A 222,013-nucleotide genomic window follows, 5' to 3' on the forward strand; every position below is an offset into this window, starting at 1 on the left:
CACAGCGCACATCGTCTACTATCAAACAATGTAAACTAATTATGGTAATTTAACTACATTGTGCCATCTTATTAGTTGATAAATAAAGTGCTTATTAATTCAATAAAGCGAGATATTCATCTTATGAAGAGCATCTAGTAAAACGGTTTCTGTCTTCGTTCAGTTCAAATGATCGTTTACGTTTAAGGTATGAAAGTCAATGTTCTGTCGTCGGTATTTCATGCAACAATAAAATTTAGTAGCCTAGACGGTCAGAACCATAAATATTTTTATGTTTACGTTTTATTTATGACTCAAAACCAAGGTTCTTTCTCGCAATTTGTTTCTCTTACATATAGCTCCCACATACATCCAGACTTATCGCATCTAGACCAATAAAAGTAGACAAAATGTAAATACCAATGCAAATAACAAAATAAGCAAACAAATAAATCAACTAAAAGTCACGGTCGTACTCTACAGCATAAACTACCGCAATTCATCTCACTCCGGTTCTCGTCTGAAAAATATATTAGAAAAGTTAAAATCTCGAACTATGTTGTACCATTTACATCTAAATCACGACATCATTCAATTTCGACAGGTATTTGGATGGCAATTTTGGAGGGAAGTTTAAGGCAACAAAATTTCAGAAGCTTAAACAACAATCCGTGTTATCAACTTAATCAGACGAAGCTTACAAACTTCGTGAGTTTCTTTACCCTAAAATACTTATATACATACCGATTACGGTGTTATACAATTATTGACAACAACGCAAAATAATGTCAGAACGAACACCGATTTCTTCTATTGGTTGTGGAAACATTTAAGATAATCCCGTGCATTAGGATGTAGAGCTTCTGTAAATTCAGTAACGAAATTCACTAAACTTTATATAGCAACGCACATTTTATTTTTTTTATTTTTCGCTTATCAATTTTGTGAGTAGGGGCCACAGTTCGCCGAACAGTCATTATCAAATCATCATATATGTAACTGTGTAAAAGTGAGCATTAATTTTTAAACGAAATGTTGCATAAACACATGTCACGATTGGATTTCAGTAAAATTTGAAATGATTTCAGAGAAAAAATAATTTTGCCGAAATATTATTTTTAGTTCAATAAATTTAATTGCGAAATATCAATTTTTTTTCCAATTTATATGCATGGTACACTCAGCAAAATATAAAATTTATTGAACCGTATCCATTTTTTTTTAAATTTCGAGAAAAAATTGTTTTGCTTATTACGTATAATATTATCAAAGGGCTCTACAAATGTTGTGCATGCAAACCCATGTTAGAAGCTTCAAAACACTTCATCTTGATTTTTTTTTTACATTAAGCTTCGTAGAAACGATGTAATAGTAGGGCCCATTTTATGTGCATTAAATTACCCATAATTCCCTAATTCCTAATTCCCTAAACTTCCATCGGATTTTTCGATGGATTTGGGCTATTTTCGATATAAGTGAGGTGTTCCTAGGTTGGTTTCTGGATTTTGGAATTCAAACTGCTTTGTCTAGAATTTTTTTAATTTCCATAAGGTTTTTTGATGTTGTCGAAATGACATACTTCCAAAAGAGATGATATCAGTCAAAAAACGTGACGCAAGTGATGTTGAGAAACCGGTTGTTAGGAAAATGGTTAAAAAAATTTACTGAAATAATTTAAACAGAAGAAAACCGAATCATCTGCCACTTGTGACGCAAATTTCTTTTTGTAGAATTTTCTTTCACAAATTTTTTTGGTCAATTTTTTTTGAGGACTTGCGTCACATTTACCATTGAAGTTTTTTAACTGATTCACATCTAAGGCTCCGTATTGAAAATTTTAACTGAGGAATTTTAGATGTTTTTGATCTTCGGTAGCTCGGGTAATTATTTTAAATGATATTTATTAAGATCTTCGAAAATAAAATACAATTTTTATCTCGAAAAAATAAAATTAAAGAATTATCGGCAATTTTTAGGAAGTTTCGGAGATGTATTTCCCTTAAAATAGGCCCTGTGTAATAGTCTTACATTTGCATAACTAGAAGGGAAGATCGTTTTTAAAATATCAATTTATATGCGTATATCACACATATATAGTATGTTAAACATAAGTTCGGCATTATCCTTATTCTCAGCTTTGAGCTTTGACGAATAATTTCAGTACAAAAGTAAGAAAACTATAAAGTTTGTACAATTTGTGATATCGGTGGCAGCTACAAATTTAGAGATTGCCCTTTGGCATAAGGTTTTAGTGTGTTCTAAACTCTGAGGTGAGCATCTCGATGGATCGAACATTTGCAGGTATCGAACCATTAGAGTTTAAAAAAAAACTACGAATGTTTGAAGTAGTAGACGTGTGCTGTGATATACATACACTATAAGACTAGTTATGATTAATTAAGACTAGTTAAGACATTATCAATCAGCAAAATCTATTAGTTTCGCATCTGAAAATTCCAGACATGTTTTGTGTCGCACTCCATTAATTTCACTATAGATAGACTTTTTAAGTTAACTATTTAATCTGCGGTTCGTCTATGGTACTGATTACAATCAATGCTGCTCGTAATTTTAATACCAAAGTTGTCGACAAATTGAACTTCCATTGCATTTTTGATTAAGTGCACTGCATATTATTCTCCAATTCATTTAATATAACGACTAATTCACATTTTATTCAAAGTTTGTTGAAATTTGTTCGAAAACAATACATAAAATCGCCATGGCAACTCCAGGTTCGAATTTTCCTCTAAAGTACCATTTCAATGTTTTGACAAACCGCATATGACATGCTATTGTGTGTGGAACTTCGAACGGGGAAATAGTTTTGTCTGCATTGCTAATAAACTATTTAGTTTTCATCAATTACCATTGTTATTGTTCGATAGCATTTGCATCAATTAAATTTATTTCGTTCAATGATTTATCGATCCATCAAAGCGTTATAATAACCTTGTCCATTAAAATTGCGCAATTTGGACAACAAATAAAACCTGGAATCAGGCTATATACATACATGTGTGTAGTGTATGTACATATTTCTCTGCACAACGAAACAATATCAAATGCTTTTATTGTGGTTTAATAAAACCAACCAATAAGTCACACACACAAAAAAAAATTCTACAAAATTTTTCGGGGAAAAGCAATTTTATGGTTCTATTTGTATTCAAAAGGAAAACGTTAACATTTTTTGCATTATAAGTTCATAGCAATTTTATTTCAACCTAAAACAGTGCAATAATTTATTTAACTTTTATAATTGGATTAAATGTCGTAAAAAAATATTTTTTTTTAGTTCTCCTTGCAATACTTAACTGCTAGTGAAAAGTTGCTAGAAATAACGTTGGAAAAATATTCATTTTTCATGATAAAACTTTCGCAATTTGTATATATACGAAAGCTTTATAAGGGGATACAAAACGGAATCTACATATTTATAATAGAATGTGCTGAGCAACCTAGCCTTCGAAGCTGTTTGATTTGCCCACCGTATCGCACCTTTTCATCTCGAAATGTTGATGTTGATAGTATGTTGTGTGTAGGAGACACAAACAATACAAAAAAAGGGTTTATTAACATTGTCTGACACAGGGTGATGGTAATCTGATTTTTGAAGATTGAGATGTAATGTTGCTGCGTTTTCGTGTTAGTGGTGTGTGTGATATAATTTTTCAATGAATTTCTGTCATAATTCCTCTAGGTAGTCTACCCTCTATGGTTTCTGCTTGTTTTCGCAGACTATCTACTTGTATCCAGATCGACATTTCATTTCGATGAGAGCATACTAATAGCCAAGGTAAATATAGTGTGGAGGTAATGCCAAATATAACCGAATCAGATGTGTGGTGGCACGAAGGTTCGATACAGAAACGCCATCTCCACTCTTCGTTAAAAGCAGCAAAAAATGGAATAGAAAGTCGGGCCATCTGTTGTGGGAGATAGCGAAAATATTTTGTGAAACACACGTAAATCGTAGTCAACCATTTACATTCGCGGAATTTTGAAAACCGACACATTTTCTCTTTCGTGGTTTTCTGATTTTTTGTGAATTTTGAATTTTGTGAATGGAGAAATCAGAAACTCAAGTAAAACTCAGAAACAGAAAATGTGTCGGTTTTAAAAATTCCGTGTGTGTAAAAAAAGATGTCATTGGCGAACTTATCTGAATGGCATTACCTCCACACTATATCTATCTTGGTAAAAAGTCGTCAATGAATATAAACTCCAGGTATGGTCTAATGTCACCACGAATGAATTTTCGATTTTAAGAACGCATTGAAACACATTCATTTCCGTATTATTTTGACATGAATAATGAATGCGTTCAAGATAAATCGACCGATTTTGAATAATCGGTCATAGCCGGTATGTACATTCATTGCACCTCTCACGATATTCCAGCACGAACGTAGATATTTCCTTTGAAAATCCCAGTTTGTCGTGGTTTTCGGAAAATTGATAATTAATTTTTTCGTTTTTGTATCTCAAGAACTATACTCAGAGCCATTTTTTCAATTTATTGATGGTTTGGTTATAAAGTTAAAACTATCGCATTTATTTATTACCCCAAAACGTCAACTTCAATCAACTCACCCTGTTATACCAAATATATATTTTCAAAAGATAGTATGAGTTGATGTAAATGTAAACGAAATATACAACAGTATTACTCTCATATAACCAGATTACAGGGTAAATTGTTAACTTTTTTTTTTACCCAACAAAGAATGCACATCACTCTGTTATATATATATACTGTGTGTACTTGTACACATCCACTTTCGATAAGTTTTTCATTTATAATAAATTGAGCCATGAAATTGGTTTTAATGAATCCACAACTTCTATGTTCAACATAATGCAACAAAAAAGTTTTTCTTTATTATATTTTTCTTGTATTTATTGGATATATTGTACGGCATACGACGTATGAACCGTTAAAATGGCAGCACATCAGCCATGAGTTACCTTTGAACGGCAACAAGCATAAAATTGAGTATAACTTTTACGGATGGTTAGGCGATTCAATATAAGGTAATATCAGGTAATTATTAACTTTCAACTTTAAAGTTTAAAATTTACCGAATAATTTTTAATAGTTAATGACTTTGTTTAACGCTAACTTACAGACCAGACAATTGATTCCATTGATCCGTTATAATAGCATAGGTACAGGTTGGACGACGGGACATAAACATATACTTTCAATCTTAAGGTAGCTCTTGAAACTCTGCAATACACGTGGAAGTGACTGATCTGTTGTACATTGTTGTACAAGTTATTGAACATTAAGAAGCGTCAATTCTTTGCTCAAAAGCATATATTTGGGCGTTTTTTTTTAAATACTCCAACTCTGAGAAAAGTGAGCAGTTTCTGAAAATTTCGGTAAACTGCTGATTTTTTCAGAGTTCGTCAAACTGCTGCAACCAATTATTTATACATTTTTCAAAAAGGATTCTTGTAAAGAGATATCGAAAAAAAACAAAACACACAATGCGCTACAAGTTTAGTTAAGCATCCATGCCTCATAACTTAACTAAATTTCAAAAAAAATCACTGATATCACTGATACGTTGTGAAAAACCTTTTTCATGCGCACGTTGTGTTTTGCCTTATTTTCTCCCCTTAATAGGCCTTGAGAAAATTGTGTTTTCTTGATGACTGGTCGAATGACATTTCTTGTAAGAAAAGGTCAGGAGTTTCTATCCCGTGTGGAGAAAATAGAACTTTTTTTATTCGAACTGTCACTTTGTTTTCAAAAATCGTATGACGAATCAATCGTTTCGTTTTGTCGAGAAAAACGACAAAACACAACATGCAGGCATGAAAAACGTTATGTTCAACTCGCTTCGCTCTGGTTGCAAATATTGCTTTTGTTGGAATTTCCTATTTTCTCTACTCGGTAAACAAATAACTCTTGTAACAAAAAAGCATATCGTAAATCGTATCGTAAATTTGTAATTTATTTTATTAAATGACAGATTGATTGAAATCTTTTACATCATAAGTTTAAACATATCCTTTGCTATAATATAAGAAAATATATTAGACGTAGGTTAATGCTTCTTGTTGACGTTGTCGATAACAGATGATGAGTTGTTTCTCAAATGTTCTTTGCTGGACAATTAATATTCAGTTAACTGATCAACCCTTTTTAATGGAAATATACCAAAACCAAACATGAACAGAAAACCTTAATGTAACCAACAATTTTTTATCTTTCTTTTCAAAAGATTACTGAATTTTCCAAAAATGAAAATTTTTCTTTGAAATTCTTATAAAATCATTAAAAAAAAGTTTCTTTTGAAAAACATAAAATATTTCCTCTAAATTGCAATTCAGCAAGGAAGCTATCAATAAAACTTTAAACTTTTCTTTCATCATTTACATAATAATCTATATTGTTAGAATGATGCCTCGTAACCGTATCGTATAAATAACAAAGTCGAGTATAACACACAGCAGAAATACTATACAACTTTACAAGAATGACTTTAACATAATAATTATGTTTTCGTAACAAATCTCTACGAGTACTCTTTTCAGTTGAATCAAGTAACAAGTACATATAGTGCACGTACAATACACATGTTAAAAGATGTTCATATACCTAGAACTTTCACGAAATTGTTTCTGCGCAAAGATTGGGAATTTTAATTATTCTTCTTCTTTTGAAAAAGTTGGTGCAAAATGTGCATAACAGTCCAACTGCAACAAAATGTCGATTTATAGAACACGAAAATTCAATCATAAAAAACAAATATTGTTTCTAAAAATATTTCCCTCGCATAGCCTGTGGTTCTACAGGTTCAAATGCAACGTGTTTCCTATAATATACAAAAAAAATGTAATTTTTTTTGTTCCGTTATTATTCGCTTATTTGGCTTAAGGGCGCCTCAAAAAGTAAATTTCCTTGTTGTTATTTCAATTCCAGTTGGTTTGCTGCACAAACATCATCAACGAAAAATAATTTTTTTTTGTGGTTCTATTCTTTAACTTTTACTCGAACGGCAAAGGTTTATTGTTTGCGGTAATAAAATCATCAAAGGTTGGGTCGAAATAGAACTCGTGTAAATCTTTCAGCTACCCTTTCATGAAAAAAGAAAATTATAATCATAACTCTGTTACTCAGTCTCTAAGGGGTGCTCATTTTTTTTGCAGGGAAAGTGTTAAATGAGACGTTAATGGGAGGAATCCAATATTAGTTGGATGAATAAGAATGACAATTTACCATAGCTTCTAGAATCCAAAATACGGCTTAATCGATTATTTGAATCGATTTTAAGTATTACTTTCGCATTTTCCACATTCAAAGCAGAGATTTGTCTTCCAATAAAATTCCCTATTCCATTGTATATAAGTTCCCACAAGTTCACTTTGCAGACCGTGTGCAACAGCAACGATGCTATAAATCATTTACAAAACCTTTCAATAATAAACCAATAATGTCTCCCCTTACGAATTTAATGGCATCAGTTAAGATTTACATCTAATTCTCATTAAATTGAAATTTATGTGCTTTCAGCTCCACCTTCTGCGTCATCATGTGAAAACGAATTTCAACGGTCGACTTGCCCGTTGGAACTGCACTATAAAGGACTTTTCGAGTTTCTAAACAAATTGTACAACAATTGCCATAGTATAGCATCTACATCGTAAAAATGAGTAATAATTTTTAAAAATGCATTACCGGAACTGAACATTGAATAAAAAGCTGAAAACAGCAACGACAGAAAAGCTATATACTTTCCTTCTTATTTCCTACAGAAATTTTCCTTTTACAATTTACCATTGTATTCCGTTTCTCTTTATACAGCTCGTACTTTATATTTATTCTTTTTTTTTGTGCAATTTGGGGGTTATCTTGATCAAAATCGTAAATCTTGTTCTTAACACAATTTTAAATTGTTTAGCGGAGAAAATAAAAACTTGTTAACGTGTATATATGGTTGTAACATATGGACATTATTTGGCTAGCTATTATAGCACTATGTATGTTGTATATTTTATGAACAAACTTACCATATGGTTATGTGATGGGTGTTATATTTGTATGTGTGGTGAGTGTAAAGTTAAGTTCAGTAAAACAATATAGTTTTGTCGACGCCATCGTCGAATTTATGGACAAAATTTATTTATTTACATGAACATCCATGCTCTTCGGGGTTTTTCATGCTTGTTCCGAAATGGAGTGTTGGCAAAAATATCTTTGACTAAACAAATTATTCGTAATGCAAGTTAACAAAACTATGTACAACTGCATTATTTGCTCAGCTTTGCAATCATTTTGGATTTTTGGTTATAACGAGAATTTCCAAAGCAAAAGGAGATGGAATGTAAAACAAAGCCACAATGTACAGATGTTAAAAAATACGCTTGGTTATGATGAGAGTTTAAGGATTTTGTTGTAGGGAGAAACAGATAGAACTGTATATGCCCTGTGTATACACATTACACATATTTCAATGTGATTTTCGAAATTAAATTTATTTGATGTTTTATTTGGCTGCATATTTTAACATTAACATAGTTGTTGATTCAACAACATTCAAATAACTAAACAAAATATCGAGTATGTAACAAAATGCATTACGACCTCGTTGAAAGTGATATTAGATTTGGTATTATTGGTTAGCTCGACAAAAATTGGTCACGAATGGGGAGTCCCTGGAATTCGGACATACATTATAAAATTAGTTTACAATGACAATTACTTTCCGAATTTGAAGGAAAATTGCCTGTTGCTTTACAGTCAGTTGCATTAAACTTTGTACCAAAGTTTACATACACTAGCTGCCACACTTCCTTACGTTCTTAAAGGATAGAGAGAGAGAGAGAGTGTCATGAGCATGCGCGTGACACTTTTGAACCCTGAGGCAGGCGCGCCGACTTCTAGGTGGCAATGGGTGCCAAAGCACCCATCAGGAGAATCTGAATTTGGTCTCACTTTGTCGCAGTCAATAACAACAAATTTATTTAAAGTGTGTTAAAATGTACAACCGCCCAGCCGACATCACTAACATAGAACGGTTAATACGTTTTTTTTCAATATTCTTTCGACTATACTATGAAAGTTAATAATTTCTTCACTTTATGTTATTGTCGTTCGATTTAAAATCTAGATAGAATTTAGCGATCCCAGGAACACTTATATTTTCGGCATCATATAACCCTAGGGTGTGTCAAGAAAAATTAAAGTTGAAATTTCCATGCTGATAAAAATGATTTATGGTTCGTACACTGACCAAATCCATATCAGGGTTCAATAGGACAAACATCACGTCGACTTTCGGATTTCTTTTACCCATACGAGCCTGGAATTTTGAAGTAGAGGTACCTTTCCTACTTCTTAGCAATTTACCCAACAATACTCGGGCTTGGAGGAGTAAATAAATGTAGATGAAAGTCTACCCGCTGGCATTTTTTCAGGAAACGGTCTATAGCCCTATAGAAGGCAGCAGATAAAAGATATTGACCCTAGCTTTCAGGCGAAAAAAAAGAACGAAATCGGTTAAGTAGACCGTGAGATATGTGGCTCAGAGTGGGTCTACCCCAGGCTACTCCATAGCAAAATGGCCCTTGGGTGAGTTTTAAATGTAAAAATGTAAAACATGCAGAACAAAAAATTTAATTTAGGCTAAAGAGAAGTTTTAAAAAAAATTTAACATCAAATGCAGAGGTTTTAGGAAAGCTCAAATAAACTCATGTAATAGTCGATTTTCTATTTAATAATCGCTACTCCATTTTCCACTTGAAAGCCTTTCATTTTGATGCGTTGGGGCATATGGGGCTGTAGAGTATTTCCTGACAACGTGAAAGTTTACCGGCTCATAAAATATGGCTGTTTTCGCACACAGTTCTTCCTTCTAGCCCGAGTAATGTTGGGTAAATTGCTAGAAAGCAACTCTATTTTAATTTTCATGGGTAGTAGGGGTAAAAGAAATGATAGAAATCCAAAAGTCGATCTCTGCGCTATTGAACCCTGATATGTATCGGGCCAGTGTGCTACCCCTTAATCGTTTCTTAGCCCTCAAAGTGTTTTTTTTTCACTTCCTAGCAAAAGAAATCTAAATCTAATCTAATCTAATGTAAATCTAATCTAATATTCCTAATTGATGTTCCGGCACCCATCAAAGAAAATACAAGTCGGCGCGCCTGCCCTGAGGTGAACCCGAATAAACACGTATCTCCTCAGCAGATATAGGAAAACGTATCAGCTGGTGAGTTCAGCTGAACTAAAGTTCGATACAAAAATGACTGACGTCGCTGTCAAATTTCATGCAATAATCATTGAACAAGTTTGTCGGTATTTATGGATGTACCCTTACTCGAACATGTAATATAAGAATTTTGAATGTACTTATCGCTTACAATGTTACCGGTTTTGTAAATATTACAGTGAAATATATTCTACGTAAGGAATTCCCTTTTAATAATGAATGGAAAACTTTAGCGAACAATAGAGACGGTAACGTTTGTTTAGTAATGTCAGACAAACAATACAGAGCATTAGGGATCAACTTTACATCCAAAACTTTTTCTGTAAATGATATACGAATTGCCAGTGTTTGAATACGCAACCATTTCATTCGAAGTGTTATTTAAGATAAATTGATATTAATAAATAAAATTTTAAACAAATAGGACAAACAATAACTTTGGAGGATGTTTTTGGGAAACAAGCTTCCTAAATTTTACGCAACAAAGCGGATTCAATTGAAATTCATTGCACGCTGCGGCATATTATATTTTATGAGATGAGTGCTTTTCGTATGACTTTTTAACAGAAGCCTGTAAACCGAATTGTGGTAGGGTGATATATAGTGCGGTTTCTATTGTAATTCCGTGGGCTTAAAGTTTTTTGAGATTCTTTCTTTTCCCATGTTGTTACGCATGAAAAGTAATGGAACCAATTTTTCTTCTGGAAAATGGAAAACTGCGTTTCCGCCTAAAAAAACTTAACGTTAAATTTCTCCGAAACGAAATATTTTTTTTAGTTCTTGAAAGTATAACTCAATGTCGATATATTTCATGGAATTTCCCAGCGATCTGGTGATTCTCACGTGATTTAGTTTTTCACGTGATTTAGTTTTTCACGTGATTTTCACGAATTATTATATGTTTTCAGCGATTCACGACTGATTCATAGGGGTTTTCGAACTCTTCTACACTTTATCGACCAATCTGTCGCCGCAAAACGATATCTACATTCGAGGGAACATTTTTCATTCCACATTTGGTGCAATGGTCGTTAAATGTTTGACTAACATTATAAAACCAGTTTCAGTCAATTCGATTGATTACTGCATCCGATAAATCGATGGGTTTATTTCCCCCTCAATTTAAATTTATTCGAAACGGAAAACAATTTCTAATAAATTTGAGACTGTTCGTCTCATCTGAAAATGTATATCATGAATTTTGGCCATTTAGTTTGGCGTCATATCGATTTAATGTTATGGAAAAGTTAACCGAAATGTTCGTTCCTTTGCCATTATCATACATGCAATACTGAAAAACCAAACAAAAAAATATCAAACCGAGAGGAAAAACCTCATTTTCTTTTTACAGCACAGAATATAACATTCACTCTTAAATTGATATTGCCGGCTGAAATGAGAAATGGCATACGATTTCTTTTTCAAATATATCGATATACTATGGACATTAAGTATCTAGTAATTTGATCATCTCGTCACTCGTCCCTATTATTGCGTAAAACAAGCCTACAGAACGTTTTATTCTTGCAAAGAAAAAAATCTGTAAAAAGCGTTAGGCGTACGTTTGTAAATAGTCGAAAGCACACAAAAGCTGATTTATTACTGATGAGTGTAAATAAGCGTCTTAAAACCATATTAAACGATTAGATTTCAAACGATAGATGGTATCTCCCTTATTATTCATGTAAGTTAAAATAGGTAAAAGTAAAACACAATCAGTATCGGTATCACGGAGAAACGTTTCGTTTAGCATGTCTGTTTGTTGACAAGGGCAACCATATTATCCCTATTTTATTTTTTGACTAACAATTTTCTCTATATAATGGTGGATCAGGATATACACACCAACAGATTTTATACATATGAGATGACTTTATCTTTGAACCTATCGCAAATGCCTATAAAGTTGCGAAATATATTGGATTTAGGGTGATTTAACAACTCATAAAATTGTTATCTCTCAAGGGAATTTAAAATTCTTTATTTTCATTGTTCGATAATAAGATGAAGTGAATGGGGGGATTGGCTGAACTAACAACAAAATGTTATGTATTTGAATTGAAACGAAACGTTAATTGCCGCATTTTTGCCTTAACTAAGGATCGTTTAAAATGAATCGTTTATTAGATAAGGAGATTTGTTTGAGGCGGCTTTTATAATTTTGTGGTGCTACTTAAACGTTGTTATAAACACCATTTTCACATCTTTTTTGACTTTTCATTTTATTGTGAAAGCAATTTTTGCAAGTATAAGGAGAAGAGTGATTATGAAAGCGAATCTGTGCATTCTACTCTGATCCGTAACAAAGTTCATCTGTTATCCCAACAGTAGTTCATCTGTTATCCCAACAGTAGTTCAACTGTTATCCGAAAAGCAGCTCATCTTTTATCCTAACAGCAAATCATCTGTTTAGTTATTGACAGGGAAAAAAAATGACCTTCCGTCTAACATGCTCTCAAATAAGAAAATGTAAATATGTTCAAACGCATGAAGTAATAGATTTATGTCAAACATCAGTGTTTATTTTGAACAAATACAGATTTAGGCGTTGCATGATTAGACGATACTTATGTTGTGTTTAAAGGTTAAAATAATTGACAGACTTTAAGAAAGAATTCTTTTTGTTGTCAACCTATATCTCGTCGTCTAAACACAGACAGGGGTGAATTTTAGATCCATAATATTTTAGAAAAGTTTTTAATTAGTTCATCATTTTGACTCGTGGTGTTGAGAAACTTTGTGAACGCAACCAAGAGCCGAACGAGAATATTTTTATAAATATATTTCTTAATTTTCAATCGATTTGGACTGAAACAACTGTTCACATCGAGTTTTTCTTATTAAACATGAAATGGTGTATTCCTTACCCTCTTCCATAGAGCACATCATCTTTCCAATCGAATAAAAATCAATAATTGGCGAACAAAATCATTGTTCATAATAATATTTTGAACCTAACAGACACATTTACTGCACACACACTGTGAGTGGTCAAATGCATCTTCTGAAAACTACGTTTCGAACGGCGATTCATTTTTATTATATTTGTGTTCTTCTCTCCTGGAAGACTGTATCCACAATTTTTTCTCCACATATCGATTCGCATTACATTATTTACGATCGAAAGATAGATAATTTAAAAACAAAAAAATTTTATTTCACCACAATATGTCAGAAATTATTAAATTCTATGATTTATTGTTCAAATAAAAATTCGAATTGATAAATTCACAGTGATAATGATAATAATGTGGTCGATTTTATGGATTTTATGTATTATTATACGTAGGGCATGGCATGAGTTTGTTGAACAACGGGTTTTGTATGGATATTATACGTATTAGGTATGTATTGGGGAGGGAACATAATAATCCTCGCCATTTGCCATTCCGTGGTGAGGGAAAAAAATATGTGTTTCTCCGCGCTGTTGATGGTTATAAAAAACCATGCAGTGCTATTATATGAGCTGCTTCGTGGTTAGCTTTTTTTTATTGAGGTATAGGTGTTTTGTGAGTGAAATAATGTGGTATATTGCGGTAGAATTTTAAAAAGGCTTTCGAAGTGTTTTTACAAATCGGTTCATTGTTACATTGTTATTAGAGGGGAAAAAAATTGATGAGGGATTGTTGTAGAATCGATTGTTCACCGGCCTATTCAATTTTTTATGTTTTCAACACAAAAATGAAGTGTGTATTGTACATGTACATTGTACACGTATATATAAATTTGTCAAAAAAACACCCTAAAGCAACGAAACAAGCTATAATGTATTGCCAAATTGTAGCCGCTTTTGTATCACTCTCTACTGTAAAGTTCACTTTACAGTACAGTAAGTGACTGTCCGTAGCTCCATATATAACAGAACATTATGATACAGGTGAATATGGCAAGGATTAATAACTCGAGGCTACGCAAATATCACTGTAACGAGTGTCTGCGTAATATATGAAGAAAGTTATTTCCCAAATAAATTTTTTCTGTTCATGCATATCTCTACTCATATAAGAGAGTTTTATTTGTGCCATGTTCAATGACCCGGCAAAAACTCTTTCAGAGCAAAGTTGGACGCACGCTACAGTCTATATGTGTGATAACTTCTAAAACAAGTGATATCGCTAGAGGTGACGCTGTCAGCGTCGTTACGCAAAATAAATTTCACAGCCAATTAATTGAAATTAGCAAAGTTTTATAGAGATTGGCTGACTACTTTCCTAGATAGCCCGTCGATAGATAGATATAGATAGATAGATAGATAGATAGATAGAAACATACAGAGTAAGTTGAAAGATTTTGATTGTTTGGAAAAAGTCAATTTGGTGTATTTAGTTTGAAAAGTGACCAATTTCAAAACAATGTATCTCCGGTAATTTTAAAACTACACAGTCAAGTAATAGAATATGAAGTAGGTTTTGTGATGATATAGACCAAAGGGTAGACACTGAAATGTTCGGTTATACATAGTTGACGCGTCTCAAAAAAATTTATTCGTTGTTTTTTTCCGCTATCGCTCCGGACATGATAACATATAACGTTTGATTGTATTGGTGCAAATTGTCAACTTATCGACATAACAGTGTAGGACTTATAAACTATAGGTAAATAATGATGACGTTACGTCGTTACGCATATCACACACTATGACAGCATTTATGTTCGGTATAATACCCTGAACAACATCATTAGTGTTGATATTCACGTATAATGCAATAAAACTATTTATCTTTTAGGGAGAATCTGTTTATCTCAATATATCTGTTCTCTACTAATGAAATAGCTCAATACCCTTACTCATTACCCCCGGAAAATGAGTCATTACTTCACTGACATGAGCGTGAGTAATAGTATATTACTTCCGAGGTTCCAAGTTGTGTATTTGATAAGTGGGGTGTTACAGCCCGACCCGAATTTATTTACTCTAACCACACTCATGACTAATATCAAAGTAATTTCTATAATACCGAAATCAGCAGTTATCACCAAATTTTCTTTCACCCAAATAAAATAATTATTTCATCGAAATTCGGACGAAAAAATGTATTGTTAAAAAAGCTTGTGCTCATCGCTGAGGAATGAGTTAAATGTTTTCGCAAAAAATCAACAAATCGCCTTTATCTCAAAACACACGATAAAATGTTTGATAAAGCGAACACCAATACCATTAGTATTTATTTTCTTCATTTGTTGTAGCAAAAAATTATTTTATTTTTTTAGTACAATAGCGTAAAGTACGTCCACTCCAGTCTTTCATAAAGACGTAGGTTTTCCTTTAAGTGATTTTCCAAGTTGAAATTTTTCTTCTTCTAATTAAATCTTTTTGTTTCACTTAACTTTCAGATATATTTAATTGAGATCTGGATCTCTCGAATCTACACCTATAAAAATTTTGTCCAGCTCAGCTGTAGTCGTTGTACGAATGTACTGTACAAATTCGGGACAAGTACATTATGTTAACGTAGCAGTAATATTTACAGTACAGCTGTATCAATGTACAGTTGGGCGAACATTGGTTGTCTCATCGAAAAATAAAAGTTGTACAGAAAATATTATTCAGAGTTCATAAATTTTCATCTTTAAACTATTTAGTAAGTTTATTTACGTCAACTTATCAAAAAAAAAAAAAAAACTGCCGTCCGTGCGATTCGAACTCGGGACCTCCGACACTCCAGTCCACCACCTTACCCATGTCCCAACTCAGTACTTGTGTTTGGAAGACATTATGGGAAAGCTATCCTATAACATCGTACGTCTCCACTGTACTGTCTTGCTGAACATTAATGTTCAGTTGATCAGTATTGTGAAATTGAACTTTAAAAGTTCTCGTATTTTAATACTGTTGTGTGGTAATGTAATTTCCAAATGTTCAAGAAGGAAGTTTTTTTTCTGTAAATTATTTGTTAGGAAATTGTAAGACTTAAGTCTTCTTCTCCTATTCTATAATTCTAAGAATAAATATTTTGAAAGATAAAGCTTCCGGCAGATGGGCTTTTGTCACATATTATTTAGACACCCAACAGTCTGACAGAAGCTTATTAAAATTAAGGGTAGCAACATAGTCAATTTTACTAATACGTCATTACTGTCTCGCTCAAAAGCGGTTAAAACGCAACTAGTACTACACATGTGTACGTCAAATTTGTTATCCTTTGTTTGCAGACTTCAGTTTTTTCATTTCATGATTTTGTATGCGAATGAAAACTAAAAGTGAGAAATTTTTCTTAGGAAAAGCTGTTTATTCATTTTTTTGAGCAAACTGTTTGAAAATGTGTTAAGAATCGATTTCGTGGATTTACGTAATCAGTGCCTTTTTCTCACAAGCATCGAGGCTGAGTTCTTTCGCCGGCTACATTTATGACAAAATTCGTGGAATAACGTGTGCTCCTTAAGTGCTAACTTTCGAACAGAAGAGAAAGATTGATATTTACGAATGTAAAAAAATAGGTTTATAGTGTAACAAAATCATTTACCAAGTCATTTATTAAAAAAATTTCTTGAGACTTCATTATTCAAATACGTTATTATTCAAAACTTGAATTTCTGAATTTAGTAGGGGGGCATTTCGTCAAAAAAAGTGATTTGCCTTCCTATGGATTTTATAAAAAATGTTTTGATGGGATTATTTTGAGTATTATTAGTAGTCAAAAAAACACAAATTAGAAAAATTCAAGGTCAACAAGGTTTTTTTTAACAAACAAAATTTCACCCGCCAATATAAAATCAGCGGTACAATAGAAATGTGTATAAAATATTAAATTAATTAAACAACACGACATTTACGTGGAATCATCATCGAAAATTAAACTTTCGCGTACTTTGTTAACGTAGGTACTAGATTCGAAGAAGGAGAATCGTGCATCTTGTACTTACGTTAACAAAGCCCGCGAACGTTCATATTTCGGATTCCACGTAAGTGTCGCGTTATTTAATTAATTTTATATACAATCTCTGTTGAAAATCATGGAATGTCGCCGAAGAAACGGATTGTTTATATTGTACCGCCGATTTTATATTGGCGGTCGAAATTTTGTTTGTTAAAAAAACCTTGTTGATCCGCGACCTAAAAAATTTCTAATTAGTGTTTTTTTGACTACTAATAATAATACTCAAAATAATCCCATCAAAACATTTTCGCTAATAATTTAGGATGGCTAGACACCAAATGCCCCTCTACTAATTACAAATAGTTCCTAAATTGTCTCGAAAGTTCGTGCAGTGTTTAGTCTCATTTGACATTATGGAAGTTTTCACGACCACTACATTCAAACTGGCATTCATTCAGCTATAGTGTACATTGTCCATCTGAATGGTACTTTGAATCTGTCACAAATCATGTACTGCTCTGCTGTACAAATTCGGGACAAGTACATTTGTTAACGTAGCAGTATATTTGTTAACGTAACAGAACAGTAGTACATCTTAGATGTACATAGTACTGTCATTACGTTCAAAATTCAGCAATTACGTACAATATACAGATATGCTGAAAACTAATGTTCAGCTGTGTAGTAAAAAGAACTGCACGGGTACCATACCCAAATATTTTTTTTATAGGTGTAGGCATCTATAATCTTTGAGGTTGTATTATGAGTAGCGTTGTACGTAATGGATTTTCATTGCTTAATCGATTGATGGGGAAGAAAAGCAAAGATTGTGAGTAGAACAAGTTTTGATGTAAATATTTATCTGATTTTATTGGTTCAATTTTTGTCGAGCAGCTGAATTGTCAAGATCCACAGAAAATCTTGATGAATCAGTTACTTTTGAGCAGACATTAGAGATAACAATCTACTTACCTCGGGATCAATTGTATGTTGTCAGAGTTGGGGCCAAAACGAAACTATGGCAACTATTAGAAATGGTTTGCACAAACCAATTTTTAGACAAAAACAAATTTGAATTTCGGCATGCAAGTAAGTTTTTTTTATTGTGCATAATCAACACGTTAATCGATTTTTCGTAGGTGATTCGTCGCAAGTGTACATTGACGATTTAATAATCGGCGAAGTAAGACTGCTTGAAATTCGTTTATCACTGAATACTGACAGCCATCATGAACCCTATCCGAAATACCATACCAACAAAATTATCAAATTGGGTCCAAACAGTCAAGAATCGTTGTCGGCATCCGAATTTAATAAGAATTCCGGGTGATTGCACACTGAGACTACACCATCGTATAGCTGAACAAGTTTGATCACAATTGAAGTTATTCAATTCACATGGAGATTTAGTAACTTCATATTTAGCTTACCAGCTTCACTCAAAAACGTGAGGTAATAGTTGTTTTTCTAACGCATGCTAAAATGCTTTTTTTAGCGAATGAGAGATTTCCAGCTCGAGCCGGAGGTGAGTGCCGGAATCGAATTCCAAATGCCCCTCTACTAATTACAAATAGTTCCTAAATTGTCTCGAAAGTTCGTGCAGTGTTTAGTCTCATTTGACATTATGGAAGTTTTCACGACCACTACATTCAAACTGGCATTCATTCAGCTATAGTGTACATTGTCCATCTGAATGGTACTTTGAATCTGTCACAAATCATGTACTGCTCTGCTGTACAAATTCGGGACAAGTACATTTGTTAACGTAGCAGTATATTTGTTAACGTAACAGAACAGTAGTACATCTTAGATGTACATAGTACTGTCATTACGTTCAAAATTCAGCAATTACGTACAATATACAGATATGCTGAAAACTAATGTTCAGCTGTGTAGTAAAAAGAACTGCACGGGTACCATACCCAAATATTTTTTTTATAGGTGTAGGCATCTATAATCTTTGAGGTTGTATTATGAGTAGCGTTGTACGTAATGGATTTTCATTGCTTAATCGATTGATGGGGAAGAAAAGCAAAGATTGTGAGTAGAACAAGTTTTGATGTAAATATTTATCTGATTTTATTGGTTCAATTTTTGTCGAGCAGCTGAATTGTCAAGATCCACAGAAAATCTTGATGAATCAGTTACTTTTGAGCAGACATTAGAGATAACAATCTACTTACCTCGGGATCAATTGTATGTTGTCAGAGTTGGGGCCAAAACGAAACTATGGCAACTATTAGAAATGGTTTGCACAAACCAATTTTTAGACAAAAACAAATTTGAATTTCGGCATGCAAGTAAGTTTTTTTTATTGTGCATAATCAACACGTTAATCGATTTTTCGTAGGTGATTCGTCGCAAGTGTACATTGACGATTTAATAATCGGCGAAGTAAGACTGCTTGAAATTCGTTTATCACTGAATACTGACAGCCATCATGAACCCTATCCGAAATACCATACCAACAAAATTATCAAATTGGGTCCAAACAGTCAAGAATCGTTGTCGGCATCCGAATTTAATAAGAATTCCGGGTGATTGCACACTGAGACTACACCATCGTATAGCTGAACAAGTTTGATCACAATTGAAGTTATTCAATTCACATGGAGATTTAGTAACTTCATATTTAGCTTACCAGCTTCACTCAAAAACGTGAGGTAATAGTTGTTTTTCTAACGCATGCTAAAATGCTTTTTTTAGCGAATGAGAGATTTCCAGCTCGAGCCGGAGGTGAGTGCCGGAATCGAATTCACTAAAAAAAAGCCTTTTGGCATGCGCTAGGACCAACGTTTTTCCTAAGCGACATGAAAAATAGGCGCTAAGTATCGATATTTTAAAATATTTTAGGAAAAGTTAACTTTACCTCAAGTTGTTGAGTAAAATACCTTGCTTGGCAACAACTGGCGTAAATGGTACTTCTTGTGTGTTTACAGACCTCAGCTACGCCTCGATAGGTAAATTTCACACAAAAGACGTGCAATTTCCAGCATTTGTTATATTGGTACGTTATCGAGTAGCCTTATTTAACAATTGTGTGAAGCCGGTAAGCACGTAAGAAGTACCCATTTTTCCCATTGGTAAGTAATGTACTAATAACGCAATTGGATTGCAATCTCTGTAATACTGTTGTGTTTTCTCGTATTTTAATTTAAAATAAAAATCTTCATAATTTTGCCATGGTGAGCACAATTTTTTGTATTATATAATATTCCGAATTTAAGTTGTTGGAATAGCCTAACTGAATTGTTTGATTGCAAAAAAGGTTGTCGTACGTCCTACGTGACTTTGTTTTTTATTTTCGGTTTTTCGTTCCGAAATAAATTCAACAACTCATAAAGAATTCTTACATCAACGCACACTTAATTCAAACATCCATTAAGCTTCCATTGTTAGTGCTTTTTTTTGGCAAACGCAGCCCATGTGTTTTGTGTGGATAACTATATGAAACATTTTCTTATTAACATTTAATAGCTCCACATCAGATTTATATTTTTCTGTGCGCGATCAATTAACTTTTTTTTATATATATTATGCTCTCTCGTGTACCCATAATGTTTTCTTATGAATTTCAATTTTAGATGTAAAATCGTTCTGCTCATAAATTAAAATTCTATGCTTAATAGAGCTTATATGAAATAGCTTCACATTCACATTACTGGGTTCGTAGAGGATGTTATGCTATCCATATTATTATGTTGAATAAACTGAGGTAGCTACAGTTATTACAGGGCAAATGCACTTTAAAGCTCTGTATGGCTTTATTGACCATTAAAGTACGAAAATAAATGTTAAACTTCGGTCGTAAATTTTCCAAAAAGCTTATAAACACACATTTTTTTCGGTTCTCGTATATTATATTCAGCTGCAGTTATTTTTCGTCGTTGGCGATTTTTTTTTCTGCTTTATAAAATTGTTAAGAGAACAAATTGAGAGAATAGTTTTTTGATGTGAAACGTACGATGGAAAATGTAACATAAAACAGTTGGTGCCATAATGATGACACAGCGGAGTGGAGAATACAAATTTATGGAAGTTTTTTTAAAACCATTATTACGATTTTAATTGTTACACAGAAAGTGGAGTTGTGCGAACGAGTATTAAGGTTTTAGGTTAAACAAAAAACAAAATAATTCAACAAGTGGCAGTATGGAACACTTTTGTTGATTAAAAAGAAATATATTGAAAATCAAATATATTATCCTTACATTGGACATCTACTTCTAGGTTTTCTAGGTTTTTATCTATCGCTACACCAAAATTAGTTTGATCAAATCCAAAAGAAATAATCGGTTACAGTCGAAGAAAAATATATTTCGGTTTTCTCAACGAATACAATCCAAACGATGTTATTTAATCCACATGTGATTTACAAGTTATAATACATATACATACGTAAATATCGTATCATTGGTAATGCATGTGGGATTAGGCATGGGCGATAATTATCGACTTTTTTTTATCGAAAATTATCAAAGAAATATCGATAATTATTGATATTTTGATAATTATCAAGATTATCGATAATTCGATATTTCGGTCCGAAAATCCGATATTTATCGATATATTCCGATATATCGGTATATTATCATGAATTTTCAGATAAATATCAAAATATCGATATTTTGATAATTATCGATAATTATTAAATTATCGATAACGATATGATTAATCGATTATCGATAATTTCTTTCGATTGATATTATCGATAATTTTGAACGTCTCCCATCCCTATGTGGGATAAATAGCATTGATTGTATTGTATTTCCAATTCTGCATATTGGCTATAAGTCTATTTAAAATAGGAGTCTCCTTCTATCACTTCACAAATTCATCTGTTATCGATAGCAATGACAAAAAAGCCGACTCATCATGTTAAGGTAGTTGTGTTGAAACATAATGTTCAAAAGAATGAAGTAATAGATTAAGTGTCAAACACTAGGCTATACATTGTACAAATGAAGAAAAAAATAGTAATGTGATCGATATGATTGGCGATTTTAAAAGATAGCACATTCCTCATTGATCCGAGGCGAAACCGAGGTCGTTAAGACATTTACATGATTTGTCTATAAACCATTTGTCACGTCAAATCATGTTTTGGAGCAAATACATCAGTTAATACTTAAACTGATTTAAAATTGTGAATACTTTCAAACATTTCACTAAATTAAAAATAAAGTAATACGAAAGTTCCTGCAAAACACAACGTTTCAACTAATTTAACACTATACAACTATGCACGCACATCGTTTTCGCATAAATTGTTCAACACCCTATTTAACATATTAATCATTTATTATACAAACTCCACATCCAACATCTGAATTGACATAATAATACAGTGATACGTGATGTGTCTATTTGTATTAAATACTGTTAAACACGGCCACGTTTATTCTGCACGTAATGTTCACATATATAATATTATTTACAAATGACTTCACCGAAATATCTTATCGATGTAAGTTAATACAAATAGGCAAACAATTTTCATTTACCTTTCCGAAAATGACCCTGTTTGTCGGTATTAATTCTGTGCATTTATTTTCGAAATTATAATGGACGGAAAACCATTTCATTAATGTTCCTTCGGTAGCATCGGTAGCACATACATAATAATATATATAAAATACTTATATGCTTCATCAGCCATACACAAAACAATATTTTTCTATGGAAGATAATTGATCAAAACAAATAGATTATGAGCACGGTTTACTGACCACATATAAAGCTGACTGGTTCCCGAACGAACATCATTTTAACCACTCTTGAAGTGTACCCGGTATATACCCAATACCCATATAAAACATAAATCACCTTTGGGGGGATATTATAAACCATAAGGATAAAACTGGCAATAAATCATTGCATGCACGACGGGATTGGTTTTAATATTTTTAATCTGGTAAATTATCGATTCAGGTGTAATTAATTGAAATATTTTTCATCTATATCTATCTTTACTATCTTACTCCCAAGACAGCCTTTTCAAAATTGTGTTTGCTTGTCGAACGTATTTATTGATGGAATTAGCGATACATTAATCAGTTTCCTGTTCATGTCACGTCATTCAAAACGAAAACATAATAAACAATATTGACTTAACTTCCTGCTAATGTATGTTTATTACGCTTTCATACAACAACACACTATACTCAATAGTTAGGGTGCTTACCAATCTAAATTCCAAAAACTAAATTGTTTACTGTTCTCGTTAGGTGAAAAAAGTATTTCTGAATGTGTCTCCAATTTGATATTAATATGTGAATACCGTAGTGACTCCCTCAGAAATATAGTCACTTATATTGTCAACAATCAACGTTCTATAATCAGATATTATCTAACAAATATACACAATTGTAATAATGGCAGACGCTTCATTTCAGCAAATCGTATTTAATAAAATACCAAGGCAAACTGTTTCCATTTGACTCCATCAATTCGAGGCATCAAACCAGACAACTTCACTTTCCCGGCTCATACAATACGGTTAAACTGCTTTCGCTTCTACGGGTTTCTTTTTTGCCATTTACTTTTATCCCTATTTGACGCTATGACATGTAGTAGCGCATAGCGATTCCTTTGTATTTACATACTAAAAACACACCGGCAATAAACACTTAGCTTTTTGCCGTATCCGTTCCAGCTTTAAATGAAATTTCAACAAAATGTTCGTTCGTCTGTTGTAGGAGAATTTATTGTTTTAGATCTTTTTAAAGAAATTAAAAGACATTTATTTGGTTGTGACAATTTATATATATATTCCTATAGTTCTGAGTGAAATAAGATCAATTTTGTATGAACGTATATAAATATCCGTGCGTTTGCAATGAAGTGGGTCATATGAGTCATATTTCTTTCCTTTTTTGGTTTTTTACTACCAGAATTTATGGACTCTGTGTAAGAAAGAATTTAAATTTGACTAAGACTTTGATTGGAGAACATCGAGTGAATGTTTTATTTAGTTGCTGATAAACCTTACTATCAACAGACTGAGGTAATAGCTAGCAATGTTGATTATCATACGATTCATTACTGAAATCCATCAAAAATAAATTAGAAAACTAGCTAGTGTCGGTGTAGTAAAACTAGTTTTCGGAGGTGCATCAAACAATATTGAATTACGTCCTTGTTTAGAACTTTTTTTCCGAACAATTACGTAAGTCATTTTACTCACTCTAAGCCAATGAGTTTTAACGCACAAGGCAAAGAAATAATGACTCATTTTCCGATGGTGCAGTGAGTAAAATCTTTTATATGTCTCTGTGTGTTTAAACTAACATTATGCATCAGCTCGGAGAGGAGTTTGGGTTTATCTTTGCATCGACAAATAAATAATGATATGCACCTCTGTCCAAACGTTTATTTTGACGAGTTGGATCATGATCCGTACCTTCGGCTTAGGATCACAATCACCAACTCGTCAAAATAAACATTTGGACACAGGTGCATAATATATCTTATTTCATTTTTGTTTTGACCTACATATTATTATAAAAGAACATAAGCCAGACCTCATCACTTCTTTCCGTCAGTGTTGGTTATAACATATGACAAGCAGTACAGGGATGGTGACAAGGGATAGGATAATAGATGAAATAAATCTAACATAGTGAAACAGTTATGGACAAACGAATATTTCATATTCATGCATACACTACACGCTTCTATCATTTCCACATCTAATTCAATAAGTTTGTACAGTTGCTTGAATTCATCCAATTTACAAAAATTAATGAAAATTTTATTTGTTTGTTTTGCATTTTATTAAGCGCAGCCAAAGATTTCCAAGCTTAAAGCCACAAAGGCAAACAATAAATTTGCAAAATACAGAACGTAAAATATTCCCAAAGACAAAATATTATAATTTTCATATTTTCAACAATACTTGCTATAATTCCATTCTATTCAATTCCACAATGACACATATAGCATAAAACCAGATACTTTGGATAGTAAGGATGGCTCTATTTCTGAAGCGTTTTATTCAATGGTCGGTGTATGCGGTAATACAGAAAAGACTTTTGAATAAAACGAGAATTTATACCGTTTTAGCCATTTGGTGTAGGATTGGGTGTAGAATGTTTATATAGCACGTAAAAACGACAAACGTAAAACTACTACAGAAATTCATACAATTTTGTGGCATTATAGATCGGGACCATAAATGTTCGTTCATACAGATATCGGGTGTACGGCGGCGTATTATATTCCAAAATGTATACAAATGTGTAAAAATATACGTGAAGGAAAATAGTCACGCTGATATTATTTAGGTAGGTCTTCTTAAGCCACTTCAGGATGCTGTAAATTGTATACAATTGCGGTGTCTGACATATGAAATATATCTATGCATTTTCGTTGTATTTGCATGGTATTCATTGCTTTACGACTTGGCAAATGGTATACGATTTATATATATCGTCACACGAAAAGTGTGTGAAGTAAAATCAAAGCATTTATTTTGGATAAATTCAAAATCGAGGACATATAACAACATTACGAGATGAAATGAAACATTGAGTTGTTTGTTGCGAACAGAGAGAATATATTTGCGAAGTCAAAGTTCTTTTACTGCCGACGATTTTTATTACTTTTTTCCCGTCAGATTATATGGTGGGGTTTTTTCTTACTTTCTTTCAACGGAAGTTTTCACCAAAGTTTCACATTTGAATTGTTTATGGGCCAAAAGGATGTGAAAAATGTTTTTTTGATTTAGTTTTCGGTTTGACTGTGATTCGTGACCTTGTACTGGAAATTTTTCATCCGATTTCGGATGTCGATTGTAAAGCACGTGTCTTATGGGAATGAATAATAATGGTTTTTAGCTATGCTTCGATCGAAAATTGAGCTATCGTTCAATGGAGAAAGTGACTGAATGCTTGACTCTATTTATATGTTAATGCGAAAAGGAAATGTTTTTTTTTTAAACAAAATTTTCTGGATTGAACGACACTTTCTTTGTTCAATACGTTTGCTGTAGGAAGATAACGAGTTTTTCTACCAAATCAGGGCCTATGAAAAAGAGAATATTTAGCGAGCGTTACATTAACCTTCTACTTATCTGGTTATAGATTGCGACAACTAAAATAAGCGATTTGTTCTGCCGAATACGTTCTTATGCGACAAATATGTTTAAACAAATGAAGTAAAAGATTATGTGTCAATTTTATTTACAAACACTAATATCTACAGCGAAAGCGATAATGTCCTCATATAAATAAATCCAACGCACTTCAAGCAAAGGTGATCATAGTCGACAGCTGCCAAATAGAGTACTATTTTGTATGAAACTGTTTTTTACAGTGTTTCACAGTTGTATGACACACTGTACAGTTTCAGTACCCTATTTAGAGTACCGCTCATCCTTGAAGTGCGTTGATAAATATCGAATTTACTACGATTGCCGAAACTTCAATAGTCTATCTAGCAAACAAACTCTCAGCTCTCTGTGTCAAATTGACACCTTATTTCTTTGTATACAGTGTTAAAAGAACGTAAAAACAGGGTAAAAAACCAGTTCATTTAACTGAGCTCGATGGGTGATATGTCATAATTTGTATGTAAAAAGGGAAAAAAACCAGTTAATTCAACTGATCTCGATGGATGATATGTCAAAATTTCGACTCTCTTTTAACACTGTATTTTGACTGACTACGCTGTAATTTACCATGTAAATTCCAAAGGGTACTTGACACTTTTGCTACCTTAAAAAATAGAGAGTATTGCGAAACTTGCTAAAATTTACTAAAAGTCTAGAGTTGATTGATTCGGAGGTAGTTTCATAATTTCTATCATGTCAGTGGCATCTAAACATGAACTTTCGCTACCGAAAAAATAATACAGTGCCAGTGTGTCTATCGCATTTGAGAGTTTTTCAAACAAATCTGAAGAGACATCTCTCATGAGTTGCAGGGAACGTCAGTCAGATAAATTGGCTTCAGCTGTTTTTCAGATGGTTTACCCTTGCAAACCACTACTGTGCATCAGCATGTAAAATATGTACCTACGTTTACAAATTTTCAATTACGTAATCAACATAACCACACTAGAGCGAAAAAAACTGTTTTCGAGTCTTTCGACTTTCTCAATTGCTAGAGGGCTATGATTCAGTGGTTATTTACATGAAAAAGGAATAAAAAACTGGAAAGTAGAGTTGACTTGTGAATTTTGTTGATCCGAGGCGAAGCCGAGGTCAATAAATACACGAAAACGAGACGTTTCAACTTTTATCCAGAGTTTTGCAATAACATTTTTTGTCATGTGGGCGTCGAAAGTTCATGAAATTCGATGAAGAGAGCGATTTTCGACCCGTAAGCATGTAAAATATATTTCTGATTCAACGTGTAAGAAAGAACACACTTCAAGCATGAGTGGTAGTTTAAATAAGTTACTGCAAAAATAAACAATGTCATAAAAAATTGGACTCTATTTGTCAGTTGTAGACTATGATCACTTTTGCTTGAAGTGCGTCGGTGATATCCAATCGTCAGCAATGCATTGGATTGCCTACTAGTACTAACAAGGCAATTTTTTCAAACTTTCCACAACTCAAAACAAGTTTTGCACAATAACGTTCAAATCTATTATACCCCCATCCAAAGGCTTGACAAAAACAGCGCAGAGAACAATAATAAAATTCATATCAGTTTCGCTGTTCGATTTGTTACGTTCTCTCGTCAAAAATTGTAAAAAAAAACTTTTAAAATATTGTGCGAAATGAATTCTCAATCGAAGTGGAAGGTTAATTAATTAAATATATTTGCTAATTGAGTGTAAATTTTGATAACCAGCCAAACAATTGATTTTTTTAGGAAATGAACGGTAGCTGCAAAGAAAGCAGCACGCCTGCGAAATTGGACAACACGATGCTCGAGAATGAAGCTGTGTTTTGCGTAAATATTACGTTCCAATTTTTATGGAACTCATTTTCTACTATTCCATAACTGTTAAATGGGTTTCAAGTGTAGAAGTGCAGCAAGTTTTAGAATTGTGACCTTTAATCACATTGTCTGGAGCTAACAAGAAAATGATTTGAAATTTCAGAAGAAATCTGCTGGTTCGATCAATGCAAGACACTCATCATCTCGTCATTTTCAACCAAATATTTTGACAAATCACAATTCAATTCAACCATTGAGACAATACTACAAACCGACCTATCACCCACCATCTATGTCACAAAGCACTGTGGTAGGTGCTAATGTTTCCGCATTCATTGAGATCTTTTACTACTTTTTCATTGTACTTTATTATCGTAAGGTGTCGTCACGAATGCAAAACCGTGACGATGTTGAAAATTCATTTTACCGAAACTCGTCCATATTTACAAGCAGTGACGGTGTAATCCATATTTCGCTACGCCACGGAATACAGTAAGCTAATCCATTTAGAGTTAGGAATTGTGACTACTCTCTTTTTGACTTTTGCGTGTGTTTATACAGAATTGATGTAACTGTTGACAATTCCTTTCGCTTGACGAGCAATGCTGGTCAGATCGTTATAGCGCTTTCGAACACAGGCCAAGAATCCGCAATTAAGCATACAAATGGAATGGTTTTGCAGATTAATAACACGGTGCAAATCGTTACCACCGATCTAAGTCAAAACCCTAAAAATGCGTATGTTACCAAATCAGAATTTACTAGATATGTGCGCCGATCAATTTTCGCTGATCGCCTCGGCATGATTTCGATGCAAATTCAATCAATAGTCGACGCAAAATGATGTCATTTTTAACAAAAAAATCGGTGCCAGTCGGCGCATATATCTAGAATTTACCGATGCTCTCGGCACATTCAATAAGCAAATGTTTCGAATCTTAATTAGGAGATATGCGACGATGAGTGGCAATGACATTACCTTTACGAACGGCGTATTGGTTGAACTGGAAGCTTTTACATTGGATCCGATTGGAACTAGACAAAGTGACAACCATTTTACTAAGCTGACTCATGACAGCACTTCCGCTGTGTTTTTCGGGTAACTGACTGGTGTGCACTATGTTTGATTTTTATTTTAAATTTAATTTTAATTCAATCAGAAAATCCAAGCATGGACCTGGATGCAATGAAGAAGCATTGCATTTCATTCGAAAAGCATCTGTTAAAAAGTGCACTGACGATGGAATGGACGTGATAACAATTAACGATTTCCGAATCTGGCAAATGAAAGACGGGCTTGTCACGTAAGTCTCATTTTTCTTGATTTCTTTCCACCTTCTTAAACATTGTATACTTTCAGGGTGGCGCGAATGAGTTTGCCATTCAAAATACGTGCAAGTCCAATGAATTCTTCATTCACATTATCAACGTCGCACATACATTGTACAGCATCTTCACAGCACTCATCACATCTTTTCGTAAGGTTTGTATGCGCAAGAGTTCGATGATTAGAATATTACACAATTCACATTGTATCGATGACAGTAAGTAAGACAGATTAGGTCCAAGATCAACGAAGAATCAAGTAGTCTTCAGTTAGAGTCTTCTTCACAAAGTCAACAGAATGCATGACTTGAAATCTTTTGCAAGAACTACTCACAATACAGCCATCCCATCATTTTCAAAATTAGCGTAAGATTGAGTTTGATCGAACCCCAATCGGCAATCTTAGCGTAGGCCCATGTGTTCTACAAATGGTAGTGTGCCAGTGAGTAAGATAGAGGTTGTTAATTACTGTAGATTATATCGAACCCGTCAAAATTTGTATGGTAATTTAACTGAGTCCGATGTGTGACAGTCTTTTTGGCATTCTATTCAAACACTCTAAAGAATGAGTTCACAAAATGGTTAGGAAATCGAGCTATATTAAAATTGTTGTGGTCCTTAAATGGAACTAATACACGCACGACAGTCTAAAGAATGCAATGGTTTGAAAGGTCTTTGCCAGTAGACCTCAGAACAGGCCTCAGATAGTCTCGAGCTACATCTAGTTGCTGGTGGAAGATCTTTAAAGGTAGAAAAGGTTGTTTTTTAGACAAATTTTTTGGCCGCTAAATGTGAGCGATGCAGGTGAGAGTGGGCTCGTTGGAAAGCTGAGGTCAAGTACTTTCAGGTCATGCTAGGATTGAGAACATTCATTGATATATGTTAAAAATGTACAAAAAATTTCGAAACCAGTGTGAGCTTCAGACATTTCTGGGTTGGTACTGATGACGGTTATTGTGAACCTAACATTCTAGTTATAGCGTACATTATCTAAGCTTTCCATTGATACCTCATTTGCAGTGCTGGTGATTGCCCACATAACAGATTTTTATGTTAGTACACCCGCTACTCGTAAAATTCACCAGCAGGGGGAACTGATGGGGAAGGGTTGTATATTGGACTGAGAGCCGATCAGAACAATTTTTGTGAATTTCAGAACTGAATAATTCTGAAAAAATTCTAAATTTTTACGGAACTTTTCTAGAATTTTCCAGAATTAAAATTCTCAAAAATAGGACCTAAGGATGATTTACCTTGCTTTTGTAATATGTAAATTGAGGTTTCTTATATTCTCCAAAAGAAAAGAAAACTTTCAAAAGTCTGAAACGGAAAAATCGGCAAAAACAGCTGAAGAGACTTATGGATTTTCACTAACCGTTTCCATAAGGTTAATAGATAAAGTTTAATCAATCCACATCGTAAAATAACACAAAAAGTTAGAAGGTCAAACTTTTCAATAAATTTTCCTTTTCCAGATCCCAAGACCAGTCAATGCACTATGACGGCAAGAACTTTGTTGTTCGCTACAACGGAAATTCAGCTGGTTTCGATAAAAATGATTTTCTATTTGTCTATTGAGAAAAACAATAATGTTAACACGTTCCAAGTATATTGTAATACGTAAAGTTCATTACGAATTGTCCCAAGAAAAATGCGTTAATTATCCGTTATATAATTAATAACTTTCTGATTAACCACATTCTATTTGAAATATTTAAATTTGGACATTTTGCAACGCAAAAATGATGCTAATAAAATTTTTGTTTTGTATTTAACCCTTTGTTGCATTTTTCGTTTTTAATCAACGCACTTCAAGTAACTTCTAGTGACAGCTGCCAAACTTTGGATGACATTTTTTCCATATCTTTTTACGGAGCCAAGATTTGATTCACTGTCCAGTTTCAGTACTCTATTTAGAGTACCACTCATGCGTCAAGTGCGTTGTTTTAATACAGTTCATCTGTTATCGTTAACAGCGACAAAGACCAGTAAGCTCGTTACTGTTCATACAGAGCTTAATTGAAGTTAAACGAAATGAATGAAAAGAATTCGCATCCATTCGAGATTATGATTATGCTTTTACCGTCAGTGGAAGGTTAACAGTGAATAGACACGAAAAATGGGTCGATATACCGGGAAGTAACCACCACATCATGTGAACATTGTTTGATCGATTACATAATATAAGTCTAGGCAACACAAAAACTCTATTTTGCATCGGAATTTCAGTTGGAAATTTCTATTTACCGAAAATGCCTCTACGTCGGGCACAAATAAATTCTGTTAAGGTGGTTTTCATTTCATTGAATTACGGTGCTGCAATTTCACAAAGTATTTTGGATATGATTTCAGAATTCGTATATGGAAAGTATTCGTTCCGATGCAAATACTGTATGCCAAAATCAATTTATTGCTATCACGGACCGGCGAGTGAAGTCTGGAAAAGCACAAAGCCTGGTATATTCTATTGATTATTTATTGTTCATATTATGCCTTCTTTGTTAACCGATTAATTACTTTGCCTTTCATTACTGTGTGCGAACGGCATAATAGTGGTTGATTATGTAAAATTGCAATTTTAATCATTCTAAATCCTGAAATATGTTGAACATTTAGCTAATGTGTGTAATAATTTCATTAGACGTGTATTCGGATTAGGTGAATTCAATAAATTCGGATATTAGCTTTAGCTTTTGACATCATAAAGCGTGTGCATCGCTATTCTTGATACGTTTTATGGGCGGAAATACAGTTCAAATTAGAATGTATTATACACACATTCCCAGTATTCCATGTATTCACCCCATCCACCCTCGTTTCAGGCTAAGCAGTTGAGCCGGTCTAAAGAAGAAAGTCTCCAACAGAAGAGGGAACGGTTGGTTAAAAACAAACTTTTTATCGGAAAACCTAAAAATTCTTTTCCAATTTTAATTAGCCTCCGAGATCTTTTATCCACGGAAGCAACACTGTACGAACAAGAGCTTGTTGACAACCACAGAAACAAAACTGAGGAAAATTTTAAATCGCGAGAGAATCGACTATTAGGTCTAAAATCGGAAAGGGAAAGGCAGCGGCTGAAATTCGTAGAGGAAATGAGGGTGCAGCGACTAATGTTGGTGGTCATTTGTTGTTAATCATTTCTCCTACCACATTTTACCTTATCCCAAAACATTTAGAAACAGTTGCGATGAAATCCGACCGTACCTCAGACAGAAATTGCAAGATGAATGTAAAAATTGCCAACAGCTACAAATTTTCGATAACACCTTGAAAAAAGCTGAAGAACTTGATCGGGAACGTTTATGGGATGAAGTTCAGAAACAGGTTTTCAATCAAATGGTAAGTCAGTAGACTTTATATTTCACCTACAAGTGACCGATGATAGTTAGTAATACTGTCGAATTTAGACACAGAGAGAATTCGACGAATTCCTAGTCAGTCGGAACCGAAATTTGAACGACCAGCAATTTTTACGAAAGCAAATGTTGGAGAAAAACGAAATTCGTGATCAGGTTGAATATGAAGCTGACACGATGCATTGCGGAAAAGTGTTTGGCGATGAGCCTAGCGAACAGGATCTATTTATGGAAAACAAAAGGAAGCAAATTCAGTTAGCCCAGGATCTATTGGTTAGATATATTGATAAGAAATTCGTGTGCGGCTAAATCACCAACTCAATTTGTAGGCACAACAAGCAGAAAATGATCGGACCAAAAAGACAATTAGGGAGGGGGAAATTCTGCATGACTTAGCAGCGATTGATAAAATCACAAATGAATTGAGAATAGAAAAGCAGAACGCGCGTATGGAGAAGGTAACTCAATAATTTTTTTTTACAAATTCAAGCCCTTAAAGTACGTAAGCGTATCCTGTCTCTGCTGTTCCTTTTCAGTTGCTTGAATAACCCAAATCTATCTAACTCACTCTCCAATTTGTTGCGAAAGAGAGAGTTAGATAGATTAGTCATTCAATCCACTGTCGTATTGTCTAGTTATGCTAATCTGATCTATTACTTCACTGGTTTAAACAATCATTTCCCTACGCAATAACAGCCAGAGTTAATCGCTTATTTTACTTATAGCCGTCGATATTATCCGTTTCTGAAAAGATTTCGATTCGATTAACATTATTTCAGAGACAAAACATGAAAGAAAGTTTACAATTTCTTGGTTACATGAAAAAAATGGAGGAAAACAAGACCAAGGTTGAACGGGAAAGGGACAGTCTTACCGAAAGCATGCACAGCGGAAAGACCAACGAATATTTGAAGAATCGAAATTATTTCACTCAACAGCGAGATGAGTTTTACAAAGTAAAATGCGAGAGTAGGACTTTTTCGTCTATTGATCTGTTGGTTTTCTCGGTTCTTTACAGAGCATTTACGAAGAACGTCGGAAACAAATTGTGGTTAGAAGGCGACAAATGCTCGAAGAAAAAAGCCAAAGAAATAATGAGATTATTGAGGCTGCCGAAATGTTTGCTAACAGTGCGTACATAGAAAGGGAATTGCGTAAAGAGAAAAAGAATGACCGGTTAAAATATGGTCAGGAGTTGAGGGCTCAGAGCAATTACGAGAAATTGGACAAGGTAATGAAGGCACGGTTTTTACATATTCGTGGTGGACGGTATATTTTAGGCAATGTCGCGAGTTGTAGCCCGAAAAAAGGAAGGGCGTCAAGCGGAAGTGCCTAAAATTAACCGTCCTCAACAGATGCGTATGCAAGTTTTCATGCTGAGGGCTTCAATTACGAGAAATATTCCTAATTTTGTGTCCAAGGCATGAAAAATTGATTGACGTTCTGCATAACGTTCTGGTTCCCCACCACTCGTCCGGTACTTTGTTAATATTTTGATGCTACTCACCAGGACTCAAATTGTTTTTCACTTAAAAATGTTTGTCTGATTCTTAGCTTAAGGCTGCAACTTCTTCTAATAAATTAACGGAAATCATAGCAAAGGAGGAAGCCCACAAAACGGAGTTGATAAAAAATAATCTCGGACGCATGCACGAAATCTATCCGGTGCATCCAAACTTCCAGGCCATTTTGAACTCCAAAAATTGATGGACGAACTCAGCAATCAAAACACATGTTCTTCGTGTGCTCATACAACATTTTCAACTTAAATTTATTGAAATGATTTTTATATCGTCGTAAGGCTTGTCCGTTTTGGGATTGGTCTTTGAATTACAAATGTTTTGACACACTTCCATTCCTTTGATGACGCGACCGAACACCGTATGCTTATTGTCCAACCAAGGCTATAAATGAAGAACAAAATTCGTTGATAAAACTGTAATTAAGCGAAAGGATAAATAAATTGTGGTTCACACTAACCGTGGGCAATACAGTTATAAAGAATTGACTTCCGTTTGTGTTTGCTCCTGCGTTCGCCATACTAACGGTATATGGTCGATCATGTTTTAGCGTCGAAACGAACTCGTCCTTAAAATCTCCGCCCCAAATGGACGTGCCACCCGTGCCAGTTCCTACGATAAATTCGATTAACAACACAAATCGAGAAAGAAAAATCGACAAAAACACCGCCAACCTGTAGGATCACCAGTTTGTATCATGAAACCTTTGATCACACGATGGAAAATGTGATTGTTGTAGTAACCATTCTTGCTGTGGACGCAGAAATTTTCCACGGTTTTCGGACATTCGGATGCGAATAGTTTCATGTGAATGTCTCCATGAGTGGTGTGTATGGTTGCCGAATTGTAGATACGTTGGACACCTTTTAGGGGAAACAATTTGAACAGTTAATGATCAAGTTAGATGTTAGGTGAGTAGAACACAACGACCAAATGCTTAGTCTATTAATATCAAATCTCAAAGTGACGACACAAGTACCTTCTTCTTAGGTGGATGGAGGCAATAGCAAAAATGAATAAATTCTTAGATCATAATACGATTCCAAAGCATTAAAAGCAAAAACAAACCTTGTCCTTCAGGTACAGCAATAATGTCTTCTTTGGATGGTTTCTCGTTGAACACATCTCTGTCGATATCCTGTAAGTCTGATGGTAACCGTCTTGAGTACAAATAGAATCGCTGCTTTCTGAAAGGCACAAACGGCTGTGGAATTTCGTCACAAAAATACTAATTTTAATTCACATTACTTGTATGCTGTGCAAAATATTGTTGGATCACTGCTCTGCGACTGAAGCGTTGGATTGTGTGACGCCTCTTGCTCGAGTGTTATTGCTGCCTTCGATCGTTTCGCTCGACCCTAAAATCAAATTTTACAGTCACGTCTACTTCACTGATAATGAAAAACTGGAAAGGGATGTCTCACCTGAAACAGTGCAACATGTAAAGGTCGCAAATTGTCGCCCTTTCCAATGATCTGAACGCATCGATTGGTTGTTATGTTGACCATTTTTACCCCGACCATTGTTGAGTAAATTATAAAATGTCCGCTGCAGTCGAACACAATGTTCGAGTGAACCAAGGAATCTGATTTTTCTAGATCCCTTTCGTTAGCCATTCTGAAAACAATTATGTAAAATTAGGCTGCAACATTGTGAATAGGACGAGTGGTGGATTTCTACCTTCGTCCAAATTCCATGTTGGGAATCGCTTGATTCGTATGCTGCTTGTCGGAGTAACGGGCTAGGGTTTCATCGAATACACGAATCAGTTTGCCGCTGAGGAATGTGAAGACACGGACCTACAACGTATGGGCAATGGGCACTATCAGTAAATTATTTACGATTAAAGACTATCAGGATAAAGCCATACTTTCCGGTCTGTAGAGAGAGTTGCAAATTTTTTCCCATCGTTCGAAAAGGCCAGGCCACTAACAATCGTCTTGCTTTTAGCGAATTCATACAAGCCTAGGAGTAAATTGTGAGAAAAAAAACGAAGAGACGACAAGATCTCAACTTCTTACTCGTATCCAACTTTGATTCGAATGACACCAACTTCGATGGGAATTTATAGTCCTGTTTGGGACCAGTCCAGTACTCTAGAATTCCTGCTTGATCGACAGAGACAACCACATCAAATGTTACATTGTACCGTATCATACAAACGGGTTTCGTATGGAGTTTTTCAAGAACGTGTAGAGGAGTGCTGGTTCCTTGGCCATCGTAGATGTAAATCTTTGCCGAATCGTGGTCGGATCTGAAGAGAATTGTTTTTGTTCAATACAATAGATTTGAGCCAATTTTGTGAAATACTTACACAGCTATGCTTGCAATGGCATCGCCTGCCGAATGTATCCACTCAGCGCACATTGGAATATAATCCAGTTTGATCATGTTTATCATATCAAAGTTGATGACATCAAAAACCTTCATACTTTTGTCGGCTGAAGCTGTGGCCAGATACGTTCCATTCGGATTTGTTGTTAGCGCATTGATCGGTTCTGTAAGAAAATTTTACATTTTAAGTAAATTTACCCAAAATTTGACACCGTTTGATGCACAAAGTCAACACTTACGCAAATGACTTCGGAAATGCTTGACAAATTCAATTCCCTCCTCCATTTTCTTCCAAAATTTGACGTGACCATCAATGCTAGCTGTTATAACGAAATCCGTTTTCGTCACCACGATATGAGTGATCACATCGCGATGCATGTAGCTCTTTTCGTAGCACTCTGAACTGGGCAGATTTTCCAAATAAAGTTTTTCGTAATGGAGCACTGAAATTGAACGATTTCCACTTCAGTGTTAAGAGTATTTTTCAACACTAATTTATCGACAGACATACCCTTCTTCTTTTTGGCAGGAGCAGCAGCGGCTTCGGTAGGCATAGGACCAATCCATTCGTCATCGGATTCGGCCGGTTCTTCTGCATCATCGTTATGCTGTCTTTTTTTTGATGTACTTTCATCCGCCTTCTCATCAGGCTCTTTCGGATCATCGTCTGGTTGTATTTTTTTGGACGTACTTTCATCCACCTTCTCATCAGGTTCTTTCGGCTCATCGTCATGCTGTTTTTTTGGAGATGTACTTTCCTCCACCATCTCATCAGGACTGTCTTCGCTGCTCGTGCTGGAACTATCTTCGGATTCACTTTCACTCATTTTTCTGCTCTTCAAATTAGAATTTAGTCGGAAAAAGGTTGCTAAACGTTTTTTTTTATAAATCTCGCACAGCCCGCACAACTGTCAGTGTGTCAAACGGAATGTCATATTTCGAAAGGCTTCCATTCCAAACATGTCCATACGACCAGACATCATCAGTGGTATAGGATTTTATTGGTAACGTCTGGTATCGTATCGTCATCATCATCATCATTTGTATCATCGAAACTGAACTTGATAAATTGAACCGCTCAACGTGAATAACTTCAGTTTGTTTTGGGTTGTCGGTGTTGTTTACAAGAAGTGTTAAAGCAAAGAACTTTAAATAACTGAGGAAAAGTGAGTCATATCCATTTGTTATTGTTGTGAAATTGTGCATTTTCGTAAAATTGAATTCCTATCCATTGTAGAAGACGGACGGATGGCAATAATTTCGTAATGTTAAAAGAATTTTTGTGTAAATGAGTACGATAAGATAAACCAAGAATCATTCTGGTTGAATTTGAAAATTTTCTGCATTCCTTTCAATGCCATTTCTGAGAGTCTTATTAGGTCATGATCAAAAATAGAAAGTTTTTCTGATTATGGCGAATTTTTCTCCTGAATATTTTGAGGCCAAGAATTATTTTGAGGCCAAGAATTATTTTTAAGGAAGTAAATTTTGTGCTTTTTGTACCGGTTGCTCATGAAACATTAAGACTAATAACTGAAGAAATTTGTGTTATCATCTTAGAAATCCCCTAGACTTATCGTATTTTCGGAGAACACCGTAAATTGAGTCTTATCTTACACTATCAGTTGAAATTATATAAAAATCCATTATACGTGATGAAAATATTTGGTCATATTTATTGCAAATATTATGTTAAAACCCCTCTACCTTCTTCAATTTGCTCAAAATATTTGAATTTTACCTAAATGCTTTATAATTATAAAAGTTTCAGTTTTACTGATCATTTTCAAATTTCTTTCAGTCTACGAGTAGTGCCGGAAAGACATTTACAACAAAATGAGTGCATCATTTCGAAGTATTGTGCAACAGGTGACGCAAGAGAAGCTCGAAGAACTCAAGGTTCAAAAGAACCTTATGACCAGCCATTTCCACCCAGTTCTGGAACAAATTAGCGCAGATCCTGCACGTCCCGAAAACGCTTTGCAGATTCTGTTCGAGGCCATCAAGGAAATACCAGTCAAATATATCATCGATTCGACGTTGGTCGAAAACTTGAAGTATGTTCTCCAAAATTCAAAAGAGGATCCATCAATCACCTCCGAATTGGTGACGGCATGGATCGAAAAAATGGAACAAGAAATTCGATTTGCATTAAGGAAATGCGAATATTCTTACCTCTATGGATCATTGCTGAGTGAATGGCTCGAACTGGAAGAGAAGAAGCGGGCTAAGCTCGCACTTGCTGGCGATCAAGAAGGTTCCGACGCATCCACTGGTGTCGCAGACCGAGTTAACTCAAATAAAAAGGAGGCAACTGACAAGATAAAAGCTCTTATGTTTAAGGAAGTGTCTTTGGACGACTTTGATCCGGATAAATTTCGAAAGTTCCTGTCTGATGAATTGTTCAACTTTAAAGACAACGTCGACGGTCAAAGTGTCATGAAAGCAATTCGCAAGGAAACGCAAGATTACTTCGAAATCGAGAATCACATCATATCTTCTTACGACGTGCAATGCTGTATTAAGGGATTGCGATCCGAGGAACTGCTTTCTTTGGAGAAAAAGGCAGCATTGAAAGAATTAAACGACAATCCAGATGCTTTGGAAGAAGTCGCTTCATTATTAACGAATCGTTTGAGAAACCTGAACAGATGGGAATGGCCTTCCTCTTGCAAAATTATTAAAATACGACGAGGTCTGGCTGGAGAGTACAAACCTTTTCTAGATGAAGACATAATTACCGCACTTTTCTTGCAATACGTCGGAGTACGATGGGCATCTTATTTCAAAAGACAGTTTCTGTCGCTATACCATTCAAAGGCTTGGACGAGGACGCACTGTTTTGATTCGTCTATTGAGTCACAACGAAATAAATTTCACGAAGGGACATTTTTATCTTGTCTTCCCGACTCTCTGACATCACAAGTGAACAAATTTCAAGATGAATATGCAAAAATTGAGGCCAGCGACGTTTGTGAAAATGAAGCACCAGCAGTGACATCATACCATGCACCCACTGGTCAAGGTTTCACTTTTGGAAGTCAAGCAACTCAGGTCATGTCAACACTAGCGGTTGGAGGTCAAACAACTCAAGCCATGTCAACACAAGCGTTTGGAAACCAAGCAACTCAAGCCTACTCAACACAAGCTTTTGGAAGCCAGGCCTATCCGAATATTCCTCAAAACGCTGCAGCGTTTCGACGAGGACAACCTATTCAATTATTTCCACCAGCTCCGAAAATTGACTTTAAACAATCTTTCCTTCATATACTCAAAACGGAAATTCGTTTAAATCAAGTAATTCGTCCGGAGAAACCTTTAATCGTTGTTCAAGCAGACTTGGAGTCATTTGGACCATCAGTTATCCATGACGCAGCTTTAACTGTATTGGAGTACCTCGGAGTGCCAGCACAATGGATCGGATTTTTTAAGAAATTTCTTCAACCGAAAGTTTGCTTTCTTCAAGGTGAAACACCAAAGCCGATTGTTCGCGGAGTCCCGCCATCGCACGCTTTATCTTCACTTTTTGGAGAGTCTCTCCTGTTTCTACTCGACTTCCTTGTAAACCAGAAATGCAATGGCATGCGAATTTACAGAATTGCAGACGAATTTTGGTTCTGGAGCGATGTGCCAGAAAATGTGACAACAGCATGGGAGACAATGAATACATACGGAAAGATGGTTGGTCTGCAAATTAAAACGAATCGAAGCGGTTCGGTCTCTGTGTACTCGGATGAAATGTTGTCTAAAATGGAGACATCAACAAAGTCAACAGTGAGCGGTCCCATTCCACTTCCGCAAAAAAATATCCACTGGGGATATCTGGAACTGCATTCAAATGGAATTTTTAAGATCGATCGAAAGGCCATCACAAAATTTCTGCTTGAGATGCAAGGCTTATTGGACAAATCGGATTGTGTCTTAGAATGGATTAACATTTTCAATAAGTACTTGGCCTTCTTCATTCGTAATTTTGGTAAAAGTGCTCTGGTGTCCGGAAGGCAGCACCTGGATCAAATAGTTTCGTCGCTGCGCATGATTTATGCCGGCCTTTTTGGTTCGGAAAATGGGAGTCCAGTTGAAAAGTTGAAAGATCGATTCGATAAACTCAGAACAGCCGATATAGTTGATGCATGGGTGTATTGGCCACTGGAAAAAGGAGGTTTGGGTTTGGTTAATCCATTCATTGGAATTATGTCGTATCGAGAAACATACGTGGAAATCAATGACGAAGATCATTTCAAGAAGTTACCATTACAAGACAAAGACGTTTATGATGAGCTGAAAAAAGCCCATGAAAGAAAGTTTGGTAACAGCAGTTCTGGTGGTATTCCAATACAATTTGGACTTGTTCCCCATCATCAACCTAAATTACCTACTTGGACGGAATACTTAGCGAAAAGGGAGACAGAGCTTGTTTATTGGTGTCAACGATACCTTTATTTGCTTGAACGTCCTGCACCAAAAGTACCTACCGTATCGGAACGTTTCTATATTCTGGATTCGTCTAGTTCGGAAAGCGAAGCGGAAAGAAATTACATGATGTGGCTGTTCACCTATTACGAGACACAGTTGGTGCAACATTTCGGTAGCGTCAAGTTCATCAATTCCAAATTGCTTCCGATGAGTATGATTGCAAACATACAAAAAACAAAGGTGCAACATTAAAATAGTGTGCTACACTGTAGCAGCTACAGTTTTATTTAACTCGTTAAGATTGTTGAAATATTGAACGCTTTTAGATGTGACTTGACTATAATAAAATGCAAATTTAAATTTTTGTTGCGAGGATTTTTTTTTTTAAGAGACGGGGGAGAATATCTAAACGTTAAAGGCAACGCACCTGGATAATTGACACAATTTGAAAGTAAGTTTATTGAGGACATTGTTGATTAAAGAGCTAATTAGCGCCAGCTGATGTTTGTCGTCCATCCTAAGTTTATTTTGATTCAAATCTGTCGGCATTTCTGACTTCAAAATTTAAGAAAACAAGAAATAATACTTTGTAAGCATCACGTTGCGTAGTCATATATTCACTGTTATTTTTCGGCCTACAATTACTATCAAACATCAACTTTGTACTTTTTGAGATACATCGACGTTACCAAAATTCTTTCGTACACTTCGAAATGTGGTACTTCACCAGTTGAAAGCTCAACTGAAAGAATTTGCATACAAAATTCTATGTTAACCATCGTATCCTCTAAATCCACCATCGAGTCGAATCGTGATACCGTTCAATAATGGATTCTCCACTATTGTTTCAACTAATTGAGCGTATTCACTAGGGTGTCCGAGCCGGTGTGGAAATACCACCGTTTCAGTCAGGAAGTCTTTGAAATCCTCTGACATATTACTAACACACATTAGTGTATCCATCAGGCCTGGAGCAATCCCAACGACCCGAATACCGTGCGAACTGAATTCTCTAGCTATCGGCAATGTCATACCAACAATTGCTGCATTTGCAGCTGAGTATGCTGCCTGTCCTCTTTGTCCGTCGTAGGCTGAATATGCCGATGTTGTAATAATGACTCCTGTGGCGAAATAGAATTTGTTGTAGCACCTATTCAAACAGTTTCTCGTAGTGTCTGTACATACCGCGCTGTCCATCACTATTCGGTTTGTTTTCAGCTATTAGTCCAGCCGATAAACGTATAACATTAAATGTTCCAATGGCGTTCACCTGTAATTCAATCATCTACGAATAACTCTCTCGGACAAGAGGCACAACTTGCAAACTCACTCTTATTGTGTCAGCAAAATCTTTAACCTGATGTGGACGGTTTTTATTGAAATTGTAGGTTTCAAATGCAATTGCAGTGCCGGCGCAATTAACACACACGTCTAGCCGGCCGAACTTCGATTTTGTCGTTTCAAGTGCTGCTGTGACATCTTCTTCTGAAGTTACGTCGGTTGGTACAAAGACAACGTTGTCACCACCTAAGTTTTCGGCTATGCTATGTCCGGCCGATGTTGGTAAATCACATACAACTACTTTCGTGCCCGAACGCACTAATCTGTTAACCGTTGCTCTGCCTAGGCCGGAGGCACCTCCAGTAACTAAAGCTACGGCTTTCTGCGAAAATTTGAAATCTTATTGTCGGTGTTCTGCTTAAACACTATTGTTATGGTGAATAGAAATTTCAGCTTACCTTTAGCATAATTACACAGTTCTATGTCAACAGTATTTATTAATCGGAATAAGAATAATCGGAAGCAACAGAAGAGGTTATGTTAATTGCGGTACGATTATTGAAAGCGAAAATCAAGCTGTCAATTCTGTCAATTTTTGCTCTTATTCCACAATAAACCATATTTTGTGGGATTTTCAAATGACAAATGCTGATTGAAAAGAACGGAATCGGATCCGGTTGGAAGAATGTGTACGCACAGAAAACTCCAAGCCAGAACTATCCAACTACCAACTACTGAAATGGTCCCAAATACAAAGGAATTCATGAATGTCAAGTTTCAATGTAACACTCATTCATGTGTTATTCTAATGGTCCGTTGCCAATTCGTAACGTTAAAAACATCGAATGTCCTATTTCATTTCATACACAAAGCCCAATACAATATCTATGTTCAGATGCTTCACACATATACCACACTACACATTCAAGCTAGCATGCTAAAGAACATAAAAGCGTTCGAACTAAATATCATTTTGTCTGAACCCATGGCTTTGACGCTGAGCTCTCGACTCATAATCGTCCCGTGTTCGAATCCGCGGCTGGGCAAGATCACTTTGATGAACAGGATTTTCCTCTAATGTAATCAAATTGATCCCCTATGCAATACCCTCTCTAGCAAACAAACTGTCAGCTCTCTGTGTCAAATTCACACCTTATTGCTTTGTATTCTACAAACACTATTTTACATTTTGACTGACTACGTTGTAATGTACATGTAAATTCCAAAGGCGACTTGATTCTTTCACCACCTTAATAAAGGTAATTTGGTTGCTAGAGAGGGTAATGCTCTATGGCATTCATGAATTCCTTTGATTCCAACGATAATTTTGGCTTGGATTTTTCATATTCTTCCAATTCAAATCCATCCTTCGCTATTAAAAATTAGATTCAAAATTTCCGTTCGGTTATCTATTTCTATAGCAAACAATTTGATAATTTAGTGTTGCAACAACGCACTTCAAGCATGAGTGGTACTCTAAATAGGGTACTGAAACTGGATAGTTTGTCACACAACTGTAAAAAACCATGCTTTATTTTGGCAGTTGTTGACTTTGATCCCTTTTGCTTGAAGTGTGTTGGTTTCTCACAAATTAATACTGAAACGAAACGTTCATGTTGGTAAGTGTTGAGCTAATACCATCTCTAGCAACCAAACTGCTTTTATTAAGGGGGTGAAACAATCAAGAAACTTTTAGAATTTATTTTACAGCGTAGTCAGTCAAAATGTAGAATAGTGTTTGTAGAATACAAAGAAAGAAGGTGTGAATTTGACACAGAGAACTGAGAGTTTGTTTGCTAGAGAGTGTATTGGCTGAGCTAAGAATTAAATTATGAAATTTTCTCGTATCTAGTTCTTGTGGTTAAATATTATTAAGTGATTCGGTTAGTTGCACTTTATCGAATTACTAGATGTTTTTTGGTGTCGTCGGAAATGTGTGACCAAAGCTTGAGAATTGAATTGACTTATCCATCATAAGAATTGAGTATCATTCGAACTTACTAGAATAGAAGTTAATCCATCTCCGTGTTGCGATTTAACAAACTGGTTCGGTCACTCGACAATGCTTTACTGAGAAATGAAACAAGAACAAAAAAGAACTACTGAATCTGTGAATCGATAATGAATTGACAATTCAGTTGGGACGGCGCATTCGGGACTCGACTCTAGCCAATAGAGATAATCTTGTACATTATTCTAACGTGAGGAGTCACATTCAATAATTCGAGCTAATTGCTATATCCGTTGGAATAGAGAACAATCAGTCTACTCAAAAATTCACACACTCGACTTGTTTCAAAGACCAGTTTGTTATCCCGGTTTTAGGTGAGGAGTCACATTCGGAAACCCAACTGTATAAATGTTCTATTAACGCACTTCAAGCATGAGTGGTACTCTAAAAAGTATACTGAAACTGGACAGTGTGTCATACAACTGTGAAACAGTGTAAAACACCATTTCATACAAAATAGTACTCTATTTGGCAGCTGTCGACTATGATTTGATTACTTTTGCTTGAAAAGCGTTGTTTCTATACATTCAGTGAAGATTATATCTTAGTATCTTTCATTTTTCCTATCAGTGATGTATCAGACATTTACATGCTTTTGTTTTCCCTAGGGTCGAAAGTGGCTTATTATTCTGTAGCGTAGCTGTATTCAGCTATTCACCTAGTCGGTTGGCCTGTAGAGGCGCCACATTTTTCAATTTCACTTCAATTTCACTTCAATTTCACTGGACTATTTTTTTGTGTAACAACTTCACATTGATTGATTCCCATGAAATGTCACACCAGTGAAGTTTGTTCATGAAAAAATTATTCAGTGACAGCAGTCTTTTTATGAAGAAAAGTACTAAATTGTAATAGATTTTACCCTTAGTTTCTAAACTCTATTCTCCTATGAAAACCAGTCTCTTTTGTAGTTTTTCCTGTAAACTAGTACGTCGTTCCATGCTCTATTAGGATATTGACCACAATTGGAATTATCCAATTTTGGCCAGTTGTTTTTAAATAAATCCTCGAAAGAAGTTTTCAAACAATCGAACCGAGACGTGAACTCTTGATGTTAAAAAAGGTTCAAAGGTACTTCGAAAAATAAATGAAAGTACAAAGAACCAAAACTTGAAGCATTAAACAAATGCTGGAACGATGTAAAACCGATAAATTTTACCACGTCAGGAATGTACTACGTCTCCTCACAATACGTTTTATCAATGCAGAGGTTCAAGAAAAATTGAAAGTGGTTGGGAATGTTTTATACGGATGCGGGACCTGTGATAAAATGTCGCATATTTTTTGCAATTCTGTAAAACTTTGATTATAATATTAGGAGAATTTAGTGTTTTGGTATGACGAACATAATTATGTGGTCAGATAACATAATCATTCTGGAGTGCTAACAGTATATAAATGAGAATGTTACAGAATATTGTCACAGTGCATTAGATCGACGTATACCAGTGCTGGGCATTCCTCAGAAATTATTTTACGTGGATTGTGACGTTGCAGTTACTTGTGAGACACTTCTCGGTACGAATATAAAGATAAAATATAAAGTGTTTCCAGCTTACAATGAAGTCAATTTAATTTCTAGGTCAATATCATCAGCTACCTAATCAATTTGGGCTTTTGAAATTTCAACAATTTCAACCGAAGTTACAATGAGCGCTTCATTTCGGAACATAGTACAGCAGGTGACGCAAGAAAAATTGGAGGAGCTAAAAGTTCAGAAAGAGCTCAGTACCAATTATTTCAATCCTGTTTTAAAAGAAGTCGATGAGCCATCTATTACACCAACGGTTGCGCTGCAAGTTCTATACAAAGCGCTCAACGAATATCCATTAAAAGACATCATTGACTCTACCTTACTAGAAAATCTAAGGTACGTCCTGCAAAACACTAAAAACGATCCTTCGATCAGTTCCCAACTGGTTCTGGCATGGGTGGATAAAGTGAAACAGGAGATCAAATTTTCATTGCGGAAATGCGAGTACTCATATTTATATGGCTCGCTCTTAAGTGAATGGTTAGAAACTGAGGAATTGAAGAACTCTAAAAGTGAAACAACACCGGAAGTTGTAACATCTCAAGATCAGAAAAATGCAAACGGAGAGGAAGCTGCGTCAAATAGAAAAGTGGTAACAGATAACATAAAAGAGTTAATGGTCAATCAACCGTCCACTGGATTTTCTACAGAAAATTTTAAAAACTTTCTCTCAGCAGACGTGTTCAATTTTGAAAAAAATATTGAAGGTCAGAACGTTATGAAGGCGATCCAGAAAGAGACCAGAGGTCATTTCCAGCTCGATCGTATTGTTATCTCGTCGTACGACGTGCAATGTTGTATAAAGGGACTGCGTTCATCAGATCTTTTGTCTTTGGAGAAGAAAACGGCCCTAAACGAGCTTCGTGAAAACACTGAAGCGCTGGCAGAAGTGGCATCTCTATTGACTAACAGGCTGAAGAACCTGAACCGCTGGAACTGGCCTTCGTCTAGTGAATCAGTGGAAGTACGCCGTGGAATAGCTGGAGTATAAATCATATTTTAATGAAGATATCATCACTGCACTCTTTTTGCAATATGTAGGTGTGCAATGGGCCTCCTATTTTAAGCGTCAGTTTTTCTCCATTTATCAATCGAAAGCTTGGATTAAAACCTTCTGTTTTGGTGAATCCATCGAGTCACAAAGACGAACTTTCTATGAAAGTACATTTTTGTCAACGCTTCCGGACTCCATATCGTCGCAGGAAAGCAAATCTCAAGATGAGTATGTTCGACTTGAATCCGAAGAGTATAATGAAAGGGAGTACGCACAGCTAATACCAATAGTGACACCCGATCGTGAAGAAGCACGTAGGTATAGTGCTAGTGCTAGTCGTTTTTCTATGTCTCGAGGTGATATTCCAGTGACGACTCATCACTATCGTAAACCTACCAAAATATCGGCAACGAAAATTGACTTTAAACAAGAATTTCTTCATACTCTCAGTACGGAAATACGTTTAAGCCAAGCAATTCACTCGGACAAACCACTTGTCATTGTCCAAGCAGATTTGGAATCATTCGGACCATCCATTGTTCATGATGCAGTTCTAACGGTCTTCGAGTATTTCGGTGTGTCATCGCAATGGATTCAATTCTTTAAAAAGTTCCTTCAACCTAAAGTTAGTTTTGGTCAAGGGGAAGAACCGAAAGCAGTTGTTCGTGGGGTTCCAACGTCGCACGTCTTATCTTCTCTGTTCGAAGAAACTCTTTTATTCCTTCTTGATTTTTACGTCAATCAGAAATGTGATGGAATGAGAATCTATCGAATTGATAATGAATTTTGGTATTGGAGTGACAACACGACGAGTGTGAAAAATGCGTGGGATATGATGAAAGGGTATGGCGAAGTGATTGGACTAAAAATAAATGAAAATCGTAGTGGTTCGGTCACCGTATATTCCGATGATGCATTGTCACAATTGGCAAATTCAATTGAATCCACTGTCAGCGGTCCTTCACCACTACCTCAAAAGAACATTCATTGGGGCTACTTGCAACTAAGGCTCGGAACGGGTCGGGTTCGGTCAGACCGGAACCCGAACCTGATCTTGACCCGAACCGGAACTAAGACTTCGGGTTCAACCCGAACTTGACCCGAACCTAAATTTTCGATTTCGGGTTCCAACCGAACCCGACCCGAACCCGAAGTTATTCAACCCTTACTTGACCCGAACCCGAATTTCCATTTCGGGTTTGACCCGAACCTGACCTGAACCCGAGATCTTCAAATAAATCAGGTCCGGTTCGGGTTAGCCCGAAATTTTTGGCATTTTTTAGTGTAAAATTTTCGGGTCACCCGAACCGGACCTGATCTATTTGAAAATTTCGGGTTCAGATCAGGTTCGGGTCAAACCCGAAATGAAAATTCGGGTTCGGGCCAAGTACGGATTGAATAACTTCGGGTTCGGGTCGGGTTCGGTTTGAACCCGAAATCGAAAATTCTGGTTCGGGTCAAGTTCGGGTTGAACCCGAAGTCTTAGTTCCGGTTCGGGTCTAAGACCGGTTCGGGTCATAACCTGAACTGATCAGGTCAACCCGAACCCGTTCCGAGTCTTACTTGCAACTATACTCTAATGGAACATTCGTTATTGATAAGAAGGCCATCAAAATATTTTTGGAGGAAATGCAGGGTTTATTGGACAAATCGGAGTGCGTCTTAGAGTGGATCAACATCTTCAATAAATACTTGGAGTTCTTCATCCGCAATTTTGGTAAGTCGGCTTTAGTGTCAGGCAAACAACATTTAGATCAAATCAACGACTCACTGAGGGTCATCTACGAGGGTCTATTCGGTTCCAAAGACGGAAATCCTGTCGAAAAACTTAAAGAGCGATTCGAAAAACTGAAGTCAGCCGACATTGTTGATGTTTGGGCGTACTGGCCTTTGGAAAGAGGAGGTTTAGGCTTAGTCAACCCCTTCATTGGAATTATGTCACTTAGAGAGGCGTACGTGGACATCAATGATGAGGACAACTTTTCGAAACTACCTTTGCAAGATAAAGATTTGTGGGAAGAGATGAAAAAAGAACACGAAAGGCGATACGGAATTCCCGGTAATTCCGGTCCAGCAATTAATTCATATCCTCCTCGCGAAATTCCGCTTCTACCCACGTGGACTGAATACATTGCGAAAAGAGAAACTGAGTTGAGCCATTGGTACTACAGATATCTTCGCCTATTGGAACGTCCTGCACCAAAAACACCGACAGTGTCTGACAAATTCTGGAAATTGGATGCACCGATTCCGGAAGGAGAATACGAGAAAAGTTACATGATGTGGCTGTTTAGCTATTATGAAACCCAGTTGACTCTTCACTTCGGTAGTGTGAAGTTCATTAATTCGAAATTGCTTCCGATGAGTATGATTGCAAATATTCAAAAAACGAAGGTGCAACACTAAGTCTTATGCTGATTTATTATTGGAACCGTTTCGCTTGTTAATCTTCCATTAAATATATTACATTGAACACTTAAAGCGCTTGGTGTAGTACAAAATAATATTCTGAATAGAAGCAGTGAAAGTCGAGGAATAGGTAAGTTTCTGAAAGTCACAGTTGATATTTCAAAACGTTTAAGGTTTCGTTCTTGTCGACTTGGAAGTACCTGAGATTTTCAGTATATCACCAAATATTTTCTTACACCATTGAAGGATACTACTTCTTTCATATACTTATTATATGGCTTTTCAAAATGGATGTCAATCCAAATTTGGTTAGCTCCAAGTGTTAGCTCACAATATGAAAACCAATGGATAGTAAGATGACCAAATTTTAATATTGGAAAATTTAATGAAATAACATTTTACCAGTTACACATTACTGTTAGTTACTGTTGTCGTGAGATAATCCAGATAAAGAAAACCTAACAAGAGAAGCCCTACATAGATATTCCTAAATAGAGAGTTTTTATGATTTCTCTACACCATTAACGCACGCATGAATGTGTTACTTTTAAAGTAAAAATTGGTTTCTGAGTCATAACTTAACCCACTTGGAGAAACCTTTGCAGATTACATAGATTTACACAATCTGCAAAGGTTTCCAAGTGGGATAAGTTATCACCCACAAGCCAATCTTTCCTTTAAAAGTAACACATTTTTGCGTGCTTTAATGGTTTTACTAAAAAAAAAAGAATTTAGTTCAGAGAAATCATCAAAAAACGAATATTTTCCGCCTAAATGTATGCTACAAATTTGCTCGTAATGTGAACTGATAAATAAAATTACTTCTGAATTTCATTTACAACATTTTTTAACGATTTCGTGAGATGAACACGGTCTTCTCGTGTAGAGATGATGCCACGCTGAAAGCTGACTGACTGACTGAAGAAACGTTACGTTTATACTTAAATGGCCTGCTCTGACTCCAGGGAATCTGGGATATTGGGCTAATGAGATGCTTTTTCTGGTCCGGAAGGCATACTTTTTGGCTTCTTTTTTTCGCTCGGGATTTCGAATAAAAATTTGCAGTGTAAAAAATTGTTCGATACACTGTCGAGTTTCAGTACTCTATTTAGAGTGCCACTCATGCTTGAAGTGCGTTGATGGGAACCATTAATTGTTTTTTGTACTTTGAGTAAGTATATTGACAAATTGTGAATTGAGGCGGGGAAATTATTCAATTTTGTTCATGCTTCGAGGCCGAACATGAGAGCAATTCACGCCGTAAGTGCGGTCGAAATTCAAAATGGAAAGTGCGAAGGTCTTTCTAACGTAGTGTCATTTTCATACAATGAAAGCGTTGAAATGTATTTATCGGTTCACTTTTTCATCGAATCGTTCACTTAAAATTCAAATTTTTGGCACACTTACGGCGTGAATTTTTTTTTTTTTCGGATTGGCCCTTTACATGAGAAATTACATACGTACCTGTCTTGGTCGATTCATTTAAGGCACTTTCGCATGTCGCCCTCAATACTAGGGTGTAACGCGCGAAATTGACAAAAATCAATCAAGACTGCAAGACACATACGTAAATAACTATTGCGGTATCATGTGGAACCATGCAATGAAAGTGGAACCATTGGAACCATGTATGAAAGAGTGAAAGTTGAATATTCGTGGCACAAAAAACCTGTGTTGGTAAGACTGATTTTGAGCTAGTGTTGTATGGAAACAATCTAGCGTCATCTAGCGTAGCTTTATTTAACTATGAAATTTAACAAGGAACACTAGCTGAAAATCAGTGTGACCAACTGAGGTTTTTTTGACCTATGTTTTTCTTCTACATGTCATATATATCTCTCATTCATATATGGTTGAACTCTATCGCTAGTTTTTTTTTAGCATTCATAGCCAGAGTTCGTTTTCCTTCAGCTAGAGTCTGTTGCATTCTTAGTACGATCTGCATTTTATCGATTAATTTTCGTCAGATATAACCGCATATTATGGAAACAGCTCAATAAACACAAATCAAACAAACGTATCAATGTTGACCGGCTGAGGCACAGCCATTGCTAGAAATTCTTCACGGATTGTGTTTGGGTGTTTTCAATTAGAAATAGAATTTTATTTTTTGGCACATGTAAGGTGAGCTTAAAATTGGACACCAACCACATAAACACATAAAATAAGTGAACCATCGCTTCCAACCGGCGTCCGTTCATTTTCGACCACGAACGAATTTAAATCGCGGAGAATGACCAGCGATGACAGGAGCTTCTGTCAAAACTATTATTTTTGGATTTTGAAAAGGGAAAATTAATTCGACACTACACTCGTGTATATATAAATTACAATTCTAATGTGATATTTCGTCATACTTATTCAGAGATTATGTTCGCAATACTTAATCAGTACAATCATCATGATATTTGTTTTTAGTCGTCTTTTCACCACTCCAGTACTGTAAGTGGTGAGGTTATACAAAGAAAGAGTTGAAAAAACAATTCTAATCTGTTGATCGTAAATTATAGTTTTTCATTTTTGTTAATTAGCATACAGTGTATGTCCCAAAATTTATTTTAAAAATTTAAATTAATTTTCGCGTTACTCAAATAATGACCGAACAACAAAGCGAATTGGTAAAAATCCAACCGAAAACCGAATGTAGTGCAAATAATCGGTAATTTTATTTATAAATTTCATCTGAACACCACAGTTATGTTGTTGATTTCATTGAAATGACGTTGAAATCACTACACTTTTTTTGGCCTTGAAATTGGCCTTCAGTACTAGAGTGTGTAATAATTATTTTTTTTCTGGTCGGTTATCAGTTCAGTTGTTGTACGCTGCTGTTCACAAGTATAATTCATGTTAAAATAACGCATTTTTGGAATTTCTCTAAATAATTCACTCTTTGTTTTGTGCTAACACGACAAACTTTGCATGATAAACAGTGGCTTTATATTTTCATTTTGATTAGTAAGACGAATTACTATCACTGAACTAATCTCATCACAGTCGTGTCGTTTTTTTCTGTCTAATTTAATTTAATCACAACAATCGAAGCTGTTATGATACACATAATGCATAACAAAAGTCTTTCGATATTTAGATGGTTTTTGAGTTGGCTTAATTGGACTGGCATTACATCTTCGGGAACGATGCTACGAACGGCTGAAAAAAGGATTCTATCCTGTTAGTATTCCGCTTCACTTGCTACTTTGGTTCGTCGGACAGAAAAGACTAATTTCAATTTGTCCCTAGTTTTGAAAACGGCATACAGAGGCTTTTACGTTGACATCGGACCAGTTGTTGGTGAAGCAGATAAAATATGGACAATTTCGTTAAATTCAGAATCGCCAAAGACACCATTGGTTATGCTGCACGGCATGGGAGCTGGTGTTGCGTTTTGGGTTTTGAATTTGGATTCATTGGCTGTGAATCGACCAGTTTATGCGATCGATATATTAGGTGAGTCTATTGGATAGTGGAATGTGGTGAGGTGTCAGGATCGCGTAATTTTTTGTTTTTCTAATTTTTTTTTTTCGTAATACATGTGTTCGTTGCGTACGCAATGAAACAAAGAAGTGCTGAAGTTCTTCGTTATCTCACTGGACTTATCTGACTACTTTTTCTGATAAGTCACCACACGCAATTTTTTAGCGATAGCAAGTCTAAAGTACAATTTCTATTATTCGCTCAAGGTTTCGGTAGAAGCTCCCGTCCAACATTCACCCAAGATGCCGTCGTCGCTGAGAATCAATTAGTGAAATCAATAGAAGAATGGCGCCGTGAAATGAACATTCAACAAATGATCTTATTGGGTCATTCGATGGGTGGATTCTTAGCCACTAGTTACACAATCTCATACCCAGATCGAGTAAAGCATCTGATACTGGCCGACCCGTGGGGCTTTCAAGAGAAACCGAAAGAAATCAAAGCGCCATTATGGATTCGAGCCATTGGCACAATGATAGCACCACTGAATCCATTATGGGCTCTAAGAGCTGCCGGTCCCTACGGTCAATGGGTCGTGGAAAAGACGAGACCGGACATCATTCGAAAATTCACCGAAGTTATTGAAGGTGATGAGGAAAATGTTAATGTGGTCGCACAGTACATACATCAATGTAACGCACAGAGTCCAACGTAAGCGATTTTATTCTCTTTTATTTTACGAAAATGCAAAGTGTTTACCATTCTCTCTCTCGCTCTCTTTCTATACAGCGGTGAAAGTGCTTTTCATTCGATGATGCATGGTTTTGGTTGGGCAAAACATCCGATGTTGGGACGAATGCACGAAGTCAGACATGACAAAGCCATTACTTTACTGTACGGCTCCAGATCATGGATAGATAAATCATCTTGGGACTTGCTTAAAGCTGCTCGAGAATCAAATTATGTGAATGTGCAGGTAGGGATGTTCTTTTCACATTTCGTTTTAACGATTTCGGTGATGTTATCCTGGACTTTACCATTGAGTAGATTTTTGCCTGTTAGATCAACAGTCTTTTTGCCTGTTAGATCAACAATCTACAAAAGGTCTTCGGAAAGGCGAAACCGACTTAAAACTGGACTTTCTCAGACTTTATATTAGATACAACAGCCAACTAACGTAACGAAACACACATTTTAGGTCATTTCCGGTGCTGGTCATCACGTTTTCGCGGATAAGCCGGAATTGTTCAATCGTTTTGTGAACGAAGCTTGTGCGTTCAGCGACAGCGATGCTTTGACTTCAAATTCTCCGAGTGCTACGGAACCAACCGATGAAACTACAGTCGATGGTGAAGACATCAATAACGGTTCCGGTGAGACGAATCAACCAGCGACAAATATCGTAAACGATAAAAATTTTGTGAAGACATCGACGTAAATATTGAACGTCGCAAATGAGATTGCATCCAACGCTTTATTTTCGTTAAAATAAGTCAATCACGTGCTGTATTATAGATTTAGAGTTTATTTATGTAAATAAATTAAGAATTACATTTTTCGTAAGGTTTTTCTTTTGATCATCAACAAGCTGTGACTTATGATGCGGTCTTTTAGCGAAAAGCATGATCGAGAAATCATTTAGCGATTTTTCTCTTTCAATTTTAGTGGAGATAAGAATGGATGTAATAACTTTGGGTAGATTTTCTGTAAAACAATAACGAAATTACTGGCTCAATAGTATTCAAACTTTTAATTGACGAAAATTCAATGAAAAACTTTGTGTATCTATAACATTTCTGTTTTGCAAAGATTTAGCATCCGAATCAATATTTTGCATCCCAGCTAATAAATCACACAAAACATCAGTCGCACATTTAAACTTCGCGCCGCATTTTTTTCAATCATTTTGCATAGTGTCTATTTTTCAAACATTTTTCATGAACTGTGTACTGTGAATTTACCATCGACTGTTGAAATACAAATCTGAATATCCACACAATTGACTCTCAAAACTGAAACTCTCGAAAAATGTTTGTTCAAATATTGATCAGCAGGTAAATGTTATTTTTACCTGAAAACCAGTTCAGCACGTAACAGATCGTTGAAACGTTTCCCGTACGAAACATTTTGTATATTTCGATACATATACCATGTGCGAAACATATTTACACCTCATATGTGTATAGCGACAAAGCACTGCTCCTAACATTAACACAGAAAATATTCAGAGGGTGATGGCAATTTTTTTTTTTATTTTTAGTTCTAGGCGTGGGTAAATGCTTCGTCCTCGTCCTTACACCCTGCTAGATACTCAAAGTGTACAAACGGCACATTTCCTAGTGGTCTAAAAAGTTAGCAGAAGTGCCAATATATGAATTTCCTATTATACGTTTGCATAAAAAAAAATCACAACATTAGGCGAGAAAATAGTCATTTTCTCAACTCAGCTGAAATTTCGGGAGCCTTTGATGTGCGAAACGTTGTGTATACCTCGGGAAAAAATGTTGAAATTTCATTTTCTGGGGTAACAACACCCTCGAAATGACATTTTGCTCTCGTTTTTTCGTCGGTGAACAAACAACTGTATTGTGACGTGTCAGAGTAGTATGGATAGACTAAGTCCTTGTTTAAAACTTTAAGTGCACTTGTGCAATTGCAGCTCGAGCTGCAAACTTCACATTAGACAAAATAAAAAGATCCAAACAAGTGCATAAACTACTAATACCAATCAGTAGGTTGACTGTACAGTGCTTACCTGAATTATGTAAATTTTCCCGTGAGAATCTTGCTCTTGTAGATGGCAAAAAAAGTCTTCGAAAATAACTTCAAAACCACCTTAGATAGACAGATTAGCGTTTTTGCGAGGCTTCTTCAATTGAGAAGTGGGAACCCATATAAAAGATCCTTTGTTCCCTACTCCCTGAGCTTACTCTGTTCTTCTATCAGGGAAATTCTCTATTGTTCAGAAGAAGTCGTTAAGACACTTGCCATCTGGTGGTAGATCCTCATCTTGAAGTTCATTATACCCGAAGGTGTGAAACCTGAGATTGGTATAGAGTGGACAATCCCTAGGAATATGTACACCAGGGTGGATGGACCGATGTATTCTGTGGAGATGATCGTTAAGCGTGCAGTGGTTCGTGATTGCATCAACTTATCGCCATACATCTGATTCGTAAGTTAAGTTAGTTGTCCTTGGAGTAATGAAAAGGAGAACTATCTTAACTTACGTCATACAAAAACAGATAAAAACTCTGACATAACTCTCCATTTACGAGCGTAACCGCAAAAATAAAGTGCCTTGTGTTGATTCCTTTGATTCTCAACACATCCCAATACAATGGATGATCGAAAGTGGAAATAGCGTAGACTTGACTTGACTTGACTTTCGCAATAACAAGCTTGCCCCTGTGGGCTCACCCATGAGATTATTTGAACGTGAGGACTTTGACTTGAATGATCACGAATGATCAAGTCCTAATCCTCCCTTTTCTCTCTCCTAGACTCGGTTCATTGTACACCAGAGAACAATTGTGCGCTTCCTCTCGTCAAGCACACTCATTCACATTCGCACTCTGCCTCCGGCACTTTGTGTACGATGAACTTTGTCAGTGGTGAGGCCACTACTTGCATTACTTTGACTTATATACCAAGGATGAACCAAGGTAACTAACTCAACTCAAGTGGAAATAGCGTAGACGAAGACTAATTTTTGAGTAAGCGTGTCAAATACTAACTGATTTAAAATATTTAGGATTATCAGATACGTTCTCCGTTCGTAACGGATCGATAACTTTTCAATTAAAACAGCTTTTTTTCAGAATTGAGATTTTTTTGTTTTATTTTTGTCTCCCCACAAATCGTTACATTTTTTATACTTTTTGTTCATTAGGAATATAATAAGATAAGGATCACATTTTTGAATTTTTAATGTCATTTTTAATGTTTTGTTTTTTTACTTCATCTTGTTTTCATTATTCTTTCATCAGTTAAAAAAACTTTTAAAATCTTAAGCATTTCTTGTGTGTTGTGTGTTCGAGTGTACTCTCAATAAATTTCTTCCACTTTTAACCACGGTCTTTTCGTTTTTAAAAATTCAACAAACATGTTAAAATATGATCTGTCGATGATTGAAATTCAAAAGTTTAATTAGTTTTAAATCGATGTGTTTTTCTCTCTTCATACTTTCCATCAAAATGTTCTTTTCTTTGCGCCACCAAAAGTATATTTAAAAACAAAATTAAAAAAATATTTCCAAGAAAATCACATCGGAGTCGAAATGAAAAAAGTTTTACGAATTGCAAACAAGTTGCGGTTCGTTGGCTTAGTATAAAAATATTGAATCAAAAATTTATGTAATGAGAAAGTGTGTCTTAGACTCAGAAGTGTATTTTTTTCTAAAATGCATATGAAAATTCGATAAAAAATTGGTTTTCTTTTGTTGTAAATTTTTTTCATTAGCTTTTCAATTTCAAAAGGCAGGACTGCGTTCTTGGAATTAATTAAACTAAACGACAAATTTATTGGAATTTATTTTATATTTTTTAATGAACAAAAAATGTTTTTTTTTACTTTTCTTTTTTGTGTTGATTTGATGTTCAAACAAGACTAATGTTTAAAAAAATGATTTTGAAATCGATTCTTGATTGATTTAAAAAAGTAAAATTACAAAAAAAATTATTATTTTTTCCTCTATTAAAAAAGTTTTTAAATGAGAGTAGGTCTCGGAGTAGATACAATTCCGTGTCTACACTATTTTTTGTTTGTTTTGTATTGAGTTGAGCTACGCATCAGTCTTATTTAAAAAACCACCAAACAATTATTTATCTTTTCCCATCTATTACTTTTTTCGTTATCATTTTTTGTTTGTTTTCACCGTACTATCGTCGTTAGATATTTTTTTCATAATTACATCTCCCTCTGTCTTCTATTTAATTAATCAATGCAAAAAAAAAATAATTTTTTAAGTAACAATCATTATGTCTGCGCTGCAACTATAAAAAACAAATTTACCAACCACCGAAATGTACAAAATTGTTTTAATAAATTCAATCCAACAGGTTAGTACATTTTAGATGGCGAGTGAGTGTAATAAATCATTCTCTTCTCGTTTCCATTAAAATAAAAAGCCCTAATCGATAAACTTAAACTATCTCCAATTCTTCAATTTTTTTCCCCATTTTTTTTTTAAATGTTACGGTGTATGTTGAACACATACAATGCAAAATAAATTAAACGGAACAGCAATTTGAATGTGAACAAACTGGGAAGATGAAATAAATATTACTCAACGAAGAGAACCAATGTGATATCGGTCATGCCAATTTGTTGCTCCGTTTAATTTACGATTTGTTTTTGTTTTTTCTTTTTTTTATTATTTTTGTTTTACGAAAAATGGTTATAATGCTGGCATTATGAATGTTTACTTCTTAATTTCGGCCACCATTCTGGGTACATTCACGACTGAGATGTCCCTTGTTGCCACAGTTGTAGCAAGACCTGCGAACAAAAAAACATTTCAAATCGTTAGTCGAGCAAATTCGATCAGACAGAACAGAAATTTTAATTTACTTGGCGCCATCTGGACAGTTGCGTGAAATGTGACCGCTCTTGTTACAAGTGTAACAAGACATGTTTCGATCATTGTCGCGATCTCCACGATCACCGCGATCTCCGCGGTCACGTTCTCCACCACGACTCGGAGCGTCTGGACAGTTACGTGCCAAATGACCGGTTCGGTTGCATGTATAGCAAGACGGTTCGTCCGGCGACTGGCTGCAGTCACGAGCAATGTGACCAGTCCCTAGAAAATAAACAAATTTTTTCCGATGTTAACGATGTCAGTCGAATGGCTTTTCCTTTAGTTTACATCATGGGAAAGCAGTGAGTCTTATGGCTTTCGGGTCAGTAACTGTTACAGGACAAAGTGAAATTTTTAGCACAACACCTACCATTGCAACGATAACAGCGATCAGCATCTTCCTTGCATTCGCGAGCGAAATGGCCGATCTGGTTACATTTGTAACACTTTTCACGGTTACGGCCATAGTCACCACGACGTCCACCGCCGCCACCATCTCGTCCACCTCCTTCACGTCGGCCACCGCCACCACCATCTTGGGGACATTCCCTTGCGAAATGACCAGGTCGCTGGCACTTATAACAGGTGCTTGAAGACATTTTCTGACGGAAAATCGGGAACTTGTGTTAAAACAATTGCAGCATAAAGGGAATTTCTTTAAAGAAAATAGCAGGGCCAATCGATCGTTCTCATCAAATACGAAGGAAAATGCAAGAAAATGCTAGGACGAATAGAATTCGATGAAATCGAAATGCTTGTCACAGAGCTCATGATTTGGCCAAACGATGACCTATTTCTAGGAAAGAAAAATTTGTTTGACGCTGAATTTATAATTCAACGCTCCAAAGTAAGCCCCAAATATCTTTACCATAAACTGTCATTAACAAAATAAACGAACAATAATGCTGAAAATAATCTATGGATTAAGAGTACTTTCTCGGTGGTGTGGTTCGCAATACGGTACCATTAACTAAGAGATAACATTTACATCACTCACTTCATGTAAATTTTCTTCGCTCAAGCAGAATATATAGTACATGGGATGGTGGTTACGTATTCATTTCAATAAATTTATGGAACATCTGTTCACACATTCCGTGGTTACGGTGGTTACGCGATTCCAATCGACGCCGCAAAATGTGGACTGACATAATTTTAAACAATTAATTATCGTTGATGTCTTTACCAAAAATTAATGAGAATAAAATTTACATGGAAACCTTGCGGCTTGCATAGAAAACTTTAAAATGGCGCGGTGGCTTGTTTCTTCGCCAGGACGATATACGATATCTATACGATATACGTAAATGCTTGATGACGGAGCGAAATTAAATTTTTATTTAGCTGTCCGGATCGATAATAAATCAAAATAAATTAAAAATTGTCGCAACAAATCACATTTTCAACCGCAACGAATAATGAGAAGAAAAACCAATTGCGGACATTTTTACGAACCACGTGTACAAGACGGTCCCGATCGAAAGAATTGGAATTTAAACAAAAGTAATGAAATTATGGACTCACCAATTATTGAAATGTGTTGTGCAATAGTCAATATTGCCGGATAAACCAAAAGACTCACAAAATAAACGCGAATCTTTTTTAAAAAAATTGAAAAATGTCTCCCGAAAACTCCAAGCTCCTTTCGAAACCAAATTTAATTTGACAGAGACAGAACAGACGTACGTGAACCTCGATTTTGCAATTTCTTTTGCATTCCACATGGTGGTATAAATGAAATATCATCAAACGTGTAAGTTTCACCATGATAAACTCACTCATTATAAGAATGGATACCTCTGATGGTAGATATGAAATGGGTGCACCTTTTTGTTATTAATTCAAAAAAAAATTGTTTTAAATAGAAATAGAAACAGTTGATACGGTTGATACTCGAATTATATTTTGATATATTCTAATAGGCTACCTGCAAAATCATGAAATCACTTTAAACCATTTTTGAATGAAAGTTGATGTAAAAGTAAACAACATTTACCATTACACATTATCAAAATATCCCTTCCGATTTATTTAAATTCATTTACGTGTTACGGCATGTTTCATTTTCATTTACATTGCCTAATCACGTAAAGCATTGTACTTACGAGGTTTCAAGTTGTTATTTGACAAGTGGGGAATACAGCCCTCCCCTTCGGGTCGGGCTGTAACACCCCACTTATCAAATACACAACTTGGAACCTCGGAAGTAATATACTATTAAGAAAATTATTTTATGAGGAAAGTCTGACGTCAGACTAGTGCGATCGTTTATATGTAATACATTACTCATATTATGGTATCTGGTATCTATTTGTATTCGTGGGTTTTAGGACCTGAATAATCCGAATAAAATAGTTTTGACAACTCGTGCAAGTAGCATATTAACTAGGTCCCATCTTCTGGTCCCTTGACTGACACTTTTCTAAATGTTTTTTTGATCAATTTCATTTTCATTTTCTATTGTTAAACTTCAGAAGCTGATTCCAGTTAATTTTTTCAGCTGTATTTAATTCATAAAGACTTGTCAAATTTAGTACATTAATCTTATCAGTGATTAGTTATAATTAGTCAACACTAAAAAACTAAACATTTTCCCCAGAATTGCACACACATTCAAAAAAACGCGTTTCCGTCGAAAAAACACATTTTCAAATTAACAATCGAAATTTGTTAAGAAATTGATGCGACGTTTTCATGCCTTGTAATTTAGGCCCTCAGCATGAAAAGTGTATACTCATTTGTTGTGGGCGGTTCATATAGTCCATAACCACATTTATAATTAATTTAAAGAAAAAAAATCTAAATTCAACTTATTGTTAGCAATTCTAATATCTGTATAACCGATAGATATGCTGTGTATGTAAGCAACCTAGTAGGCAATAAATATTCTTCTTCTCTAGGTACTTTCGCTTGTCGCTCTCACTTCGTTCGGGCTACTCGCGAAATTGCCTAAAATATACCGTCCACAACAGATACGTAATAGTATTTTACATGACTAGGGATAAAAAGATGAAAAGTAGAGTTTTCTTGTGAATTTTGTTGATCCGAGGCGAAGCCGAGGTCAATAAACACACGAAAACGAGACTTCATTTTTTATCTCGATTTATGTAATGGATTTTACATGCTAACGGCGTCGAAAGTAGTGCTTGAAACATGAAAAGTACGGTTTTCGACGCATGTAGCATGTAAGTAACTATTACTTCTTGCGCAATTCCCCATCAACTTAATTTTACTCTGTATACGTATTAATCTTCAGAAGGGCACTTTTGAAAATTTGCGAAGTTGGAATTTTCAATAGTCAATTTTATGTGCCTTACCGTAGTACAATATATACGGTTCAAATGGTCTCGGCGAAACAATAAAGTGGTGACCACGGGTGTTTTCTCTGATTGTTGGAAGAACTCCATGATTGTTATAGTTTAAAAAATTGCTTCTGCTTCGAAATGTGAACACTTTAGACCGATAAATATGATGTCTAAATTTGAAAAAATAATCGAACCGGTACTTAGCTAAAATTGTAGCCTACATTTGTGTGCCTTGTATTTTATATTAGATGATATCTTTTCATCGGAATCCTTTTTTTAAAATATACTACCGAAATTCCGACCACGAATGTGTTAGCTTTAAATAAAAATTAGTTTTGCTTGTAGTCGTTTAACCAGTTTCGAGAAAAGTGAGCTGTTTAATGAAGTTTCACTGCTCAGTTTTCTCAGAGCTATTCAAACTGCCACAGCCCAATCTATTTTCTGTTGAAAGCTACCACATTCGTGGTCGGAATTGCGGTCGTACATTTTTCAAAAAGAATTCTGATGGAAAGATATTATCAAAAGTAAACTAAGATCCAGTGTTTAAAAACGCCCTAATGTGTGCTTTTCAGCAAAGAACCAATGCCTCTTAAGACAGAAGAAAAATTATAAAAAAAACTTCAATAGACCGTGTGAAGTATAAATAATTTATTTTTAATTGATGTAAATTATTATTCTGTAGAACAAAAGTTTAAAGTTGCATTCTTAAACTGATCTCATCATAAGAATGTAGTTTTGGTGGGTTTCGTTTGTTTCGTTTGTTTCTTTTATTTTTATTTTTTTTGTTCCACACGTATTCCACCAAATAGAAGTAGCGTTTGTCTTTACGTTTCTTCAATTCTACACGTACGTGTGAGTGAAACGACACTCTTTACGCTTCTTTTGTTGGCAATATGTAGAACGATGTGGAACAATTAAAACTGTAGAATGCTTCAACTTATCTAACTTGAAGAAACTTTTGCAGATTGTGTCAATTTATGTATTCTGAACAGGTTTCTCCAAGTGGGGTAAGTTCCTTTAATTTTTGCTTCAAAAGTAACACATTTTTGCGTACTTTAATGGTTTTACTTTTTCAAAGAAAGATTTTGGTTCAGAAAAATCATCAAAAAACGAATATTTTCCGCCTAAATGTAGGCTACAAATTTGCGAAGGGTACACTGCTCTTAAGTTTAAATGCGAACTGTGACTATGTTTGCAAAAAGATGGCTAAAAGGTGAATTTTTTCGGTCCAATCTATAAGAGTCTATGAAGGAAGTGCGCAACCATGACGACCCTCGACTCTTACTGTTCCGTAAAAGCTCAACCCAAAAAACCTTATGTTCGATGAACTGAAATTATGCATTATATGAAATACCAATGAAATTCGGAATAGTGAAAATTTGAAATTATTTAAAAGTTATTGTGATAAATGAAGTATTATTATGAATGAAATGTTATAATAGTGATTTAAGTAGTTTTACAACTAAATAGAGTCTTTTTCTCGCCCTACAAGTTTGTAGAACTAATTCGTATAATAGTAGATTATTCACCTCTGTCCACATGTTTATTTAGACAGTAGGGAGTTATTGCATGAGCCAAAGGCGAATGTTATAACCCCAAGTGTCTAAATAAACATTTGGACAGAGGTGAATACGCTATTTTATCTACCGACGGCGAAATAATAGCACTTTTTCACTGCTATTATTTCACCTAGGTAGATAAAACAAGTTAGTTGTCTGACTTTTATATGAGAAGTTAGTAACACAATTCTATTGTTACCGTACTTATTTTTTGGATCCTGAAATTTCATGGGTATCCTGATGTGTATCATTTGGATCTTTTTAGCCCCGTACGAAGTACGAAGAGGCTTATAGGATTACGATGCCGTGTGTAATTGATGGAATTCGAAGCAGACGGTAAGGGCAAAGTGTTTGCCTATGTTCATAGATAACGAATTCGCAATAAAAATTTTGTCCGTCCGTCCGTCCGTCTGTCACGTCAATATCTTGAGTAAATCAAATCCGATTTCAAAATTTTTTTTTTCTGAAAGATAGTCAAAATAGTGAGGCTAAGTTCGAAGATGGGCGATTTTGGGTCGACCCTTCCGGAGCTGGGGCCCAATAAGTGCCTAACTGTTTTTCGACGATATCTCCAGACATTTAAGCACTACACTTGTAAGTGATACGTCAAATGAAAGGTATTTACAATACCGATCGACAAAAATAGTAGATTATTCACCTCTGTCCACATGTTTATTTAGACACTTGGGGAGTTATTGCATGAGCCGAAGGCGAATGGTATAACCCCAAGTGTCTAAATAAACATTTGGACAGAGGTGAATACGCTATTTTATCTACCGACGGCGAAATAATAGCACTTTTTCACTGCTATTATTTCACCTAGGTAGATAAAAAAGTTTATGAAAATTGGATGACCGACTCGTGAGTTAGACCCCTTGGTGTGAACTAGGTACAGGGCGGCAAGCCGTTTTTGCTGGTAGGTTGGCCAAATTTGAACGTATTTAGATGGATTTTGCTTTATTATATAGGTATTGACCGTACCAATCAGGGAAAAAAAAGTTTATGAAATTCAATTCACCGGAGCGTGAGCTAGGTCTCTTGGAGTGAGCTTATATGTCGCTACTCGGCCGTACAGTGAAGGTGGTGTTTTTTGGTAATATCTCGAGTAAACTTTGACCGAATTTCAAATTTTTTTTGTTTGAAAGGTACTAACGAATGTAAAGCAGCCGTACTACTTTCCACCTCCTAACAAAATGGCCGTCGGCCGCCATTTTGAATTTTTGTAAAATCAATATAAATCGGTGAAAATGATACTTACTTAATTTTAGGTCAATTCGAAATTTGTGTTACATTTGAAAGGAACGTCGTACGGGGCTTCGTAATTGCGCTATGCGCAATTTTTAAGACGTACACATTTCATAAGAATTTTACTTTACCGACGTTTACGGGCGCAGTAGGCTTACGGTAAGAGTAGGGCGACGGACGAACTAGGGTCACGTACGCAATAGATGTACGGGTTTGTACGGGGCTCAGTCGCAGCAAACGCTCCGACTGTTCTGACGGCTCGTTTAAGTAGGGTTGGTGCATAACGCCGTTCTATATTATTACATTCCATAAAATATGCTCATCATCACCTGTCCAATGATGCTCCATATGTGTTGGTCAAAGTGTTCAAAATTTTTTTTAATCTATTGAGGAAAAAGGGAATGAAGGACAGGAGAAGGCGAACATTTTTTATTGTAGTGTTGTTTGTATGAAAATTACGGTGACGAAACATATAACAAATTTTGTTTACGATTTCTTCTCTTTTCGACAGCAGACAGCGAAACAAGTTTAAACTAGTCCCCACCTTTGGAACAAGCCATCGAAAGTTAGACCGAATGATGTCTGATTACCTTTTGTGTTGTCTTGTAAATTGACGGAAGATTTTTAATCAACCATAAATACCATAAATACAACGACTGGTGTGAATTCACTCGTACGAGTTTTCTATTGTTTTGTTTCATTGAAATTTAATCAGAGTAGATGCGAAGTAAGTAGTGATGCGAATGTGGAACGATGAGAGAGGACTCTTACACTTTGATACAAATTAAAAAAGTATGATATAATGTCCTTCCTATGCAATGAAACTATACATAAGGTGTGGTCTAATGACAGAATTTGTATGGACGTCTTCATGGTCCACTGTCTTCCCAATCCTAGATTGTGGTTCCTTTCTGAATTCTCTCGATGGGCTAAGGTAACAGAAAAAAAACTAGGAGGTCACCAGATAAACCGTCAGAATTCCCTGTAGTTCTGCATTTTATGGGGGATTAGGAAGACAGTAGACCATGAAGACGTAAATTATATTTAAGAACTGACCTCTGGTGACTTCAAACTTGTTAGTCCAAATGTTAGCCGAAAAAGTGGCCAAAGAAGTAAGAAATGTCTAGTGTCTAGGACAAAGAAGTTCTGAAAACGTCAGGATTCGACATTACAGATGGGCTACTCCATAAACAGACTGAAAATAAATTTCATCCTGGAACAGGACCAATAAAATAGTTTTGTCACAAGAAAGCTTTAAAATCCTTAAAAACTTTTCCAGGCCATGTGTAGAAAGTGTAAAAAGAAGTGATAATGAATAATTATTTATTAAAAATACAAAAAAGGCCATATCTCAGGTTACTCAACATGGATCACGGACGGCCGACTGAAATCAGAAGTACTTGAATGTAGCTTTGAATGACACCACTTTTATGAAAAATCAATTGAAAATGGCTAGGGAAAATGGCTTCAAAGTTTCAACCAATAATTTTTTCTAAAATTTAATGTGATTCACAATATAAACCTAAAACCCTGATGCCCCAATCTCAATAAGAGACCGACCATTCCGATCGTATCGTAATATTACAATTGCAAGTAAACTTTCTCTCTCAAGTAGGAATCCTCAGGGATCTCTCACGCATTAAACTTTGTAATCATTTGTTGAAAGATCCTCGATCTGTCATTTAGACATTCATACCAGGAAGCTTTCCGCCCTACGCACTTCATATCAAACCTTCGGACTTTCTTATCATGGTTTTTAAATTGTCCTCTACTCAACCTCAGTCTTCGCTAAAATAGACGAAATTACCAGGAAGCCAATTCTTACTTGTTACAATCCTCCGTTCCTTTTTTCTATTTCAATGCTTCAACTGCTGCAACAAATAAGAGAAAGGATGTATGGTGTCACTTCCGTGGAATACACTTTTATTGAATGGAATTTCTACATTTTCAAAACCAATGTACCAACAAAAATGTATGAAAATAACCCAGAAATTTCAATGCGATTATTTCTTAACAGCTTGGCCGACCTTTGCTTTCTTGGTACCACGGACCTTCTTCATTCTGTTGCGACGTTCTTTACGTTGTTTGCGTGTCTGTTTCACTTTAGAGTACAAACCATGGCGAGCCAATCGATGTTTTGGTTCGAATTTCTTTGCAAGATCCAATGTATCGTAGATCAAAGCGAATCCCGTTGAACGTCCACCACCGAAATTTGTTCTGAACCCGAATACAAAGACAACATCCGGTGTCACTTTGTACATAGCGGCCAGTTTCTCGCGGATTTCAGTTTTTTTGACAGACGACAAACCGGGATGTAGAACATCGCATACCATTTGCTTACGGCATAGCAGACGGTTAGTCATGAACTTTCTCGTACGAATAGTTGCAGTTGAAGCTGACATTATGCGGCTGTCGTTCTGTGGAATGATAAAATGCACTTGTTAAACATAACCTCAATGATTCATTCAGCCCATGTGGTTAATAAATTAGCTTCAAAGGGAACAGTTATTGAGAAACGATCAAGTGCACATGAATCTCTGGCATTAATGCTTGATTTAAAACCGATTTTCATAGAATATAAACAAAAAATCACCTTTTAAAAACGCTTTCAAATATGCGAAACCGTCCTGTTTCGTAGACAAAAAAATTAAAAAGAAGGGGAAAGGCAACATGGCGTGTTGAAGTTTCTTCCTCCATATTTTCCTTTAATGTTGGTACCATTGATCAATAATGATGTTGTTTGATTTCAAGTGCGTTTAATTCCTTCATTAAAAATTTAAAACAAAGTTCTGAAAAAACAGGTTAAGACAACCACGAAGGCGGGTGACACCAAATTTTATAAACACATAGTGTGAAAAATCAACTTAAAGAAAATATTTTTCTCCAAAATTCAGAATTTTTTTTTGTTAAGTTCCATTTTACATAAAAACTTCGCAGCCGTTGACGCAATTGTTCTTTCAGAACCTTGATTGAAAACACCTTCCTGAGACCTGAGCGATTATGCGCAAGGTTCTGAAATAACAGGTTAAGACACTTACGAAGGCGGGTGAAACACAAATCTTGACAATTTAGACATACATATTGTTCGAAAAGTCAACTTGAAAACATTTTTTTTTGTTGGAATGTTCAGCTAGGTGGATGCAAGGATTGAGTATGATCTTCGACGAAGCTGTACGATCCACTCGATGTTAGCGATAGAAGAAATGCAACAATATTATGTCGGCATCTTAAATCATTTACAACTTTCTATTCAACTTGGATTATAAATTTGTCATTACTTACAAAACATACTAATAAAGATTTACGATTCCCAGTTATCCAGGAAAACTGGGGTCGTGTAGTGGTTATTTTCCCTATTTTCTCACATCATCAGTCAATGTGGTGCTGTCGCAATGACTTTGATCTTTTACTGGTGGTGGATGATGGGATTTAAAAGAACACACGCCAATAATGACAAATTGCATAGAAATTTATGAAGTGAACGTTTTTGTGTAACATCTTCCCGCCCTGGAAGCGTGAATGGCCTCTATCCAAAATCATTCAAACTGTATACATTGATTCTTTCAAACAAATGAATCTAATGACCGAGAAAGACGATTGGAATTCTTTGGGAATCGAGAACGTGGAATTATCAGACGTGAAAAGAACACGCATGACAAACTCACAGTTTTAATGTTTTTAGCGAATGTTGCAGCCGTTGATTTATTGACTTCAATGAAACGAAATTCAACAGTGACTTAATTTCAAAGCATGTAGTCATAGTAGAACACTCTTGTGCGATGTAACCATCCGGGATACCATGGTTGCATCATATATTAAATTTTCATCAAAGAAAGCACGGTTCATTGCTGAAAAATCAACAGAGAGACATATGCATAATCATTACATTTCTTTAAAACAAAATTATTTGTTAACTCCGCTTGCTGTCGAGACTTTAGGTCCTGAAACAGAGAAATTTATTTACAAATTATGCCCTTTAATGAAGAAGGCAACGGGTGGAGGTAAATTCAATAGTACATTGAATGAAGAGGGGCGAAAGTAAAAAAATGCGTCCCAGTCCGAAGGCAAGGGCTGCATCGCGCAGTCTGGATTTTTTTACTTTCGCCCTGAGTCGTTCATACTATTTTTTTTATACCAACATCGAAAGTTGATACTTACCACAAGTTTTGTATACAAAAGTTGTAAACAAGGGGAGAAAGTTATTTAAATTTAATATTGACAATATTACTCTTTTAACATAGTCAATAAAGTGTAATGAAATGGAATCGATGGAACTTTTAATTCCAAAACTAAGTTGCGGATGCAGACAGTCGTAAAAATCGTAATCGATGTATTTAGGTATTTGGCAATTATTCAAAATTTTAGGTACAGTTGGAATATTCCTCTAAACGCACTCACTTTAACATCAAATTCAGAACGTTCAGAACGTACATTCTCATCATTCTAGCTCACACAAAGCCGTATAGACAGAACGAGACGAAAGAAATAAACAAAAAAACACTTCTTTCAACCAATTTCGGTCTCAATGAGAAGACATTCAATTCATATCGTAACATGGCGATGATTGTTGTTTTATCCGATCCGTATTTGTAACTTGTTTTTTAATGAAATGTTGCGATACTTTTCTTGTGAACGGTCAATCAGTGAAGTGTTTTTAATATACTAAATCTATGTAAACAAAAGTAGTGATAATCTCGTGTCCAGTGTATGCTGAAAGCGTAACATAAATTTAAGGTGTGAAATGAAATAAGAAAAGAGGATAATCAGCGGTCCCCGAAGTTGAGTGGACTTAAAATTTGAGTGTTTTTGTTATTGTGAGTGTTCACTGAACGGAATAAAATGGCTAAAATGAAGGAGTACTATGTGGTAAATAGTAGACATTATCTGTGGATATGTTTGTTGATCGCTGTTCACTTGATCACCGGAGGCTTAGGAAGTAAAGGTAATGCAAAAAAATAATGCATTTATGGAACATTTTCCGATTAAGTTTATCGAAATTGTTATGTTTCAATGAATTGAAATGGGCCAGTTAGCACAATGTGTATTGAGCAGAGTCGGCAGTTCTAATGATCGGTATAGTACAACAAACAAAAACCGCAATTTTAAATTACTCTTGTAAACATAATTATTTGCCGCGTTCGTATACGATATCAAAAGTTAATTACTTTTGCTTTTAATATAGAACACTAACCTCGAAGCAAATAAAATCAATGTTTCTTTCCAACAACATATACACATTAACCAAACAAAAAACCTTTTGCTTTTATCATTAGAAAAAAAAGTGGAGCTTCAATTTGATTAGATAATAAAAGTCGTTGTAATCAATTAAACAAGCGTTTCTCGTAATCGTCACTTCTTTTTTATCGCATCGTATCTTGTGGTATATCAACATTGGAAGTATAAATTTGCTGGTTTTGGTCGTGTACGCTTATAGTCATTTGGTCGTTATTAAGTCAATAACAGTAATTTATTCAGAAATTAATTGATTGATATGCAAGACGTGCAAAATTTCACAATTTTTTCAAGTATCTGGTCCTCTTCGAAAGGTGCCGATAGCCGATACCCATCATCCATATTTGACTTATGTCTGCGAATTAACTAATTCAATTAATTAAGTCCGATTTGGTTTACCCCCTTGTCCTCTTGATGATTTTCGTAGACACGGATACATTTTTATCCAAATTTTATGGAACAAGCATTTATAGCAGATTAAATATCCCGATTGCCTGTACCAAATTTACTTCTTGTAATTTCAAGTTTTAAACAAACATCGCGAGTTTTTCAAATTGTCATTTCAGGATGCTCCATCATAAGCGCAGGGTTTATATGTAAAGTCGGTTCGAGAAAAAATTATTCCCGAAAAATATGTTTGGTAAAAAAGTTTGATTTTTGTCGACAGAAACAGCAGAATTTCAGTAGCTACCATTTTCATACATTCCATATCCATATTCACATCACCCGTACATTCATTCATTCATACATATCACAGATAACAATAAGCAACTACAGATACATCCACCGATATGAAGGGCATGCTTGCACCTAAGGAAATTGAAAACCTGATCTTTTTCAGCTCAGGTTTCTCGTTCATATCAGACTTCGTCTGAGGTAAATACCTGAATTTTCATCAAAATTCCATGCAGTGGCATCTGTGAATCTTACTTGCTTGCTTTTCCGGCTGCACAACCCATTAAGGGTTATGGTCTTCTCCAACATGCTTCTCTAACCGAACCTATCGGCGGATAACGATTCCCATCGAGTAACTCCGATGACACTTACATTCTTTGAGAATGCATCGCGTTCGGTTGACCTACACTTCTCCTTCCTTCTGGTTTGGTTTTCATTATTTTCTTTGGAATACGATTTTCGTTAATCTGCTTGTGTGAATCTTACGTAATTTTAAAGCACAACCATAGATTTTAGAGGGTGTCTTAAGGCTCGAAACAGGTCAAAAACCACAATTGAAATTGAAAACCTGAAATTTTTCAGGTCAGATTCAGGTTTTAGCAAACTTGAAACTGTCCTGAATTCTAAGAATTGAGGCAACTGACGAGATTTTGGGCCAGGGGTAATTTGGCACACGGTGCAAAAATCACGCAATTTTCAACTGTGTAAAAGGTGAACTCGCACACAATTTTACTTCACTTCAATTTCGTAAAATGGATAATTAAGTTGATGACAGAGCTAACTACAGGGAGCCCACTCCTCCTTGATTCCTTAAATCTCCTTGATTTTCAAAAATCCTCCTGAAACCTCCTTAATCTCCTCAAACTCCTTATTTTTAGTTTCACTCTAGTTAAAACTTCTAACATTTTAATTCTGACTGTATATCTATATTCAAAACCGTTCCTCGCTTACTTCACCAAAAAAAGCTCCTGAAACCTAAATAATTAACAAATGAGATCGAGATAGTGCTAAAAGGTACTTGCAAAACCCTATTGCTTCAATTGTTCTTTTCATCGATTATGTTGATGCTGCTGGTAACTTTTTGGGCGTTAAAAAACCGCGGTTTTTTATCAAGAAAACCGCGGTTTTCGGGTTTTCAATGAAGCGTCAGAAATCTCTAGTTTTTGGGAGAATTTAAGCATTTATTTTGTGTATTGGTATCATTTCAGCAACGTTTTGAGCTAATTGCAGATAATTTCGCCAACCATCAGTCTCTGTAAAAGAAAATTGTTATTCATACCAATAGCTTCCGTAAACATGAAAAGGCTAACTTAAAATGTGAATAGTATTATAAGATAAATTATCTTAGTTCGTTTTAACGACAAATTTCCGTTTTCCGTGCTCAGACTCAAAATTTTGTGAAATAGAACTAACTAAGATACGTTAAAATAAGGGGCCTGATAGGTCTGAACATTGTGGAGTATTTGGAGATCCTTTTAAAAAAATCAAAAATATTCTTAAAGTAAGCCCGAGAAGACATTTTGAAGATGCTTTAACATTGACTTTTCACCGAGTTGCATCCATTGTGCGTAATAAGGGATAATAAGAGGCGACTATTTTCCGCATTACGATTTTCAATTACATTTTTTTTAAGAAGAAAGCAAAAAAGCCCAAAAAAAGGGTTTGCATTAAATAAAAGAGCACGTTCTAAACGCTAAAAAGTAGTGGAACCAATTAGACTTGTTTAAGAATTTGCTTTAGATTTTGCTGTTCCGAAAAACCGCGGTTAACCGGTTAACCGCGGTTTTTTGACATAAAAAACCGAAACCGCGGTTTTTCAAAACGGGTTCGGTTTGCAATCCCTATAGGAATGCTGATCCTGAGCGAGGATTTAGCGTAAATAAATTTGTGTTTCCCGAAATTTCAAGGAGCAGCTCTTAGAAGAAACGATTGCGGCTATTCGGATAGAGTTAGGATGCTTTGTATTTCTACGATAAAGTGGAAGATTTTCCAATTATTCGAAAATTGTTAGACCTCTGCTCGTCGGCCCGTAAAAGATATTTTTTTACATTTAGATGTAGAAAAAGAGCGAAAGGCGTTATTAGCAAAATCGAAACAAAACGAGTCAGACAAAAACGAAAAGCATAAGAAAGAGGCCAACATTCAAAGCATCGAAGCTGAAATAGCTGAGGAGACTTTAAAGTTAAAAGTCGCCGAAAAGTTAATTGATGATGGTAATAACACTTCGTCAGTTGTAGTTAGCGAACGTAAATTAAATAAATAATCAGTGGCCAAGGCACAGATGATTTTAAATGCAGGCATTACAAGTAGCAAGAAGATGAAATCAAAAAAATAAAAAAAAGACAAAAAAGTAAGAAACTAGGCTAATTTTTTTTTAAATCTAACTGCGCGAACATAGGGGTATCTTATCTAGAGTAAACATTTTTTGGAAAAATCTTCGATAAAATATTTGTGAAAAATTCGGAAAATATTTTCCAAAGAATATTCTTTGAGAAACACCAAAAAATCTACTTCATATATCCTTAGCATGACTTTGGAAAGTCATCAAATTTAATCCAAAATCTCATATTTTAAAACTCCTGAAATTATCAAAATATCCTCCTTTATTCCTTAAAAAGGAGGCCGAATTTCGAGTGGGCTCCCTGTAACTAACAAACATTTATAGCATTAAGTTTGTGTGTGCAATTTGAATTTGTGAAAAATAGACTTTAAGAATGTCATATTTTTGCTTTGTGTGTCAGATTACCTGATACCAGATTTTGTTGGAAGCTTGATCGGATCGGGTGACTAGAATATAAACTGACGAATTCCATGTTTCAGGTCACATAAGGACCTTCATGCTGAATCTGACCTGTCCCGTCCGCCTAAATTAATCTTTTAAACAAAATAATTGCCAAAATCAAAATGAAATAAAAAAACAAATTTCCCAATTTCAGCAATAACGTTTGTAGCATTACTCTCACTTGTGTTCATAAATTACATTCATTATTTACTTATTCAGTTTAAATTAAAAAATTGTTTCGATTAAAAAAGGGATTTTGCTATATCTGTTTGCTTTAGATATGTCTGTACACAAAAAATATGTTCCCCTAATAGCTATCAATGTCATTAACATAATGTACATTTTCCAGTCCCTCCTACAGAGATTTTCTAACAGTGAATATGGAAATTAAAATTACGCTAGAAATATGCACCACTACAGCACGCTCCCCAAAAAATATGTAATATAAACATCAAAAGAAATACCCTGTGGCTATGTAAACTTCGTCAAAAGGATCAAAATTTTATTCTAACTATGATACGATTTATTAAAATATGATACGGTGAAAGTATATCATCGTATCAATTTTCATTCAGTCTTATACTATACAGTTCAGGTGTTCTAAAACGAAAAGTCACTGACTTTCGAAAGAATTTTTTATTCGCTTACTCTTGATATCACATTAAATTTAAACATTTTCCCCACAAGCCATGCGTATGTTTGCATTTAACATGGAAACCAATTTAATTTAACTGGAGTGGAAAAAAAGGTTTAGGCAAAATTTTATTAAAAGGTAAATTTTGATTTAAAAAAATGTCAGACAAATTCACTTAACTTTACGTTAAGAACGATGTCTATTTCGAGATTAGACCAGCATATATTCTAAAGTGCCCATACTTTAAATTTAAGCAGAAAAACTCTCCCCTGATTATATATGTGGGCAGTCAATCAATAAATTGCAATTAAAAGAGACAATGAGTCGAGTTTGTGTTGATAATGATCACGATTTCTTAAATAAATTAGTTTATTCCTGTGAAATATTTCACTCAAAGCAATTGTTAACGCGGCATGTCCATAATTCATGGTTTTTACGCTTTTTTTTATTATTTACAAATCATAGGTTTAGTTCTGCATAACCAATAAATATAAATTTAAAATGAGCAAACATGAAGCGTACACTTCCGTCGAATACAGAACTTTGTTTCCATTTTACCACCTTTATGTGTTTCGACGTCAATAAAAACCTGTGTGGGTTCCATAATTCGTATGGGTTATAGCCTGGCGGAACGTTGTTGCTGTTCAATAATGCAACCCAACAAAAGCAATTCCACCGAACAGGAGAACTCTTTCAAAATATATTGCCATTGAGATACTGTTAATTTGCGGTATGTGACATCGACAGTGAAAACATTTCGTCGCATTTCTTTCAAACAAACGCATTCATCTTATTTTGTTTAAATTACATGGAAATTGACATGTGAACACATTCTTCAATCCTTTTATTTAACGTGTGATGTGTTCGAACATTTTCTTCTCGAGAGTGTCTGATAAATCGCTGGTGACGAAATGTGTATGTGCACCATATTACAATGTAGACTTATCTATCGAATAAATTACACATCCAGTAAATGTTTGGAAAATCTAAAATGAGAAGTTATTTTCACATATTGTGCAACACTATGAGAATATCCCATTTCGTCCCATTATTTGTGTCACAATTTAAATTGGAAACATATTTCCTGGTGAACGACGCTGCTCTTTAACTTTTAAACGAAAACGAATGCTTCGCATAATTGGAAAATTCTCGTTTTAGAATAATTTAAATTCCTATTGTATGTACACGGCGTGTATGATTATGTCATGATTACAATCAGTTTTATATGCCGTCACAACCATTTAGACATAAGGTATTATAATAACTAAGAAATGACCCTCACAGTTCTCCGCTATAAAATTTAATTTATGCACAGACATGCTTACGATGTTCATTGAAATCTCTAATCGTCATAATTTTTATTCAAATCGTGATCTGGTCTATCACAGTTATTTTTATAAATTAAATGTAATTAGCCGCGACAAGATCTTTTCGAAAGTTATCTGGGGTCAGCTTCGATCTACAACTAAATGCAAAAATAGGAAAAAATCAATATCTCTCTAACGATTGACTCGAACAGATACGTACTGCTGTCGACTGCAACGACTAAAATGAACGATGGCCTTAAGTTGACGTAGTCTTATACATCGATATAATATAGGGTAGATTGGTACACACGAAGAACGAGAATTCGGAAATATATCACACACACAACGACAAAAATTTTTAATCACAACACAAAACAAAGCGAAGGGACATTAAAGGGTAAATTAAAAAAGGAAGGAAACATTAAGATTTTGAAATATTTGTATGGCTTTATTCCGCGCGATTTCTCAGAACGTAAGTTACGTTACACATACAATCTTACATTCTTTCCGCACAAACGTTCTTCGTGTGTACCAATCTACCCTTTATTATATCGATGGTCTTATAGTTAAAATTATATAAAAAGCACAATGGGCTAAACATTGACCTCCATGCGTGACCCTTACTAGCAAGTACAGGGCAGCTATTTTAATAAAAAAGAATGTTAAAACTATGAAGTAAAAGATTGTTTACCAAACACAAGGCTAAGCGATTACAACAGTTATACGCTTGTCGTGTTTTTAAAAGGTTGACCTTGCTGACTACCGACAATCTACCAGAGAAATGTTAAGTTGGTACGCATGTGGCGAGATAGAAGGAACATGTGAATGACACGGTGAGGCGACATAACTACACGGTCAATATCGTCAGGAACGATATTATCGTTTTTTAGACGATAGTATCGTCTAAAAAACGATAGTATCGTTTTTTGGACGATAGTATCGTTTTTTAGACGATAGTATCGTCCAAAAAAACGATAGTATTGTTTTTTAGACGATACTATCGTCTAAAAAACGATAATATCGTCTAAAAAAATTTCATCCAGGACGATAATATCGTCTAAAATTATAAATTTTAAAATATTTTCAGGACGATATTATCGTTTTCTTGATGATATTATCGTTTAAAAAAACGATAATATCGTTTTTAAACGATAATATCGTTTTTTTGGACGATACTATCGTTTTTTTGGACGATACTATCGTTTTTTTGATGATACTATCGTCTAAAAAACGATATTATCGTTCAAAAAACGATAATATCGTTTTTTTGACGATAATATCGTCCTGGATGAAAATATCCGCTGGACGATATTATCGTTATTTTCTTTTTCTGAACAAATTTATCGTTATTTTGGACGATATTATCGTCCTGGTCGATAATTTTTGGGACGATAATATCGTTCTGGACGATAGTATCGTCCAGAACGATAATATCGTTTTTAATTTATTAATTTTTTTAAATTTGAGAGGATAATATCGTCCTGGGCGATATTATCGTTCTGGATGGTTGTTGAAGACGAAACACAAAATCTTGTAGATAAACACCTTTTTATAGACGGCAAATATATATTAAAAATTGGTTCATTTGGTTCCTTAAATTTAAATTTTATATAGAAAAATTACACAGACTAATTATGAGACGATGCGAGAAAAAAAAAATTAACTCCTAAGTTCCGACACCGTTCCGGCGCCCGGCTCGCATTGCGGCCCTCCGCTTCGCTCCGGGGCAATGGGCCGGATCGCTCGGCGTGTTAAAACGCTTTTTATGTACAATCTAAGTTGGTATTCATTTCGTAAAAAGATGAATTATTTAGGGACGAACTAAACGCCTTTTTTAAACACTGATGTGTAGGTGATTTCCTCTGACAATTGTTTTTTGATATTTTGGAAGAGAATTCGGTTCTTGCTGCACCTCTGAGTAAAATTAAGTCCTGGACAATATTACCACCCAAAACTAAACGATAATATCGTCCTGGGCGATATTATCGTTTTTTTAAACGATAGTATCGTGCTGGACGATATTATCATTTAAGAAAACGATAATATCGCCCAGGACGATATTATCGTTTTGGACGATATTATCGTACAGAAAACGAAAATATCCATTAGATTTTCTAGAACGGTAATATCGTCCAGAAAACGATAGTATCGTTTTCTGAACGATAATATCGTCCAGAAAACGATACTATCGTCCAGACAATATTTTAGAATTTTCCAATTTAGACGATATTATCGTCCTGGATGAAAATTTTTTGGACGATAATATCGTTTTTTTTGGACGATAGTGCCAGCTGTCATTCACATGTTCCTTCTATATCGCCACATGCGTACCAACTTAACATTTCTCTGCAACCTACAGAAATGAGTCGAAAAATTGTATCGTAACGACGTCCTTGCATTAAAATTTCTTTTAACGGGTAGGCAATTACGGACCTCGCTTCGCACGAGCCCGCAAACCTAATGTAATCGGTCAATTACACGATATACAATTACATGCTGCATGCGTCGAAAACAGTAATTTTCATGTCTTTGGCATTACTTTCGACACATAACTCGTTTTCGTGTGTTGTTGACCTCGGCTTCGCACGAAACAAAATTCACACGAAAACTCTACTTATCATCCTCTTATCCCAAGACACGTAAAAGACTACAAAACTTCAATAATATATCTTCAGATTTGCTGTCTGTGATGCGTATATGTTTCAATTATATCATGATTAACTCTGTTGAGCAAAAATAAAAATTCAATTGAAACCTTAGTGCTAAAAGGCTCTGTTCTGTGCAAAACATTCAGAGAAATTCTGTAATGAAAATTTGAATTTCGAAACCACTTCCATTATGGAAGTTCCATAAAGTTTGCTATGTACGGAAAATATTCCTGTTCGGATCCAACTTAGAAACAGAAAACCAAGTGCAAATATATTAAATTTGTTGATTCTATTATGTGTATTCTATCTAGCATGAATGTCTCAGCTTCTGGTCTACATTACAGTAACCGAAACCCTCTATCTATTCTACATAATTCCGTTTCGGTATATTGTATTTCGAATCGTTATTCTTCAATGGCTATTATCCAACTATTGAACCATTAATTTATCTCCCATTTATCTTAGTTATGACGATACTACTAACGAAATACACGAAAATATTCTACATCACCACACACCATAAATTGATAGTCACCCGAAACACACTAAATTTAGATCTAAAACAACTAAAATTTATAACATCGAGATATACCAGTATATTCCTACTATTCCTACCATTCTATGTGCACAATATTATAACTTCAGTTTGTGGATAACATTTTCAGGAAAGTGAAACCATACATACCGTATGACACAGAACCATTTTAATGAATGTTTTGAATGGATATGATGGTGTATTTATGACAAAAATAGAAATTGTTGAAATTTTCGTTTTATAGCTGGGAAGAATTTCGATAGAATTCATTTTTTTTTGTTCGGGTAACATTATTCTGATCAACTCAACGTTCGAGGGTTGAAAGAAACGAATATTGCATGAGATATAAGCTGTTATTTCGAACCGAAAGGGAAGACAAGTTGGCAATAAAAACAAACATTTGTGTGATGATTTTGGTATATTTTATCATAATATTATCGTTCACTGACGTGTACAAGTCTATTTTGAGAATTGACGGTATTTATTTCGGCAATTTACTAATTTATTTACGGTAATTTATTAGCGTTTTTTTGATTATTTTTATTTGAACTAAATCCGGAACGGTATGATTTCAAGATATTGATATCGATTATGTACATGCCGTGGTGGTATTAGAATAAATAACATTTTTGATTTGCCGACTAAATTATATATATATTAACATGATGTGTGAAAATATCAAAGGCACTGAATCGAACGGTGTTCAATGAACGCATAAATTTAACATGAACATTCGTGTAGCCCCGTGTTCCATTTTTCGTATTATCATTATCATCCGATTATAAACTTTGCTCTCGGAAATGAATTAAGTCACCGTAAAGTTCTGTTTTAAATTTTATTTTAACTACGTGACTTCAAAGATTGTTACTTGTTGTATGTACTGTAGAATACCGTAATCTTTATGGAAGCTTTCACAATGAACAAACAATTAAAAACGAGAGCCCTTAATTATCAACTAAATGTTGAACGGTGTTGCGTTGAAGTACTTAAAAGTATGAATTATTAGGTAGGGTACCACTCTTGTGCTTCGTGCTTTTAATGCCAATCTTTTAAATTCTTGCACTTCAAATGAGCTGAGAGAATTTTTAATAATTAACTCGTACTCGATGTTAAAGTTATATTAGGTCAATAAAATGTATTGTGTAGAAACGGTTAGTCATCTTTTATCAACAAAGACAAAAAAAATAATTCATAAACGACAAGATAAGGGATATACTCAGGCTAGTTGTCTTTTAAAACAACGAAATGATACACACACATTGGTTGAAGTAATAGATTTCGTATATCAAAATTACTCTAGCGAAGTTATAGATTTAATGATTTAGTTGAGATACGCTTGTAGTTTCTAAAAGGTTAGCAAACAACTAAAAAGAAAACAAATATGCTTGCATTACTGCAACTACATTAACGTATCAAAAATAATGGTAAACATAATCGTACAGTGAAATATTGTTGTTTGCATCAAGGCTTCATTTTATTATTCTTTTTTTTTTATCCTGTAAATTAAAAGTTGAGCATGAAGTTCACGTTATTTCTGTATGTTTTCCAAATAAAAACTTTTGCTACAACAACAAAATAGAAAAACTTTTTTCTGTTCATTCGAATTATTATCCATCCACGAACAATTTTTCCATCATTCATGAATATGGATGATAGGGATACAATTTTAAAGTGGAATAAATACAGGAAAAAGTTTATTCATTGCTCTGCAATTTTGTTTATATATTCGCGCTATAACGTACTATATTGCCATGCTGGGTGAAAAACCTTTTGTCAGACCATATGTTTTCATTAAAAAGCATGTATCCGACAGTTCAAATATGTTCATTGTTTTTTCTGGTGAAAACTAAATGTTGGATAACTGAAAATGCTAATATATCAAACTGGGTAAAAAACGAGATACTTGGAACACTCAAACAAAAATGGGATTAATTGAATTTTGATGATGTTGTGGAAAGTATTTTCCACATACATTTCCCATGTGTAAAAGCGTGTAATTGAAAAGTATTGCAAATTGCAATTCCATTTTTTTTGCATAGTTTTAACTTTATGAATTACTAATATAACGCCCACACGTCTCAAGTTCGCCCCTTTTTGAATCGTTTTTTTTTAGTTAGTTCAATTTACATAAAAAACATAATCTTCAGAATCCAACGTGACTCTGCTTTCAGCCGATGGCAAAGTAATATTCAAATCCAAAAAGACCGAAACGTGTGAAAGTTTTCTTCACTTCGTGTGTAATGAGAAAATTTCGGAATAGAAAGACATGCAAAATCGATCAGTGTATTTAAACGATTAACGTTTGAGTTTTCAATAAATTTCAGTCTAAGCAACGCTTCAATGTTTTTTTTCTCTCTCTGTATTCCTGCGTTCGTTTATTATGGCAACTAGTTCACGTGCCCAGAAGATAACTCTCGATTCAGTTTATAATTCGTTTTTACTGTTCCGAGCCAACATTATATTGTGCCAAGAAAATCACGATTTGAATTCACTTCAGGAGATACATGAAAGCCTTCTTAATGTATACGAACATGCTTAATAGATGTGACTAAAAGTGAACATTATTCAAATGAATTTTTATGAATTTATCTCTTCCGTCTAAATTTGTTCCATTCTAACATTTTCTTCCGTAATTTAAAATTCTGCTTCATTTATTTACTTTACCACTGAGTGTGTGTATCACTGAAATATAAGATTTTGTTGAATTTTCTGCGCAACTGATCACAGCTATAACCAGTTTTGACTGTGCCATACTTATCCTTGAACAACTTACATCAGAGATCGACTGTAACTTTTAGATTTAAAAGAACACCTCATTATAAGCGAAGAGTGTTCTTATCGGATATGTATATCATTCAATAAACTTTGTGTAGAGATTCGAGTAAATTAAGATTGGCATAGCGTGGCGTATACATGCTGCGCTGCATCATGTATGCCATTAATGTTTATGTTGCATTGGTTAATATAATCTAATTAAGCAAACAAACTTATACTCGCAACGATGAATAAATGATAATTAGTTAAGAGGTATGCTACGGAAAGGGCATGTGATGAATGCTATTTTTAGAATTTTTTTTGTTTTCCTTTTGCGCTTTTTATTTAATCTTCTTTGTCTATTAAATTCTTCTGTGTTTTTCACAAGTATCATTCCGTCTAAAAACATTGTTATTCGTCGATAACTATATAACGATAAGCGCATCAATACAGATCAGCAGTTTACTGTCCACTCGACCAAGAAAAGCTTTTACTTTTATAGTGTTTGGTTCCGAAACAATAAGAGATTTTCGATGTTGGTCCAGAAATGTTTTAGTATTTCAGGCTCTTCCCTACAATTGCAGCTATTACATAACATTAAATAGAAAAGGGGAAAGTCAACTCAGTAAAAAAAGAACTTTCAACAAATCGGTCTAAGTGGTACAGATTTCGGTGTTTTTCCAGCAGTCAAAGCATATCAAGGTAGTTTTTTTTCGTTATTGGGGTTGATATTTATGAAGTACGTTTGTGGTAAAAAGGATTTTATTAAAATGGAGGGTGAAATGTGTTCTGTAAATTGCTGATACATGTTTGTATATAAATAACATCTATTTAAACGTATAATTAACATGAAGTTCGCTTGAAATGTATTTCCCTTCCCTGTATTTAAAGTACACTTTTCAAGTTAAAATACACTCTGATTACGCCACTTCAGGTCGGTAGTTGTAAGACTCTATATTTTGTGAAATAAATTAACACCCCGCATTAAACTCCTAGAGAGAAAAAAACTTTATTTTGCACAATTTTTAAATGCTCTGACAAATCCCTTATGAAGTTGTCGTCATTTTTTGTGTGTGCAATAAACAGAAACGCTTCAATAGTCGGGTTTAGTAAGTTTAAGCCAACGTTTGTAACAGGAATATTGAAAAATCTGTCTCTGATTTGCGTTTAAATTTGAACGTTTTGTGCTTTAAAACCCGAAAGCGGATTTAATCGATCCATTTTTAATACAGATACCGAATAATGCAATCCATTTTTCCAGTACGACAGAAGTAAATTTATTATTTATAAAGCAGATTTTCGAGATTTTCATAAATTTTTAAACCGCACATAGTCTGAGTGTTACATGAATAGCAGGGATGTGTGCGAGGGTTGTAATATTTTGATTTGATAAAAGATACAATTTTTCACATACGAATTCTAAAAAGGTCTTCCGGTCAACTTGAATGGGTACTATTACGGTTAACTTGTCCAATTTTTCCTCGTTGTGGGTTTTTCTTTAATAGAAATAACTTTTCACCATCTAACCGAAAACTTTTTTTTTCGGAATTTAATTTGCGCTTTTTTGAATAAAAATCAACGGAAAATTTTCTATTGAAAATTTTTTGTAATTGTGTCCTTTGAAAAGTCAATGACGGAAATATCAAATTTGAAAATCTACGCTTTCTGTATGCAATATGTTATGAGAACGTATTATATAGCAAGGGACTAAAAATTCCAAGTTTTTTTCACTGTATTAAGTCATTCGAGAGTATATTCGGTTGCCGTTTGAATTATGAGGCTATTGTTCGGATTTTCACTATGAGTGCGACGAGATGGAGATATATTTAACTTCGACATATTCACTGATTAGCACTTTATGTACTTTGTGCACCCTTTATTTGCACATAGTATTTCATACAAGCCACTCACATCCAATTCCGTGTACATGGTATAGTTACACCTATCACCCTCGTCTATTCATCGGTTTTCTCTTATCAATTTCACACAACGAAATAGAAATTTGATCGCACATATGGCATTCAAACTGGAGTCTACATTCCAGCGAGCACAACGTATAAGTTCATGGTTTTTCGAATGGAAAATGCATTAAATTATTTCTGTATACAAATGTGTACATTTGAACAGTCACCAAAAGTTTAATTTATGGAAGCCTATTTTATTTGCTATGCTTTCTACCTATTTAAATAGTTGCTCTGTTATCACATTCTATGTTTTCAGCAATTTCGAATGAAATACACAGTCTGCTTTTCGATATAATTAATAAACTGCTGAAAATTTAGTTTATATTACCGGGAATCGATGAATACATTTTGGAATGAACATAGAAATATCAGACGGAACATGTTAATTTGGTTTAGTTTAATTCATGAGCAGTTTGTATTGTTTCGGAATTGGTGAGAATACGTGCAGACAAATGAATATTTTGGAATAATGTAGTGATTTAATTAACATACTATCAGACGTTGCAGCACCATGTTAATGTGTTCTGTACACTGTTGATGCGGCTGGTATATTGGTCATTTGTTTTAGTTCAGCATTGTTGTGGGGAAACTTTCTCGGATATAAAGCTGGTCCATACTTTTGTTTTCTACAAACAATCATAAACTGATCCTTTTTCAAATAACTCGTTACATCAGAACCTAGATGATGTTCCGTTATAATCCCTTCGGCTATAAGTACTACACATTGCAGACATAAAGTATGTACAGCTAATCTTAAAACTAAATTAATGTTTACAAAACGAAAACTATTTTACTTTCATCTTCTATTTTTACAACATTATATAAAACATGAGTTTATAACTTGCAGTATAATTTCGCAGAAATCCCTATCTACATCTGCTCTGTATATTTACACGATTATGCATAACGAAAATAAATCACGTTCCCATTTAATTCATTAACCTATAGCGCCAAATGTTTTGTGTGTTTCACTGTTCCTTTTGTCTTTAAAATTGCCGGTCCCGCTGCTTCATGCATGTTATTGTAGGATGAACGCCTCGGTCGGCTTTCATAATTTATATTATTGCTCTGTGCAAAAAAAAACGACGAAAATTTTATTCGCTTTTTTTGTGCTGCCAGAAAGTGTTATGTTTCCTTTTAGCCATTCTGTACAGTACGTAGTCTGAATAATTATTCTGACAAAAACATTTGTATAGAAACTCTTTTCATTTGCGGTTTCATGGGTTTCATTCATACAATATTTAAATGGATTCGATGTATTTTCAAGTATGAATGAAGACGATTCAAGTATGATCTTTCATCTCGGCTGAAGTGTCTCATTATGCACAACATTTTATCCACGGTACCAATTGATTCGCACGATTATCAAATTTGGTGTTTTTTTTTATTATCTTTCGTAAATCCACTGGTATCGTATGTCGTGATGAGATAATATAATTTTTGTGGTTGGAGCTGTCGCACATCAGTGTTGAGCAATGTAAAAGAAGAGAGTAAAAGGATTTCATATTCTCTGAATTTATTGTACCTTTTTTGAATAAATGTCATGTGAAATGTAACATGAAAATGACAATGAAAATTGCTTGGTATTTTTATGGTTCGAATGTTTTTACAAAAACGACAAAATGTTAGACGCTCGTTTACGTTCTTTCCTGTTTTTTTTTAAACCATTTTTTTGTACGTGTGTTTTATGTGTATGGATATATTATGTATGTTCTCTCTCATATAAACATGTATCATCATACGTGTATAAATGCAAATTTCAGATGCTGATCAAATTCTAAATCGTATGACTGCCATCATTGAAGTTTTGTATTTTGTTGTAAAGTTGACTTTCAAATGAGGTTTGAGTTTTGTATGCTCTCGAAATGTCAAACCATTTTGTTATAAGCTGCAATCCTCTTTGATGTTAATCTGGGATTAGTTTTTTGATGATGATTGTAAAATGTTTCGGCGTCACAAACGATCGAAGCAATTTTACGATTCGTCACTCAAATTCAATTTCTGTGTAGAGGGATTCTTTTGAAAAACAGCTGACCGAGTCGGTCGCATTTTCCAGTGAAATTTTTTATATGGGCCTAGAAAGGTATTGGACCCTAGAAGCCAAAAACATTTTTTTTTAAATTCTTCGAAGCTTGTGTGACTAGTGTGAGGTGATCAAAAACATGCACTTTTTTACAGAAATTTCTCAAGTTACACGAGCCGTATAGGGTCGTGGGGGGTGTCATTAGAAAGGTAATTAGAAAGGCCGCACACTAACCACACATTCTTCGGAGATTTTTTTTAAAAGTGGTTTTGGCGTCTAGGGTCTAATACCTTTCTAGGCCCATATTAAAAATTCCGCTGGAAAATGCGTCAGATTTAGGTCTGCTGTTTTTCAAAAGAATCCGACATTTTATAGAAACGACGACCAAATAAAATGGTGCGCTCCGGCAACAGTATTTGTTTACCCAAATGAAATAACAGATTCAATAATTTTGTTGCGATACTCTTTTGCCGCTTTTAAAATGGTTAATCATTTAACAAGATAAACCAATGTCCAGCTTTCCCTTCGAGCATGACAAACGAATTAAGGAAGACATTATTCACAAATGTTAACGAATCATTTTAACATTTATTAACATAATAAACAAATTAATAATTAATAAGCTGCCAGAAAAAAATATTTTTAATTTATAACATCCATTTACAACGAAATTTTGGCACACCTTTTCCTACAATCGTTGAATTCGAATTGTATGTGCATATATACAACATATGCTTTTCCATATTTAATGGACCAATGCATTTATTTGTGAATTGCTCATTCATTTTCATTAAAGCGTGTGTGCATATGGAACTTAAAAATATTCACTTTGCTTCCACAAGTTTTTTTTTTCTGTTATTATTATTTTCAGACCGCATACAGCGAGTGTGGTTTCTTTTAAATGATTAATTACCTTTCGAGAAGACTATATTATAACATGACTTTCCTATGTACACGTTTTAATTGTCGTTTTTGTCAGTTTGTTGTTTATAAATTTATCTTAATTTTTAAAACGTGAATCTTGCCTCCGATCCATAGGATCCGCTTGCACTTTTTGTTTCAAATCAATCTCCTTGTAAATGCTTTTTGTTTGTTAATGTAGCAAAGGTAATATTGATTTTTGATGTTGATGAAGATGGAACTGTGTGATGTGAGGTCTTCAAATCATGCTCACGCTGTAAGACGCGGTGAATTCTATTTTTAAATAACTTTTCAATTTCGCATAAATTTCGCTTGGTAAAGGTAAATGTTATAGTCATTAGATAGTTTGCGCAAATGGCGTATAAATTATAAGTCAACTTACAAGTTGGAAATTATAAGTAAACTTCCAGAACTTCTTGTATGAACATGTTTCCAACTTATAAGTTGACTTATAATTTATACGTCATTTGCGCAAACTGTCTGTTAAATCTGTTACAAGTTGCATACAAAATCTTTTACTTCGTTTGCTTATTTTTAAATATAGACAGAAAAACTATTCGACCAAGAATCGGAATCTGTGTGAGAGACAAAATTTATTTTTTCTTTCAATTTTTGCTTTGTTTACTTGACGGATTGCTCTCTCACTGAGTACTTTTCGTTGAGTGGAAACCATACTTAACTCATTCTTGTCGCTGATGGCATACTAATCATCTATTTATTAATAATATTATGGCTGACGTTAACTTCTCTCCATTGTTTTAAATTAAGATTTTTCGTATTATATCATTTTACCATCAACTTTACAGTGGAAGACAGACGAGGCTTTGCATTTTTCTTGTAAAAACATTTTTGGCACACCGTCTCAATTTATAAGAGGCTTTCAAAAATATTGTTTTGATAATAAAATGTCTTAAGTGATATTAAATCAGTCTTTATGGTTGGAATGGTTCAAATAATGTTTTTTTAATACAATAAACTTGCACTTGTGAGGCAAAATTTAAATAAACTTTTCAGACTGGTTAAGGTTATTATTATCATATTGTCTGGTTGCTAATAGCGACTTACCATTATTGCTTTATGATTGGAAGGAATTCGAAATTTTCGCGTTCAATCCAATTTATATTGTGGAGTTGGTTTTTCAATTTCGTTTTGCTGTGTTTTGTAGCAGAACAGTACCAATTAATGAAATTTTCGAATATTTCCCGGAAATTCGCATACATAACTTTTGACAAGTTCGTTTATTCGTATTTCGTAAATTAATAAATCGAACGCAATCCATAAATTAATCATGTTCTGCTGATATTGTTGTTATAATTCTAATTTACTGTAACATCAGCACACCGCTTATCTCGCTAATTGCGATCGTAAACATATAAATCAAATAATAATATTGAAACAAGCATAAATTATCTAGTTTGTTAATTGGTCTAACTGAAACATTCTTGATTAGCTATAGAATTCAGCAATTTTTTATACATCGCGCTAATAAGCGGAAACTATTAACCATCCAATATGGAAGTGTACATTTAGTAGTAAAAAAAAGTTCTGTCGTCGGAAAACTCATGATACGAATTCTTAGTGGTTATGAAACGGTGTGGGTAACCAAAGAAATGTCTGAAACGTTCAGAACAATAAGAATCGTTTTTTTTATTTCATCTGTGGAGTGGTATGCAAATCGTACAATCGTTCTGTACGTTTGTGCCACCGAGAATTGAAATACGACGGATTTCAATATCGATAACTAGATTGAAATGTCCAAAATTACAACACCCGTTTTCATGGCTTATTACAACACTCAAACCAGTGTTGAAATGAAATTCGTATGAGTTATTACAGCATTCGTTTTAAAAAAATGCAAAGCAACGTGATCGATCAAATTCGAAGAGTGATTGTTTACAATGAAAATTCTGAATTTTTGTGCATTTGTCTATTTCAATTCTCGGTTCGCTCGTAAGGAAAACTTGGGTCTAGTGCTGAAAAAATCAACATTACAATACTTGTAACACAACATACTATTTCCGTATTATACTCGGTTTGTAATAAGCGGCATAGATGTACATGAGAGGTTGTCAGAAGCGGTAATATCCCGCTCTGAAAACCCAATGAAAATCAAACGAGCTCTGTAACTGTTATGTGGGGAAAGCTATGGGAAAGCATAAACCATTGTCAATGGTTATTGTTTCTACGGGTGGTTTTTAATGCCCATTGTGATAGCATGTATTCATTCTACTCTACTGACTATGTACTTTCGATTTGAAAGGGTGAACCGACATGTTTTTTAATACGACTAAAATCTATCGAGCTTTAAACATCGCTGCCTATTTTTATACGCTTTTAGCCCCGTACGAAGTACTGGGGGCTTATAAGATTAATACGCCGTTTGTAACACGTCGAATTGGAAGCAGACAGTAAGGGCAAAGCATTTGGTTATGTTTATAGATGACGAATCCGCAATAAAAAAAATGTCCGTCCGTCCGTCCGTCCGTCCGTCCGTGACCCCTCTAGCTTGAGTAAATCACAACCTTTTTTCAAAATTTTTTTTTCCCCGATTGGTATCGACAAAAGTAAGATCAAGTTCGAAAATGGGCATGGTAGGGTCGGCCCCTCCAGAGCTAGGGCCCTATAGGTGTTTTTCAGTCTTTCGACGATATCTACCGAAATACGCACGCAATAGCTACTTGTGATATATCAAATGAAAGGTATTGACGAGTAGAACAAAGTTGCTGAACATTGTTTTTGGGTAAGATGCAACGTGGGCTTGTTGGGAGGGCTCAAAGGTCGTTACTCGGCCCTAAGTGTTTTTTGCACATAAATCGAGTAAATTTCATCCGATTTTGCTAGATTTAGTTTTTTATGGAAGGTAATTGAATACCGAAAAGAACGTGGCGAAAAAAGTTTCAAATTTGGGCCCTTGGACTAAGGCCGCTACTCGGCCCTAAGTGTTTTTTGCACAAAAATCGAATAAATCTCATCCGATTTTGCTAGTTTTTGTTTCATTTGAGAGATAACTGAATGCCGAATAGAATGATGGCAAAAAACGTTTCAAATTTGGGCCCTTGCACTAAGGCCGCTACTCGGCCCTAAGTGCTCTTTGCACATAAATCGAGTAAATCTCGACCGATTTTGCTAGTTTTTGTTTCATTTGAGAGGTAATTGAATACCCAATGGAAAGTTGGCAAAAAATTTTGGGTTTCTAAAATAATGTCGTAAATTGTTGGTTTTATTTGAAAGGTACTTCGTACGGGCTTTCGTAATTGCGCTATGCGCAATTTTAAAAATGAACAGTTTCAGTAAATTTGACAATGCCCAACTTGACTTGCATTTTGGTAACAGACGCATTAGAGGGTTGTAGACGTATTAGGGTTCCGGGCTTATTAGGGCTACGGACGTATTATGGTTGCGGACGAAATAGGATTACGGGTTGTACGGGGCTAAGTCGCAGCAAACGCTCCGACTGTTCTGATGCATTGTTTCATTCTAAAGATGGAATATATTTCTTTACACAGGAAAGTTTTTGTACCTTTGTTGGAAAACATTTGTCATTTGTCTGAAATTACAGCAATGTTTCAAATTTATGTGCTTAAATTACCACAGATTCCAATAAAATTTTGAAATATAATCCCTCCAAGTTTCCCTTTAAATCTGATTGGAAACAAATTCAATTTCATTTTCATGTTTTCTTTCTTCTATAAGCGAAAGTCAAACGAACACCATGCCATTTCAAAACTGTAAATCTAAATTCAAAAATTTATTCTTAGTTGACGGGCTTGTAATCAAAACAATTTTCTGGGGGTACAAAGTGTCATGAAAATGTCTGACAGCAAATGAATGTTGATGAGGATGATAAAATTCGAAGTGATTTCGAAATTTATTTCAGAATATTGTAGCAAATACAAATGTTTGCTGGCGGAGATATATATGTATGGAAGCATTTATCTAATCATTAAATAACAAAATGAGTTACGTATCTAATTAAACATTAGTAATATTCAAAATAAATGTTACACACACCCATAATTCCATTAAATTTTAAATTGGGTAATGTAATTAATTTCGTGGTTATTTATTACATTAATTAATCAAACTGGAAGTCAAACTTTTTCGAGGTCAAATTTAAACTGAAATAGTTGCGCAAAATTGTTCGTTATAACCATTAATAGACATCGAAAAACTCCTTTTTCTCTTCGCTACCATTCGCAGGAAAATGTGAGAAACCAATGTTCGGTAATCTAAATATTGAAATTACTCGAACGAAAATAGAGGTCCTATAAATACCATCGATGAAAGATGTATATTTTGTGGGATGTGAATATTTATTGTGATTGTAATAGAGACATTGACTCGATGCCGCCAAAGAAATTCATTTGACTTTTTCTTCTTCTCTTTGTACGGAGCAACGTGTTGTGCTGTCTGTATATATATTTGACACAATGATTGTCGTAATTATTATTTGATGATGAGAAAAGAAAAAAAATTATATTCTTTTGCTCGATATCGATGATGGGAACATAAAGGGAATTATTTACGAAATCATAATAAATGTTTTGTTTGTAGCATAAATATTGGAACGATTGAACTATTTTATTCGATTCGTGTTTATGAGATGATAAATATACCCAGTACTTTGGCCGGCGACTTAAAATGAAATCATAGTTTTACGATCTAGCGTATTTGTAAATTATCGGTTTGATTTATTTGTTTCGTGAATTTATGTGAAATAAAATATTAATTTTCACAATATCTTCAATCAGTGCATCGTTTAGGATGAGTTAGGTAATAGGTTTCGAAGTTTTAATTAAAGAATTAGGCAGACTCCAGTCTGTCTATTGTTATAGGTTTGCATATACTGCGGTTCTATCAATATAATAGTCCAAAATAAAAATACAAATCTCCGTGAATCATTTATGTAAAGCTCGTTGAACCTTTACTCTTGCAATTAAATTCTCTATTTACTTCAATTCTGCAGAAATCTCATTAATATTTTTTTAATTAATTGTCAGCATCTGACAAAAAATTAAAATTGCAGTGAATTCTGTGCTTTTTGCAATCAATCTTTTCCATGAAAACAAAGCACGTCCATCTGGTCAGGGCGAATAACCAGTTCCATTATAATCTATATATTGGTGAATAGTCTATATATGAAGCTGGATATATCCATCCAATTAATCATACCATACGTATTGATTCTGGTATGGTAGGTGGAAAAGTGTTATAAAGGACATTGTTATTGTTGAGTTATTAGCAATTAGTTTTCTGCTTGTATACGACTTGTATTACATTAATCACGATTGGATAGCACTTCAAACTTTATGAATTTATGAGTGACAGCATAATATATACATTGCCAATACCTCTGTTAAACCGTGGTGGGTTAAGTAATTATGATTGATTAAACAAGGATCGGGTTAATTGGTGGTATGAAATTTCTACGTTTATTTATTGAAATTGCTTGTGGATCTTTTTTTATTCTTCTCTAATCATTTCTCTCTCTTATGTTTCAGGTAAGTTCACGTCGAAATAGTTCTAGTTGTAAGTATGATTGACTTCGATGAAACGATCGCTGGTGATGTTATAACAAATTATTTAGTACATACAACCGAGTATTTAAAATGAATTAATAATAATTACTAAAAACTTAGAACTTGTTTTACTTTACTTTACCTAGAGTTTTTGAGTAAAATACATTACTTGTCAATGTGAAAAATTATGAAAATGGCTTGTCGTTTGTTTCCTGTCCTCGGCTTCGCCTTGGATCGGTTAACTTCACACAAGACGTTCCATCTACATTATTTGTTCCATTGTATATTAACGTCACAGGTAGAAGAGTTCATGATATATGAAAAACATACGAGACTTTTCCAGTTTTACATGAATCGATTAATGCAGTACTCTTGATAGCATAAGAATTACTAGAGCTTTCAGAAGAGTTTAGGAAAATATAACGAAATATGAATATCATGAAGAACGAAATCTGTCAGCAATGAAAACAGATTTTCAATGTCTCGTGTGTGTTCTGCATTATTTTTTAAAACGGTTGGCGAACCTTAATACTAACGGAATAGAATACTTTATCCGCCGTGATAGATTTTTTTTAACTCAAAACACGGAAAATAACTGAAAAGTTTACTTCAGAGTTGTGAGGCGTTGCCTCATGTATTGGATTGAACAGTCTCCAGGGGACATATATTAGAAACTTCTCCTTGTATTGACTGCAAATGATAAGAATCTATAATTTTTCAATTTAGACCAAAAGTTTTGATGCGTAATGGGCATCAATATTAAGAAATTATAGTTACTATTTTAGTTACTGGTCCTAAAGTTGGCGATGAAAAGTTGACAGTTAACAGCAAGCGTATTGTGATGAATTTTTTCAAACTTCTAACTATTTTTTAAAGTATAGCCTGGTGTTTGCCAACAAAATATTTTCCTTCATTTGTTTTAAGAGTGATATCGCCAAAACTTGAACCAATTTTGGTGAAAATGAATACCATGGTTCGGCGATCCGGGCAAGCTATAGCTCGTTTGAATCGTCTTTCAATTCTGAGAAATAGGGATCTTTTACTTTTTCTGTTAGTTTCCCATTTTCGGAGTGAACACGTGAAAGTAATAGCATGTCAATGGGTCGTGAAAACAGTTTTTCGGTGATAGCTCGAGATAGAAATCTTTCTAAAATGTGAAATGTTGTAGGAATATAGGCCTCTAGCAGACCTTCAAAACGAGTATAATCATCGGTAAGGACAGCCACCCGTTCTGGACTTATGACCCAAAATATGGTGAATGTTTGGACAGTGCTGCTGGCTTGCAACAGAACTTTTCCGCGGAACTGACTATAGGGTGTTGCAGCTGGACTTACCCTCTTTCGTTCCACGTAAAATACACCCCAGAAAAATTGTGTTGCAAGCCACAAAGTTAGTCGAAGTAAAATGTCGCTCCAATAGACCCATATTTTTCAGTGTTTTCAACTTGTTTTTGGTGTTCAAACAGGCTGGAGCGATAGGAATGAAATAAACTAAATCAAAATTACATGTTCAGCTCGAAATTGTGCTGAACCGTGCGATCATTGTCCTTGAAAATGTTGCTTTCCTCCTACTTCGTAGTAGGTGGAAAACATCATTTATTTGACTTCATAAAAATATCAGGAACTCAATTGCTTTCACCGAATATGAGCTTATTGTAAAGCAGAGATGCGCATCGTTCATTTGCAGTCAATAAATGGTCACCCAAGATGTAATTTGTACTTCACAAGAGGTCACGACCGTTCCCAGCTATGGAAAATGTATGAAAAATCGAGTTTTTTTACAAAAATATTTTTTCTGTGGAGATTTTAACTGCTTTTAGTTAAGGTCTTAAGCTATGTATTCTTAAAACAATTGTTTTTGTGAAAAAAACTGGATTTTTGACACATTTTCTATAGCTGGGAACGGTCGTGACCTCTTGTGAAGTACAAATTAAATCTTGGGTGACCATTTATTGACTGTAAATGAACGATGCGCATCTCTGCTTTACAAAAAGCCCATATTCGGTGAAAGCAATTGAGTTCCTGATATTTTTATGAAGTCAAATAAATGATGTTTTCCACCTACTACGAAGTAGGAGGAAAGCAACATTTTCAAGGACAATGATCGCACGGTTCAGCACAATTTCGAGCTGAACATGTAATTTTGATTTAGTTTATTTCATTCCTATCGCTCCAGCCTGTTTGAACACCAAAAACAAGTTGAAAACACTGAAAAATATGGGTCTATTGGAGCGACATTTTACTTCGACTAACTTTGTGGCTTGCAACACAATTTTTCTGGGGTGTATTATACGAGGAACGAAAGAGGGTAAGTCCAGCTACAACACCCTATAGTCAGTTCCGCGGAAAAGTTCTGTTGCAAGCCAGCAGCACTGTCCAAACATTCACCATATTTTGAGTCATAAGTCCAGAACGGGTAGCTGTCCTTACCGATGATTAGACTCGTTTTGAAGGTCTGCTAGAGGCCTATATTCCTACAACATTTCACATTTTAGAAAGATTTCTATCTCGAGCTATCACCGAAAAACTGTTTTCACGACCCATTGACATGCTATTACTTTCACGTGTTCACTCCGAAAATGGGAAACTAACAGAAAAAGTAAAAGATCCCTATTTCTCAGAATTGAATGACGATTCAAACGAGCTATAGCTTGCCCGAATCGCTGAGCCGTTGTTTTGAAATTGGTTCAAGTTTTGGCGATATCACTCTTAACATACATTCTATACTATAAAAAGAAAACACAATTCAGAGTTCCATGTTCAATTTTTATTGCCGTTATCGATGACAGATGATTAACCGATTCTCAAAAGGATCAATTGAATATTTGTGCCTATGCCTCGCTCGGCCTATGCCAATAAAACGCGTGGCATGTAAATAAAGCGTAAACTTTTTATTCATTTAAACTGGCGAAATGACAAAATAGTTAATCCATCTTGACAGTTTAAAACCTTTTCTCTTTTATGCATGTGGTTTTACCGTTTTAAAAATGGGATCGAATCCATTTGGGTAAACAAAACGTAATATGTCTCCTATAAATTGTTCTTGTTCGAAACTCTCTAGTCTACCATCCGATGTAACAATATTACTTCACTCATGGCCATTATTTACCTAACTTTAAACAAACAAAAATACATTCAATAATTCTAACAATTTCAACAATTCAATAGTGTGACATTCCTAAAAGAGTGTCACCAGACGAACTAAAAACATTGAACGATATATATTAACAAAAGCCACTTAAAATGCATTTTGTTATTAATAAATTTCATTTTCAATTTCAAGATACGAGCAGATCATGAACAAAATGTGAACAGCTGCTTATTTATTTGTTTGGTAATGGATTATGAATTTTTTTTTCCTTCGTCTTTATTGTTATATGTATTTTGAAATTGAAAAATTCTATATTGAATGGCAGTTTATTCATATTCCATATTGTGTAAAGGTGTACACATTTCGATAAAAATAAAATACTTCTGGCTTTGTTGTTTATAATGAATTAATGAAATGTCTAACCTATCTCGTTCGTATTAATGTGCACACGACTCGTTATTGAGGAAAAAAATATAACTTATTTTTCGTAACCATTGGTTTGAAATATTACGACTTGTGTGAACTTATAAATAATGATTTTCATATAAGTACAGATATGTTTCAATTGATTTATGGCCGAAGTGAAATAATTTTAAAGTGCATTTAGTTGTTGTTGACTGATGATACGCACAGTAAATAAATTTTGAGAAATTATTAGACTTTTTAATTAATTGATGTAAACTCAATTTCCTACTGCACATAACGTTGCCATTCAAAAAAAAAATTCTTTCACTTTGTTTTTGAGATAAGAAAAAAAAATGGTTGTAACTGTACCTGGAACTGCTATCGATTATTTTCAGAAGAGAATGTTGTCGGAAAAAAACGCACTTTGACGGTACACTTCTGAGAATTTTTTTTACCATTTTTTTTTTGCCTGTCCGTAGAATCAAATATTACACATGGATGGTCACTGCTCCCCATATGTAGATTACGTGCATTTATTTTGCAAATATTAGTGTTCTGAGATGCGAACGAAGTCAAGTAATTTCCTGGATACTCCGTTTCGTTCTGCTTTTCTCAAACTTTACTGATTCATGTCCATGTTGTATGAGGAAACAGTTTGTCAGAGTCGATTATTTTGGTTTATAAACGGATTATAGTTGGGAATTTAACTTTCAATAGAAAAAAATCTCAACACAGCAAAACGTACCGTAAACCAATCAGAGATTTATTTTTTTATACAAAAATTAAAAAAAATAGAAAACACATCAGGCCAGACTTTTTTTTGTATCTAAAATTCAAATGGAAGCAAATTGTATTTATGGAAATTCATCTGAAAATTAGCATTGCTCTTAAAAGTCTTCCCGAAGATAGAAACAGATTATTTATCTATCTTGCAAAGTTCACAGTGATTTGAATATTACTTGGAGAAACTGTAATCAAATGTAACACATGCCGCTGATTGGACGAGTTTTTTTTTCAGCCAATGTATTATTCGACTTCCATTTTTTCCTTCAACATTGCAATTGGTTTTTGTTAATAAAATCGTAATCGTATTAACATGAGACACGTAAAGCAAGGCTTATTACGGGATTATGTTCCTAGCTGAAGCATTGAAAAGAAGACTTAAGACGTCATATAAAAGAAAAGCTGTTTCAATACACTTTCCCGAAGAAAATGTCTTGTTAAGCGAAGAAAATCCATACTCTTCGAAGTTCGTTTATGTTATTCACACTGAACTTACATTAACTAATCTCTCTTGAGTGTTTTTCATTTTTCTTTATGCGTCTAGTCCAATGGAAAAGAAAATTACCTAAAGAAGATTTAACTTCTAGCTAACTATAGCGTTGACCTTTATTGTATGGGGTTTCTTATAAATATCTCGGTAAAAGACCGAAGTGTATGTGGCATTATAAACTTAAAGGTTTATTACTTGTGAAGAAAATATTCCATGAATCCCGATTTGGATCGCTGCTAATCCAAACATAATTCTTTATGTGTGAACACAAACTATATTTTTATTCGAAATCGATCAATTTGCCGAAAGAGATTGTAAATTGAGTCTGCCTTTAGTTTTTATTTATACAAACATCTATCATAAGCACACATACGAAAAAAAAAACTAACCGTCCGTCGCAACGTAAACATTCTCAACCTAATTGTCTCAAACGAAAACTGTTACGGTTTAATGAAATAACATGTCACCAAATTATGCGTATTCCTATTGACATTTCGTTCCATTTTCATATCGACAGAGCATTAACATTTCAACATTCAGGCCATTCCATTAGCCGATATATATTTTGTTGGAATTAGATATTTCTTTTTTTTTTTCTTGTGTTATGTGGTATTCTTAAAGAGAAAATGGCCGACATTTGATACATTTTCATCCCAGATGGTAATGGTTAGTGTTGAAGATGTGTAAAATGATACGCATGATGTCCATTTATCTATTTATTCGTTGGTTTCATGTATAATATACATATTTCTATATGGTATGGGCTGCATGTGTTGGGCTCTGCGTTGAAACATATTTGACTGAGTTCTTAACTCAATTGAAAAGGTTCTATTGAATAAAATAAGTTTTCCCCTATCGGCTAATAATATTTGAAAATTATTCGTATGTTTGGAAATTGCATGCTGAGAGATAGCATTGGCTGTAGTATAAAGTCGTTAGCTAATTTTGTTTGAATGGAAAAGAAAAAACTTTTTTACAGAGACAGTCTGCAAAGAGTACGCTTAAACAAATCCATCTATTCGATTCCCGTGTCAGGCAATCACACATGGAATTTTTCTAGAGATTATGTCGCATTGATAACGTCCTAAAGTCCGTCCACTCAAAACTCATAATTTGGGTAGTTCCAGTGTATTCCAGTGCTGTGATGATTTACACTCTTAACGGCTCGTATAACGTAACCCAAATACGATGAATTTGTGTGAAAATATCAAGCCTACATTTAGGTGAGATATCAATTAAGCACCGAACTTTTCTCAGATAGTATTTATATACTTCGAAGCGTAGTTCGTAGGTCACGGTAAGACAATGGTGTAGATGGTGTAGTCAGATTTTTATATCAATGGCGAACACTTCAGATTTTCTTTAAATTCATAAGTCAATTATATAGGCATTTCGTGCAGTTTTTACCGGTTCCAGTATAGTTTGCTAAACTGATACCATTTTAAAATTTATGTGGGAGTACACCGGTGGCATACCGAACTTTAATCAAATCACAGTTACCTGCTCCATGATAGTTTCTTTAGGCCTGAATTGTTAAACCATATATCTGCTAGTAAAGAAGACTGGTTAGACTTATCTGGATATTTATGTGTACCTACAGCCCAAGGGGACTCGAAGCATTTGACCTGATTTTAACCCGAATTACGAGCCTTAGTTTAAAAATACATAAACAAGAAATGTGCGGTGAGTTATTTACACGTAAACAAAACGTAAAACAAATCGAAAAAGGTTCAAACCTCTGTTATATTGGATCACTGTTTTGCATATTTGTTATCAAAAAAAAAAGTTTCCTCACAAAATACAAAGAACCGTTTCAACATTGTTCATAAACTGAAATACACAAATTATACGTTTTGAGACCGATTTTTCGTTCCATTTGCTATAGATAGATTACTATTGTGTTGACCCTTAAAAGCAAATATATTTTGTAAAATCATCTTTTGCTCTTGAACCACAAGAAATATTATGTAAATTAAGCCCAACGCACGATATATGCGAGACGTGTGAACAATTTTGTCATAATATTTATGAGCATATTGTTGAGACATATAATATACTGCACGTTACCTCCCAACCCTTTTCAAAAGTTCTGTTCAATTCAGTATTAATATATACCATTCACTTATATCCTGGTTTTTTTCGGTTTACAAATCTTCAATGATATATTTTGTCATTTTAATTTAAATAAATAAACTAAACGACAATAGAGGATTGTATAATTTTGTTTATTAATGAGTGTGAATAAGGAATGACATGTAAGGTTTAAGGTGTGGAAACATTTATGTGACATAATAGGTTTTCAAGTGGCTTTATTATCTGTTTTATTCAAGAAGTTTAGTCTCACCAGACCTACCATACTACAAAATTATGAAAATAAATACGAAATACGAGAATCTCAAATTGTGATAATTGTTCGTAAAATTGTGAAAGTCAGTTTCGACCAATATGTTCATAATTGCTTGCGTTAAAAACTGATCACGATGATATAATACTAAAGAGCAGATGTCGTTAATGGACTGTTACCTTATTATCAGAAATATCTATTGGTGTCGGGTGTCAATTATCTATATCTTTTCCTCACCAAACCTTTTTATAAATCGAACGGAACAAAGTGTTCTCACGACGTATCAGATTATATTAAAGTAATGTCCGTTCTAACATCCCAAAATAGCAGGTTAAGGATACCAAACGAGATTCTTTATTGGTGATAAAATATTTCATGCGTTTACGATGACCCACATAACTGACAACAACATTATATCGTTAATGTGGGTTATTGAACTGGTTTGCGGAAAAATAATTTGTTGATTCGTTGAGCATCAACCATTATCCACTACAAATTCTCCCTGGTCTTATCTTATGGTACAAGAAAACGCAAAAATTGTCTAGCTTGTACGTACGATGAAATAAATTGCCCCGATCCGTTTTAGAGATAAACTGAACAAAAAAGAATCCATTGCGTGTCGATTATCATTTACCATCACCATGTTTCCCGACCCATCAAATGCAATATTGGTTCTACTGAAAGAATATATTTATTTTTATCGAAAACCAAATAAGGAATAACAAGTAAACAACCGATATAATAAAATACATTTTACTCAAGTTTGCTCAGTTTAAGAGCACGACTTTTTTTAGCTTAATCATTTTGCATTTAATGGGATGATGAGTGTTAAAAGGCAATTAATTCATTCGCAAACAAACACAGAGCATTTAAGAAAAAAAAAGTCGTGCTAAATGTTGCGTCGGACCTGCAAAGTACACTTTTGGTACTGTTATGTTCTTTCTTTTTAGTAAATTTGTTCACAATGTGAGAATTTAAATCAGCTAATTATTTGTACTGTGCATACAAAGTAATGGTTTGGGTATACATGCATATTTTTAGTTAATAAAAAAAAATTACTTAATGCTAGAGCCCCTCGCGTTTCAATGTTCGTTGAACAGAATGTTGCATTTTTTTTGGATTTTACGAAAATTTAGTGCTTGTGCTATCCACACGTGCGGGTAAAAGAAGATTTGAGTAAATGCTTATCCCTTTATGATGTATCGTTTAATAAATGAATTTGATAAAGTACCTTCAGATGTTGCTTTGTGAAGATTCTTACATGTGTTCATTGAGGCTTGAACGAACAGCGTGAAAAGAACATCTGGATAACTCGTTACCGATATATTATTTTTAGCGTCGCTATTTTTTTTATTAATTTCATTTTTCAATTAAAAAGTAAATTGACTTCGATTATTACTTCCATTCGCCCAACGTTTCCTCAAACTACAGAGAATTGACTCACCGTTATAATTAAGCGTTTCTTTTTTTCATTGTAGTTATTTTCCTATACTTGACTGAGCCCGTTTTTAGCCGAGGTAAATATAAATTGGTCTGATCTGCCCGGAAGCTAGAACTATACAATGTATATCGAAATTTTCGATTAAAACAGAGTAAAATAAAAATATGGGTCCTCCATTTCCCAATTGTTTTTTAATGTGTGATTGTACGTTTCGAAGTTTAAACCATTTTATAAAATAATCGTTGCGTTTTCGAGGCATACCGTAGAAGAATTTTTTGCTCAGAATAATGTCTTACGTCAATTAAAAATACTTGTCCGATGATCCCAACTCAATCGTGCATGGAAATAATGCGGTATCTTGGTATCCTAGATACCGGGAAGTCGTCGGGGCAAAAACTTGGATACCGGGAAATTTAGCCTTCACCGAAGGCGATTTTCTTTCTTTTTTTACTGTAAAAATTAGACCTCACCGGGAAATATCTATCAGCGGGAAGAATTCAGAACTAACCGGAAAATAGCTGTCTCCGGGAAATCCGAAATTTTATCAGCGGGAAGAACTTATCGAGAAGTTTCTACAGACGGGTGAAGAACTTATTGGGAAGTTTCTGTTAGCGGGAAGTCTATCAGCGAGAAATTTTTTTCTTGTCAGTCTTCAGCTAGCGGGAAGTCTATATCATCAGGAAGTACTCATCGGGAAGTTTTTATTAGCGGAAAGGACTTATCGATAAGTTTCTACCAACGGAAAGAACTCTTGGGGAAGTTTCTAACGGGGAATTCTATCAGCGGGAATTTTTATTTTGTAAGTGGACAGTGTTAAGTCTCTATCAGCGGGAAGTACTCCTCGGGAATTTTTTATCAACGGGAAGAGCTTATCAAGATGTTCTCGTCATTATCAGCGGGAAGTTTGTATCAGCGGGAAGACGCTGATAGATCTCGTTGAGTTCTTCCCGCAGATAAAGTAATGAAAACTTCCCGTAAAAGTTCATCAAGAAGTCTCTTCCATCGGCAGGTCTCCACCATCGGGAAGTCTCCGCCATTGGAAAGTCTCTATCGGTGGGAAGAAGTTACTTGTATGTACTTATGGGGAAGTTATGATATTATTATTATTATGGTGACTCATACTTCCCGAACCCGATGAATTATCCTCTTCAACTAACTAAACTTTTGATGAGTTACTACTTCTGGTGAAACAGTTCCTAATAGGGTGCATAGACCTAAGAATTTAAAAACTTCACCTGCGGCGCTTTTGCTCAAATTAAAGTTTCATTTAGAATTTTGAGTATGTACAGGATGTACAGTATCGAAGAATGGTACTGAGGGATTTTTTTGAAAGTGGACCAGGCTCCGTCGGAGCTATTTTTTAGCGACTCTTTATTTACATGCCCAGATAGCCCTTGGCCCCAATAGTCGAAAACCGCAGTCGTTTCATTTTAATATTTTTTTATTAGCTGGAGAACTTCCACCAAAAGTCGAAAAAGGGTGTTTTTTATACGTGATTTACTGCCGCTGCAGGCTATGGACATGCATGTGTGTAGGCTCATTGGATAGGTATTGTCAAGGAGATACGGGGCAAGCACAGATATCTTACATGTCCTGTACCATTGTTCGAAAATGACAAAAATAATGTTTCAGTCAAAGGCCGGAAATTTTGATGAACTTCAAAAGGTGATATCTCGCTCCTGGCGAATGTTTATTTTTAGATCAGTGAATGCCCTGATAGAAGCTTAACATAGCTTTACAATGATACCCCACTTGCCATAGAAGTGATAGGTTCAGGATACTTTTTTTGGGTACAAAGTGAATGGTGTTCCAACACACCAAAGCAAAATATTTATTTTAGAAGAATACACGAATTATGCTGTTATTGATGTCTGTATCCACTGATCTAACCATAAACATTCGCCAGGTGCGAGATATCACCTTTTGAAGTTCATCAAAATATCCAGCCTTTGACTGACACAATATTTTTGTTATTTTCGAACAACGGTACAGAACATGTAAGATATCTGGCCTTGCCCCGTATCTCCTTGGCAATACCTATCCAATGAGCCCACACACATGTATGTCCATAGCCTGCAGCGGCAGTAAATCACGTATAAAAACCACCATTTTTCGACTTTTGGTGGAAGTTCCCTAGCCAATAAAAGAATATTCAAATTAAACGACTGCGGTTTTGGACTATTGGGGCTAAGGGCTATCTGGGCATGTAAACAAAGAGTCGCTAAAAAATAGCTCCGACGGAGCCTGGTCCACTTTCAAAAAAATCCCTCACTATTTTTACATCATCAAAAGTCAATCTTCAAAAAATTTCGCTCGCTCCGTTCTTTTTTAATTTTTTATAATTAAGTAAATTGGCAAAATTTCAGAAAGATTGTTATGCACACATATCTGACATATTAGAACACAAGATAATTTTCCAATAAGTTTATATCTGTTTTATCAAAGGATGGGCTCGTGCATCTTTACAAACATTCTCTTCTACAAATTGATGAGTGAAAATTCATACAGAAGTTAATTGCGACTAACCGGGAAATTTTTGTCAAAATTTTCGGATACCGGGAAGTTTTGACTTGGTTACCGGGAAGAAAACATTATTTCCATGCACGAACTCAATTGCGTCAGTCTGAGGCGAAGTAGAGGTTGATAACTCATTGTTCATTGTATACGACTTTCCATTCAGCCACCAGTTAGATCAACCTTTTTTGTACAAAAATGAATTTACAATCTCATCAAATTATCACGCAAAATGAAATTTTACGCACTGCGGTACATAAAGTTTTCATTTCTTCCCTATTCTACAATCAAAAACCGCGAATGTATTCGGTCCCTTGCATGTACACATTTAACTTATCAATAGAGATTGGGGTGATAGATACACAAACTACTGAGTCTTACGTATTCTGACGCTAGGTTTAACACCCCCAATATATTTTTCGAATTGAAATCTTTATGACTCCTGTTACACAACATAATTTACGTCTGTATATATATATCTGTCTGAATAATGTGTATATTCTGTGCAGATAAACATAAAATACAAACAATTACAAAGGGGCGCGATGAAGGTTTGCGTAGATTGGTTTCGAAACACACAATAACGGGGCGGATTAATGTTATATCTGAGGATCGATTGATTTTACTCGGAAAATGTTGTAACTAACATTTTTCTTTGCTATATAAATGTGGATTAATAACCCGAAAGGGAATAATTATTAAATGCCTCATTTCGACATCTTATCGTCTTACGAAAACATTTTTGCTATCAATTTTAATTAAGAAAAGATCCGGGCAGAAGCGTTCCATGATGAATATTTATAATAAAATAGGTTTCGGTTCTTTCATAGAGACCAATTTCAGAAAATATTTGGGTCAGTTACGGTAATGAATAAATGAAGAATTCATAATTTCTAAAAGATCTCCAGTAAATATTCTGGAATTTGCGATTTTAATATAAAAATGAAGCTTTATGCTCAGTGGGCACATTGCCTCAAATATTGATATTGCCGTACATAAAACTGGTATGCTACGATAAAACTGAAGTACACATAGGTTTGTCCATGGTTACAAAAGCTTTTTTCTTTAAAAGCATTCATATTTACATTTATATTTTGTATAATATTGAATCATGGTTTTATGGAAACAGTCTCTTGGGGCGCTTTATGTGCACATCATCATATTGTACCAAAACTCGTGATTGTGAAGAATCAGTTTTTCCTTTCAAATGGCATGACTTTCTTTATTGCTATATTTTTACCACTCGGATTTTACTTGAAAACTATAGAATGTAAAATTGACATTGTCAACCACGGTATTGGACTCTTACGAAGTGTCATTTCGGAAGTGTGTTTCTCTGTTCCACCTTTATGTGCTGGTAAATTGGTCCTTATACTTTACTATCTACCATAAGGGGCCGTTCATAAATTACGTAACGCAAAAATCAACATTTTTCAGACCCCCCCCCCCCGGGTCTGTAACGCTAAAAGGGTCAAGTTTGACCCAATTTTGTTAGAACCGTAACGCTTGCCTCATACCCCCCCCTCCCCCCTCTTGCGTTACGTAATTTATGAACGGCCCCTAATTGATGTTCGTTTATTGAAGAAAGTAATCGTACAAATTAAACAACAGAATCATTAAAAAAAAGTCGTTCACGAAACGTAAAATACTTTCTCCGCAATGAAGCACGTACGGGTAAAATGGTAGTAAATTTGGTAAAAATTATTCTGTTTGAAATATATAACTTCATTGCGCCAGGAATGAATTTCTTTTATGTATCAAGAGGCATAAAAGACACATCAAGGGAAAAAGACGGTCATTATGAAAGTAATCACAAATTCATTCCTTATGCCGTTGTCTATGGGCTAAATGTAATTCTGCTGGTATTTATTTACGGATGTAGAATAATATCGAGCCAAGTACAGATATAATAAAAACATATTTTCAATTTACTGAAACATTTCATTTTACGTAAACATTTACCACCGAAAATGTAAAGTATATTTGTGGCGGTATACAATTTTGAATTTTACGAGTCGAGTCGCAGTCATATATAGCAATAAAAAATGTTGATGATGAAGATGAGTGATTGTATCTTCACATGTGAAATTGATTTTCGAATGTGTTGTTGATGCTGTAACGGAATTTTCGTCTCTAAATGCAAATTTTAAATGGTTTCTGTTCAACAATCAACATAAAACGTGAATATCGTTTGGGATGTGTAAAACAAACTTAATTTGAGCGCGTTAACTACTATGTTGTTTATTGTTGCAGAAAAATTCAGTTTTCATACATACAGGAAATTGAACGAAAAAGGGATTTTATCAAGCCAATTTTCATATAAAAATTGAAATTTTAATCAAGTTTTCAATTAAAATTGCTGGAAAAACAGACTGTTCGTTCAGAAACTTGTGCATTTTGTAACGTTTCCATCCTTTGAAAAAAAAAAGCAAATTGAATGAAAAATATGCTTTCGCTTACACAATGTAAAATTCATTAAATTTGTATTAACTAAATGGAGCAATTTACATGGAAAACATAAACAATATGAATTTTGTATATGTGTGTTACGACGCAACTGACAAATTGTTTCCGAAGGGGTAAAAATAACAAGGTAAATTTCATTTAGAAATTTGCATTTATATTGTTGAGGAAAAACTACAACTGGAAGCAAATTTATGCATCGAGTGTATAAATTTCTTGTATATAAGGCAATAAAATTGGAAAATAAAGTTTATGCTGTGAAGAATACAATCAAATTGTAGCATCGAAGTGTGAAATGTAATGATTGTAACGTAAACATTTTCTCCGGATAAATTAATCAATTAGAGATGTTGAGTTGTTGAAACTCAAAACTATGCTACTGCTTTTAAAGTGACTTTTTATTTAATAAGAGAAACGATTTTGGAACCTTCTGTCTAATTAAATTAAAATTAATGAAGAACCGGCAGTTAGAGGCAATAAAATTAAAATCAGAGAATTCCAAAGATTTTTTTAGACAATTTTTAACGACAGTCTAGGTAAGTTTTAGATTTACTTTTCGAATCTATAGGTTCACGCAATTACTTTAACTCAAATGTAGATAAATTACTGTTCCAACTATCGGGTGACAAGCATCGTTTGGAAATAATTTTCATTATCTATGAGACACATACTCACACATTTCTCCACATTGAATTAGCTCAAGATTAATTTTGTTTTTGAAAGGGCACTAAGTTATGTTTTTCAATTGTATGGTCAAACAATCCGCCCAACTAATTTATCAAATGTCTGAGTAATTACATACGCACCACATAATAATGTCAATTATGTCTTTCGAAACGATCTTATGCCAATCGGTTGACTGTTAATAATTTATCATTTCCCTAATAATATAACTACCAAACGCAATCATATTGACAAATTATGTCAAATTTGTCAGCATTCAAATGGTATATTCAACTCTAATTATTATTGGATAATTCAGATTCTAATTAATTCATCGACAATATAAGTCAACTCATCAACTTTTGCATCGATTGCTGCTATGGGACTATTATTCTAAATTAGATTCCTGCAAATCCCCAGCAAACACATTAATTTTCTGTGTTCACAAATCACAGCATGATGATGATAAGAATAAGTTTTAAGATAATTTATGCACCAGGTGAGTTCGTTAACATAATTACAGTTAAATTGCTTCGAGAACGATGAAACTTTAATAGTAATCCAACATTGTTTGCTTCAACTACACACTTGACTATTATTGCCTAACAATGTAAGAAATATAGCAAAATTGTGCATCATTATTTTTTCAATCCGTCTGTCTGCAATACGTGAGAGTTCGTTCATATAGTACATAATAAGCTCCATCATAAGCTTAAATGCCGAGCACAAATTTCATCTAACATCCATTTATCTTAATTTCATTCGAGAATGTGGAAATTGAGATTCTGTGCAAGCATTTTCGCAGAAAAATCTCATTTCACATAACAATAAATCACGCTCTGCCTTATTTGATATAAAAAAAGAAACTTAAATAGAAAACGACAAAAATATGATGTGTACTTTAAACGACGAATCATTTGTCAAAGATTAAAATGACTAAATACGAAAAACCGACTCAAGAAACTAGTTAGGTTTGTACATATCAAATCAAGTCAAATTATATGCATTGAATAGACATTTTGATAGGGAATAAATGTCCATGACAGCACATGCGGTTCAGCCAGAGATATGTAATTATAATTTAAGACTATTTTGGCGTTGTGTATGCCCGCTTGCCCACAACAATAAATTACTGAGGTTTAAAAAAAACAGCATGAAACATAAATTCGTAAACAAAACATAAAAAAAAGTTAAAATTTACATATTACATGGATGATACATGTGGGACCGGTTGTGCGCGGAATATAATAAAGAACTTTTTTTTTTTCTCCCAACGGATAGCATTGTAATACCTACTCCAGCAATACGTTGAATTGAATTCAGAAAAATTTTATGTTTCTTCAAACCGTAATATTAATTGCGATCTTCGTATTTCAATTATTTGCCTTTCTGCAGGATATCAATTTCACAGTTTCCACACGGTTGCACGTTGGTATAGCAATAGACGATAAATTTATCATTCAATGCCGCGTTTCTGATAAGAATTGGAAATCGGAGAACGTCTGGATTTTTTTTTTGATGTTTAATTCAACTAATTTAGTTTAACGTTCCTTTATCTTTCGTGAGTTCATAGGTTTTTATATGGATAGACGTGGTCTTTGTAGTTTTCAATTAAAATGAACGTGAACGACATTGCTCTACGAAATATATCTTTTTGAAGGCACAAAAATTGTGCAAAATCATTTGAGGTAGTGCTTCATATTTTACAGAACCGCATTGTTTATTGTATCAATAAAGTTAATGAAGTAATTTTTAACGCAAGAAAATCGACTTGATTCCCATCATATTTCAGAAACACCAAAAACAAATTTTATTTTAGTGAAATAGGTCAATTGAAACTATTGCGGTTATGCAATCGAACCTACTAAATTATTGTTTTTGTTCAATTTACGCATTTTCGTATACACTCGGATCGATTTTTTTTATCTTTATAATTATCTCTACGACAGCTCCAGCTAACCCACGATGTTAAATTATTTGATTGATTCAAAGCACTTTAATAGTTGTGAATGATGATAAACAATTATGATGTGTTGACTGCGAAACAAGACGAGCAATGAAACATGTCAGGTTTTTAGTTTCTTTTCGTTAAAATGACGATTTGACCCATTTTATAAGAGCCACTTAACCTTCCCAATAAAAAATTTAGTTTTTATTTTGTCAATCTCTTTATAGATAATCAGGCAAACAATTGTCCAGTGCAAGATACAAGTTAAAATCTGTCGATTTTAATTTTGACTTTAAACTCTAACTTCATGACAAAATGACTTCAATAAATCCTAAGACTGATTGTCTCAGTCTGATTGGTTTTCTCAGTTCAATTGCTATCAATTCTACATTCTGAAGTAGAACATTTTTACATTACAAATTTAAATTGCTTCCACAACCGCTCAATGGTATTTTTGTTTTACCAATTCCTTACTTAACCATCAAAATTACGAAGAAATATTTTTGTTGTGCAGTTCCGGCCTTCATAAATGGGAAAATAGGATTACACACTGTGCAAAATAAATATTGAGGGGAAATCTGCTCAGAAAAGTCATGGTACAGGGCCCAAAAAAGTCACTATATATACAAATACATGTAAAATCAAAGTCATTGGCTCAGCTTGACTCTCAGCTGAATACAAATGTTGGATTAGGTAATTTACACTAATCTAGTGTTCGATGTTTAAACTTTAGTATGCCTGGAAACTAAATTTTCTCGTATGATTTTCATTCTGTTTTATCACTCAATACAATTCAGTTCGTAATTAAGCTGCTCTGTGTTTCAATACAATTGAAGGAAATCTACGGAATCTAAGAGGTTATCGGCCCAGGAACGCAAAGGTATGGCAGAAAAAGAAGCGAACGTGAAACGTTTTCAGTTCGACGGAACGAATTATAACAATTGAAAATACCGGATGCATGCCGTGTTGGAAGAGAAGGATTTAATGGAATACGTCGAGGAAGATCTGGAAATAATTACGCTAAATGCTAACGATCGCGATTACAGAAAACATTTGAAGAAAGAAAAGATATGCAAGTCTGTACTAATCCAGCATATTGCGGACAGTCAATTGGAATACATTAAGGATAAGTCGATGGCAAAGGACATCTACGACGCTCTCAAGTCAGTATTCGAAAGAAATAGCGTCGCCGGTCAGTTGTTGCTCCGAAAACAGTTATGCACTTTGAAATATGACGGAATCGGTGATATCAGGAAACGCCTTCTGGAATTTGATAATATCATTCGCGAATTGAAAGGAATTGGAGCGAAACTAGAAGAGATAGATGTAATATGTCAACTATTACTAACATTGCCTCAATCGTATGATTCGCTCGTCATGTCATTGGAAACCCTCCATCCTGAATCACTGAACATTGAATTCGTGAAGAAACGTTTGTTGGACGAGCATGGGAAAAGATCGGTTGAGAACAAAAACGGAATATCGAACAATGGAAATTCGAATGTTAACAAAACTCCAGTGAGCAACCAAGCCGGAGCAAACTTAAGCGAAGCTCGTGCAACTTGTAATCTGTGCGAAATGGAAGGAATATGGAAATGGAAGGAATATGGAAATGGAAGGAATATGGAAATGGAAGGAATATAGAAATGGAAAGAATATGGAAATGGAAAGAAACAGGAAAGAAACTACAATATGGAATCAAAGCTTGGAAATTTAATCGGAAATTCAATCTTTGATTTATGTAAATTAAGCGGGGGTGTTGGATTAGGTAATTTACACTAATCTAGTGTTCGATGTTTAAACTTTAGTATGCCTGGAAACTAAATTTTCTCGTATGATTTTCATTCTGTTTTATCACTCAATACAATTCAGTTCGTAATTAAGCTGCTCTGTGTTTCAATACAATTGAAGGAAATCTACGGAATCTAAGAACAAAGTCCCAAAGTCATGGTACAACGTTTTTCGAAGTAGTTTCCCCTCCCTCGATAAATATTTTATTTTTATAAATCAACCAGCTTAGTAGCAACATCATTTTTTATATTCACATTTTTAATTCAATATATTGATATTGGTTGGAAATTGACGAGCATTGCTGTAATGGAATTGCGGTAGAGTTATTATGATTCTCGAAATATACATTTTTGTTTAATGGAATATAAACAAATATTTTTGCAAATACTAAACATTTCCATTTTGCATATTTTTTAATAGCAATAAATTTCTCCCATTAGCTTTTATTCAATCAATAATAGGTGCACTCCCGTCAGAATTTATCATCACCACTCATTATCTCTCAGAGATGAACTGATAGAAACTTCTAGAATTCTTTTTTTTTTATCGATATCGCAGAGATATAAAATGTTAAAGTCTCGATAAAGTCTGACGGGAACGATGTGACTGTGCAGAAATATAATTCATAAATTGACATCTATTGTGACCTCACATATTCATTTGTAACATAACAATTTCGGTAGAAATAACTATCAGCAGTATCAGCATTAATCCATCATCAGGCTATCGATTATAAAAACAAAAACAAATTTGAACGATGCCATCCTGTCTGCAGTATAAAAATATTTTGTTATGTGAATCGTTTTAAAAAAGATAAACAGTAGAACAACATGCATGAGAAATGTCGTATAGTAGAGCAAAATTGGTTTTTAGTTTTAAAGTTGAAACACATTAGCATTTTCTTAATTTATGGTAGATACAATATTCTACAATGGCATAGAATGAGCGTACATTCGGAATGTCTACATCATTTTGATGTCAAGCATGAAAAGAACAGACGATATATACCTTGTATGTCACAAAACAATTTTACTATTTCATTTTAAAAATACTTGGAACACATGAGATATGTAGAGAGACGCTCACAGCAAAGAAACATTTTAACCACTTGACATTTATATTAAAATAAATTTAGTCATTACACGGTTTCGTTACTGAATTTTATAAATAAACACTTAGGAAATTTTAATCTGACACATTTCATTTACCGAAAAACTTCAGAATATCTAAGATTTTACATCATTTTATAACAAAAATAAACCCAGCGTGATTTGTGTGCAACAATCCGAAATGAATTATTCGAAAATTCTCAGACCCTGTGATGTAGTAATGCAATAAATGGAATAGATAATAAATCTTTTATCGTTAATGATATGCTTATGGATGTTTTCCTTTGGGAAAATAAATTCCCAAAATGTTGTTCATTCTGACGATGTGTAACACTTTAATGAATCAAATTAAAAACAATCACAGGTAGTAGAAGTTTACAGTTAATTAGTGATGATATTCAGAAATCAAGTTCGTCTTCAATGTGTAAATTGACTGTACCAATAGAACACCTTTAACTAATAAAAATATTTACACTTTAAAACGAACTATCATTAAAATCATCGACCAATTTTACAGGCTAAACTTGTTCAAGTTCTAATTCGAACATACATATTCTAAATAGCATCAAAAATTGAACATTTAAAAAGAGACCTGGTAAACACCGGATATGGTTCGTTGAAAGAACATGTTAATGCAAAACTTTGCGCCCGATATGAAGTCGTGAAATCGCCACATGCATCCAAATATTTATACAGAATTATATATTCACAATAATAAACAGAAACAAACCGAAATTATCTCATCGCAGACTTAAGAATTTACTCTTCGGTTGAGGTGCTTATTAATACAAACATATTTTTGATCCACCTATGATATACAAATCATTGGAATGAAAAGGTTTGTTTACCAAGGTATTCATGTTTCAGATGGTATGTACATAAGCAATGCTCACCGAGTCATCATTTATAGGTAATCATTTGCATCAATGGGGCACAACTATTTTTTTGTAGGAATCGAAAGAAATGTTGAATGACTGGGGTTTATTTTAGGTGTGTTGTGTTAAAGAATAGCCAGAGTGTCGCCATAGAAATTACTTGGATTTTTCACGTAATAAATTTTTGATGTTCAGGTTGCTCATTCGCTTCGTTTGTGTATAAGATAGAGAGTAAAATGCATTGAGTTTGTATGTAATAGTTCATTCAGTCAACTATAGATTTTTACGATCCTGTAACAAATGAACGAAATATTCAATCGTTATTTTAAATTAATTCAGTTGCATGGTTAGAGAGATAGATTTTTATTTCGATAATGTGTATCTAACGACGTAAATGGGATGTGAATTGATGTGTGATTACATTCAGATTCGAGTGGAATATTTAATTGACATTAATCTTTCGTCTGAACTAATGAGGTGTGATTTCTCCGTTTATATATGCGTCCAGTTCTAGTTTATAGACGCACATTGAATGTGGAATAAAATTTGTTTTTTTGTTGTTTTGATTTAACATAATCGTCTGGGTAAGGTTTCAATGGCTATTCGAATTTTTAATAAACTTAAATGCGACTTTGTTCTTCGTCCATGCATCACATGCACTGCTTTATTAATGGTAATCGGGTTTTTTCTTTCTTTAATGCTACGTCTTAAAGATGGAAATTTAATACAAAATCTTTTTTGTCTTAAAAAAAATTAAAGATCTCGTCATACTATGGAATTACATCGCTCGATGCTTTTAGAATGAATTTTTAAAAATATGTTAAATTGGTCGAATTAATGCTAAATGGTGTGTGTTCTAAGATCAAATAATTCGGAAGCTTTGAATATAATGATTATAAATAACATAAAAGTTCCCCTTATCAATTCGAATTTCTATCTTAGATCGTCCTTATTTACAAAGAAATTGTAACGTCTCTTAAATGAATGAAGTCGAATTCATTATGCCATCATTGTGTTAACTCTTCGATATAAAAAAAATTCAAATTATACTACCGAACATTTATCACGTCACTGACGACGTGCCTGCGATGTATTAGAACCAACGCAATTTCGGTATACATTTTTTTTGAATTTATCCTAATAAAGTAGGTGTTACTAGAAGTAATAAGAGCAAGTGAAATAAATCAACCCCAGTCACTTTCAACTGATTTCTTCTGTTTGCGATATGGAGAGATTCGACATGATAAGGGACACTATAATAAAATTAACCACGTACCATGATTCCCGGCACGTGCATCGATTTTACGTAATCCAAAAAACGGATCAATATATCCCAAGCCATTACGACAAACACTGAAACCCGCATGGAATAGAAGTTGTGGTTAAATTAATGGCTCAACATTAATTATGGACGGAGAATAATTTCAAAATTCCAAACGTCCGTTCCTCGTATTTTCTTTTTGATTCATAACAATTTATTGTAAATTTCTATAATATACAAAACCACGAGAAACGTGAAATTTTACGAAATGATATTCTTTTAATCCAAAATATTATTTATGAAATGCCTGCGGGACACATTGAATTTTAATAGAAAATCGTAAAAATTGTGAACTTATATAATTGAAAATTTATGGTTTTTGATGTGCATTTTGGCTTTGAAAAAAGTTTTAATGGCATGTAGTGTTGAGTGGTCGATGAATATTTTAAATTTTAATTCAGGGTGATTTGGACGCCCATAAATATTTAAACATTATTACGATACATGGTAGCAAACAACCATGGAGTATTTATTAGGAATACACAGAAAATTGAACTGCCTACATAATTTATAAGACTGATCGACCGGAGTTACCGTTTCTACGGGCATTACGGTCATCAGAGTAATATTTGGACATCACTTAATTGTTAAAAATTAATGAACAACACTACATTAATGCACCGTATACCTTCAGTATCCCTCATTTTGAGATGTCTCTATTGTAACTATATCCGGATGTTCGCTGTGCGGGCTGCATGATTCCGAAATCGTTTATCAAAACAATTTATCTAAATTGAACGTTAAAAATTTTGGTTACCAATGTTTATATTCTAAAAAGAAATTTTACAGCCGCATCGAACCATACCAATTGGTGTCATAAATGCATCATACAATTAACAGTTAACAATAATAAAAATTTAAGATGTTTTACTTAATGTAAAAGCGAATCTATTTTGATGACTTCCATCTTAATTTATTAATTCAATCCTTTCTCTTTATAGTTTTGCATTCAATAAAAATCGACATCGTAATTATACTACTTAATTATACTGTGTGTATGAATATGGCTTTTAAATGTGTATTAATAGATAACAGAAAAAAAGATCTGTACCAAAGCAATAATCATAAAGTTTTATATTATTTAAATTTCCTCAATTGAAGTGATTAAATTAGATTAAAGGCAAAAGATTCATTCACTGCGCATAAAAAAAACTTTCTACCGGTTTCCTTCGGATTGTAAATGTATTTCTCGAGGTATTGATTGGTTTATGTAAGCCACTGTACTGACAGATATATTTATTGCCTACCCCATGCGAAAATTGACCATTACATAGCAGTTTGCCCTCTGAGAAAAATATCCATTACGAGGCGAGATGAATATTCTCGGTTCATTTTACGTGAATTTACGTGTGGAATACATTGGATGATGTTACGTAATTCATTACTTCGGAAATAACTTTGTGATACTTGCACTTTAACTAGTGCATTTTTGAGCAAACTGCTTCGATTACTGTTTTTCGACAATTATAGTTTTACACCTCCTCAACCTTCGGCTTGGATATCCAAACTCTTCACTTGTCGAAAAAAGACTTACAGTGAAATTTTGAGCATGAATTTGCTTCATCTGTTTCAGCTGATCTACACATACAATCAAAATTGTTTATATGGTTGAAGCTGCTACACGCATGCGCGTGGTAGTGTTAAAAACAGTTGAAGCAAATTTTTGCTGAAATTTCACTGCCTCTGACTGTACCGAAACTTGTTGCTCAAAAATCACACTGATGAATTTGCTTTTATCACAAAACTGTTACTTCGTATAAATGAATTACTTTCGCAGCATCCAATGTAATCTACTATTGTCGTTTAGGGACTGATTGCGGCTGTATGTTTTAGGTTATAATTACTATTGCCATAATGACTCAATGTATGCGGTTCATGCTTCTTAATGTTCATCATCTTCACCAAACTCAATCAGACTCTTCATATAAGAATGCTGACAAATCATTTCAGCTTCACTTATCATTCGATAAGATTATTTATTTATAAAGATGCACGACTGCTGTCGCAATTGTTGTTTTGGCAATAAAGTACGATATCAACAGATTGAGGGGGGTTTTATGATGCCATCAATAACAAAAGATGAATTGTAGATCTATATAAACCGTTGTAGTCATAAAGTACGAAACGGAAGGAATATTTCTTCGTTCGAAATCTTTTGTTTGTGTTCATAAAACTTTCAACTTTGGAAACCGTTCAATGTTCCGGGACGTGCATCCATTTTTCACATTTCGCAAAAAAAGCTTAATCTTGGAAAGTTTTTCGTTTTAATTAAAAGATAAGAACAAAGATGCATTTATCTTTTTCATCTACTCTAATCGAAAATAAAAACGTTGTCAGAGCGGACGTCCTTTCAATGAAGTTTAATCATTTTGCAAAGTCTCTTACACAATAAATCAACGTGTATGTATAACACATTCCAGCTTCAATGTACACTATGACTACGTTTCTATAACCATGAAACAAGACAGTAAATAATGGAAAATTGTATGCCTTATACAGAATATTCGTCATATCACAACATTCGCACAGTGAATTCGCCAGTAGTCACATACAAGTGATTATATTGTAATCGTACACTTTCATGCAACTATTGAGTATGTTTTAACAAATTGTCTGTTACCATATTAACCTGCCACTAATTAAAAGGTGATCCATTCTGGTGTGTTTTGCGTATATTCAACTGAAAAATTCTAAATTCATAGAAAAACAGCGCACTTTATTCTCTGAATTCGATTGGAATGGTTGTTCGTAAGTTGCATAAAATGCAAAATAAATTTCCAAATTATAAAAAAGGGAAAAAATTCCTGAAATAATTCAACACAATTCGTAGATGATGTTGCTGAAAATGGTGGCAATGAAGTGGCCCAAAATATTGACTCAATCCGAGTTATTCCATATCCGAAACGAGTGTTTTTGATAATTGGCAACAAATTTTGTGAACGATGGAGTTTCTGGGGACTGAACAGTGAATAAATTTATTTCATTCCTTAACCACAAACCAAAATTGACCGTAATTATTTCAGCCATTTTAGTGCTTTATTTGAAAAATGAATTGGGTTACACCGAGAATGTGACAACGGCTTTATATCATGGATTCTTGACTACGGTCTATTTTATGTGTATTTTTGGTGGCCTTTTGTCCGATGTATGGTGGGGTAAATTCAAAACCATACTCAATTTGTCGATTATGTATTTTGTGGGCTTCGTAATTATGTCGTTTAGTTCAGCATCGATTCTCAATATTTCACCGCATGTTTTATCAATAGTTGGTTTAATTGTTATAGCGGTCTGTGCTGGTGGTGTTCAACCATGTCTATCGGCTTTCGGAGCCGATCAATTCAAATCGCCAGAACAAGAACCGCAAATTGTCAGATACTTTTCTTTATTCTACTTTGCCATGAGTCTGGGAACTGTGCTAACGATTATAATTTCGCCTTTGTTAAAAGAAAATGTTCAGTGCTTCGGACATGATGATTGTTTTCCGTTGTCTTTTGGAGTTTCAGCTATTTCTATGCTGATTTCTATTGGTAAATTCACTAGCTCAAACAGTTTTGAGAGCCAAAATCTTAACTTTTGTCAATTCTATAATTTTCTCCAGTTATTTTCGTTTCGGGAAAATCGTCGTACACATGCAAGAGATCGTCATCGGAAAATACAGTAATTGATGTCTTCCTGTGCATTTGGGTACTGAAAATATGTTAAATTTTCTCTTTGAACGATAAACTATGATTAAACCAGCAAACTTTACATGTCACAGAATGCATTTTTGACGAAATTCCGTGATGGTCACGCCAAGCCGTGCAAAAATCTATTGGATTATTCAATCGACAAATACGGTCATCAATTGGTTGAAGACACCCGAATACTGTTACGAATATTTGCACTTTATGTGCCATTGCCATTCTTTTGGGCATTGTACGATCAGCAAACTTCCCGTTGGATATTGCAAGCCAGTAAAATGAATGGAGACATTGGATTTTTTGTGGTCCTTCCTGATCAAGTACCACTATTACCACCACTTTTACTTCTCGTCTTCATTCCACTATTCGATACGGCTATCTACCCGCTATTAAGCAAAATTGGCATTCGACGGCCATTACAGAGAATGGTGTTAGGCGGTTTAGCGTCTGCATTAGCATTCTTATGCTCAGCATTAGTACAATTTCAAATTGATCGATCACCTGAGAAAACAGTGACTATGTTATGGCTTGTGCCACAATATGTGTCATTAACAGTTGCCGAAGTGATGCTAGCGATAACAGGCTATTCATTTTCGTATGAACAAGCACCAACAAACATGAAATCTGTTGTACAAGCAATTTGGTTATCAACTAGAGCATTCGGTGACTTGATTCTAATTTTTATTACCGGAGCCACCTTTTTTCAATCACTTGCCTACGAGTTTTTAATGTTGTCTGTTATCATGGCAGTTGATATGATTGTTTTCACAGGTCTTGCTTATAACTATAAGTCTAATTCAAATCTAAAATAAATAAATTTCGAAAAAATCATAACAATTTGTTTAACTTATTGAAAAACATTGCGAAATACACGTTTCATCAAATGTTGCATTTCAGTTGTATGAAAATCGGACCAAGGCCAGAAAAAGGTCAACATTCACTTTACCTACTGTAATTTCAAAATATTCCTGGTTAAGTGTCTAAATGGAGTAAATTTGCACACTGACAGATCCGGTGTAGTGGATGCACACGATGTGTTGCTGAACTCGCTTCGCTCGTATCGCCAATCTCACACCTGGTGCGCAAAACTATCCGATTTACAAAATAGCTATTTTACTAATCGTGATTTTCTCGGGCACTCATGTGAATTCTTACGCATTAAAATACAAAATGTAATTTTCGTTCTCTCTTTCGACTAATAAATCTTAGTGTCGATAGCAATGACTGATCTGCTCTGATAAAGGAAAATGTTTGTTAAAAATAAAGAAGTAACAGTTTCGATATAATTATGTTGGGTGATATATGCTTGCCTTCTGTGAAAGGTTAAATTAAAGTTCTACATTATCAACGAAGAACAATTTTCCACCCAAAATTTATTGTTTTCCTTTTCTTTCTATTTGCAGCTATCAAATTTACTATCGAGCCATCTGACATCGTAGTGCCGGAAGGAAATTCAGTTTTATTGCCATGTGCAGGAATTGCACAGACTGAAAATTTACGGGATGGAAAAATAACACCAAACATACGGTGGCGTGGCCCGGATGGACAAGATATTGGCATCGTCGGCGATACATTTAGGTATAGTATTTGTTTTGAAATGAAATAAATGTGAAATTGCATTTACTTTAATGCTAAAATAAGACGGGAGATTTTGTTGAGTGCGCCAATGAAAATAATTTCTTTTAGAGCACAATTGCCAAATGGGTCGCTTTACATCTCCAGCGTAGAAGACCATCACGCTTTGACGGGGCCGTACCAGTGTTTACTAAATGTTGAAGGAATCGGCACCATTGTTAGTCGTTCGGCTAGAGTGTCAATAGCTAGTAAGAATAAATCAATTGATCTGGACCTGGAATTGTTCACTCAAAATAAATCTTTTTCAACAGAACTACCAGAAACGAATCACATTTTCAGTGAAGTGTATTTGTTTCCCGGTCAAACTGCATACGTAAAATGTTTGACCAGTCCGATTCAGCAAGGAATCACATACAAAATTGAATGGCTGAAAGACGAAGCTCCGTTGCGAATCGATGAATCTCGAATGATTATCCTACCCTCGGGTGCTATTGAAATTGATGAATTGACCCCGTCAGACAGAGGCACCTATCAGTGCAATGTTACCTCAGGAGTAGTTTCTAGATTAAGTAGTAAAACAAATTTAAATATTAAGGCCAATGGGGATCCGCAAACTTTCCAGCCACCGTCATTTTTAACTGAATCATCTTCGCAAATAGTACGGGAAGGTGACACGGTGACATTAGACTGTGTATCTAATGGTAATCCGAAGGTAAGTGTTCACGCTTAGACAAAACAATTGTGGAATGTTTCCAACTGACTTCGCAACCATTTTAGCCATTAACTAAGTGGCTTCGTAACGGCGAAGATATTGATATAAATGACCTGGACTCTCGGTTTCGAATTATCGGAACTGGGTCGTTACAAATTACTTCCGTTGATGAATCACATGCCGGCAACTATCAATGCAGAGCGAGCAATAGTGTTGATGCGTTAGATATGCAATCGTCGTTGATCGTTCAGGTTCCACCAAAATTTGTGCAAAGTCCTACTGATAAGGTTGCATCAGAAAAAGAAGAACTTGAACTGGTCTGCGCTATTCGGGGGAAGGTAAGCCGCAGATAACGGTTTTGTTTATTGATCAAATAATCGAAAAACCTTATTTTAGCCAACGCCTGTGATTCAATGGCTGAAAAATGGTGACGCAATTACACCGAATGATTATATGCAAATCGTTGGAGGGTAAGAAGCTTAGCAATGAGTTAATGAATGGCGCATAAATTTTGACCTTGACTTCATTTACAGACATAATTTAAGAATTCTTGGTCTGATCAATTCTGATGCTGGCATGTTTCAGTGCGTTGGAAGTAATCCAGCTGGATCGGTACAGGCAGCAGCCAGACTTCATATGAATGAGCCAGGTATGATGTTTGTGATGGAAATTATAATTTTCTTATTTATTCTTTTGTTTTATTGTTTGTTTTAAATTTGAAATTTTCTTTTGTTTCATTTTCTTATTTTTCCTTTTCCTTTGCGTTTTTATTTCCGTTTCCTTATCATTTTATGGTCCTTAAAATTACGACAAAAAATCAGACAAACACAAACACCGAAAACAATATCCCAGTACGAAGAGTCGACTTGCTCAAACTATTCCATTGCCCAGTCAAGTTTCCCTATCCCAAGAAAAGAACACAAAGATTCTGTCGAAAAATGTACTTGACAGTTTACTGTCCCAAGTGGAAACCAATAGCGGTGATATGCAAGATCCAAACGATTCCAACAACGATGAATATGATGACGATTACGATGACGACGAATCCGACCTGGACAACGAAGGCAGCATTCACGCTTTCGGTCCGGGCGTTGATCCGAAAAAACTTTTAAACTCATTGACGAACAACCACCGTGACAAAGAAGACGAAATTTCTCATTTTTCTCAATCACCATTTCCCACTGTTACACGTAAATATCCTGATTTAGATGCCACCAAAATGGTGAAAGCAACACTGCCAGGACCACCGAGAGACCTCGTGGCGCAAATTGTCAACCCACGATTTGTTGCACTGAGTTGGATGGAACCGATCAAGAATCCAGATGAGGTTACATCGTACACCGTTTACTATAAAATGACTACCAGCGAAAGGGAACGAAAAATAACTACAAAATCGCGTGACGATCAATTGGTCAACATACAATCACTGTTACCAGGGAAGACGTATCAATTCCGTGTGGTTGGTAACAGCAATTATGGTTCTGGAGAATCGTCAACCGTGTACGAAGTTAGTACACAACCCGAAGAAAATATTTCGGGTCCGCCACAGGATATTGACGGTTTCGCTATCAGCCACAAAGAGCTACACATCCAATGGATTCCACCGCTGGTGCCAAATGGAAACATTTCGAAATATCGCATTTTTTACTCGCTAGACGATGGTACGGAAATGTACACCGATAGCACGTCGTTGGAAGCAGTTTTAACGGAGTTAAGACCATTCACTGAGTACACCGTATCTGTTGTGCCGTTCAATCAAAATGGAATGGGAGATCCATCTAACGAATTGATTTTGAAAACTTATTCAGCCACTCCAGATGAAGCACCGTTAAATGTAACATTGGAAGCAACTGGCTCGACGGTAAGTCCCACCGGTGTTTTTGTGAAATTAGTTTTCGGTAAAAAAAAACTTTTTTCTATGCATTTAGTCGATAACTGTCCGATGGGAGCCACCACCTGACGAAGCACAAAACGGGCCAATAACTGGGTACAAAATCCGTTACCGGAAACAAAAACAAAACGTAAAGGTTGAGACTACGTCAGGGAATGTACGTCGTTATGAGCTAAAAGACCTTGACCGGATGGGTGCTTATCAAGTGAAAATTGCTGCAATGACTGTGAATGGAACAGGTCCATTTAGCGAGTGGTACCATATTGAAACACACGAAAATGATTTGAGCGAAACGCATGTACCTGGTGAACCGTCTTTTCTTCGAAGTAAGCATATCGCATCCGGCACTATTTTCCTTGAAAAATATTAGTTTTGCTGTTTACTTTCAGCTCGACCGGGCGCTGACAGTATCTACGTGAATTGGGGACCTCCTGCAGAACAAGATATTCGAGTGCGTGGCTATATACTGTCATGGGGTCTAGGAATACCAGATGTTGACTCGCACGTTCTTGATGAAACCGTTCGGCACTACGAAATAACAAAGTTAGAACCTAACAGTGAATACGTCATTTCACTTCGAGCAAGGAATTTGGTCGGTGATGGAAAGCCGCGCTACGAAAATGTACGAACCCGTGATGAAGAGCCATTCGAAGTTCCAATTGGACCACTTGAGGTGCCAGTAGGACTGCGGGCAATCACTATGTCAGCGAATTCAATTGTTGTTTATTGGACCGACACGACACTAAGCAGAAATCAGCAAGTGATAGACAATCGTCACTACATTGTTCGTTACAATACGGTCGGTTCAAGTAAATACCGCTTTTACAATACGTCCGATTTGAATTGCATGATTGGTGATCTGAGACACAATACCCAGTACGAATTTGCGGTAAAAGTTGTCAAGGGTCGTCGTGAATCGGCATGGTCAATGTCCGTACTGAATTCAACATCGCCTGCTGCCCCAGTTTCCAGTCCACGAGATCTGACAATCACTGTGGATGAAGCAAATCCGCAAAATTTGATTCTACGTTGGCTGCCGCCGAGACATAGCAGCGGTCAAATAAATGGTTACATTGTGTTTTACACAACCGACGATTCGAAACGTGACCGCGACTGGAATGTAATGAAATGACAAAAACTTGACGTTTGAATTCGGAGCTTAACGAAAATATTTTTCTAGGTTGAAGCTGTCGTTGGAGATGTTTTGTATGCAACCATAAAGAATCTTAAGCCTTATTCGACTTACTACTTCAAAGTACAGACGCGCAGCATTAAAGGCTCGACCGGACCATTTTCGGCCATGATTTCATACACCACAGGACCAATACTTACAATGAAAGAAGGCCTTGGAGTTGGTGGATTGACCACAGAAATGATGGTTTATCTGGCAATCGGAGTAGTTGTCGTGATGTTCGTGGTAGTATTAATAGTAGTTGTGATGATGTGCAGGCGAAAGCCACCAGCAACGCCAGAGCATACCAAACAAAGCTATCACAAAAACAATACTGGCGTTAAGCCACCCGATTTGTGGATTCATCACGATCAAATGGAATTGAAAAATGTTGATAAGAATCACACGAACGGAACACCAGGTTAGTGTGATTAATACGACTTTCCATTGCGACTTTTTTCAAACTTCGATTGATTTATTCCGCAGGATACAGCGATGGAGCGTCAAGTAGTGGAGCTATGACCTTACCACGATCGGTTAATCACGATTTCGACAACGACAACCCGGGTTCACACATTACAAACTCTTTGGACAAACGATCGTACATTCCCGGCTACATGAGTATAACATCTAAGTAATAAAGATGACAGGACGTCCTCAAATAATATTTCTTTGCAGCCACCTCAATGAATTCAACAATGGAACGGCCACAGTATCCTCGCACCCAGTATAATATGAATAGCCGTGCTCATGTTTCGATGGATCCGAATCTGTCGCAACAAAATCTTATACAATCTGGAGGATCCTTGTCACAAACACCGGATATTCCGTACAGTTACGACTCAATGCCGTCAAATTATAGGTAAGTCTCTGTCACTACTCACTGTTTGGTTAATACCATTCATGGTTTGATTACTTTTGCAGTAATCCTAGTGTAACATACGCTCCTGGCCTGTCAGTGGACGCTCCGAAGCGTGGACATCAAGGTCATCCATTAAAAAGTTTCAGTGTACCTGGTCCACCATCTTCGACACCTTTAATTGCGAATTCAAAGCACACGGGTAATTTGTCTGAATCGACACTTTTTCGCTGAACAAATATCAAATTTAAAAAAAAAATGTTTTCTCCAGTTCCCGCCGTGACAATACGACCGCAAAACGCATCACCATACAAAAAACCAGCCATACCCAACGTACTGTCGAATCGTTTGCAATCCGGGCCGTCGGTGGCTCATTCTAACGATGAAATTCAACGACTGGCACCCAGTTGTTCCATCGAAGATGTTGATGTCAAACAGGAAATGGCCAATTTAGAGGAAATGATGAAAGATTTGCATACAATGCGAGCGAATGAGTTTGAGTGCTAAGAAGATATTCCATTATTGAATGGACAAGTGTGCGTGCGTGTGGTGAGTGTTTGTGTTATTAATCTTTAAGGAGTCCGTGGATTCAGAACAGTACACTTTACCAGGAGGAAATGTTGTCTTTAAGTTATTTATGAAACAAATTTAGAGTGAAAGTTTCAAATTGATACGAACTAAATGAGAGACTGCTATTCATTTTTAAGGAACTACACAAATATAAATCCAACACAACGGAATTTTGTAAACGTTGCAATGTTGAGCATTGCCGTAATAAACAATATTTGAAGAGATTTTTTGCCAACGAATTGAAAATGTTTGCTCATAATAAGCTGATGAAGCTTATAATACTTGTCGCTGGCACATGTATCGTATAATGCCAGGTGGTGTGACACGGTGATACCATATTTTTTAGACATTGAAAATACAGCTTGCGTATACGGTATGGTTCGTTGACCTAAGTTAGGTCGTTAAATGTTAGAATGGAATTCAAACATTCAAATAACTATCGGAGGCGTGACCTAAAATTTCTCTGAGTTTCTGTTGAGGTTCAGAATCGAATCACGGTCCAAAATCAGTAATTTTGGAAAAAGAACCTGACCTGAAATTGGTTTTACTCACACCTGTCGTCCGTACGACGTTTCAGTTCAACCCTAAATGTTTGTACAAATTTTCAGGTTTCACGTCAGGTTAGAAGGTTCGATATGACCATAATGTCAGCTTGACCAATGTTGACCCTTTGCGAACGGCAAGTGTGTATCGATGTGATCGTCAAATCTGTTACTTCATTAGTTTTAACATAGCCAGAGTCAGAGCTCATTTGCTCGTTATTGTCGATATTTTCGATAGATGACTAGTGTTGTCAGTTTGAATATGAGCAAACGTTATATTAGTTCAGACACCGTAGTTATATACAACAATTTATATTTTTAATGATTGATTTTTGTGATTTAAATTAATTGTACGATTTAAGGACCTCACACAAATGAAAGAAAGCGGAAGGTGAAAGTAAATTAAAACTAAAATTTAGTTAACAAAACAATAAACCACAAGCGAAATGACTAAAATATTGAAATTCAATGTAAGTGTAGGTGTAAACGAAAACAACAACAAAAAAAAAACTGAAAACTATATTATAGAATAACCCTCGACATATAAATGAAACGTTTAGAAATGTAAATAAAAACAAAGAAAAAATATTGTTAATTCTTATGCATACAAATTGCCATTTACTAATTTTTACCAAAATGGGGACATACAAAACACAGACTGAATATTTAACAAAAGAAAAATAATTTTTTCTTAATTACATAACCTTATAATAGATCCGTGATCGGTTTACGTACCGAGTGTATTTCATGAGAACGTTTTTATGATAACAAATCTTTAAAGTCTTAAACAGAGACTTACTGTAGATACACATAGCAACGCGATTTTGACATAAAATTCTTTTTTTTCTTTGGCCTTTGTCAATTGTTTTGAGATGTCAAACTTGCGAAAGCTTCGCAATTTGGTCGATTGACTCATTTTAATCATCAAAATTGCGTAGCTTTCGCAAATTTGAAGTTGCTATGTGTATTTCTACAGTTAACAATTTTGAAAATGGTGCATCATCTAACCTGTTGCAACAGTTATAACAGCTGCGAAATTAAAAATTCATCGAACGACTTCCGAGTGCCCTTGGCCCTTTAATAACCTTATCGAATACATTCACAACTTGAACGTTAACATATCGTTGAAGATTTTGGAGCTAAATGATAGTCAAGTTCACATGTTACCGTGAAATGGTCGTGTTAGGTTGTTATACCCATACAATGTAAAGCTACGGTGAAAGATTTACGTTCGGGCTTGGTCAGTGTTATTTTAACGAGCGTGTTAAGCGAAAACAACGTATCGCATTTGTGTCTTGATGAAATCTTCCTCTTTTCCTATCGAATCCATAAGAAGCTCAAAGCTTTCGAAACTCTCCGAAGCGCACATGCAATGCGATTTGTTGTTTTTCGTTTAACACGGCAGATCGCGAGGGCATGGACTATGAATAACACCACTCAATGTCAATCGATGTATTTTTCAACAAAAACATTAACGACAAACATCTTCGCTCCTACCTGTTTTTTTAGCTTAAAACATAAAGTTATGACATCAACTCTGCAACTCTGCAATCAGAATTATAGTAGTGCTCAAAAACTCAACTTTTCTGACCGGCCCAGTATTGAAATTTCGATTTTGGCGGCTGCACTGTCTATAAATTCATTTTTTTTTGTTACAAAAAACGATGAATCTTAAAGGACTGCAGATCAATTTTCTGCTTATGAAACGTCGATGCGTCTACGTCTATTAAAAACAACTCGCAAAAACTTCTATCCCCCTTTACGTATAGTACATTATTTACCAATGAAACAAATGCTGTAAATGACACTTCTTGTGTGTTTACCAATCTCGGCTACGCCTCAATTTGTAAATTTCACACAAGAAGTGCCATTTACAGCTTTTGCTAAATTGCCAAGTGAGGTATTTTAATCAAAGTTTCGTCACCGTTAACTTTACCTCACGTTTTTGAGAAAACCATTTTTTACTCGCAAAGCCTAGCGGAAATAAAAATATCCTCAAATTTTTTGGGTAATGAGCCATTTCCTTGGTATCCCAGAGGCAATCCCATATTTTCGCAGTCGCTATCGATAACAGTTGCTAAAATATTTCCAATCATCGACGAACAACTACAACAGGAGAAAATGTTTGAAATAATTTGCAAAAACAAAATCCAACGAAATTGAAGAAAACACGAAAATCCAACAGTATTTTATTGAATCAGTTCCCATCTTTTAGCTGTATGACGAATAATTTTTGTATTCAAAAATTACAATTCTACGTTGGCTTGTAAATATCACATAATGCTGCTTTATGTAATTACGTAAAATATTATGCACTACCTTATACAAAGTAAAACCTACAATTATTTCTCTCATTCACTTTGTAACATTTTACATAAAAAAACAACTTTTAATTCTCTACATTAGTCTATTCTATTAACCCAATATTTCCAATATCCAATCAATTATTCATTCATACAATGGAACATAATCGTTATATTTCCTACTTAGTCGTTTAGATATCACCACGTTATATACCCATACTGCAAAAAACAACAACAACAGAAATGTAAAGAAAATATTTTATGAAAATCAAATTTTTTAACAAAAATAAACGGAAAATTTAAGAAACAACAAAAAAAAAGTAAATGAAAAATGTTCGTAGATTTTGCACCGATTTTTTTACACAAAACTGAATATATAAATGAGATAAGGAAATCAAGAAAATGAAAATCAATTTCATTGACATTTAAAAACAGCAATTTAATAATTTAATTATATATTATTCCCGTCGAACGTGCTGCGCCTAGTAAATTTTTGTTGTTTGATAAACTTTTTTCAATATTTTGTAACGAAACCCAGGTGAGGAAGTAGTTTTAATGGAAAAGGAGTAAAAAGTAAATTTAAAAATTTATTTGAAATTTTATTCGGAAACGAAAATTAATTATAATAATTCTTGCTTAAAGTAGTTATGAAGGAGTAACAAAACAAAAAAAATATTTAAGACAATTCTACAAAACTATAATAATTGTAAGTAACTTATGTAAATTCGTTTTTTAATTTCAATTATTTTTTTATCAGCCAATATTCGTGTAAATTTTTTTTACGAAAATTATTTGTAATTTGTTTGTGATTTGAAATAAATTAAAAATATGAAATGAATTCGGCGGACGACTTTTAATTCATTTGATTCCTGGTACTTGATTTTTGGAATGTTTTATAAGCATGACAGCTCTGCTAACTACCTGACAATTTATGCCTTTGTTTCTCTCATTTATTTATAGTTATCCTCGTCCGAGCTTAATGTGTGTATCCCTCGATGTATCCACAACCCGTTGCAAAATTAACGTAAAAAAATATCGAATTTAATTTGGTTAGAGAATTGCTCTGGAAGGGTGCAGATTGCGGATTTCCCGTTCCCACATAAGCGTCAATATATCACATCAAACCACAAACAACTTACACTTACCCATATGTACTCTAACGGTCCATTGCGAAAGGGTAACGTTAAAAATATCGAATTTCCTATAATAGGTGGATCCGAGGGTGAATCACATAACATAAAAAAGTATTGGACTTGAGTTATTGTCAATAAAGCGACAAAAAGGAGCTTCTTCAATATATTTCGTCAATTCAGCAAATAAGGTTCGACCAGCCATGCGTAACCTTTATCAGTTTTTTTTGTTAGTAAAATAAAGGACTTGCATCACATTTACCCTTTAGGGATCGTCCATAAATCCCGTCAGCTATTTTCCCCAATTTTTCTCATTATTTGTAAAAAAAGTTGGAGGACGTACACATAAAGCAAAATACCACCCTCCCCTGTCTCTTTCTGTGCCACTTTTAATAAACTTTCACCCACCCCGACACAGCTGACGTGATTTATGGACGATCCCTTGAGGGCACCTTTGGACAATGACTTATAATATGAAAGAAAAACGATCGTCTCGAAAAATATTGTGGACCTGATATTAACATTAAGCCAAATACAAAACTAAATATCACAAGTAGAAAACTTTATTTCGGTTTCGTATCCGTCTAAGCATTGCTCGACTCCGAAGTGGGCTCAGCCGTTTTTTCCGTCGAATCGAAACGGGGGTAATCAAATAGAGCGATTCTTTTAAAAAACAGGCTGCCGAAATCGAACGCATTTTCTAGTGGACTCTTTTATATGTAAATACCTTTCTAGGCACATATAAAAAAGTCCACTAGAAAATACGTCCGATTTCGGCAAGCTTTTGTAATAGAATCGCTCTATTTGATTAACCCTGTTTCATCAAATATTTGACCGTTCGTGTCACTACATAACCGAGAATACGCAAACGATTCGACGTATTTAGTACAGCCATGATAGTATGAAGAATGTTAAATAATGATTTGAATTTAATTTTGGGCAAAATTATGATTCAGATTGTTGGACTTGATCTTGAGTTGAGATTGAGATCTCAATCTCAACTAAATTCTCAATTTTAGTAATCTTGAGTTGAGGTAGAGTTGAGATTGAGATCTCAAGAAAATCTTGAGTTGAATTGAGATCTCAATCTCAACTCAAGATTTTTTTGAGATCTAAACTCAACTCTTGAGTTGTGCTAAAGTAATTCACATTTCGAAACCATTTATCGCAACGTTTCTCTTACCGAATCATAAACGTACGATCGGATTCGTTTTCTTCGAACAATTGTCGGACAGCAGTGATTCCCGGATCCACATTATTTCCAATCATTGTATGGGTCTTGCCTGGAAAATTGAATTTACTGTCAATATACGATCGCTTCCTGGTCGGGTCTGTTGGGAGGGAATTCTGCCACACATACACTCACCTGACGACGTTTGACCGTAAGCGAATATTGTTCCGTTGTAACATTCGAGGCACTGTTTCACAATTGGATTTACCATTATCTGAAACACTTGTTGATTTGTTGAGTCCTTCCCAAAAACATGGTCTGCGAAAAATGAAAAAAAAGATTGTCAAACGAACACAGAAAAACCGTATATGAAAGAGTAATTTATACGTCAAATCTCTCATTCGTATAAATTCGCAAAACATTCTTTCGCTGATAAATCATTTAACGAAATAGTGCACAGATCCTTGCAACGGATTTGTGGAACTAATTGAATTTTGTGTCGCAGTACATTGTTCTTCTACGTTGTTTCTCACTTCTTTCGAGAGAAGCGGACGCACTTTTATGGCCACTTTAATATTATTCGACATCGTTGGTAATTTCCTTGGTTGATACACAGAAAAAAATTTACATAAATAAAACGATAGATCAAGTCATAGCACTGTCCACGAGCACACTACAACACATTACACTGACTCATTTGGTACTTTGATGATCCGTTGCAAGAACCGCAACGTTAAAAATGTAACGTACAGCCAGGTACCAAAGACAAAAAAAGCAGAGCTGTGATCAAGTGCAAGGCAAAGTACAAGGTTATTGGAAATGTCAAAAATCATCCACAGAAAACCCTAACCTAAAAGTAAGCGCAGTGTAAATGAGCAGGCACTTTGTTAGAAATATTTTGACAAGTATCCCAAGGCAAGTTAATAGACAATGAAGTATAGTTTCCACTAAAAAAGAGCACTCCGTTTAGCCTCCGTTTACATGACAGTTGTAAAATAGAACAAAGGAACTGTCATGTAAACGGAGTAAAAAATTGAAATAAATTCAATTTCCACTCCGTTTGCGTGACAGTTCTTTTGTTCTATTTTACAACTGTCATGTAGACGGAGGCTAAACGGAGTGCTCTTTTTAAGTGGAAACTATACTTAACAATAAGGCAATAAACTAGTCTTCGGTTCTCTCGCTCTGATCATGATCATGCATAACAGTCTATTGCGTTGTTTTCTTGTTAAACAATGAGCTGAACACTTATGCAATGCAAGCAACAATTAAAATTTCACATTTTATGCATTTGAAATGTAATGTTTTTGTTGATCCAGACAAAACACAAAATTAAACGGCAGCTCAAAAATTATAATTTTTTTCACATAGTTGAGGTTAGGGTTCTCTATGGATGACGGTGTAGCTGTCAGTGTTCGGGTTTACAGTTACCCGGACTTGATCTATTGTTAAGTACTACTGTTACTAATGTGACGGTCATAAGAAATATTCGGAGGCTTATGTAATCAAAATAGTCCTTACATTTTCTTGTAAAGACGTTCGAAGAATGAGTGTTCGTGCTAGAAGCAGTGCTATGGTTCCATAAGTTCGTTGGGAAAATAGGCGATGTTTATAAAGGAATTTTCATTATTTGTACTTCAGTAAGTATATTCACTGGACGCTACGTTAATTCGTCATTATACAATGACCTTAGCGTTAAAAATAGTAGATTACATACTTGTGCGGAAAATCGTTGTTTTGAAGAGTGTGGAGTCACAAATAAATTTTCGCAGCACATAGGAGTAGTTTGAAAGAATTGGATAATTTACGTTGTATATAAGCCTTGACAAGGGGGTTGATTTTGGCATACCACAATCGCCAGAGTGTTGTGATGAATTAACCAACTTTTTGACACAACGGGTTGTGGGATAATAAATAAATGAAATAAAAAAGGCATGAATCTGAAGTAATGCTGCCAAATTGTACCAATGGGAACAGATGGTAATATCTTCTTGATCTTGGGTCCAGAATTTCAGAATAGAACAATTGTAAGATTAAGCTTTCGTGTTAATTTTGTAATTCGAGGTGATGCCGAGATCAATAAATAAAATGAGAACGTGGCTTTTAAACTTTTACAGTGAGCTTTTTGTGAAAGAAGTGGTTTCAATCATGACTGGTACTGTTTTACCGACACATTTAGTATGTTCGTTATATGGAAAACCTTTCATAAAATAATTACGCTGTTCGCGTATTGAATTGGCAGGCTAGGTTCTTTCAATCTTTTGTCAGTCACTGATTAGGACACTTTTACTGATACATTTCGCAAGGTTAAATTCAATAGCTTATCACCTGTCTTCGACTGCGAAGATGGCGAAGACTAAAGTAGGCCATAAAGAAATGATGTTTCGAAACTAAAGCTCAAACGTAATAGATATTTGTACAATTCACTTCCATTTCTAGTACATTTGTCTTAAATTTGCGATCTATTTTTTTGTGAACTGACTTCATGCTGCATTTCATGTTAAATATACAGAGTGAAGTTATTTCACATAAAAATAGAGCGCAAAGTACTGAAAAAAAAATGTGGCGCCTTTACAAGAAAACCATTAAAACATTTGTTTTTATTTTCAAACACGAGCAAAGTGCCTGCTCGTTTTCACTGCACATACGTTGAGGTTAGGGTTCTCTGTGGATGATTTTTGACATTTCGAATAACATTGGACTTGATCTATAGATCTATGTGAACATAATATATGATTGCCCCAATGAAAGTATAAACCAGGTATGGCCTGTTTATACAAACCGGAGGACCTCATGAGAGGTGAGTTTGTTTATATGAAATCGCTATGTCCTCCGCTCCATACAAAGTTTGACATTCGACCATACCTTGTGTAGACGTTAATTGGCTTACCGACCCCCAAAAAATTGCTTAAATTTTGTAAACAAGTTTATCGAACAATAATTGTGCCGTAATCCGACTCAACAAGTCTCAACAAATTAAAGCATGAAATTTTAAAAAAATTGCATTGAAAATGCATACAATTTTAGCTAAAGTTCCGTCTAGTTTTGAAAGTGCCACAATTGTGTGCTACACGTTCAACAACTGGACTATATGCAGAAATAAACATCATATCGACCGAACGGAATCAAAATATAAATAAAAACCAGCTGATCGATACGGGAAATTTTACCCACGCTGGCAACACTGTTCCATGTGTATGCTATGTCTATCCCGTTTACTCGCATACAAAACACATGAATTCAACTAAAACAGCCGTTCGACGAATTTGTCAAGAAATCGAATGGTAGTAGAGAGTCCACCATCATATTTTCAGATGAATTTTGAAAGCGATTTCGTGAACAACAAAAAAGTAAAGAAAAATTTAGTGTTCGTTCCCTTGATTTCAAATATATTTTATTAGATATTGAACAACAGTTTAAGAACGTTTGTGGTTCATCCTTTTTGTATTTGGATTTCAAGTGGAATATCAAATAAAGGCAAAATTGTTAAATTTCGTGTCGATTTTTATCAGTCAAGAACAATACAAAGAACTCTGGGATCCAGTTTCAAAAAAAATAAAAGAGAAGAAGACGATCAATTTTAATATAATTCGCATTGAGGAAAAAAACGAATGAAAAAGTAAAATAAAAAAGTATTGTGAAAGGAAACGTATTTGAGAACATAAAAAGAGGGGCAGCGAATAATGTTAGTTTTAAGTGCGAAAAAAATTAATTTATCGATACAAAATGGAGTGAAATAATATTGGATTAATTTTGTGGAGTGTCTGAAGTATCATTTAGGCAAGGTAAGTTACATTTTTTTGGTAAATTATTTAATACAAACTTTACTTCAAGCTTGTCTGTACCCAATAAAGAAAGGACCCCCTTTGTCGTTTTGTTGTCTGAAAAATCAATCATCAATGTATGTGAGAGGAGAACAGACTTTCGTTTTAGTTTTACTCGATAAATGAGTCAGTTATCTAAATAATTATTAATTTATCTATGTTCTCTGAATGTTCATTAATCTAGCCAAATTAAATTCATTTCCCGAAAACGTTCTACCATCTATTTGGTATGCGTCGTAAAATTCGGAAAATTTGCGATTCCAAATCAAACTCAACTCCAATGTCCATTTATAATTCAAGAGTTCATCGAATACCAGCTATCTTACGGATTTTTCTTGTTACATTTTACGTCGATTTGGTTGAGAGTTTTATTTTTGTTATTTATTTTGGTTTTCGATATACTGGTCTGGACATGATCGCTGTTTTTCGATGTGAATGTCCTTTGTAATAATGTTTGGGTTGAGTAAAACGTACAGAGACAGACACAGCACGAAAACTGCTGTTTTAAGTTTTTCGTTAGTGACGACGGAAACAAGAATTTATTGGTTGTGTGTGTGTAAAATGTGTGTGAGTATATTGAAATGGATGGATGGCTGGCTGGTTACTGGTTAACTGTTATACCAATTGAATTTAACAGAACATACATTAACAGGGAATTTAGTGTACATTTCTTGCTTTACAACCAGAAGTCTCATAAAATTTCGACAAATGAATCATCGTTCCATCGTAAAAGGGATGACATTTTCATGATAATTATTGATCTTACAACAAAAATTACTGCTTTAGCCTTTGTCAGCCTTGGATACGCTTTCTCGTTAGTCGATGTGTGAGTGAAACGAACAAAGCAATGTAAATGGTACATTCTCCTTGGCCCTTTGTCCTCTCTGATTCAGTGATTTGAGAAGTTTAATGGGGAAGGGGCTGAGCTGTGAAAACTTAACTGAATATTATTATCCGTTCTGTTGGGGTGTTATTCATTGTGGTTGGTTGAAAGCTAAAATTATTTTATTATCGTCTGTTATCGACTTAAAATGGGGTTATAGAACTTGTATCGAACACAAGGGTTTTCTAAAGGATTAACCTAAGACGAACAATGAATATTGATTTTACGGAATTTTTGACCAAGCCGTCTTCAAATTTATTACAAATTTTAGAAACGGCAAGCGGCAATATAATCATTGAATCTCTATCACTCTTCCGTTAACAGTATCGCCTCGTGTTCGATATGAAATCTAGTACTTTATTCATTTCAACATACATTTGCCTGCATCAAAACGCATTATCTAGAGGCCTTCACTTATTTTATTTATTGAATTCAATAACAGAACCGTGTCTGAAAGGTTAGACGAACGTGGCTAATAGAATTAGACGACCGTGCACAAGCATAACGTTGGTTACGTGAAGACAAAGTCAGATGTCGGTATATTCTTGCTGAAACTGCACATTCGTCGGAACTTTGTAATATACAATTATCATTTTCCTTCTTTTAAATAGTTAATTTGTGCTAATGATCTTATCACTGCTACTTTCACGATAGGCAAAATTAATTAAATTTTTTATTATAGACACCAAAAACGGGCATCGAATCGGTTGATATGCACTTTATCAGATGAACTAATCTAACTTTCCTTTTATTTACTTTTAAACATCTTGTGACTTTTAAGTTAAATTATCAACTAATTGATAAGGATTTAAGAAACTCAAAACGATAAGTGGCAGAACACATGCATTGGAAATTCAGTTGATTTCACATAATTTTTCTTCCACAATGATTTATCGATATGCTGATGAAGCGCAGTGTGTACTGTTGACTCATCGTTACTATGTCCAATTCACCCATATATACATCATTTTCGGTTTATATTACATCATCATCCTCGTGTGAACCTATAAGATGATAATGATATTCCTCCAACGTTTTCTGTATAATGGGGAACAAAAAAAGCAAGTCGTGTAGGTAGCTTCATAGATCAGTCACAAAATATCCCTCTTGCTATACACCCGTATGTGACAATTAACATCAAAATGTAAATGTTGTCGACAGCGTGGCTGATAAATTTATTTCGAGATATTTATTTTAATTTAAACATTGATGTTCCACCAATAGACAATTGTGTATATGCCTTCTGTATGCGAACAATAATGAAACACAATCACGAGCCCCGCTACACAAACAAATTCAGTGACTCGTCATTCGTTCAATCTGCTGCAAAGCACATTTATACGCATTTAAATTGCTATTCAGTAGCTTTAGCAAATTATTGTTGGATATGTTTCGTGAAGACAATTATACATTATCCAGTTGGTTATTGCATTGCAGTACGACTGCTGATAGCATATTGTTTGCGATTGACAACTACAATATGACGGATTGTGATGTTTGGTAGCGATGTCGATAAATGAGATTATTTCAAACGGTTTTAGCTAGTCTAGTGTCTAGCTAGGGCAAAAAAAAATTATTTGACATACTTTTCCGCATTTGTATTGAAATGTTAAGATACTTTTCCGCACTTGTATCGAAATGATGACGTACTTTTCCGCACTAGTATCGAAATGAATGACATTTGAGTTGCAGGGAAAGAAAAGTAAAATTCGACATGTTTTATGATTTGGGAGTTGCTGTGCTCTGTAATTGATTCCACAAGAATGTTTGTTCGACACTCGGTCGCAACAGTAATGGAGTCAATAAAAAATCTAGATTCTCATTTGCTAAGCTAATTTTGTGTGGAATCATTTCCAAGCCACAACAACTCTCAAATCAGAAAATATGCTCGAAAATATGTCGAATTTCACTTTTATCTCCCTGTAATGGTGTCTCAAGTTTATATTTAATTATTTCGGTGTTTGTCTATTTTAGATGTGAATCAAAGAAAACACACTATGCACCTTGCTCCGCTCGTATGAAAAACTTAAGGTGCTACAAAAATATACTTTGTGCAACACGATGCACACTATACTTATTCTTACTCTGTTTTCCGTACATTGCACAATTATATAGACACATTTCACTTAACCGAAGAAAAACATGAACGGTTCAAGTGGAAATTTTTTGCAGTATATTCCATTTAAAATGCAATTATAATTCTAGGTCATATTTAAACCAATTAAATTATCACCTCGATATTTTGATTTTATTGCTAACAAATCATAATCTTGCTGTTAATCGGTAATTACCATTGTTTATTTAAAAATTAATTGGAGATTACCGGAATTATTATCGTGCAATGTAAGGTGGGACAATATGAATCGAATTGTGCAAAAAAAATAGTAGAAGATAACACAACAAGAGTTAAGGACCTGCGAGCAAATGACTTATTTCATGAAAACAGAATTTTAAAACACTTAAGTTTGAATCATACAATTTAAATGATTTCGGAACTGTATCTTAAACTTTAAGTAAAAGCAGCAATAAAACGTTAATCGCAAATACACAATACTTACCTAATCAAAAATTGTTATCCCGTCGCGAAATAAAACAAGAAAGATAAGCAAAAAACAAAGTGAAAATTGATTGCAACATCATATAAATATACTCCAACCGCAATGAAACTGCAAATATTCATTATAATCACTTATATGCTGGCGACAATATGAATAAAATAATGAAATCGGTTGACCTGTCGCTGCTAGCTATTGAACTGCATTTGCTTAAAATGTAAAACCTTTTATTTTATTTTTTTTCGAAAACTGTGTACTTACACTGCGGTTGAAAGTTGTTGAATTGATTTTAAAGTTTTCAATCGATTTATTGATTCATTTATGGTTGACGACTTTTTAAGATTTAAATTTTTGTTTTCGTTTGAGTTGAATGTTCGCTTTTGCTTTTTGTCATCGTAAGTGAAAATTTATCAGCCTTCTGACTGAATCATAAAACGATACCATTCATTTTCGATGTTCATTATAATCGATTTAAAAAAATATATATTTCGAAATGAAGTCGTAAAGCTTTATGCTACCAGTCGTATGCTCGCCAGATTATTTTCTATGAACAGCATACCCAAAGACGTATAACACAGTGTTTACAACATACCTTGATAATGTGCCAGATCGTTCTAATGATTAAAACATATACTTCTTTGTTCCCATCTCTATACCCTACGTCATACAAAACACAGTTTCAACCTAACTCTATTTCCCATTGCTTATTCCGTAGTTTTTTTTTTTGCTTTGTTGTCAAATAACAAATACAAAACTCTGTCGATTACCATTACCTGAACACAGAAACTCGTGTTCAGTTTTCTCTTCGGTTTGAGGAGAACTATAAAGCAAACTCGCAATAATATTTACAACACACTCAGCTGTGCGAATTCAATATTAGTTTCATTGAGATATGTAGGTAGGTATATTGTACGTACGTACAAAATCCGACAGACTTTACAGAAAACCTTCCTTCGTGTTCGTATACTTATATGTAAGATGTTGGCTGTAAAATATGCTTTTTATATATGAGTGCTGAGTACACGGTAACTTTATCCAGGGACGGCTATATATAAACTAGCACACGATAGATATTACATGAATATACGTATATACCAAAAAATGTACACATAGAATGTGTAAATACATTAAGAATTTTGAAAAAGCTCGAAGTCAAATATTTCCTCATGTCTAACAAATACATACAATGTACTCATTATAATTATTAGACTTGTACCTTTAATCGTTTATCACATGCCATATACACGATTTTTCCAGCTGTTACGCAATATAATAATATTTTTGATGAAAATAATAAAGTGTTTTTACACACTCTACATACCGCCAATAGAAAAATGTTTTTCTTCAAGTACTTTTAAAGTCAATATTATTATTTTTGAAATTGCTCAGACACACACATATTTTCGAGCGACTCACTAAACAGATGAAGTTGGAATGCCATGCGGAGTATACATATGTGGATATATATTCAGGGCTCATCAAAATTTAATCGAATGCTTTGCGTACGAGGTTACTGTTTAACCTTTTCGAGACGGCCAGTCTATCTGCTATCGCCAATAACGGTGAAAATACGCGATGAACTGGGGATAGTCTTTTGTCGTATGTATACTATAAATATGATAAAAAGACAAAAACTCTTTGCGGTTCTTTGAACAAAAGAAGTAACAGATTAACTGATTGTCTGCCCTAAAAGGTTGATCAACTTTGCTTCAATTCTGACTGTAATTTGTTCAAAAAATTTTCAACAACGCCCTAAGTGAATTCAGAAATTTTTGCTCAGAAGAAGGTTCTGTATTGTTATGACAAACTTATAAAAAATGTAAAATTAATTTGTGCCACCGAGAATTGAAATGCCACTCTTTTCAGCACTCATTTGAGTGTTGTAAAGTGACTTATTTCAGCATCCGTTTGATGTGATATTACAACACTCAAAGCAGTGTTGATATAGAATTTGTATGAGTTGTTACAGTATTCGTTTGAGAAAATGCAAAGCAATGTGATCGATCTTTGAAGAGTGATTGTTTACAATGAAAATTATGATTTTTTGTGCTCTTGTCTATTTCAATTCTCGGTTGGCACAAAGCATGATGTGTTACACGTATTGTAATGAGATTTTTTCAGCACACGACCCAAACTTGGGTCTAATGCTGAAAAAATCAACATTACAATACTTGTAACACAACATACTATTTCCTAACAAGTGTTAAAATATCACGCGTATTATTGACATCCAGCCAAAGTAACGCTCTCTTGAGGAGCTAAGATCAGATTGAATTTATTTCAAAATGTCGTTTAATGTGATTCTATAAATGCCAAGCGTAGCATGTCCTAATAGATCAGTGTCAAATAACTGTTCGTCTCTGAGTTGTCAATTTCACAAAGCTAACCTCAAACAATGACAGCTGCATATAAATTTTTGTAACATTTTGGTTAGCTTTGTGAAAATGACAGCTCATTTGACATCTCATACGACATTGACAATGATCTATTATTAGATCTGTTACTTCATCTGTTTAAAAGAAATTGTTGTTAGCAATACAAAATAAAAATCTTTTAATCAATAAGTACATTTTGCTGTATATAAGAAAAACACTAACCAGTCTGACTAGCCATTCCTGAAATGTAAACGTTTTGTTGTTCGATACATTGATAAAATTTTAAAAACTCGGTTATGGTCTATGGCGACATGTCTTAAATATTAACTCTGATAAGAATCGAAAACTGACTCAAATGTCGACAAAATACAAAGATATGGTGAACTTTACTGGTCAAATGTTTTATTCAAATACTACGTTGTACAAAAAAAGAATTGATTATACGCTTAGGTTTCTTTTCAAATCTAAGTCAATACAATTTTCGTGTAAAGAACGTTACAAATACAATAATCAACGTTAACGAGTTGTTGCCCTGATACGCAAGCTTTTTACTGGTTTTCTTTTCAAATATATTCTTTTATCAATCCTTCATATGTTATGGTGAAAAGATGCTAATTCGAATTTCTTTTTTCCATACACATACACAACATAAAGAACCAATCGTGCAGTGGGAAAATAAGGATTTTCTTTGTTTCAATATGTCGAGACAATTTTATTTGAGTCAATGATCGGTTGGTTGTCCTTTGTTGTGCATATTCAGACTGAGAAAACAAGCAAAACCGAAGCGAATAACATAAGTTTTTGGCACGAATGCTCCTACTGCCTAAACTTATTTTATTCAACTTAAACTCATAACGTCCGTTTTCGTGAATTGCGGAGCTTTTAGCGTCGATTGCTTTGAAGAGGTAGTTGAACTGAAACGATATTGATGATTTAGTATAAAACCAGTAGAACGTAGTTTCTTCTATTTTTGTCTGCGCGTTTCATATTATACATATAATATAAGTGTACCTATTCCTAGTTATATGAGATAAATTTTCCGTTTTGTTGGTCGAGGTGAATGAACAATGAATGAATGGAACTTATAATGATGAGGTGAATGATTTGTTATTTTTTTGTGTTTTGTTATACATACACAAGTGATATACAGTACACGCCGTAATGGAAAGACTATGACAACTTTTTATATATTAAAATTATGATGAAATATTAACAATGTTTGGGTTAATCTGATGGGCTTGGGGTTATTTCTATTTTGTTATAACTTTAGTATGCACAGTATGTAATACAAAATATCCTTTAGTCATCCACAATATTGTGTGCGGTTGTTTGAACTCCTCGGAGTATGTTGACCCGAAAACTTTTAACCTTTTCCATGCGTATTCTATTTGTGTAGCATTTCATGTCAATAGAAAACACCATCGACTTCGTCTATACAAATGTTTCAAATTGGTTGTTTTGGTCATTATGTGTAATTTGTATACCGTTTCGGTATACTTTGACAAATGATTGCATTAAGAATCGACGTTAAGAAACCCCATAAAATCGATTTAGTCAGATTTTATTACTCTGGTCGGACTCTTTGTTCTAAGTATTTATTACTAAGCTGCTTCATTTAAGTTTAAATAAATAAGCAGACTTCATGTCGTCTTTACAATTGCAGTATATCGATTTCTGTATACGTACAAATTTAAAAATAGTAAAGGGCTCGTCCATGTCATTTTCTTACAATACTTAGAGGTTTGGGAATTTCTGAGAAATGATTCGTTTTTATTCATACCAACTAATATACCCAGTCTTGTTGGGGCGTGTGTAAAATTGTCGGTTTTCTACAAACTTAAGCAACTGATTGTGAGTCAAAACTTGTGACTGAAATACTTTTCGTTCAATGGAATTTTCCTCAGAACTGAGACATTCAGTCACCTGGTTATTTAATCAGAAACTTTTTTTTTTGTTCAATACAATCGAAATTATTCAACACGAAAAATCGAATGAAATGTTAATTTTGGCAGCTCTCTTCGAAATTTTAACAGAAATTTTCGAAAAATAATTATCGAGAAATTCAATTATCTATTTTTGTTTTCGTTTTTTTTTTAGTTACACTTTTTTTCTTCTCTTCTGTTGACTAGATTGGGTGATTGCCATTTCATTTGCTTCAATGGCAAATGACGTCCACGAAAAAAAATTGATAAAAATAAATTGACTCGAAGTTGCCACGCGTCGTGCATATATATATATATGGTCGGTTTATTTGGTAAAATAAAAGTTCTAGTACATACAAGTTATTAACATGTTGAAAGTGTTCAATACCATAGACAATTTTCTGATATGGGTATATCAGTAATAACGTTGTGGGAACAAGAGTTTGTTATAGTTATTAACGTATTTTTAATTGTTTTTCATTTAATTATCACTTGTCGACTGGTTGTGTGCATTTTTATAACTTATCGTGTCTTACCAATTCCATTGCACTTATGGGTGCATTTTTATTTTAACTCTTTTCACGTTCTATACCAAGCACAAGTATTAGTTTTCTCTGTATGTGGTAATATTTGTGTAATATGGGAATCCATTGCGTTGCAAGTTTATTTTCTTTTTTAATTGGAAATGTAAATAAAGCCGTGAGTGGAATCTACTCAGTGGATACGCTTATTTGTTTAATATTTTTCGATACATATAAATATGTGCATACAGATAATGGACGTACGTATTATAAAATCACTTGAGTTTATGGCTGGTATTAAACGCGACTAATAATATGCAAAACGCGCTGTCTTCGCGACTATTAGAGTGTAGGTGGATTTTCTTTATATTGTAATGTTAGTTGATAGGTCGTTTGTGGTGTGATTGATGTTAAGATTACAACGTTTTTCAAAATCGGAATATATTGCGACTGGTAATTAATTGCGTCATAATTACTGTTTTTTTAAATCTTCTCAATCCAGTCGCACATTATCAGTTTAAAGTAAATTATTTCCTCACTACTGGTCGACATTATAGTGCGATAAATCCGAGGTCTTTTCTATTATGTTCACAGACCGTGTTCGGGAGTAAAATATTCAAATGATTTGAAATCGAGCCCAATTAAGTTCTGTTCGATCGGTATTCATGATGAGCGATGACCGTGAAAATGTAAAGTTAATCTAGGCTTTGCACATACAGACAGCGCTAAAGAATATTTAATTAAAACCATTTTTTTCCGATTGTTTGTATGATAGGTATTGGTTCTATTCGACTTATATATACGAAAATTATCTAATCGATAAATGATAATTCCGGAATAATGAGTTTTTTCCACACAATTATATATTCTAATGTGTCGTTTGTACACTCACTCGGTATATAATTTAACATTAAATTTTTTTTAAGGTATTCGATATATATGTGGATTGTTGAATCAACAATGTAGATGCTATGTGTTGTTTTCAATTCAATCGCGTATCTCTATTTTGCACGTGTCTAGTTTACGTTGTCAGATAGGTGGCAAAGTATAATCATTTTGAAATTATTGCGCATTAACGTTTCGTATTCATCTCTCAAAACTAAGCCTTATATACACAACACACACGCGGTTTGTTGATTGTTGAGGAGCAAAGACCACGAAAAAAAATGGTTTAACTTTTTTTTGTAATGAACTCGCTATTTCGATTTTGAATGAGACAACTTTGTTAAAAAGGTTGTTGACTTTCTCTTCTTTACCATTCGTATAGTCGGTAAACATTTGCCAATTTATTTTACCGTTTTTTCTGTTGTCTCTCGGAGTCCGTTACTAATATCATATGGTAGCAACATGAAATCTAAACGCTTTTGATTGATTTAGCAAGAAAAAAAATTTTTTTTTTCTCTCCAATACTTTGTATCCCTACTATGGATGAACCTTGTAGGAGTATAATCATTTAAATAAAAGTTGTGTGAGTGGTTTTTTCTTCATTGAGTAACCTATCATAATACAAGTTTCATTTTTTTCGAACCTCTCTCATACATGTTTTTTCATCGGTTTCCAAATTTCAATTGTCATTCCCAATCTAGGTCAATTTAATCAGCAAAACAAAAAAATCTGCAAATTATTTTCGAATTTGAATGTACAGCCAAAATCTGTAAATTTTCTAATAATTACATTTAGTTATTGTGACACGTGAAGCGAGAAATCCGACGCTTATAAAAAATTATTTCTGCTCTCTCACCGAAAAAAAAACTATTTTCAATGAAAACAGATTTATTTAATTACAATTAACAGTGGTGGTATGGAAGAAACTAAATCTTAAATTGAACATATTTCCTACTGATTCGTTATATAGTAGCGTACGCAACGTACGCAGTGTAATATATGTAATAGAGATATTGCGTTTTTCACCTTTAGCAATGTACTTTAAGTATGAGTGGTACTAAAACTGGACAGTGTATCATACAAATTTTGGCACTGTAAAAACATTTGGAAAATATTTTCATACAAAAAAGTATTCTATTTGACAGCTGTCACTACATCACTAATGCTTTTAACTTACAATTATAAGTTAAAATCGCAACCTCCCGTTGTTCAGACCGTTTTGACATTGGTTACGAATATACGAAACGTGGTCAATTAAATAGCTTCATTGTATCCGTTGTTCACTTGAAATAATGAACAACCACTTCTCGTTTATTGGCCCAGGAATTTAATTAATATTTTCTACAAACAAACTAAAAATGTTTCTACTCGTGACAGGTTCCATATCAGTTTTTCCTCAAACACTGTATTGATATAAATCAAAATAGTCTACCTTATCGCTGTGTAACATTATAATAGTAAAAATCGTAGTACATGGTTGGAGTAAACTGATTTCCCAACACAAATTTTTCAATTTACTTCGATACGATTCTCATATAAACGTAAATTAGTTCACTAGAACAGCACATTGTTCAATGAAAACCGACTGTATAATTCACATAATATAAACAAAGACGATTCAGTAAAATGATTTCGTAAGTAAACCATATGCTTCTCTCTTTCGCACAAATCAACTCTTTAGCAGCCTATCTTATAAAATGGAAAAAGTAACTTCATCGTCAACAGATATATCCCTAACCGAAAATATGAACTTTTTTTTTTTGAAATGTATACGCGTGAAAACCCCTGTGTGAATGTTTCGTCGCCTTAATTCAAAGTTTCTGGTTTTTCCTTCGTTTTTTTTTCATAACATAGACCATTTCAGACAATATAAGACTCATGAAATTCCCCAATATTTATTAAATTACACTGCACGACGTAAATAAATAGATTTCTGGTTCTGCTGGGTCTCGACGAAATGGCTCGTCGTTGATCGAGGAGAAATATATACTTTTTTTATCCACATTACAACGTAATTCGTGACACGATGTATATATACTCGGAGAGAGAGAACTGTGCAATTTAGTTTTGGCTGTGTATGAGTTGTATGATGTGCTCTATACATATTTTATTCTGATGGCACTGCCAAATTAGGTCATCGTTGTGAGATAGTTCTGTTGATTCGAATTGGTCTATTTAGGATTTTCAACTTTGCAATGTAAAATGCTCGGATGGCAACAAGAAAGTAGGTCATACAGAAAAAGTGAATTGTCTTTCTGACAAACGCTTTGATTTCCTGAATTATTTTGATATGTTTGTTAGAAACTGTTTTATTTACGAAATGCTTGCTAACAAAAATGCTAATGTCGACAACGGATACCAGTTTATTTCAACAGGGAGTTTTTATTGTGAAAGGGACACATTTCGCTTTCGCATAATAACATTGTACGTATAGGAATTTCTGTTTACGAAAACCATTTCCAACGACAAAGGACCGTTTTTCCTACAACACTGTTTTCCTGAAAAAGTCAGAGCCAAAACACCATAAAGTTTCCTTTCGTTTCTCTTCTATATTTTTTCGCTTGGCATATAGATTGGTTTGTTTTATGGTATGTAGAAAGAGATGTGCTTTGTTCATTAGATCGTTAATGTAATATGACGTTTTTACTGTTGGCAGCGAGATTTTTCCTTGACTTTTATGATTTTTTTTTTGTTTCGCATATACAAAGGCAAACATAAATATAGTTTTGATGAAAAGCGTGTTGCTTTGCATTGATGCATTTACATTTTATATTTGAAATTGTAAACAAATTTCAGGCAGCACATGCTGAATCTGTGCAAACATTTTATTGCCTAATTGTTACTTTCTATTGTATGCATATACGCACGCGAGATACGATTAAATCAAATATTTTCGCCACAGTTACACTTACTCTTTTCATTCAATTATGCAGTTCAATTCAAATACCATAGCACATTTTCGCTAAATATTCAAACAGACGAAATTCCAAGAATATTTCTGAATTTTTGTGGGAATTTATTATACGTTTCGTGGAACATCGAAATCATTTACTGGAATCTTACATTTAATGCCTTTAAAATCGTCTTATTATTCGGCGTAATGCTTATCTGATTGATTTTTTATTCATTTTACTCCGACAAAAAAAAACAATAAGGGTGTACCTGATGGTATCCATTCATCATTCTAGTCGATCAATATTTCGTTATATCTTTTTGATGATATGAATTTGTATTGAAATATTTTTGTTTTGTTTTTCAGGTACGTACTTCACACCCTCTAGTTGTAACTATGTATTGTTAAAAGCGAAAAGGTAAGTGTTTGGACAATACTGTCTTCCTTTCCACGAAACCCATTGTGCGACCATGCATTAGATGAAATCAGATGGAAAACCAATATACTTTCGACGATGTAACAACATATATTTTGCTTCGGATTTCTATCCAAAATTAACCGTTTCCTGATTTCTCGCAACATAATGTTTTCGAGAGACGTGTCCCACTTTCAATTTTCTATTTGTGTTGATACATGCGTTATGAAGTTAACTCATACTATCTTGCCTCTGCCCAACTGAATCGAGCATATATTTACGTGTATCGGTTTTACGTTACATCAATGTCTAAGCTTCGTATAGTTTTATCATTTTTTATTTTATTTTACTTTTTAATTATGTACATTTGTTCAATGTTACAATGAGTTGGTTCAAACAAGGCATGTAATTTTGTTTGAATAGCAAAAAAAAAATCTTTGCAAAAATGTTATGAGGTAAAGTTTGCAATTATATAAACTTTCACTTACAAACAATGTTTAATAGCTTTACAGCAATTGGTTTAACGTATATGCCGAGACCACATACGAGAAAAAATAGTAATCGAAAATGAAAGACATCCGTGAACCTGTACTCTATACTCCTATACTCCTATAAATGTCGAAATTCGAATGAACACCATTTAAACCAAAAACCTATGTTTAATACAAACAAAACCATTTGATATTTTCTGAATACAATACACGTGTCCTAAATAAAAAAAAAATAATTTCGTTTATCTAATAACTTAGTTGATCTTTCGCTTTTTGTGTTCGTGTTGGAAACAAAAAATAAATTTTAATATTAAAACGAAAATGGACCTTTTACTTACAATTCAATATTATTTGTAAAAACGTTTTTTTTTTCTAATTTATTGTGAAGGTAACGTGATTTCGAAATTAGGTAACTGATTGCTGTTTCATTTTTTTTTTTGCTTGATTCATTTGTTTTGGCTTAAGGTTGTTTTTCTCAAATGGTGAAAATCAGCTCCGCTGTGTGTAGCTCTACGAAACTTATTTTCGAAAATTACGTTTCCAGTATCACAATCTTTTTTTAAGTTTGTCGGGCATTCACAACTCGAACACACCGTTAAATAAATAATGCAAGATTGCACACATCTGATGATGGATTTACCGTTTCCCTGCACAGTATTATTTTTAGCAAAAGCGAAGGAATTATGTTTTGGCATTGTATACGTACGTGTACTTCAGAACTGTTTATCACTTTTACGATGAAAAATTGTTTCTGTAAAATGGAAAAGTGGGAGAAAACTTTTCCACTCTGATAATAATTGAGACAATGTTTAACCAGCAGAATTGATCGTTTCCTTTTAAGGGAATGTTTCAGTGACTGTTTTTAAGCAAACATTTTCCCATTTTTTCCAAAAAATTTCTCATAATTTCCTTAAAATTCTTCAAAAATATTTTTGGAAAAATTTGAAAACTTCGGTAAATTGTTGGAAATTCTAGGAAAATGTTTTTTTAAAAAAAGGACACGCTTTAAATAGATCTTACTTAATGTATGCTGAAGATATTCCTAGAGAAAATGACTGTATTCTACACCCTCCTAAAGTAGAGATACGGCTCTTGTTGGGTTGTCTGGAACCTAAAGTCAGATTACCTGGATATGACTTGGATTTGTTTAAATTTTACCTGACATGATTCGATCCGAAATTGGTCAGCAATTTATCAAAACACCTTAAACCAGGTCAGGTTACTTGAAAATTTGTATGAAAAGTTCAGATATAACCTAGACGATTGAGGTCAAGTATGGTCGAGATCTACGTATTCCGAGTCTTAATTTCAATTGCACGAACCGTTGCGTTGAGACCGAGGTGATTTTGCCAGGCAATTAGTATATGAAAATATGTGTATACGTGTACACTTGTATGTGCAGAAAATGGTTTTCTATTAAAATGACTGATAACCCCTTGGAGATACGATCGATGTTACATAAATTGAACGTATTGCACATGATTCTGCATTTTGTGACCTAATTTATCACTGACCCGGTTGATATAATTAGTGTTTGCCCATTTGTTGTTTGCTTTTTAGCAATTACGACCAACTGACTGCAAAATCAATAAATTAATTGTTTCACCTTATTAAACCAGTAAAAGTGTGTTATGTGTGTAACTATATCGTTACAAATCACTTTACGCAACATAAAAATCTATGTACACAATGATACAATTGTGCTATACGGAAAACAGGTTAATCATTACGATTCAGCTATAAAGGTGAAAATATGTGGGTAATAAAAAGAGTTAAAATACTCGTTAACTTTTTAATAAAATTAATATCAAGTGCATTGTATATAATTATACAATCATAGTCTATTTACACAGCGTCACAGCAATATAATTTTGTCTACATAGCCTGAGTATATATGGTACATGGCACAACAGTATTTGTGTTATTAAAACACTGTTTTTTGCTCCACACAGTCTGTGTAATTTTTTTTTTAAAGCGACTATATAGCGAGAATACTTCGTGTATCAATTTTTATAAATTCATTGCCGTTCTCGTATATTTTAAATTACTAATGTTTTTGTTAGCACTGCGTTCAGGTTAGCGAATCAATACCGAAGAGGCTATTACATAAATTCGAGCTTTCTATGTCAAATTTGATAAGGTTCTTCTTGAAATGAATTTATTTTGTTTGAAAATTAAACAAAACATTTATCACCAAATCCAACCAACCGTCGTCATTCTTTTTTCCATGGAACCCCTTGTGTCTGTAACTAAAACATTAAGCCACATAGCACACAACGAAACAATGTTTTTGTCATAAAATTTTATCTAATCAAACTTCAACCATAATTTTTCTAGGAAAGAACACAAGAACCTGATTGTATAAGTATATACATTGCCCTACAGTGTAACATGTTCGTTATAAAACAACAACAGCAGACACTAAATTTGGCATGTTTTGATTCTATAAAAGCCAAAAATTAGCAACTAAAAATATCCCAAACCCATCCAAAACAACTCTTGACTCTTAATCTAATCGTTTATTTTGAATTTTCGAAAATCGATAACAACTGCAAATCGCTGTTCACTTTCAATTAACTGCCATTGCTTTCGTAATTGTTTGTCCATGTGAATAATATGCCCAGTTAGCATAGTGACATGTATAATTTCGTAATAACTTTATTGGCTCGAACAAGTGCATTTGGACATCTGAACACTGATTCTGATGAAATGATTTCATTGAATTTACATTTTCAATTATTGCAATCAGATATCAGATATCATATGGAAACTGGACAGCAGTATAATGATTTGTTGGAACTGGGCTCGTTCATCAATGATGACTGTTTTTAGCAGAAAGGGTTTTAAACAAAAGTTTACATAAACGGACGCCATATCCCCGAAATGTATAGATTAATTCAATTTAATAGATAAGCGGAAGTGGTTTGTCAAAAATCATCAAAGATTTGTAATGAAGTTACACAAAAGTGGGAGATGCTCTCAAATTGGCAGATGTTACATATGAACGACCCCTTTCGTCATTCTTTGACTTAATTCATTGTTTTATTGGATTGAACCACAAATTTACTAGAATTTGTGAGTGATAGGCATGACTAATATTATTTGAAGTGTCTTTTTTGCGTATATTTTCGTTATTTGCGCGTATTCACTGTACAATCTACAATCCATGACTAATGTGACATGATGTGTATACATTCGTAACCGCAGAGTGATTTTTTTTCGTAAATTAGAAAAGATTGTTTTTTCTCCAGTACTGTTCGAGATGTGAACCTACCATCTTTGTTTTTATGTAAATTAATTAAATGAACATAGCAGACGAACATTTCGTATCAAATTAGTGATAGCACAACGAGAATGGTTTCATATTTAATTAAAAGCAGCTCAAAAAACACAACAACCAAATTAAATCAGTAAAGCTAGATGGTTGCGATTATACATTAATGAAATTTTCAACCGTTATATCCGTCGCCACGGAGATGGCCAATCTTTCCTTCTAATTTTTCAAACAAAAAAAAAATTATGTAGGCAGCGAATTGTGTACCCATTTACTCCAATTATTTCAGTTAATGTATAGCTAAATACTCCATTCATAAAAAGCGTTTCCAGTCTAATTTTCGGATAATTGTTTACGTTGAAATGAAGCGTCCGTCAGTAAACCTTAATTATTCATCGATTTCTAAAACACAATCACAATTTTTAAGTAAAAAAAAAAAAAAGAAACGAATAAAAGAATGACGCAATATCTAAAAAGCAGCACACGTCACCACACCATCAGAAAAAAATATATATGCGCAGTTTACACATTCCATAACCCAACATAAAAACCTAAAAATCCAAATATTACCAGACTTAGTTACACCTATTTCTATTATATAGCGCTGCTTTATAAAGCAGCTTGAAATTTTAGAGATTAAAAGCCTTGAAGCCCCTTGGTCATTAACATAAAATATCGCTTTTATGTTGAATTCAGAGGTTTTTTTTTCGTATATCATGCTGTAAAGTAATAGTTCGATAAATGAAACGTCGTAATATTACTGTTGATAGACTGGCTCTATATAACTGCCGTCTCGGTAGTAAAATCAAGTAACAATTTACGAATGTTTTATATTATAAACAGTCTGTGTTCAGTTCGTGTTAAAACAGAATTGTACTAACAACCATGTACAAAAAAGGGCATATGACGATGTTTCAATGAAAATCATGTATACATGCCATCAATTCTTACTCTTTTTTTTATCTTCCTCAATTTTCATCAATTTTTTTTTTTATTAAAATTTAAATTTGCTTACGTTCGGTTAGACATCTAAAATTAAAAGCAACATATATTTATTAGGCACAACTAAATAAATGAACATAACATATAATAAAAACGAACGAACGACACGGACGGTTTTATGTTACATAATAGAGAAAAAACACCATTATTTGTAAACAAAAACATATGATCGCACATATGCACCCATACAATGAAGTATTCAAACGAATTTTCTTTATATACCAACAATTTTCTTCACGTATATATATTGTATCCACGAGTCCATCCATACACAAAAAAAAATGAATCGTGTGGCCTCAAACTGGCTATGGTTGTCACACATCAATTTGTATATATATAATACAGCTGCTGCGCAGTAGACACTTTGCTATTCTTCTATTCCTCTTTGAGTGTATGTTGGTGAGGAAATCAGCTTTTCGCTTGATATTATGGGTAAATCCATATTAAAACAGCCTAAATGGCAATCATAAATAATCATTTACGACGTATAAATGTATGACTGTGTGTACGTTGGGGCATATTATATATAAATACTGTACATGAATAAATTATACAGAGGGCTTTGGATGTATGGGTTTATTATATCAGAAGGAACAGCTGACAGAATATTTTATATACATGTTTGGCGTATATAAGATAACTCGCGTGAAGGCTACACTGTTATTTAATAGAGAGAAAAAAAACAACATTTTTTGTAGGTCTACGCGAAGTATAATATTTTGCGATATATTTTGTATTAGGTGTACACTTTTTTAGGTGTGCTATACGACACAATTTTAGTGATTTCTTGATTGTGTTTAATTTTTCAAAAAATAAGTTGAGCACGTAGAGAAATCATGAAAAAAATAATATTTTATTACAGAAATGTTAAAGATTGTCTATGCGAGATAAATTTTTCAGTAAAAATATCGACGTAACTCAACACTCTTTGTTTCCCTTTCATTTTGACATTTTGTAATTTCAGTGACAACGAATCAGAAATTAAATGTTCGTTCCAATCAATTTGGAAAGATATTAGTAGTAATAGTAGTAACGTCTTTGTACGCAAAACTTACTTAAAATCGTTTATACTTTAGGTATACAGTTGATGGTAATCCAATTTGTTTCGAAATTTACTTCAGCTGTTTTTTTACCAGCTGGTCCCCTCATACAAACACACTTCTTGTAAATCTTTTGCAAGCTTCATAGTCATACGCGTGGCTTAATTATAAATCCATATAAATACCCATAAACAGTGTGATTGTATGAGTGTACCAGCTGCTAAAACAGTTGCAGCAGTCACAATATCGGTTGACATTAACTATAGTTCTAGTTCTGATTCGAAGTAGTTTCTCTTGAACACCACATTTCAGTCTATAATTAAAATAGATCAAATATCAACCATTGATTGGATTAGACCAGTTTTAAATTAAAATTTGAAAAGAGACCTTCATTAGCATAAAATCATTTTGTTAAATCACAATCAACACAATGCTTAACGACCTATTGTCTTCATTTAAAAATTGTTCAGACAATAATATTTTTAATAATATCGGAGTTGTTCGGCTATTCGGAGACCCAAAACAAGCAATTGAAAAGAAGTAGGTCGTTCGATTTATAAATGGAGTCAGTTTTCTGCGATTTTACGAATTTTACTTTGAAGAGAAAAGGGATGACTAATGTAGTTCAACGTACACTTAACATACACGAACATCCTTTTTAGACATCGTTACCTCTGAACACTTACCATAAAAACCTTAGTTAGAATTATATATACCTGGTCTGGCACAACATTTCCATGTTGACATTTGGTAGTTTTTTTTTTCAACCAGCATTCCTTAAAATAAGATAAACACAAAAAAGACGTGTTGTTTTCATCGTTTGTCGTTGTAAACGAACGACAACAAAGGGAGAGCCACTAGGAAAATGTTTGCATCAATATCTCTCCTTGATTCCTTATTTACGTTGAAAATTTATAGGAACATGTTTCTCTCCTGGATATGTTGAATGATCATCATAAATGTGTGTATATTGTGTATATATACACAAGTTGCTAGGCAATGTGCAACACATTTTTTTCGTAAATAAGAGAGGGTGTGTTCATGTTCATTCATTTATTTATTTTTAAATAGAAAAATTTTGTAACATTATTGCATAAAATATAAAATCTATACTCATGCAGGCTATTGAATATGCAATATGCACACAATCGCAACATGATTTAAAAAAAAAAGTAAAATTGGCACGTATTTTATAATTATACCTTCACAAACTAACATAAAAGACTTTTTGACGGCATTTTACATCAGAGAAACAAAGTTAATGACTTTCTTTCACATTAATTACATGACGATAAGAATTACCTACATTTTATAATAGGTCACTAGAGTAAATTAGCGGTTGTCAAGGCAAGGCACTTAAAATCGTACTGTTGAATTTGTGGTTTCACCTTTTTCCTGATTTATATAAATATGATTGTTGAGGTAAATTTGCTGATAAAAAAACCCAGCGAATCATAAATCAATTTGCCACAAAGAACGATATCTGTAACATTTCCGTTACAAGACTCTCCCATATTTTCGTTTCGAACCTTGACCTAATTTTAACATTCCCTGGTATTTTTAGGTTGTCAGCAGCTTGGCAATGTAGTGTTATAATACAGCTACGAGAAAAAAATGGGGCTTAGCATAGCAAATGAAATCAAATTGATTATGTATTGAGTAAATCGAGTTGTTTCATGTGAGTTTACATAATCAATATATCTACGTAGGTACGGTTAACTTTTCTCGTCTCAATAAAACTGTATAAAATGATCAAAACAACGTGTGTGTATAATATTGAAACATATTCATTTTCGCTTTTTCACTGTTTCACATTCGATAGCATAATTTACATTCGACTTTCAATGTAGGACAGCATTCAACATTTTTAATAAATGTTGTATGCAATTACAAGTTAATTCACATTTGCCAAACTGAAATGTGAAATAGATCACGGCCAATCGATTTCAATGAGATGATAATAAGTTAAATTTTTCATGTTGTGTGCACTTTTCTAAAACATACCAGAATCTGAACGGAAATCTTATATTTTTAAGAGAAATAGAGAAAAGATAAAAAACAAATAACAAACGACATCTGCAATAATTAGTTGAATATAGTTGTCGTTCGTACCAGTTCCACATAGTGGCTCTATACAACAAAAATGTTTGTTTCATCATTTTATCTCCAATTGTTTTTTCTTTTCTTTTCGAAATACAAAAATAAAATTCCTACCGATGATGTTTTCGTTGATATTTTGTGAAAATAGAGCACAACTTTTACTTTTGGGCAAATTTTACGGTAATAAGCATTCGTTTTGAAATCGGTTTGGGTATCGAAATATGCAAATGTTTTCGTACTAGATATGCACATCACACAATGCATTGAACTATAGGTATGCACTATTAACACTGATTCGTATCGGACTAAGATCAATTGTTATATTCCAATAAAAGTAACTGTAGCTGCACATAGCGACACTAATGATACTTAATTCAAACTCTTCCTTTTTTCTTCTGTCAAGTTTGACAGTACAACAAAAGAAAAATTTGATTTAGGTCTCGTTCGCGTCGCTATAATATGTAGCTAGCTAGAGTGGGGTCTCACGCTCGACAAACTAGTATAATTAGAAAAACCTTTACGGAACCCTATATCGAAACAAAGTTCTGCATTCCAGTTATAACTATACTTACCAGACAATGTTAAAAATAAACTGATTAGTCTACTATCTAGTGTTATTTACATTTTCTAACATAAACTAAAAATATTTACTTATTTTTACTGAGCATTATTACTTATAACATAACACACATTTTCAAATGCAATGTTTTCAAGAACCAGATTCCATGTTGCTATCATTTTTAAAATATAATAAATGTTGCCCAGAGGCCACATAAAATGCCTAATTATCGGTTTGGCTATCACTTATTTTTCGGTTTTATGAATTATTGTATGTTGTACGTTGAACAATAAGCTGAGTGTTCCATATCTGTTCAAAATGAATTTTTGTTTTCGTATATTTTCCAACATATTGATTTGGTGTTAGAATTAGATGATTATGAGTCAAACTATTCTTTTACGGTTCATTTACGAGGATTTTTTTTTTTAATTTTTATAATACAATTTTCGTATGAAATTGCATGTTCAACTGATCTGACCTTTGTTTCTTCTGGGTTGTTCACAAAAAATTATAATTTTTTTTATTTATATAACGTTTTGAAAGAATCTGGTTGGCAATTCGTTTAAAACGAAATAATTTTAAAATTCAACTTTCTCTTTCACTCCATCAGCAGTTAAACAAAGTCCCTCTATTCCAACCTCCCTGACATTACACATTACCATCGGATACATATCGTATTTCATGCGTTAATCTTTTTGAGTTATCTTAAAAAATTAGTGCCTGTTTCCATTATAACATATAAAAAATGTTGTAAGTCAACTGTTTCATACATATATATACGTGTGTTACACAGTGGTAAACATAAGATGTTTATTCAGTGCACGTTGTTTACCATATCAATTCTCAATGCAAATATTTGATTGACCGAAATAATTATTAAAATCTTTGCAATTTGTTGTATATAGTATAAAGAACCGAATGCATTAACCGGAGAAATGTCGTTTCAAGATTATACTTTGAACGTCAACGTGGTCAAATTTTATTTTCGTGTTTTTTTACGTTTAGACACGAATTATTGTCATGACATGAGGGCATTGAATTGTAAATTGCGTCACATTAAATGATACGAAATTTGGAGCAAAAAATTTTCGGTTTTTTTGTGTGTCCTAAAAAAATTGCATTGACTTATAGATAGAAGTTTAAACGAGTGTCGCACATTGCCAATTTGTGTTCTTCATTTCGAATTTCTAATCGGTAAAAATGCATAACTTATAAAAGACAAGTAAACGAATTGTCTCGATTTCTGAAATGTCCTTTATGACAACGGTTTCGTCCATAAACAATGAAGTTTAGCCATGAATTTAATCGCATTTTTATTGTTCCCATTATGTTAATGGTATAGTTTGTCTTTGTATCTTAATGAAAGTACTTAAACACTTAACAAACTAAACCGCAATACATTTGAACTGATATATTCATTCGCTTTATCTGAGCGTATTATATGAAAAAAAGTTTATTTTTCCACCGCATGCGATAAAAAATGGTTATTCCGTTGTATATATGGTATAGTAGTAGCACATATTAAATGAAAGTAATGTTGGAATCAATTTTTTTTAAATTCATTTTATGCGGAAGACATAGGTATTAACTGAACAGTGCACGATTAACACCAAGAGTGCAGTTGTTTTATAACTCTGTTGCAGTGTATATGTAAAGTTGGGATATGTATATCGGTCTGATTTGCTTTTAGTGTGTGGTGGACATTTATAACAAATCCCAAATTTTAATAATTGTTAGACGTGAATCCATCCATCATCCATCCAGCCTCAATGTAATATATCCCAACTCTTACTCTATAAATGTGAAATTTTACTCTTCCTTTACTTATCACTTTTCTCATTATCTCTTACAGATGCACAGCGGCAGTTCATTAACATCAAATAATCCAGCCTTCTCAATATCCATTGGCATCGCGTCATTGGTTCTAGAAGGTCGGCCATTATCCGATGATGATTACGCCTTGGAGTATGATTCATCCACACAGCGTACCAGAAGTGACGTAACTTCTGGTGCACAGGCTTCCACTGCCACCGATATACAATCGATTCGGACACCCCATCACATGGAAACGGACACTGTACAGCATGTACAACGACTACGGCAAAAATTACTACAACTTCGTTCGGCACCTGGTACGAGTCGTGACTGTGTTGTTGATCAATCGATCTCTGTTCTGTCAAGTTCGGCAACAACCAGCTATGATTCGGATGAGGAATTGGAAACTATTTACAAGAAGCAGCAACAATTGCAGGAGGAAAATTTGTTAAATTCGCTACAATCGTTAGCATCGAATTGTTTGAAATCTACACCACGATCGTTTAGCAAATCTCATGGTCTATTTCGTACAGTGGAGGCTTGGACCGCGGATCAGTCGAAGCAGGTATCTGCTTCGATAACGGCTCAGTTTACCGCTGTTAATTCCAATAAAAAGAAATTGGATAAAAGCGTTAAGAAAACCGGACCCCACTGCGAACAATTTATGAAAAAAATTGGATTGATTAAGGGTGCTAGCGGTGGAACGGACGCATTGGATTTGGATGAACATTATTGTTCAGCGAAAAATGAAACGGTAGGTTGCTATTGATTGAATGCAAATGACATCCAGGTTTCTGGTCTTTTTCACTAATTTATTTGACTTTTTCGATCATAGTGCTTTCGTTGGCAAGTACACTACAAGCAGTTGGCTTCAGTTTTTTCTCGTGGCGACCCCATATGCATTGAGGTTTATTTGGGACCAGAAAATCATGTCATTTTATTGGAGCAATGGATTATCCAATTATGTGACAAGTAAGTGTAACAGTAAGTATGTCACAGTAAACAGACTCTAATATCCAGCAATCCCATCTTCAGGTCCAATCAAATGACAATGACCCTGCAATCTCTATGCTCAGCCATTCGAAGTCAATTATATTTCTCACAAATAACGGCTTGGAGTGATTTACTCAAAACGTCATCGCATAACGATTCGGAAATCCAATCGAACCCCCGCATCAAACGTTTCGCTTTCAAACCACCCAAATTGGACATATTATATCGAATACGACCGTATGATACGACCGCATGCTTCAAATCGAAGCCAACTGTACACAATTTCCCAGATGCCATCATATCCGATAGTCTAACCGTCAAGGTGTGCTTGAAAAGTTTGCCACGTCTCCACGAAATTCCGAAGTTGCAACACGAAAACCAAATTCCCGATGCGATCAATTGTTTAACTCAAGCGATGGTCGTTGACCATCTTGCCCACCCTTGCACGGAAAAGGGCAAACATCGGTGTGCGTTCGATGACGAATCCGTTACAGACGAAATGGATGCAAGTCCATCGATGGCAACGCATCGAGATCGCCAATTGCAGAAATATAGGAAGCGTATGCAGCGTCGCGATAAGAAGAAACGATCCGAAGAAGCAATGGATTCGGATGGCTTTTGTACTGGAACATCGTCTGACCAACCAATGTCACCGACATTAGTTCGTCAAGACTCGATCAATTCAATACGTTTACCGCTGTATTCATGTTTGACCAGCAAATCGAACAGTCCGATAAACACTGCCGCTCACATAACCAAATCTACACAAACTGCCAATGTTGAGAAACGTTCTATATCTACGCAAACTGACGTCGATGACCCACCATATCCAAGTTGTAATTTTTGTGGCATTGAAATGCAATTTGTTTGCTGGAACTGTGATACAAAGGTGTTTGAAGCGGCTGACAAGACGCGAGTATCGCCGCAGTGTGTCGACAAGGCGAATCTATTGTTGCAGGCTATCCAGAGAACACCATGCCGGAAGCAGAGAGCACAAAGAAAATGCGAAAGTGGCGGCCGTAAGGAAGTGTGTAGCACAAATTCAAACACCAATAATTGCCATCAATCGGCAAGTGATAATTTAACGTGTGAAAGAAGCGCTTGTGATAGTGGCGTAGAATTTAGTGATTGTCGTCTGTGTAAGCGACAGAAAACCGTGCATAATTTTATTAGCAACAATAATTTATCGAATAAAAGTACTTTTAGCGATGCAATGTTAAACAATAAGGAAAACGAAATGGATGATGAGACAGCCGCTGACGGTAATTCGACATTTTATCGTCGTACCATGTCGGAAAGTTTAGGCGAAAGTGATGGTGCGTCCAATATACCATCATATCATCGCACAAACATCAGCAAAACGGAGCTGAAAATGTACCGTCGAGCCTATTCCGAGGATGTTCTTTCGTGCAGCTGTGATGATTTAGTCGTAAACAAGAGCGGCCGTCCAAAGCAATTAGACTTGCTGCAATCGAGTTCCGGGCTTCCAATTGACAATTTCATCGAAAACCAGTTCAACACACCGAAAAATCGTAAGCATCCTTGTCCCACCAATTTCAAGACGAATCCCCTGTACATCTCATGCCGGGACGACGACAACTCAGCCGATGCTAACGATGTTGCAGAGAAATATGTGCCGAAAATCAATTTGACGTCAGTGTTTACGGTATCACCGAAGGGAAACGATTCAACCTTCGCGGATACGTCATCGCCCAGATACACCGACCTACCATCGGCCAGTGCATTCACTTTCGAAAACATATCTCCGGTACTGTCGTCGACATCGATTTGTTCCGCCAGCGTTGTACACAAGTCATTTTCGGCACCAACATTTCCGCATCATCATTCACCGGCACTGTCGCCCCGATTTCTCAAATCTGCTGCAATTTTACGTCGACGCTCGCGACATTTATCGGACAGATCATCCGAACGATCGTCGATTGGTTCAGATGAGCAACTATCTGATGAAGATTTAGGTTGTGGGTTGGACAACGCGTACAGTCCAATCATATCGCCGACGAAAACTGCAGCCAAACCATTTCCGAAAAGTTATTCGTTTGGTCGAAGAAGTTTATTAGGTGGGTGATCCAGGAGTCGCATTGCGCTCCAGCAAATTTTCACTGTTTCTATATTTACAGGATCACTGGAAGAGTCACTGTTGCAACGTCGTTTTACGCCAAAGTTTTTGGTTCCGGGTTTTAAGGTCTTACTTGGTGCCTCTGGCGGATTCTGTCCCACCCAAATGACAATACCATCGGTAACATGTTTCTATGAATTAAGTGGCCAAAGTTTGAGCACTCCATACGTGGTATGTAATATCCGTGCAGCGATTTCCGAGTGAATTCTATTAACATTAATCTTCTATTGCAGTGTGAAATAAAAATGCCACGAAAAGGTTACTCAATCCCCCGAATGGGCACCGTTCAGGCAACTCTACTAAATCCATTGGGCATGGTCGTTCGAATGTTCGTCGTTCCATATGATTTCCGCGACATGCCGACAATGTGTCAAACGTTCATACGACAACGAATTTTAGCTTTCGATGAAAGTGCCGAGCCCGGAAGGAATGTGAAAGATCTGTCGGCCTGCGAGCAAATGAAACTGTTGCGGTATGCCATACATTTGCGGTAAGTCGAAGTGACACTGTCACATTTTAATTTAACTGATCTGAGCTGTTGAGCTAATTTTAATCGAAATTTAAGCCGGTCGATTCAAGAAAGAATTTTTTTTCGGTTTCAGATTTCAAACATCGAAATCGGGTCGCCTTTTACTACACACCGATATTCGAATGTTAATATCGCGTCGTACCGATTGTGATACAGCGGCCGCACACGCTAAAGGTACATTAGAATCGCCGAACGAGCTGAAGATTGTTACTGTCGTTCCAGAACAGCCGAAATTCAGTCCCCGATTGGACAATAAGGTCTAACCATTTTAGGTTGACAAATTATTCAGTTTTTTTTTTATTGTTCTCTCCCCGTCAATGTCGATTTATTATTTCTTCGGAATTAAGTTTACAAATTAGCTGTGTTTGTTGCTGAAATCTTCGTTTCTTTTAGTTTAAATATTTTACTTGAATTTATCAATGTAAATTGCTACATCGGAATTAGCAATTTTTTTTAGTAATTTTATTTTTGTGAAATTTAAATAAAAAATTAATTTTCAACACGACACTTTACTGGTCTTCTTATGGAATTTTTCTTAAGCTAAGTGTTGTTTGTTAACATGAGTTCATTTACGTCGACCGGAAATTATGTTTATTTTTTGTGCCAACAGGGTTTTAAGTTATGTCCCACCTCCCTTTTCTTATTATATTTTCATGGAATTAATTGTGATTATTTCAAAATTTTGATTTTTAATTAAATTTTTTAACGAAAAAGCTACGCTACTTTTGCCCGAGATTTCTTTTTTATTTTCAACAAATTTAGGGCATTTCTGTGATACGACGTAAATGAACGAAAAAAAGTCCTTTTCGATAGATTGTGGATTTGAGCACTATTTCATAGGACTCTCAATGATTGACCCTGTCAGCAAGTCGATCACTTCTGTTACTTCATACGAACAACATTTTCATGTACAATGTGATCGAAAATTTAAATTTCTTAACAAATGATTAGTTTCTTTAAATTTTGGAGCTCAAAAGACCGACTTGCAGGCTGCACCATCGTTGATATTTGCGGTAGTGACGATAACAATTTCCACAATCTATGATACCACTATCGAGTAGCTTTAGCAGAGGTAGGCGCGTGTAATATTGAAATTCACCTTTTCCAGACGGTTTGCCATTTGCATGTTGAAACGAACAAAGTAATAGATTTCGTAGCAATGGCCTGATATGCCATCTGTGAAAGATTAATTTCTATTTAAATTTCGTGTAATAATCGCATTCAAATCGCAAGTAATCATAGGGTCGATTTAAAAACGTTCAAATATTTTAAAAACAAATTCGGACGGCTATCATCTGGTATCGATAACAAATTCAGGAATTAGCGACAAGCTTTGACTAATTAAGTGGTATATAACACAAAGAATGTTCAAAACAGATGAAGTAAAAGATATTTGAAATATCTTAAAAATACTTCGATCAAATGAAGTAACAGATCCGATAGGAAAACTGCTGATATGCCGTCTGTGAAAGGCTAATGAAATCGGTAATTTTTGCACAGTCATTTAGCATTTAATATTGTAGGATTTTCGGCTTTTTTACACTCAACATCGAAATTAATATAAATGCCGACCCGATACTTAGTTGCTTCACATTCTAGGGGTTTATTTCTATTGCAAACATTTGCCGTGGCCCCTATCGACAAAATCGAATCTTGTTCATTGTAGAAACAACTCATAGAAATTAGGTTTTATTCGGATTCACTTTAAATGGTTCCGTACATATTTGTCTTATATACAAAGTCGACCGACTCACACCATTATATACGATAATGAGACGGACCGCATCCAAACTTATGCATTGGACGACCTTTATGTAAAAAGTATTTAAACCTTTAAAAGTTTATGATCTAATACTAAACAAAAAATACTAGCCCATGACCAGAAGAACTTTCGGTTATTAGGATATTATGTGACTATATTCAGTTGAGTTAGATAGAGTGCAGATATTGGTTGAATCTTTCACCCGTATCACAGTATGTTTCTTAGATATTTGTTACATACGTTTTTTATAGTTAATGCGATGAAGTTAGGCCACCGTAATGTTATATACATATTCGTCAGCAGACATGTTAGCCTAGACCACCTCCGATTCCGACCAAATTTAGTTTAGTTTCACAGACCAATTTTCTTTCACGATACGCTCAAATTGAACGGTTCTTATTTTATTTCATTAATTTTCATTATCGACCAGTGTCATTACAACTTATAAATCATTTGGTTATGATCCATTTTATGTCTAATGTTTCATATTAGAGAATAATCGTCAGATACATAGAAGATAGGAACGATGTTTGGACAGTAAAACAAAACACTCAGAAGACGTGTCAAATATTCTCCAAACAAATTTTCCAATCTAATTTTTCTTTCAATAAATGTTTTAGAATAGTCGACGGCAGAGATCACAATGAAGCAATATTTCGACTCATAATATAGTACGAGATAATTGCGTTATGGCTTCTGTTAGTGCACTATTTTAGTTAGATTTGCCGATCTGATGATAGAAATCCGGTCTCATGAAAAGGTAATTCCTTCACAACGATTATCAAAATGAAAATTCCTTAAAAAATGTATCTCTCCCTCTTACATTCAAATCCAAGAATAGAAATCGTAAAAATAAAGTTGAAGTTTGTCCGCGATATATTTTCGTCATTTAATTTCACACAGTCACCGCACCCCACATTGTAACATTAGAATTAAATTGAAAATAAAATCACTAAGCCTCAGTTTTGTGCATAAAATACCAAACGAAGGCTCAAATGAACATGCAATAAAATGAAACACTTTTAACAGAATAATTAGCTCATCGTAATAGCTCACTCCTGTATAAGAAATAAATAATAGAAAAAAAAGAAAATCATTTAAAGAAAACACTAAATAGAACGTAAGTAATCCTGTATAATAAACTTTAAAAAAAATTAAATAGTTTTAACAAAAGAAAAGCATAAAAAACAAATTTCTTAGATAAAAAAAAACAAACCTCCCAATAATAAAAAAAAAGTTATCTTAGAAATTGCGAGTGATATGAAATGCCAATTGTATATAAGCTTTTTATAAAAATTATATTTTAAAAGTGAAAATTGAATAAATAGAAAATGAAAATATTTTCTTGAGAAAAATAATAATAAATATTGTTGAAGAAAAAGAAAAAAAAATTATATTGTAGTCGTAGTTATACTAAAAAAAAAAAAATATCTATATACACCATTTAAAAAAAGGAAAGGAAAAGAGAAAACACAACCAGAGAAAGCATACAATACATTAGATGTTAAAACGAAAGAGAAAAAAATTCAATAAAATTAAAAAACTAAAAAAAAACTAAAGATCGCATATATTTTGAGAATAAAAATAAAAGGAAAATAATAATAATAAGAAAATGGATGTTTTGTCATTTATTATAAAAAAAAATGGAAAGAAAACTGTCGATGTGTAAAATGCATAAAATATATTTTAAAATGTTAATTCAATGAAAAAATATTTATGAGTTTCATTTATTTGGTCATTGGCTTTAATCAGGTGGAATAGGATTACCTGGTGAGGTTTGTTGAAGCAGTTGCAAAAAAACGAATCTGTCAACACTGAATAAGACTCTTTTTGCATTGCTTATTATGGTGTAGCGTTTTGACGAAAGTATTTTGTTTTTAAGGCCTGCGGGTAGGTTCGATGCAGAATGGTCCCTTGATCACGAAAATAGCAGAATTTTTTTTTTGAAGTCCGAAGCTCCCATGCGCACTTATGAAAACAGACTTTTTGATCCCAAAGCAAGAGTGAGATCAGTTCTGGCGACTGTGTGAAAAAAAATTGTTAAATGTATATGATAATTACTCGAAGAGACCGTGGCTTCAATTTAGCATACTTTAAAATTTTTAAAAATTTGACTCACCAATGAAAAATTACAAAAAGTGCTCCCGACTTTTGAGAATTTTTCTGGATTTAAAGCTTTCTGAAATCTGTACCTGGAGAGCAATATAGTCGTGTTGCAGCTCATTTTAAATAAAATTTCAAGAGCTTTAAAACGAATGTAGACTCGACGTAAAGTTACACCGGGTTGCAGATTCGTTGACTTTCTAGTGTGTAAAAAATGGTACGAGAAAAACCATATTTTTTAATTTTTCACAGAATTTATGCGAATTTAAAACGGTTCCAAATTGTTATCAGTATTGCTGGCGTTAATAATGCAGCTATCCTGGGAAGAAATAACCGACTTTTAAGGCAACTTTAACTGTCGTATCTTTATGATAATCGAAAAATCATCAAACGACGTTTTTTTTTTTAATTTCTCCTTACACCGTTCAATTTTTTTTAGATAGCTGCTCTACGAGTAATTATCATATACACTTAACAACTTTTTTTCCACACAGTCGCCAGAACTGTAGCTTTGGGACCAAAAAGTATAAAAAAATACTTTCGTCAAAACGCTACACCCTGTTGCTTATGAAGCAAAGTAATAAGTAATAACAATTCACCTGTTATCGATAACGACGACAAAAATAATGAAAAGCTCTGGGTAATATGGTCCTTTATATAATAAAATGGGTGGTAAAAAATTGAAATACAAGATTTTCAATCAACCGATTTATACTACTTTGATCCATAGAAGTAATAGACCCGATAATAATACTGGTCATATGTCTGCCCTCTGTAACAGGTTCACTCAATGTAATCAAGTATACAACCAGTCGGTAAAATGAAATTCTTATACATTTTCCCACGCGAGCAAAGCACCTAGCAGGGTAAATTGTCCTGAAATTTCGACGACATGAGTATCGGCGACTTCCTGAAGAAATGGCGAGTAGTCGCCGTTTCTTCAAGAAGTCGCTGTTTCTTCAGGAAGTCACCGTTTCTTCAGTAACTCGCCGTTTCTTCTCGTCGTTTCTTCAGAAAGTCACAGTTTCTTCAGGATGTCGCCGTTTTATGTAAAAAGCGGTGACTTTCTGTGAAAACGATGACTTCCTGAAGAAACAACGAGAAGAAACGGTGAATTCATAAGAAATAACAAGTTCCTGAAGAAACGGCGACGGAAGGTTCTAATCGTTTTTTCAGGAACTCACCATTTCTTCTCATCGTTTCTTCAGGAATCAACGTTTCTTCATAAGGCCAAAAACCAAATTCTATCGTCTCTATACAGGAAGTGAAAATTCTATCGTCTCTATACATGAAGTGCAAATTCTATCGTCTCTATACAGAAAGTCGATAATAAGCGATTTGGCGGTATCTTTTTGGCAATAACTTTTTGGTTGTTGAATAGTCTTGCTGTAATAATCTTTCTGTATTAAATACCAACCATAAGGAAGTAATCCCTTTACGAATTTTCATTGTACATAAACAGCGTTTTAACACGCCGAGCGATCCGGCCCATTGCCCCGGAGCGAAGCGGAGGGCCGCAATGCGAGCCGGGCGCCGGAACGGTGTCGGTAACTTGAGTTTTTTGATTTCTCCATATAAAAATGTATGTAAAATTCAGAAAAAGGTAGTAAAGCACAAAACAGAAAATGTGTGAAAATGCGTTGCTTCTGAAAGTCGTTGTTTCTTCTCGTCGTTTCTTCAGGAAGTCGACGGTTTCGAAGAAACGGTGACTTTCTGAAAAAATGGTGACATGTAATGACGACTCTTCAGATTTTCTGATGAAACGATGAGAAGAAACGGTGACTTCCTAAAGAAACTGTGGCATCCTATAGAAATGGTGACTTCCTGAAGAAACGACGAGAAGAACCGGCTATAGTGGCCGGTTCTTCTCGTCGTTTCTTCAGGAAGTCACCATTTCTTCTCGTTGTTTTTTCAGTAAGTCACCGTTTCTTCAGGAAGTCACCGATACTCATGTCGTCGAAATTTCAGGACAATGCAGGGTAATAGGGGTTTTACCACGTCAAATAGAGTAGTTTTTTGATACCAATAATACCATTAGCAGCCTTAATAGTAATTTTGCAATGACATTATGAAAAAAGGTGTGGAAATATTCGCATACTTCGACTATTTTATTTTTTCTATTACCCTGCTAGGTGCTTTGACGCGAGCTGAAAACTTTGACAGATGGTCCATACATTTTCTGTCAAAATTTTATTTCACCGGCTGGTTGTATACTTGGCTTTAAAGTGATAGTTTTAGCAAGAATTTTAGCAACTACTTTAGCACTTTTAAAAGCCAAGTAAACAGCATATCTGTCAAAATTTTTAGTTCGTGTGGAAAAATGTAGGAGAATTTCATTTCACCGACTGGTTGTGTACTTCACCTTGATTTTAGACTGAAATACTCTCAAAATCTCGACTATTATTAAAAATTTTCAAAGACTCGGTTGTATGGCTTGTGGTCATTGGCTTGGTTGGTTTATATTTTATATTTTCATTCTAAAATTCGTTCCAAGTAGAAGTAACCCGATTAGGTCCCACCTGTTTCAGATCCCTTGACTGTCTGAACTACTTAATAGTTATTGCAATGGTAATGATTTATTAATTAATTTCAATATAATTTTGATGGCCACCAACACATAATTGGAAAAAGAACTACTAGAATGGTCTTAATCTTTCATTCTGTTTAGTTTCACTGAAACTGAAATTGTAAATTTATTAGTATTTTTAGGTTCATAACTTCATTTTCCGGTACAGGTCTGGTGGTATGTTCACATTAGAGTACTGTTGGTTAAAAAATTTCCTATGCATTCAACTAATTCCAACCTTATGGAAGGACCAGGTTCATTGACTGATAAAATTCTAAAAAAAAACTTGGAAAAATTATCTTATTTTAACTTTAAAACTCTATTTTAGGATCAGAGCCGCTTTTTGCCTTTCGGGCGCCACGGGCACTTTGAAAAATTCGCCAAAGTTTTACTCATTTTTCTTCAATTATCACTTATTTTATAGCCAATCATATGGAGCAATCTTCTCTGTGATCCGCAAAATAGTTATAAGTTAGATGATTTGTATTCTTTTTGGAAAAGGTAGTAACATTGTTCAATATATATTGGCTCGCATGGCCAACTCTTTGGATCGATGTAGTCGTCTCCAAAATAAGTCGAAAGTTCTTAAATGTTAAAATTAGCATTCATTATGTATTACTGTGAAGATTGCGAGCGGAGCGAGCAAAATATCTTTAAAGTCGACATTGAGAAGTGATTGCAAACGTAATTTTGCGGTTCGTAGATTTTGATCAAGTCCCGATGGTAGTCGCAGACCAGGAAGACCGAGAGCGAGATGGAAAGATGCAATTGAGTCTGAAAGACCTGAAAGTAGATTCTGATCAAGAAGTTTTCTCCATATAATTCATAATTTGTCGAAACCGGAGCAGTGAGTTTTTGTGGTCTTTAACCAATATTTTTCTTAGTGACTAACCTAAGAAAAAAAAATACAAATTCCAATTCTCACTCAAAATTCGATATACAATTCGACGTCTTAATTTTATGACGAATAATATCGAAATTCGAACTCGACGTTACGCAAAAAGCACTAGAACACTTCACGTACGAATGTATCGATTTTGGCTGACTAAGTTACCAGTACTGAAAATATTTAAAATCTTTATTCTAAGAAGCATGTTCGAAAGTTTGCGCTAAAGTTAATCTTTTGGGCTTAACTGTACAGAAAGTGATTGGCCCAATAGTCACTTTATAATACTAAAGACACAATGTGCAAATAACCGCCAATTATTACTATATTAAAGTTCGATGTGTCGCAGGTATTTTTTTTATTATTTTAACTCAAAAGGCCATATCTTTTCTTCTGGGGAAAATGTGGTCAAATGTTCCTTATCTGTTTTCGAGTTTTCTGTCTTGAAATCATGTACAAAGGAGAGACCTCTGGCATCGACATAATTCACCAAAAGTGCGCCCCTCACATCAAATATTTCAGCTGATGATTGTATTAACACAACCTTATCACTATATGAAAACTATGCGTTGAGATCAGCGTACCAGCCCGAGTGAAACAATTTTTTTTTCTCGCATCAGGCGTTAAACTTATTTGGGTGCCACGAATTTATTATCCTAAAATACATACCCGATCGAGTACCCGATACAATTATATTAAAACAACTTTCAGAGAAATATTTCAGTTGAAGGCATAGCTTAGGAGATAATACCACAGGAAGTGAGCCACCAACCTTCAAAAATAAACCACAGTTTATTCCCTCCCCCCAAATGGAGTAAATAGTGGTATCTGCATGGTACACTTTTTATTAGGTATTATGATGGGTTATTTCCAGTTATTTTTTACGAAAAGGCTATTCGCACAACGTCTTTATTTGACTAATCGCACTTTGTGCGAATAGTGAAATAAACACTAATGGCACGCGAATAGTCTTTTTTTGACTATTCGCACTTTTTCACTAGACGGAAAAGCTTTTAATTGAGTTAAAACATGAAAACGTAACTGTTAATGTTTCGTATTACACTTTGACATATTATTAAAGGTAGCATCGTTCTATACTACAAACATTTTGTAAACGGAAGCATCACTCCCTCCTACGAGCACTGTGAAGAAGACAGTAATGCCAAGGCTGTATACTTTGGAGAGGTCACGCAGATCGCCATTTTATTAGATACGCGGGAACACACCTTTTCCATACAATTAAATTCACCAAAATTGAATTTGTATGGCGTGGTGAATTTTTTGTATGAAACGTGGTGTGTAACCCTCGTATCAGTATCTGCGTGACCTCCCCAAAGTATACAACCTTGAGTAATGCTTCCTTTTACACATCGCTTGTCAAATAGAGTGATGCTTCCTTTCACAAAGTGTTTTTACAGTAGAGTGTAGCTTCATTTTACAAAATGTTTGCAGAGAAGAATGCTGCTTCCTTTTACAAAGTGTTTTTACAGTAGAGTGTAGCTTCATTTTACAAAATGTTTGCAGAGAAGAATGCTGCTTCCTTTTACAAAGTGTTTGAAGAGTAGAGTTATGTTCCATTTTACAAGTCTTTGCGGATAATAGTGCTGCTTCCTTTGACCAAGTGTTTGTAAAGACGATTGATGCTTCCTTTTACAAAGTGTTTGTGGAGTATAGTGATGCTACATTTTACAAATCGTTTGCAGAGTAGAGTTATGTTCCGTTTTACAAGTCTTTGCAGAGAGTAGTGCTGCTTCCTTTTATAAAATGTTTTTAAATGCGAGAGATACTTCCTTTTACAAAGTGTTTATAAAGTAGAGTGATGCTTCCTTTTACAAAGTGGCTATAGAGGACAGTGATTGCATCCTTTTACAAAGTGTTTGTAAAGGAGACTGATGCTTCCTTTTACAAAGTATTTGCACAGACGAGTGCTGCTTCCGTTTACAAAGTGTTTGTAGAGTGGAACTATGCTACCTTTTACAAAGTATTTGAAGAATTTACACTTTGTCGGCTTATCGTTAAGAGATGAATAAATAGCACATTTCTTCATATGAATTTATTTATTTATTTATGTTTAAAATGTATAATTAATATCAAATAAATAAATATTTTTTTATTATTATTAAACCTAAGTGTAAGCTCTTCACTCAATCAATTAAAAGATAAAATGATACAAACAATAATTATCTTATAAATCAAATAATGAAAATTACAAATTTAATTTTAATCTCCCTTTTTTCCGGGTAGTAAACAAAATTAATTGCGAAATTGTTTTTTACTCATTACGCTTGGCCCTTGCTGGAAATTTTGTGTTTAGATACGACGCTTTCTTATTGATGAATTCACGTTAGTCAGGTTCGTCTATTTTTCAAATATTAAATTGATGCAGAATCTCATCTTGTACTGGCAAATGGAATTATGAATATAATGCTTGACATAAATACATAGACTCTGAATATGAATGTACTAGGGATTAGAAAACCAAAGTTGTATGATTTAAACGCATTCAGGAATGATCCCGTCTAGCGCCTAGCTGTGACTAGCTGATTTTTTCAGTTTGTAATTATTTGCTAATTTTTTACAGAGCTGTTTCATGCGTAGATAACGGATGTATGCATAACATGGGTCTAGAAGTGATTTTCGTCGTGTTCTGAAAATCCAGCTCAGAAATGCGTCGACTCGATCCGATTCGCACATCACTATGCGTATCGCTAGAGTTGCGAAAGCAATGAAGTGCCTTTTAAAAATATCAAGAAAATAATTTTTCCAACCGAATCCATTCGTGGTCTGAGCTAACCTCAGCCGTTACGTATTATCGTCTGAAGCATTTATGGATCAACAAAAATGCTTTTCGCGAACATGTTAGTTTAATTATAAAAATTATTTAAGGCAATCTCTCTGTCTGCCTAATGGAAAATAATGATTTTTATTGCAATAATTTGAACAAAAGAGAGAAAAAGAAAACGAAAAAAGAAAATTGTCAATTTTAACGATTATATTCAGTCTTATCATATTAAATAGAATTTTTTTTTGTTTATTGTTTTAAATCGCTTTTGCTCAATTGCAAATTCATAGTTTTACGTTTCTAATGTGTTATGTGTGGTTTTTTTTTAAGACATAGGGAAAGATTCAATCGATTAATGAAAGGAAAGAAAAACCAAAAAATTTGGTTTCGTATTTTGCTTTTATGAAATATTATCTTAACCTCTCTACAGGATAAGTGTATTATAGGTGAATAGACAGACAATATTAAAAGTTATAATATTATTGGTAGGATACACGATATATAATAATCATCACGTTAAACATAAAAAGAGAAAATTTTCTTCATTCTCGAAAGTCGATTAGCTTATTCAAATTATACAAAGATTTTGATCGTTTCGAATGTTCTATTTTTGTGTGTGTTTTAACTTTTATTACAGCTGGATCCTACCTTCTATATAATAGTTATAATGAAGATTGAATAATATTTTCTTTAAATATTTTATTTATTTGTTTATTTATTCAAAAAAAAGCTGCTTATCACATCCTAAGGTTTTTTTTTCATGGATAATTTTACTATTTTCTTTCTTTCTTTTAACTTATCTATGAATAGAAATGTTTTTAATGCGATTAGTGTTTACGTGTATAATTTTATTTAATTCATTTTGTGTGTAAAAATTGTTGTGTTTTACTTTCCCATTTTATGTTAATTAGTTTTAATTGCAATGATATCAGTGAGCATTTTTGGTATAGTTTACAACAGAATGTCGTCATTTTCGGTATCGTTTTTGTTCTTCAAATCATAAAAAAAACCGATGAATTTTCCTTCCCATTGGAAATTTGTAAGTCAATTTGTCCCACTCAAAGCTATAAACGGAAAGCGTATAATCATTGAATCTGCTACTTCTCCTTTTCTTCTCAAAGTGTTTGATACAAAATCTTTTACTTCAACGTCAGTGTCTCATAAGGCAGCGGATTAAAACCCATATTCGATATGATTACAGTGCCCGTTACTTAAGAGCAATCTTCACTTGGCAAATCTGTAGCCTACATTTGGGCACAAAAATGTTACATTTTTGACGATAATTTTGTCTTCGCGTCCTTTTTGGAAAAAGTAAAAGCATCGTTTGTTGTTGACATGCGTTAGGTTTTAAAAAAAAATTGAAAAATTGATGATGTAACCTAAGTAAGAGAAAACTCAATAGTTCACGAAAATTAACACAAATTTTGAGTTTCCTCGGACTTATGTTACATCACCACAAACATTTCTATTTTTTATTCAAAGCTAACACATTTCAACACCAAACAATTTTTTGCTTTTTCCAAAAAGGATGCGAGGGCAAAATTATCGTCAAAAATGTAACATTTTTGTGCCCAAATGTAGGCTACAAATTTGCCAAATGAAGATTGCTCTTAAAATATTTGTTTTAGACTTTTATTTGTGAGTGCTCCTTTCCTTTATTTCATAAATTCATTGAATACAAAAGTGAAGTCTTCGTAGAATATGTACACAACAGGGGCTATTTTTGGAAAATAATTTTGCTGAAACTTTGCAAAATCTGCTAAAATTTACGGATTTTTTAATTCTGGATATTTTATTTAACTTTAGCAAATCAATTTATCACAAAAAGGCCCTGTCTGAGTGCTGGGTTTGGCCTGGTAAATATCTCAGACACAACACATTGCAAATTGAACATACAGTCAGATGCAGCGAAATTTCAGCATACATTTTCTTCAGCTGTTTTTCAGTTGAAGCTGCTACACGCACGCGTGTGGTAGTGGTAAAACGGTATAGAAACGTATCAACAGTTTTGGCTGTTTGTGTAGATTAACTGAAAAACAGCTGCAGCCAATTCATGTTGGAATTAAACTGCACTACACACAAAAAGTAATAGTATTTTACATGACTAGGAATAGAAAGATGAAAATAAGAAGCTTTCGTGTGAACTGAGGCGTAGCCGAGGTCAATAAACACACAAAACGAGACTTTTCATTTTTATCCCGAGTTATGTAATGGATTTTTTTTGTTGAGGGTATCGAAAGTAGTGCTCGACGCATGCAGCATGTCAAAGAAAAATAAATTATTGAATGTTGTGCCTCAGCAGATGAGTCAAATTTTCTAGTTTTCAACCTGTCTGGTCCAACAATCCCTTCAGTAAAAAATTTGTATTTAATTTGGAAATTCAAATATTCTTTATTAAAAGCGAAAAAAAAGGATGCAAAGTGCAACCAGTAAAAAAACGATCTTTTCAAAAAACAAATATTTAAATTTGGTCATTTCGAACGCCTATTTTAATAGCAATTAAGGATTTTCCACATTTTGTGACGTAGCGGGTGACATCAATCACAAGCTCGTCATTATACTCAAAAACATAATGTTTTCGTAACCGGCTGTGTAACAATAGGGTATCGGAATAAAACCCTTACCGTATGGGAACTGATATGTACACGTGCCCTTTCAGTTTTTACAACACGATCGTGTTATTTTCTCCGCTCTTATACATTTTGCCTTACTCCAAACAATTTTATCACTCAATTTTGACACAATTTCTTCTTTGCATCATTCATTGTTCAATTACGTTTCCCACACAAAATTTAGAAGAAATTCATCCCGACATCGAAAAACATTTTTTTTTTGCATTAATTCGAAACTCACCAAAAATACTCGCAATATTTCACGATATTTTATGAACACTTGACGTGGTTTTTGTAAAAAACAAACAAATTTTTTCAAATTTTTCTGCAGATTTTGCTTCTTGTTTTTTTTTTGCACAAATTCTAAGAATGCTTTGTATGAATAATAATTTGATAGCACTGTGCTCAGACATGTCTCAAGTATTTCAATTCTCTTTTTCCTTTACTTGGTACGGACGATGACAATGAAATGATAAAAACGTAAACGAATATTCAATGTTTTGGTCAATGACAATCATTCCTCATGATCTCGACTTCTGCATAGAACTTTTCTAGCCAAGCCGACCGCCTGATCTCATAGTATTTCACAGCATCGACAGTATCGCGGTCGTTGACCTCCAGTTATTGGCGGTGGAGTAACGGGCGCAAAGTACGCATGTACCTTTATGTTTGGTAGATGATTCTGTCGTTAAAAGCGAAATGAAAAATTTATTTATCACAGCTGTTGGCAATGTGTTGATAACTTTACCCTCAAACGTCGTATGGCCGCTCTGGTGATCATTTGGCAATCATATAGTTCGATGCGTTGCAAATTGTGACAAGACACTAGATGCTCCAATGTTAAATCCGTTATCAATGGACAATTATCAAGTTCTAAGACAGAGAGGCTTTCGGCGGCACAGCTACCGGCTGCTAGCTGACGAATTCCTTCATCGGTGATCAATTCGCAATGTGATAATGTCTGGCGTAAATTGGATTTTAGTTTTTTTTTTAGAATTTTTTTCTCTAGCTTCTCAACCCTTACCAGTTTTTCTAGACTCGGACAACCCATAGCTAAGTGTGCAAGTGTCGAATCAGTTATTTGATTGCATTCCTCCAGATCCATTCGTTCCAAAAATTTGCAATTCTAAAAGAAGATATCACCAACGCGCATAACATCCAATCATACCACAGATTCGTCAATTCTCAAAAGACAAAAACCACTTACCCGTCCTAAGGCTTGAAACCCTAAATCCGTAAACTGATTGCATCCAGCCACTTCAAGTGTATTCAGACACGAGCGATTATGTTGTGCCAATGAGAGTAAAGTATTGTCAGTCAAATCAGGACACTTCGACACGCACAATTGCTTCAGGTTGTAACATTTTTCGGCAATTTTGATGATTGATTGATCGGTTATGGTCTGCAAATGAGGAAGTCAGAAAAATTCAGTTGACGGAAACGGTCACTCTATAGCAAAACATTACATCACAACTATGCAGATTCAGTACTTCGATTCCCGAACAGTAAGTGGCTAAACATTTGACAGCTCGGTCATTTATTTGCTTACATCCTTTACCGCTAAATCGTTTAATTTTATTGCACCCTCGAGACAACGCCTCGACCCCATTTTCGGTTATTTGATGACACCATGATATATTGATTTCCGTTAAGTTCTGTGGAAAAATTTTTGTTTATTAAATGCTTGTTCCGGTTTCGGTTGAACTTCGGCACCTACCGGACAACCGTCTGATAATGACTTCAAACTCAAATCGGTTATGTTCACACAGCTGTCTAAATTTATGGATATGAGTTTGTGACAATGTTTACTAACGGCCGATGTGGAGTGATCCGTAATCTTTTTACAATCGCTCAGATCCAGTCGTTCGATATTATGGCAATGTAACGCTAGCGTTCTGTAAATAAGATGACAAAATTTAAGGCTATGGGTTAGGCACAGGCCCGGACTGGCCATATGGGCTGACGCTTCAGTGACTGCCTGAGAGGCCGACAGATAGCCAGTCCGATACTGATTAAACAGCAAGTGATGGTTACATAAAATGCCTGAATTTAGCTGTATATTGAACTACACTTCCGACAACGAAGGTCAACTACCTACCAGTACTCGATTAATTTTATTTGAATATTATAGTAACATAGCGAACTTTATGCAACAACAGAAACAATAACAACAAGAAAACCTACTTCAAATTGACTGTTATGATGAGAGAGAAGGAAATGTAATTAGACCAGTTATTTTAACTTGCCCTGATATGTCAAAAATTTATATGAAAATATGCAATGACAAGTACTCCAAGGCAAGTTATAATTAACTGGTCTTCAAAACTCTCGTTCCGATCATAACTGTCTATTGACAATGCACCACATATATCAATCTTACCGTATTGATTGATCCACGACTGATTGACATCCCCTTAATGACAAATATTTCAAAAATCCACCACATCTTTGTGAGATATTCTCTATAACTGGTCCCTGGACGTCGTCAGGAAAAAAATAAAAATAAAATATCAAACTCATAGCCCCTATTACCACAATCTTACACATACCTCAACGTCTCGTTGGAAATCAAATAAATCTATTTTTTGCCAATTTGAACCATCCAATGCCAAAATATTCCAGTATTTGCTTACCTGAAACGTACACATGCGACATGCGAAATGATTTGATTGCTCATGGGACACACAGTGTCTGTAAGTAAATTACCTGAGCACAACGACACAAAGACACTACGTCCAAGTACGAGAATATTCGCAGTAAAATCTCTCGTGGTAGTTTGGTTGTTATCTCAGCATCATCTGGCTCGAAGAAAGATTGCTGGAACCGAAAAATGGAATCAAATTATTCTCCGTTGTGTCTTAAGTACAATCAATACAGTTATTTAACGTTTTAGAGAAGGCAAACATATCATTAGGACAGTTAACGAATCTATTACTTCAATTGGTCTAATGCATAAAATCTTTGTCATCATTTGGCTTAGCCCTTAGCATAATATTCTGCTATGTTGGCTACAGCTCAATAACATATTATATTATATACAACCGTGTGTTATGCTTCACAGAGGCCTGGACTGGCTCAATGGGGATTCGGGTCATCTCCGAAGGCTGTTTCATTTTTTTATTTTAAATGAACGAAGGGCCTGTTTGGTCAATCAACGCCTGAAAGGCATTTACGTAGCTAGTCCGACCCTAATTGATAAGAAACACAACAAACACAAACATCCCTTGCTTACTGTTGCAGTGAAAAATGTAAATATTCGTCAATTTATAGACTGCAATCAATGGTGGGACATGATGAATAATATATCTTTTACGATGGACTGAAATCATTCACTTCATTTGCTTTAACATGTATCTCTACTATAATAGACGTTACAGCCAACGCATTCATTGTCGTCGCTTACGATAACAGATGATATGCCGTCGATTAATTTGCATAATTCGACATGAAAAATACAAATCTTATCAAGCAATTCAACGACATCAGTTGAACTTTGTAATAGTGTATTTAAGATAAAACCAATCACTAGTAATAAAATCAAATATTTTGCGATGTCATCATTGTAATAATGTGTGTTTGTAGCAAATAGAAGACAAGAGGAAAAAAAAGTGATTTTTTTTTCACTAATTTCATCCACTTAAAAATAATGTTTTCGAATTGAATGAAATACCCACGATTCACATTAAATAACCCAATGCGATGGCATGCCGAATGTACGTACGAAAAAAAGGTCAAAAACATGAATCTCGTTGCCGATGTATATTATTGTCTTTAAGCAACTTATACAATTACTCCCAAGGTCTTTGGCTTCGTCGAGTTAAAGCATATAATAAAAAGATTGACAACTCCAAATATTTTATTTCCTTGGTCGTTGAATCAATCTTTTCCAATTGAAATTATGGACATAAAAATTTATCAAATAAAAAAAAACGCCAATTGCGTCGCATTTTTATTTAAATGTTTTTCTGTCTGCATGTTCTTTGTTTTGGTATAGATGTTATTTTTGCTGGAAAAAATGCACAGCGACGATAAACGAATTAATCTTCTTTGCACCTACTAAACTCAATTATAAGACCACTCCTACCCAGACTAACTAGACGGATTGTTTTTTCATGTCTTGCACTTTTTTTACTTCAATTTATTTAATTTTTTTTTTCCATCACGAAGCCACCATATATATACATTGATCCTCTGTAATTCCATTGTTATGTAAAGTAAAATTTCCACACTGAATTTACTCACATCCAATCTATTCCGGCTGGAGTTCGTCATTTTAGTCTAAAAAGAAGATATTGTTTATCGCACAGACAACAACCTATGGCTTTTTGAACTTCACGAATTATCACGAAAAAAACAACTAAAAATAATTGCACTATGAATGCACTTGTTTGATGAGTCAAAAAATTTTTATACACACAACAGCACAGAGACAACAAAATAATAAATAAAAAAAATATGTTATTTTCGTCTGACAGAAACAGTCTGCGCTGTGTAGCCCCACAGCTGTCAACTTTTGTATGTATTTTAACAATAACAAAATAATATCCCGGGTTATTTTCTCACTGCTGGATATTTTTTGGAACAACTTAAGCGGCAGATTTGAATGACTTAATAACAGATCCAATGCTTACCATCTGTTTAATAGTAGATTATTCACCTCTGTCCACATGTTTATTTAGACACTTGGGGAGTTGTTGCATGAGCCGAAGGCGAATGTTATAACCCCAAGTGTCTAAAAAAACATTTGGACAGAGGTGAATACGCTATTTTATCTACCGACGGCGAAATAATAGCACTTTTTCACTGCTATTATTTCACCTAGGTAGATAAAATAAAATTTATCGTATGAGCGAAAACGAGACAACAAAGTGGGGGAATGACAACTTCCCATGAAAATTCAAAGTAATGTATGATTTAGACCTCTAGGGATATAACGATGACGTCACAACATGGCGCGAATGCGATAATAGTAGATTATTCACCTCTGTCCACATGTTTATTTAGACACTTGGGGAGTCATTGCATGAGCCGAAGGCGAATGGTATAACCCCAAGTGTCTAAATAAACATTTGGACAGAGGTGAATACGCTATTTTATCTACCGACGGCAAAATAATAGCACTTTTTCACTGCTATTATTTCACCTAGGTAGATAAAATACCTAAACTAATGTTAGAACAAACGATGGACATTTTAATTACACTTCAGTTCTATGTTGTTGTCTCGTTTTCGCTTATGTGATAAAATAGAGTACACACTTGTCACTATCAGTCTCGGCAAGCCTCGACTTCTTCTTGACAAGTGTGTAATATATATTCCTATAACAAGTGACTACACAATACGATTTTCACAACTCAGGCGAGGAAATAGTCATTTTCTCCCCTCCGCTGAAACTTCGGAAGCCTTTGTTGTGAAAAACGTTGTGTTTAACTCAGGAAAAAAGTTGGAAATTGTATTTTCTCTGGTGAATTGTAGCCCTCACTATGCTCTAGCAACAAACAACACCCTAGAATTGTCTTTAATAAAGTTTATCAACATGTGAAAGATTATATTACACCAGCGCAGCATGGCTTCGTGACTGGTAAATCGACTCTTACGAATTTACTAGAGTTTGCTACACGAGTCACTGACTCGATTTTGGACGGTGGCCAGTTGGACGTCATATTTACAGATTTCTCGAAAGCCTTTGATCAGGTTTCTCACGGGTTGTTGCTTCTAAAGCTACAGAACTTTGGAATTAAGTCAATTACGTTGCAATGGTTTCGATCATATCTTTTCGGAAGAACCCAATGTGTCGTGATTGGAGGGGGTAAATCGGATAGTATTATGCCGACATCCGGGGTTCCGCAAGGATCGATACTAGGGCCTCTCTTGTTTTTACTCTTTATTAATGATTTGCCAGACATCTTCACTTCATCTAGCTAGTTATTCGCCGACGACAACAAAATCTTTCGAAAAATCGAGTGTTTGGCAGACGGAACTAGCTTGCAATCGGACATCTCATCTTTTTCGGAATGGTGTGATAGCAATAATCTAAATCTCAACCCAGAAAAGTGCTCGGCGCTGTCGGTAACCTGCAAACCGCAACCGATCAACTATCAATACTCCATAAAGGATAAGCCGATAGAAAAGAAGACAATGAAAAAGGATCTCGGTGTCACGTTTGATAGTAAAGAAAGCTTCGCTGCTCACGTCAATGAAATCACGAAAAAGTCGTATCAATTGATTGGATTTATCTTTAGAACTACTCAGAGCTTCAAACGTCCGGCTAGCCTGATCAAGCTTTATAACACGTATGTTCGGAGCAGACTGGAGTACTGTAGTACAATCTGGAACCCCTATTATGTGAAATATAAAGAACAAATCGAGAAGGTGCAACGTAAATTTACGAGGATGCTGTATTATCGTTTCAACTGGATTAAACCCGACTATCAAACTAGACTGGAACACTTGAAAATGAAGTCATTAGAAACCCGTCGCCTTGAGCTAGATGAAATGGTCTTGTACAAACTGGTTCATGGAAGAATTGCCACTAGTCTATCGCCGCGCATCAAACCTCAAGTACCTCAACGGTTTACTCGGCAAAGTGGTCTTCACCTATTCCGCCTTCCTACGCCATCGTCGAACATACAGCTTAATTCTCCAGTATACCGCATGCAGCACCACCATAATATCTATTTCCGGCTCAACGACATTTTCAATTCGTCTTATAACGAATATAAGTCAATGGTTAAGGGACTGTACCCGTTTTAGAATTTCCCCGTCATGTCCATATACTTTTTTCAATTTCTAAATTTTTAATTTTCTTCTTAATCTTTTAAATTTTACTGTATCAACTTTCTAGTTATAATTTAAGTTTAAGTTCAATGTATAATTGGGCTTCGGCCTGTTCGTTGGAACTATAAATAAATAAATAAATAAATAGAAATGCAATTTCCAACTTTTTACCTGAGTTTAAGACAACGTTTTGAACAAATAATTATTGCGTAAAAGATGTGAGAAGTCTACAGCACATTGTACGCACAAATTATATTTAAACAAGAGTTAGGAGCAACATTTACGTACGGAAGCGAACTAAATATTTAAGCAATGTAGCAAATATTAAAAAAATAAATGTGTAACATCCACTGACCGTTCAAAATTAGGTTGCCAACTGCCCACACAAAATTTTAAAGGTCTGAAATATTCTCAATATGGTATATAAGGTATAAAAAATCCTTCCAACAAATTCTAGTGAAATCGAGTGAAGAATACAATTGGGCATGTGCGGACGTGCTAACTTACCCTGAAAACTACAAAAAAAACACTCCTTTTTTCATTGCTTAATACGGTCCGATGGAATTTCTTTTACTAAATGTTCTTGATGCTTCGACTCATCCCCATTCTGCCTGTTGCCATTGTTCTAGCCTGTTACAGGTGGCAAACATGTGACCAGTGTTATAACCGGGGTCTATTATCGATCAAAGTATTTTTAATCTGTTGATTTCAAATCTTGTACTTCAATTTTTGTAACATGCGTTTTAGCATCTAAAGAATCATATTATCCAAAGCTTGTCATTATTTTTCTCGTCGTTTTCGATAACAGATGAATGTGAAGGTGTGGAATTTTCACAGGAATTAACGAATTCCACTTTTATTTTTTCACTGATAACAAACTTTAGGAAAATGTAGTCAATTCTTGCTGTTTCTGTGAAAGGTTAGGTATTTAAAATTTTTTACCAAAAATAAGGAGACTTTTCTTGGTACGGTTGATTTGAATTTTTAAGGCTCGGAACAGGTCAGGTCGATCTGAAACCTAAAGCTCAGATTATCTGATTTAGATTTGAACTGAACCTGAATTGAAAAATATTACTTGACCTGAATCTACCTGAAATCTGAAGTTCAGAAAAAATTGTCGAAGTTTCACAAAAATTGTCAAAGTTTCACAAAATTTCGCCTATTTCCAGATTTGGGTGGATATTAAAATGTGACGTAATTTTAGGGTTTATGAAAATTTCGTTAAACTTCTCACGCTACTCAAGGCCAGTCAAACGACTACAACCAAAACTAATTTTTATTTAAAGCTAACACATTCGTGGACGTTATTGCGGTCGTACATTTTTCGAAAGGGATTGTGATGAAAATATATAATAAAAATGAAATACGCAAATGTAGACTACAATTTTAGTTAAGCACCGATGCCTATTAATTATTTCGCAAAATTAGTGCAGATATCAATTAAATGAACAATTTTTTCTTCTTGTCATTTTTTTCGTTCTATACGAACACCGTTTGTACAGCAACCACGAAATCGTCGGTTCCAACGAATGTCACATCGAACGAGTAGAGAAACTGATGGTTGACCCGGACCCCCTACCACACAACCGGAACTGTTAAAAAGTCATCTGTTATCGATACCGAAGACAAAAATAATGACAGGCTTTGGGTAAGCTGGTCCTTTATACAGTAAAATGCATGTTAAAAAATTGAAGTACAAGATTTGAAATCAACAGATTACAAATACTTTGATCGATGGAAGTAATAGACCTGATGATGATACTGTTCATATGCTTGCAGTCTGAAACAGGTTAAAGTGCTTTGCGAGTAAATGGCAAGAGTGGAATCTAATGAGGCAGTAGTGCATTCAGGACATTGATACGCATCGCCTGATTCCACGGAGACGTAATAATCTAAAGGTTCTAAAAGCATTGTGAGGGATTCTTTTGAAAATCCACTTATCGAAATCGGACCCACTTCGTCTGGGATGGATATATACATGGTTTGAAAGGTCTTTGCCAGTAGGTTCACATTAAGCGTCATCAGTACCAGCCCAGACCTGTCTAAAGTTCACACAGATTTTGAAAATTATTATTGCAAATTTTTGGAAACATATATCAATGAATCTAATCAAACTATGCATGACCCGAAAGTACTTAACATCAGCTTTCCAACGAGCCCACTCTCACCCGGAACGATTATTTATAACGGCCGAAAAATTCGGATAAAAATCACTATTTTTTCAACTTCGGAGATCTTCCACCAGTAACCAGGTGTGGCTCGAGACTGTGTGAGGCTTGTTTTGAGGTCTACTGGCAAAGACCATTCAAACCACGTATATATCCATCCCAGACGAAGTGGGTCCGATGTATGTTTGCTCGATCAAGGGACACCTGAAAATTCGCGGAAAGAAGACAATGCTTCCGATTTCTTGGTTCGACCAGAGACCAATTGATGAATTTATTATTTATTTACAGATGTTGTCGAAGTTTAATGATAAAAGAAAATTCAAAGAAGGGCTGTATATAGCTGCTATTGTTTGACTTTGCTGCGGTGGTAATTTGATTTATAACTTCAGTATGAATAGAAAGGACCAATGGTTGGATATAAATTTTTTATTCTTTTTACTTTTATAATAAAAACACATAATGATTAATGACTCTCTGATCGATAAAAGAGATGATGGGAGAAAAAAAAAACAAAAAAAATATTAATTATAATCAGTTTTACAATTATTTTGAATAGAAAGTTATAAGCAATAACTCAATAATTAGAAATAATTCTTTTAGTTTTTCCTTTTGCTTTTCGTTTTATGTATAAAAAATCTTTGTATGGAAAATTATTGTATTGAAAATAAAACATTTTGTTTTGTGTTGTCGTTATCTCGTTCTTTTCATTTTTTGGTTTTCTATTTAGTGAGTTAAAAATGATTTTCTATTTAAATATCTTAGTTGCAAACGAATGTATACCAAGACGTGTGTGTGTGTGTTTTGAACTTTTTTCTGTTTTCTTTGCTTTAAAAATTTGTCAATTTTTCGCGTTTAAAGTGGAAGTACTCAAAATTTACTATGGATTGTATTGGGGGTGGGCTCTGTATGTTATTTATAATTTTTATTTTCTCTCTATATATTCTCTTTCGTATAATGATTGATTTCTTAAAGATTTTCTTCCTTTTTTGTTTTGCTCTATAATCTATAATTAACTTCATTACTAAAAAGATAATAATATTTTCAATCTTATTAGTGAACAATATGGCTATTTACAGTTGTTTGTTTAGTTGAATCTGAATCTTCATCAATAGTTAAATTCTAATACAAATCTACAAAATCTCTTCGAATTGAAAAAATAAAAGGAAGAAAAAATTAATTAAAACTAAGACAATTCGTGTGAAATGCAGTTAGTCAAATTCACTGGGAAGATTATAAACTGTACATAAACTGTAACGTTTCTGTACGATGCAAATCATATTAGTTTAGGCGCTGGCTTAAACTTTTTAGAAACGGCAGGCGTAACGCAACCAAAATTATTGAATCCGTTACTTGTGTAAGGTATTTCTCAATGCTGTTAATACGAAATCTATTCCTTCAATATTTTGATCATACACTCCTCTGTATAACGCATCGTCTTGTCGTCATTTTCGATAGCACATGACTAGCCATTTATTTCATTTTAACAAAAATGTTCTGATTAAACTTTCCGAGAATCTTATATTGACAAGCTAAATTTAATAAATGAGTCCTGGTATAGAAACTAACGAGCTACTATCTTGAATCTGATTAGATTATATGAAAGAAAAATTTAAAACCACTCAAACCAGTACTGTATCAATTAGCATCTCTAACCCGTTTTCTATTCGAATCCAGTCATAAATTGTCTGACATTTGCAGTGCATATGATCTGTCGTCGATTAAGTTCCATCTAGCATTGAAAATCGATCAGTTAAACGAAATTTGAATCCATTTCCTGGATTTCATTTTGAAATGCAATGTTCGTAACTGGGATTGGGTAGTAAAATTAAAATGTTTCCGATCGCATTTGGAATTAGATGTATGATTATTGATCCATGAACTAATAGAGAGATCAGCAACAAAAGATCCTACACTTTCAGACATTTTTGATTTTATATACTAGCGTAGCATCGAGACAAACACTGCAACAAAAATGTGAAAAACGTCGGTACAGCTGACGCTGAGCGAAGATTCTTTATAATTTGTTTAAAATTCGTTTTATAATTTACACCGAAATAACATCACCGGGCACATTTCAGTTGCTGTGTGAATGCATAAATATTATGAAAGAGCGGGGCACACACTAAGTTAATCAGATAAGATCTGGCCTGGCCATGTAAGGTAACTTGTAAAATCACCTTTAGTACTCGGGTGACAATAAAGGTCTCAAAAGTTCGAAATACGTGGTCTCACGTCTCAAAAGACAATAGATTTGAGGAGACAGTAAGAATACGTATTTCGAGCCTTTGAGACGTTTTTCACCAGGGGCTAATTCCTTCAGTAATTTTATTGAATTTGCTGTATTGTCGCCTTTCAATAGAGCTTTTTGGCGCTTTTTCTTCTTTTTAACCTTCTCCTACATTTCACATGAGCGCCCTTTGGTAGCCAATCCGGTCCTGAATCAGATTGTATTTTGTGAAACTAAACGGGTTTTTTGTGAAAAGGGAGAAGGAACAACAGATCTGAAACTATTTTTTTTTTCTGTTCGGTTGTATTATTTGTAAAACCGATCTTATTGTGATAGTTCAGCCAGGTTAATTCTTTTACACTAAAGTTGAATTGAGTGCAACTTAGATAATTTTTGATCACCATTCTACCAATCAGTGACTAATGTCAATGAAAATCCTTCCGGTAAATTTATTCTTCGTAAAACACTCGAAGAAATTATTTTCTTTTCTCTTTCAAAATTCCTTAACTTATAAAATCAAAATTGATAATTAAAAATCGTATTTAAAAGTCGAATAAAAAGTTTAAATTTTAAAAAAATTTCAAGGCAAAACGAAATGAATTTTAAAAGTTTTGATTTAACGAAGAAATTTATACTTTCGCAAAAAATATTATAAATTGGCTGAGCCAATCAATATAAATGTTGGTTTTTCCATAAAAACTCATCTCTCATCTTTATTACAATTTGTTAAAATATTTTGTTTTCGTCTAAATTTTGTTTGTTTCTTATTTTTTGTCAATAAATTTTTATTTTTATATCTCTTATGAATGAAAAATCACAATTCGGACAAGCCAAATCAAATTGATCAATTTGTCTATGTCGCAAATATAAATTTATAAATTGGATGTTGTAAATATATAGTAAAACATCGGCGTTTAAATTTCGTAAAAAATATATAACAAATTTCTGGCTCAACAAATGAACAGTAAAATTTCGCCGAACAAAAAAAAAACAAAAACTTTTTTCTTTTCAAATTTTTCCAATTTTTTTTTTTCATTCTACGTTCTAATTGCACCCAAAATCTATAATTTCCAATTTCTCGTTCATTTGTTGACGTAAAAAATAGAATTTAGTTTTTTAAAAAAATATTTCGTATCACCATAAAGCCAATTCGGTTCCATTTCCAAATCACATTTTTTTGTTTTTTATATAATTAATTTTGATAAAAATTTCTATTCGATTTTTTCCACTTTCTCTTTGTTTGTTTCGTTACAAAAAATTGTTTGATTCAAGATCATCAACATTTAGAAGAACAAAAAAAGAAATTTAATTAAAAAAATATCCGCCATGATATTTGCGTCGCACTTACATCTCAAAACGTAAAGAGAAGGACTTCACACTCTCAGATATATATTTTTTTGTAGCAATCTTAGAAAATAATAGAGCTGCACAGTACTTCGTCCTCATTTATAACATTTTTTTTTCTTCTTTTTCTTATCATTAGAACTTCTTGTTTGTTTGTTTGTTTTCATTTTTTTCTTTACTCAATAAAAATTTACGGATCAACCCGTGTGTAACATACATACACTTTTAATGTAATCATTTTGTCTTATGGTTAAATGTATCTCATGTTTAAATTTGTGTTTTTACTTCTTTATCAACGCGCCTAAATCTATTGCATTTAAGACATTGAACTGCAAGGAAGTCTTGGCGATCCCATCTGAGTTAAGACTCTGTCGAGCCATTGTAACGGTCCATTCAAATGCAACTCAATCCAACAGGGTGTTGATGTAACAGTTTGTCGTCTATAGGATAAGGTAATGAGTGAATTAAATATCACGAATCGTCTACCAAGAAGTCCGCGGTCATTCGAAAAAAGAGTAGTTCGCATGCAGTTAAATTGTTAATCGCGAGATCAATGAGATTGACAAGGTCAAGGCTCACCTTTCGTAAGATACTACCAGAATATGGAAGAGTCGAACTTAATGAAGAGTCCTGAGATATACACCGAAAAATCAGAGTTGAAGGACGAAAGTGACATGAAGGGTAAGATTCGAATATTCATCATTTTTATTGTTTGCCTGAACAACGAACGTTTGTTCCTCAATATGCTGTGAACACTAATCACTTCTCATAAAAGACTTGTTGGAATTGTGAAAAGAGATTTCAGGAAATTTGGGAAATGTTAGCCCACGACCTGGGCCCCAAGTTTCAAATTGTGCGACTAAACAATTCAAAAAATTTCAGTAAAAAGACAAAAATTCGGAGAGAAAATTTGAAAATTATTGGCTGAGCAGCTGAGAGCTGTTAATTCAATTCCAACGGAGAATATCCAATCCGACCAATTTTTAAGAAAACGAAAAGTCATTTCGGTAATCCTAATTGCACTGAAGTTTCGACAACATGAGTATCGACGACTTACTGAAGAAACTGATAGTTCCTCAAGAAACGACGAATAGTCGATGTTTCTTCATTAACCTAACGTTTCTTCAGAAGGTCTCCGATACTTCTAGCAGTTCCCACACTTCTTTGATGTTTTGTAAAAGGAATATTTTACAAAATGGTTAGAAACGACGACTTCCTGAAGAAACGTTCACCAGTCGTCGATTCCTCAGGAACTCGCCGTTTCTCCGGTAGTCGTCCAAACTTCAGTGCAATGTAATCTTATAAAAAGTTTACGTGTAAAATGTGTTACCTGTACTCAGCACCCCATCCTTTCACGAACGACATTCTAATTGTACACATTCTGGTTAGTTGATAGACTGCCTCGAATCCCTGCGAGACAGATTGTGAAAGTAGCGCTGCAAACTCTTGATTATTGAAAATCTTCAAGTTGCATCCTGCCGGAAACGAAACGAAAAATTTATAGAAAAATTTCAACCGATTTTTTGTTAAGCGCCCAAAACAAACCTGGTGGAATTTTGCAAACGGTAGCCGGATGCCAGCCATATCGTTGATTACAGTTCGGACTTTGCACGAAAATGCTCGAATCGCTCAAACATTCGGCAAATACTTCACCGCCAATGTAGTATAAACGTACACCCTTGCCAATGTGGCGACGGGTCTGTTCAACCACTTCATTGCGATTGACGTTCGAAAGTAGTCCCAGACAAAATCTGAAAAAAATTTGGTCATCCCGTGGGGTTCTTTGACAAAATTTATTTTATTTATGTTCGCTACGAACCTTTCGGAATTCGATGGGTCGGTGAAGCCATCTACGGTTATAGATGGCTGAGATGCGTGAAATGTTTCGCCAACTCTAGTATTCAATTCATAGTAGCCAATTGAGCACCAAAATGCTGGTTCGTGGTACATCACAGGTTGGGCATCTAATGCTGGACTCGGAGATAATCGTGTCATGCCTGAAAAATGATCAGAAAAATACATCAGTGACAACGGCTTGAAATTCTTATAGCAGGAATATCGGTTGATGTTCGCTGTTATATTTCGTTTTATACATTTTGTTGTGATACCAACAAGGACTCACTCATGTTTTCATTTTGGTCCATTGGGTCACCATCTTCGGACATGTATCCAGGTGGCGGTGTCTCAGTATTCGGTATACTGCTTACACTGCCCACACTAACATTGGCAGAGTCCATAATTGTTGTGTTGCCTGGAATCTGTTGATTGAGTGTGGCCTCCATGTATGGTGTTTGTTGCAAACTAAGCGAAAAAAGTCGGGTATTGAAATATTAAACCGAAAAAAGTAACCGTTTCCAAGGTTCAGTTCAACTACCTCAATGCATTGTATTGAATGTTATGTGGCACCGTATTACTGAGCTCATCTAATGGATATGGTTGTATTGAATCTGCAGCGATCGGTTGAATATTTTTTGGTACCAATACGTATGCCAATGGTTGTTCAATTTTCGTATAATGATAGGGATTGATGCATACTTCGTCTCGTCGCAGATGAAATGCGTATTCACAGTGTTCGAGCGATTTCAATTCGTTCTGGCTTTGTAAATCTGGCCAACGCCACAATCGACAGTAAATAACGTGTGGCAAACCTTTTCGATGAGCGGCGCCGTTCTCACCGTTTGCCGGACGAACTCTGCAAGAAGGTTGTGAATGTTTTGTCATTATGCAATCAAGGAAGTGGAGGTTTTCTATTTGTTTTCTGTATCAATCAAGTTGTTGCGTGACGATTCATAGGCAAAACTAATCTATCGACATTGACAAAAAGAATGAAGAAAGAGCTCCGTCTAGTGTTTTCTTACACATTTTACACATCGATACGCTTGCCCTATAAGATTAAATACAGATTTCACGATCTCCGTAACTTCATTCATATTTAACTCAAAACAACAGTTGCAGAGTCTGATGTAAACAATAAGATTTTAATTAAATAAATCAATTTGAACCGAGCTAGCAACTGTGACAACACACAGTCCAGCAATTTTGATAAGAGTTAATATTCAACAAGAATCGTAAACTGATGAAATTTAAAGTTACAATTGAAGAACCCGAAATCCAACCTTTAATCCCACACAACTCTTTCTCACTTTCGAATAGTTCAACAGCACACTAAACTCAATTCAATGTGTATGAAGCATGTGTGCCATTACGAACACCATTCGTATTTAACTCTTGATATGGGATGGCATTGTCACGCATTGCAAATGATATTTTTAGAATAACAAAGTGAGTCTTCGACCTGCGAGTGTCTAACAATTAGGCGAAATAACATTAAATTAATTTACTTATTAGTTGGAGCGGTTTGGTCAAGGTTGTATAAATGCTTCAGTTTTTATTTTTTCTGTTCTTGTTTAATTTCACCGGCAAAACAAACACAAACTTAGATATTTCGCACACGTTTCTATGCTTTAAGCAAATCAGATCTCATTCGTTTCATATAATACATATATGCATGAGATGTTAAGCTTAAATTTAACAATTTGAAATGAAATGTTTTCGAAATCAATTCACGAACAGTTGGAAAAAACATTAAATGGAAAGTTGAAGCCCTTTTTTAACAACACACCCAAAAATTCCGAGTGAATACAACAATTTTCATTCACCAAAATTGTCAAATCAATAAAAAGGCCGTACCTTTTGTTAGTTCGTTTCACTTCCACTAAAATATAAAACTAATTCCTGAGTGTGTTGTTCGTCTAAAACACCGATGATATGCGCTTCAATTTGTACCAAAAATTTGTGTTGAGTTTTCTTGATTTTATGTACACGGGTTAAAAAACAAAATAACAAAAAAACCGACAAAACAGTTACGCCATTTTATCCATCATGTTCTTGGGGTAGGGCAGAGATGAACTCAAACTGAATATTATGGGTATGATTGAATGATTGCCAAAAAGCAGAGAATCATAAAAACCGTATACCGTGTATACGACTCATGTTAAAATATTCACGAGGCATGTGTGAGTATTGGTTCATGTAGCTCAAATTTGGTGGTATCTCAACGATTAAATCGCACATTTACATTTATAACATGCATTCAAACACACAACAAAAACAGTCGCGAATATTTCGTCATCACATAAGTGCACATGCGCCAGACAGTGAGAGTTTTTTTTGATTTCAAGTTCATGGAATGAAAGGAAAGTGTAATAGACGAACGAAGTATAGGGTTTAAGGTACGCATGTTCTTGGAAAATTCGTGGAAACACTTCGGTTGGAAGGAATTTTAAAAGCGGCATTTGGATAATACAGAAAATGTTGATACTTTATATCACCGAGTCAATGAAACATTACCAGGACCGTAATTTTCTGTTATGCAGTGTACGTACAAGTACATACATACCCACATTATAGTTTACCTAACGTCGCAGTCGAAACTTTTCAAAGCTACACATATATCCGCCGAAGTTTAGTGACCCTTTCGAGTTCAAAATCGTACGGTTCGTTGCCTTGTTATAGGAGAATATTTTGTATGTCTAATGCCCTGGATTTTGGGTTGTGTTATATCATGATGTCGAATATATACGAAAAAAAAAAATCAAGTTCTGTAGCAATTTTCCGCACCGTGTGTATAAATTATCAACACATTCAACTGCTGCAGGATAATACATAAATTATATTTGGCTAGAGAGAACTATACACACTTCGCTCTGAAATGCATATGTCTTCAATGTCAAGACGCCAATGTTGTTTTGCAATAGAAACTGGAAAATTTAGTTTTTTTTTCTCGTCGTGTTTTTTTAAAGAAATGCGAAATTAGCATGCGACAGTATGCATAATAAAACGTACGGCTTGTGTAGAAATTATATCAATCGAAATTTGTTTGTCAAATTAACGACTTGTTTTTTCAACACTTCCGTCATACACCAGATAAAACATTTGCAATGTTTCCAACCGCAATTCGTTCAAATGTGCTTCCATACACGAAATTTAATTGTAATTAACACACCAGATAGCTGCGCAATTTTCTCTCATCATATTCGTATAATCAGGTAATCAGGTAAATTTATTGATAAGATACAACCACATAAAACCATTAGACCCGTGAGTGCAATAACCCGAAATTTGGTTGGATATTCAATTTCGTCAACAAACTATAACCAAATAAAAAACCTGATACAATGTTAATTTTGTCTAATTACAACAAAAAAGAAACAGAAAAATTCGTACACGAAAATACTTTTGAACATTTTTAGTCTGAGATTTACGAAGTGAGACCCTTTGCGTGTGATATCTAATACATGTTTTTAGGAGACTGTTCACAAATTCAACTACGTGCGAAAGTGGCAGATGGGAGGCAACAAATGTTTGTTCGTTTCGAGTTATTTAACAATATGGCGTACGTTTCAAATCATAGCCTTAGGGACTAATATGAATGTGGAAAGTGGCCTCTTGGTCTATTAGTCAGAGAAAAAGAGCAATTACGTAAAGCGTTACATCTTCCTTACAACCAAAAAGGCTTACAAATTTCATTTCTCCGTTAAATTAGAATTTACGTTACAATCTAGACGGGTTGAAGTCTAAACCTACGACATTATGGCGAGATAAGTCGTTTGTGCGTACTTTTCAATTTATGGCGCTTCTCAACTCAAGATACAAAATACTAAAATTCCTCAACCTAATGTTCGTTAAGTCCTTTCCGATTTTCTATCACGTCAGCACCAGAGTTAATGAGTGGCAAAAGTTCTTCTCTTATCATAAATAGAAAATTCCATAATTTCGATTGACGTCATTTGTGAACGTTCCATCCGTCTGTCTATTTAATATGTGCATACTTCATCGTGTATAAAAGCTAGTCGTAGGCCTAATTACTTTTTAGACAGCACACATTTTTGGTTTGACGAACACAGGGGAATGGCATTCTATTTCACTAAATTCATTTAAGGATTTTACTTAGAATTGGTGTGGCTAGAACAGGAGGAAACGGTTCTACTATTTGATCAGCGTAACAGGGTATTTAAATTTGGACGATGATACTCATAAGCCGTTTAAAGATGGCTACAGTAAGCAAAATGTCTTAAGTACTTGCGCTTGGAATTGTCGTTTTCACTAGTAGTACTATAGCCCTTACCTTCGGTTAAGATTGCAAACTTCCTACTAGTCAAAACAAGAAATTGCTAAGCACAAGACCGCAATCTGTTATTTTAATGTAGTCAAGAAGCTTATATCTACGTGGTTGACGTAATAGATAAATGTTATTCAAATCTCTTAATCGATAATTCCTACTTCTATACACAGCAAGTACAATACGCTTACACCACCATCTAACAATTACCTGTGAAATTGTCTTACAAATTTTGCAAACAACTTACACAACTTACACAACACATTCATTGCATTAGTAAATCTTGTACAATAAAACTTCTCATTCACTGAATAGAACTCGAGAAGATTTAAGTCTATTTTATTGTTGACATTGTCAAAGAAATAGTTAAGTTGCTGTTTTGTAAGAAAACCGTAACACACGTGAGAGTTTTTTTTTTCTAATTTGGTCTACAAGAAAAGGCGACATGGCAACGAAAATTCAGATGATTAAAAGAATTTGTCCGTGTCCTATTTGAACATTTATTCTGCACATTATTAGTAGATTAACGCCATTGTTTAGAACTTTTTATTTTGCCAAATGTGAGGGTTAGAATAGGAAAGCCTGTTGTAGAGGCGCCACAATATTTTTTTTCAGTACTCCATCCTTTGAGCAATTTTTTCTGGTGAAATACCTTCACTCTGGTAAATATCCCTGAAATGTCATAGTAGTGACAAAAAATAGATCGCTGACATCAGTGATTTTATGATTGAACGTACTAGACATTTAGTAGAATTATACAAAAATCGAGCCTTAGTTTCCAAACAGCATTTTCCTATTACACAACGTCATGTCATGTTAATGACTCATTTTCTGGTGTAAGTAAATCTTTTTTCCTAAGAGTATCAGCAGATACAGCAAGTGACTGAAACTAAATACCATCAATACCAAACAACACACACTTTCCACGGATAATAGTGTCAGAGTCAAAATTTGGTTCGATTTTTTCAGGTGGTTCAACTTGACTGTGTTTTTCAGGGTGAACAAATCTCTATAAATAAATAAATGTGAACTTAAACGTGAAACTGAGCATCTACCATTTTGCCACACTTTAACTTTAACTATTACCCCAGAGCTTGTATTGATGATATTAACTGAATCGAACTCTCCCGTTCAGTATTAGATTATAATCTGAACCTCTCGAAAATGACGGTAGAATGAAGCGATGACCTCTGGATAGTCTTCTTTATAATAGCAGAACTTATGTTAAAGCAAATGAAGTAAAAGATTTTGTGTGAAGCTATACAAAAGCAACAGATTCAATAATTTTATTTCGATACGCATGTCTTTTTTAATAAGAGTATCTATGACAAAGACTGGGTATCATTACTGACGCTACTATTGATCCGTACCCTATACCTGGATAGTGTCAATCGGATACTTGTTTCTTTTTCATAGTACAACGGACCCACCAGTTTTGAAGAAATTTCCTTCTTCTCAAACTGGCTTAGACTTAATATTTTGCTTCTCTAGACAATAAACGATAATAGAAAAATATGATGTAATGGTGAGCGTGCCATATAAAAAATGTAAATCAATTCAAGAGAAAACATTCAAGAAAATCAGAAATCATGCATGCATCCCAACACTCAAAAATGATATTGGACACGAAAGTGGACTTGAAACTTTTACAATCTTCGGTAAACTCTTTCAAAAAACAAAATTCTACAGCATCAGCTACTCTTATCAGTCATTGAATGTGTATTACATCTGTGAGCTTATTGCAATAAGCAAATGTTAGAATCAGTTCTTTAATGGTAGACAAAACGAATCATGTGGTTCATTTCGTATTGTGTCTTTCCGAAACCGACAAAGAAATTAAATTTGAAAGGATCTGAGCTTCTGAGAATATTGGAAGAAAAAAAACATCAAAAATAAATTCGATTTTTAAATAATGCCTCTTGAAAAATGTCTTATACGTGATAATGTCAAGCGCATCCCTCGAACTTTCATTACCGTATGTACAAATTAATAAAAACCAGTAACTGTACTCAAGTAGTAGTATCTGCTTCTCTCAAGTGCTCTTTCAGTTTGAAACTTTTATTACCAAATGACTTTGATAATGTAATAAATGCTGCAAATATTTCTATTGACTCGACTTTCGTGGTTTTATCAGTAAAAAACTAAAGGCATTAGATGATAAGACTTCCAATTGTTCATCCATTCGGTCCGAGAGCGATATGTTAACGTTTTCATTCAGATACTAGCAAAGAAAATCTCTGACTTAACGTTCCCATGCAATGGAAATGATGGAATTGTTTCGTGATACACAGTCTCTACGAATACAAAGTCAAGGGCAAAGTGCATAAATAGTAAAACTGCGTTGTATCAATTTTTTATTTGAATAAACGAATAGTTTAATGTGTTACGTGTCGCTATGTCGGAAATGGCAATAGATCAATTGGAAACGACCTATTCCAGACAATTTATTAAATTGCTGCCATTTGACTTGTATCATCGATTACTCACCCCGCAAATAAAAATAAAAATTTCTTTGTATATCGGAAAGAAGTGAACCGACCAAACACACAAAAAATATTGTTCGCAAACAGAAACAACTTTTAACACACCAATATAGGCGACACCATACACGACACAGTAAAAAAAAATATTTATATACATATCTCTCTAATGCAATCTTTTTTATTATAAGTAAAAGAGTAAAGTAAACTCACTTTGGTATCGTCACGCATTTTGTATTAGGATTATGCGTTGATATTGCCTTTTCCAATTCCTGCAGTGCTCCCGATTTCTTCAGCTTTTTGACCAAACTTTTTACAGCCTTTTCAGACCATCTACCTTCAATTGATGATTCCTCGTTTCCTTTTTTCCAAGCCAATAAACGTTTCACTATTGAAGGTGTAAAATTCATCATTTTTTCTGTCAGACGGAAATAATTTCACTTTATATGGGACGTGTCGCCCTTATCAACAATACTTTCGCAACTATTCAGTCAAATATTACACAGCAAGAATCACTTCACATGTATTTCGGTTATTATTGATTGTAAAATTTGATAGACAAATTCGTGTATTTCATATTCGCCATACTTTATTCAAAAAATGTTCTTACAAAAAGATAATTTTTTATTAGACAGAGACCGTCGGTGTTTCTTCCTAACTGACGTTTACGATCCAGAAATTATTGTTCCATATAGTCATATCAATAAACGGCTTGTCATCTGTTATCGACTGTCGACGCAACGACGATAAACATAATAGAGTAGGTCGGTCTGGTTTTTTTTTAATAAAGCAAAATATTTGTAAAAATTTATCAAAAATATCAAATAGTGCGCAGTGGTTTAATTTAAACTAAACAAAAGAAATTTGAAAGAAAAATTTGAAATATAGTGCGAATTTTTCTGCAATTGGATAGCAACAGGTTTTTAGCCCCGTACGAAGTACAAAAGGGGCTTGCCGTGTGTAATTGATGGAATTCGAAGCAGACGGTAAGGGCAAAGCATTTGCCTATGTTCATAGATGACGCAATAAAAATATGTTTGTCTGTCTGTCTGTCTGTCTGTCACGTCGATATCTTGAGTAAATCAAATTCGATTTCAATTTTTTTCCCTGAAAGGTAGTTGAAATAGTTCGAAGATGTGCGATTTTGGGTCGACCCCTCTTGAGCTAGGGCCCCATAAGTGCTTTAACGTTTTCCGAAGATTTCTCTGGCCATTTAAAGGCTACACTTGTAAGTGATACGTCAAATGAAAGGTAATAAAAATTGGATGACCGACTCGTGAGTTAGACCGTGTGAACTAGGTACAGGGCGGCAAGCCGTTTTTTGATTGTAGGTTGGCCAAATTTGAATGGATTTAGATGGATTTTGCTTTATTAGATAGGTATTGACCGTACTAACAGGGGAATTTCGGTTCACTGGAGCGTATGCTAGGTCTTTTGGAGAGAGCTTATATGTGGCTGGCTACTCGGCCGTACTGAGAACGTGGAGTATTTTGTTTTTGTTTTTGATTTTTTTTTTTTGTTTGAAAGGTACTAACGAATGTAAAGCAGCCGTTCGGCTTTCCACTTCCTAACAAAATGGCAGTCGGCCGCCATTTTGGATTTTTGTAAAAACGATATAAATCGGTGAAAATGATAATTACAAAGTCACTGATCAGTGGGAAGTGATTGGTTATATGTGTGAGGTGTTTCTATCATCCCAATCATGGATATCTATATAAATTTATAAATTGAGCTATATAACGATATGAATAGTTATTTTGAGCTATATACTAGCATATTTATCCGTAAATTGTTTATTTATAGGTAATATACAATTGCTAAAAGTTTCTTATGTGCAGAATGAGCACCAGCTTGTATACAATTCAAAGACAACCTACACACAGTGCATTTCTACGTTAACGTCATCTACGCGCACATAACACGTATGAATGAAGTAAACACATTGTTAAGAATGTGTTTTGATTGTTTATCATACAATAAGTGTGTGTTAGCAGATCCAGCTGGTGATATTCAGCTGGTGCTCATTCTGCATATGAAAAATATTTACAGGCTGTAGGTTAATTGTTGAAAAAATTTAAGTTTGGGTCCTAGGACTGAGAAAATTTTAGGTCGATTCGAAATTTGTGTTACATTTGAATTCCTTACAAGTCGCTATGCGCAATTTCTAAGATGTAAACATTTCATAATAATTTTACTTTAGTTACGTTTACGGGCGCAATAGGCTTACTGTCAAAGTAGGGCGACAGACGCACTAGGGTCACGTACGCAATAGATATACGGGTTCGTACGGGGCTCAGTCGAAGCAAACGCTCCGACTGTTCTGATGGCTCGTTTTTTTTTAAATTTTACACTCTGGGCCTCGAGTCTTACGCGTTCGTAACTGAAAATATATTCGTAAAAATGTCAGTTGTGTATAAAAAATCCCGTAAGAACTGTCAAGTTACGAGTTCTTAAAGTTACGGACGTACAAGGCTATAAACTTTGGTGAGGTCGTCACGCAGTACAGATACGTGGGTGACACACCACAGTTGAGGATAACATTGTGGATTTCATACAAAAATTCACCTTCTGTGACGATTCTCGTCGCCGTGACGATGTGGTGATCTTTTTTATATGTGAAATCTTCAGAAGTAGTGTGTTCTCCCAGATCTAATAAAATGGCCATCTGCGTCCCCAAAGTTTGCAGCCTTGATGAACATTTGACAATTGAGACCAAGGGTGACTATTCTCATATTTTCGTAACTTGATATTTCGTGTATAGAATCCCACAAGAACTGTCAAGCTACGAATTCTTAAAGTTAGGAACGGCATGAGAATCTACGCCGTAAGTGTGCCTAAAATTTGAATTTCAAGTGAACGATTCAATGAAAAAGTGAACCGAAAACAATCAACGCTTCCTTGAAAATGACGCTGCGTTAGAAAGTATTACGCACTTTCCATTTTGAATTTCGACCGCACTGCCATATAAAACCGAATCAGATGTGTGATGGCACGGATGGCACGAAAGTTAAATACAAACGCCATCTCTCGCTTTCTATAAATACACAAAATTGCTTAGAAACATGCCGATGGTTTTGTACAATTGGAAAATGGTGTGAAGTTACAACCATCGGGATGGAAATGAGAAAAGTACGATCTCATTTATAATTATTAATTTATGGTTGAATTTGACTGATAGATTAATATTCTGCTGAAAAGATTCTTCAATTTGGGTGGAGAAAATGATCAAAAAAATCGATGGTCGAATTAGAATTGGACCTGAATCACACACCGTCCAATAGGGTTAGTCGATTGTACCAATTTTTAAATCCACAGCAAATCGCTTGTGTAGCTGGAAGAACTAAACTTGTGGCATAATTATTTTTTCGTATGCGCACACTTTTGAGTAGCCCACGTGCATTCAACACAGATTTTCAAATGCACGTGGGCTACTAAAAAGTGTGCGGAAACGAAAAAGTAATGATGCCACAAGTTTAGCCCTTCCAGCTACACAAGCCACTGGATGTGGAATTTAAAGTTGGTAAAATCGACCCATCCTACCGTCCAATATCAATTTCCGAACAAATTAATTTCACAATCGTTTTTCGAACCGCCCGTTTAGCATGTCCGATTGTTTATTGCTTCATTTGAATAAATTTACGTTACGCGATGACTTGACGTTCATTGAGACGTGCTGGTTGCTAGCGCCGTATCTCGGACCTAATGATTTTATCGTTGATTTCGGTAGTGCTTTTGATGTTGATTCAGTAAATGTGGGTAGAAAAAAAATTATTCGTCGCTTGGCCGCTAGGTGGCTTTGTGTTTAAAGGGTTTTCGAGATTATAGAAAAACGTCTTTATTCCTTGAGACTAATAAACACAGTGAAGTCGTGTACTATGATCTGTCAATCAATTGAATTACTACTAGTGAACTAGATTTCACTAAAACTAACACACCCCCTTAATTCAAGTCCTTCACACCCCCGCAACAACGAATACTGTCATCCGTTCGCTTCGAATATAATTTTTATCCGTTCGTAGGTGGTCTATTCTTTCAAGCTGGATTCTTTAACCAAACTCGTAGCACGACAACGTTGATGAGATCGCCATACCCCTATTCTTTTCCGTTCCGAATCTTCACATTTCCTTTTTATCAGCCTACGCCTTCACTTAACACTTCCGACGCCTTCGTCCTCACTTCACACTTCCGATGCCTTCGGCAAAAGTTGAACGCATTTCCAGATGTATTCTTTTCCTTAACCGAAAGATGTTCTTTCTTTAAATTCTTCGCTTCCCATTCCGTATTTTTTAATTCCACATTCCAATTTCGGTCCTGTGTTCCAATTCTGTATTCCAATTATGTAGTACCAGTTCCGTAGTACAATTCCGTAGTGCAATTCCGTAGTTCAATTCTGTCATTGTTACAGCCCGTCTGCTTCGCTTATCTTAAAATAAAAAAAATAATTAAATATAAAAAAAATTGAACTACTACTAGTGAACTAGATTTCACTAAAACTAACAGAACTTGCCGGCCTAGTTCAATCCAGGACCCAATAGACGAGAAACTTGTTTGATGAGCGATTAGGAAGCAAGGAAAATTTAGTTGAGGTAATGTATATGTTGACCCCGGCACTGTAAGTGCGCCCGAATCTCGTCCTAAGCTGTTCTTAATTCGGCGGTGGATTATTGACTGGTGGCTGCAGGATGCCCGGAATGCGGTAGAGCTTCCGTGCCGGTTCGCCGAGTTGCGAAAGGAGAAGTAACAGAGATATTCGTTGTTCGTCCATAGCCATCCGGGCAACCTTGTGTGCCACATATCCCTTGACCATTTCCTTCAGCATCCTCCGTCCTTCGTCCGAAATTATCCGCGTGTCGTCTCTCGAAGAACTGTTGCCGGAATCAGAATCAGACATTTGAGCCGGTGAACCGTTAATGGCAATGAATATGTCCTCATTGGCACCTTCGGTTAAGCCAGGATCTTCCAATTTACCGTCTATATACGTTAGGAAGGCCTGAAGGTTGAACGAGTCATTTTCTCTGAAAATAATTAAAAAAACAAACAAACAAATAGGTGGATCTGCACCACACGATAATTAAATAGTTTGATTTTACCGTAAATTGTCTTTTCCAAAATTGCTCGGCGTAAATTTTTTGTTTTCATTGCGTTTACGAATAAAAATAGTGGTGTTGCGTTGACAATTCGACGCATTGCAAGGCTGTGCTCACTTTTTCCTGAAATGTCCAATGCGCTTCAATGACACACAATTTACACCGGGCAGTTTTGAAAAAATCAATGAACGGCAAGTTTGAATTATTTAATTATTTTATAGTGCAGACAATATATTTTTTTTAAACATTGATGACAATTTTACCAACTGTACCAACCAGCCGAACGTGTGTGAGTTTTCCATTCCATTGATTGGATCGTTCACTGCGACATCTGTTATTCAGCAACCCTGACCTTTAGAACTTTTTTTTGTCTTCAACGACATAGCCAAGCACCTTACTATATCGTTTTGCTGATTGCTGACTGAAGAGCTTCTTTGTCCCATGATAATCCCCCAGACCTAAGAACTTCTTTGAGAATGTCTTCTACGACCTAGCCAAGCACTTTCTAAATCGCTTGCTGAAGAGCTTTTGTTCCCCCCATTTGCTGATAGATGTCTGGTGCTCTGGTGTCGGATGTGTTCGCTCGTTGTATTCGTATATCACATAACATTAATAATTTTGTTATCAATTTGTCAGTGATTTCGAACTCACGAACTTCCAACACAATAATTCAGTGTGAGGCTAACGACTTACACACTGCGCTATTTACTGTCCAATACAGCTATTTGTTATTTTAATTCTACAAGCACTACACGATCGGAATTAGCGCTGGAAATTGGTGCTTGATGCACCGGAATTTGAACGATCTGACATTTGAACGGAATTTAAAACACGTTTGGTTTATTGGTTTATTTATTTCATTAGTTATAAAAACTATTCATAATCTCAATATACATCGTTTACAACAAACAATCAGTCATAATTCATCTTCACAAATCGATCACAATAAGTTTTAAAATGTTTTCCATTCTCTCTTCTCCTGACTTCACTCGGAATTCGGTTATACATTTTCACACCATCCATCAAACATTAAGCTTCTTTGCGTCGCACTTTTTCTGAACAATGGAAGACGAAGATCACCATAACTTCGGAGGATGTACGACCGTCCTTCATTCGATTGAAAACACCTACTCAGACATTCTGCCGTAATTCGCATGTCGGACTTAGTGTAAAATTTAAACAAAAGAATTCTTTTGTTTAAATTTTGCACTAAGTCCGACATGCGAATTACGGCAGCATTGAGGTAGCACTCCTTCTTGCACTTTGTGTATGAAGACCAATGCGTCTCGTATAGTGTAGTGTTGTTGTACAGATAAGAAGTCAACATGGTTTCAATATGTGTCCTTCTCTTCTTCCTTAGAATAATCCGCATACGTTTGTTCTGCAGTTTCTGTATTCGGTGTATGTGCGATTTGTCCGACAAAAATAGTATCGTTGAGCAGTAACTAATGTGAGGCGCTATTATGGTGTTGTATACTAGAAGTCTGGTAAGTTTATCGGAAATTCGTCCAAAGAAATTTGTTTTCTTAGCCATTTTTTTACGCACAAAATCAAAATTCGCATTAAACTTCAACTTTTCATCAATTTAGTCAAGTGCGAGTTGTCCAAAAAAGCCGTTTCGCTCATATTGAATGTAAAAAGCGATTTTATGGTTGATTACGAGGTTGATTATTGTAGATGAATCGACCATTAACTCAAATCGCGATGTTGCCAAGCTGGGATCGGCCTGGTTTGGTCTAGGGGGCCGACGTTGCCTACCACTTCTTTTCGCTCTATGAAGTTTGGATTTTTGAAAATTTATTTAAAAATATAAAATGAAATATTTTTGACATTTTTCCATGGGCGAAATTATTCCGAATGGTGTCTATTTTATGTTAAAAATAAAAAACATTAGTTACTTTAAAAAAAGCATTTACCGGATTTTCCAGATTTGTAAATTTTTTGTATTGATGGTCGCCATCTTGAATTACAGAGCCACCAGCATATTTTTACAATCACTTATATTTTTCTCGTATGCAGAAAGGTTCAAGGAACACAAGATTTTTTCCCCACTCAATTCGGATCAAAATTCAATTTTATAGAGCCGAAAGAAGTTTTAGCTGACGGCGGCTCCCTGACCCAAACCAGGTCGATCCCAGCTTGGCAACATTGCGATTCGAGTTCGTGGCCGACCCACCTACGATAATCAACCATAAAATCGCTATTTACATTCAATATGAGCGAAAGGACAACTCGCACCAGACTAAATTATGCAACTCAAGTATTTAAGAGGTTCCGAGCCTACGCTGAAATTGTAACCTACATTTCTGCGTTTCGAAATTTTTGATCGCTGATATCTTTTTACGAGAGCCCTTTTTGAAAAATGTACGACCACATTTTCGAGTAAAAATATGTCAGCTTTGAATAAAAAATAAAATTGTCTGTGAAAGTTTCATGTGCTTTGAGAAAACTGTACCGATGCCTCAAATTTGCATCAAAGGTACACTTTTCTCAAAGCACATGGAACTTTCACAGACAATTTTATTTTTTATTCAAAGCTGTCATATTTTTACTCGAAAATGTGGTCGTACATTTTTCAAAAAGGGCTCTCGTAAAAAGATATCAGCGATCAAAAATTTCGAAACGCAGAAATGTAGGCTACAATTTCAGCGTACGCTCGGAAGCTCTTAATTTCGCTCACTCTGTCTATAACTGCACTACCAACGTTGATTTGGTTCACATTCTCGACCTTTTTATGACCCAACACCATATACTTCGTTTTAGTTGCATTAAGTTTCAGCTCATTAAAATTACTTAGTTCGCAGTTCATCTTCTCCACAAGTTCATCGATATTTTTACCCGATATGTAAATGGCAGTGTCATCAGCAAAGAGGTTGATTTTGCAATCTCGGAAAACCGATTTTATATCGTTGATGAATAACGAAAACAAAAATGCCGACAGTCAACAAATACCACCAACAACACTATGTTTTTATTGTCAACTTCACATTTCCAGTCGGAAATAACATAATTCAATGCAGTTTCGCATGAATGAGATTTTCTGTAGCCAGATTATTCGCTGATGATGATATCGTTCGGGTGAAAATTAACGGGTAGAAACCACCAGTAGATAGTAGAAACCAACTTACGTTCAAGAAATAGAATAGGCTACCTGCACGAGTTGTCAAAACTATTTTATTCGGATTATTCAGGTCCTAAAACCCATGAATACAAATTTTGTTCGCTCAATTACGTTAATTAGTATTTTAAAACAGCAGTTCGAATTGTTTGTCGACGTCATAATTTTCATTTACTAGTAGTTGTTTACATCAGAATATGAATTTGTTAATATTTTCATTTTTTTATGTTGGTACATAAATAATCGAACAACTAGTGACGTCACAGGTGTTTTACCATAGTATGAGTGTATGTATTACATAAACGATTGCACTAGCCTGACGTCAGGACTTTCCTCTTAAAATAATTTTCTCAATTAATAAAAAAAAAACCGAAGGGATATTTTGATAATGGTAGATGTTAGTTACTTTTACATCAAATTTCATTCAAAAATAGTTTAAAGTGATTTCATGATTTTGCAGGTAGCTTATTAAAAAGTAAAAGATCAGGTTAAATTGAAACTAAAGAACAATTTTTCAATGAAATATAATTTTTTGTATAATATAAAATGCCCCGGTAAAAATTGGCGTATGTTTACAATACAATTTAAACTCGTGTGAATTAATTTCTCATTAATTTTGGTTGTGTTTGTTCGGTTTTGTTTACAAGGAAAAATCGAATAACAAGACTCCAGATTGTTTTAACAAAAAGTAGAAAAGGTATCTTTTGAGAACTACTCCCAGATTGTTCAACCAATCCGTTGAGATTACTCCAGTTATCGTGTTAACCAAAAGCAGAATATGCTTCTGCTGAAGATTACTCACAAAAACATATTGAGAAGAAGAACTACTAGAACTACTAGAAGATTTAATTCTGGTTAGTTTCATTGAAAATCTTCGAACTGTTGTTTATACACTCATGATTTAATTTTAATTTTCGTTTAATTTTTGTTCTACTTATTCGGTTTTGTTTACAAGGCAAAGTCACATAACAAGAAAAATACTATTGAAATAGATACAAAAATTCTGTTAGCAACATAATCTATCTTGGAACCTAACCTTAGGAATTAATTCCATTCTCCACCAAACATTTTTTTTTTAAATCGGTTGAGAATTACTCTAGTTGTTGTGTTAACAAGGAGCAGCAGAGGCTTCTTTTGAGAACTACTACCAGATGGTTGAACAATGAACTGATATCTCCTTTTTTCAAACTTGACCTGAGGATTTCAATACTTCATCAAATAAAAAAAAGTTTTTGAAAATCTGTTGTGATTTACTCAAGTTATCGTGTGAACAAGTAGCAGAAAATCGTTACATTTAACGTTCTTTAATCACATTTCCGTACATTTTTAATCATAGTGAATGTGTTACGTACGGTGTATTTTCTTTTGTAAAACCCTTGACTTACAGTCAAGGGAATACATTATTTTGTTCATTTGTAATCTATGTTGATTACAACTCCTTGAATTTTTTTAAATAAATAACTCATTTCATGCACACACGTATCGATAGTCTGGGCCAAGGTAAATATAGTGAGGAGGTAATGCCATTCAGACGCGCGGCCTAGCTCATAAGTTCGATGCCAATGACATCTCTTTTTAAAATGGTTGACTACGATTTACTTGTATTTCATATAAATATTTTCGCTATCTCCCTTTCAACGAAGGGATGAGATGGCGTTTGTATCGAACTTTTGTGCCACCGCACATCTGATTCGGTTATATATGGCATTACCTTCTCACTATATTTACCTTGATTCAGTGTGATTCCTGGGAATTTAAGAATTCGTAACTTGACAGCTGTCACCGTAAAAGTTAAGAATCGTATGGACCAAGGCTGTAAACTGTGTGGAGGTCTCGCAGATACAGATACGCGGGTGAAACACACAAAATTTGACATTTTCATACATTTTCGTAAAAGATGGATTCTCAAATTCCCCGCGTATCTAATAAAATAGCAGTTTGCGTGACCTCCCCAACAGTCTATAGCCTTGGTATGAACCCCTCTTAGCATTAAGGATCAAATTATAGAAAGTTATGATCAGAGCGAGGAAATCGGAGACCATTTAATTATACTTGGGGTACTTGTCAAAGTATTTGCTTCCCTTTCAACGTGTTATGATGTGAGTGAAAATACCGAAGACCATAAATAATACTATATTATCACTATTTTCACCTTTATAGTGTCGCTCTTCGAGTCTGTTAACTTTACCTATCATGTCACCTTTTTTTTTGCAATATGGCAACACCAACACAATTTCATGAATAAAATCTCCCATATCAATTCACTTTGCTTTCAGTCGTTCACACTGGTGGTTCATTTCGCGTTCATTTTAAAAGAAAAGAAAGACACAAGAGATAGGCAAAATTCTCAATGGCTGTCAACCATTAATACTGAAATACTGAAATAAAATATTTAATTTCATGTTTTTATCGATATTTCATTGTTAGTGCGTCAACTATTTTTTATTTCAATTGTGTTTCAAACGAGTGTCATGCGAACGTAGTTTGTTCCCGGAGTCAATTTGCTTTGTTTAAATAAAACCAAATGATCGTGGCCTTGTAAAAAAACAAGTAAATGAAAGACACAGTTACTTTTTCGCTTTACAATTTTGATTTTCGTTTATTACGGGACATAAAAGGATTCTAGCTACAGAAAATGTAAGTTATTTGATTTTTCTGTCTACACGTAATTCATAATTCATCTGGTTTGATTACGAAATAAAAAAGAAAAAAAATTATTTCCCCATTCCACCAAACACTTTTACCAGATTTCTCAAGTTTCCTTTTAACTCAAATTGATTTCTTTTTTAGAATTCAAATTTCCACCCATTATCGATAACATGGCCAGGCAAGTAACTTACAACTCAACAGCAGCACCGAGGGGATTAGACGAGGTAAATATAATGAAGAAAAAAAAAGTTGAAAATAGAAAACTGTAAACCTCATAGGTACATTTTGCAAACTGACGTATCGACGCTGTTTTTTTTTTTAGTTAGATTACTCTGAAATGCAACCATAAAAACTGGTCGTTTTTTCATACATACATAATCGAACAACAACGTCATTTTCATTATCATTTCTGTTGTCATTTTATCGAGTGATTAATACGATTTATCAATTCAGTGAGCTTTCATATTTCCAATATTTACATTTTAAAAAAAAATTATTTCGAATACGATTCATAATCCTAAAAAAACGTCGATCTGAAAGGGTCATTGTGCGAGCGTCTTTTTAAAAACACAACTCAAATATCCCTGAACTCGAATAATAAGATGGCGGGGGTGCAGGTAGCTAAAAAAATGATCGTGTATTTGCGAACACAATTACTTCATGTACATAGAATGTCCACTCGTGTACACATTGAGACACCCTTAAATTACGTTATTGTAGTCGACCCGAAAGAGAATGTATTGTGAATGATTATTATTGTACCTGCACCTCTAAATTGGGATTTCCGTATTTCGAACGATTTGATCTATCGGAATGTCCTGCATGCATGAAAAATTTGAAATGTAAACTTAAGGGTGGCCGTTTTCCAGCCGTTTTGCCTCCGTTTTCCAGCCGTTTTGCCTCCGTTTTCCAGCCGTTTACTTGACAGTTAGAATTAAAACAATGAAAAAGTCATATAAATAATGGGAACGTCATGTAAACCGAGAGCTAAACAGAGGCAAAACGGATGACTGTGAATTCAACTTAAAGATTAGCTTTTGAGTTGATTAGGACATTGATACTAATTTGTTTTCAATGTATGTGAAACGCAATAGGAAACCGCTTTTCGGTTGTAGGGCAACCTCATGCAAAACTTTTTGCAAATTATTTATCCCTTCCTTGTAAAGTAACATTGAATACAAGTGTGGACATACTACCACCACGTGTTTTATTTATCTCATGAAACTGTGAATGCAATACGCATTTATGAGTATTATTGTCTTAGTAAATGGCACCGACATCTGTACTTATAGAAACTGAATGCATGTGTAGCCTACTAGCCTACATACACCCTATTTGCTGCTTAACAATTTTCTTATTTTAACGTTTCTCCACTAAGTTATCCGTTTCAATGCAGATTTGGTTCGGCTTGAACAATGGTATTAACCAGATATTTGGACGCGAACGTTCCCTTACTTGTGGTCAGTACATGGATCTCTATACGTAAGTCGATATCTGCAAGACCAGCTGTGATACGGTCAACTATACAACGTTTTTATTGACATTTTCAGATTGGTTTATAACTACTGCACTAGCGTTCATCCATCCACAAATCGAAGTGCCGTTGCAAAAGGTATCAAACGACATGGGACGGGTAATTGTTTTCTCTCATTTTTGTTGTTGTTGAATCTTGGTCAAATTTCCGGTTTCCGTTTTTAACAAATAAATCTTTTCCACAGGCGGAGCTCAGTTGGTCGGACAGGACCTCTACAAAAAGATAAAGGAATTTTTGGAGGGTTATCTGATTGATTTGCATAAGGTAACACGGACATAGAGGAACTGCAGACGAAGACTGCTAACAAAATGGAAATTTCTTTTACAGAGCGGAATTGACCTAATTGACGAGGAAGTCTTGACATTCTACACAAAGAAGTGGGAGGAATTTCAATTTTCGAGTAAAGTATTGGATGGTGTTTGCGCGTACATCAATCGTCAATGGGTGAAACGGGAATGTGAAGAAGGACACAAAGATGTCTATCAAGTTTACCAGTTGGCATTGGTGTCGTGGCGAGGCAATTTGTTCGAGCATTTACATAAACAGGTAATGCAACAAGGATAACTTACGGTCCAATTGGTGTTCATATCAAACTTTGCTTCACATTAGGTCACTAACGCCGTCTTGAAATTGATCGAACGCGAACGCAATGGCGAGACAATCAACACGCTACTCGTGTCTGGTGTAATAAGCTGCTACGTCGAACTGGGCCTCAACGAAGAAAATCCGAATACTCGTTTGCAGAATCTGACTGTTTACTCAGATAGTTTCGAAAATGTGTTCATTGAGGACACGGAACGCTTTTATTTGCATGAAAGCATCGAATTTTTGCGCATCAACCCAGTCACCGAATATATGAAACGTGTTGAGCAGCGACTACAGGAGGAACAGAAACGTGTCCGAACATATTTGCATGAGAGTACGGCCTCACGTTTGTCAAAGACATGCGAAAGAGTTTTAATTGAGAAACATTTGGAAAATTTCCGTTCAGAGTTTCAGGTAAGCTGAGTAGAAGACTCGCCATCGAATTGATGTGCGAGGCAATTTGACAGTTGTACTGACCATTGCGTGTTCTTTCTAGAATTTACTGAACTCGGATAAATACACCGATCTTGGACGCATGTACGATCTGGTGTCTCGCATTCCAGAAGGTCTAACAGAACTGAAGAAAGTCCTTGAAGACCATATCTACCAACAGGGAATGGGCGCTCTGGAGAGCTGCTACGAAACCGCAGTAAATGTATGAACATGAGCAATAGCCATCTATCCCGACCAAGACTAATTTTTCCTTCCTACTTCCGCAGGATCCGAAGCTGTACATCAATACGATTTTGGACGTACACAAAAAGTATCACGGTCTGGTATCGACTGCATTTAAAAACGACAACGGTTTTGTGTCTGCCTTGGACAAGGCCTGTGGCAAATTCATAAACACAAACGCCGTAACCATTGCCAGTAGAAATCCGCTGAAAAGTCCTGAACTGTTGGCTAAGTTCTGTGATATTCTGTTGAAAAAGTCCAGCAAAAATCCTGAGGAAAATGAATTAGAAGAAATTCTCAACGATTGCATGATTGTGTTTAAGTACATCGAAGACAAGGATGTCGTTCGGACGTTCTACAGCAAAATGTTGGCGAAGCGTTTGGTTCATCACACGTCCGCTAGTGATGACGCTGAGTCCTCAATGATCTCGAAATTAAAACAGGCCTGTGGCTACGAATATACCGTCAAGTTGCAAAGAATGTTTCAGGTAAGCCGGTGGCAATCACACATCGTTCTACTGTCAGATTTTTAACAAAAATTTGTTTTACTTCACCAGGACATCGGAACATCGAAAACATTGAATACTCGCTACCGAGAACACTTGAACAGTTTGAACGTAGTGCCCGACATGGACTTTAACATTCAAGTACTGTCTAGCGGATCCTGGCCATTCAATCAAAGCTATAGCTTTTCACTGCCATCAGAGGTATGAATAACACATAAAAACGTTTGACTGTGCCATCACTTCAATTGCAACAATTTCGTTTCAGCTTGAACGGTCATACCAACGATTTAACGACTACTACACAAGCGTTCATTCGGGTCGCAAATTGAACTGGCTTTATCAAATGTGCAAAGGAGATTTGGTGACCAATTGCTTCAAGAATAAATATACCTTCCAGGTAAGAGACTAGGTTCGGTACCATTGTACTGATAGAAAACCAGGTACAATGTTCCTTGAGATCGAAGTACTTTGACCTAAGACATTGTAGTCTATCGGTCACAGTTGGTTCAACGACTATGACGTATCAATCCTTTACTTTTACAGGCGAGTACATTTCAAATGGCTGTTCTACTGCAATTCAACGAACAGCTAAGCTTCTCAGTTCAACAAATCCAAGCAAACACCGGTAAGACTGAGAATTCTTTATTATTAACCGATCCATTTCAACGACACCTTCTTTGTTTGTTCTTGCAGGCATAAACCAAGACCAACTGATTCAAATCATCCAAATTTTGCTGAAAGCAAAAATTATCACAAGCTCCGATGACGAATCGAACATCAGTAATTCGTCGGTGGTTGAATTGTTTGAAGGATACAAAAAGTGAGTACCATCGAGATGCGAGTGACTGAAGTGGAACGACCAATTTAACATTTTGCTGTTTCTTTCCATTTTCAGTAAGAAGCTACGGATTAACATCAACATACCGCTGAAGACAGAACAGAAAGTTGAACAGGAGAATGCTATCAAAACGATTGAAGAAGACCGGAAAATGGAAATTCAAGCAGCTATCGTTAGAATTATGAAAACAAGAAAAGTTTATCAACACAACATGTTGGTGGGCGAGGTGCTGGCCATACTGGCGACCCGATTTAAGCCGAAAATCCCGTTGATCAAGGTAAATTTACAGATTCATTTTCGTTGTGAAATTAACTGTGGCAGCTCGTCTCGGTATATGACTTTGTGTGTTATCCCGTCGGTGGCGACTCTGGTAATGCCGGGTCAATTATAATTATAATTACGAAGAAGTTTTCCGTACATTTCATTTTTGCATCTAGTTTACACTCGCAATCCAATTATCCTTCTTGAAACGTGAATTTTTTACAAAAACTAATAAAATGATTGAACAATTTGTCGTCCTACTAACGCTACACGATGAGGTGTCTGAGGACACACCTAAAGTATATCTCAGTCTTTATGCACATTGTTGCAGGAAATCCAAATTAATTTTAAAATGAAGGTGCTCGTCTCAACTGACGAATGATCTTCAAAGATATTTTTGTCTAGCGGCCTGTGGTGCCACATTAACTGAAAATTCGATAATTTCACTTGATTTGGAAAATTTTATGTGCAAATTGTATTCTTCATTCGGCACAAGCTGTTTCTTGTCACTGTACTCAGGGCAGACCCGTCGTCTTATAGACACTGGCGTTTGGTTTTCAGTCTTGTAGCAACGTTTTTTCTGCAGAACCTCGGACCAAACAAACGCATCATTTGTGTGCAGGATAGATCTCGTACCTGTAACCTAAATTTAGACTTTCTTTTCTCTATTGTTAACTCTTCAACCAAATTTGTGACGCAATTTGCTACAGCGGTTTTTCAGTTGGTTCACTCATACAACCTCACTACCTTATAAGTTTTCATACGAGTTTAATAGTCCGTGGTAAAAAACAGCTAAATTCAAATTACGTCACATATTTGGTGAGGATTACCTGTATCCTGAATTTTACAAAATTTCATGAAAATACAGTGTGTTCAAACTAAATTCGAACACCGTAAGATTTTTTAGAGTTTCTAAAGTCATTAATGTCAAATAGCAAAAATGCGTCCGTTTCAGCCTTTTTCTCAGGCGCACTTTTTATTTTGAATTTGAATTTTTCATCTTTTTCAATTTTTCGTTGTTTTGTTACAGAAAGTGTTCAATTTTAGGTTTTATTATTTTTTTTTATAATTTGGAGGCTCAATACTGTAATTTACGTCCGGGCAAATAAAAGAATCAATAGAAATAAGTAACTTTTTTTAAAAGTTTTATCAGATTTTTGTCGTATAGTGGCCGACTTTTAATTTTTTGGACTATTTCGATTCAGCTGTTTGACAGTCTGGTCCATGTAAACAGGGAAAGTCAGTTAATTTTATAATCAGTTGTAGATGAAAGTGGCAACAGTGGTTTGTTTATTATCGTTAACAATACGACTAAAGATAGTGTATTCGTTGTTTTTAGAAGATATTTTTTTGCATGGAAAATATGTTTCGCATGGATAGCATGCTTCAGATGGAAAACATATTTCAGATATTAAACAAATTTCAGATGGAAAGAGTGTTTCAAATTGAAAACATGTTCCAAATGGAGAACATGTTTCAAACGGAAAACATTTTTCTGACAGTAAACATATTTCCAATAGAAAAATATTTTAGGTAGAAAACATGTTTCAGATAAGAACATGTTTTAGATAAGGAACATGTTTCAGGCAAGGAACATGTTTCAGTTAAGGAACGTGTTTCAGACAAGGAACATGTTTAAGATAAGGAACATGTTTCAGATAAGGAACATGTTTCAGATAAGTAACATGTTTCAAATGGAAAACATGTTTAAAATGTCAAACATTTTTCAGATATAAAACATGTTTCAGATTCGAAACATGCTTCTGATGGGAAACATATTTCAGATAGAAAACATGTTTCAAATGGGAAACATGGTTCAGATAAGAAATGTGTTTCACATGGAAAAACATGTTCTGTGTGGAAAACATGTTTTGTGTCTAGTATATTATCTAGTATAATATTTGTGTCTAGTATATTATCAGACGGAGAAAAAGTGCGATGAAGTCGCACTTTTTTGGTCCTAGGTATGAAAAGTTTTGTTTTTGACCCAGGTGGTGAAAACGTCCGAAAATGACATGAGTGGGTACGAAAATTGATGTCACTGGAAACGAAAAGTGATGCCACTGTAACGAAAAGTAATGGAAAGTGAAGTTTTTTTCCGCCTGAATGAAAACTTTTTTTCTAATTTGAGCTGAATATTGGAACTTCTTAAAGTACTTCATAAAACTTCGAACAGTTCTTTTTGTCTCTTTTACACATGTTTTTTCTTACAAATTACGGCATATTGGCTCTTCCTTTTCCTTTGAATTTCGATGAATCTAGAGCTTTTGTTTCATAACCCAGCTTTAGGCATTTCGTCAGAAAATTTTCGAATGTTTGTATTAACCTTTACGAAGATTTTTTTATGCGATATTCCAAAGTATTAGCATCTAAATTATTCTAATAAGACTTTCCTCTTCGTCTAAAATGATTTTAGTTTTAGTTGAAACAAATGTCAGAGTTTACCGCCATTGATAAACTTACCTTTCGCGATTAAAAATTGAAGAAACTTCTAAGCTAGGCTTTGATTTTCTTCCATAAATGGTCTCAATAGAAGCCACACACACTGAACGGTCCTTTATAGTCCGTAGAATAAGAATGTGTGTTCTTAGTATTGAATCGACAAATGTGTCGTAAATTCTTTAAATTACCAAATCTGAAAAATTTTAATCAGTAGGGTAAAGGTTAGTCGTGCTTCTATACATTGACGCTGCCTTGTAACGTGTGTATAACCTTGAAAATGTCAATAAATGTTACGCGTTACCGAAGAACTATACTAATACTATTCATCTATGAAAAATTTACGACAAAAATCTGATAAAACTTCAAAATAAGTTATTTATATTAATTCTGTTATTCGCACAGTCTCAAATTAGAGTATCGAACCTCCAAATTATAAAATAAAATATTAAAACCGGAAATTAAACACTTTGCGTAGCAAAACAACAAAAAAATTAAAATGACGAAAAATTCAAATTCAAAATAAAAAGTGCGCCTGCGAGAAAGTGTGAAACGGACGCATCTTCTGTTATAGGCCGATGCCATGAAATCGATGACTTTTAAAACTCTAAAATATCTCAAATGTGTTCCGAAATAAAAAAAACGGACTGTAGTCGAAGTTCAATGAACTTAGTTCATGACCAGCCAATTTCGACGAGCTTTCACACATTTTTTATAAATATTGCTCTGGCTTCCCTTAATTGTCACCGCATGACACTTTGAACTACGAATAAGTAAAGGATTTATAGAAATTTTGTAGAAACGACGTCACTGAATCTCTTACTATTTCAGTTACTGGTGTCTGGTTTCTGGTGTTTCATACAAAATCTATGACTTCAATGTTCAATATTTTGATGATTATACATTCTTCTAAAGAAGAGAACACACCAAAACTCAACGATTATTCTAATCGACATTGTTCATAAGACGGTTGGACAAGCCGTTTATATGAGGCTTTATTAGTCTGAGAATGTCTCTATTGGCGTTGTGGGTTCAAGAGGCATCGATGCTTAGCTAAAATTGTAACATACATTTGTGTGTCTCACTTCGTTCGGGCAACAACTCGCGAAAATAGCTTAAATACATCTTCTAAACCAAGTACACAAATAACTATTCTGTTGAAAGTTAACTCATTCGTGGTCGTTATTGCGGTCGTACATTTTTCAAAAATGAAATAGTTTACAATTTTAGCTAAGCATCGATGCCTCTTAATTAGTCTCATTTTTGAATTAATTAGTTTAATGTAGGTAGACTAGTGTAGGTTCAGAATAGAAAAAATTAAAAAATTACGAGACAAAGACCTGCCTAACATTTTCGTTGTATTTCATTTTCTTCTCATTCTTTTTCCAGAAATGCATCGATACACTCATCGAGAAAGAGTATTTGGAGAGAGTCGAAAATCAAAAGGATACATACAGCTACTTAGCGTGATTGATTCATTTAGACTTAACATTCATTTAAATAAATTTTGTTTTTGTAAGAAATTATTAAAAGAGGAGACTTCCACAGTTGTTATTGACATTGATTTGTATTTTTTTTTTCGGAATATTACAGAAATACATTTATGAATTGATTCTAGTGTAAAAGAGATTAGTCGATCAATATTTGCGGTTGGTTTAAAGAAAAGAAAAATAAAGAACAGAAATTTTCCATGTAAAATGTCGTCAGACAATATTCCTTAAATATATGAAACATTTATTGATTACATTGGGCATATCTATAATATTATACTTTGATAGTTCCACCAAGCAAGTTTAAGTGTCAAAAAAAACTGTCAATTGTTCTTTGTAAAACATTCACTACTTATGAACTGGAAAGGACAAAAAGAAAGAAAAATAAAAACGTTAGGACAATAGTGGATCATTTTTATCATCATTTGCTGTTTCGATTCAAGTTAAAAATCATCACTTCGATTTATTTATTGTTTTCTAAAATCTTTTTTTAAATCCAACTTTGTAATCGACTTCATAAACAAACAAAAAAAAATATTAAAAATGTAAATTAATTTTTTAAATGGCTAGCGTTTCATTATTCATCTACTACTTCACGATAAAAAAAAACCATCATCACTCGGAGCACCCAACGAATAGCACTAACGGGAAAAAAGTTAGAAATTTGAGGGTCAAATCACCCGAAAAAATGCAATTTCCAACTCTTTTCCCGAGGTAAACGTTCTTCACAACTGAAGCGGAGGGGAGAAAATTATGTTCTTGCGCATTGTGAAATGTAATTATATTAGCTGTATACCCATTTGTCAAATTTTTACGTTGACTTGTGGTTATAGGAACTATTCCACTCCTCAAAATAAAAATGTCCAATCAAAGACGTTATGGAGGAACTTACAGAACTTACACTCAAAGATTAGAACAACGCTCCTCTTTTAGAAGGAAAGCATGAAGATACAATCTTTTAAGATAATTACACCAGATTAGGACCTCCAGTTTTTTTTTGTATTTTTCGAGGCCAAAAAAATCCTATCGAAAGTGCTAAGATAGGTCAGATTCTATTCTAGTCATTGAACAAGGCTAGAATTCCTTGCTTTTAGCATGGCACAGATGTTAAGCAAATCAACAGCGTGGTATGATCGGGAATATGAGATAATATCGATAATATCACACGAAGTAAGCAACCATCCAAAAATAATCAGCATTTTTAACCCTCTTGTGTAACAGAAAATTGGAGCAAGATTCGAGAGCCTGTCAATGGCTTAAAATACGTAAGTACAATCGCGCTGTTTTGAGTAATAATGCAGGATAATGCAGCAGGAAGTGGACCGACATCCGAAAATATTCGCCATTTTTAACCCACTTCTTGAACAGAAAATGTTTGCCTTATGCATAATGATCTAAGTTATTGGCTTAAAATACATAAGCCCAATTGCGCTGCAATCGCAAGGCCTATTATTTGGGAATTAATTCCCAAAATACACAAAATTCCCAAATATTCACAAATATTCACAAAAATTTAAGACCAGGTAGACGTAGACTTAAATAAAATTTGAACGATTCAGTGGATATCATGCTTATAAAATTTGTGATACATAATAAAGTGTTTGGAGGTACCCCAAAAAATGTATGTGTTACGGCACAGCCCTGCTACTAGCATGAACACTGAATTGACAAGTGTCAAATTTGGAGGCTTTAGTGATACGAGCTACCGCTTAGGATTATGTTTTAACTCATACAACAAAAACAAGTCATCTATCTGTATAACAGAAACGCAGTGCCTACTGTGATTTCATCAGCCTCATGGTTTGGGAATATTTGGGAATATTTGGGGATATTTGTGAATATTGGTGAATTTTGGGAATATTTGGGAATTTTGGGAATTTTGGGAATATTTGAGAAGTAGACGAGGTGTAAAAGTTTTAACGATAGAAAATACCTGCTGTAATGTCACTGGTTATTTCTAAGTCATTTGTGAACATCGAAAATAAACTTCTGATGGATGAAATTAAATGTCAATGGTATTTTAACACGATTTATAAAGCTTTATTGATAACAATACAAAATAGAAACCAAACATTTTGGGATAATATATTCAAAAGGAGTAATTATTTGGGAATTAATCCCCAAATATTCACAAAAATTCTCAAATATTCCCAAATATTCCCAAATATTCCCAAAATTCACAAATATTCCCAAATATTCCCAAAATTCACAAATATTCCCAAATATTCCCAAAATCGATTCCCAAATAATAGGCAATAGGCAATCGAAGGTATGGTTTGGGAGATAATGCCACAGAAATTCATTTTCCAACTTTCCAAGGTTGGCTCAGAGACGAAAAAACTATTTTTGAATGGGGAAATTGGCAATTGGCATTGGGAATTGAATATCAGAGATAGTCCTTTTTCTAAGTAAATCAGTTCTCTTTGTACGCTGTAGCAATATCGAGTTTAAAGTTACGGCTCTGAGAAGGTGTGGAGCTGCGAACCTAAATTGCGTAATGTTGAGAAATAGTACATTGAATGACAAGGGGCGAAAGTAAAAAAATTCAACCGTGTGCGAGAGTTGAAGCCCGCGCCGAAGGCAAGGGCTCTAATCGCACAGGTTGAATTTTTTTACTTTTGCCCCGAGTCGTTCATACTATTTTTTTTGATACGAACATCGAAAGTTGATACGTATCACAAACAGCCGAACAAAATGTTGAAATATGAAGGCATTTAGCCAGAAAATGCGGGGGTCCAGGGGGCGGCAGCCCCCTGGTATATCAAAAATTTAATTATTTAGCCATCACAACAACAACACACACAAAAATTAACAAATTACTAACAAATCATTCAGCAACAAAAAGTATCAACTTCGTATGTTAATTTCAATAAGAGCACTGGCGCACGCTTTATTTCAATTTTGATCGCAGTACACTTATTGACAAGAGTCGACTAATACATTATGTAGTCTACTTTCGCATTATGTATATTGACTTTCGCTTTATGTATTCTTTCTTTCTCCCCGCTCAAACACATAACTTGCATTTTTTTACTTTCGCCCCGGATTTCGAGGGCGAAAGTATCAACTTTCGATGTTGGTATCAAAAAAAAATAATTTGTATGCTTACTAAGGGGACCGAAAGTAAAGCTGTCAATTCGCGGGGCGAAAGCTTTCGCTTTCGCCCCTTGAATTGACATTTCTTTACTTTCGGTCCTCTTAGCAAGCATACAATAGTCATTTGTGTACCTGTTTTGGACGATTGATTTAAGGCAATTTCGCGGATTGTAGGCCGAACGAAGTGAGGTCTACAAGCGAAAGTGCCTTAAATCAACCGTCCCAAACAGGTGCACATGTGAGTTTTCATGCAGAGGGCCGGAAACCCGAGAAAATTCGAAAAATTGCCCTCATTTTCGGCCCCGAAGCATGAAAAACTTAATACGTAACTCTTTCGGCCTACTCAATCGATACGTAAATAACTATTGACTATCGGAAGAACATATTTGCCTAACTTGAACCGAATTGAGTCGGAGGAAAATCAAAATTGCGGCAGTGGAAGAGGAAACATTTGATATTCCAAATTTAAAGAAGCTCATCTTCGAATCGAATGAATCAAGTGCATGATAATGTTTTCATGGACGCACTGATTTTGGAATTCCTTACTTCGACACAAATGGCATCACTGAAATAGGACAAGCATTTAAAAAAGCTGAGAGCGGTAGGCTTACCACATAGTCAATTGTAGGATGTTGATCTTTACGCTTTTGTAAAATCTAATCCACATTTGGAGAGTATTTATTTGAAAGATGTCGTACTGGAAGTCATTAAAATCTCATACCAACCAATACTATTCTGATGTCATGGAACAGGATTTCTCTTCACCAAAAGTCACGTGATGAAAATTATTAAAATCGCTTTTAGCGTTTTTATCTCGTTTACACAAAAATTAAGATACGGCATTCGAAATGGTAAAAAATAGAAAGGTCGCCCCTTAACGTTTTACAAACGGTAAACGTATCGCGATATAGCTATTTTGCTAACTAGTTAGTAAATGGTCTTGTTTTGCGCACTAGATGTGAGTTTGCCGATACGTTCGGAGCGATTTCGGCAAACATCGTGTGCGCAAAACCCCATTTACTAACGTGTTAGCAACAGGATTTTATCTAGTGTTAATTGAAATATTCTTAATTTTCAAGCAAAACACATCAACACAAAATCTTGCTACACATGATCTTTGTAGGATTCTGTCCTTTGCGTGCGCATAAGTTGCTATATTGGTTATATGCATAAAGCATATAACTAAATATATAAACTTATGCGCACGGATATTTTAGTGTGTAAATTGACCGTCTTTGCTAACTAGATTCATGTTGAAAATTATGAATTTTTTCAACTTACACTAGATAAAAATCATTAAATCTTCTACTTCTTTTGTTAAAGCTACCAGCGTTCGATACAAAAATCTTTTACTTCATTCGTTTTAACATTCATTTTTTAAAACCACATTTTGCGGAGGTTATTGACCATTTTTATCACATTTTTATATGTCGACAACAGATGATTAGCTGTTTTCTTCTCATAAACAACTGTTTCTAGAATGAAGACAGAAAATATTCGGAGCCCGATGAAATCACAGTAGAAACTGCATTTCTTTTGTAAAGATTAAAGATAGACTACTTATTTTCGTTGTATGAGTTAAAACATACAATACAAACAATCCTAAGCGGTAGCTCTTATCACAAAGGCCTCCAAATTTGACACTTGTCAATTCAGTGTTCATGCTAGGAGCAGTGCTGTGCATAAACCGATTCATTCTTATGCCATGCCATGAAAGAAATCGCCTTTCGGTTTATCTTTTTCTATTATTGCATCGGTTTTTGTACATGCACCGGTGTCGGCAGTCCTTTTCTGTTTGGAAAAAATTCAATGAGCCGACTACTTGGTGGGAAAAGGATCTTTAAATCATTTTTTCACCGTTGTTGACCCATACTGCCGTAATTTGCATAAGAAACACTTAACGGTAAATTTCCATTTATTCCCGATATTTTTTAGCAATTTTCAATTTCATAAGAAACTACTTGATCAAAAATGCCAATAAATAATTTGCAAAAGAAACTTTTCCCACAAATAATTTGTATAAGAAACAACTAGGAAATCTAAGTACGAAATACATAGAAATTCCATACAATCAGTTTCTTATGCAAATTATTTGTGGTCATTTTTAGGAAAGTAGTTTCTCTTTACAATTTCGTTTAGAACAAAATTGACAAAAGTTTCTTATGCAAATTTTTTCATATTTTCGTTAATTTTTCATAAGAAACTACTTGCTGAAAAATGGTTACACATAATTTGCATAAGAGACACTTGTTTTTTATACAAATTACGGCAGCATAGAGCTTACCTAGATGTATATGGAATCTAAGCGATTGTTTGGTGTCACAAAAAATAGAAACATTTTTGCCCTTTGGTCCCTATGAAGATAAGGCAGTGAGTCGTTCTCAAAATATCACTTTTTATTTCAATCAGACTTGCCGTTTGTGCATTAAATAGTTCCATCTAAGAACAATAAATTTCAAAACGTATGAGTGAATTACCCGATGTGAATGAATTTCCTTTATCCATTGTATCGTACATTTCATTGACTATACTTCATCCGATTCATTCATACAAAATCAACATTGCCTCGCCTTCATCAGCTTCATCAGTACATTTCTATGATTTGACGTGTTCGCTAAAAACTGCATTTCGTATCGTGTGTACCTTGTTAACAAAAAAAAAATATTTTCTTTTCATACCGAAAAATTGCAACGCGTTCAATCAAATTTAGGTTATTCACAAAACAGAACAATAAAACGTGAATACAATTTTGACTGAAAACCCAGTGTTGGCTTATTGCGAATTTACAATTACATTGTTTTCGTTAGTCTTTCATTTTACGACGTTTTATTAGAAAAATAGTACATTGTGCGTGACAGATTGAATTGAATCGAAATTCTTGTGAAAATTTTCTGATTATATTCGGACTCTTTTTTTCGTTTCGTTTATGGACGTTGATGATAAACGGTGTTAACCCAGTTTCTCATCATTTGCAAATTGATTAAGTGCACTTTAATTGGATTACGTACTATATCTACCTAAAGGGATAGATTCATAGATCAGGCAAAAAGGTTTGTTGCTTTAAGTTATTACATGTAAAATCTGGAACTATCCAAACGTTTAATTTTTGTTTTACACTAAAAAAAGTGTTTCCTACGTTGATGTTGATGGATTTTTACCTCTTCTTTCGTGTTGCAAGCCTTTTTTTAAAAGTAGAATTACTGAATTAGTCAGCTACGTGTTACTAGAAGGATCTTACATGTTGTTTATGACATGATAATGTGTTTATAGCGCAATGCTATAACAACTTAGATAATAAACGTTACAGTCACCCTAAACCATACCGCAGTGTGGAAAGAAAGTAAATTGTGGATAATAAAGACGACATTACGAAATTTGACTTTATTTGTTTAATCACGAAATGGCAAATCCACAATACTATTAAGGAGAGCACTGTGATAATTTAATTACTGAATGTGTTACGTAGTAATCATTCTTGTCAGATTACCACCTTGCGTAACGCTAACTATCAAGTTCAGGGATTCGTATAATGAGATAAGATATTTCTATGACTTTTTGTCTAAAGGAAAACCGCAAATGATTACAAATGAATAATATTAGCTAATGTGATAAAAGGTGTGACCGTGTGACTCTGTCGTGTGTATATTTGCAATTGACTATATTGAATTGGATGGTCATGATTAGATAATGGTATAAGATTTTACCTCATTCAAGTCGATTCAAAGTCATAAGACCTTATACAACCGATAAGTTTGCGAGAAAAAGCTACAGAAATTGCGACAAACTTGCAAATTTAAAGAGTCGTATTGATTTTCAGTTTAACCACTTCTTGTGATTACAAATCAAGTAAGTGAAACAAAGTCATTTAGCTCAATGAAAAAATTAAATCGATACGAGACGTAGGCGAATCCGACAACCTCTCCGTGCTGTTATTCACAATTTTTTTTTTATATTTCCTGTCACTTACAAAACCGAACCAGTTTTGGATCTTGTAGACTATAACCCATTTAATTACCGCAAAACTAAAAGAATTCGGTCTGCATCTCAAAAGTATACTTCCATCCAGCTATTAATATAAATATCGCGTAGCATAACCTGACACCTTTGTTATTGTTTCGAAAAAAGAATATTAATTATGCATACGACTACGGCCTTATAAATGAGTAGAAATGTCATCGAAGTCTCTTAGAAAAAAAATGCAAGACCTAACATAGAATCGTATTTGGTAAAAAGCATGACCACCACATGATTCATCATCATTTTAAATATTTTTTTTTTCACTTCAAAAAGAGGCGTATTCTGTTGATATAAGTATTTAAATTGTGAATGCAATGCCATAGATGATGGTAAATAAATATTTAGAAAACATTATGAGGAGGTATAGTGGCAGTTGATTTAGGAACCTTGATGAGTACCTGCTATTTAATAAAATGACTATTCTCAAACAAAGAGTTTCTTTCAGCGAATTTTTCAATTTAGAAGACAACCAACAATTTTGTATTTTTCATTTTATTTTTGGTTGAATCCATTCCAAGTCTGGCTGCATAGTAAGTCTAAAAATAGGTGAAATAACTCTTCTTCTGCATTTATTCAATGCATTGGCCGTCGTCGCCATGTTGCGAAATTCCATTCGGTGCCTTCCAAAATAATCTACAGCAGTTTTTGTCGCTAATCCACCACTTACAAACGTACTGTTTAAAAATTGTTTTTACCGTCAAACGCGTACACTAAACTCAGTCCATAAAAATTAATGTGGCGACATTTCATAGAATGATATGTGTTAATTAATGCACATAAATTTATTTTTTTTTTCTCGCTTTTTTAATTACGAAAGAAGGTAAAGTCAATTATTTATTATAAACACAATACAGACGGGTATGCCTTTTATAACAAACCAGCACTTTAGGCTGTTCCTAGATTTTATAATGCCATCGACACGTGTGTTGTAGATATATAGCGGTGGATCCGTCAAAGTTATGAATGAATTTATTGAATGGTTCAACCATTTCCACATTGTGATATTAAATATCTGTACGGTGTAAGTCATACGTTACACCGGTTAGGTTTTTCGTTTTTTTTTTTTTTGTTTACGATATGCCATATGGCTTGTGATATTGAAATATATTTCGTTTTAGACTAATAACATTTAACATTGTATTGACTTACAACGTTCTGCTGTTTAGATTTAGAGAACTATTGAAACGAACAGAAACTAATCAAAGAATTTATTTTATTACCACTAAACTATGGGCATTAGACATTGAAGTTATTCCTGAATCACTTTTTATAGAGTAAATTGTTTGAAGAAGATAAAACTTTCTGTATATCGAATAATGCTGTTTACTATTTTAAAAAGCGTTACCGAGTGAACGCTGAGAGAAGTGTATCTAAACAAATAAATGGTTTTCGAGATGCATTTTTGTTTGAAAAAAAAAAGAGTTTTTTTTTTAAATTTAATTAGAAGGGTGCCGAATGAACCGTGTCTGGTTTCAATATGTTAGGCTTAATCAAACGATCTTTAATATTAATCCTTTCATAAATGTTAGACGTATCCTTGAGAGCATATGAACGTGCAAAATCTTTTGGTACTCAAAAATCATAAATTCTTGAACAAATCAGCTATGAAGCAAAGAAATCGTAATCATGTGCCGTGATATTATCATCAAATCTGCTACTTCGTTTGTTTAAAGTTTATGACAAATCTTTTACTTCATTCGTTTCAATATACATTGACTACTACATAAAGTCACTTATTTAAAATAAGTTATTTTTAACGTTGCTGTTAAGTCCGTTGAGTACAAAATTAATTATTTTTCTGTTGACATTGGGTTTGTTGCAGCGACTTAGTTCAGTGAAATAATTCTCTATCGATAGGGTCTTGATAGAATTGAGAAAAGAGAAGTGACGCCGTAATCCCTCTCTCGTTTATCTTAACGAACATCTGAGCTACAGTATAACCGATTTTCCAGTGACATAAATTGCATGCCCTTTGATTTGATACCGAAAATATTTTTTCGCTCACCCTATACCGTGACTGTCATACTGTTGATTCGACGTATTATGTTTCAGACTTCCGTTCGGTGTCAGTGTATTCATTTATAAGATCTAAAATTTCGGTATGCTGCAGATGTTTTAGCAAGTGTTTGCGAAGTCCTTTTCCGATAAGATGCTAAAAAAATTTTATGACTGAGACATACCAAATGTGAAGAAAGAACTTTTTTCAAAATTATTATTTTATTGTTACGTATATAGAATTGAATCACGTCCGTTGTGAATCATTTGTACAGAATATGTGATAATCAAAACGTTTTGAGTGGACATTTGTTTTAATTTACGGATAGGTCTATCTATGCTACCATCCAATATTGATGTTGTTTTTTGCTGACGAAAAGTGCACAAAAAAAATAAATGATGAAAATCAAACAAAATCTGATCAAACAATTATTTTTTCAATGAAATGATGAAATTTGTCATGTCCAGAAGTACCTACCTCTAACCAATACATTTTTATTGTAAATGTGAACCGAATGCAGACAAATAAAATAAAATTTTGAATTTAAAAAGTCAATAGAATGATTGAGTAAGCGGTTAGCTGTAGTGTGTTTGTTCAATTCGGTCAAAGAAGATAAAAGATATTTTTTTCGGTAAATATATACAATGGCTCATGATCGGTGCTTGCACATTCAACGGGTTCATTGAGAAAAAAAATAGTAATAGAAAAAAGATTTCCATAGAAAAATTGTCTGCAATTATTTAATAAGTATAAAAATAAGCTACAACTTTCTCTAATAATTTTTCAAAAAAAGTTACTGAAGGCAAAATAATATCCAATCATTCACAAATCTAAAGTAATTATTTACATTTTACGTGCGGGTATACAAACACTTAAATGAAATTAGCAGAATTTCCAATCATTTGTGGGTGGAAATGTATTTATTTCAATGATATCTTCTTTCGAGAGCTGCTACGAAATTGCAGAGAATTCGAAATATGAACAATTAAGTTTTGTAAAAGGAAAGACGTGTGACTTGTATGATCTGATTAATTAACATTGTTGTAATTAATGGACACTACACTATTGACAGTGAGCAACGTTTTATAAATGAGTTTTTAATCTTTCACAGACGTCAAGCATAACAAAAGTAATAATTATATTATCGATTCTACTACTTATTTTTATGTAAGAAGAAATCTTTTACTTCATTTTTTAAACATGCAGGATGTAGTTAGTAGATGTAATCTATTTAAGAACGTATTAGTCTGAGCTTGTCTTTTTTTGTCGTCGTTATCGATAACAGATGAAAGCTACAGAGTGTACACCTTCACGTTGACATCTACTTGTCTAAGCAGAAAATTAACCCTTTCGTATACACAGGCCCTTGTCATATCAAACAGTATACTTATCTAATGCATAAAAAACGTCTATGACATGAAACTGATCACCCTAAGGCACCCCAGATGGAATGTCAGTAGCACTCCGAAATTTCTGTATTAATTTCGGATGCGAATCTCGAAGTAAATCGACTGCACCATTACAGTAGCAGCCCTCCATTTATAAAATCCAAATAAATTATCAGATTGAAATACATTTTAATTTGTTAATCATTTCTTTTCAAACATTTCATTGAAATGCATTGACCTATCTAATTTCTTTGATAAC

At 34.5% G+C, this 222,013-nt stretch overlaps 15 protein-coding genes and 4 long non-coding RNA genes across 29 annotated transcripts; 9 read left to right on the forward strand and 10 right to left on the reverse strand.

The window, feature by feature from the left end:
- The first annotated feature begins 27,579 nt into the window (after positions 1-27,579).
- LOC119077054 lies at positions 27,580-31,018 on the forward strand. The gene is made up of 9 exons (XM_037184188.1): positions 27,580-27,772; positions 27,844-27,924; positions 28,076-28,222; positions 28,292-28,404; positions 28,474-28,650; positions 28,859-29,011; positions 29,073-29,216; positions 29,273-29,395; positions 30,714-31,018. The coding sequence occupies exons 1-9, from the start codon at positions 27,749-27,751 to the stop codon at positions 30,814-30,816; spliced, it is 1,065 nt and encodes a 354-aa protein (XP_037040083.1). The 5' UTR covers positions 27,580-27,748; the 3' UTR covers positions 30,817-31,018.
- Positions 31,019-31,417: 399 nt separating this feature from the next.
- Positions 31,418-34,573, forward strand: LOC119076600 (cilia- and flagella-associated protein 53-like). Its single transcript, XM_037183459.1, has 10 exons — positions 31,418-31,526; positions 31,591-31,695; positions 32,061-32,113; positions 32,174-32,350; positions 32,415-32,577; positions 32,646-32,867; positions 32,924-33,052; positions 33,374-33,550; positions 33,613-33,825; positions 34,149-34,573. The coding sequence occupies exons 1-10, from the start codon at positions 31,491-31,493 to the stop codon at positions 34,299-34,301; spliced, it is 1,428 nt and encodes a 475-aa protein (XP_037039354.1). The 5' UTR covers positions 31,418-31,490; the 3' UTR covers positions 34,302-34,573.
- Positions 34,332-37,386, reverse strand: LOC119076188 (peptidylprolyl isomerase domain and WD repeat-containing protein 1). 2 transcript variants are annotated; one of them, XM_037182861.1, is made up of 12 exons: positions 36,960-37,372; positions 36,688-36,891; positions 36,429-36,612; positions 36,136-36,368; positions 35,985-36,079; positions 35,795-35,913; positions 35,539-35,731; positions 35,363-35,472; positions 35,183-35,301; positions 34,789-34,977; positions 34,575-34,726; positions 34,332-34,498 (listed from the first exon to the last, which is right to left on the reverse strand). In XM_037182861.1, the coding sequence occupies exons 1-12, from the start codon at positions 37,273-37,275 to the stop codon at positions 34,355-34,357; spliced, it is 2,058 nt and encodes a 685-aa protein (XP_037038756.1). In that variant the 5' UTR covers positions 37,276-37,372; the 3' UTR covers positions 34,332-34,354. The 2 variants fall into 2 exon arrangements, with proteins under 2 accessions (XP_037038756.1, XP_037038755.1); XM_037182860.1 differs by having other exon boundaries at positions 34,333-34,498; positions 34,789-34,980; positions 36,960-37,386.
- A 101-nt stretch (positions 37,387-37,487) lies between these two features.
- Positions 37,488-54,885, forward strand: LOC119080002. The gene is made up of 4 exons (XM_037188177.1): positions 37,488-37,614; positions 38,250-39,442; positions 43,856-43,863; positions 54,873-54,885. Exons 2-4 carry the CDS (start codon positions 38,285-38,287, stop codon positions 54,883-54,885), a joined length of 1,179 nt encoding a protein of 392 aa, XP_037044072.1. The 5' UTR covers positions 37,488-37,614; positions 38,250-38,284.
- LOC119077639 (3-hydroxyacyl-CoA dehydrogenase type-2-like) lies at positions 41,448-42,736 on the reverse strand. The gene is made up of 4 exons (XM_037184863.1): positions 42,604-42,736; positions 42,195-42,527; positions 42,050-42,134; positions 41,448-41,985 (listed from the first exon to the last, which is right to left on the reverse strand). Exons 1-4 carry the CDS (start codon positions 42,610-42,612, stop codon positions 41,636-41,638), a joined length of 777 nt encoding a protein of 258 aa, XP_037040758.1. The 5' UTR covers positions 42,613-42,736; the 3' UTR covers positions 41,448-41,635.
- Positions 45,579-49,165, forward strand: LOC119076579. The gene is made up of 3 exons (XM_037183418.1): positions 45,579-45,674; positions 45,739-47,677; positions 48,244-49,165. The coding sequence occupies exons 2-3, from the start codon at positions 47,031-47,033 to the stop codon at positions 49,088-49,090; spliced, it is 1,494 nt and encodes a 497-aa protein (XP_037039313.1). The 5' UTR covers positions 45,579-45,674; positions 45,739-47,030; the 3' UTR covers positions 49,091-49,165.
- Positions 51,327-54,068, forward strand: LOC119076945 ((Lyso)-N-acylphosphatidylethanolamine lipase-like). Of its 5 annotated transcripts, none has more exons than XM_037184001.1 (6): positions 51,327-51,752; positions 52,185-52,267; positions 52,337-52,543; positions 52,777-53,221; positions 53,300-53,486; positions 53,709-54,068. In XM_037184001.1, exons 1-6 carry the CDS (start codon positions 51,688-51,690, stop codon positions 53,946-53,948), a joined length of 1,227 nt encoding a protein of 408 aa, XP_037039896.1. In that variant the 5' UTR covers positions 51,327-51,687; the 3' UTR covers positions 53,949-54,068. The 5 variants fall into 5 exon arrangements, with proteins under 5 accessions (XP_037039896.1, XP_037039905.1, XP_037039916.1 ...); XM_037184010.1 differs by having other exon boundaries at positions 51,338-51,535; XM_037184021.1 differs by having other exon boundaries at positions 51,376-51,542.
- A 2,650-nt stretch (positions 54,886-57,535) lies between the features above and the next one.
- LOC119077969 (CCHC-type zinc finger protein CG3800) lies at positions 57,536-59,904 on the reverse strand. The gene is made up of 4 exons (XM_037185354.1): positions 59,616-59,904; positions 58,462-58,693; positions 58,082-58,313; positions 57,536-58,009 (listed from the first exon to the last, which is right to left on the reverse strand). Exons 2-4 carry the CDS (start codon positions 58,688-58,690, stop codon positions 57,940-57,942), a joined length of 531 nt encoding a protein of 176 aa, XP_037041249.1. The 5' UTR covers positions 58,691-58,693; positions 59,616-59,904; the 3' UTR covers positions 57,536-57,939.
- Positions 59,905-66,095: 6,191 nt separating this feature from the next.
- On the reverse strand, positions 66,096-66,897 carry LOC119078126 (40S ribosomal protein S24). The gene is made up of 2 exons (XM_037185593.1): positions 66,794-66,897; positions 66,096-66,617 (listed from the first exon to the last, which is right to left on the reverse strand). The coding sequence occupies exon 2, from the start codon at positions 66,600-66,602 to the stop codon at positions 66,204-66,206; it is 399 nt and encodes a 132-aa protein (XP_037041488.1). The 5' UTR covers positions 66,603-66,617; positions 66,794-66,897; the 3' UTR covers positions 66,096-66,203.
- A 1,829-nt stretch (positions 66,898-68,726) lies between these two features.
- LOC119075434 (netrin receptor DCC) lies at positions 68,727-125,807 on the forward strand. Of its 2 annotated transcripts, none has more exons than XM_037181876.1 (15): positions 68,727-69,142; positions 117,515-117,689; positions 117,798-117,934; positions 117,998-118,398; positions 118,464-118,736; positions 118,795-118,868; positions 118,932-119,047; positions 119,220-120,259; positions 120,327-120,615; positions 120,679-121,409; positions 121,470-121,881; positions 121,947-122,081; positions 122,139-122,322; positions 122,385-122,521; positions 122,591-125,807. In XM_037181876.1, exons 1-15 carry the CDS (start codon positions 69,040-69,042, stop codon positions 122,824-122,826), a joined length of 4,443 nt encoding a protein of 1,480 aa, XP_037037771.1. In that variant the 5' UTR covers positions 68,727-69,039; the 3' UTR covers positions 122,827-125,807. The 2 variants fall into 2 exon arrangements, with proteins under 2 accessions (XP_037037771.1, XP_037037779.1); XM_037181884.1 differs by having other exon boundaries at positions 68,728-69,142; positions 119,607-120,259.
- On the forward strand, positions 115,052-116,997 carry LOC119076616 (peptide transporter family 1-like). The gene is made up of 5 exons (XM_037183483.1): positions 115,052-115,179; positions 115,262-115,396; positions 115,455-115,958; positions 116,030-116,115; positions 116,189-116,997. The coding sequence occupies exons 1-5, from the start codon at positions 115,170-115,172 to the stop codon at positions 116,921-116,923; spliced, it is 1,470 nt and encodes a 489-aa protein (XP_037039378.1). The 5' UTR covers positions 115,052-115,169; the 3' UTR covers positions 116,924-116,997.
- A 5,503-nt stretch (positions 125,808-131,310) lies between the features above and the next one.
- Positions 131,311-158,755, forward strand: LOC119075560. The gene is made up of 7 exons (XM_037182031.1): positions 131,311-131,820; positions 154,627-155,343; positions 155,425-155,561; positions 155,625-157,660; positions 157,721-157,890; positions 157,953-158,209; positions 158,322-158,755. Exons 2-7 carry the CDS (start codon positions 154,627-154,629, stop codon positions 158,509-158,511), a joined length of 3,507 nt encoding a protein of 1,168 aa, XP_037037926.1. The 5' UTR covers positions 131,311-131,820; the 3' UTR covers positions 158,512-158,755.
- Positions 158,756-165,939: 7,184 nt separating this feature from the next.
- On the reverse strand, positions 165,940-177,876 carry LOC119078354. Its single transcript, XR_005087998.1, has 3 exons — positions 177,736-177,876; positions 166,693-166,698; positions 165,940-165,950 (listed from the first exon to the last, which is right to left on the reverse strand). It is a non-coding gene; the product is annotated as an uncharacterized LOC119078354 (long non-coding RNA).
- Positions 171,097-175,478, reverse strand: LOC119076831 (F-box/LRR-repeat protein 20). Its single transcript, XM_037183835.1, has 10 exons — positions 175,202-175,478; positions 173,666-173,776; positions 173,509-173,592; positions 173,340-173,434; positions 172,677-172,854; positions 172,426-172,614; positions 172,167-172,361; positions 171,984-172,085; positions 171,708-171,920; positions 171,097-171,641 (listed from the first exon to the last, which is right to left on the reverse strand). Exons 1-10 carry the CDS (start codon positions 175,229-175,231, stop codon positions 171,534-171,536), a joined length of 1,305 nt encoding a protein of 434 aa, XP_037039730.1. The 5' UTR covers positions 175,232-175,478; the 3' UTR covers positions 171,097-171,533.
- Positions 174,798-175,191, reverse strand: LOC119078336. Of its 2 annotated transcripts, none has more exons than XR_005087992.1 (2): positions 175,044-175,191; positions 174,798-174,965 (listed from the first exon to the last, which is right to left on the reverse strand). It is a non-coding gene; the product is annotated as an uncharacterized LOC119078336 (long non-coding RNA). The 2 variants fall into 2 exon arrangements; XR_005087993.1 differs by having other exon boundaries at positions 175,022-175,191.
- Positions 177,877-179,367: 1,491 nt separating the features above from the next.
- LOC119078364 lies at positions 179,368-207,569 on the reverse strand. The gene is made up of 3 exons (XR_005088002.1): positions 207,558-207,569; positions 201,442-201,447; positions 179,368-179,533 (listed from the first exon to the last, which is right to left on the reverse strand). It is a non-coding gene; the product is annotated as an uncharacterized LOC119078364 (long non-coding RNA).
- On the reverse strand, positions 180,611-192,750 carry LOC119076747 (mothers against decapentaplegic homolog 3). Its single transcript, XM_037183696.1, has 7 exons — positions 192,289-192,750; positions 185,849-186,166; positions 185,597-185,775; positions 185,294-185,471; positions 185,020-185,225; positions 184,805-184,949; positions 180,611-183,914 (listed from the first exon to the last, which is right to left on the reverse strand). The coding sequence occupies exons 1-7, from the start codon at positions 192,486-192,488 to the stop codon at positions 183,791-183,793; spliced, it is 1,350 nt and encodes a 449-aa protein (XP_037039591.1). The 5' UTR covers positions 192,489-192,750; the 3' UTR covers positions 180,611-183,790.
- Positions 195,895-197,251, reverse strand: LOC119078262. The gene is made up of 3 exons (XR_005087964.1): positions 197,166-197,251; positions 196,574-197,090; positions 195,895-196,498 (listed from the first exon to the last, which is right to left on the reverse strand). It is a non-coding gene; the product is annotated as an uncharacterized LOC119078262 (long non-coding RNA).
- On the forward strand, positions 202,512-211,596 carry LOC119075903 (cullin-1). Of its 4 annotated transcripts, none has more exons than XM_037182505.1 (15): positions 202,512-202,917; positions 203,071-203,153; positions 204,326-204,411; positions 204,480-204,541; positions 204,648-204,727; positions 204,791-205,009; positions 205,073-205,462; positions 205,545-205,703; positions 205,768-206,211; positions 206,281-206,430; positions 206,495-206,626; positions 206,773-206,854; positions 206,923-207,049; positions 207,125-207,344; positions 211,157-211,596. In XM_037182505.1, the coding sequence occupies exons 2-15, from the start codon at positions 203,100-203,102 to the stop codon at positions 211,235-211,237; spliced, it is 2,286 nt and encodes a 761-aa protein (XP_037038400.1). In that variant the 5' UTR covers positions 202,512-202,917; positions 203,071-203,099; the 3' UTR covers positions 211,238-211,596. The 4 variants fall into 4 exon arrangements, with proteins under 4 accessions (XP_037038400.1, XP_037038378.1, XP_037038395.1 ...); XM_037182483.1 differs by having other exon boundaries at positions 202,546-202,917; positions 204,308-204,411; positions 204,480-204,562; XM_037182500.1 differs by having other exon boundaries at positions 202,546-202,917; positions 204,308-204,411.
- Positions 211,597-222,013: the final 10,417 nt, after the last annotated feature.

The sequence above is a fragment of the Bradysia coprophila genome, chromosome III (genome assembly GCF_014529535.1).
Source record: "Bradysia coprophila strain Holo2 chromosome III, BU_Bcop_v1, whole genome shotgun sequence".
NCBI lineage: Eukaryota > Metazoa > Arthropoda > Insecta > Diptera > Sciaridae > Bradysia > Bradysia coprophila.

What these genes read in the sequence shown, in the direction of transcription:
- LOC119075560 (XM_037182031.1), top strand. Translation starts at nt 154,627, where the DNA reads ATGCACAGCGGCAGTTCATTAACATCAAATAATCCAGCCTTCTCAATA. An exon ending in TGGTCGAAGAAGTTTATTAG is followed by an intron (nt 157,661 to 157,720) that starts GTGGGTGATCCA and finishes CTATATTTACAG; the next exon opens with GATCACTGGAAGAGTCACTG. An exon ending in GTTTGAGCACTCCATACGTG is followed by an intron (nt 157,891 to 157,952) that starts GTATGTAATATC and finishes CTTCTATTGCAG; the next exon opens with TGTGAAATAAAAATGCCACG.
- LOC119078126 (XM_037185593.1), bottom strand. Translation starts at nt 66,602, where the DNA reads ATGTCAGCTTCAACTGCAACTATTCGTACGAGAAAGTTCATGACTAAC.
- LOC119077969 (XM_037185354.1), bottom strand. Translation starts at nt 58,690, where the DNA reads ATGTCTTCAAGCACCTGTTATAAGTGCCAGCGACCTGGTCATTTCGCA. An exon ending in TCGCTGTTATCGTTGCAATG is followed by an intron (nt 58,314 to 58,461) that starts GTAGGTGTTGTG and finishes TTTATTTTCTAG; the next exon opens with GGACTGGTCACATTGCTCGT. An exon ending in AACTGTCCAGATGGCGCCAA is followed by an intron (nt 58,010 to 58,081) that starts GTAAATTAAAAT and finishes TTTTGTTCGCAG; the next exon opens with GTCTTGCTACAACTGTGGCA.
- LOC119076600 (XM_037183459.1), top strand. Translation starts at nt 31,491, where the DNA reads ATGCCTCTACGTCGGGCACAAATAAATTCTGTTAAG. An exon ending in AGTTAGCCCAGGATCTATTG is followed by an intron (nt 32,868 to 32,923) that starts GTTAGATATATT and finishes CTCAATTTGTAG; the next exon opens with GCACAACAAGCAGAAAATGA. An exon ending in AGCGAGATGAGTTTTACAAA is followed by an intron (nt 33,551 to 33,612) that starts GTAAAATGCGAG and finishes GGTTCTTTACAG; the next exon opens with AGCATTTACGAAGAACGTCG.
- LOC119076945 (XM_037184001.1), top strand. Translation starts at nt 51,688, where the DNA reads ATGACCGAACAACAAAGCGAATTGGTAAAAATCCAACCGAAAACCGAA. An exon ending in TTATGCGATCGATATATTAG is followed by an intron (nt 52,544 to 52,776) that starts GTGAGTCTATTG and finishes TATTCGCTCAAG; the next exon opens with GTTTCGGTAGAAGCTCCCGT. An exon ending in TGTAACGCACAGAGTCCAAC is followed by an intron (nt 53,222 to 53,299) that starts GTAAGCGATTTT and finishes CTTTCTATACAG; the next exon opens with CGGTGAAAGTGCTTTTCATT.
- LOC119075434 (XM_037181876.1), top strand. Translation starts at nt 69,040, where the DNA reads ATGGCTAAAATGAAGGAGTACTATGTGGTAAATAGTAGACATTATCTG. An exon ending in CGGAGGCTTAGGAAGTAAAG is followed by an intron (nt 69,143 to 117,514) that starts GTAATGCAAAAA and finishes TTCTATTTGCAG; the next exon opens with CTATCAAATTTACTATCGAG. An exon ending in TGGAAGCAACTGGCTCGACG is followed by an intron (nt 120,260 to 120,326) that starts GTAAGTCCCACC and finishes CTATGCATTTAG; the next exon opens with TCGATAACTGTCCGATGGGA.
- LOC119077054 (XM_037184188.1), top strand. Translation starts at nt 27,749, where the DNA reads ATGAATTCTCAATCGAAGTGGAAG. An exon ending in TCGCTACGCCACGGAATACA is followed by an intron (nt 28,405 to 28,473) that starts GTAAGCTAATCC and finishes GTGTTTATACAG; the next exon opens with AATTGATGTAACTGTTGACA. An exon ending in TCATCACATCTTTTCGTAAG is followed by an intron (nt 29,396 to 30,713) that starts GTTTGTATGCGC and finishes TTCCTTTTCCAG; the next exon opens with ATCCCAAGACCAGTCAATGC.
- LOC119075903 (XM_037182483.1), top strand. Translation starts at nt 203,100, where the DNA reads ATGGCCAGGCAAGTAACTTACAACTCAACAGCAGCACCGAGGGGATTA. An exon ending in CAGTACATGGATCTCTATAC is followed by an intron (nt 204,412 to 204,479) that starts GTAAGTCGATAT and finishes TGACATTTTCAG; the next exon opens with ATTGGTTTATAACTACTGCA. An exon ending in TCGAGCATTTACATAAACAG is followed by an intron (nt 205,010 to 205,072) that starts GTAATGCAACAA and finishes GCTTCACATTAG; the next exon opens with GTCACTAACGCCGTCTTGAA.
- LOC119076188 (XM_037182860.1), bottom strand. Translation starts at nt 37,275, where the DNA reads ATGAGTGAAAGTGAATCCGAAGATAGTTCCAGCACGAGCAGCGAAGAC. An exon ending in TCCTGCCAAAAAGAAGAAGG is followed by an intron (nt 36,892 to 36,959) that starts GTATGTCTGTCG and finishes GTTCAATTTCAG; the next exon opens with TGCTCCATTACGAAAAACTT. An exon ending in GCCATTGCAAGCATAGCTGT is followed by an intron (nt 36,369 to 36,428) that starts GTAAGTATTTCA and finishes AATTCTCTTCAG; the next exon opens with ATCCGACCACGATTCGGCAA.
- LOC119076616 (XM_037183483.1), top strand. An exon ending in TTCTATGCTGATTTCTATTG is followed by an intron (nt 115,959 to 116,029) that starts GTAAATTCACTA and finishes AATTTTCTCCAG; the next exon opens with TTATTTTCGTTTCGGGAAAA. An exon ending in ATGTCTTCCTGTGCATTTGG is followed by an intron (nt 116,116 to 116,188) that starts GTACTGAAAATA and finishes TACATGTCACAG; the next exon opens with AATGCATTTTTGACGAAATT.
- LOC119076747 (XM_037183696.1), bottom strand. Translation starts at nt 192,488, where the DNA reads ATGATGAATTTTACACCTTCAATAGTGAAACGTTTATTGGCTTGGAAA. An exon ending in ATTCAATACAATGCATTGAG is followed by an intron (nt 185,776 to 185,848) that starts GTAGTTGAACTG and finishes TTTTTCGCTTAG; the next exon opens with TTTGCAACAAACACCATACA. An exon ending in GGACCAAAATGAAAACATGA is followed by an intron (nt 185,472 to 185,596) that starts GTGAGTCCTTGT and finishes ATCATTTTTCAG; the next exon opens with GCATGACACGATTATCTCCG.
- LOC119076579 (XM_037183418.1), top strand. Translation starts at nt 47,031, where the DNA reads ATGTCTCGAGGTGATATTCCAGTGACGACTCATCACTATCGTAAACCT. An exon ending in CAAAAGAACATTCATTGGGG is followed by an intron (nt 47,678 to 48,243) that starts CTACTTGCAACT and finishes CCGTTCCGAGTC; the next exon opens with TTACTTGCAACTATACTCTA.
- LOC119076831 (XM_037183835.1), bottom strand. Translation starts at nt 175,231, where the DNA reads ATGACGAACTCCAGCCGGAATAGATTGGAT. An exon ending in GTCGTGGATCAATCAATACG is followed by an intron (nt 172,855 to 173,339) that starts GTAAGATTGATA and finishes TCTTATTTACAG; the next exon opens with AACGCTAGCGTTACATTGCC. An exon ending in CATTATCAGACGGTTGTCCG is followed by an intron (nt 172,615 to 172,676) that starts GTAGGTGCCGAA and finishes ATTTTTCCACAG; the next exon opens with AACTTAACGGAAATCAATAT.
- LOC119077639 (XM_037184863.1), bottom strand. An exon ending in ATTTTGCTGACACAATAAGA is followed by an intron (nt 42,135 to 42,194) that starts GTGAGTTTGCAA and finishes ATTGAATTACAG; the next exon opens with GTGAACGCCATTGGAACATT. An exon ending in GAATAGTGATGGACAGCGCG is followed by an intron (nt 41,986 to 42,049) that starts GTATGTACAGAC and finishes ATTTCGCCACAG; the next exon opens with GAGTCATTATTACAACATCG.
- LOC119080002 (XM_037188177.1), top strand. Translation starts at nt 38,285, where the DNA reads ATGAGTGCATCATTTCGAAGTATTGTGCAACAGGTGACGCAAGAGAAG.